The sequence below is a fragment of the Canis lupus genome, chromosome 33, assembly GCF_048164855.1.
Source record: "Canis lupus baileyi chromosome 33, mCanLup2.hap1, whole genome shotgun sequence".
Taxonomy (NCBI): Eukaryota; Metazoa; Chordata; class Mammalia; order Carnivora; family Canidae; genus Canis; species Canis lupus.
Genome location: NC_132870.1, coordinates 30,528,339 through 30,776,675, shown reverse-complemented (window position 1 = coordinate 30,776,675; position 248,337 = coordinate 30,528,339). Strand labels below are relative to the sequence as shown.

General features: G+C 38.0%; 1 protein-coding gene, 1 long non-coding RNA gene and 4 pseudogenes across 12 annotated transcripts; 5 read left to right on the top strand and 1 right to left on the bottom strand.

The window, feature by feature from the left end:
• The first annotated feature begins 20,380 nt into the window (after positions 1-20,380).
• LOC140623819 (uncharacterized) lies at positions 20,381-146,588 on the top strand. 11 transcript variants are annotated; one of them, XR_012023338.1, is made up of 15 exons: positions 20,381-20,521; positions 31,855-31,913; positions 58,232-58,391; positions 59,002-59,216; positions 65,420-65,633; positions 66,526-66,695; positions 89,281-89,484; positions 106,733-106,789; positions 107,774-107,932; positions 108,200-108,293; positions 109,660-109,738; positions 113,059-113,152; positions 124,269-124,337; positions 125,883-126,011; positions 146,167-146,588. It is a non-coding gene; the product is annotated as an uncharacterized lncRNA (long non-coding RNA). The 11 variants fall into 11 exon arrangements; XR_012023337.1 differs by lacking the exon at positions 146,167-146,588 and adding an exon at positions 20,753-20,867 and having other exon boundaries at positions 125,883-126,657; XR_012023339.1 differs by lacking the exon at positions 146,167-146,588 and having other exon boundaries at positions 59,029-59,216; positions 125,883-126,657.
• Positions 61,571-149,180, bottom strand: ENPEP (glutamyl aminopeptidase). The gene is made up of 20 exons (XM_072810534.1): positions 148,413-149,180; positions 137,287-137,428; positions 135,076-135,207; positions 119,746-119,866; positions 116,658-116,812; positions 116,096-116,209; positions 113,049-113,183; positions 111,191-111,256; positions 106,229-106,294; positions 105,951-106,102; positions 96,042-96,121; positions 86,264-86,400; positions 86,073-86,128; positions 77,380-77,530; positions 76,313-76,386; positions 76,101-76,205; positions 75,842-76,012; positions 73,879-74,019; positions 65,448-65,526; positions 61,571-64,466 (listed from the first exon to the last, which is right to left on the bottom strand). The coding sequence occupies exons 1-20, from the start codon at positions 149,045-149,047 to the stop codon at positions 64,314-64,316; spliced, it is 2,865 nt and encodes a 954-aa protein (XP_072666635.1). The 5' UTR covers positions 149,048-149,180; the 3' UTR covers positions 61,571-64,313.
• LOC140623535 (dnaJ homolog subfamily C member 8 pseudogene) lies at positions 121,579-123,211 on the top strand (annotated as a pseudogene).
• Positions 149,181-204,919: 55,739 nt separating the features above from the next.
• On the top strand, positions 204,920-208,398 carry LOC140623576 (nucleoside diphosphate kinase, mitochondrial pseudogene; annotated as a pseudogene).
• A 21,754-nt stretch (positions 208,399-230,152) lies between these two features.
• Positions 230,153-230,563, top strand: LOC140623459 (cytochrome c oxidase subunit NDUFA4 pseudogene; annotated as a pseudogene).
• A 7,691-nt stretch (positions 230,564-238,254) lies between these two features.
• On the top strand, positions 238,255-239,085 carry LOC140623575 (HCLS1-binding protein 3 pseudogene; annotated as a pseudogene).
• Positions 239,086-248,337: the final 9,252 nt, after the last annotated feature.

Sequence of the window (248,337 nt, the reverse complement as noted above, 5' to 3'; positions counted from 1 at the left end):
CTGGAGCAGCTGGCAACCCCAAGTCTCTACTGGACTCTCTATTCCCATGCAATGCCTTGTCAGAGAACAGAGGGCTAGGAAGAGCTACCAAGACAACTTCATGGATGGGAGACAGTCATGTCTCTCTCTTCACATCCCTTTTCTTTACCTTCCCTTTGTTTCCTGCTATCCCCATGTCCTCCTTTCATTTCACCCTTCTACACCTTAGTAGGCTCTCTCCATAATTCTGGCTGCCCCTGGATTATCCTCTACTTGTCCCCTCTTCTGAATTAAGGCTTCACATTGTAGTGTTTACTCTTTCAGATATGAAAAGTTGTTTTATCCAGTCTACTTGTAAACCATTTGTATTCATAAATATGGAGTGCGTGTATGAATGATAAAGGTGTCAGGGCTGATAAGTAAAGCAGGCAACGTCGGAATATGTCTTTTCATAGCAACAGAGACTGTGAACATTCTTTTAACAAGGGCCCATTGCAAGCAGGATATCCCAGAAGGGTCAGTGAACACACTCCTTTCATCCCAGGCAGAGTTACCCTTGGCATTATGCCCCCCAATGTGGTAAAAATCTCAGTTCACTTTACTGTTCTCAGCTTGGAAGCTCCTCTTTGCCTGAAACTACCAATTGTACACATTGTCAAAATTATGTGTTCTAAAGGAACACAGGATACAGTCCTATGCAGAGTTTATATGCTAACATGAGTTCCTTTCTGCATCTCTCCAAACAAAGGTACTTATTTTTCTTGTGCTATATCCTATTGTTATTGGCTCAGCTGTACCTTAATGGTGATTTTTGTTCCTTTCATGGTTGGAAAACACCTTCATTGTCATCTTGCATTTTCAGATTAGAATTTAGAAAGACGTCTTCCTCCACCGAGGAGTTGCCCCATTTCCACCCTTCTTTGATTCCTTTTCCTTTCTGACTTCTTTCAACATCTCTTTTAGAGATAATTTTACTCTCACAATTCTCTCCCTTTTTACTTTTTAAATTTCATTTCTGGGCACTCAGTTGTTCCCATACCAGAAAACTATTTCTTGTCTATATTACTACTTTGTCAATTACCATATGGGATGTATTACTATGAGTTAAGATTTGGGGGTCATTTTCTTTTTTTTTTTTCAGATTTTATTTACTTATTTGACAGAGAGAGAGCACAAGCACGCTCATGCACAAGCAGGGGAGTTAGGGGGGCAGGGAGAGCGGGAGAGGTAGAAGCAGGCTCCCCACTGAGCAGGGGGAGCCTAATGTGGGCTCCATCCCAGGACCCTGGGATTATGACCTGAGCAGAATAGCACTTAATCAACTGAGCCACCAAGGCACTCTAGGGTCATTTTCTTTTAAGCTTTTAGAGCCTGGAACCATATTTGCTAAATAGTAGGTGTTCAATAAGTGCCTATTGATCAAATGGCATAAGTAAAACCTTTGTTCACTAAAATCCAAGTCCAAAGATATTAAAATCTATTGAATTAGCATGAATTAAATCTCAGATAAATTCTCTTTCATTTCTAATTTTCTCTCAACAAATCAGATATGTAAAAGAATTCCATAGTAGAAATTTCATCTTAATCTTTTTTTAATCATCTCTACTATCATTTTTTTATTCTATTAGAGCACTTTTAGGATAATGAATCATATCATATTTTTAGGGTGATGATCAGAGTTCATAAGGTACCGGACACATGGTAATATTTCTTAATAAGTAGCTTGGAAAATGTGTGTGGTGAGGGAGACAAAAAAGAAATGTATATGTGGAGGCTGGAGGAGGGGGGCACATAGGTGACAGTAGTGTCCAGCTTATAATATCGGAACTTAGGATCATTCTACTAGTTAAGAGATTATGATCTCCAGTCTTCACCATTATTTTACACTCTTAACAATTTAACTGTTAATAATAAACAGTAAAATATAGTGCATCACAATATATGATGGACAAAGTTGTTTTTTTCATTTTTGTGGTTAGCAATAAGGAACTTGAAAAGTTGAAAATGTTAGTCAACCCCAGAAAAACAAGAGTATTTTTTTTAACAAGAGTATTTTTAAAACAATCAGACTTTAAAGTCATAGACCAAACAAACATTTTTATTTCTGTTAATTGTTGCCCCATAAACCACTGATATTTTTTATTAATTTATCGGTAGCGAAATATTCCTTAGATCACTTACCCTATCCACTCCCACTTTCCAGCTGCTATCATAAACAATAAACATATTTCACCAGAACAATGGGAAGATTGACATTACTTTTGATTAAACAAGTATGAAACATTTAATAAGTCTTGTTATATACCAGAAAAAAAATGTTTTACCTTATTATGCTGAATAAACAAACAAACAAATACATATATGAGTAAGTTTATGTATGTAGGAGCTGGAATGGTAGAAAGTTACAATGAGGTAAATTTTGCAGTGCCTATACGGTTTTCAAAATCCCATCTCTACTGAAGAAGCTCTCTCTAGTCCTGGCCTTGCCGTTTTTTTAGAAGCCACTCTAGATTAGGCTGAGGATTCAAAGAATCAAGGAGGAGGATGACTGGGAAATTGCAAGATGTGACAGAGTAGATAAATTATCTTTGATTGGTTCAGGCACTGTAATCATCAATTAAAAAATTATCTACATACTTAAGAAACAATGGGCCAATATTATTTTCACAGCACTCTAAATATATTTTTGCCATTATATTTGACCTGATTTTATGCATAATCTTTCCTAAACATAACTATTGAGTGATGCAAAAGATGTGACTTATTGAATATTTCTTTGAGCCAAGCACTGTGCTAAATGCTGTTCACGTATTATTTCAATCAGTTCTCACAACAATCCTATAAAATAGATACCTTTTTTATTTGACAGATGAGAAGACTGATACTCAATGGTGACTTGCTTCAGACTACCTGGTCAATGACTACCTGGTCAATGGGTGGCAGACTCAGGTTTAGAATAAGACTCAAATCAGAAACAATCTGACAAGCGGTTCTCTCAACCACTCAACGAATGGCCACTGTGAAAGAATTTAGTGTTCTCTACCACTTTTGTTGACATTAGAAAATGCCATTCATAAAAGACATATAAAGGAAATATATTAAAAGTGCTATGAAAATATGTTCCCTAGTTATTCTTTGAGATGATTGGCGTTTGAAAAAAATGATAATTCTAGTAACCGAGACAATCAAGGGCAGATTTGTTCTACTCTTTCACATGTGTCTCAAGGTACATTTCCTAGACTAACGTAATAGGCATAACCTCTTAAGCTAATTTGAAATGTGACGTTTTATTTTATTTTTAAAAAAGTAATCTCTACCACCAATGTGAGGCTCAAACTCATGCTCCATGCTCAAGAGTTGCATGCACTTCCAACTGAGCCAGCCAGACATCCCTGAAACGTGATATTTTACATATGATAGGAAAAGGAGGAACCTCTTGCTAATATTAAAGAAAGAATTCACACACACACATACATACACACACACACACACACACATCAGTTGGTATATGATCAAATGATTTTTCCTTGGTCTTGTACACTATGACCTGCTTCCTCCTTTCTTGCCTCTCCTCACCCTCCATTGTCCCTTTCGATACTAACTCTAGGTGTCAGCTTAGATATCCCTACACTGGAAAAGGCTTCTCTGACATCTTGGCATTGATTAGGTCAGGGTGTCCCTCCTGTGTGCTCCCATAGCCATATCAAGACACGGGACACAGTTCCATGAACTTAACACTTTTGAAGATTATAGGTAAGTTATTTTGTAGAGTGTTTTTCAATCTGGGAGGTATGTGTGTGATATTTTTATGTGGTTAGATTCCAATTATGTATCTTTTATAATATTCAGGAATATCATAGAAATGATGATGCTGTGTTCTAAGCCACATAATGTACACTTAATATTTCACGATGTTACATTGCTTACTTGATTTAGGTGGCATCAACTAGCTTCTCTACTATATTATTACACTTTCTCTTATTGTAGTTAGTATTTCACAAGCATAAAATATTTCTTTATAGTGAGAAACTGAAGCCTCCTGCCAACAGCCATGTGTGCGAGATTGAAAGTGAATTCTCCAGTTCTCTGAATGACTGCAGTCCTGGCCAACAATTTGACCCGACACCTAAGCTGCTCCCAGATTCCTCACCCTCAAAACTGGATGAGATAATAAATATTTATTGTTTTAAGATGCTAAGTTTTGAGTAATCTGTTACATTGCAATAGGTAACTAATTTGCTATGTATGTACTCCTGTCTTCCAAAACTTTTTGTCACTTTTCATCTGTTACAGTCTTGCATCTTCTTTGCACTTAAGGGTTCTCTCCTCCACTCTTTCTCTCCCTCACCCCCACCATTTTAATAGCATTTGGGAGAAAATAGAGAGAAATCTATTCAATTAGTCAAATTTTACCAGAAGTCCGAGGAAGTGAATCTTAAGCACAGATTTGAAGGAGGGAAAGGATAGGATTTAATGGTGCTGTTTAAGAAAAACATTTGAGGGGATCCCTGGGTGGCGCAGCGGTTTAGCGCCTGCCTTTGGCCCAGGGTGCGATCCTGGAGACCCGGGATCGAATCCCACGTCGGGCTCCCGGTGCATGGAGCCTGCTTCTCCCTCTGCCTGTGTCTCTGCCTCTCTCTCTCTCTCTGTGTGACTATCATAAAAAAATAAAATAAAATAAAGAAAACATTTGAGATAGAAGAAATTTAATATAAACAGTAGGAGACAGAAAAATAAATTTATAGAAAATAAGCAACTGAAAAGATATTTTATTTCATATATAATAAATAAAATTCTGAATTTTTAGAAGTATAATTTTAAGAATATTTCTTTCATCTGCCCAGCATCACTCTCCTTTTTGAAACAAAAGTGTCTTCTTTTTGGAGGAAATGCTCTTCTCTTAAACTATATTGTTTTTTTGTTTTGTTTTTTAAGACTTCATTCATTTACTGGAGAGAGAGAGCACATGAGTGGGGTGAGAAGCAGAGAGAAAAGCAAGCTCCCTGCTGAGCAAGAAGCCAGATATGGGGCTCCATTCCAGGATCCTGAGATCATGATCTGAGCCAAACACAGACACTTAACCGACTGAGCCACCCAGGCGCCTCATTAAACTATATTGTTTTAGTGGAGGCTGCCAATTATAAAACAGGTCTTTTTGTTCATAAAAGGTGGTATACAACCTAGGCCGACCCTTCAGTTCCTCTTTGGGAATTTTCAAATGGGATTTAGAGAGAAGTCGTCCTTTTCTTTTTTAAAGATTTTATTTATTTATTCATGAGAGATACAGAGAGAGAGACAGAGACATAGGCAGTGGGAGAAGCAGGCTCCCTGCAGGGAGCTTGATGCAGGACTTAATCCTAGGACCCCAGGATCATGACCTGAGCCAAAGGCAGTTGCTCAACCACTAAACCACCCAGGTGTCCCAGAAGTTGTCCTTTTCATGAAGAGATTTCTAAAGCGAAATTCTCCAGGGCAGAAGTTTGCAGTGTCTATAGTAAGACAGAAAGCTGACACAGAGAGAAGCACAGGTTAGGATTGGATGGGGAGAGACATGTCCCTGTTTCTGTGACCCTTGAGGTCCATGCCCTTCCTGAGATTTTGCTACACATGTCAGGATTTATTTCTGTTTTGCTCAAGGTAGTTAAAATTGGATTTCTGTTACTTACAACCATAAGAGTTCTTGCTTTCAATAGAGCTTCCTTTTTCCCACTCCAACAAATAGTCTTCTGCCCTGAGAAGCAGGAAAAAAGTCCTTTTGAAATTATGATTTGAGATTGTCTTTTGGGATCCTCAAAGGCATTGGTGTAAGAAGAAAAATCTCATTTTGTAGTGCCTTCTGCTAACACTACTGGGGAAGTATTGAGGGGGTGAAGGAGAGTTGTGTACACAAACATATATACACACCTGTTAAGCTTTTTTGCCAACACAATAATATTTATCGAAGGTCTATTATATTTCAGGCACTTTTACAAACATCTTCTCTGCATTAGTCCAAGAAAGTAGATTTTCAGACTGTTCCTAATTATAGATGAGATAATACCTTTAAGATAAAAGGTGTCAAATATTAGTTTTTCCAAAATGGAAAAGTTATGAACAAAGACTCTCACTTTGTGCTCCTTTTTTTTTTTTAATTTTCTATTTCTATTTAATTTAGTTAAAATACAGTGTGTTATTAGTTTCAGGGGTAGAATTTAGTGATTCATCAATTGCATGTAACACCCAGTGCTCATTACATCAAATACCTTCCTTAATACCCATCACTCAATTACCCCATCCTTTCACCCTGTGCATCTTTCTATGTCTTCTTCAGGTTTAATCACCATTTAGATGTTTCTTTTGCTTTTATAATGAAAGGTTATACCAAGAAACTTAAAACAAGATTTCTGGTACAAATGCTGTTACAGTTCTACTATTTGAATGACTTGTTTCTAAAGACATTTTGAAAAAGATGATAAAAAAAATGAGCAAAAATCCAAATCAACTATAACTAAATAGTATGACTTGCCTTGAAATTCTAGCTTTATTCATATAAGTTTGTGTCCTCTAAAGAAACGGACTAAAACAAGTCAGCCCAAATCCATATAAACAGACTTAAGTTCAGGAGAGTTGTGGTGCTAAAGGCATTAATTCCACTTTTGATTATTACTTTGAAACATGGGAAATTAGTGTTTGTCCAGTAATTTCTCATGTGTTTTTCCCTCTTGTCTTCTTGGGGGAAATGGTTACAATAGTTTAGAGCTCTCTTCTGAAGAAATTTCCACACTGGCAAAAGTACCAACTCTTCACTTTCATAGTGGGTGGTCTGGCATAGAAATTCCCCAGTGGCTGAGAATCTGGAGCCTGGCTGGGCCTCCCATAAGCTGCAGTATTAAACATTTTTATATGTAATTTAAGATGTGAACTGTAATAATTAAAAATAGGTAATTAGGTTTTTCCCATTAGAAAATTGTAAGGAATTCCCAGCATATTATGTAGAGTTAAGACTATAAGTCTGTTTCATAAATTAAATTTCTTCTTGCTCACTTAAAAAAAAAGTAGTATCTTGATTCTTGACTTCGCTCTTCCCTTTTTTATCCTGTCTTCTATACCCTTCTAATGTTTTTTCTTAATTATTAAATATACATGCATATTTAAATTATAATTCATAAAATGTTTTTATTTTCTAAATAATTCATTTGCTTAGTAAAAGGTTATCAAACACTGTGCCAGGAAAAACAGAGGCTAAGAAGGTAACAATTATTTATTAAGATAAGTGTTTTATATCCAACAGCTCATTAATGATGACAACAAATCTATGAAATAGGCATTCATTGCCATTTTTCAGATGAAGAAACTGAAATGCCAAGAGATTAATTTGCCGCAACTCATATAACTAGAAACTGGCAAAACCAAATTTAAATCTGGGATTGTTTGACCTTCAAAAGTTTTTCTCTTGATCACACTATACTATGTTCCTGTTCACCACCCCAAACCAATGTAGAATACTTAACCCAACTCATTCCATGGTGGTTCCAACTTAGAATCAACCACTTCTGAGTAAAGAGGATGTGCTAACTACTATACATGGAATGTTCTCAGGAAGCTTAAAATACATAAGAAGAGATAAATCAGGGACACCTGGGTGGCTCAGTGGTTGAACATCTGCCTTTGGCTTAGGGCATGATACTGAGGACCTGGGATCGAGGTCTGCATTGGGCTCCCTGCAGGGAGCCTGCTTCTCCCTCAAAAAAGAAGAAGAAGAAGAAGAAGAAGAAGAAGAAGAAGAAGAAGAAGAAGAAGAAGAAGAAGAAGAAAATCATGTAAGCATAGAACTGAAACCTAAGTCAGAATTCACTAAGTATCTTAAGAGTGCTACAAAGTACCCTGGACTTTCAGAAAAGAATGGAAATGCTTCTGGCTGAGAGGATTCTTTAAAGCATCATGTCTGAGATTCCTTTTGATTTTGGTCCTGAAAGATGGGCAAGGTTTTAATGGAAGTGGAGGGAGAACATTTCAGGCAGAGGGAAAAGTGCTATAAAGACTTAATGGTAGATGTAGGATGAGTTTGGCAGACAGAATAATCCAGTGGGTCAAAGTAGTGGAAAATAAGGATGGAAAGCTAAATTGCGGCTAGAATGTGGCAGATATTGAAAACTAGTCTAGAAAGTTTGAAATTAACTGTGTAGGCACTGAGTAGATGGGAATGAGGTTTTTGAGCAGAATAATGAATAAATAGATGCTACGCTTTAGTAAGTTAATGAGGCAAGGATGTATAGCTAAACTGTAAAGAGAAGTAAACTAAAAGGTATGGTAGAGATAAAGGAAAAGGTAGAGTTGAGAAAGAGAGCCGAAAGACTACATTGGATGAAAGGGTTTAGGGAAAGGACAAATTCAACAAACTTAGTTTTTGAGTTTATGTGATTGATTGAATGATGAGCCCATTAGCAGAAATAGGGAAATGCCTTTCGTTTAAAGACTAGTTTCCTAAGTTAGGTGAACAAGAAAAAGAATCATGGTAAGTTATATATAGTGAGAAATATAGTTTTCGAATCCCAATATTAGGAAGACCAGATTTTCCTGGTTGAGAATTCACCAACTGACCTGTTCAACCAAGACTAATCTTACTGAGAAGGCAAATTGATGGCAGCCTATTATGGCTGTAAGGCAGCCAAAAGCTTGCCCAAAACTTTTCACTTATTTGTCAACTGTATCAGAAAATCCACATCATTAGATGCTCTAACATGGATTAAAGCATCGACAACAAAAGGTCCCTAAATGTTGTTAGACTGTCCAACCTCGTCTTTATTAAAAATAGTCAACTTCTGATTGAATAGAGGGAGATTGAGAAAGATTCCCATCTTGGAACACTTCTTGGAAGTCTTGGAAGACTTCGGTAAGGTAACTGATACAGGCAAGAGGAAGTGGGTACCAAGAAACTTGGGAGAGGGGAATTCATGGCCTGTCAATAATTTACTAAAAAATATTTATTAAGGATCTACAAGCATATTTTGCTAAGTACAATGGGAAAAAGTAATGACAAAAACATTGTTTCTATTCTTAAGGAGAGAGCAAAGGATGATGAATTTATCCTACCTCATAATTTTGCCAAAGGCTAATATTTTATGTACAGCTCTAGCAAATAAGTTATGTTTCAAGTTTTCACACTAGAGAATTTAAAACATGGTAGTCTTCAATACTCATTTCTTGAGGACTTTGTCTAATTAGTTAATCTTTCAAAATATATTAGAATTCCTAATGAAGTTGGAGCTGGCTACTGTTTAGCATACTACGTTTTTATATGAATAGGAAAAGTAGATCTGTATTTATATATGACAGAAAATAAATTTTTTTTGATAGAAAATAAATTTAATGCATCATTTCTAGAATGTACTTATTTTTTCAACTAAATAGTCTAGGTCTAGAAACACAAATGTTTAGCAACATTTTAATCAGTAAAGTCATTTTTTAAAAAATTCCATAACCTATCACACTTATCAATAATTCAAAGCTGTGGAGTGTTGTTTATCTGACAGAATTAAAATTCAAAAAGATCAGGCGCCTGGGTGGTTCAGTTGGTTAAATGTCTGATTCTTGGTTTCGGCTCATTTCATGATCTCAGAGTTGTGAGATTAAGCCCAAACCAAGTCAGGCTTCACACTCCACAGTAGAGTATGCTGAGATTCTCTCTCCTTGTCCCTCCCCTTGCTCTCTCTCTTTCTCTTTCTAAAATAATAAACAAATCTTTTTAAAAATTCAAAAAAATCTGAAAAGGCTGAAATGCTGAATTGAAACTACAATTGCAATTTCATGATAAAAATGGGTAATTTTTAGATTAAAAAAAATCAATAAATACCAAAGGGGATGACTTAACAGGAATTATAATACCAATAATAATACCAGGAATGGCTTAACAGGAATTCCTAAAAATTCAATTATACAAGATTTTAGTTGATGTAGTAGCCAGCCTTCACGAACCTAATGATTCCAGGGTTCTATATCTTCTTGCAGTTCCCTCCCATAATGAATATAATGAACCTATGTAGCTAATAGGAAATTGCGGAAATGATGATGTATGGCTTCCAAGGCTAGAAAAGGAGAATGGTTGTTCGTCACCCAGTCACCCCCACCCCCTGCCCACCTCCCCTTCCACCACCCCTAATTCGTTTCCTAGAGTTAGGAGTCTCTCATGTTCTGTCTCCCTCTCTGATATTTCCCATTCATTTTAAAGAGAATGGTTTTAATAGAGTGGCAGAAAGTTGAGCAACACTGTCACCTGAAGTGACGTTGGAACTAGAAAATATATCTAACACAGTGGGTGACTTAGCTAAGGGATTTTCGGTTACAGTTTTGAAGTTGCTGCTTGATTTCTTCTTGCTGTTTATAATCAAATATGAGGGGTAAGGGAGAAAAGCTAAAGGAAGGGCTGTCAAACCAAAAAAAGCCAAGATTTGTTAGTCTTAGAAATTGCCAGCTTCTCAAGATGGGAAACAATACTAAAACAAAGAAATGATTTCTGAACAAAGATCAAATCCAGCCTCTGCCAAGTAATTATGGTATAAAAATGAATCTGAGGGTCGAGCAGTAAAAACCCTTGCTAAGATCTTAGGAAGATCTAAAGTTATAACTCAAGAGAGATATCCAGTCAGACACGAGGGCTTCTGGGTTAAGGGTACTGTCCCTCAGTAATCTCAGCAGAAACCTTGAGTAGAGGAGTGCTTATCTCCAACGTATCTGTAGATGTGGCTTTGGATAATGGAAGATTACCCAGGAATATTCCCAAGAGACTCACAATTTTTTTTTAATATTTAATTGTTAGAAACAGCAGCATCTTGGACTGAAAGAAACAGAAGTAGAATAAAAGGAAAAGAAGACTTTGGACCTGAAAACTTCTATAGACAGGAGCCAGACTCAGAAAACTACACAGCTACAAACCTAGGCTACCTTTCATAGAAAAACTGATTTGGAAGGCAAAACCAATGGAGCACATGGGTGGCTCAGTCATTTAAGCATCTGCCTTTGGCTCAGGTCATGTTCTGGGGTCCTGGGATCAAGCCTGACATCGGACTCCCTGCTCAGAGCCTCTCCCTCTGCCCTTCCCCACCCTGCTCGCGCTCTCTGTCTCTCTCTCTGTCTATACTCTCTCTCAAATAAATAAATAAAATCTTAAAAAAAAAAAAGAAAGCAGAAGCAAAAGCCCAAAGGTCTACCCAAGAGTCATGGAAAATCTTCTAGGAAGCAAGAGGAAGTTCTAGTTAAAGGACTAATATTTGCCTAGCTGGACTACAGAATCTCTATGGACCAGTGATTCCTGTAGTCCTTGTTTCCCCCTTTTTGAACAGGGACATCTATAGTAGTCATCCTATTCTTTCCCCACTATTGTATGTTGAGTTGTGTCATTGGAGGGTGGGAGGCAGATATCTTATTTCTTCAGTTCACAGGTCTTCAGATCAAGGAACTGTTTTCAAAGACCTAGGCGCAAAAAGCCACACCCAGAGAGCTTCATCCACATCTGGGCCTGGTTAAAATGACACAATTCTAGACTATGAGATAATGAATGCTGTAATGGGATGAGACTTTTGTGGCCTTGAGAAGGTGAGAGTTTAATTTATCTGTGGGAGAGGAAGACATAGACATGGCCAACATGCACATGAGAAAATGTTCTGCATCACTTGCCATCAGGGAAATACAAATCAAAACCACAATGAGATACCACCTCACACCAGTGAGAATGGGGAAAATTAACAAGGCAGGAAACAACAAATGTTGGAGAGGATGTGGAGAAAAGGGAACCCTCATACACTGTTGGTGGGAATGTGAACTGGTGCAGCCACTCTGGAAAACTGTGTGGAGGTTCCTCAAACAGTTAAAAATATACCTGCCCTACGACCCAGCAATTGCACTGTTGGGGATTTACCCCAAAGATACAAATGCAATGAAACGCTGGGACACCTGCACCCCAATGTTTATAGCAGCAATGGCCACGATAGCCAAACTGTGGAAGGAGCCTCGGTGTCCAACGAAAGATGAATGGATAAAGAAGATGTGGTTTATGTATACAATGGAATATTACTCAGCTATTAGAAATGACAAATACCCACCATTTGCTTCAACATGGATGGAACTGGAGGTTATTATGCTGAGTGAAGTAAGCCAGTCGGAGAAGGACAAACATTATATGTTCTCATTCATTTGGGGAATATAAATAATAGTGAAAGGGAATATAAGGAAAGGGGGAAGAAATGTGTGGGAAATATCAGAAAGGGAGACAGAACGTAAAGACTGCTAACTCTGGGAAACGAACTAGGGGTGGTAGAAGGGGAGGAGGGCGGGGGGTGGGAGTGAATGGGTGACGGGCACTGGGGGTTATTCTGTATGTTAGTAAATTGAACACCAATAAAAAATAAATTAAAAAAATTTATCTGTGGGGGAGAGTTTAGTTTAGTCATTGGGGAATAGAAGAAAGATTCTAGTGTTAGTTTGGGACATGGACCCAAATAATCCTTGCTTCCTGATATTCATGCTTCTGTGTAGTCCCTCCCATACTGGATAGGGATAACCTGTGTAACCAATAGTATATTATGAAAATGACAATATGTAGTTTTCAATACTAGGACATAAAAGATTTTGTAACTTCTGCTTTGCTCTCTCTTGGATCATTCACTCTGGGAGAAGTCAGATGTCTGCTGTTGTCATGAGGACCTTTAAGCAGCCCTAAGGACTGGTCCACATGGTAAGTAACTGAGCTATAATGAACTTCACTGCCATCTAAGTGAGGCATCTTAGAAGTAGATCCTTCAGTTTCAGCCAGATTTTCAGAGGACTGTAGTCCTAGCTGAGATTTTTGTTTAAAGATTTTATTTATTCATGATAGACACACACACACACACACACACACACACACACACACACACACACAGAGGCACAGAGACACAGGCAGAGGGAGGGAGAAGCAGGCCCCACGCAGGGAGCCGGATGTGGGACTCGATTCCGGGACTCCAGGATCATGTCCTGGGCCAAAGGCAGGTGCAAAACCGCTGAACCACCCAGGGATCCCTCTAGCTGAGATTTTAACTGTTATCTCATGAGAGGCATTGAACCAACTACCCAGCTAAGGTGTTCTCAAATTCCTGAGCCACAAAATTGTGTAAGATAATAAATATTTGCTATTATCTTTGGCCACTAAGATTATTTTATAATTATATTTATTTATTTCTAATATTTTAAGTTTTTTTTTTTTAAGAGAGAACATGAGGATATGGTGGGGGTGGGCAGGAGAGGGAGAAAATCTTAAGTAGACTCTGTGCTGAGTGCAGAGCCTAACACAGGGCTCAAACTCATGACCCTGAGATCATGACCTGAGCTGAAATCAAAAGTTGGACACTCAACTGGCTGAGCCTCTCAAGTGCCCCTTTTAAGATTTTATTTTTAAGGAATCTCTACACCCAATGTAGGGCTCAGATTTGCAACCCTGAGATCAAGAGTCACATGCTCCACTGACTAAGCCAGCCAGAAGCCCCATTCAGCTGCTAAAGTTTGAGGTAATTTTTATGCAGCAAGAGATAACTAATACAGTGAACTACAATCTTATCATGAGACAGTAATATGAAATGACTGCTTAAAAATGTTATGTGTCTTTCAACTGCATCAATTACATACAGTTTCCATATCAACTATGATAATAGTCCATTTCTAGACTTACATCAATTTAAGAAACTATATATAATCTGAGTCACATACTTTGAAAGACATTGGCAAAGTCACTGAGAATACTAAAGGCCAATCAGGATAATGAAAACAATACAATATAACATAAAGAGGGTATGAGAACAACTGGTGATACCCTGAGTAGACTTAGAGGTGACATAGCACCTGTACATAATTTAAAGCAGTAACATAGGAAACATGTAATATGTATATACTGCATATACTCTGTTCCTTCAAAGGGGAGAAAAAGAACAAAAAGCTAAAAGTTATAGAATGGCAGATTTTAAATAGCGTATTAAAGCATTTTTTGATGCTTCCAATTCTCTAAAAAAAATAATAATGGTTTCATCATTGGAAGAGTTGAAACACAGGCTAGATTATCACCTATAAAAAAAATGCAGTACAGAAAAATCCTGGACTAAGATGTTGGATAAACTGAAAAATGTCTCTAAGGCTGCTTTCCCATATGATCTAAAATATATTTGTTCAGTTACCTGAAATAAATAGCAGATTTTTAGGAATTCCCTTATACAAACCTCTAAAGTCTTACAGAAGTTTCATCATAGATAACACAGTGGACATGTTGCAGATCCATGGAATATCATTAGTGTTTTCCCAATTACATGGCCATCTAGAAACAAAGCAGAAAGACAACTACAGAGGAAGAAACCTCTTGTTCTCCTTATTTTTTTAAAAGATTTTTAAAAATTTATTTATTAGAGATACAGAGAGAGAGAGAGAGAGAGAGAAGCAGGCTCCATGCTGGGAGCCTGATGAGGGACTCGATCCCGGGTCTCCAGGATCACACCCTGGGCTGAAGGTAGGGTGAAACTGCTAAGCCACCAGGGCTGCCCATGTTCTCCTTATTTTATGTGAAGATTTAAAAAAAAAGACTTTTCTGGGATAAACATATTTTCTGAAGCTAAGATTCAGACTCAGCTTTGGCCTCATTTTAAAGCAGAACGTCGTAGATTTTCTAAGATTTAAAGTCAACTTACATATCACAAAATACAAAGAAGGTAAGCATAAATCATTTTCTCCACTGGGAGTCATGTCATTACATATTGTTGGAGGTTCATCTCGAGGGTCCGTTACATGCCACGCATGTAAGGGTTAAGCTTTTAATCAGCTAATCAAAATCCTATAATTGCTGATGACAGAGTTGTGGAAAGAATGGAGGATACATAAGTCTTAATTCTAAATTCACAATTTTGGGGTCTCCTAAGAGCTATATTATTTTTTCTTGAATGATACCCATAAATTACATGGAAGAAAGATGAGTTTATATCCTTATCCTTAAAAATAACTTAGGAATCATTACTACAACAATATAATGATAAAAACAACAATATGTCTGTAATACTTTACTTATTAGATAATTGTGTATAATGTAATAATTTTTAAAACATAAATGTGAAAAACAAAACCATACCACATTACCAATTGGCTCTGAAGTTATTAGAGAATGCTTTTTCAGTTTTACCGTCTATAAATCGGGATTAATATTTATGTACAACATATAAGAATGTTATGCAGACATTGATTTATCTTTTGGGCTTTGAAGATGACTATCCTGATAATTTTGAAATATTTTTAAAGGACAGTTTCATTTCTCAAATTTATTAAGACATGAATCATATTTCTTCTAGAATAATGCATATTAAAATGCCAAACTTAAGTCTGAAGTAAACATTTTTTTTTTGATGTTCCACAGGCTCAGTGTTCTGAGCTCTTCCCCAAGAATGTAAAAGCCCATTTGTAAGTTGCTGTCTTAGAAAAATTTTTATGTTCAAGGTCTTTTCTTATCACTGCTCCTCCAGGCTAAGCCTCCTAAGTTATTTTTCCATCATCATTATTTTTATTTTATATTACCAGTTAGATTAAGGAGAAAAATATATAAGGCAAAGTATTCATAAATACATCAACATTCATATATGGATACTTGCCTTTCAAAATGTTAGTTAGCATGCCAAGATTTTTAGATTGTAGTTCAAAGTTCTTCAGTTCTTTGCTTTACAACTGAGGGGGAATGGCTGCTCTTTTCACTTCTTACAGAATATGTCCGTAGTCTATAAGCCTACACCAGTCCCTGGGATCCTCTGGGATTAACATTTACAAGCTGAAGATACACAAAAAGTGAAGGGCCAAGGCTTTCCAAATAGTAATAAATTTGTTTTCCTTGCATTGGTAAAATGAGGTGATTTTAGTTACTATTGAGGAGAAGAGAGAACACTCATTTTCAACACATATTGCGATTAAATTCAGTTTCTTGAAAAACTGAATTGGTCTGAGTTTAGAATTTGGAAAATTTATAAGAAAGTATATTTCTGAAAATGATAGGGGAATCCACTTTTAACATTGGCTATTTATGTGTGTCAATATTAAATATTTAAAATACTGAAAAATTAATATATTTAGTTTCCTTCTTGGAAAGGCTAATGGCTTTTTAATTCTAAAGCCACTGTTAAACTATTTTTGAAGATTTATTTTAAGGACATTATAGCCTAAACTAAGTAAAACATGATCAGAATGTCTTGGAATATGGAGCATAATTTTTTATTGCTATGTATTTATTTATTTATTTATTTATTTATTTATTTTCTAGGAGGGCTAACCTCACATAATTTTAAAAGAAAAAATTTAATTAAAATTTAATTTAAAATTAAATTTTAATTTAAAAATTAATTTTAAAATGTAGAATGAATGGATTCCTATTTTCTCAACTGTCTCTATAAATTATATGCCAATAACAAAATATCTCATTATACACGATATTTATGAAAGTTCAATATTCCTTTTTTTTTTAAAGATTTTATTTATTTATTCATGAGAGACACACACACACAGAGGCGGAGACACAGGCAGAGGGAGAAGCAGGCTCCATGCAGGGAGCCCAACATGGGACTCGATCCCGGGTCTCCAGCTCACGCCCTGGGCCGAAGGCGGCGCTAAACCGCTGAGCCGCCAGGCTGCCCCAATATTCCCTTTCTTTACGTCATAGCTTAAACTGAGTTTTCAGTATTTGACTTCAAAGAAAATTAATCCATTCTCAATGTGTGTAATCATTAGCCCTATCTTCCTTAGTGACTCTGATATTTATACCTTATAGCATGATATTTGAAATGATGCTATCAGTACAACAAAAATATACATCTTCATATTTTAGAATATAATTTTTGTAAAGATTTTATTTATTTATTCATGAGAGACACAGAGACAGAGACAGAAACATAGGCAGAAGGAGAGCCTGATGTGGGGTTTGATCCTGGACCCCAGGATTATGCCCTGAGCCAAAGGTAGACAACCACTGAGCCACCCAGGCGTCCCTAGAATATAATTTTATAGACACTTTGATACACTATTATCATTCATAAAAGCCTATAGTTAACCCAGTACATTATAACATTGTAGAAATATATACTATTTTAGATGGTGCAATGGGAAAGAAGAGAGATTCAATGTAGAAAACATTGACCATTACCAGGGGTTCATTGGACACCTATCCTTTTTCTTCATTCTTAAGTAGAAAAAAGATTAAAACCATCAATTCAATAGCACAAATGTTCAGGTTGCATTTTTTGAAGAAGTGTTTTAAGGAAAACAGTTCAGGGAATGCAGTTCGGAGAACATCTGGCCCATCCACATACAAATAAATAGTAGTAAATACTTGACTTGGAGCTGCCAGAGTTGACGATTTATATTCTAAACATGCCTTATATATTGGAAGACTAAAGCTTTTCGTTTAAAAACTTTGAGTTTTTGTGATGGTTTTCCAGAAATTAAAAAAAAAAAGGCATGCCACTCCTTTCAGTAAAAGACTTTGGTTTCTTAAATATATAGTTTTTTTTTTTAAAGTGAAGATAATTAAATTATTGTGGAAATTTTTATTTTAAAAGGATCACTAAATTGTGAGCTAACTTGGATCTTATTTATCTTTGTATTTCCAGATCTTAACAGTATTCAGTACCAGGTAGAAATTCACTAAATATGCATTGCATGAAATGTTTCACACACACAAAAAATTTTCATTTAAAAAATTTAGCATCTTTGATATTATTAAAATATGACATTGATTTCATAACAGCTAAAGTTTATTTTATCCCCAATGGCCAAATTTGTATCATTAAACGTTAACATTTAACAGGCAATCAAAACTTAATATAATTAGGCACAACTGTATAAATACTATTTATTAATTCCACATTAAAATTTGCTTAAAAATGTTTTTCTGGCTAAAATCCCAAGTATTAAATTTGTCAAATAGTATGCAAATCGAAATGAATTGAGGTTAAGTCACAAACAGCCAAAATATAAAATGTATAGCAAAAATGTGAGTTGGTCTGAATATCTGTCACTTATGTTGCTAACTAGAAGAAGTTATCTTTATTTCATTGAATCTGGAGTTTATTTGCATTTATACCAGATACTTTTAAACTAGCTCTTGTTACTATGATGGTTGATAATGCTGTGCCAATTTTGGTAGGCAGTAATTTCTTGTCTAAAAGTATGAACGCGTGAAAATTAAAACAAAATGGGAATGCTGATAGATGTTCAACTTGAGTATTACTACCTTGGCCTTAGTCTGTTTTCAAATTCTTTTTTCCCCTCAAGTTTTTTTTTAAGATTTTATTTATTTATTCATGAAAGACACAGGAATAGAGGCACAGACACAGAGGAAGAGGGAGAAGCAGGCTCCCCTCAAGGAGCCTAGTGTGGGACTTGATCCCAGGACCCCAGGATCACGCCCTGAGTCAAAGGCAAACGCTCAACCACTGAGCCACTCAGAGGTCCCCCTCCTCAGGCATTCTAAGAGAACCTCCAAATAACCCTTGAAAGGATAGTACATCTTTACTGGGATCCCTCTCATGAATTATGCATATTTTTATTCTCAAATTATTTTAAAGATCCAGATCCACTCTAGGACCACTGAATATATAGAGCTAAGTGATACTAGTTGGCTAAAAAGAATTGCTCCCTCTAGTGAATTCACAATATTACTTCACTTTCTGGCACTGCTGCATTGAGTAACTTAATAAATGATATAAATGATGATGACTATTAGGCTGATGATAGTGGTCTGGCCTACTTTTGTGATCTTACATTTTAATGTTTTCTGTACTTGAATATAGGGAAGTTTTGTAATGATTGATTAGAGCTGCTTGCTAGATATTGTAGAACACCACATTTAAAAACCCTACATTAAAAAAAAATTTACTTCTCAAATTCTTCAGATTACTTTTGAAACACATTTGGTACCATGTTTTTTTGATGGCTATGGCCCTATTGACATTAGCGAAGTAAAGAGGGGGAATTAAAGTAATTGTCCTTATAATTAAAAGTGTGTCCTGATGGAAATGAGTTTAACTGGAAATGTAATTCTAGACACAATGCTCGTCTTTGCTTTGGTTACCATATACTTCAGAAAAATTATACATTATTAACCTTATTCGTCTCTACTAGTCAGAAATGCTGTGCAACTAATGATACAGATATACACATATTTGAAACTTTCTGGAGTTTTATTTCAATTTCTATTATAGCACGTGAAATAAAAGTAGCTTAGTGGGGCTCTTATGAAAGGAAGAGCATTATTTAATTCCCAATCTGTTAATGCAGACCTTGCTTAAAATACTTCATTTTAAGGAGAAATTAAAATCAAGAGGTTGTTCAGGTGGCTACATTGATTCAACGGATTAAAAGTGACAATAATAATTAAACAAAACAAACGACATGGATCAAGACTCACTTTTTCTTCAAAAGCAGAATTCCATTTTCTGGGGAATTTGAATTATCTGGTTAATCATTTCTGCATTGGACCACTCTGCCTGGCTAGGCAAAGTCTTTCTACATTGTACTTTCAGTTTAGATAGCAGATGGCACGGATTACCAATCCTACCGAGTTACTGTTTTTACTGTTTTTCTGTATCAATCACAGTAACTCCATCAAGTTTTATGTAGTTTTCACCTTCCAGGTGCTTAGCAAATATTAATTCATCCTTGCAGCACTCCTATGAGGAGGTGGGAATTTTTAATAAATAAAATATAATAAAATATACTCTAGATTAATTTACTTGAAAGCACCTGTGAAAGGCAAGCAGAGTAACTCTAAAAAATTAAATGATTATATTAATTACATGAAAGAAGGTAATATTGGTTTATGATTCACTCTCCCTGGAAGTAATTTCAGGAGGAACTCATGGGAATTAGGGGCTTGCCAAGGTTTAAAACATTTTGTCTGCACTCCTCTTTCCCCAGTGAGGGAACAATTAGCAATACCTCCCCGGGGGACGTGACTGGACCCAGGCAAGGCGCAGCCCTGGTCTCCCGCAGCGCCCCGCCCCCGCCCCGGGGTCCTGGGCCCCAAAGCGCAGAAGCCCCGCCCCGGACGCCGGGCTCGCGCCTTCGGCCCCGCTGCGCTGCAGGCCTGGTCGGGGAGGCAGGGCTTGCGGTCACCTCCGCGCCTTTCCCGAAGCTTCCCTCCTTCCTCTCCACGCCCCAGCGAGCCGTTTATTTTGAGGAGCCTGGAGCTTCGCGCTCGAGCCCGGGGCCTCTCCGCGCGCACTTCCCCGGCCGCCCGGCCCCGGGGGGAGGATGCGCCACACGCGGGAGGCTCGCTGCGGGGAGGGGCGGCGCTGCGAGCCGGGGAAGGAGGGGCCGGTCCTGCGGCGGGGGCGGGGGCGGGGGCCGGGGCCGGGGCCGGGGCGCGGGGGGCGGAGCCCGCGGGGGGCACCTCGCCGGCGCTAACCTGGCGGCGCGTGGCGACCCCAGCGGGGCCGGGCGGAGGAGGGAGCGGGCAAGGCCGCCCTCGGAGGCCCCTGAGAACCGGGAGGCGGAGCCACACACCCTGAGGAGCGGCGAGGTTTGCGGCCTTTGTCGTTTCCCACGTCCCCAGAGGGTGGAGCCCGACGATCTTGGCGGGAGGGGGGCGATGCGCCGTGAAGCTGCTGCTTGGCCTCCCCCGCGCGGCGGTTGGTGTCCTACATGCGGTGCCCAGGGCGTGGATGTTCCCACCTCCCTGGCGCTGTCCTTCCTGCGAAGTTAAAAAACAAACAAACAAACAAACAACAACCACCGTCCTGGGTGTTCACAGGCTTCCTGGAGGTTCCTAAAGACAGCGTTGCTAACCCCATAGCGGTAGAGCTCCCCGTGCAGGCCGGGCCGGCCTCGCGTCCCAGCACCTCCCTCCGATTGAGTTTCAGCCAGAGGTAACATCCGTGTCTTTGTAGCAGTAACAACAGTCTCTTGATTCCTTCATTTTCAATTTCGTGAGTGCTGAGAAATCAAGACTTTACGTAGATTCCAATTCTGAGGAAAGAGAAGTGCAGGGAAGAAAACATTTGGTACTTCCCAGCCTTAACTCTTGCACTGTTGGAGAGAGGGGCCCCCCCGCTTTGAAAAGATGCCCTGAGATTCAGGGAAGTTCATTGTTTCTGTTTGGAAGAGATATTTCTATTTTCCTCTGTAGTATTTCTACTTTGGGTCACTCCTGATTTAGAGAGACAGACTGGGTGGCTCAATTGGTTGTGTCTGCCTTCAGCTCAGGTCATGATCTCAGGGTCCTGGGATCGAGTCCTGCGTTGCGCTCTCTGCTCGGTGGGGAATCTGCTTCTTCCTCTCCCTCTGCCCCTCTGTTTGTCTCTCTCTCAAGTAAATAAATAAAATCTTTACAAAAAGAGAAGAGGAAGAGTTGCACTTCAGTTCATCAAACCTATTTGTCTTCATTCAGGTTTTTGTCAGTGATTTCATTCCTTAACAATAAAATACTCCCCCTACCCCCATCCCGGGGTTCAGATAATAGCTCATTCAGTTAATAGCCTATCTCTGTCTAAAAAGAATTTGAGGTGGTTTTTTAAATTACGTATATAGAGAAGAAAACAAAATAGAACTATTATTAAGAGCACTCAAGGTGGGATGAAATTATGTATAATTGCTAAAATTTACTAACAGACTTGGCTCTGAGCTTCCTCAGGTTCCTTGGATAAAATGTCTTTTCTGCTCATAGCAAATAGTAAAAGAAATAAAGGCAGTTTGGTTTCTGCAAGGTCACTTTGTAAAATCCTTAACCTGCCACTAGAGGCTGCTCTTAATTCTTATTATGTGAGGACTAATCTAGTGAAAAGAGCTTTTTTTCCCCATAGCCAGTAAGGAACTGGAAATTGCTTTGGAAATTGCATTGTTTTGCTACTAATATTTTCATGTCTTTTTTTCCTTGACAGTTCTTTTTAAAAATTTATTACTGATATTATTAGTTTTGGTTCTTATCAGTTCTGTTTGATGGTTTATTTTCGGTATCCAAATAGAAGATAAAGGTACTCTTACTTTGGCTTATGCTTTTGTATTTCAGCACAGTATGCGGTCCTGGGATGCTTTTGGTCACTGTTATGAATTTCCTTCTTGCGATCAGAAAAGGCACTTTTATTAAGGCCCAATTCATGACTAAAATGCATTGTGTCTGTTGCTTTTCTTATTAACTGTTATAGTGAATTAAATGGTTGTTCTCTTTTACTACTCTCTTTTTAAAAATAAGGGATATTCAGAAAGGACTTTTCAAATAGGCAAGACATAATTAGATTTCAAGCAAATACAAGGTGAAGATTTATGAAAAATTCTAACAGCTGATACAGGGTTTATCCCTCATCAAAGGCATATTGCATTCAAAATATTTTAATTTCTGACGAGTGATACCAACCCAGTAAGTGTCAGATAGCAAAATATTAATCTGCAACATGAGACTTAAACAGTCAGCCTTCTACATAATGTATAAGACCTGCCCATTTTGACTTCCAGATTTCATTGTAATTTGCAAAAGGGACAAATTTTAGTACTTATTGAGCTCTTGCTATGTGCCAATTATGGTGCTAGGTGTTTTATGTATAGTTATCTCATTTTTATCCTTACAGCAGTCTTATGAAGAGACATTAGCACCTTTTTAAAATGAGGAAACAGGCTTTATGAAAAGTAACTTGTTTAGGATTCAACAGCTATTGAGTGGTAAAGGTGAGATCATATCTGGTCTGGTTGATGCCAAAGCTCATCCTCTTTCAACTTATCACAATCGAGAAAGTGTGGCAAGAACAAGGTTACTAATAAAAAATCACTCATACATTTGATAAGTAGTTATAAAAATTTATTTTTACATACTTTATTCCGATTTCCTTAGTTCTTATCAAATGTGCTTTTTTTCTTCCCACATCCCATCCAGGAAATGATATTACATTTAATTGTTATATGTCCTTAGGCTCTTCTTGGATGTAACAATTTCTCAGACTTTCATTATTTTTGAATTTTTATTTTTTTATTTTTAGGAAACCAAAGACACCACTTTTTTTTCTTTTTTAACTTGATATTAAAATGTTTTCATTTGTTTTTATTGAAGTTAGATTTGCCAACATATAGTATAACATCCAGTGCTCATCCCATCAAGTGCCCTCCTCAGTGCCCATCACCTAGTTACCCCAATCCCCCACCCACTTTCCCTTCCACAACCCTTTGTTCATTTCCCAGAGTTAGGAGTCTCTCATGGTTTGTCTCCCTCTCTAATTTTTTCCCCACTCAGTTCCCCTCCTTTCCCTTATAATTCCTTTCACTATTTCTTATATTCCCCGTATGAGTGAAACCATATGATGATTGTCCTTCTCCAAATGACTTGCTTCACTCAGCATAATACCCTCCGGTTCCATCCACATTGAAGCAAATGGTGGGTATCCGTCCTTTCTAATGGCTGAGTAATATTCCACTGTGTATATAGACCACATCTTCTTTATCCATTCATCTGTCGATGGACACTGAGGCTCCTTCCACAGTTTGGCTATTGTGGACATTGCTGCTATGAACATTGAGGTGCAGGTGTCCCGGTATTTCACTACATCTTTATCTTGGGGGTAGATACCCAGTAGTGCAATTGCTGGGTCATAAGGTAGTTCTATTTTTAACTCTGAGGAACCTCCACACAGTTTTCCAGAGTGGCTGCACCAGTTCACATTCCCACCAACAGTGCAAGAGGGTTCCCCCTTCTCCACATCCTCTCCAACATTTGTTTCCTGTGTTTTTAATTTTTGCCATTCTCACTGGTGTGAGGTGGTGTCTCATTGCGGTTTTGATTTGTATTTCCCTGATGGCAAGTGATGTGGAGCATTTTCTCATGTGCGTGTTGGCCATGTCTGTGTCTTCCTCTGTGAGATTTCTGTTCATGTCTTTTGCCCATTTCAGGATTGGATTGTTTGTTTCTTTGCTGCTGAGTTTAATAAGTTCTTTATAGATCTTGGATACTAGCCCTTTATCTGATACGTCATTTGCAAATATCTTCTCCCATTCTGTAGGTTGTCTTTTTTTTTTTTTAAGATTTTATTTATTTATTCATGACAGACACACAGAGAGACAGGTGGAGACATACGCAGAAGGAGAAGCAGGCTCCTTGCAGGAAGCCCGATGTGGGACTCAATCTTGGGTCTGCAGGATCACATCCTGAGCCAAAGGCAGAGCTTAACTGCTGAGCCACCCGGGCGTCCCTGTAGATTGTCTTTTAGTTTTGTTGACTGTTTCTTTTGCTATGCAGAAACTTTTTATCCTGATTAAGTCCCAATAGTTTATTTTTGCTTTCGTTTCCTTTGCCTTAGATGTATCTTGCAAGAAGGTGTGAGGTTAGCTTGTGTATTTGAGTTTTTTCCAATTCTTTTGAGGGAGGCTGGTATTATTTCTTCTTAATGTGGCCAAGTTCAAAAAAGTTGTTGCCTGTGTTCTCTAGGATTTTGATGGATTCTTGTCTCACATTTAGATCTTTCAACCATTTTGAATTTATCTTTGTGTATGGTGTAAGAGAATGGTCTAGTTTCATTCTGCATGTGGCTGTCCAATTTTCCCAACACCATTTATTGAGTAGACGGTCCTTTTTCCAGTGGATATTCTTTCCTGCTTTGTTGAAGATAAGTTGACCATGGAGTTGAGGGCCCATTTCTGGGTTCTCTATTCTATTCCGTTGATCTATGTATCTGTTTTTGTGCCAGTACCACACTGTCTTGATGATCACAGCTTTGTAATACAACTTGAAATCTGGCATTGTGATGCCCCTGGCATTGGTTTTCTTTTTCAGTATTCCTCTGGCTATTCGAAGTCTTTTCTGATTCCACACAAATCATAAGATTATTTGTTCCAACTCTGTCAAGAAAGTCCACAGTAGTTTGAAAGGGATTGTATTGAGTGTATAAATTGCCCTAGGTAGCATAAACATTTTCACAATATTCTTCCAATCCATGAGCATGGAGTGTTTTTCCATCTCTTTGTGTCTTCCTCAATTTTTTTCAGAAATGCTCTGTAGTTTTTAGGGTATAGAACCTATACCTCTTTGGTTAGATTTATTCCTAGGTATCTTATGCTTTTGGGTGCAATTGTAAATGGGATTGATTCCTTAATTTCTCTTTCTTCAATCTCATTGTTACTATATAGAAATGCCACCAATTTCTGTGCATTGATTTTGTATCCTGCCACATTGGTAAATTGCTGTATGAGCTCTAGCAATCTTGGAGTGGAGTCTTTTGGGTTTTCTATGTACAGTATCATGTCATCTGCAAAGAGAGAGAGTTCGATTTCTTCTTTGCCAATTTGAATGCCTTTTATTAAAAAAAAATGAATGCCTTTTATTTCTTTTTGTTGTCTGATTGTTGAGGCTAGGACTTCTAGTACTATGTTGAATAACAGTGGTGGGAGTGGGCATCCCTATCATGTTCCTGATCTTAGGGGAAAAGCTCTTAGTTTTCCCCCATTGAGAATGATATTTGCTGTGGGCTTTTCATAGATGGCTTTTTTTTTTTCATAGATGGCTTTTAAGAGATTGAGGAATGTTCCCTCTATTCCTACACTTTGTTTTTGTTTTTTAAAGATTTTACTTACTTATTCATGAGAGAGAGAGAGACAGAGACAGAGGGGGGGGGGGCAGAGACACAGGCAGAGGGAGAAGCAGGCTCCATGCAGGGAGCTCGATGTGGGACTCAATCCTAGGACTCCAGGATCACGCCCTGAGTCAAAGGCAGGTGTTCCATAACTGAGCTACCCAGGCATCCCTAATCCCTATCCCTACACTTTGAAGAGTTTCAATCAGGAATGGATGCTGTATTTTATCAAATGCTTTCTCTGTATCTATTGAGAGGATCATATGGTTCTTGTTTTTTCTCTTGTTGATGTGATCTATCACGTTGATTGTTTTATGAGTATGGAACCGACCTTGCATCCTGGGGGATAAATCCCACTTGGTCATGGTGAATAATCTTCTTAAGGTATTGCTGGATCCTATTGGCTAGTATCTTATTGAGAATTTTTGCATCCATGTTCATCAGGGATATTGGCCTATAATTCTCCTTTTTGTCTGGTTTGGAATCAAGGTAATGCTGGGCTGGCATCATAAAATGAGTTTGGAAGTATTCTATTCCTTTCTGTCCTCCAAAACAGCTTTAGGAGAATAGATATTATTTCTTCTTTAAATGTTTGATAGAATTCCCCTGGGAAACCATCTGGCCCTGGACTTTTGTGTCTTGGGAGGTTTTTGATGACTGCTTCAATTTTCTCACTGGTTATTGGCCTGTTCAGGTTTTGTATTTCTTCCTGTTCCAGTTTTGGTAATTTGTGGTTTTCTAGCTTCTAGATTGCCTAATTTGTTGGCATATAGCTGCTCATAATACATTTTTAAAATCATTTATATTTCCTTGGTATTGGTTGTGATCTTTCCTCTTTGATTTGTGATTTTATTAATTTGAGTCTTTTTTCTTTTTAATAAGGTTGGCTAGGGGTTTATCTATCTTATTAATTCTTTCAAAGAACCAACTCCTGGTTTTGTTGATCTGTTCTACAGTTCTTCTAGTCTCTATTTCATTGAGTTATGCTTGAAACTTTATTATCTCTCTTCTTCTGTTTAGTGTAGGTTTTACTTGCTGTTCTTTCTCCAATTCCTTTAGGTGTGAGGTTAGCCTGTATATTTGAGTTTTTTCCAATTTTTTTGTGGGAGGCTGGTATTCTGATGTATTTCCATCTTAGGACCTCTTTTGCTGTATCCCAAAGATTTTGAACAATTGTATCTTCATTTTCATGAGTTTCCATGAATATTTTTAATTCTTCTCTAATTTCCTGGTTGACCCATTCATCTTTTAGTAAGATGCTCTTTAATCTTCATGTGTTTTGAGTTTCCTCCAAATTTCTTCTTGTGATTGAGTTCTAGTTTCAAAGCATTGTGGTCTAAAAATATGGAGGGGACAATTCCAATCTTTTGGTATCGGTTGAGACCTGATTTGTGTCCCAGTATGTGGTCTATTCTGGAGAAAGTTCCATGTGCATTTGAGAAGAATGTGTATTCAGTTGTGTTCAGATGCAAAGTTCTGTATATATCTGTGAAATCCATCTGGTCCAGTGTATCATTTAAAGCCCTTGTTTCTTTGGTGATGTTCTGCTTTGAATATCTGTCATTTGCTGAAAGTGCCATGTTGAAGTCTCCTACTTTTACTGTATTATTATCTACGTATGTATTTACTTTGGTTATTAATTGCTTGATATACTTGGCAGCTCCCACATTAAGGGCACAAATATTCATGATCATTAGGTCCTCTTGTTGGATAGACCCTTTAAGTATGATACAGTGTCCCTCTTCATCTCTTACTACAGTCTTTGGGATAAACTTTAATTTATCTTATATGAGGATTGCTACCCCAGCTTTCTTTTGAGGACCATTTGAATGGTAAATGGTTCTCCACTCCTTCATTTTCAGGCTGGAAGTGTCCTTAGGTCTAAAATGAGTCTCTTGTAGACAGCAAATAGATGGGTCTTGCTTTTTTATCCAGTCCAATACCCTGCGTCTTTTGATTGGGATCTTTTAGCCCATTCACGTGCAGAGTAACTATTGAAAGAAATGAATTTAATGTCATTATGTTACCTATTCAGTCCCTGTTTTTATGGATTGTTTCTTTGGACTCCCTCTTTCTTTTACAGGGTCTGCCTTAATAATTCTTGCAGAGCTGGTTTGGTGGTCACGTATTCTTTCAGTTTCTTCCCATCTTGGAAGCTCTTTATCTCTCCTTCTATTCTGAATGACAGCCTTGCTGGATAAAGTATTCTTGGTTGCATGTTCTTCTCATTTAAGACCCTGAATATATCCTGCCAGCCCTTTCTGGCCTGCCAGGTGTCTGTGGAGAGGTCTGCTGTTAATCTGATATTTCTCCCCATATAAGTTAAGAATCTCTTGTCTCACACTGCTTTAAGGATTTTCTCTTTATCTTTGAAATTTGCAAGTTTCTCTATTAAATATTGAGCTGTTGAATGGTTTTTATTGATTTTTTTGGGGGGTCCTCTCTATCTCTTGGATCTGAGTGCCTGTTTCCTTCCCCAGATTTGGGAAGTTTCAGCTGTGATTTGTTCAAGTATGCTTTGTGGCCCTATCTCTCTCTCTCTCTCTCTCAGCCTCCTCTGGAATCCCAATTAGACGTATATTCTTCCTTCTCAGGCTATCATTTATTTCCCTAATCTTTCCTCATGGGCTCTTAATTGTTTTCTCTTTTTTCCTCAGCTTCGTTCCTTACCATCAACTTATCTTCTGTGTCATTCACTCTCTCTTCCACCTCATTAACCCTAGCAATGAGGACATCCAGTTTGGATTGCATCTCATTTAATCTATTTTTACTTTCGGCCTGATTAGATCTCAATTTTGCAGTAATGAAGTCTCTAGAGTCCTTTATGCTTTTTTCCAGAGCCACCAGTAGCTTTATAATTGTATTCTGAATTGAATTTCTGACATCGTATTGAAATCCAAATTCTGTAACTCTGTGGCAGAGAGTACTGTTTCCAGTTCTTTCTTTTGTGGTGAATTCTTCCTTCTAGTCATTTTGTCCAGTGCAGAGTGGTTGTATGAGCAGGCTGAGTCAAAAATATAAACCATGACCTAAGTAAAATACACCCTTGTTATAAGTGAAAACTTTTCTCTTTGTAGCATTCCAGCTGTTCTCCCTTTAAATCTCAGGTCAAATTCGTAGGTGTTCAGGATGTTTTGAAAGTTATCTAGGTAAGTTGGTGGGGCCAAGTGAGTTGAGGACCCCTATTCTTCTGGCATCTTGCCCCCCCCATTTTTGAATTTTTATTTTATTTATTTTATTATTTTTTAAGATTTTATTTATTTATTCGTGAGAGACACAGAGAGAGAGGCAGAGACATAGGCAGAGGGAGAGGCAGAGACATAGACAGAGGGAGAAGCAGGCTTCATGCAGGGAGCCTGATGTGGGACTTGATCCTGGGACTCCAGGATCATGCCCTTAGCCAAAGGTAGATGCTTACTTAACTGCTGAGCCACCCAAGTGTCCTTATTTTTGAATTTTAAAATTCGTGTTTATGTCATTATTTTTGACAGTTCTGAGTCATGGTCAGGTATTTTGTAGAATATTCTTCTATTAAAGTTTGATGTTTTTTTCATGATTATGCTGGGATTATGGGTTTTGGGAGGATGACCACAGAGGTGAAGTGCTCGCATCACATCATATGAATGGTACATACTGTCCATATGACTTACCACTGACGTTGACTTGGAACAGCTTGCTGAGATAGTGTTTGTCAAGTTCTCCACTTGATTTATTTTATTTTATTTTATTTTATTTTATTTTTATTTTTATTTTTTTTATTTATGATAGTCACACAGAGAGAGAGAGAGAGAGAGGCAGAGACACAGGCAGAGGGAGAAGCAGGCTCCATGCACCGGGAGCCCGACATGGGATTCGATCCCAGGTCTCCAGGATCACGCCCTGGGCCAAAGGCAGGCGCCAAACCGCTGCGCCACCCAGGGATCCCGATTTTTTTTATTTTAAATTCAGTTAGCCAACATACTTAGTCTCAGATGGAATATTCAACAATTTATCAGTTGTGTATAACAGTTGTGTATAACATCCAGTGCTTATCACATCACATGCCCTCCTTAATGCCCATCACCCAATTATCCCACCCCACCCACATCTACCTCCCTTCCAGCAACCCTCAGTTTTTTTCCTTTAGTTAAGAGTCTCATGATTTTTCTCCCTCATTGATGACTTCCCATTCAGTTTTCTCTCCCTTCCCTATGATCCTCTGCACTGTTTCTTATATTCCACATATGAATGAAGCCATGTAATTGTCTTTTTCTGATTGACTCATTTGCTCAGCATAATACCCTCCAGTTGCATCCACGTCAAAGCATAGAGTAAGTATTCCTCCTTTCTGATGGCTGAGTAGTATTCCATTGCATATATATACCACATCTTTATCCATTTATCTGTTGTTGGACATCTGGGCCTTTCCACAGTTTGGTTATTGTGGACATTGCTGCTATGAACAAGTGCCCCTTCAGATCACTACATTTGTATCTTTGGGGTAAATACCTAGTAGTGCAATTGCTGGATCATAGAGTAGCTCTGTTTTCACAAGTTCTCCATTTTAAAGTTGACTTTTATCTCCCTTTCCCTACTCTTTGGAGGAAGTTATTGTGCATAGCCTGCACTTAAGGAGGGGTAGGGAGCTATGCACCACTTCCTTGTGGGCATAATATCAACATCAATTATGTGGACTTCTGCACAGGATATTTGTTTACATTTCCCCCTTTGTCAATTTATTTAATCTTTTATTCATATCAGTGTGGACTTGTGGATATTTCTTTTATACTTTGGGTTATAATCCATTGTCTTCACTTATCAAATTAGTCCATCTTTGGCCATTGGGAACTCTTCCAGTTGGTTCCTGTGTCCCTCCAACATTCCTCGATGATCTTAAGGTTGTTTTGTTTTGTTTTTGAGCATTTCCTTGCTTTCTGGAACTATAAGTTGCTCTAGGCTAATCTTGAATATTTCCTGCCTTCGTCCTAAAATCAGCCGTTTTTTCCAAGGACCCTTCGTTTCTTTTATTGGAGAATAGTATCAGAAGCCAAGATATGGATGTTAATAGCATTAATAGTATTAGAAGCCAAGATATGGATGTTAGTACCCAAGTACTACTGAGGTGTCATTGCTTCTAGTCTTTGGCAGCTGACAGACCAAGGAAAGAATGTGTGTTTATTGACTTCTTATATACATATATCTATAAATATCTCTATCTGTAACCTATTAAGCTAAACATGAGTTCATACTGATGTTTCAAACTCTAATCGATTACCATATGGGTCATTCCTTTGCTTGTGTGTAATTCCCATTCCAATGGTGCAAAACCTGGCCCCTACCATCTGCCTTCCAGTTACTTGTTCATTTATACTATATATGTGTGCGTAGTGGTATCAGGATTGTTAGCCAGAGCTCCTATGGGAAACAACTTTATCAACAAAGCACAGTGTTTGTATATAGTTTCTTCTGCCCTTAGTCTTACAGGCTTCACTCATTTTCACAGTTACAGAGACTAGCACCTTTCCCTCTACCCCATTCAGTAAGATTATAAATACATTTGTAATAAGTTAGGTGTTTTGGTCACATTCTGTACTTGATCTTGAATCCTCTACCCTCATACATGATTTTTTTCTAATTTGAACACATTAATGTTTATTCTTTGTGCTGTACAATTTTATGGGTTTTGACAAATGTAAGAGATTGGACTTCAGATAGAGACTTTGGAGACATCCCTATGCACATGACAGTAAAAGCCATGTAAGCATGGAGCCTTAGGGGGTAGCATGTGGAATAAAAAGCAAGACGAAGGAGTACAGAATGCTGGGAAATACCAAAGTATAAGGGGAAATTGGTGGAAGAAAAACTAGAAAAGAAAAAAGAGTGCTCAGAGATGTATGAGAGAGATGATAAGGAAGCCAAAGGAGGAAAATGTCAAGAAGGAGGATGTTAAGGGTTGAAGTCCTAATCCCTAGTACCTCAGTAGGTAACCATATTTGGAGATAGGGTCTTCATAGTGGTATAAACAAGTTAAAATGATATAATTAGGGTGGGCCTTAATCCAATACTAGTGCCCTTATAAAAAGGGGAAATTTGGACACAAAGACACACATACAGGGAGAGTACTGTGTGAACATGAAGATATCCATCTAAGCCATGGAGAGAGGCTTGGAACACAGCCTTCCTCCATAGCCCTCAGAAGTAAACAACCCTGCAGACACTTTGATTTCAGATTTCCAGCCTTCAGAACTGTGAGACAATAAATTTCTATTGTTTAAGGCACCTAGTTTGAATGTTTTGACATATTTTTGTTTTTGTTTTGTTATGACAGCTTTAGAAAACTAATATGGAAGGAATGGTCAGTTATCTTGCTTGTTGGTGCTTGCTCAGGTAAGATAAATGAAATACTGCCCAGGGATTTAGCAATTGATACATTGATGGTACTTTAGCAAGAACCATTTCCAATGCAGAAAGCATATTGTGGTGGGTTGAGGAGTAAATAGTGGATGACCAAGGAGAGACTAATAGGTTTTGCTTTAAATAAAATTAGTGATTCAGAGAAGGAAGAAAATTTATTGAGGTTCTGGTCATTTCTTCTTCTTTTTTTAAGATTTTATTTACTTATTCATGAGAGACACACACACAGAGGCAGAGACACAGGCAGAGGGAGAAGCAGGTTCCCTGCAGGGAGCCTGATGCAGGACCTGATCCCAGGATCACGGCCTGAGCTGAGGTAGATGCTCAACCACTGAGCCACCCAGGTGTCCCAAGGTTCTAGTCATTTCAAACTTCCTGCTAAATTGTACTTGATTCTCTTGCTAATTCTGTCCACCTTCTTTAAAAAAAAAATCAAATTACCATTTCTAATTCTTTATTTTCAGTATATTTTTTCCCTGCTCAAACATTTTTAGTGATTCTGTTATGACTTTGTTAAGTTAACCTTAAGTGGGGCACAGGATGCTAAATGGTGAGTTGTGACTCAACAACATACCCGGGAAATATGCTTTCATTAGTGTCCATGGTGGAGTGCTTTTGGGTTCCCTGTGCTAAAGCCTAATTGGTTGATTGAAACAAAAAGAGCAGAGTTTTGGTAAGCTTTATAGGTGTCTTCTCTAGGGAACGCACAAGGGGAAGGGTCCTGCAGGAAGGAGGGACTTTTAATCACAAGGGCAGCTGGGAAAGTCATATTGGGAACTTATATTTGCATGTGACTCTGTAGGCTGTTATCTAGGGCATGCACTCCATGAGAGGTTTGTGTCAGTTTAAGGTCACTACAGACCCCTGGCCAAACAAAATGGATGCTGAGGCAGCAATACCATGGAATAGCTTCACTGAACTTTTTTAGTATATGTGCTGCCGAGGCGAGCACAGCTTCACTAAACTTTTGACAGGTTCCTTAATTGTCTGTAGGATAAGGCCCCAGGCTGACTTTCAAGATTTCACATATTCTGGACCCTACTACATCAATTCAGGTTTGCTTTTCACCACTGTGATCCTGCATTGTGATGCTAGTCTCTCACTATCTCTCCCACATATATCAAGTTTGTAAAAAAAAAAAAACAAAAAACCTCTAAACCTCTCCTCAACTTTGTTGTGCCCTTCTAGCTATGTGTTCCTCATTCTTCAAGATAAACTTTAGGCCCCAAGTAGGACTTGGCCAACTCTTCAATTACTGTTTAAGGCCAACCTCTGTTATTACATTATCAGCTCAAAGCTAGCAATTTATTTTTATTTACCAATATACATTTAAAGATGGAATTTCAGAAGCAAATTGTGGAAAATTGGGAGTATTTCTGAATAATGCTAGTTAACTGATGTGGCTGAGCAAATACAGCTTTTTAGAGCTCTGAGAGGAACTCTATATTGATGTTAAGTTTCAGTGCATCAGTAATTTATATGTCTCCTTCTTCCTACCTGAATTTTCAGCCAACTGAGAGATAAATAGTTATTACAGATAGAGATGTGACTGAGGGACATAGTTCAGGTGTGCAGTAATAATAATGAACCCAAAGAATTAAGTATACTCATCACTCTGTCCCAGTACCCTGGGTAATTTCATACCACTTTCCCTACCTCACAGGGAACCTTTATTGTTAAATTTGCTTTATTGATAAAAATAGATCGGAAAGTATGCTTTCTGAAGAAGTAGACTCCTGGAAGAGAAAAGAAGGGGAGGGTTGATACATTCTTGCTCCTAAATATAAGGAGAGAAATGAATAAGGAGCAGAGAAAGGCCAGTACTTTTGCTCTCTTAGAAGGTACTTCCTCAGTGAAGGACACATTAGAATCGGAAAGAAATTCACTCCTAACATTTAGTAAGGAAGACAAAGAAAGATCCTTGCAAGAGAATCCTAGACACTTATAGTACTTGCATCAGTATTTTGGAAAACTTCAAGAAAGAGTCTTCGTCCTCTCTGAAATAACTCAAATTCTTGAGTTTACTATGTGTTTATCTACACCCTTGACTTAGTATTCATAATTTCCTGTTATTGACAGTGTCTCATTTGAAAAGGACTGGTGGTTAATAAAACAAGGCACAACTAAACCTATGGCCATTATCTGTTAGATATCATGTGAAATCAAAACATCCACATTGGACCTTGTATGGTTAAATCTTATTCCCTATTGCCTTGAAATAAAGACCTTCGCTTCCCCAATACCAACATGAAATATGAAAATAAAAATATTCATGTAAGAAAAATCTAAGTATGGCAGAACTAAAATTTAGGGTAGATTCTGGGGCCTACTTTTAGAAGCATGAGTTAGATCAGATACGAGTTGACTACTGAGACTCTTCTCAGCTTTGTAGTAAAGGCCAACTGCTCTAAATCTACATTTTGTGTTGCTCTCATTTTATGACTGCATAGTTGATTTAAAAGTTTAAACACGATATTTTTATGTACAGCCATTGACTAATGCTAACTGGATCCAGAGTATAATCTATCACCTTATATTTAAAAGAAATAGGGGAAAAAGCACAGCTCTTTACTTACCCCAGATTAAGCATCTGTTTGTTTAGCAGGCATTTTGTTCAAATTTTTTAAAGTATTTATTTATTTATTTTTTAAAGTATTTATTTATTTATTTGTGATACACACAGGGGGCGGGGGCAGAGACACAGGCAGAGGGAGAAGCAGGCTGCATGCCGGGAGCCCGATGCGGAACTCGATCCCGGATCTCCAGGATCATGTCCAGGGCCAAAGGCAGACGCTAAACCGCTGAGCCACCCAGGGATCCCTGTTCAATTTTTTCATAGTTTTCTCTTTGATAAACTTCACATTAGGCCTCTTCTGAAAAATCAGAGCATAGGTTCTCTTTATTCTTATGTTGATAAATCTTTTAGGAAGAGTATACATTTATTTGGGCTTCTATTGATCCTTAGACTTAGACCTTTAATTCCTTAGATAGGAATCAGTTACACTGCTCAGGGATAATCTTCATTATAATGGTGACATCTATCCTTCCCAATTATAATACATCTGCAATTTACCTTAAAGTGTTATTTGCAAATATATATTGATTAAAATAATTGATTTTATGATATACTTTATGAAGAGTTATTTTATTTTTTTCTTCCTAAAAGGAAATGGCTGAGGAAGAAGATTGCCAATGTTTTCTTTAAATCTTTTACAGGCTTAAACAACTGGAGCTATATTCTACATCCTGTAATTTTGGGACCTTAATATCAGTCTATGTATAGAGTAGATAGGTTCAAAATCATTTATCAGGAAAAGTCTTCTTTGCTCAATGGTGCTACTTTTAGTGTAGATTCCATTCAGATAACTGCTTCTCAAATTTTATAAGAATATATTAACATTTGTCTCAATTCATCTGGCTCTTAAAGTAGCGAAAGAGAAAAATCTGTACTCAGACTCACTACAATTTTGATAAAACACCAAAACTCTACTGAGAATACGGTTTCTTTAGATTATCTGAACAATATGGTCCATTTCATTTGTCTAAAAATTCTAAAATTTTTCAGAGTAAGCCAGGTATCAATTAAATGTATACTTGGACACTATTATTTCTGCTTTCTGTAGAATTGTTTTAATTGAGAATTGACTTGAATTTAGCAAAGTGACTTCAGCAAGTGTAGTTTCAGTGTAATAATGGGGATGAAAGCCCTACTAGAATGGGCTCAAGGGGGAAATTTTATTTATTTTTTATTTTTAAAATATTTTATTAGAGCAAGAGAGAGAGAGAACATGAGCAGGAAGGAGAGGCAGAGGGGAAAACAGACTCCTCACTGAGCAGGGAACCTGATGTGGGACTCCATCCCAGGATCCTGGGACAGATCATGACCTGAGCCAAAGGCAGATGCTTACTGACTGTGCCACCCAGGCACCCTCAAGGGAGAAATTTTAGATGAGCCTAGATAACTCTTTGTTTTGTTTTTGTCTTTCATTCTCTGATAAAAGAAACTGTGTCAATTTTTAGCATAGACCTTGGACATAACAAGTGTTCTATAATATTGGTTGAACAAATAAAAGAATTTCTTTAGGTAGACATATATATGGATTTTTCTAAAAGGGAATTTAATAGAATTGCTAGGTCTAATGGCATAATCACTTAAAATCCAATAGTTTCTGCTAAATTCTCTAAAACGGCAGGCAGAGACAACTCTTTAGAGAAATTTTGCTGAAAATAGGAGCTATCTGGAAAAAGAAATGAGGTGAATAGGTACATATTTTAACTTTTTGGGAAATAATAACATGTTTCTCTACTAAGGTAAAGAACATTAGAGAAGAAAACATGATGTGAGAAAGAGAATGGAGATTTACTAGTGCAATGCTTTGTGGAGTTGAATAAAGATGAGACCTAGTACATTGGCCTTAGCTAGGAGCTTATCTACAATAGGAGAGAAGATAGAACATTTGGGTGGGTATGAATGCAGGTATCTTATTCCAGTATATGGAAACATCATAATTTATTTAACATGTTTAGTGACTGGCATGTTTTTACTTTCAGGAGCTAAGCAGTGAAAATCCTTTCATCCTTGTATACTAAGAATGTCTTTGTGCAGGATCTACAGGATAAATCTCTAAAAATTGGATTGCTGGGTCAAAGGAAAAGCATACTTAAAATTGTAAAATGCGTTGACAAATTCCCATTCAAAAGACTATTCTAATCCACACTGCTACCAGCCATTTTTCTACCCCCTTACCAACAGTGAATTCTACGAATCTCTAACTTTGGTTGACCTGATAGATAAAAAAATGGTGTCTCTTTATCTTGATTTTGTTTATTTGGGGATATTCTTTCTCTCCCTTTTAAATTTTTAGGTGATTAAAAACATTTTTATTTAGACATAATTCACATACTGTATTAAAAACATCTTTATTTAGACATAATTCACATACTGTAAAATTCACCTATTTGAAGAGTACAATTAAATGATTTTCAAGATCTATGTTGTAGCATGTGTCAGAACTTCATTTCTGAGGGAGGAGTTAAGATGGCAGATGATTAGGGGTACCCAAGCTTGTCTCCTTCCTCCAAAACAGCTAGATAGTTATCAAATCATTCTGAACACCCAAGAAATCAATTGGAGGTCTGAGAGAACAAAAACTGGAGGCCTACAACTAGAAAAATGACCACCTTTTGGAAGGTAGGTGTGGAGACTTGAATTTGGGGGAGATATAGCTGTGGATAACGTAGTGGGGAGGGAGCCTACTTACAGAGGCTACAGTAAGGTACTATATAAGCCATGGAGTGCAAAGTCAGAACTTTTAGAAGTCTCCTACAGTAGCAGATGTGCCTGGCTTAGAGGTGCCCGAGTAGAGAAGCAAAGCAGAATCCCAGGTGTGATACCATGGTCTGAGGATCTCCTGGGTCACAAGAAGAATGGATCGTGCCTAAGTGCTCTTCTGTTCCCAGGCATCAGAATGTGGACGATGGCTGAGAACAGTGAGTCTAGATGTTGGCTTTCTGCTCTGTGTTGCCATAAACTGCAAACCACTACATGGTCATCTGACTGCTTTCCTGGGATGAGTCTGGCAAATGGAAGAAGCATGAGGAGACCCTCCGTAGGAGGAACAGTATGGTTCTGTGCCATGGGAGTCCCTAAAATTTGGAGTTTTAAAATGTAGTCATGTGCCTGAGATAAAAAAGTTCAGACACAGGCAGAGTGAACACAGGGTTCTGACAGAAACCAGGGAAACAAGTGATTACTCTTCAGTGAGGACTCACTGAAAAGTTGAGGGGCTGGTTTGCACATTTTCAGCTCTGGTGCTAGAGAGCTGGTTGCAGCCATATTCATCCAGCCCATCAGAGCAGACAGTCTGCAGGGAGCAAAACAGCACCACCTAGTGGAGTCTGGAACTGCTTACGCCAAGCCTCTCCTCCCTGCAGCCTAGAGGCACAATTCCACTAGGGCAAGTTCACCTGGGAACCTTCCCCAAAAGACCAGCACATACAATTCCTTTGCACAGTTTACTGATCATAGAGGACTGCAAAGTTTCAGCTCTAGGGAAAAACAGTATCTAGCCTCTTTTGTACTTATTTTTTATTGTTTTATTATTTTTTCATTTATTTTATTTAATTGTTTTTAACTAATTTTAATATATATATTTGTTTACTTTCATTGTATTTTTTTCTTTCTTATTTTGGGCTCTAGATTCTTTTAATAAGCTCACCAAACACACCCAGGATCTAGTTTCTTTGTTTTTTTTTAATTTTTTTTATTATTGGGGGAGTATTTTTTCTTTTTCTTTCTTCTTTTTCCAGGCAAAATGATGAGATGGAGAAATTCACCCCAAAAGAAAGAACAGGAAGTACTACTCACAGCCAGGAGTTAAATTAATATAGCTATAAGTAAGATGTCTGAAATAGAACTTAAAATAATGATTATAAGAATACTAGCTGGGCTTGAAAACATAGAAGACCCTAGAAAATCCCTCACTGCAGAGATAAAAGAACCAAAATCTAGTCCAGCCAAAGTTAAAAATGCTATGACTGAGATGCAGTCCCAAATGGAGGCCATATAAATGAGGATGAATGAATCAGAGGAGCTACAAAAGATAAAATTATGGAAAATAATGAAGCTGAAAAGAAGAGGGAAAGAAAGGCAATGGACCACGAAGGTAGACTTAGGGAACTTAGCAACTTATTACAATGTAACATTTATATCATAGGAGTGCCAGAAGATGAAAAGAAAGAAAAAGGGGCAGAAGGTTTATTCAAACAAATTATAGCTGAAAACTTCCCTAATCTGGGGAAGGACATAGACATCAAAATCCGAGAAGTGCAGAGAACTCCCATTAAAGTCAACAAAAGCTAGCCATCACCATGGTATATCATTGTCAAATTCACAAAATACACAGAATCCTGAAAGGAGCAGGGGAAGAAAGTCCCTAACCTACAAGACCAGACAGATCAGGTTCACAGCAGATCTGTCTACTGAAACCTGGCAGGTCAGAAAACAGTGGAAAGAAATATTCAAAGTGTTGAATGGGGAAAATATACAACCAAGAATTCTTTATTCAGCAAGGCTGTCATTTAGAATAGAAGGAGAAATAAAGAATTTCCTAGACCAACAAAAACTAAAGGAGTTCATGACGACTAAACTAGACCTGCAAGAAATTTTAAGGGGGATTCTCTGAGTGGAGAGGGAAAAAAAAAGCAACAAAGACTAGAAAGGACCAGAGAATATCACCAGAAAAGCCAACTCTACAGGTAACATGGTGGCAGTAAATTCATAGCTTTCAGTAATCATTCTGAATGTAAATGGACTAAATTCTCCAATCAAAAAGCATAGGGTGTCAGAATGGATTTTAAAAAAACAAGATCCATCTATATATGCTGCCTACAAGAGACTCATTTTAGACCTAAAGACACCTGCAGATTGAAAGTGAGAGGATGGAGAACCATCTATCATGCTAATGGATGTCAAAAGAAAGCTAGAGTGGGCATATGTAGAAAAACTAGATTTAAAAAAAAACTGTAACAAGTCATGAAGAAGGGCATTATATCATAATTAAGGGGTCTCTCCACCAAGAAGATCTAACAATTGTAAATATTTATGCCCCCAACTTGGGAGCACCGAAATCTATAAATCAATTAATAATAAACATAAAGAAACTTATTTATAATAATAGGGGACTTTAACACCCCAACTTATAGAAATGGACAGATCATCTAAGCAGAAAATCCGCATGGAAACAATGGCTTTGAATGACACACTGGACCAGTTGTACTTAACAGATATATTCAGAACATTTCATCCTAAAGAGTGGAAATATACATTCTTCTCCAGTGCACATGGAACGTTCTCCAGAATAGATCACATACTGGGTCACAAATCCACCCCCAACAAGTACAAAAAGATTGAAATACCATGCATATTTTCAGACCACAATGCTGTGAAACTTGAAGTCAACCATAAGAAAAAAATTGGAAACCCTACAAATACATGGAGCTTAAAGGACATCTTACTAAAAAATGAGTGGGTTAGTCAGGAAATTGAAGAAATAAAATACATGGAGGTAAGTGAAAATGAAAACATGAAAGTCCAAAACCTTTGAGGTGCAGTCTTAAGAAGGAAGTATACTGCAACATCAGCCCATCTCAAGAAGCAAAAGTCTCAAATTCACAATCTAACCCTACATTTAAAGGAGCTAGAAAAGAAACACAAACCTAAAGCCAGCAGAAGAAGGGAAATAATAAATATTAGAGCAGAAATAGATTATATAAAAAAGAAAAAAAAACATTACAACAGATTCATGAAACGAAGAGCCAGTTCTTCAAAAGAATTAATAAAATGGATATACACCTAGCCAGACTTAACAAAAAGAAAACAGAAAGGATTCAAATAGATAGGATTACAAATGAAAGAGGGGAGATCACAACCAACACCACAGAAATATAATTATAAGAGAATACTAGGAAAAATTATAAGCTAACAAACTGGGCAGCCTGGAAGAAATGGACAAATTCCTAGAAACCGTCAAACTACCAAAACTGAAGAAATAGAAAATTTGAAGAGACCTATAACAAGCAAAAAAATTGAATCGGTAATCAAAATCTCCCAACGAAAAGAGAGGCTGGGTGGAGAAAGTAATATCAGGATTCCGTTGTTGCTTCTCGAAGTCTTCCCACCCTATTTCATATCATTCCGGAGTTCTTTTCTATTAGCCAGACTTTTTTTGTAGTCCCTTCTTGCCTCTTCCCTGGAAATTACTAGCTTCTTTAGTTGCTGGTTTCCTATGTTTGGGACACATACAGTAAGAGATTGTAGGGGAAAGTGTGTAGTTCTCCACTGAAAGTTAACTCGCCTCCCCTCCCATTGATAAAAATGGTTCACATTTACAAAAAGATTCAGATGCAATCTTCAACTATTCTGAAACCAGCAGGACATACCTGACTTTAATAGTTTTCTTAGCTGAAATTGTAGATGTTTTTCTTCAGTTTAACTTATGAGAAAAGATTATCTGATGCATTTTTGTGTTGAACTTCCCCTTTAGTGGTTTATCTTGTCTTTTTCTGCCCATCTGTCTACTAATAAAATGTGAAATAAAATATACTTGTATTGCTACTTCAAAAAAAAAAATCCATGGCTGGATAAATTCTCAGAGGAATTGTACCAGACATTTAAAGAGGAGTTAATATATATTCTCCTCAAACTGTTCCAAAAAAAAAAAAAAAAAAAAAAAAGAAATGGAAGGAAAACTTCCAAACTTGTTCTATGAGACCAGCATTCCCTTGATTCCAAAACCAGGCAAAGACCCCACTAAAAAAGAGCATTATAGGCTTATATCCCTGATAAACATGAATGCAAAAATTCTCAATAAAATCCTCGCAAATCAAATTCAACAGTACATTGAAAGAATAATTCACCATGATCAAGTGGGGTTTACTCCTGGACTACAGAGGTGGTTCAACATTCACAAATCCATCAACATGACATACCACATTAATAAGAGAAAGGATAAGAACCATCTGATCCTGTCAATCGATGCAGAAAAAGCATCCGATAAAATACAGCATCCTATCTAGTAAAAACCCTAAACAAAGTAGGGATAGATGGAACTTACCTCAGCATCATAAAGGCCATATTCAAAAGACCAACAACAAATATCATCCTCAATGGGGAAAAACTGAGAGCCTTTCCCCTACAGTCAAGAACAGGACAAAGATGTCCACCCTCACTGTTGCTATTTAACATTGAACTGAAAGTCCTAGCTGCAGCAATCAAACAACAAAAAGAAATAAAAGGCATCCAAATTGTTGAGGAAGAAATCAAACTTTAATTATTTGCATATGATATGATACTCTGTGTAGAAAAAGTATGTAGCAAAAAATTGCTAGAACTCATCCATAAATTCAGCAAAGTTGCAGGATACAAAATCAATGTGCAGAAATCTGTTGCATTTCTTTTTTTTCTTAAGATTTTATTTTCGGGAGAGGCAGAGTGCATGCACATGAGTGGGGTTGGAGCAGAGGAAGAGAGAGAGGAAATCCTTAAGCCGACTCCCCACTGAACTCTGAGCCCAATGCAGAGCTGAATCCCAAGACCCTGAGATCATGACCTGAGCCAAAAACCGAGAGTAGGCCACCTAGGTGCCTCAAATCTGCTTCATTGGGGCATCAGAAAAAGAAATAAAGGAATTGGTCCCATTTGCAATTGTGCCAAAACCAGTAAGGTATCTGTGAATAAACCGAACCTTTAGAGGTAAAAGATCTGTACTCTGAAAACTATAGACACTCATGAAAGAAATTAAAGAGGACGCAAAGAAATGGAAAAGTATTACATACTTATGGATTGAGGAATAAACATTGTTAAAATGTCTGTACTACCCAAAGCAACCTACACATTTAATGCAATCTCTGTCAATATACCACCAGCACTTTTCACAGAGCTAGAACAAATTGTCCTAAAATTTGTATGACTCCACAAAAGATCCCAAGTAGTCAAATCAATTCTGAAAAATAAAAATAAAACTGGAGGCACCATGGTTCCAGACTTCAAGCTATATTACAAAGCTGTAGTCATCAAGACAGTATGGTACTGCATAAAAACAAACACATAAATCAATGGAACAGAATAGAGAACCGAAAAATGGACCCACAACCATATAGCCAACTAATAATCTATGAAAAGCAGAAAAGAATATCCAATGGGAAAAAGATAGCCTCTTCAACAAATGGTGTTGGGAAAACTGGACATCAACATGCAAAAGAATGAAGCTGGACCACTTTCTTACATCCTACACAAAAATAAATTCAAAATAGATGAAAGATCTAAATGTGGGACAGGAAACTATCAAAATCCTAGAGGAAAACAGAGGCAGAAACCTCTGACCTCAGCTATAGCAACTTCTTATTAGACACGTGGCTAGAGGCAAGGGAAACAAAAGCAAAAATGAACTGGTGGGACTTCATCAAGATAAAAAGCTTCTGTACAATGAAGGAAACAATTAACCAAACTAAAAGGAAGCCTACCGAATGAGAGAAGATATTTGCAAATGACATAACTGATAAAGGGCTCGTATCCAGAATCTATAAAGAATTTATAAACTCAACACCCAAAAAACAGATAATCCTGTTAAGAAATTGGAAGAAGACATGAATAGACACTTTTTCCAAAGATGACATCCAGTTGTCTAACAAACACATGAAAAGATGCTCAACATCACTCATCATCAGGGAAATGCAAATCAAAACCATGATGAGATACCACCTCACACCTGTCAGAATGGCTAAAATTAACAACACAGGAGAAAACAGGTGTTGGTGAGGATGTGAAGAAACAGGAATCCTCTTGCACCGTTGGTGGGAATGCAAACTGGTGCAGCCACTCTGGAGAACAGTTTGGAGGTTCTTCAGGATGTTAAAAATAGAACTATCCTATGATCCAACAATTGCACTACTAGATATTTACCCAAAGAATACAAACATACAGATTCAAAGGGATACATACACCCTGACATTTATAGCATCATTATCCTCAATAGCCAAACTATAGAGAGAGTCCAAATGTCCATCCAACTGCTGAATGGATAAAGATGTGGTATATGTATACAACGGAATGCTACTCAGTCATCAAAAAGAATGAAATATTGTCATTTGCAATGACATGGATGGAACTAGAGGTATTATGATAAATGAAATAAGTCAGTCAGAGAAAGATAAATACCATATGATATCACTCATATGTAGAATTTAATAAAACAGACGAACATATGGGAAGGGGGAAAAGGAAAAACGGAGAGAAGGAAACAAGCCATAAGTGACTCTTAATGATAGAGAACAAACTGAGGGCTGATGGAGGGAAGTAGATGGCTAGATGGGTATTATAGAGGGCACTTGTCATGATGAGTACTTGGTGCTGTATGTAAGTGATGAGTCACTGAACTCTACTCTAGAAACCAATATTACACTGTATGTTAACAAAAAAAGTTGAAAGAAAAGTAAGCAAGAGAGAGAGAGGGAGAACTTCATTTCTTTTCAGTAATATTCCACTATGCAGATATACCATATTTATATTTTTTTTGGCTTATTTTTTGAGGTTTTTATTTTAATTACAGTTAGTTAACATATAGTGTTACAGGTATAGTATTAGTTTCAGGTTTATAATATAGTGATTCAGCACTTCCATATCACACTTGGTGCTCCTCACAAGCCCATTCCTTAATCCCCATCAACTACTTAACCCACAGATATACTATGTTTTAAATCCATTCATCATTTGGGTGTTTTCCACTTTTTTAGCATTATGAATAATACTGCTATCAACATTTGTATACAAGTTTTTGTGTGGGCACATGTTTTCTCTTGGATCTATACCTAGGAGTAAAATTGCTGGGTCATATAATAACTCTATGTTTAATATTTTGAAGAACTGCCAAACTGCTTTCCAAAGCAGCTGCAACATTTTACATTCTCACTAGCAATGTATGAAGGTTCCAATTTCCCCGTATACTTGCCAACAGTTGTTATTGTCTGTCTTTTTTATTATTGCCATTCTAGTGGGTGTGAAGTGGCATCTCCTTGTGGTTTTAAATTGCATTTCACTTTATCTTTTCATGTGCTTATTGGATATTTGTATATCTTTAGAGAAACATCTGTTCAAATCTTTTTCCCATTTTTATTGAGTTATTTGTCTTATTATTGAGTTGTAAGAATTCTTTATATATTCTGTATGCCTGTCCACAATCAGATGTATAATTTGCAGATATTTTCTTCTATATTTTAGGTTGTTTTTTTCACTTTCTTGATAGTATCATTTGCAGCAGAAAATTTTTGAATTTTGATATAGTCTATTTATTTTGTTGCTTGTGCTTTTAATGTCACATCTAACAAAACATTGTCTAACCCCAAATCACAATGATTTACTCTTGTGTTCTCTAGCAATTTTGTAGTTTCAGTGCTTAGATCTGTGATGCTTTTTGGGCTCGTTTTTGTGTATGGTGGAAGAAGTCCAACTTCTTTTTTTTTTTTTACATATGTATATTCAGTTATCCCAATACTATTTATTTAGAAGACTATTTTTCCTCATTGAGGTGTCTTGACACCCTTCTCAAAAATCAAATGACTGTAAATGATTTATTTCTGAACCATCGATTCTATTCTGTTGATGTATTTCTATCCTTATGGAAGTACCACATTGTATTGATACTGTAGCTGTGTTGTAAGTTTTAAAATTGAGAAATAAGTTCTTCAACTTTGTTCTTATTTTTGAAGATTCTTTTGGTTATTTTGTGTCCTTTGCATTTCCATATGAAATTTATGATCATATTGTCAATTTCTACAATAAAGTAAGCTGGGATTTCATAGAGATCATATTGAATCTGTAGATCGATTAGGAGAGTATTGCCATTTTAACAATTAAGTCTTCCAGTTTATGAGCCTGAGGTATCTTACAATTTATTTAAATCTTTAATTTTTTCAACAATGTTTTATAGTTTTAGGTGTATAAGTCTTAGACTTGTTATTAAATTTATTCCTAAGTATTTTATTCTTTTAGATGATCTTAGATTGAAATTGATTTTAATTTCATTTTCAGACTTTTTTTAAAGATTTAATTTATTTATTCTTGAGAGACACACACACACAGAGACGTCAGCAGAGGGAAAAGCAGGCTCCATGCAGAGAACCCAATGTGGGACTGGATCCCGGGACTCCAGGATCACGCCCCAGGCCAAAGGCAGGCGCCAAACTGCTGAGCCACCCAGGGATCCCCATTTTCAGACTTTTAAAAAAATATTTTATTTATTCATGAAAGAGAGACAGGCAGAGAGGTAGACAGAGGGAGAAGCAGGCTCCTCACTGAAGCCCAATGCAGGACTTGATCCCCAGACCAGGATCATGCCCTGAGCTAAAGGCAGATAAATGCTCAACCACTGAGCCACCCAGGGGTCCCTCATTTTCAGATTTTTATTGCTAGTATATAAAAATACAGTTAACTTTTATATATTGACCTTGTATCCTGCAATCTTCCTGAACTCATTTAGTAGCACTTGTATGTTTATGTTCTGTATGTGTGTGTGTTACAAGTTTCTACATATAAGATCATGTGATGTGCTAATGGACATCATTTTACTTTTTCAATATGGATGCTTTCCTTTTTCTTTCATAATTATCTCTGCTAGAACCTCCACTACAATGTTAAGTGATAAGAGAGAACATTCTGGTCCTTTTAATGACCTTCGGGAAAAACATTCAGTTCTTTTATTATAAGTGTGATGTTAGCTGTTGGTGTTTCATAGATGCCCTTTATCAGGTTGAGGAAGTTCCTTTTAATTCCTAATTTGTTGAATATTTTATCATGAAGCGTGCTGCATTTTGTCAAATGTTTCGTCTGCATTTATGTGGATGATCACGTGTATTTTGTCTCTTCTGTCAACATGGTATATTACATTGATTGGTTTTCATAATTCAGAACAACTTTATTTTCCTGGAAAAACTCCAATTGTCATGGACATGGTCAGGGTCTTTAATTTTTTTTTTATGTTGCTAGATTTGGTTCACTTGTAGTTAGTCAAGGATTTTTTGTGTCTGGATTCAAAAGTGATATTGGTCTGTAGTTTTATTCTTCTGAGTTCTTTGCCTGGTTTTAGTATCAGAGTAATAATGATCTCAAAGAATGAGTTGAGAAGTGTTCCCTCCTGTTCTATATTTTTGCAAGAGTTTGTGAAGGATTGGTACTAATCTTTCTTTAAGTGTTTTGTAGAATTCACTGGGAAGCCATCTTATCCTAGGCTTTTGTATATGTATATGTGGAAAGTGGTTTTTCCCCTTCGATACAGATTCTCAGGCCCCACTCCAGACCCATAGAATCAGAATCTGCATTTCTTTTAATTTATTTATTTGAGAGACAGAGAGAAAAAAAAGCATGAGAAAGGGGAGGGGCAGAGGACAAAGGAGAGAGGATCTCAAGCAGATTCTGCACTGAGCAGAGCCCTCATGGTGTTGATCTCACAACTCTGAGATCATGACATCATCTGAAACCTCTGGATTTCAAGGCTCAACCCACTGTGCCACACAGGTGGAAAGTGTTTTCTTATTACTAAATCAATCTCTTTACCTGTTATAGGTCTATTCAGGTTATCTATTTCTTCTTGACTCAGTTTCATAGTTTGTTCTTTTCTGGGAATTTGCTCATTTCACCTAATTTATCTAATATGTTGACAAACAATTGTGTATAGTGTTCTCTTTAATCCTTTTTATCTCTCTAAAGTTGGTAGTGGTGGTCCCTCTTTCATTCCTGATTTTGGTAATATGAATGTTCTTACTTTTTTCTTGGTTGGTCTAGCTAAAGGTTTGTCAATTTTGTTGCTTTTTTCAAATAACCAACTCTTTGTTTCATTGATTCCTTCTATTATTTTCTTTGTTTTGTCACAAGTTCATAAATAGCTGAAGTAAAACAGGTGAATCACCAAAGTACTAATTAATTAAAATTTATTATGCCCCCACCAAAAAACAATTTGCAAACTGGGAGCACTCAAACCAAAGCATGGAATGAGGCTCAGGGGTATATTATCATAAAGCAGCTTATATAGTGAGACAAAAGTAACTGTTTATTATTCACAGTGATTTGGTTATAATATAAGATTTTTTTTCAAATGATAGGGAGTTGTTTAGTTATTACTTCATATCAGCCTTGGGAAACAGTTTATAAACTTTTTTAAAAAAGATTTTATTTATTTTTTCATGAGAGACAGAGACAGAGGCAGAGACACAGGCAGAGGGAGAAGCAGGCTCCATGCAGGGAGCCCAGCATGGGACTTGATCCTGGATCCCCAGGATCACGCCCTGGGCTGAAGGCGGCACTAAACTGCTGAGCCACCCAGGCTGCCCTATAAACCTTTTTTAAAGATTTTATTTATTTATTTGAGAGAGAGAGACACACACACAGCATGAGCTGGGGGTAGATGCAGACAGAGAAGGAGAAGTAGACTCCCTACCAAACAGGGACCCCAATGTGGGGCTTGATCTCACAACCCAGAGATTATGACCTGAGCTGAAGGCAGACACTCGACCAACCTAGGTGCCCCAGAAAATAGTTTAAATTTTGCTTATGATTTTCAGAGGCATAGGCAAGAAATAGCGCAGGTCAAGGTAGTCTTTTAAAATAAGCTAAATTAATCTTTGTTTGTACAACTTAACTGGTTTTGTCTGCTCAGGGTATATTCTTTTGGTCATTTCTTTTTTTAAGGTTGTATTTATTTATTCATAGAGACACAGAGAGAGAGAGAGGCAGAGACACAGGCAGAGGGAGAAGCAGGCTCCATGCAGGGAGCCCGACGTGGGACTCGATCCTGGGTCTCCAGGATCACGCCCTGGGCTGCAGGTGGCGCTAAACCGCTGCGCCACCGGGGCTGCCCTCTTTTGGTCATTCTATCAGCAAGTTAAGAGTATGACCAAGCAGTATAGTGTTATTCTCAGTTACTACTGTTGATGTCGTCAGGTCGAAGAATCACATATCCACTGTTTCAATTAGTTGAGTCGTTAGACTAGAGGGTCATGTGATGATTTTTTATGTGTTTGCTGTTGATTTCATCCAGTTGTTTGATTCTAATGGATACCATTTGGCAAGTGAGGGGCCACTGACAGACTTTTTAAACCCTCAAAAGTATAGAACACACTACAGAAGTCAATATGATGAGTACACAGAGAACAGTAGCCAAGGATTGAAAATTTTCCTGGAGCATAGATTCCCAGGAGCCAAGATTTAACCAATGAAATAACTGAAATGTGTTATAATTTTTTAAAGTTGGCATTTCTGTGGAAACAAAAGAAAAAGTTAATAGTTTGAGCAAATTATAAATTCATAGTTTCTAAGTTTAGAGAGCAGTCAATTGAGAAAATCTCTAGGTGTCAGTTTCTCCAAGCTTCTTCAGATGGAGTAAGGTGGCAATCTGACAGATTTTCCTGGTTTTCAGCTTGAAACCCTGGTGATCCTTCTGAATGCTATTAGCAACAGGCATGAAGTTTGTCCACACATGAGCTATTGTGATTATTTCTCTGAAGGTTGTATCAAGTTGTCCAGCATTGGCTTGCATGGCTTTGAGAAAGAGCAGTTTCAGTTTCCTGGTGATTCCAAGTGGAAAGAGTGGGAGAAAGTTGGAAATGTTAGTTTGGAGATGGCCAACGTAATATTGGGGGGAACCAGAAGAATTCAGGATCCAGTCCAGCCTTCCATGTAGAAAACAAACCCTCAAAGATAATTAACAGCCCTAGAATCTGATATCAACAAAGGTATATGACTAAAACATAATTTTTCTATAATAATTCCCATTTCTGTCAAAAACAGAATATTTTGTGCTTAAAGTACAGGTCAAACTATAGTAAGATTGATCTGTTTGCAAATTAAGCCTGGTTTCAATAAACTTGCTCTTATTATTTACATAGTTTCAGCAAGAAGAGTGATAGACTATATAGCTCTTTTAAATCTGCATTGCTGGAATTTCAGATTCAACTTTCAAAAGCCTTCTGACGCTAGGAAGTCAAGCCAAGGGCCTGTCCAATTGTGTCCAGTTACAAGGAGAGCAAATTTCTATTGAACTTATACAAATACATGTATTGTCATGAAAAATAAGAATATTTAATAAGAGTTTCTTAATACTGGAGGGATTGGGTAGGGAGAAAAGGATAAATATTTCAACCTTTGTTGCAAAGATCCACTTTACCAAATGGCTGTAAGTTATGTATAGCTTGAAAGAGAGGAGAAAGGGAATCCTTTAAATCAGGAAAACAAAACATTAAAGAATTAGTAATGTTTTAAATATTGTAATAAAAATTAAAATTATCAGTTCATTCAGTCGTATTGTTTTGCTTGATCTTGGGTTAGCAGTTTTATGAATCAATTAATTTTCCATTAAAGTTTTAGAAATTCTTACCCAGTTTCAGTGTTACAATCTTAAAGCTTTTTTTTTTAAGTGTATATATATATATATATATATTTTTTTTTTTTTAAGATTTTATTTATTCTTGAGAGACACAGAGAGAGAAGCAGAGACATAGGCAGAAGGAGAAGCAGGCTCCTGCCAGGGAGCCTGATGGGGGACTGGATCCTCAGACCCTCCCCAGCCCCGGGATCATGCCCTGAGCCGAAAGGAGATGCTCAACCACTGAGCCACCCAGGCGTCCCTACAGTCTTAAAGTTATCAGAAAACTGCTTTAGAGTACCTGTCAGGGTTTTTTCCATGAATCTCTTTGAAGATAAAGCACTTTTTCAGGAACACTTTCGCATAAACAGTGCAAAACAATAGCTACCTGTAAATGACAAAAGACTTAAAAATGGCCACAGTTAAAGATCTGGTAAGAGTTCACATACACATACACACAAAAAAATGATGCAATTGATAAATGTGGTTATTTTTGTGACATACAATGCTTTATTAATTAGAATTATGACTGATAACATTATACCAAGTGGGTAAGGAAGCTACTAGAAATAATAAAGGTGAAAGAAAGTAAGTATATAAGAAAAGTGGGTAGGCAGCTGTGAACTGGCAAATTTATATATACATTTCATAATTTCTAAATGTATAGTCTTCCTCATAGTATAGTTTTCAGTGTGGTACAAAATATATTTATAGACCTGAATATCTTTTGTCTCCCTGAAAAATTTAAAAGCCAGAAGTAGATAAACTTATATTTGACATTTAATGTTTAGCTTATTTGGAGATGATTTGGATATGCAATAAATATCCATTATTTAGTTTACCTTAAAAAACTTTTATCATATTTATATTTATTTAAATTACTTGCTTTTAACAATTATGCTTGGATTAGACATAAAACAGCTAATTATTATCTTAAGTTATTTTTCTTGTTGACAAATTTTGAAGGTATAGAAATAGGATGATTTGATTCATAAACCCAGGCAGAAAAAGTTGTGTGTTTGCATTACATTTTAATATTGACAATGCTGAACACATGCCTTTTTTATTAAACCGACAAACTTAAACTAGCTTTTATTTATCAAAGATTATCCCAGATCATGTGAACTTGAAAAACATTTGGGTTAGTTTCTATGTTTCTGAGAATATATTTGATTTATATAAAGGCTTAATTTTCTTTAAGCCAATTAAATAGAGCTCTTTACAAATTAATTTTGGCTGCCTATGTCTCTGCCTTTCTCTCTCATGAATAAATAAATAAAATCTTTTAAAAAACATTAATTTTGGCAATACTATTCAGAAGTAGAAAAATATCACATATCTGTAACATACATACATAGACATATATAAACATAGAGGTGGACAAAGATACCTTATAGCTTTGGTTTGAAAAATTTTAGCCATGTCTCACATACAAAACTCAATTGGATCCAAATTGTCCATCTGGCAAATGGACTAAATTAAAGTTATGCTCCTATGGCCAAAGAGTTTTTACTAAAGATTTTTTATTTGTATGCTATAAAGATCCTTTTAGAGCTGTTTTTTGGAATCACTTTGTTTTCAACTCTTTGAGGAACCTCCACACAGTTTTCCAGAGTGGCTGTACCAGTTCACATTCCCACCAACAGTGCAAGAGGGTTCCCCTTCTCCACATCCTCTCCAACATTTGTTGTTTCCTGTCTTGTTAATTTTCACCATTCTCATTGGTGTGAGGTGGTATCTCATTGTAGTTTTGATTTGTATTTCTCTGATGGCCAATGATGCAGAGTATTTTCTCATGTGCTTGTTGGCCATGTCTATGTCTTCTTTAGTGAAATTTCTGTTCATGTCTTCTGCCCATTTCATGATTGCATTGTTTGTTTCTTTGCTGTTGAGTTTAGTAAGTTCTTTATAGATCTTGGATATTAGCCCTTTATCTGATAGGTCATTTGCAAATATCTTCTCCCATTCTGTAGGTTGTCTTTTAGTTTTGTTGACTGTTTTGCTGTGCAGAAGCTTTTTATCTTGATTAAGTCCCAGTAGTTCATTTTTGCTTTTGTTTCCCTTTCCTTCATAGATGTATCTTGCAAGAAGTTACTGTGGCCAAGTTCAAAAAGGGTGTTGTCCTCTAGGATTTTGATGGATTCTTGTCTCACATTTAGATCTTTTATCCATTTTGAGTTTATCTTTGAGTTTATCTTACCCTACGACCCAGCAATTGCAGGGGTTTTGCCCCAAAGATACAGATGCAATGAAACGCTGGGACACCTGCACCCCAATATTTATAGCAGCAATGTCCACAATAGCCAAACTGTGGAAGAAGCCTCAGTGTCCAGCAAAAGATGAATGGATAAAGAAGATGTGGTCTATGTGTACAATGGAATATTACTCAGCCATTAGAAATGACAAATACCCACCATTTGCTTCGACATGGATGGAACTGGAGGTTATTATGCTGAGTGAAGTAAGTCAATCGGAGAAGGACAAACATTATATGGTCTCATTCATTTGGGGAATATAAAAAATAGTGAAAGGGATTAAAGGGAAAGGAGAGAAAATGAGTGGGAAATATCAGTGAGGGTGACAGAACATGAGAGACTCCTAACTCTGGGAAATGACAAGGAGTAGTGGAAGGGGAGGCGGGTGGGGGGTTGGGGAGACTGGGTGACAGGCACTGAGGGGGGCACTTGACAAGATGAGCACTGGGTGTTATGCTATACGTTAGCAGATCGAACTCCAATAAAAAAAATATACAAAAAAAAATCACTTTGTTTTTGAGAAGTTTTTGCATACCAATCAAAGACAATCATTTCATTGTCTCTGAGAGGTTTGGAATCCTCCCTTTTAAGACTGTCCCTTAAGGTGGACTTACATAAGTTAAAGATTCCCCAAAGTGGCCCCTAAAATTCCAAAAGTTCACCCAAAGATCCTGGTCTTTAAACTAGGTGGAACCGAACTTTGCCTTTGAATTCCCTAAGACCTTTTAACTAAGAGTGGCTTTGTTTTCCACAAACTGCTCTAAAACACATGGAATCACATGTTTCAAACACTCTTTTAAACAAAATAGTTGGTCTAAATCAATACTCATGTCAACGACGTTAGATAACCTTTCAAAAGTCATTAATGGCTGAGTGAAGTAAGTCAGTCGGAGAAGGACAAACATTATATGTTCTCATTCATTTGGGGAATATAAATAATAGTGAAAAGGAATATAAGGGAAGGGAGAAGAAATGTGTGGGAAATATCAGAAAGGGAGACAGAACGTAAAGACTGCTAACTCTGGGAAACGAACTAGGGGTGGTAGAAGGGGAGGAGGGCGGGGGGTGGGAGTGAATGGGTGACGGGAACTGGGGGTTATTCTGTATGTTAGTAAATTGAACACCAATAAAAAATAAATTAAAAAAAAAACAAAAGTCATTAATGAAATTGCAGTGGAAACTAACTCAGAATCAATTTATTTAATTACAAAAGAACCCTTTCTACAATAAATAAAATAAATTCTAACTCTGCCACGGGTGGCATACCAAGAAGCTTCAACAAACAAAATAAAGGTATGCACAATAAAGTTAGAAAGCTCAAAATGCAGAGATAACAGAGCTCAGAACCAAGAGAGATCCTCAAATCCCAGGGTTGGTGAGAAAGCATCAAAGCTCAGTGGGCTCTGTGGATACCAGCTTCTGTTTGCTTACTGCCCTTGGAGTCATTTAAGATCTCCTTTGGATCCCACTTCTGATGCCATGAAATGTCCAAAATTCATAAATAGCAGAAATAAAACCAATGAATTACCAAAGTAATCATTAGTAAAAGTTTAGTGTGGACACGTCTAAAAGACAGTTTGCAAACCAGAAACACTCAAACCAAAACATGGGATGAGATTCAGTATAGTGTTATAAAGCAGTGACTGTTGATTCTTTATTGTCATTGATTATATTAGAATTTTCTTAAGTGATAGGGAATTGGTCAGTGGTTACCTCATATCAACTTTGAGAAGTAACTGAAATTTTGCTTTTCATGATTTTCAGAGGCATAGGTAAGAAATGACAGGTCAAGTTAGTCTGGCAAAATAAACTAACCTAAGCTTTGCAAAACTGGTTTTGTTTGCTCAGGGAATTTTTAAGGCTGGTCTTCATTTTTCTAATTTTTTTAAAACAGTTTCATTTATCAATACCATAATTTTTACTATTTCCTTTCCTCTAGTGGCATTAGTTTACTCTTCTTTTTCTAGTTTCTGCAAGTAGAAACTTAGGTTATTGATTTGAAAACTTTTTTGTCTTTAATATACATGTTCACAGGTATGAATTTCTCTCTGAGAATTGCTTATGCTTCATCCCACAAGTTTTAGTGTATTGTATTCTTGTTTTCATTCATCTCAAGCTATCTCTTAATTTCTTTTGTGATTTCTCCTTTGATCCATTGGTTATTGAGAATTGTGCTGTTTAATTTCTGTATGCTTGTGAATTTTCCAAATTTCCTTTTGTTTTTGATTTCTTGTTGGAAAACACACTTTATATGATTTCAGGGTTTTTTTTTTTTTTAGGGTTTTATTTATTTATGTGACACACAGAGAGAAAGTATACAAGTGGAGTAGAGGAGTGGCAGTGAGAAACAGAGGGAGAATCAGGCTCCCCACTGACCAAGGAGCCCAACAAATGGTTCTTTTTTTTTTAAATTTTTTATTTATTTATGATAGTCACACAGAGGAGAGAGAGAGAGAGAGGCAGAAGCAGGCTCCATGCACCGGAAGCACAATGTGGGATTCGATCCCGGGTCTCCAGGATCGTGCCCTGGGCCAAAGGCAGACGCTAAACTGCTGTGCCACCCAGGGATCCCCCCAACAAAAAGTTCTATCTCAGAACCCTGAGATCAAGTTGCAAAGGCAGCTGCTCAACTGACTGAGCCACCCAGGTACCCAGGTACCCTTTATTTCAATTCTTTTAAATTTACTGAAGCTTGTTTTCTGTCCTAACACATGGTCAGTCTTGGAGAATGTTGCCTGTGCACTTATGAAAAATGTGTATTAAATAGTTGTTAGGTACAGCGTTCTAAGCATGTCTGTTAGGGGCATTCTCTTTTAATAATTATCATCTTTGATGTAGAAAAATAAGTTTTAGACTGAGAAAAATAAAGACAGCAGCTCTTTGAGAGGAACACTATGTAAGTTTCATGTATAGAAAAATTCAAAAAAGCATTATGAGTTATTCTCTAAAAATATGTTGCCCTCATTTCCACTTCTGGACTTTATCCCTTCTTAGATTATAAGATCACATTCTTCTAATTAGACAAGTATGTATCATTACAGAAAAAGGCAAAGATTCAAAGATACAGAACAAGGTTTGCAACTGACCACACTTTTACTTATTGCTTAGAAAAGTAACACACTATAAAATTTTAAAAAATAAATTGATATCTGTGATAAAAATTAAAATTCTTCCTAGGCATTTTATTTTTTTATTTTTACTTTTTTATTTTTTTAAATATTTTATTTATTTATTCATGAGAGATACAGCAAGAAAGAGGCAGAGACACAGGCAGAGAGAGAGAAACAGGCTCCATGCAGGGAGCCCGATGTGGGACTCGATGCTATGTCTCCAGGATCACACCCTGGGCCAAAGGCAGGCGCTCAACTCCTGAGCCACCCAGGCGTCCCTTCCTAGGCATTTTAAAACACATAATACAATATGACACATGCTTGAATTAACAAACATATCTTATAGGCTATGTGCTTTATCCTGCTTCATTAAATAATTTTTTTTCTTCTTCATATGGTTTAGCTTCTTCCCTCAGTATCTCTTCTTGGTTTATTTGCAGGGAGGGAAGGTGGTTCTTTTACTTGTTTTTCCTATAGCCTTAGAGATTTAATGATTGATTGCTTTTGTTTTCATGATAATGAATATAACATTGGTCTCACTTACTAGGGTTATTATTTAATTTTTCTACTTCTTATTGTTTTTTGTTTTGTTTTGTTTTAAGATTTTATTTATTCATTCATGAGAGACACGGAGAGAGACAGAGAGGCAGAGACACAGGCAGAGGGAAAAGCAGGCTTCATGCAGGGAGCCTGATGTGGGACTCGATCCCGGGTCTCCAGGATCAGGCCCTGGGCTGAAGGCGGCGCTAAACTGCTGAGCCAACCGGGCTGCCCTACTTCATAGTTTTTAAATGGAGAAAAAAATTGCTATGGTAATATTAGAAAACAAATTAGAAGGGTTCTTCCATTTACATGCTGATATGTGATGATAATTATCACAATTTTCTTATTTTTCCTTCCTTTTCAACTAAAGTGCTCCCTTCCTCTCTCTATCCCTCGCTTCTTCTTTTCTCTTTTCTCCCTCCCTTCTTTCTTTTGTCCCTTGCTTTCACCCAGCAACAATTGTTGACCCTTTCTTTAGTTTTAAAAATGTATTTTCCGTAACATTCTCCTCTAGCTATATAATTTTCCTTGGGAGAATGTGAGGGAACAAAGTATTGAGGTTCTTTTCATTGAAAGTGACAGAAACTCAATTTAAACTAGTTTTTTTTTTTAAAGATTTTATTTATTTATTCATGAGACACACACACAGAGAGAGAGAGAGAGAGAGAGAGAGAGAGAGAAAGGCAGAGACACAGGCAGAGGGAGAAGCAGGCTCCACGCAGGGAGCCTGATGTGGAACTCAATCTCGGGACTCCAGGATCACGCCCTGGGCTGAAGGCAGCGCTAAACCACTGAGCCACCTGGGCTGCCCTAAACTAGTTTAAATGTAGAGAAAATATATAGATTTATTTTTTTCCCAAAAGATCTAAGGGATGCCTCCATACAGACAGAATCAGCGGCTCAAATAATGTCAGGATTCTGTGTCTTTCTCCTAGTAGCTCTGCTATTTCTGCTTGGCTTCTCTTTATGTGGTAGTAAGATGGCCAAGAATGGCCCAGGAATCTTCTATCTCAGCAACCCCAGCAGAAAGAGGACTTCTCTAATATTCATGTATCATAACCCCAGAACGTGTTAATTTGCTCTGCTTGGGTCAAGTGATCACTCCTGAGCATCATGGGGGTGGGACACCATGGTAGGAAGGGTGGGAGGTACAGGAAATGAGGCACTATGATTTTTAGTTCTGTCAAGATCACATGGAATTCTGATGATGAAAAATGCAACTTACGAAACAATCTTTGAATAAAAATATAAGGATCTCGTGGAATTAATAATGCAAATTATTGAATCTGGAAGTAGAAAAAATTTAAGGAGAACAACTTCTTAAGCACTTAGTGCTTATGCCACTAAATTTCCACTCTCTATTGCAGAGAATATAAGGCTTTCTCATGAACCAGTACTATTCTGTGATTTGGTTTAGTGAGACTCCAAAAAGGAAACACAAATTTTTTGTAATAGGTTTATTGAGATATGTCATAGATCATAAAATTCAACTTTTTAAAGTACTATTACAATTCCGTGGTTTAAAAAAAAAAAATTCCGTGGTTTTCAGTATATTCAGACTTGTGTGACCATAATCATTATTTTGTTTTGTTTTATTTTATTTTTTCATTTTGAGTAGGAACCACACCCGACATGGGGCTTGAACTCATGACCCTGAAAGTAAGTCACATATGCTCTACTGAATGAGCCAGCTAGGTACCTCAGCATTGTCTAATTTTAGAACATTCTCATCATCTCAAAAGAAAGCATTAGCAAGAAGTCCCCATATCCTCTTCCTGAGTCCCTGGCAACCACTTATCTACTCTCTGTCTCTACAGATTTGCCTAATTAGGACATTTCATGAAAATAGAGTTGTACAATGTGAGGCTTTTTGTGACTAGCTTCTCTCAGCACAGTGTTTTCAAGTCTCATCCATGTTAAGGTACATGTCATATTATTTCATTTCCCTTTAAAGTATGGTTTTGGGATCCCTGGATGGCTCAGTGGTTTAGCACCTGCCTTTGGCCCAGGGCATGATCTTGGAGTCCCGGGATCGGGTCCCCACATCAGGCTCCCTGCATGGAGCCCACTTCTCCCTCTACCTGTGGCTCTGCCTCTCTCTCTCTCTGTGTCTCTCATGAATAAATAAATAAAATTAAAAAAAATAAATGAATAAAAAATAAAGTATGGTTATACTACTTTTTGTTTACCCATTCATCAGTTGATGGACATTTAGATTATTTCCACTTTTTGGTTATTATGAATGATTCTTTGAATATTCATGTATCAGTTTTTGTGTGGACTTATATTTTCAATTCTCTTGGGTATATTGTTGATAGTGGAACTGCTATATCATTTGGTAACTCTTGTTTAACATTTGAGGAATTGAGGAAGTCAAGTTTGATGGTTTATCAGTGATGCATTCTAGTGTGCTTATGTATCCCAACACAAAAGGGAAACACACCACTCCAGCTTTTTTTTCTCCTTTATTACAGATACGAATCTGACTCAAATGCTCCCTATCATGATTTCTCCTATACTGTAAAACTCATAAGGCTGAAAGTAGACTCTCTGAGGGTCAATCCAGTCTGTGCCAAGCAAAGGACCCAGCTTGGAGCTTTTTATATGCTAAGGACAATGGCAGGAAAAGGAGCAGTGAGTACAATGGAAATATAAACCCAAACAAAATCTGTAGTTACACTTTGTATCACTCAAGGGTCAGTTCAGAAAAGACTAGATATTCCAAGCAGAAAAAATATCAAATACATGAAATTAGGCACTTATACATCATTAAAAGGCGAGGAGGAATAAAGTGAGAGGGTTAGTGCCAGTCTTTTTTTTTTTTTTTTTTAACTTATTCAGAGGCAGAGAGAGAGAGAGAGGCAGAGACACAGGCAGAGGGAGAAGCAGGCTCCATGCAGGGAGCCTGATGTGGGACTCGATCCCAGGTCTCCAGGATCACGCCCCGGGCTGCCGGCATGCTAAACCACTGTGCCACCGGGGCTGCCTGGTTAGTGCCAGTCTTCTGCAGAAGTTTCAGGTTTGCATGTCATCACCTTTCTGATCCAGAGATCAAAGCTGCTAGTATCACCCAGAAGTGAGGAAACAATGACTGTCTCTTCAGAGCTTCCCTGCACTTCAGAGATGGCAAATACACAGGGACATGAGTTCAGAAACTATCAATTCACATCTACCCCAGAAACTGCTTTCCCCTGTGTTCTCCTGGAAAGGAAGAACAGCCTCTCTTCTCTCTTTTCCTTTCAAGTCTCATAGAAGTGCTTATCATTGGCAGAACTTAAATAATCTGGAAGCCAGGGAAGTGCAATTTTTGGCATCCCAGCTTGGCAATACAGGAGGATGGGGACAGAGAAGATGGAAGAAATGGAGGCACGGTGACAATGGACAACGTCTAGCACATTGTCAAATACAATCTAGATCCGACGATCTAAATTACCATTAGGAAATACATGTTTTATTCATGTAAGTGGAAAATAGTATTTAAATGCTTTCCACTGGAGTATCAGGTCAAAGTATTATCATTTGCTGAAGTTAGTCAGTCACTTCCCACATTCTCCTTGCCCCATGTTTTTCACCCTGCTCTATTATTTCTTCCAGTTGTCTTCTTTTTATTTTTTTTTAAAAAGGATTTTATTTATTTATTCATCAAAGACAGAGAGAGAGAGAGAGGCAGAGACAGAGGGGGAAAAGCAGGCTCCATGCGGGGACCACAGGATCACACCCTGAGCTGAAGGCAGATTCTCAACTGCTGAGCCACTAAGGTGTCCCTGTCTTTTTTTTTTTTTTTTTTTAAAGTAGATTCCATGCCCAGCAAGGCACCAAACGTGGGGGGCTTGATTTCACAACCCTGAGATCAAGACCTGAAATTGAGATCAAGGGCCAGTTTATCTGACTGAGCTGCCCAGGTGCCCCTCACCTATGTTCTAAATCCATTCCCAAATCTAGGTCAACAGGTTTGTCATATAATAGATTTCTTTCTTTCCTTTTCTTTTCTTCTTTCTTTCTATCTTTCTTTCTCTCTCTTTCTCTCTCTCTCTCTCTTTCTTTCTTTCTTTCTTCTTTCTTTTCTTTCTTTCTTTCTTTCTTTCTTTCTTTCTTTCTTTCTTTCTTTCTTTCTTTCTTTCTTTCTTTCTTTTCTTTTTTTCTTCTTTCTTTTCTTTCCTTCCTTCTTTCCTTCATTTCTTCTCCTTTTTTAGAGAGAAAGAGAGGAGGAGAGAGAGAGAGAGGGGAGGGGCAGAGGAAGAGGGAGAGAGAATCTTAAGCATGTTCCACACCCAGCACAGAGCCCCATGAGGGGCAGAGATCATGACCTGAGCCAAAATCAAGAGTTGGACACTTAACTGAGTAAGCCATCCAGGCAGCCATATAATAGATATTTTTTAAATATTAGTTATCTGAACAAATATATGAATGAATGAGTACTTTGTTCAGCCTTCTTTTCATTATCATTCCTTACCTCAAACTTCTTTTTCCTTTCAAGGGTCTTTGGATTTCTATACTCTCCTCACCTGTCACTTACATTGGCTAAATAATGTCCATGGTATCTCTTCACAAGTTTAATAGGCAGTGATCCTCAACTGGGGAGATTTGGCCTCCTCCAGGACACTTGGCCATGTCTAGAGACATCTGGGGTTGGGGGGAGACACTACTGGCAAGATAAAGAGGATAAAGGATAAAAGATAGAGGATAAAGACCAGGGATGCTGCTAAACATTCTACCGTGTGGAGGATTGCCCTCCACAGCAAAGGATTAACAGACTCCAAAAGTCAAAAAGTGCCGATGTTGAGAAACCTTGGGTTGGAGTATGGAAGAAGGGGGAGGAAGGGGAAAGCATTGAATGAAAAGTGAGGTAAGAAGTAAAGATAAGATCTAGCAGGGGTCTGCAAACTTTTTCTGTAAAGGATCCAAGAGGTAACTATTTTAGGCTTTGAGGACCATAAGATCTCTGCTGGCAACCACTCAGCACAGCCATAATTAATATGTAAATGAGTGCCTGTACTCATGTTTCAATAAAACCTTATTTAAGGGCACTGACTTATTTAAATTCCATATAATTTAAGGCAAGAGAACTGGAAAAATAACTCTGCTAGAGTACCACATTAGTTTGGTACAAGACAGATTAGGCTAGAGTATGCTGAGGTACAGACAACCTCAAAATCTCAGTGGTTCACTGTAACAGAGGGTGTTTCTCACTCACAGTGCAGGTGCACTGTGTGCAGGCTACATTCTACTCCATGTTGTTTTCATTCTGGAATTCAGACCCACAGAGCCACCTTTATCTGGAACATTGCTGGATCTAGTGGCAGAAGAAAAACAGAAGGCATGGCAAACATGCTGACTTTGGACATTTCTGACTCAAATCAGCATACATCACTTTTACTCATATTTCACCAGCCAAAGTCAGTCACATGCCCCTGCTACACTTCAGTGGGGCGAGATAATGGGACCCTCCCCAGGGAGGGGCAGGAGCTATTTGTGAACAATACCCTAGTCTGACACATCACCTCCCCTTAGTGCCTTCACTTGCTTAGGTTTGGTTTTTCTTGAACCCACGTTTACAGTGTTGTCCAAACTAATGTAATAGTGGGGACTAGGAGAAACCATAATTATGACAATAAAAGCATCTAATGTTTATTCGATGATTATTATTTCCCATCCATTGAGACTTGACCTGCATTCTTGCATTTCATTTTCACAGCAACCCATTGAGGTAGTTATTATTTTTGTCCCCCCTTTATAGATGAGAAAACTGAGCAACAGAGATTAAAGGTACTTGGCTAACAAGTAGTTGAGATTCAATCCAGATCACTCCAGTCTAATTTTTTAATTTTTAATTTTTTAAATTTATTTAAATTCAATTAATTAACATATGGTGTATTATTTGTTTCAGAGGTAGAGTTCAGTGATTCACCAGATGCATATAACTCCAGTACTCATTATATCACGTGCCCTCCTTACTGCCCATCACCCACTTACTCCATCAGATCAATCACTCCAATTTTAAAGCACGTTTCTATTCTAACACTGTGGTTAAGAACACAGATCTAGTGATAAACTGCCTAGGTTCAAAATCCTGGCTGGTGCCAGACACTACTTTATGGCTTGAGCAAGTTTTGTAACCTCTCTGTTTCAGTTTCTCCATCTGTAAAATAGGATATTAACAGTACCTACCTCATAGGGTTTTTGTAAATGTAAATATAGAAATTAACATATGTGGAGTGCTAGTGTTTAGAACAGTGCTTGGTTAAATAAAAAAGTTTGCTATTATTATTGTTATTATTTGCTAATGTTTCAGAAAGCCCCTGCCGTCTGGTCCCTCCTTATTCTCAATTTCCTTTGAGAATTACTATTCTAAATTTTTGTTCCCACATTATATTTATCTTTTTTTGGACTAATTCTTTACTAACATGGAGGGTAAACTATAGGAATACCAGTGCCTTCAACTCAGTTGTATATCTCTGCTTCCCAGACTTTCCCCACCTGTCACTTTTACGTTCATGGTTTATTATTTGAACTGCTACTTTATATTTATGTGGGTGCATAACAATGATCTGGAATACAGGAGTAGACTTCCTAGGTCCAAGGCAATAACACAGACCCTGCTCCTTGCTACATGACCTTGCTGATCATTTCTTCCAGTTAATTTTTTTAAGTTGATGGTTTACTGTGGTTTAATTTTGGAAACAACATACTAATTTTCCTCCCTTGTGAAAATCAGGACAAACCAAGCAAGCAGAGTAGTAAATTGTTCTTGGCATAGATCTGTCTTTCGGTCTTCAGCCTTTTAAAAACCAGATGCTGTTTGAGAAGGGCCTGATGGGCTACTGAAGTTATTATGACAGAGTGGGCATAGCTCCTTTTCATGTGGAGTAAAGAGAACTAAACAATTCATTCTCCATTTTAGGCTTAAAAGGGAATGAAACAGAATGACTTGTAGGCAAGTTGGAATGGATTTATTCCTTAAACTTATATTTTTCTTTAAAAAAATTATTACATAAAGCAGGAGGATCAACCATGAGGATAGTGGGGCTTTCCTGATGATTTATATTGTTAATGTATTTTTTCTTCCGAAGCAATTTAAAATAATATTTTTAAAGTTCTGGTATGGAAATTCCTTTTTTTTTTAAATCTTCTCTACCCCACCCCCCCACCTTTGAATTTGTCAGTTTAGCTGTGTAGATTGAGAAGCAATAATTAAGAAATAGCAGTAGTTTAATTAAGGCCCATTATTATGTAAATAAAGTCAAAGCTAAGATTTTGATTGTTTTCGTGTGCTTTAATTATCATTAAATCAATCTTATTTTATACTTCTGAAGATTCTAGATAAATTTAGATTTTCTAGATATAGCAGACTCAAATACAGTCATTTACCTTCTTTTCAATTGGACTTACATTGTGGATCTACTAGGCATCAAGTGCCATAGTAAACATATTCTTGCCGCTGGCTGTTACAAAATTGATACCTTTAATCAAGTCACGAATATGAATTTGATCAGTGCTATTTTGTATGGATTAGGATCTAAGGGTTTGTACATAAAAGTTATCTATGAGAAGATATAGCCTCAGATATGCAGAGTCATGCTGGAGATATACATGGGTTTCCTCATTTTCACACTTAGATTGCTAGGTTAGATCAAAGCTAAATTCTAATTCCATTTAGTTTTATGGAATAATCAGCCTTCTCTCTTTCCTGACCAGTTTCCAATTATTTAGCTTTTTTTCTCTAAAATCCATGGAGCAAAGTTAAGCACCGTCTTCCCTCTAATTTCATAGCATGTTTGAAGGAGCTTTGTAGGGAATGGAGCAGGACGACAGAGTCCCAAGCATGAAAAAAGCTAGGTTCTTGAATTGTATTTGCCTCATGCTAAATTATTTAGGGAATGCTGCAGTCATTATTATTCGAGAGTCAAGTGACACTGGAACACAACATTTTTTTTTTCAAGTTAATCATTCAGATTTATTTTAAAAAGGAGAGGAGAGTTCTCTTGTTGATTTTATAGTGAAGGCAATAGCCATTTCTTTGGCTAATTTATTTGAGTAAAATTTAAACCTGGGTTACTGTGGTAGGATTTAAAGGAATAGGACACATGTGAATACAATGATATTAGGTATGTGTAATTCTGAATAATAAAATAAAGATTAAGATGGTAATTTAGGTCCCTCAAGTACTGGTATTTAAACTTTAAAAATCAATCAAGAGAGAAGATTAAGTAGTGTTTCTTTGGTACTAAAAATGTAAAGCTAAGACCAAATTGTTCTATTTTCACAGATTTAAGATATAAAGAATGATATTTAAAGACATTAAAATGGCTATTAAATTCTCTTCAGTTTGCGAAGAATCTCCAATGAAGTACACTTAGAAAAAAATCCCTGAGTACATTAACTACTCTATTAGTATCTTCCTTCATAAACAAAGAACAATTTAAAAGCTTTGCAAACCATATAAACACACTACTTAGCAAAAGCAGTATCTGTGTATAAGACTCCCTCCATAGTACTTGTAAATTTGGCCACCAAATATAACAGATTCACAAAACCAAAATATGACATTTGGACACATTAGCCATTCTTAGGTAAATCCAAAAACCACTGTCTTATCGTGTTCCTATTTTGTCTTAACCACTCGATATTGTTCTTCACTGTTTCCAGCACTTGTTCCCTGGGTTTTTCTCCTGCTCCAGCATCTGGATATCTTTTGAAAAAGCTCTCCATCTAGAAAAGAGAGGGAAATAATTAAGAAAGTCATTTTAAGCCCCATTAGTTTTCAAGGCTTTTATTTACAGGCTGGATTTGTTTCCTTCTTCCCTGGAAATTCACTATCATTGCACATGTCTTGGTGCATCATTTGGACTGAGCCTGTCTCTTCGATTGGCAATCATTACCCATGGCTTTTGGACTGTTGGCAGCACGTCAGGTCAAAAGAGGCTCTCCCATCCTGGGGAAGGAGAGCAGCACATCGGTGGCTGGTGTGCCCCTCTGTGATTCTGCTGCTTCTCTACTTTGTGCGTTCCCCGGGGTGTTCCCTGGAAAACCCAGTCTGTCAAATGCTGGCTTGGCTTATCTTTCACTTCAGGAGTCCAGAACATTTTAATATACTTTCAGTTCCCTTATTAAGGACTCACAATAACCTCTCTGTTACCTTGGTTCTATCATTTGTCTTCCTTCCAAAATCCTCCCCCAATCATAGTATTGTTTGCTACTTACACAAATAAAAGTTTTTTTTGGTTCTTAACACACAGAATGTTAACATTCCAATATATAATATACAGATATTGAAAATTCATACAATCTCAATTTTCCAACATCCATAAACATTTTCCCCTCTGGGAACTGAGATATTTGAAACTGAAAAGTCTTTAAATTCCAAAACAGTGAATTTTGGAAGGAATCAAATCTTGACCATCCTATTTCAGGTCACATTTACTATCCATGCTTTGGTAAAGTCAAAAGGTCTCATGTAGCCTTCTAAGCCTCTCAAGGCCTCAGCTTTCTCAACTTTTACACTTTGTTTCTTAGTTAATTGAATTTTTTCAGTTTAGAAAAAAATAGGTATACATTTAATTTGATATAAGAATTATTTCTTTCTCCTTGTCTGAGAACTAAATAGAGAAAATGCCATTTCTATTTAAAAAAAGAAAAAAAAATTGTAATCCTGTTCTTCCTAGATGAGTATAGAGGAATTTAACTTCATACCTGCCACAGCTGTAGTTCAGTGTTGAATGGTTCTGCTATTGTGACAATCCTGCCAAGATTTCTGTCATTGATTGTGTATCTGAAGAAAAATTTAAGGAAGTAAAAGGGAATATAAGTGCCTAGAACTTTAAATCTTGGATTTTGTGGATTTTTAATAAAAGTCATTTTCAAAGTAAGCAAAACACAGTAAGTAAACACATTTCATTTAAAATTTCTTTTTTTAGTTTTAAAGATTTTATTTATTTATTCATAAGAGACACAGAGAGAAAGAGAGAGGCAGAGACACAGGCAGAGGGAGAAGCAGGCTCCATGCAGGGAGCCGGATGTGGGCCTCTATGGGCCTCGATCCCAGGACCCCCGGGATCAGGACCTGAGCCAAAGGCTGACGCTCAACCACTGAATCACCCAGATGTCCCCTCATTTAAAATTCCTATTCAAGAACATTTCTTAGCACATCTTTCAGTCTTTTTGTAGACAGGGCCACAACATCATCCCAGATGTGGTCAACTGCTGGTTGGATTCCCATCCAATGATCTGTTCTTTTATCCTGCACATGTGAGAACCCAGACAGAGATAACATCTCTCAGCCTCCCTCACAGGTAAGTGCAGACCGGCAGCTCAGTTCTTATCAGTGGAACAGGAGCAGAAGCTCCACCACGTTCAACCTCTGGCTCCTTGCTTAAGTCAAGGAAAATTGTTTGCCTTGGACTTCTTGGGTTTTTTCCCCCTTCTTCCAAGCTTCAATCACACCGACAAGATAAGGTAGGCCTCCTGGGGCAGAACCTTTTAACAACTTAGAGTGCTCACTTCAGGAGCCTAACATGAGTGAGAAATAATTATGTATGTCCTTTAAGCTGCTGCATTTCTGTGTTTCCCATACAGCTGAGAAGCTCAGTCATATAGGCTGATACAGACTAATAGAATAGGCAAGTAGCTAATAAAGCTTTTTGAAAAAAGAATAAATAGCTTATATGATCTGTATTACTCAGGCTACGCAGACACTTGAAGCTAAGTGCAAATATAGGATTTTAGAGATGATACTCTATTCCTGTCTCTGTTGTACTTTTTTTTCTTAAAGAGCAAGAATCAGAAATTTCCTTACAGACCGTAATACAAAAAATTGTGATACAGATAAACATCTCATCGCAATCAATCACTGTGTGAGAAAAACCACAAGAATTATGTATTAACTTTGAATCAGTGGAATACTGGTGAAGAATAAAAGAAAATGTATCGCTATACAGACAGGTAAGCAAACAATAGAAGAAATTCTACATTTAGTAATTATCACATAACAGGGGGGCCTGGGTGGCTCAGTCCATTAAGCATCTGCCTCTGGTCATGATCTCGGAGTTCCCGGATGGAGCCCCATATTGGGCTGCCTGCTTAGCAGGGAGCCTGTTCCTCCTTCTACCCCTCACCCTCTCCTGCTCTCTCTCTCAGAGAAATAAAATCTTTAAAAAAAATTATCACGTAACAATCACAGACGCCATGGAGATAAAAGCTAATAAAGTTTGTTGTACATATCTTTACATTTTTTATACTAAAAACTCATAAAATTAAGGCAAAATTTTTTTTTGTTGTGAAAAGAGGAAATATTTTCACTATACAAAGAACACTTACAAATTGGTAAAAGGGAAAAATATGCCAATGTGAAATTATGAAAGAAATGAATCAGCAGTTTGCAGAAGAAACATAAAGAGAAAATATACCAATGGGAACAAAACATGACATGTATCTAATAATTAACACTGATTTTCAGTGGACTAGGTCCAGTGTTCACTCTTATCACAGATACCACTGAATTTTATTCCACTATATCTTTCATCTTTCATGTCACAGAAGTCTAAGGTAAGCAATTTCCCTTAATGTTATCAGTCATCCCAAAATAAGACTGAGCCATCTATTCTCAACATTGTCCCGATAATGTATATGCTGTACTTCCTTGCTCCTGACAGACTCTGAGATTTCCCAATCTCTTGATCCCTTCCACCTAGCCTTCTGGAACTATCCTTTTCCAGGAAATATTACTTCTCATTTGGAGAACGTTTATTTTCCCACATCCTTCATAGAACCAGATCAGAAAAGAAGTTGTATGCTCACGCTCCCCACTGTGGATTCCAGACCTTTATTTCTCCACTTTTTAAAAAGATGTCTGTTCTTTCTAGTTACTCCTTCCCCTCACCTAATTTATGATACACTTTGACACCTGACTTCTAGTCTTCCTCTCTACTCAAGCTGTGATTTCAAGGTCCACATCGATGATAAATATAACATCATAGCTCCTTAGTTTCTTGACATTCTCATTCCCAATGATTTTTCTTTACCTTGGCCAACAATTTTCTATGATCATATCTTGTGGTCATCCATAGGTACACTATTCATTTATGCATCCTCCATGATAAAATTTACCTTTAGTTTTCACTATGACTATTCTCTGACTGGATTACTGGACCATTGACCATGCCTATCTCTACTTTCTCCTGGACCATCAGCTCTTCCTTTTCTTGCACTTATTTCCTTCTGTAATTTATAGTCCATGGTTTACCACTTTCAATAACATTTTTTTCTAGGTCCTAAACTCCCTGATAGTTTAATAGTTTGTTTCTAGCAAAACTCCAGCTTGTGATGAAATCAACTGCCCATTTCCACTATATCTGCCAAGGGAGGTCTCTCAACTTTTTCTAAAATGTTTCACTATAAATTCATGAACATCCGTCTTAAACGTTGACAGTCCTCTTACATTACCCTAGTCTCATTACCCTTCTCTCATTCTTTGAATTACTTTTTTCAAGTGTTTTCACTCTCTTCCAACCTCCAGACATTCTTCTACTTCCCTCCCTCTGCAACAAAGATGACCTTATCTTCTAATTCACAGAGAAAACACATAGTAACTCCTACATCTTTTAGTTTACAAACATACAAAGATGCCTGTTTTTCTTCTATCATCTGTGCATTGCTCCAGTTTCTCCCATTCTTAAAAATTCTACTTTTAAAAGAACCTTTTATGTCTTACGTATTAAATTTCTGGGTCTTTCTCTTCAGCTGTAAAACATATTAAACATATATAAACTATCTTCCACATAAAAGAAGAAAAAAATCTTCCTTGATCTGGCATCTCGATATCCTTTCTTTCACCTTCACATTCATAGTCAAACTTTTCAAGAGATTTCTGTATATTTCATATCTTCTTCATTGATTGATTTATTAATTTGCTTCAATTTAGGTTCTGCCACTTTCACTCCACTGAAAAGCTCTTTCTAGAGTTACCAATAGCTTTTGTGCCGATAAATCTAATGGGCATTTTTCGGTCGTGGATTTACTCAAATCTTAAGTAGCATTTGACAAGGGATAATAACTTCCTTGAAACAATCTCCACTTCAATATCTCAAAAAGAGACTCAAAGGCATCATAAATAGCAAACTAAACCCATTGTTCTTCTTCTCCTTATCTTTTCAGAAATCTAGGCATTATCCTTATTACCTCACCTCTGTCCTATTTCTAATTCACCAAGCTCTAAATGTTGTCCTTATCTCTCTAACATCATTATTCTATCCAGAGTCCAATCTACCACTATCTTCTGCTCAGACTGCTCCAATAGTTCTCTAACTGCTTTTCTCAAATTCACTTTGGCCCCCATCTACATCTATGCTTTACCACCACAGCTTTCTTTTCAAAGTAAAATCAATCATTTTACTTTCTTAATTAAAACCCTTTAGTGACTTAGCATTGCTCTTAATACAATAGCCCAAATCTTAACCTGACCCTGCAGATGTTGGCCCTTACTTTTCTCTTTTCTGATAGAAGGTATCAGGAATGCTTCACCTCCTGTTCACCTAATTCTCTCCTGCTCTTCCTTTAGAATTCAGCTCAACAAGCCCTTAATGTCCAAATTCTCTTGACTTGGTCAGTTTCCCTTTTACACTCTTTCAGTGTGACCAGAACCTCTTCTATTTATAGTTATTACAGTTTTAAGTGTACATGTATTTGTGTGATTCTTTTATTAATATCAGTCTCCATTACCAGACCCTAAGCTCCAAGAGGACAGAGAGCCAGGTCTATTTCTACTATCATATCTTCAATGCCAAGCACAGTGTTTAGCTCATAGTAGATGTTACACAATATTTACTGGATGAAAGGATTATAATTTAAAATGAGATATCAGTTTTTATATACTCAATTACCAAGGAATTTTCTATTTTTCCATAATTTAAATTCTAGTCAATTGACAAAGTTCAGTATTACTTCAGGAAAAGAGTTCAGTGGTTCATCATTTACATATAACATCCAGTGCTCATCATAACAAGTGCTCTCCTTAATACCCATCAACCGTCTATTCCATCCACCTCCCACCTCCCTCTATCAGCCCTTGATTGCTTCTCTATAATTAAGAGTCTCTCATGATTTGTTTCCCTCTCTCTCTTTTTCCCCTCTTGAATGTTCATCCGTCCATCCATATATACACACACCACCTCTTCTTTATCCATTCATCAGTTGATAGACATTTGGGCTCTCTCCATAGTTTGGTTTTTATTGATAATGCTTCTATACATTGGGGTGCATGTACTCCTTCGAATGTGTATTTTTGTATCCTTTGGGTAAATACCTAGTGATAGAATTCCTGGGTCATAGGGTAGTTCTATTTTTAGCTTTCTGAGGAACTGCCATACTATTCTCCAGATTGGCTGCACCAGTTTGCATTCCTGCCAACAGTGCAAGAGGGTTCCCCTTTCACCGCATCCTCACCAACACCTGTTTTCTCCTGTGTTGTTAATTTTTGCCATTCTGACAGGTGTGAGGTGGTATCTCATCATGGTTTTGATTTGTATTTCCCTGATGTTGAGTAATGCTGATCACCTTTTCATGTGTCTGTTGGCTGTTTGTATGTCTTCTTTGGAAAAATGTCTATTCATGTCTTTTGGCCATTTCTTAACTGGATTATTTGTTTTTTTGGGTGTTGAGTTTGATAAGTTCTTTATAGAATTTGGATACTAGCTCTTTATCAGATATTATTTGAAAATATCCTCTCTCATTCAGTAGGCTGCCTTTTAGTTTTGTTGATTGTTTCCTTCATTGTGCAGAAAAGCTTTTTATCTTGATAAAGTCCCAATAGTTCATTTTTGCTTTTGTTTCCCTTGCCCCTGACGATGTGTCTAGTAAGAAATTGCTGCGACCAAGGTCAAAGAGCTTGCTGCTTGTGTCCTTCCCTAGAATTTTGATAGTTTCCTGTCTCACACACATATAGGTCTTTTGTCAGCAAGAATATTTCTAAGGACAGCCCTAAATATTAGCAAGGATTGGAAAAATGGGCAAAGTTAACAGTAAATCTTTTTCTGGGTGACCATTCTACAACATTCATCAGAAGATCTGGAACAGTTTTATTATCCAACAGATAGAGATTGGCTAAATAAACTAATGTATCTCCACACTGAAATATGATTGAACATTAAAGATAAATTGAAGAAGCATACTTAAAGACTTGAAAAGACATCCACAATAGAGGATGATATAGGGAGAAAATCAGGTTATAAAACCATGTGTATTATATGATTCCATTTCTATAAATAAACAGCCATAGAAAAATGTCTCAAGAAAACAGTAGTATGACAAGGGTTATTTCTAGGTGGTAGAATTACAGGTGATTTTTGTGTCCTTATTTTTGCTTATCTGTATTTTGTGCAAGAAATACTTACCTATTTTATAATAAGAAAATAGGGATTTAAAAAAGGCAATCACATTAAGTTGCTATATTGATATTCTGTAGATTCAAAGAAAGTCTGTTAATTAGAGGTAAGAAAACAATTTTTCTCAGTGACCTTCTATAATTATAATATTCCTCTTCTGTTTTGTTCTTAGTGATTACAAATTAAAGGATATTTTGGGGAACTAGCAATGAACAGATTGAATTAAGACTGAAACTACTTGTATAAATACTAAAAATGTAAGAACAAAATATGTTTATCCCAATAAACCAGTATCATATGAAGTATAGCATTTAGAGGGAAACATGCTGTAAATTTATCATATTAATTACTTTTAAAATAAGAATTTATCTTAAGGGATCTCTGGGTGGCTCAGAGGTTTAGTGCTTTCCTTTGGCCCAGGGTGTGATCCTGAAGTCCCTGGATCAAGTCCCACATCAGGCTCCAAAACATGGAACCTGCTTCTCCCTCTGCTTGTGTCTCTGCCTGTCTCTCTCTGTCTCTCTTATGAATAAATAAAATTAAAAAAAATTTATCTTAAATATTTAAAAAATAGCACACAACACAACTGACTTGAGTTCATTTACCTTCACAGTTTCATCTAAGACTTTAGCGGAATAAACAAAAGCAAAGACTAATTGCAGAAGTATCTTTGGAATTTTTTGAGTAAATCTCGAACTAGAAAGGGCAATAGTAGTGTGGCCATCAGTTGTCATAAAAATGACATGACAAAACCCTTTATAAAAAAGCAGCTTACTTATTTTAGGATGACAATAAATTGTTCAGGAACATAGGCAGGAAAATCACTCATTCTGAGTTCTGGGAAATATTCAAGAGTTTGGAAATTTTTGTACAAAGCTTGCTCATTTTTGTTTAATTCATCCTATCCAATTTTAGTGGGGTAATTCTAGTTATTCAAACTAACCATAATTAATATTGAGCATTATTTTTGTGTGCCACATGTGGTTGTAATATAATTTTATGTTTGAGGCTATGTAAAATAATACCTCAAGAGAATTAGGTCATTAGACTATGAAGAAATATTAAAAGCCTTGGGCAAGGGTTTTAGAACTAGCACTGGAAATGGTTTATCAATTTATTATTTTTTTGAAAAAAATTCAGGATTAGGTCTAATAAATTTATTTTAAGGCCAGGTGTTTATGACTTTTATTACAAAGTAACACCTGTTTTTTCGAATTCTTAATTTTTAACAGGTATGATAAATGAACTAATTTTTTAAAATGAAAAATGTATTATTTGAAATAAATCATACCAGAACTATTAAAAAAAGGCCTTGAAAAGTACTTTATTTAATAAACAATAAGGGAATGGCCATTTTATTCTACAAAATGGAACATTATTTACTTATCTTTTTTCAATAATTCAAAAGTAAGCATTCTTCTTCATCTGCATAGGTTCCCTGTAGCATGTACCAAAAAAAAATGAAAGACTTATAGTCTTTTTGATTAAAACAAAATACTCAGTACATGTCACTAGGCATATATTAAGCAAATGAAAGGTACTAGCTTTCATAACATGAAGTGTTACCTCCAGATAACATGTTTTCAATAAGTAGATTTATAATTCTAATTCTAATAAGTAGATTTATAATTCTAAGTCATGAATTTCACTGAAACAGTTAAAAAGAGATGGACAAAGTATCACATGTGCACACACACACTCACATACACACGTGCCAGTCAATTTTCATAGAGATGGATAAGCAGTTACATTCAATCACTGCAAGAACAGAAAAGGCAAAAATTTATCACAAATAAGCAAAATGTTGGGTATTTTAGTTGAAAGCTACAGATATAATCTGGATATCAGAAGGATGAGAAATGTGAAAGAACCTAATGGCAGCCTGGTGAATTGTGGGGTAGAAAAGAAAACAGAAATAAAAGTTATCTTCATGGTTAGTACTTCTGATAAGGCAGCCATTATCAATGAGGCAGTGCTGATGGGAAAACAGGAGAGATTAGGAAGGGATGACAGGGGCTATTACCCATTGTGGGGATTACAGACAGTAAAGGTCTTTTGGTCAATATTTACACATCTATTTGGGATATATAATCTATATTCTATTTGATATTCTGTCAAAAAATTTTTAATGAGACTAAGCACTAAATTTGGAGGATTGGGACCAAGAATAGCAACATTTCTTCTAAATGAGGGTGAAGAAATAAGGAATTTGGGAAACCATCTGTTTAGTTTGATTTGCTCCTCTCTTGTCTCTATTGCCTGGGAAATATAGGTCCCTATAATACCTAAAGTATAATTATCTGGTCAAGGGAAATAAAAGTTATCATCCATATAAACTCAGTAAGATATAAGGCTCTAGTTTGAACCCAAGTCCAGAAACTTACTTAGTTTTCATTAAATATTGAAATTAAATAAGTGCCTGGCATTATACCAGGTGCTAACACAACAGGAAGAATCATATTAACTTGTTTTAACCAAACTAAAAATAATGCAATTTAGGCATCTTTCCAGATTTCAAGACTCTGTAGATCAGATGGAAACAATAATTTCCAGAGAAGGAATTAGGCCTAAAATTAACTAGTAAATTGCTTCCTGAGCAGTAAAATACCATGATCCTTTACTTCTAATAATATGCCATTCCAGATATTGTATAGATGGCAGAGAAAGTACAGCAGAGAGAAAAAAGAAAGAACTTGTAGATGATATCAAACAAAGAGAACAAAAAAACCATTGTCTAATTATCCTACCTGTTAACTAGATATTCCCAGTTGAGCTGAATCCAATTCCAGGCCATAGTCTTTCCATAGCTGTTATATGAGATATATCGGATGACTGTAAACACATCCTGACTTTTAATAAGGTTTGGGTCCTTGAGCAAATCTAAATATCTAAGAAAAGACAAATAGAAAAACAATTCAAAACGTTAACTATTAACTTTAAAAAATTAATTGAATTTATTGAATAGAAGCACTTCACTCACCTTTATCCCACTTAACTAAAAAAAAAAAAAGATTAAATTAAGGGAAAGTACTTATACTTTTATTTTCTAAAAGATAACAATTACATCTTATTTGTTCTTCCCCCAGATTATAAGAAATAAACTTCTAATGTAAACTATATGGTTAGATTAGTTAGCTATAATTATAGTCTAATACAAAGAAGTCAAAGATAAATTAAGTGACCAAGTCAATAGATTTTTATTAACTCTATGCTGTGTCTGTACCTACAGAAATATCTCAACGTACTCTAGACCATTGAACTTCCAGAAACTGCACTTTAGTGATAGTCCTGAATTTTTGTGTAACTTATCATTCATTCTCTAATTCCCAAGAGTCTTAGTAAGACAAGTAAGCATTTGCTAATTTTCTCATCCGATAATCAGCACGCTGCCATCAAAATAATAGATCAATACGATGTTTTATGGAATGGCAAAATGATCAAGTTCTTGGTAGACTATTTTAAGGCAGAGAGCAGGAGAACTGACATCTACCTTGACGCAAGATGATAAAGGAGTATTGTTGGCTTTGCCGGGTGAATACAAACTGCTTCCAGTAGTCCTTACAAACTGGCTATTGCATTGTAATTTCCTAATTTAAATTCTGCCTCTCATGAGCTCTACATTTCTCAAGGATAGATATCATGACTTATTCAGTTTTATTCTCACAATTTATATACCTACACATAGACAGGACATCATAAGTGTTAGTTAAGGGAATGCAGTAAGTAACTCAGAAACCAGAACTGAATTAAGGCAGATGCTAGTTGATTTGGAGCATCGGTGAAGTGGTTGAGGATTCATAGCTGCACTTCAAGCGACTTTCCAAGTGGAATATAAATGTATTTTGTGTTTTCTGTGCATATTGTGGCACAGACTCTTTCTCTGCTGACAGAAACCAACTTTGTTCTGGGCTTGGATCAATGTATCCCTGATCCTAGGAAAGTAGGTAGGCGCCTACCCTAGCCTCAGACTATGATGATGGCCCAAATCAGTCAAAAGAATTCAAGTTCCTCCTAGCTGGCAAATGATCAAGTGGTAGATCTAGAGTTTAACTCAGAATGATCAGGATCCCTGGGTGGCGCAGCGGTTTGGCGCCTGCCTTTGGCCCAGGGCGCGATCCTGGAGACCCGGGATCGAATCCCACGTCGGGCTCCCGGTGCATGGAGCCTGCTTCTCCCTCTGCCTATGTCTCTGCCTCTCTCTCTCTCTCTCTGTGACTATCATAAATTTAAAAAAATAAAAAAAGATTTAACTCAGAATGATCAAGTATGATCCAGTTCTGGTTATGAGGGGAAGCAAAGATAACTCACCTTTAGCATAAAAGACAAAGCCTTGTGAGGAGGAACTCTTTTGCTCTTGTTCTTCTTTCACTGAATGTATTTGTGTGAAGACAAAATATTTGGAGCTCTAGAGGTTATGAGACATCCAGTATGTTGAGGATGGAAGAACAGAAAGAGAAACACCCCAGGCCCTGGATGAAAATGTTGAACCACTGCTCACCACTAGAACCTGCCTACTCCCAGAATGTTTTCATAGGAGATTACATTTCTTTATTACACTCGTACACGGATATTTTGTTTCTTGTCGGGAAAATACATTTTAATAGATTTTCTTGGAAATGTATCATACTTTAATTAGCATCTTAAAGTGACCGTGATGCATAAATCATCAAATGCCATTCATATGAGTGAAAAAAAAAAAAAAAAACTTACCTTGACAAGAGAGTAACGTTCTTCACTGATGCTAATCCATACAGCAGTTTTTCTTTTTCCTGAGCTAATGAAGTTTTCTGGTATTGATCAAGAGTGTAGTTCCATGAAGTCTCATTGCCAGAGTTCTGCATTCCATACCGATATACCAGAAGCCTCAGATTTACAGGAAGCCTAGAAGAAGAAATTGTGCTTCAGAGATTTTATTTCTTCATTTCTAAGTTTGAAGTCCTCTAGAAATGAACACACAGTGAACAGTCACCTTACAGTCCCACTTAGCCACTGCTGAAATAATTGTGTAGCATTGTTCAAGGCTTCTTGATCTCCCATTTTGCATGCAAGCCCTAATACGGAGGCACGGAGCAACCTTAAAAAAACAAACACACACAAAGCTGGGCCAATGAGCACTTAACTTTTTTAACATACACAAACAAATATTAAATGAAATTTAATTTTAAAAATGTAAGAAATAACTTTGTAAGGTGGTCTCCGACGTCATTCCATCCTAGAAGATCTGCAATGGGCTTCACTCGACTTTGGAAGTATTCCTGAAATAAAAGAACCATGTACAATGAGTAATAATTTACTATTCAGCAGTTACTCATTTGTTATAATTTACAGTTTCCCCCCATTGTACTCTTCTCTCCTACTAGTTCAGAGAACTTTGGGCCTCTCCTTAGGGAAGGAACATTTTCAGTTCTTATCCCATTGCAAATTTGCTTTAATCCTGAAGAACAGAACATCCTGGATCATTCTATAATGTTTTATAAAACTTTGGGTAAGTCCCTTTTAACCTCTACTTTTTAGTTAACATTTGTAAGAAATAGAGTAACACTGGACATACTGCACTGAAAAGATTAATCAAATATTGATGAAATAAAAATAGTGATAACCAATATACATATATTGCCTTTGGATTTACAAAGGATGTTTATTTTATATGATCTATACCTATCCCATTGCCACAGGCAGGGAGGTGCTGACATTCCTATTGTACAAAGGAAATGAAGACTCATAAATAAAATCATCAGTCCAAGTTAGTAAGTAGAAGAGCTAGAGATTTGAATCCAGAATTTCCTTAAAATTGCAAGTGTCCTACCAATGTGCTGCAGAAAACACAGAGCAAAGTATTTAGAATAACTATCCTATAATAAAATCTCAATGTGGAAATAACAGCAGTAGGGATAAGGAAATATAATGGTATATTTTAGCAAGAATAAATTCATTTTAACATAGATAAATCCATTAAAAATAGGATCTAGTTAGTATCCTGTCTATTGCAACTAAAATATTAATTCTTGTATTCTAACACTAAAATACATTAAGTGGTACGCCAAACCAAAAACACTGATACATCTCAAGTTGAAAAAAAATAGAGATAGCATCTCTTTGGTTTGACTAGTCATGTCATTATACTTTCCTTTAATTTCACTTGGCCGGCGGATGTGCTTTTGTGTCTTTCAGAAGCTCCTTCCCTCAGAAACCTCCCTATTCTGCTCATGCTGCACATTTACTTGCATAAGATATATCATTAACATCACCTCAATCACAGGGTAGAGTTCTGTATCATCTTCGAACATGCTAATGATATAGGTTACAGCTGAAATTACTCTCTGCCATGGTAAAAACTCTTCTTCCATTTTGAGATACTTGGTCAAGTTTAGAGCCATTTTATAATCTAGAAGTTGAGCTCTAAAGAAGAGAAAAAAAAAATGCCCCTTAATTAAAAACCATAGACTACAAACAAAACAAAACAAAAAACCCCAACCATAGACTAGTACACATTTGACTGAAAGTACTCATATGGAAATCACAGAATTTAGTGTTAATGAGAATCCTTCTATTAAGCAATTAAGAAAATGCATTTATTTTGGGGGGTTCAATCAAAGAGGTTTATTCACAATGATGTGTTAACGCTTTCATATATTCGATAGGAAAGAGGAAAATAGAACATTAAAAAGTACATTTGAAAAATCACTGAGGCCAAATTCTGAATACAACAAAAGCCCTTTAGCTATAGTTAATATTGATGAATAGACACAAGCTGATTATAATTTACAGATGCAGGGCACCTGGGTGGCTCAATTAGTTAGGCATCTCTTGATTTCTACTCCGGTTGTGATCTCAGGGTTGAGGTATCAAGCCCCGTGTGTCAGGCTCCATGCTGAGCAAGGAGTCTGCTTGAGATTCTCTCTCTCCCTCTGCTTCTCCTTCTACCCTCTCCTCCTGCACTCTCTCTAAATATATAAATAAATACCTCTTTAAAAATCATCTATAAGAAAATAATATACAAATGACACATATATCTTATTATAATATAATAATAATATAATAATATACCCTGATAAATATATCTTATTGAAATTACATTTGATATGAAGAGGAAACATAACAATACTCATGAATTATGAATGCTTAAAAATTCTAATTGAACTTATTTTTCCCATTAAAATAACTCCTTTTTAAGGGAGACAGAACATGGAAGACTCCTAACTCTGGGAAACGAACTAGGGGTGGTGGAAGGGGAGGAGGGTGGAGGGTGGGGGTGGCTGGGTGGCAGGCACTGAGGTGGGCACTTGACGGGATGAGCACTGGGTGTTACACTGTATGTTGGGAAATTGAACACCAATAAAAAATAAATTTATTATTTAAAAAATCTCCTTTTTTATACATTTTCAACAATATTGATAAATAAAAATGGATTTTGTTTCTCCACTAAATTTGAAGTTTCTATCAACATTTCAAAGTTTAAAGAATCCAATTTCTTCCTCCTTAAAAGGGATTCTAGAACTTTGTGAAATACTTTTCTCAAAAATCTGTTATGCCTCAAATTTTACCCTAGATTTTTAAAACAGCCTTAGATGGGAATTCTGTCTTTTCAAATTATATTTTGAAAGTTTAAACTGAATAATAAATCTTGAATTATTGAATTAGTAGTACTGATGCATTGAATGCTATTAGGTTTGATAGTATTTTGTGAATGAAGAATGTAATTATATCTTGATTTCTCCCCAAGAGTTTGATTAGAGGATGAACTAGTAGTTTTGGACATAAATAAGAATGGAAATCTTGGGCAGCCCGGGTGGCTCAGCAGTTTAGTGCTGCCTTTAGCCCAGGGCGTGATCCTTGAGACGCAGGATCGAGTCCCACGTCGGGCTCCCTGCATGGAGCCTGCTTCTCCCTCTGCCTGTCTCTCTGCCTGTCTCTCTCTCTGTGTCTCTCATGAATAAATAAATAAAATCTTTTAAAAAAAAAGAACGGAAATCTTTGGCATCATTTGATTTGTACTAGTGAGATATGATAGAGTTTTTTTTTCAGTTCAGAGTGCTAATTTCCCCTATTTTCTCAGGTCCTGATCTTAGTTAGAAAGAATTACATTTTGGAGCATGCAACCTCCCTTAATAAAAGTTCAAATAATATGAAGAAATGGAGGGACGCCTGGGTGGCCAGCAGTGGGGCATCTGCCTTCCGCTCGGGTCGTGATTCTGGGATCCAGGATCGAGTTCTGCATCGGGCTCCCTGTGGGGAGCTTGCTTCTCCCTCTGCCTGTGTCTCTACCTCTCTTTCTCTCTGTGTCTCTTAGGAATAAATAAATAAATCTTTAAAAAATATTGAGAAATGGAGTGTTTTACTAAGAATATTTTTTTAAGTAAGAAAAATTTTAGAATTTTGTGTTGATATTTGAAACTTGAGAATTTTCTAATTTTGACGATTCTCTATTTTTCCTAGGGGTTACAGCAACAACTATGTTCAGTTGGTAATTTTTAAAGGTGTTCATAAAGAATAGTTGTTGCTCTGAGGATCAATTTAGTGAAGAGAATAATGAAAGGTTAGGAAGAACGACAGTTTGGTCAGAAACCAAGTGGTCACCTACATTTTAGGTAGGTGAAAAAATTAGAAGGAGTGGATTTCAGTTACCAGAGCCAGAAAAATTGGCTAATTAGGTAGCATAAGTAGAAGTAAGAAGGGAATCCAATTATCCAAAGGTTAGAGGTTCTGAGGAAATACTATGTATTCAAATGTTGAAAATCGATATCTTATCCTATTGCCTTATTTTTCCAACATGCTTGATAACTATGCAATAAGTCCATTTTGGTATCACTTGTTTTCTTTAAGTCTTGAGTCATATGGTCAGAACATTGGACTGGGAGTGAATTTTTGCTGGTTATTATAGGCATAACATTTTGAGAATTTAGTTGATGGAATTTTCATTTCCCACAAATTATGTTACTCTGTAGCTTCAAATACAAGTGTATTTGATACTCCTGATGAAGAGCAGTATCATTTAGAACTATGATTCTCAAATTTGAGCATCTATCAGCAACACCTGGAAAGTTCATTATATCACATACTCTTCACTCCCACCGCCCCAGAGTTTCTGATTTAGCAGGTTTGGAGTGGAGCATAAGAATCTGCATTTCTCACAGGCTTCTAGCCAGAGTTGATACTGGTGGGACCACATGAGAAGACCTGGTTCTGAGAACAAAGGCATCTATATGCCCTTCTCAGATCCCCTTACAGTGCTCTGTTGGCTCACAGCTGCCACCTTCTTCAAAGAATAGCGCTTGGCCAAATATATCCATCTTGCCTAAGAGGTTAGGCAATCTCCATCCCTTGCCATTAATTCTCTGATTCAGGAATGCAACAAGCCAGCCTGCTTCCCTCAAGTTGGACCCACTCTACAGCACAATTTATAGCTTCCTAGTAGAATCTGGCAAAGCTAGACTCCATCTGAGACCATATCAGGGCTGAGCTTTTAATCCCTGCCCTAACCTGGTTTTCATACTCCTTATCTCATTAGAGTACTCTCTTAATAAACTAAATGTACATGAACCTGCGTTTCATACTCTGCTTCTAGGGATCTCAACCTAAGGCAGCATTCTTATGCAACTTTGAGTCTCAAACTCCATTTGTAAAATCCATAGGCACATAGTAGTTCTGAAAGTCAGATATGGTTAAGCATTTTATTTAATTTTTTAAAAGATTTTATTTATTTATTTGAGAAAAAGAGCAAAGCAGGGGAGAGGGACAGAAGGAGAGGGAGAAGCAAACTCCCTACTGACTAGGGAACCAGACAGGGGCCTCAATCCCGGGACCCCATGATCATGACCTGAGGCAAAGTCAGATGCTTAACTGACTGAGCCACCCAGGTGTCTCACAAATATTTTTTAAAGATTTTATTTATTTATTCATGAGACACACACACACACACACACAGAGAGAGAGAGAGAGAGAGAGAGAGAGAGACAGAGACACAAGCAGAGGGAGAAGCAGGCTCCATGCAGGGAGCCTGATGTGAGACTTGATCCTGAGTCTCCAGGATCAGGCCCTGGGCTGAAGGTGGCGCTAAACCACTGAGCCACCAGGTCTGCCCTCCCACAATTTTTTTTTTTTAATAATAAATTTATTTTTAATGGTGTTCAATTTACCTACATACAGAATAACACCCAGTGCTCATCCCGTCAAGTGCCCCCCTCAGTGCCCGTCACCCATTCCCCCCCACCCCCCGCCCTCCTCCCCTTCCACCACCCCTAGTTCGTTTCCCAGAGTTAGGAGTCTTTATGTTCTGTCTCCCTTTCTGATATTTCCCACACATTTCTTCTCCCTTCCCTTATATTCCCTTTCACTATTATTTATATTCCCCAAATGAATGAGAACATATAATGTTTGTCCTTCTCTGATTGACTTACTTCACCCAGCATAATACCCTCCAGTTCCATCTACGTTGAAGCAAATGGCCTCCCACAAATTTTTAAAAAATCTTCCATCATCTAGAAAAAGCCCAGCCTGATGGACTTAAACTATATAACTATCCTATCACCTGGAGAAGATGGAGGCTATAACTTAAAGTTCCCACCAAATTTGATGGAAAAGAGGACAAATGGGTCCGATGAGAGAAATCTTGCCCTCCTATTTTGGGCTGAGGTACCCAGGAAGTTCGGGGAATCCTATAAAAAAAGGTTTGTTTCTGGGAAACAAACTAGGAGTGTTGGAAGGGGAGGTGGGCAGGGGGTGGAGGTGACTGGGTGATGGGCACTGAGGGGGGCACTTGATGGGATGAGCACTGGGTGTTATTCTATATGTTGGCAAACTGAACACCAATAAAAAATAAATTTATTAAAAAAACAAACAAACAGACAAAAGGGTTTGTTTTTGCTTCACTAGATATGACCTGGAAATACAGTATAGTCCTCAGAGAAGCTGAGTTAAGCAGTGTTTTGTCCAACATCTCTCTTCACTGAGACATTAGAAATGGTCCCGAAAGGTGCCTAGGTAGATGCAACTAATCCCATGTGCTCATGTCCCCCAGCAAAGCCTTTGGTGATGTGGAGAATTTCAACAAATCCCCGTTTGTGTCTGCTCTCCCAGTGTTTACTTGCCAATTAAATTCAGATTTCTGGCTTAACACAGTCTCTTTGCAAACAATTAGGTCTTTTTTGGTATCTTCCTGATTACCCTATTTCTCCTATGTTTAAAAGGCAGCATGAAAGTGTGTGTGTATGGGGGGGCAGGGAGTAGGAGGGTGAAGTTGCTTATCCAGTCCTGCGTTGTGCTCTGGTTACCTCTGCAAACACCTGTAAAATGGTAAGACCCAGTGACCCTAGAGGTCTATATCTTGGTGTGGCTTATGCTCATTTGGTGGTCTTTATTTGGTAATTTGCTCCTCACCTTGGATATCATGAGAGCCACTGCTGTGTGAAGCATGTGTGGCTAAAATTCTGTTTGGATGATTAGCTTAGATGGCCTTTTAAACCATCCTTTGCCATTGTTTCCTCACCTAGAGACTCCTGCTTCCACTCACAGGCTTGTTAGGCAGTGCTCTCTGCTTTCCCTTGTTATTCCTCATCCCTTTCCTGGCTTTAGCAAACAGTGGTTACATAGCACAATAAGCTATTGAAAAAGAAAACCCTAATGTAACAGGTGGACAAAAAAGGATTCTTTCTGCCTCTGTTCTGGCAAGACCCCTTGCCTAACCCCCAAACCAGGCCCTTTGGCCTAAACCCCAAAATAAGATACAGGCCCACCAAGTTGGAACTAACGTGGTGACCCTTTTTGTGACCTTAGCTGATAACCTATCACCAGCTATTAAAAGCACTGGAGAGGCTAGGGGCAGAATGAGACATGTTAAAAGAGGGCTTTGGGGGAGCACTGTCAGGGTATTGTGAATATTCTCCTCCCACAGAGAAGAGGAGGATGCAGGAGGCTTTTCCTCTCACATGAAGCCTAGGAAAAGGGGCTTCAATGAAACCACTTGAAGAGTTGTACCTGCGTATCCTAAAGTTTGAGGGCACAGTGGCCTAGTGTTTGATACTCTGAGAAATCTAATAGATAAGAGACTACGGTTGACTACTGCTCTAATCTCAGAGTGAAGGAGTTAAGACTGTATGAAGTCGCCCATTCTTCCAGACTTTGTTGGGGGAAAAATATATTCATACTTCCTTTGGACCAGATATGGTTCAGAGGTTTTCACTTACCCATCTCAAGGAACTACAAGAGAAAGACTCTTAGCAGTAAAAATGGGTGCAGATGGCAAATACCCCATGAACACAGCACACAAGAAAATGAGCTAGTATTAAACATCTACGAAGTTCACAGAGGACCAAACGTAGATAGCATATGAGGATCTTTCTTCCCTTCACCTGCTCTCCCTCCCTGCTCTCCTCACCTTAGTTCTGGAGGAATCAGAGGCAGTCTAGTGAGTAAGGAGAAGTAGAAGTTCCATGCAGCAAAATGGAGAAGACATTAAGCACCTTGTTCCCACTGTAGGTGGCTGGCCTGAAACCAGCCTGAGTTGAGGGCAGGGAAGAACTTTAAACGAAGTTGGTAACTTTGGTGGTTTTACTGGACTTGACTCAAATTCAAAGACGGGGGGACTTGAAGTAGCTGGGAGAATTTTTATTCCTTGTCTTGAACAAATGTGCCCATCTGGATATTCATCCAGGACAGTAACAGTACTAGCTCCTCTATTTTGGGGATAGGAGAATCAAGAATACATTTATATTTAGATGTGCTCTTTTACCCCTGCTTATGAAACACGATAGTTAACATTTCTTTTTAAACACCCAAGTAGAACTGTATAAATTCTTATCTTATCACAGGTACTAACCTGTTTAACTACGTTTCTCCTTTTTTTCTCCCTAAAGTTTCAGAGTGAACCACACCTGGCTATAGCCAATATTGATGGACTCTACTTCCCTGAGTCCTGTTTTCCTCATGCATTACAGAAGGAAATTGGATGATAACTAAATAGCTCAGGTTATAGCTCAGGTGATTGCTCAACTATTTTCCAGATCAGTTGCTGTGTGATTTTACGTATTTTTTGGTTTTCAAATTTCTTTTACTTTCTTCCTTTCCGTATCTCTCCAAAATTTTACTGGGCTGTGGCCAAGAAACTGGGCAAATGCAAGAAAGTCTTTCAATTGTGTGAATTAATTGCTTTATACACAGTTCCCCAGAGTGACCTGTTCAAGAAGCTTTTACTTCTTAAAGCAAAAAAGAACTGTCTGCATTGTATTATGATGGGAATTTAACCATAAAGATATTGCAGTTCTGTGTAATCTCTAACAGCCAAGATGCCAAGCTTTGGAAAAGGTCATGATGCATTCCTAGGAGAGTTTCCCCCCAAAAGAATTCTTAATAGTTCTATTGTGTTTTCATATACTGATTATCTTCCTTTACCATTTAATTTCCAAGGCCTATGCAGTGTCTGGTACAGTCAAGTGATACACTTTATTAAGCACTTGCTATGGGCCAGACATTGTTTGGGGTGCTTTATGAGCATTATTTCATTTATTTCTCAAATGAGTCTTATAAGATCATCTCCATTTTACTCATAAGGAAATGAAGTCAGTGAGAAGTTAAGAAATTTACTCAAGGTAGGACGCACAGTTAAGTGTCTGCGTTCATGCTCAGGGTGTGATCCTGGAGACCCGGGATCGATTCCCCCATCGGGCTCCCTGCATGGAGCCTGCTTCTCTCTCTTCCTATGTCTCTGCCTCTCTCTCTCTGTCTTTCTCTCTCTCTCTCTCTGTGTCTCTAATAAATAATAAAATAAAATAAAATCTTAAAAAAAATTTACTCAAGGTAATACAGAATCAAGATTTTAATTGTCCCAGAACCTGTTTTATAACCCTATCCATTTCCTCCTTAAAAGATGTCAAGAAGGTTTTCTGACTTCCAGTGTATCATCTAGGAAGTCTGTGTAAAATAGTTCTCCCATGCCTTTGGTGATGGTATACTATCCTTCAGACATGTGGGGGTCATATTTAATGAGCTTCTGCCATGGGCCAGTCACAGTTAAGAGCCAGGAATAAAATAAACAGGAACATAATCTGGGTGCCTCCCCTCACGTAACTTACAATTTGGTAAGTGAGATGGACAGTTAATAAGAAATGATAGTATAGTATTGTGGTGACACACAGGGCCCATGAAAGGGACACCTAACCCAGACAAAGGGGCTAGTGAAGACTTTTTGAGAAAGTAGCATCTCCTTCTCAGTACACTGCTTGTATCTAGGATGAAGCCACTACAAAGCCAGCAAAACCAGTTGGTTGTGTCCCTGGCTCCTACAGTAATCCCAGAAATTCAACAAACACCTGTTGAAATAGTGGTGTCAGACTACTTGAAAACAAAACAAAACAAAAAATCCCAAAGATACTGTAGTTACTACTCCTGCATTTTCCCAATCTATGCTGATTTTTTTTTTCTAAGTGTAGGTTACCTTCAGGCCATGAAAACAAAAAAAGTCGAATTTCTTAAGCGGTACCTTAATTCTGATCAATCCTAGAGCACCCGGTCTCATTCTTCTTACCCTCATGACCTGAACAAGAGTTGACAACTCTAGCCATAAACTCATACAGTGGGCTTAGGCTCATAGAAGTAAGTTAATGAAACACATTATCATTTTATTAAATCAAATTATGAAGGTGCACTTTTGAGCATTTGCAAATGTCACTCAAATTAGCTCAAAGGCTCTGATATAAATGAACCTTACTCAAAGTCAGTAGGGTAGGTGAGTTTTTCTGTGTCTGTTAAGAGTGAATATGAGTATTTCAGCTATGAGGCTTATATGAGTTTTAAAAAAGAGTTAAGGAAAACAATAATGTTATAAATAGTGACTTTGGATATTTTAAACTACCACTAATACTTAAACTTGGCTGCAATTCATCAAAAAAAGAGATTCATGACAAAATCCACTGTTCTTTAAATAGTCCACTCTCCTTCCAAAACTCACCTTGCCAAGGCAAAAGCATCATCTATAAGACTTGCACGGTCAGCAGAAGAAAAGTTCTGAAAACAAAAAGAAAAAGAGGTAAGTAGCACAATTACTAAAGCAAAGCATGTTGAAAAAATTAATATCATCAAGATGCTGTTCTTAGAGCAAAAGTAAAACAATTCACAACCACAACCAATTTTTACTCTTACCTTGTGGTTTAAGAAAAGATTGGTAGCTATCCATTCCCAAGTTGGTATTTCATAATTTACACGATAAAACCCAATATGATCTGGGTTTATTTTGAGAAAAAAATTTCCAGCAGGATTAGAAGAATTCAAAGTGATTCCTGTGGTAGTAAATAAACACTAATGAGAAACATGTTTGCATATGCTGTAAACACAGAGAAATTAGGCCCAGAGGGTCAGAAGAAAAGAAAAGAAAAGAAATATCAGCTCAAGGAGTCAAGTTTGATTGGATTCAAAACCCCAAAGCCTAATTCTTCTTTAGTTGCCTAAGTTTAGAATGTCACTGTAGTGCGTGAGCTGAAAAAGAATAACCAATGTAAATAAGTGTCCTATGGTTTGTGACTTATACTTTTTACTGGTAGAAGCTTGCCAAATGAGTGAAATAATGCTGTGCTTGTCAATCCTCCAATAAAAGAAAACAATGCCAAAAGACAGAAAGGTCCATGCTGTTGGGGGTAGTCCATATATTTTTAATCATGATGGATTAATTACACAAAGAATATTCATTGGGCAGCCTAGGGAGAGGATAAAAATGTAAACATTTAAAAGAATGCTTCATTTTTTAAAATCAACATTTAAATGGATGGAAATGGCTATTGCCTATCAAAATAATGATTTAAGAATCAGTAATGCTTTTAAAATGTCAAGAAGGTTTGCAATAGAACTGAAATCCAAATACAACATTCTTGATTTTGTAATTCATGTCATACTTGCTCTTCTAATTTTATTTATCTTTGTAAAGTCTTCTGTTTCCTTATTTCAATTGATTACATCAATGCTTTTCATCAATGGATTTGCCAAATTAAATCTCTTTCTAAAGTAGCATCCAGTATTTACATAGGGCTCTAGTATATAGATTTTTAGAAATTCAATTAAAGAAACAGAGACTTATGTTTGAGGTAAAAAAATATTCACTTAAAATAATAGCTGTGCTCTGACATGACCAGTATTCATTTGTTGGCATTGCTTTTATATTTTTAATTCATACAGTCTTTTGTCTGCAAGGACAACATACAATTTAAATAATAAGTGAGCAGCAGCATCACTGCAAGAGTGATGGTGGTGGTGCAGGAGGGTGATAATAAAATCCTTTTTTTTTTTTTTTTTTTTTTTTTACAAATACAGGCTATATTGGAGGATGCTGGGGGGAGGGGCACAAGGGCCATCAGGGGCCATGTCAGTCCTCTTTCAGGCTCCCGAACAGGGCGGCCAGCACACTCTGCTGCTTCAGCCGCACCTCGTTGGGCTCCAGGTCCATCTCGTCCTCATCCTCATCCTTGCCCAGCTCAATCTCCTCGGGGTTGGCTTGCTGCACCAGCTCAGCCAGCCCCTCCCAGGAGCTGTGGGAATGCTTTGTATTGTTTAGAAATTTCAAATAGTTTAATGTAGTGCAACATAGGATGTGATACTGGAAGATGGAAGATGAGGCTGTAAAGAAAGTCCAGGGCTTTGGAGTGCAAGAGCCACGTGCCATGTAAAGGAATCCATCTTCTGATACATGGTTAAATAGAGAGGATTTTTAAGCAGGGCAATAGCATGCTCAGATCTGCTGTCTAGAAAGACAATTTTGATGGTGGTATGAGAGAGATATTGGAAAGAGGTTTTAGAGTCTCTTATAATAACCTATGGCAAGAGGGAATGAGACCCTACTCTAATGTGGAGGTAATGAAAAAGAAAGAAGGTGATGTTTTCATGACACATCTCAGGTCAAATCAGCAGTCAGTTTTCTTACTAGATGTGGACGGTCAGAGGAGGGGAAATGGCTTGCATGATGGGATGAATAATGATGTTGCCATTGCAGAATAGAGGAAGGTGAGTTAGTTTGGGAGGAAAGAAGATTTAAATTTTGAAAGTGTTCACATGGTTTGGAAGATATCCAGGACACAGTAGTTTTTCATAATATGAGTAAGCTCTTCAACAAGACAATACATTTTTTTTAGGAATGTTCAGAGTAGGTACTTGACAAATTATAAACTTTTACCTCACTCATGTAGTATTTATCTTTCTTTGTCATTTTCCCATGGACAAGTTGTTGAAAGGAAGCTAATCTTTTGGCAACCGTACACTTTGAATGTTTGTATCTGGAGGAGAGCCTCTTGCTAAGCGCAGAGCCATATGTTTTAGGAAAAAGACCATGAACTTTTGAGTCTGACAGATCTAGGATAAAACCGTTGCTCTGTGACTAACAAGCTGTGTGATCTTGGCCAAATCACTTGACCTCTCTGTGTCCCCATTCACCATAGGGAAATCGGGATAAAAATCCCTCACAGGGCTGTTGTGAAGATTAAATAAGATAACATTGGTAAAGTGTTGGTCACACAGTTATTTGTTCAACAGATGGTAGCTATCCTCATTATTATGAAAGGGGATATGCCGCAGTTCTATAAATAGCAAGGCGAATATAAATAACATTGAGAAGTTCCTGGCAATCCATCTAAATACTGCAGTATTTCAGTGTGCTTTATATATACCTAGTTAAGCCTGTCTAGAGTTACTGTGATTTTTCTCACTTTATAGATGAGGAAGCTGAGATCCAGGAAGTCAGTAGTTATGGACTTTCCAAGTTCATGCTACTTTCAAAACAGTTGTCAACAGCAAAATACTGTTGGATTGTTTAGTTACATAGTGAAGTAAGATAGGACTAAAATACTGGTGCCCATTCCTGGCATCACATGGCAGTCGGGGCGTATGTTTCCTCTTGTTTCTCCACTTACTTTTAACTGTTTTTCTGATTGTCACGGTCCTGTGTGTTCCTTACAGTTCCAAATATGTATTTGGAAAATACAAAAAATGTTTAATGAATATAAAAATTACCCACCACTAGTTAACATAATGTTTTTGTCTTCTGCATGTGTTCCCTCCATATATGTGCATAGATGTGCACACAATACACATAATGGGACTTTCCTGTTTTTAAGATTCATAATCCTTTTCATTTGAAAGTACATTGTAAATATCTTGCAATTTTGTCTTCTATACAGAGCGCCCCCCATCTGAAAGTGGAGCATTCCTGTGAAACCTTTCATAACCTGAAATGGCATAAAGAGAGGACTCTCATTTTCTAAAAGTCTGTAATAATTCCACTGTGTTTTCACAAAAGACCTACATTAGTACCTGCTTTTGCTAATGGAAAGAAATCCAAAGAGCATCTTCATTTTTATGGAAAAACCCATTACCATACTAAGGTAGGTCTTTTGTAAAAATGAATGGTAGAACATGAATATTCAGAAAGTGGGGGATATCTGTGTGTGAAAATGTGAATCTAATGGCCACATAACACCCTATCATTCAATTAATAGGTCATCTTGTTCTGTTTCTTGCTATTTTTATGCATAAAAGGGTTGAGTGAATTTTTTGGGGGGTAGGAGTTCTTTCTAGAAAACTTCTTTTTTTCTTTTATTTGTCTAGATGGTGAGGATGGATAATTACCTTTTCAAAATTTCATCCAGGGGCTATTTAAGGTCCACACAGATAGATTTCTGCCATAGAGTTCTCATAACAGTTCTTTAATCCATGCATACCTCACTCTATTATACTTTGCTTATTGCACTTTGTAGATACTGCATTTTTTTACAGATTGAAGGTCTGTGGCAACCCCGTATGGAGCAAGTCCATTAGCATTGTTTTTCCAACAGCATTTCCTCACTTTGTGTCTCTGTGTCACAATTTGGTAATTCTTACATTTCAAACTTTTTCATTATTATTATATTTGTTATGGTGATCTGTGCTCAGTGATTATGACTCACTGAAAGCTCAGGTGATGGTTAGCATTTTTAGCAATAAAGCATTTTTGAATTAAGTATGTCCATTGTTCTTTAGATATAATGCTATTGCACATTTAACAGATTACAGTATAATGTAAATATAACTTTTATGTTATGCACTAGGAAGCCAAAAAATTCATTTGACATGCTTTATTGCAATATTCGTTCTGTTGTGGTAGTCTAGAACCCAACCTGCAATGTCTCTGAGGTATGCCTGTATACTATTTTATATAAATAATTATAACAAAGTTTAGACAACTAGATAGTTTGTGATAGCTTGATAATTACAAAGAAAGAAACATTTTTCTTTAGTGATGTAAATGCTTTCTTGCATTGATCCTTTAAGCAAATTATTTTTTGGTATAAAATGACAGTTGATATTACATTTTCTGTATCACATATTAGTAAGACAGCTGAAAGATACATGAGTAGTACTTTTTGACTAATGACACACTATTTATACTTAAAATTTTCTACTAGGATGCACTATCAGAATTTAGGGTCAAGGAGGAAAATTTTAATCTCTGAAGCTAAAATTAACATCATCTGTTGTAAAATGGATAGGGTATACATTTGTGGTAATATTTTAACAAATCATTTATTTAAGAAAGTATTAGTGATTATGTTATTAGTAATAATTATAGGGTCCCTCTTAAATTAAATGCAAGTGGCCTAGAAAATCTCCCTAAAAAGAAAAGTATAATATAATTAGCAGGAATCTGGAAAAAATGCATCCTGGCTACTATGATGAAGAATGATCACTGGTGATGTTTTGGTGACTACAAAGAAAAGTTGGATAATGGGAAGAAATAATTACAAAGAAGAGTTGGATAATGAAGATCTCTCAGGGTGTGTCAGTCTACCCAGGGAAGTAGGTGCACAGTTGAGCTGGTACATGGACTCCAGATCTTTCAACAGATTTCCTCTTATTGAGAACAGTATATGTGACAGAGATATGTTAGTTATTTACCACACTATTCTTTTTTCTCCTGACTTTATTTATTAGTCTCTCTTGCAGTTAGGTAGCAAAATGGGATTGACAACTAGACACAAACTGTGGGGAGAAGTAATAAATGCACTTCTAGACCTGGTCCCTTCATTATCTTCCTCTGTCTCCTGGTCAGATGCAAAGATCCAGCAGAGGAATCAGAGGTCCAAGGGGCAGTGGAGCCATAAGAGGAAGGACAAGAGGATTTCTAAGTTATTATTTGAGAGTGGGCCACCTAGGAGAAATAACATTTCAGGAATATCTCCATTGGACTGATGCATGAATAAGAAACTTTCATTGCATCAAAATAGCCTCTAAATGCAATAATTAGACTCCCCTGGTTAATGCAATATATGAGGCTATCACAGCGTGATGAAATCTCTAAAATAATTGATCTACCTTAACTCTCTCTTTACTCTTATTAAGTAAACTTTCTTCCTGGAAAGAGATACCTAATTAGCTGACAAGAGTATTCTGGTTCACCTTGGCCAGTGTATTTTTATTTGTATAAATTAACAAATTAGCATTCTTATGTGTTTGCTTTGTGTGAATAAATCTACCAAGACTTGGTTGACCAGGGCTGAATTGATGAAACTGAGCTCTTGAATCTGCAAAACTGAATTCATAATGATCCAATCAAAATTCAAACATTCCATGAAGCTCAGCTTGAAAGAATGAAGAAAGTCTCTCTTTCTCATTGTTATTAAATTTAAAAATATACGCCCATAATTATTTTGACATGAAATATTTAAATATAACTACCATCAACTTCTAGTAATATTCTATTTATATGTAGTCAGGGTTTGGTTATCTAAACCATTCAGAATGTATCCTCAAATCTACAAGAATTATGAAAATGGTCATCACAAAGTCTATACAATTTCCTATTGCCTAGACCCTCTTTTGGACCCTATGTACTTAGAAATACCTATTTTAAAATATTATGTTTCAGTAAGATTAATTTTCTGACATCATGTGATAATCTTCAAGTCTTCTAAATATTAGAAAGCAGAAGATAAAAAGCAAAAAGGTGATATACTACTAAATGTAGTAGTAACTAACTACTAAATGTATACTACTAAATGTAGGTACACTGACAAAATAGTAGCTGGTACTAAAGATAGAGGCATGACTAAAGTATATACAGATATCCTCTAAAATCACAGCAGTCTGAGAGCAAACAAGCATCTATTCAGCAAGGACTCACTAAACTCTTAGTAAGTCTTAAAATGTGCAGAGAACCTTGCTGAGAATAGGGTATTCCTGACCTGCTATCAAGGAGTGTGATGTAGAGGTTGCATCTCCAAGGACTTTATCATTTACTTAAAAAAGGAAATACAAAGCATACGGAGATTAAATTACAATGATGATATTTAAAATATAAAGTAGTAATACTAGTTATAAGGAAGGATTGATTAAACTGATAGATAAAACATACTATAAACAATGAGAAGAGAGATTACACAGGGCAGGTTGGAACAGCCTGAGAAGGTCCTATTCTTTTGTTATAAATTACATGTTTCATTTTTCTAATGTTTAAAATATCATGTACAACACAAATGTAAATAAAAGACCTTGGGGGAAGTCCCAACATTGCCTGGGAAATTTCTAACTGATGAATCATCAAAGAAGCCAAGAGGAGGGAGGTAGGGCTGGTAACCTGAGCTGACTGCCCATCCAGTGCACTTGGGACATGTTTGTCATCTGGGCTCTAAGCTGAGAGCTGAAGATGTCCCCAAACAGGAAACAGGAACTTATTGCATAGCCTAAAAATGGAGCAGACACTTTGAAGTAGGAAGAGATTTCTAGTTTGCTTCTAGCTAAGTAAGCAGTCATGATTCTGAAATTTCAGATAAAGGCAGGTTTGTCATCAAAGCTCTGTGAACATTAGAGCCTCTTCATTCATTCTTGTACTCATTCATTCAATAAACAATTACTGGGTAGCTGATAAGGATATAGAACAACCACAAGCAAAATAAATAAGCTCCATTTCTTCAAGAAATATTGTATGGGGAGGAGAAAGACCGCTAAGTCAATAGTTATAGTTGTGTTCAATGTAAAAAGAGGGTTACAGTTGTTGGCAGAGCCTTCTGCCCTAACTTTCCTACTAGCATTCTCTGCCCAGAGCATAGTTCGTATCTACACTTGGTCAATTCTATCCCCCTAGCTCTCAGCCTAGAAGTTATTTTCTTTAGTAACTTCTCCCAAACCCCCAAATCTGGGCTGGTATTTCTTCAGTGAGTCCCATTGGCTATTACCACATCAGCCACTCACGACACATCTTTGCCTGCTGACTTGTGTGCACCCTCCCTAGACAGTAAGTGCCAAGAGGCGAAGAGTTTTTTCCCCTCAGCATTATCTCCATGCCTACCTCTGTGTCTGGCACACAGTTAGTTCTCAGTAAAAACTTCCTTGAAGAACGAATTAATTGATCGATTGATGATTGATTAACATGGAATAAATTTATTATTCAAATATTCTAATAAGTATATAATCCATATAAGAAAAAATGTTTATTGTTAACTCTTCAACTTTATTTTACAAAACACTTGAGTAAGCTTTAGATATCTGGAAAATTCACTTTTTTAGAAACTTCATTCCATGAAAATGCTGTTAGCAAAGACAAATTATTCATGCTCTAAATTTGTTAGCAGCAAATCAAGCAACTGCCAAAATTCCTCTAACCCTCAGTTAACCAATAGTAACCAATGTGTGTGCAACACATATACTTGTACATATTCTAATTTTAAACCAAATTCACGGAAAACTTTCCAATGGAATGGTAGCTTATTATGCCTTTTATCAGTGGTATTTGACATTTTTTAAGGAGGTGGTGAGACAGAGGCAGAGGGAGAGCAAGAGAGAGAGAGAATCTTAAGCAGGCTCCAAGCTGGTCGTGGAGCTTTACTTGGAGCTCAATCTCACAATCCTGAGATCATCACCTGAGCCAAACTCATAAATTGGACACTTAACTGACTGAGCCACCCAAACACCCAAGTGGTATTGCACATTTTAAAAAGTCTTTTTTTTTTTTTTTTTTTGGTCTTCTCCACTTTCCATTGGCAAGCATTCTTATGAGTAAGAGAATGGTCAGAAGGCAGATCTTGAAAGATAGAGCTCAGTATTCAAAACAACATAATCATATGTAAAAGAGTTAGATGAAATGGCATTGATCTGGGAACTCTAGAAGAATTTGGGAGAAATGTTGACCATAACAATCAAAGTAATTGTTAGTATAAATGGTCAAGAGAAAGTTTTGCAATAAAGCAACAGAAAGCATTCTTGTCTCAACAGTAGCAAAGCTGGTAGAGTTTATAGTAAAAATAAATACACACACACACAAAAGAATTTATAATAAAAGTAAAAAAAAATCCAACATGAAAAAAAACCTGGATTTGCAGAAAAATTTGTACACAAATGTCTATAGCAGTATTAACAGCCAAAAAGTAGAAATAATGCAAATGCCCATTAACTGATAAATAAATGGGAAGTGGTATAATGATATGATATGAATATAATTTGTCAATAAAAAGGAATGAAGTATTGATATATGCTTACAACATGGATGAACCTTGAAAACATTATTCTAAGTGAAAGAAGGCAGTCATGAAATACTGCACATATCATTCTATTTATATGAAATGTTCCAAATAGGCAAAACTATGCAGACCAGAGGTAGATTAGCAGTTGCTTAGGGTGGGGGTCTGTGAGGGGAGAGGGATGGGCAGCTAAAGGGTACAGAATGTCATTTTTGAGGTGATTAAAATGCTCTAAATTTGACTTTGATGATGATAACACATATCTGCAAATATAATAAAAAAAGCCACTGGATTATATACTTTAAATGGGAGGAACTGTATAATATGTGAATTTTATCTCAATAAAGCTGTTTAAAAAATCAACCTCCTTGAAATGGGGTAAAAATTTTCTTGCTAGGGGAACTCAGACCTCATTAATATTTTATAATATTTTGCCGGAGCAAATAGGCATATGTAAATAAAGGATAAATGATTTACTTTACTTTTATTTCTAAGAGGCTACAGGTGAAAGCCCATGCCAAATGCTTTTCTGAAACCAACTCTGCATGGGAGGAGGTGAAGAAGAGTATCATTCGTCTTAGGAAAGAAACAATTTGGAAACATAAAACAAGTACAATGGTAAAAGTATAAAAATCAGGAATCTCTGGGATGGTTGTTAAAACTGGCTCTGTTATTTTTTTTCAACAATTTGGAGGAGAGAACCTGTGTGATAAAAGGCCTCCTTGTTTTTATATAACTAAATTTTTTCAACAAAGGAAGAGATAAACCAAGAGAGATAGAATACACAAATATATTTCTAGTTGATTTAAGTGAGCAGAGTAGTCACATCTGAATTTTAACACAGGCACATGCCAAGTAATTCATTTAGGGAGATGGATGGATAGATGGGAGAATGGAAGGAAGGAAATAGATATAGGTAGTGCCTTGAGCTACTGGTGACAATATATAACTTAGAAAAGATAATTTTGAGTTATTAAAGATTCTAAAGTCATACTGAATTGGAAAAATGGTAAATCCAATTTAATGATAGCATTTTAAGAAACCAGGCTTGTCACATAACCTTTTAAGAAATTTTATGACTTACTTCTCTGATATAAAGGGAAAAGAGTAAAGGAAGAAGGAAGGAAGGAAAGGAGGGAAGAAATGAGCAAAGGAGAAAGAAAGAAAACTTACACATTGACCATCCAATGGTTGGTGTGTGACCCTTACTTGGATATGAGTATTTGTTACGGTTTCAGTCATCGTAAATCTTAAAAAGAATATCTCCTCGGTAGGAAATTTCTCATTATTGTAGATAAGGGCTTGAATTCATTGGTAAGTTACTTAAGAGGTCTCTTTTAGCTGAAATTTACATCATAAATTCCAAATTTATTGTGGTTTCTTTACACTTACATTAGTTTAATGGGGCACATTAATTCGAAAGAAGAAACAAATCAATTGATGATATTTACCTCCTGTTTCTGACCTGTTGTAGAATGTAATACTTGATACATTATCTTCAGTCCATTTAACTGGAATATTCCATGTGTAACTAAAGTTTTTTAAAAAGAAAAATGTAACTTTTATTACTAAAAAATAAAAACATTCCCCAAATTAAAAAAAAATTAAAAAGCCAATAGACAAGCATGTTTTCCTCATAAATCATCATCCAATGAATAGGATATGGTTAATGCCGTTAATATAACACTCTTTAGTGATGAAGATAGGCATATAACTGCTTTAAATTTCTATAAATCTCTAAAATTTGGAACTTTGTATCAATAAATTAGCTAAGCATGAAGATTATTTCAATAAAATGCTTTGAGGGTTTGAAATAAAGATACTGTGTAAATATAATACATTATATGATAACATTGAGCTTTTACACACATACTTGCACATATTCTAATATGCTTAGTTTCTGTCAAGGAACACAAAGCATTTTTCAAATTCAGAAGACAATCTTAAAACACCATGCAGGAAATAACACATTTTAGAGATTATGTTGAAATTTAAATTATACCACTACCATCCGTCCCTTAAAGAGTCTCATGTTCTTTCAATATCTCCTATTTTGCATCATGTGAATCAGGTGTACTGCAAAGGAAATATCATCAGACAAGAATGTTTGGGAGGTTTTTAGTGTTCTCAGTATTTTCTTGTGGAGCAGGGGGTGGAGGTTAGCTTCATACTTAGGTATGATATATACTTAATATTTTAGTCTTGAAATCTCACAAAAGAGGTCTTAACTTTTTTTGATTGTTCTCATATCATGTATTATCAATCAGAAAATTCAAGAGACCTAGAAAGAAGACAAATCTGTGTTTGTCTTGGGTTTGGGTTTTGGGTTCTGACTCAAAGTTCGCCTTGTTTTTCTTCATCTGTGATCATGTAAGTCCCGGCCAGAGAATGGAGAATGATATTTCTCCTTCAAGATATAATAAAATTTATGTAATTCAGGGAGAATACATTTTTTAACTATTTTATTATTTATTTATTTATTTATTTATTTATTTATTTATTTATTTAATTTCAGAAAGATAGTGTGTGTGACAGGGGAGAGGGGCAGAGGGAGAGGAAGACAAGCAGACTCCCCACTGAGCAGGGAGCCTGCTACCCTGCTCAATCCCAGGACCCTGAGATCAGGACCTGAACCAAAATCAAGAATTGGAGGCTCAACTGACTAAGCCACACAGGCACCCCATGGGGAGAATACATTTTGCCATCTACATGGAAGAAGTAATCCTTTGTTTCATAACTGTTGAAATATTTTATGGGATTGAGTTAAGTAGTGTTCTTTGAGGATTTTGTTGCTGTGGAATGTTTTTGGCTATAAGCTCCACAGGACCAATACATAAATTGTTTCTTAGGTCATGTTGCAAGCATTGCCAGTGCTCCACCTTTATCCCCTTGAATCTCTTTGTCATTTTTGTACACCCCAGATCCCAATGTGCATGCTCTCCTTGCCAATAGCCAAGCACCTGGGTGTCTCTGTCAGAGGACTGCCCTCTAGCTGCCTGAGCAAGGAAAGCCAAAAGTTCATTGGAATTTACATTCTTAGACACAGCCCTTAGCCAATGATGAATGGGTATGAGAACCTTCCTTGCCCCATCTGTAAGGACCATGCTAAAGCACTATCTCCAGAGTTTCCCTGCTGCGTAGGTACCCTCTATAGCACCCGCTTGATAATTGCACTTTGCTGCTTGACATCCCACTTCCCACTACCCTTTCAGCCTTTCTTAGAATCATTTCCAGGTGAGTAGCTTTCACTTGAATCATCAACTCAGGATCTGCTTTTAGGGAAGCCAACCAAAGAGTGATCCTTTGCAGTTTCTCAAGAGATAGACAAACAAGCATTTTTATGTTATTTATTTATTTTAAGATTTTATTTATTTATTTATTCATGAGAGACACAGAGAGAGAGCGAGAGAGGCAGAGAGAGAAGCAGGCTCCATGCAGGGAGCCTGACATGGGACCCAATCCTGGGACTCCAGGATCATGGCCCGGGCCGAAGGCAGGTGCTAAACCCACTGAGCCACTCAGGGATCCCACAAACAAGCATTTTTAAAGGTCACATCCTATCTACGTATTTCACTCTTTTACTACTCTTCTGTTTTGGTGTTGCCACATAAACTAACATTTCTTTCCTTTACTATATTTCCCCAATGCCAACCTGACTGAAAGGATGAAGCATGCAAGTATCTGGATGCCCTGTGTGCACAATCAAGATCTCATATTTTGACTATCCCCTATAAAATGTGGTCTCTGGGACCACACTGTGCCTAAACATGGACATATGATACACTATGAAGTTATGTAAAAAATATTGCTTTTAAGTCTGAGGGGATCATAAGACTAAAAGGATAGAGGGTTGAGGCTGTAGAATTTTACAGTTTTAAAATCCTTTATAGGATCAAATCTAACCTGAGTAAAGTAATAGATTTGAGTACAAAGTGTCAAGAAATGGAAATTACATAAATGGAATGAGAAAGTCTTCTGTATGTTACCCAAAATCCAGGAGGATCAAATTTCATTTTTAAAGATATGATTCACTTTTTTGTATCTAACACTATAACAAATTCTGGTAGTATTAAACATGACCAACCTAATTTTCACTAAAGAAATTCACTTTGATTGCCCCAAAATAATACACCTACTCCCCTTTTCCCCTGTTTACATTGAGGTGGACTGCCAAAGACATGTCCCTGATAGAGAATTTCCCCTGATGGAGACATAAAACTAGTTTGTTTCTAAGAGAAAGTTGAGGCCATAGTGTTAAAACAATAACTTACACATGTGTGGGTCATTTGGGTTGTAAAAAGTTTCTGGTAAGAATTCCCTAATCTTGAAATATTTAAACAATGAGAAAAGGGAGGGGCCCATAGAGTTTATAGTACAGTTTAATCAACCACATTTCCCACCAGACAGGAATATATCTGGACACTAACATTGGAGAAAAGACTGATTCCTTTCTGAGGGCATGAGGGCACATATTATGATGTAGCTTCTCAATCAGGTAAAAAATAATGAGGGGTCACTTTTGATATTATGTCACTTTCTCTCTTACTTGTTCAGGTGCTACTATAGATTTTTAACAAATGTTCTCAACAGGATAGCACATGTTTTCTGGGTTTATTTTCCTGTATACATATAACTTTTTTTTTTTTTTACAAAAATGGAGCAAGTAGATTGACTTAATAAGTGATCACTAAAAGTCATGTATCTATGAATCTAAATAAAATAAAAACTGTATCTGAAGGTAAAAACTAAAGAAAATATTAGAGAAACGTATAAATGTTAATATAGTTCTAAATCTAGATGAATTCAATTTAAAGATTTGATATAACTTAAAAAGTGAAAACCTGATAATATATGTCATTTGCTGAGTAATAATTTTTTTTATTTGTGTGGAGTGGAATGCATAACTAAAGAGTAATTTAAAAAATGCAATCCCACAGTTTAAAAACAGTGCTGGGTATGTCTTTGGCTTAACAAATCAGGGGATACATATTATAGAAAGCAACAATTACTATGAAGCTTTTCTAGTGGAAGTTTGTTTCTCCAGAGAGAAATATTTTTAATTTTAATATCCAAAGGCTATTAGATAGCAGTATTAAATATAGCCAATCTAATTTGCTAGAACATAAAACAGTAACTATAAAATAAACAGTTTATAGTTAACAGAATGATTACACTTATATTGATTTTTGTAATTGAATTATCACTTAGTCAGATCTAGGTTTCAATTCATTCATATATTATGAAGAGGAAAGAGTGAAAACAAAACTCTTCTATAATGATCTTTCCTTTCCAAAATAGAAAAAAAGATAAAGAAGTATATACAGACACTCCCTGATTGATCTCATTTGATCGAGGAATTCAGACTTCCTTTGTTTTGGCATGAACTATTAGTTTTCAAAATTCCTATCCAGCAAGATACCCATTTCCTCTGAATTTCATTCATTGTGATAGAGCCAAGTGTCTGATGCTTCCAGGAGAAGAGGCTGATCACAGGCCTTAACAAAGTGAGCACCCTTGGCTTTCTTGATGTTGTTCCTGTTCAGGAGCCAACCAGTATCTTGAAAGTAGCTAATTTAATAATTCTGAGTTCTCATCATTCTCTGATGCCTGGATGGAAAGTCTAATTTGAAATTTGGCAATTTGGATGTTCGGAAACCCCCAAGTGTGCTCTTACTGTGATTTAATTTTTGAAGCCCTGAATCAGAAACCGGAGAACAGGTTCTGTTACTCACTGTATAGAATATGTATAAGTGGGTCTCTAAAGATCTTTCGGCTATGACCACTATAGAACAAGATGAGAACAATATTCTAAAATGAGACTGTTATCTCCAAATTCATCCAGTCCAATTCCCTGCATCTCATTTATTTAATGATAAATTTTAGCTCAACCCAATCTTTGTCAACATCTGCCACCCCCTCTGGCCCATGGCCACTCTCCTAGGGCAGACCCCATCTTCTGCATCATCTCTCACATGAGTCACTCACTGCAATTATCATACTAACTGGTCCTCCTGCTTCCACACTGCCCTCTGTTCTGACTTATTCTACATTCTTATAATGTAGCCAGAGGGAAACTTTGAAAAATGTAAAGGTGACCTGCCAATTCTCTCTCCTTGAAGTCCTCAAATTTTATACTGTTGTTGAAAATCTTTAACACAGTGTTCATGCCTGGCACCTGCCTCCTCTCTCACCACTGTGCCTGGTGCCTCTCTCTGCTGTTCAGTTTCTCTGAGCCAGACTTCCTGTGTTCAAATCAAAGTTCCATCACATATACTCTGTGTAACCTTGAATAAGTTATTTAATCATCTTCAGTTATTTCTGTTTTCCCACCTGTTATAAAAAATGCTCTAAAGTGCTAAAAGTAGCACCAGCTACTTAGTAAATGCTCAATAAGTGTTGCATATGATATGAGTAATGCTACTTTTTAAACACTGGGGCCTTCATATATGTTGTAGTTTCTGTTTTAAACATCCCCCCGTATCAATCTACTCAGGTTAAATATCACTTCCTTAGGAAAATCTTCCGTGGCCCTCCCTACTCAAGCACACCTGCTGACTCACCTGTTAATCCAGACTCAGTGTACCAATGGGCATATATGACAGGAGAGAGTAATTACTGTGAAACTCCACAGTGAAAGCTTGTTTTACAAGAGAGAAATACTTTTAAAGTTTTAATATCTATTAAATAGCAGTATTAAATTTGGCCAATCTTAATTTGCCAAAACATAAAACAATAACTATAAAAGATCCATGTTATAGTTATTCTGGGACACCTTTGTCACACCCTATAATTCTCCTTCCTCATGTTACCTTAATTGCTATCGAATAATTGATCTTGTAATGATGTATACATAAGAAACTATAAAATAAGATCATTGAGATCTTATTTTAATAAAGGAGATAAAAAGGAGATAAAAGGAGATAAAAAGGTCAAAGGACCTCTTCAGTGAAAATTGGGCAGTGGAGATTAGAGATCATTAGAGTAGAGATTAGAGATCAAGTGGCAGTGGGTGCAAATGTCTCTCTACCAAACCAACTATTCAGAAGTTGAAAGAAGAGACAATACAAATGGGCATGGGTGATGGGTGTTAGTTGAATCTATTGTGGTGGCCATTTCACGATAGACATAAATCAAAACATCATGTTGTATGCCTTAAACTTATATATGACATTTGTCAATTATTTTTCAATGAAACTGGAAAAAAATTGGCAAGGGTGAAAATGAAAGGAAATCTAGACAACCAGTTCTGTACACACTATGTTGTTTGCATTTACCCAGGATCCTGTCTAGGAGGGGACACATCTGGGTAATCGGGACTGAGACGATATCCCCAAAGTGGTATGTGGCCAGCCCTATACCAGAGGTCCTGAGATCCTGATTTCTTTCTCTTCTCTTGGCAGCCATTGGCACCCCAGAAATGTATAGAAAAATAACTAGTCATACAGAAATGGATATAATATTAAGAATTTTTCCCATCACTCAACACATGTTTGTGGGGAGCCTGGTGCTAAACCATTCGTAGATGACCTGCTTCTGGGTTAGGGTTTTGTACGTAGCAGAGCAGCTCCCTCACTACGATCTATTGAAAGCCCTCGACACAAGGGTTTGTAAAAATAATAATAATAATAAAAAAACAGAAAAATAAAAATAAAGATTTTTTTGTATAAGTGGTATTCATACAATTGTGATAAGTGTGACATTTCATCAGCTTTTATAATATTTCAAATGTTTTAAAAAATCTGGCACATTAGAGGGAAGTGACATATTTATAATTTTAACTGAAATTCTAAGGATATCATAACCCAGTAGTCATGTTTAAATTGCCTAGAAAAGTATGAGTTTGTTAAGTTAAAGGTTTGATTCTCAGTATGCTGAAAATGCCCAAGAATTCTGATATGCTCTATGAATTTTAATTTGTTAAATTCATAAAAACATATAGGAAGTTTTTTAAAATTCAATTTATAAATCTATTTCTTTAGCTGTTTGTAAAGCTAAAATTATAAATGGGGTTTAATAAAATTTTAAATAGTGATGTCCAGAAGTTTCTTATAAAAGATACTAGGGATAGAATTTTATTGATCAAATTTATAATTGCTGTTTAAATATTCAGGAGATTTTTATTTGTGTAATTTATACAAAGACACCTCTTCATCAAAAACCAGAAGGACTGCCATTGAAAAGCCAGTCTCCTTTTCCACCCTTTCCGCCCCTCTTTTGGAAGCATCCCCTTTTAAAAAATGCTTCTGGGTTTAATACTTCTGATGGCTAATTCTGTAGCTCTAAATAGTTCCTTTTTTTTTTTTCAGATAGTATTTGTTAACTCATAAATGAGAGAGGGTGATTGAGTTTATTTATACTACTTTCTCTTCCATTTCCCCAGTAACAGTCAAAATTTAAGAAAGTAAAATTATTATTGGATTTCTATAGGTTATAATTGTTCTTTTCAATCTATACTCATGCTGCCATTTCCTGTTTCATAAATTTTAGTATTGCTACTCTCTCCTAACTGTAAAATAGGAGATTTTATCCCTATTTTACAGTGAGGAGAAACTGTAGGATATCCTAGGGAGTGCTGGTAAATAACTGCTCTTGGGGGTGGTGGAACAGAATACAGTATTTGCTGGTTTCCATTAACTCACAATATAATCAATTTCAAGCTACCAGCATGATGGCACTGAGCTGGGATTAGGGTCAGCACCAGCACATCACTGAATTAGTAGCCCAGCGCTCTTCTAGCTCTCCTCCCTCTCCCACCTCCTTTCTTTTGCCAGCTTTTTTATTTTCCTGTTACAATGTTAAGACCACTTATAGTTGCAACCTTCTCTGCTACTGTAACAAAATTTTTATGCTATTATTTATCCTTGGTTATAAAAGTTAAAAGTCAATATAAGTAACATTTATGAAATCATACTGTTGTATACATATTGTTGGCTAAGAAGTGTGTTAGAGTTACATTTCCTTCTCTATAGGCCGATTTCATGGCCCCCGAGTCACTTAAATAAAAATTTACCCTAACACTCTAACATAAGGGTCAAATGCATTCCTTTTTCTTGTGTTTATCAATGGCATAAAATTATACTACCTGTTTATATTTTTGGATCACAATTTTTACATACAGCCTTGATTTTGTCTAATTTTCCTCTTTAGAGTTGACCTAACTGATGTGCCTTCATCAGCTCCTCAAGTTTCTCCATTCTCTAAATCATACTTGCTTTTTCCTGGCCATCACCTAGCCGAGGCAGTTTTCCTGCCCTTAGGCATGGGATCATGAGCCCCCTGGGTCCCGAATGGCCAGCCTTTCCTTTGATGGCTTTCCTTGTTGGATGCACTGTTTCCAAGATCCACATCTTTTTTTTTATTATTATTATTCATATTTTTTCTCCCTAGTAACTTTCTTTTTTTTTTTTTAAGATTTTATTTATTTATTCATGAGAGACACAGGGAGGTAGAGACATAGGCAGAAGGAGAAGCAGGCTCCCTGCGGGGAGCCCAATGCAAGACTTGCTCCCAGGACTCCGGGATCACGCCCTGAGCCAAAGGCAGCTGCTCAACCACTGAGCCACCCAGGCTCCCCGCCCCTAGTAACTTTCTAAGAAGTACATGTGGAAAGCATTTTCTAGGCTGCATATCTGAAAATGTCTCTGTTCTTTTGCATTTGGTTCAGTTCAGGTAGAGAACTGGAGGTTGAAAATATTTTTTTGCTTCAACCATTTTTAGATGACTGTTTCATTCATGAGGATATAGCTAGGTATATATCTTTTTTCCTTTTTGGTACTGTGTACTCAGTGGGGCTTTTATTTATTTTTTTTTTAATTTTTTTTAAAGATTTTATTTATTTATTCGTGATAGTTACACAGAGAGAGACAGAGAGGCAGATACACAGGCAGAGGGAGAAGCAGGCTCCATGCAGGGAGCCCGACGTGGGATTCGATCCCAGGCCTCCAGGATCGTGCCCCGAGCCAAAGGCAGGCGCCAAACCGCTGCGCCACCCAGGGATCCCGTCAGTGGGGCTTTTAAATCAGAATCCTTGTGTCCTTTATTATTTCTTTGACATAACTTACCCCTCAAGTTTCTGTTTTCTTTTTTGAGAGACATCTATTAGTTGGGTGCTGGATGTTCCGTATTTGTCTTCCCTTTCATATTTGTCATCTCTGTGTGTTTGCCTTATAACTTGAGATAATGCCCCAAATTTATTTCTACTTGGTCTAATAATTCTTTGACAACCAAAAATTTAATGCTATATCCTAAGTTTGTCTTTTCAAAGACATTCTGCTTTTAGTTAACGGGTGTTAAAAGCTTCTTTGATCTCTGAATGTATTTCATAAATTTATTTTCTATTTCCTCAACTATGTTTCTTATAGAGACAGCCTTTTTGTTTGTTCAAGTGGGATTTTATCTTCTATGCCTTTAGACTTTTTTATATGTCTGGTGATCTTAATGGTCCACCCATATTTCAGAAAGAAGGACTATATTATTTTTGGTATCTTGTATGTAATCCCTCTGCTGTTGAGAGGGAGGCATATTTTTGAAACAGGCTTTTCCTCTGACCAGGAAGTCTGACTGGGAGCTCTGTGTATGTATACGGGGAGCTGGCACCTCTAGCCCATCCATCCCGCAAATGCCATAAGGAGGAAAGCTTTACTCTGGGCATCCTAACCAAATGGAAATCCTTAGCTCTCCTCTACCGTTTCAGTCAATTTATTTGGTGGGGGGAGGGGAGGGAGAGGCTTGGATTCTTGCCTTGGGTCATTGCCAGACTTCTGGCAGATTCTGAGAGCTCTGAACAGAGGAAAGGATGGCAGCAGATGAAGGGAAAATGGAATGGAGGTGTGGCTGACTGGCACAATTGTCCTGAGTCCGGACTTCAAATTAATTGCCCAATTTTCAGCCTCACTTCTCATTCCTGCACTCCATTCTTCATGCTGACAGTAAGCCCAGAGCTTGCCTAGGGATAGGGAAGATGTTTCCACCTCTACAGCAAGTCCCTTTTTTATCTGGCTGCATCTTTCTCAGTTTCTTTGTTTTCTACCAATATTTCTCCTCTGGCTTTTATCCTAGAATTCTATGATGCATATAGCCCTCCTCTTTGTTTTCTTTCCTTTATGAGTTTATTCCTTTTAGCACTTTTATTCTTTTATTCAGTGATTTCTGGGAAGAACAGGACTTGGATGCATGTGGTCAGTCCACCATTTTGAACCTGGAGACCATGGAGCTATCTTTGAATGCTTTTGTTTCCCTAAAGATACTGTGTTTTTATATTTTCACCCATCAGTCATGTACTGAAGAGCAAGATCCAAGCAAATGGCCAATATTTCCAACAAATTTCTGCCTTTCTCTTGAAATGCATTATAGATGCTTACCCAAGAGGTGAATGTGGCTCAGAAAGATTAGCTCTTGAGTCCAATAGAAAACGTTTCTGTGTGATATTCTTTCTATCTTTCACATTAAGTACAGGATAACCCATCTGTTTGGTCCACGTATCCATTACTTCTTTCACTGGAAACTTACTTGCCTGATATTTAAAAAACATTAACAGTAATTAATAAATTAGGGGAATAAAAGGGTAGAACAGTCAGATAAAGAAATGACAAATCATTTGTTAATCAGACAAAGAAATACTTCAGGATATACTCATTACCTCTTCAAGTGCTCTCCAAAAATCTTCAGTTTTTGCATTCCCAAATTTGTATCTTTCCAAGTAAATCTGTATGTGAAAGATAACAATCATTTTAGAAGTCAACATTTGCTTTTCTCATACTTCCACAACATCATTCTAATGTATAATATGGCAAATGTACCTATAATAAAATAAAATTATATACATGTAAAACATTCTGTAACCTATAAAAACATTGTACAAATTATTTATAAAGCACAAAAATATTTTCCTTATTAGTGATATAACTTGTTCTTTTTAATAGTCTAATGGAATTGTGGACAGGAGAGGAAAAGTTCAATTTTTTCAGGACTAGAAATATAAGATATTTAAGGGCAGTCAGGTGTTCAGCCGTCAATAGTCCGTAACATTTGTGATCCAATATAAGGAGAGATCCATAATTCTCTGATCTTTACTTAGTGGTGTTAATTTATCACTATTGCTACATCCCCTACTTTCATTTATAGTGCTATTTTCTCATTTCAGACACTAGATGACCCCATCACACATGAGTGATAGAGACAATATCCAAAGATAGAACAGGTGAGTTTGGCTCTAAGACAGGGCTCAGCAAACTTTTTCTATAAAAGGCTATATTGTAGAGATTTTAAGTTTTGTGGGTTATGTATTGCCTGTAGCATCTACTGAACTCTGCCTCTGTAGCACAAAAGTATCCATAGATAACATGTAAATGAATGACCATGGCGGTTTTCTAATAAAACATTATTTATGCACTCTGATATTTGAATTTCACGTAACTCTCATTGTCATGAAATATTCTTTAGATTTTAAACCATTCAAAATTGTAAAAAGTGATTTTGTTTGGGGACCTTACAAAAATGGGCAGTGGTCCAGATTTAGCCTGCAGGTAGCAGTTAGTAGACACCTGTTTTAAAGCAATGGGTATATGATGTTTTTTGAATAATAAGAATGATGATAATGGTCATGATCATGGATAAATTGGGTAGATTATTCACTTTATATTTTTTAAGATTTTATTTATTCATGAGAGACACACAGAGAGAGGCAGAGGCATAGACAGACAGAGGGAGAAGCAGACTTCTCACAGGGGGATCAATGCGGGGCTTGATCTCCAGACCTGGGAACATGCCCTGAGCCGAAGGCAGACACTCAACCACTGAGCCACCCAGGTGTCCCAAATTATTCACTTTAAAGAGTGTCTTCACTCTTCAGTTATTTTTAAGATATGAATTTTTTAACTAGAAGCCTCTCTCTTTTGGCAATTCTGTTCACAAAATTCCGAGTTTTCTCCTACTCTCATAATTGTGATTCTCCAGGAAACCATCCGAAGTTCCTGCTGTATCATGCCTCTGCTGCTGTCAAGAGTTGTCCCATTCAAAATATGGACATCTTTAATAGAAACAGAACCTTCTTCAGTGTTCCTTGAATTTCAAAGAAAATAACCAGTAGTTGACTTTGCACTTGACATTTTTGCTCTAAGTTGCTATAATTTTCAGGAGGCACTGTGCCTAAGTCACGTTATCTTCTAAATTACTTTCTTCTCAGGCATAGAGAGATAAAACAATATTATCACTACTGTCCCAAGAAGTCTGAATGAGGATTGAGACCAGTTTGGAATGCTGCCTTCATTTTTGTTCTTTTGATGAGTTCACTGCTCAGCACTACCACTGGAGGGCAGGCAGAGGAAGGGAGAAGAAATGAAAGGCAAGTATTTGATCATCAATTTTAGGTATTTGTTCCAGAGCTTTGCACAAATCATTCATTCTAAATAAAATAATGAGATATTTGGAATAGTAATAATTAATTGTAACTATAGCTACCTGTTAATGACAATTTCTAGTGAGTCATAGCTTCTTAAAATTAATTTAGAGGAGTTTATTTGTATACTCACAATGCCTTGAGTTTAGAATGTGCAATCTCAGAACTAGAAGTGATTTTAAACACTATCTAACACAACTCTCACACTTTTAGGGGTATAGGAAACCGGTGCCTAGAGAGGTGAAGATAGGTGAAGAGAGTTTCCTGCAGTGACCTTGAAAGAATTCTGACTCCTGGACCAGTTTGTGTGGGTTTCAGTGGTGTTGGTATTATTGTTTCTTAAACTGCAGTTTCTTGCTTCTCCTGAACTGCAGGCTATATAGTCATTTATATAAACAGTATATTAAACGACATAAATTTTATTTTGTCTAGATTAGTGCACTTCTGAATAGTCTATATGAAGAAATTTCTTTCTTCACCTTGAATAATCACAATGCAGTCATTCCACTCAAAATTTTATGATGAGCTAGGTGCCCCAATAATAGTTCATTATCTGGTATTGGTGTGGTAAGAATAAAAGGAAAAGAGCACTGTTTCTGTGACTAGTATCCCAAGAAGGGAAAGGCCATGTTCCAGCTGAGCCGTTCCTGTCCTATTAGTGATACTGCTGATACTAGGAGAAAAAGAAAGGATGGATATGTTGCTCAGCTTGATTTCATGACCATATACTGTTACAAACGCCCCATTATCTATAATGATTTTTTCTTATGCACAAGCATATCCTTAAAGATTTTCCAGGTGATGACTTTGCTCTTATTTTCCCACACTGTGCACCTACTTTGTTATCTGGGATGGGGTTTGGAGGAGTGTGATGAGCATGAAAGAGAACAGACAGCTGACCACCCCCAGATTTCATGCCACACCAGGTTAGCTAATGAAGAGTAACTTTGGACAGAAAATTATTATTTGCAAGGAAAAATTCTGAACAGTATCAGATTGTGGGATTTAGGGGCAGCAATCATAGCGTGATAACTCAAGAAGAGATACTATTTGGATACTTGAGTGAAATAAAGGAATGTTCCAATTTGTTGGAGAGCTATTGAGTGTCGCCTATACTGATCATATACTATTTTCAGATATTAGCTAGTGTTTGAAGATTGTAGGGAAAAGTGAATGTTTTAGTAGGGTTTTTTTTTGTAAATTTATTCTATAGCACTATGATGAGGCATGAAAAAATTAATACCTATTCATTCTAGTTCAGTTTCTAGCTCCATCTATAGTCACAGGGTGGATGAAGACAGTTTTCACCTGAGAAATATTAGTTTTAGACAAGACAGGCTTTTTAATTAATTATACCATAGATATTTGGGTTAAAGGAAATATGAAGAGTATTACTGAATTATTAGATTAGCTATTTACTTTTAAAGATTCTTTTGGTACAGCTCTAGTAGTTTCTATAAAAATCACTTAATCTGAAGTCAGCTTTGAAGATTCCAAGAATGCATTACTGATCAGTTTAATTTAGATAAAAACTATGCAAATGGAATTTTAACTTAATTTTTAAAAAGGAATTGTCTTTGCTTTTTTCTATATTTCATACTACTTATTATAGACTGTTGATTCACTCAAGAAGCATTTTTTGGATTGCCTAACATGTGGATGCATTCTACTAGGTACCAGAGGAGACACAAAGATATAGAAGACAGCATTCCTCCCTAGAGGTGCTCACAGTGAGAGAAGACAGGATGAAATGTGAGTTTGAAGCTGACGGGAAAGTTACAAGATGTTCTCATGTACACATAAGAACATGCACATAGCTTTTCCCGTTCTATTAAGTGTCCACACAGAATATTTTTTTTAATGGGCCAAAGGAGTAAAATGTACTGATGTACTACCTGAATATTCCCCAAGTTCTGGTCCTATTTCTTTAGTAGTCACTTAGGAGTTTTAGCACTGTGTATAAGCGGACGATCTCCTTTTGGGAAAGCATAGAAAGCACTACATGGCATATAAGAAGACCTGGTGGTAGTGATAGCTGAAGGCATGGTGAGCAGGCATTGTCCTGGGGAATTACATCCAGAAGAAGTACTGGCACTCTTTGGGAAAGCTAGCAGGGTGCAGCTCTGATCTGCTGTCTGCTTTCTGGACTGGCCACCAGCACCGCCACTCTGCCGAACTACCTGGGCATTGCAGTAGGGAGGATGGAAATGAACGGGAAAAAGTAGGAAGACAACTCCATCTCTAGGCTGGAATAGGGGCAACCTGCACACAGGACAGTTGCAGGGACAGATTGTAGCAAAACTGATAATATAAAATCTTAAGAGGATTGGCTTAGGTTTTGCTAGAAAAATACAAATGAAACTGAAATATCTACTGGCGTAAAAAGCTTAAGTGGGATGTGTGAAATGCTTTCGAAAATTTATTGTCATTTCTGTTTCCAAAAGGAAGCAGGCCCTCTTTATTCAGTGACTCCATCATAATAGGAATGTGTATTTATGCCATTTTTAAAAACAAGGAAAAAGTCCTTTTTTAACTGTAAGGGAAGACTTAGAGATACATATACATTTTTATATCATGTTGCTATGGACTGAATTGCATTCCCTGAAATTCATACATTGAAGCTCTAATCTCTGATGTGATGGTGTTTGCAGATGAGGCCTCTGGGAGGTATTTAGGTTTAGATGAAGTCAGGAGGGTCAGACCCTCATGACAGGACCAATGTCCATCTGATAAGAGGCACCAGAGAGCTCTTTCTCTTGCTCTGCCATGCGAGGATACAGCAAAGAGACAACCATCTACAAGCCAGGGAGACAGCCCTCTTTAAGACACAAATCTGTGGCTCCTTGGTCATAAACTTCTCAGTTCCCAGAACTGTGAGAAAATAAATATCCATTGTTTAAATGACCTGGTTGATTGTATTTATTATAGCAGAGTGAGCTAATTCACATATAAATGGTATCCAAAATAATTAAGGATGCCATTCAACTTCTTCATGAGATTTCTGTTAAATGGTAATTACAGATACAGTATAGGCACTTAGTTGGACGTGAAGTCACCTCTTTCTGTTTTGGTATTTAATCTATTCCTGAGTAAGGAGAGAAAAAGTAAAAAGGGAGCCGTCCTTAATCAATCACATATTGACATTCATCAGCCGCATATCAGTGTAGCTTATGTTTAATACTATTAAAAAGTAATAAATCATACCTGGCATCCTTTCCGAAATTTGTCTGGTGTTATCCAGTCTTCAAGCATCCTCAGAATGGAAACTCCCTGTGGTGGGAAAGAATGACAAATTGAACTAGTAAAGGACAGGCAGGAAACACACACCAGTGATCACTATTGTGAAGAGTATTTCATGATCATATTTGTGAGATTATGTCTTCTAGATGACTCCACTAAATTACCTGGCTTTAGCTTTACAGTCTTAGGATAAAAATGCCATTTGGCACAGCCCCTGTATCTGCTTCTAAAGGAATTAAAGAGTAAAGAGAAAAAATTGATAAAGTGGCCATCATTTTATTGATTTGGGGTTTAAATAATTATTGCACTTCACCAAATGAACCAGCAGATGGGGCTTTTCTAATGAAAGAAGAAGGTTAGAAATACTTTTAAAAAACTATTTTTGGGAGATATAAGGAAAGTAATTCCATGATAAAATTCTGCTTACTTCTAAAATATATTTCAATACTCTAAAAAGATTATATTTAGTGGAAATAGATAGTTGAGGAGTTATCTGGTCAAATAGTTTAATATAGTTAGATGTATCACTTAGGCATACAATCATCTTCGAAAGTAGTTTATCTCATTTGGTTTTATTTTGTCTGAAGGATCTGATGAATACCTCTGCTCTCTACTTTCTCTGCACATGTTATAAGATTAATACTAAAATTCACTATTTATGTACTTTTAAATCAATTTTCAGGTGACTTTCCAGAAAACATGTATCTTCTCATTTAAGTTAGCAATTTTTACTGTCATTTAAATACAAATTATTTTTGTACTTAGTAGAAGACTTAAGGCTTAGAACATTCATTTATTTCTGACATAATGTCTTAAATCCATAGAATATTCAGGACTCAGAAACTGGTTTAATAAAATATAAATATCTCCACATGAGATATTAGAACATACTATAAGTAGATTAGAAATGTTAAGATGTCCATTTAAAAAAAAAAAAAAGGATCATTGGTGATGTGAAAGAAAAATGAATAAAGGAAGCCTAAAAAGATGCCATGGATAATGACAGGGAAAGCCAAAACTATGACACTATAACTTTGAAATAGTAATATATAGAAGGCTTTTTTCACTCAAGCCATTTTATCTAGTATTCATTTTAATAGTTATAATATATTGTTTTATCAGAATAAAAAAATGCATTTGTTTGCAGTGGCTTTTGAGCAATTTAGCATAGTGGGTAAACCATGAGCAGCAAAAGGGAAATGACTAAATTATACTGCATGCAGTCATGAATATGTTTGGAGGAGGATCTATAGGAAACACTGTAGGAGAAATGGGTCACTGTAGATTTATAGTAGCTTTGCAAAACATGTTAATGGACAAAAATCCCCCATCTACTACATGTTAATAAAGTCATCTTTATATCTTGTATAAAAATGCATAAAAGTCATTCCTTCAAACTGAGTTGGGTTTAAATTCTTCCTGGCTTCTCTAAAAGATTCCATTAGGAAAGATATCCACATATATGGCATTTCTCAAACACCACATAGCAGGAAAAAAAAAGATATGCTGTCTTTTAAAAAAAATCAAATAAAATAATTTTGAATTTGAAGCTTAAAGTATAAATGTTCCAGTAGAATGATAGAGGCTATAAACAAAAGCGAAAGGAGAAATTTTTTAAAATCTGATTCAAAATCCTGTGACAATGACCAGCATTGATCAGTTTGACTAAAAAGTACAAACTATTGAATATTCAGCACCCAGAATAAGCTCTACACTGTTTCCTAAAGTCCATTAGCATAGTCTCACCAGTCTTTCCATTTTTAGTATTTACTGAAACTCATTAAGCAGGAAGATGTTCACAACAATGTCATATTTTCCCTACCTTGCTATAGGATATTCCATCAAAAACAGATGTTATTTCAGCAGGAGTTGCCACAGTGACAACAATTGGGTGTGAAGATATCAAAGAATCATCTTCTTGTACAGGTAATACATCTTCAAGTAACATCTGGTCTCTCTGAAATGACAGGAGGAACCAAAAAAAGACAGCACTTCCTTTATACCAGTTCATATTTCAGAATATCATTTATATAACCCTGGAGGGGGGAAATAAATATAAATGACTCAAATTACTTAAGACAAGGACTAGGTATTCAAATTAATCATATTTTGCATTGATTGATCTATACAGGTTCCATGCCCTTCTTCTGTTATAATTCCTTTGATTTTACCCCTATATGACAGGCCATGAAGACACAAGCATCTGTAAATTCTGTTTATGCTACTTCATGTGTGACTTTCAGACATGTGTCAAACTCTTCAAGCCCTATTTCCATATCTGTGCAATGGGAATAATATCACCTTACAGATTTGTTCACAGAATTAAGTGAGACTGCATGTTGATCAAAAATTGATGTTTAGGATTTTTTTTTGGTCGGTGAATCATTAGAATTTGGATGATTCATAATTAAAGAAAATATTTGTTTTTGCTTTAACTCTAATGATCATCTTCTCATTCCAATCCTATGTTTTTTCAGCAAAATAGAGTGGTTGAGAGGTCTAGACCTATAGTCAGACATTCATGGCTCATAGCTCAATTATTCCACTTTCTAGATTTGTAAATTTAAGCTCCCTAATCCATCAAATTTCATATTTATAGTTTAATTTCAAATAAGGATAATAATGGCATATGCTTTTTGGAATTAGAGAATTCAATGATAATGCATGATATGCATTTGGCATAGTACCTGGCAGAGTGAAACCTAACACTTTAACTGCTATTATTATTTTGATTCTTTATCAATTAGATTCTGAAATCTCATTCTGTTAAATCACTACTAAAAAAAATCAAGTCTTATTAGTCTTACTTAATTAAAAATATTCCTCAAAGAAGAGCATACTACTTTCAGATTTTCCAATTTTGTGATTTCCATTATAATAGGCAAGGTACTATTGTCAAGTGATGACTGCCAATTAAGGTAATTTTGACTTGGATTTTAAATTCTGTATACCTGAAAGGCTTAAGTAAGTAGAAAGAATTCAGTTCTCAGTGTCAGGAAATTTGACTCTAGTTTTGGTTGTATTACACAATTGTCTGCATGAGATTGGAGAGTTATATTTCTGGCCATCAGCTTTTTCACCTGTGAAATAAGGCTCCACTGTTGTGTTACTTACCAGGCTCTCTTACAATTTACCTTTATTTATATCTGTTCCCCTCCATCCACCAACTCTTAGTTGGGAACTCCTTGAGGGCAAGAAATATGTTTTATTCTATTTTGTATCCTCTGTAGTATTCACTGAGCACAGAAGACTGAATGAATGGATAAAGAATGGATGGATGGATGGATGGATGGATGGATGGATGGATGGATGGGTTGGACCATGTAATTACATTTCATTTAAGAACTACATACTAGGGGCACCTGGATAGGTCATTTAGTTAAGCACCCAACTCTGGATTTCAGTTCAGGTCATGATCTCAGGGTCATGGAATTGAGCCCCACATTGGGCTCTGCACTCAGCAGGGAGTTGCTTGGGATTCTCTTTCTCCTTTTTGCTCTGCTCCACCCCACCACTCATTCTCTCTCACTCTCTCTCTCTCTCTAATAAATAAATAAATCTTAAAAAACTAAAGAACCTGAATACCAAATTCTTCTGAAATTTATTTGGTGTTTTGAAGTACCAAATTGGAATATTAAAATGTTAAATGTATTATATATAATACAACAATATTAAAATGTTATAATTTCTTACAATATCTCGCAATAAGAAAGGCCTCAGTTTACTTTTTAGGAAATAAAGGAAAATATAATTTTTCATATTTATAGTTTAATTTCAACAATACAATATCAACAATTTTCAACATATACGAGTGATTCTCAACTAGGGAAAATTTTGTCCCCCAGGGGACACTTGGAAATATGGGGACACATTTTTGGTTTTACAACTTGGGGGGTGGGGAGGTGACCTGCATCTAGTAATATAAGCCAAGGGTGCTCCTAAGTATCCTAAAATACACAGAACAACCCCCACAAATGTCAACCACTTTCAAATTATCTGGTCCAAGATGTCAATAGTGTCATGGTTGAAAACCTTAAAGCAGGAATTGTTGGAAATTAACTTTCTCACTCTTTAAAGTAGGTTATGGAAACTACCAAGGGCTTCAGGCCTTTAAGGTTGTCTTTTTATTTTTTCCAGTAGAGGGCAGTAGTCTCTATAGTACACAACCTGTAATTCTCTATTTTTATACATCTACACACTGACTCTTTCATAAATCCAGGCAAGAGTACTTATATCACTTAAGTATTGATAAAAACAGATTTAGCTTTTCAGAAAAAAATATCTTTAGGGTTCATAGGTGCCTCTTTTCAGGCCCCTCACGGACAGGAGGTAGGATAATGGTAATTAGATGTATTGTTTAGAAGCTTTTAAGCTTACAAGGAGAGAACAACTCTCTTCTTTCATAGAGCAGAGAACTGACTCAGGATATGTCACTTGCTCAAGGTCACATCCCCTGTAACACCCAGTTTATGCCCTTCTCTCTTTACACACTATTTCAGCAACCTGCATTAGGTAAGTCATTTGCAAAATTAGACTTAGATTTTTCAAAGGATTAACACTACAGACACTTCAATACAGAGCCTCGTTGTCTAAGCTCACTATTTGTTTTCCTGCCTTGACATGTGTTATTGAGTGACTCTATCGAGGACATCCTCAGATTGGGGTGGTCAGTTGCCCTCCAAGGCCTGGGCATTGGCCTAAGCAAGGTATAAGTCAGTAGAATGAACTGACTCCGCTCCATACTGACAACAAAATTCCGAATTCACCATCGGACCAGGCCCCTGATTCAGGGACACTGTCATGGTGTAAAGGTTTCTGTGCTTTGCAGGAGACAAATAGACATTTAGAGCTATGTGTTTTGTGGCTCACCATTTGCCAGTCTTTTTCTGCTTGGTTTACTCCCAGGAACTCAAAGAAGGAAGCAAATCCTTCATTTAGCCACAAGTCTTCCCACCATTCCATGGTCACGGTATTGCCAAACCACTGAAATGATAAGCAATAAAGAGAGTTAAATTCTTATGCTTGTGGTACAGAAACCTAGAAATTTTCAATACATTTATTTGTCCATATAAATATTGCCACTTGACACAGAAGTGGCAGACATTGTACTTAAATAACATTTATTTCCTGTTTTTTTTCAATTTCTCCTGATTTTTAAATGATCTTAAATTCTCTTTAGTTTATTGCCTTTATTTAGGTATTATTGGGCCTATTTAAAGTCAGAGTGAGGTCTCCTGTGCATATACTAAAGGCAAAACAATGTGTCTTAACAGGTTTGTATGGTAACATGTTTACTATCACTAAGAAAGACTTTGAGCAGGATTTTCTGATTGGCTGTTTTTTATTTGCTAAGTTATTGTTAATTTTCATAATTCCTATGGGTCTTAAGCCACTTTTAAAAACAAGCTAATTTGATACTAAGATTCTATACCTGATGCACAAGTTCATGGGCAACCACACTGGCCACCCTCTGCTGGTTTGAAGAGGCTGATTCCTGAGGGTCATAAAGCAAGTTTGTTTCTCTGTAAGTGATGAGTCCCCAGTTCTCCATAGCCCCAGTGCCAAAGTCTGGAATAGCGATTTCATCTAAGGAAAAAGAAATGGTCCCATGAGAAATACTTCTTTGCATTTGTTTATAACATTTCTTACTAAATTAAGTTCTTTGGATGAATGTTTTTTAAAAGGACTAAAAATAATTTCTTGGAGTAGAAGACAATCATTTATTTGTGCAAACTTTTCAGCCTTCATGCATTCAAACTTTCCATGGAACTTTTCCTGTTGACTCCAGATATCAATGTGTCTTTTAGTTTTCAAGGATACTAATGGCATTGCTCTTTTCAGTCCTCTATAATTTTATGGCTTTTGTTTCTCTCTATACTTCATTTTTGTTAGCTTTTTTTTTTTTTTTTTTAAGATTTTCACTTAGGTAACAGAAAGTCTATTTTCAAGGATAAGCTGTGAGGAATAAGGAGTGAAGTTTTCAAATGAAGACTTAGAAGTACACAGCTTCCAAGTACACAGGAATATATGTCTATATAAGGATGCAGAATATTAGAGAATATGAAATTCTGCTTTTTCCCTACTTCTGTACAACTTAAGATTGTACCCAATTCCCTAATAACTGAATAGGTTTCCATCCATTTCCATGTGTTAAATAAGTTGGATCAACATAAAATAGAATATATTCTTTCTAAATTATCTTCTAGACCTAAAATGTTGGATTCTACCAGGAATTTCTATTCTTTTCTTTTAAAATATTTTATTTATTTATTTATTTGAGAGAAAGATCATGAGCAGGGGGGAGGGGGAGAGGTATAGGGAGAAGCAGACTTCCTGCAGAGCAGGGAGCCCGATGCAGAACTTGATTCTAGGACCCTGGGATCATGACCTGAGCCAAAGGGAGATGCTTAATCAACTGAGTCACCCAAGCACCTCAGGAATTTCTATTCCTTATTTTTGTTTGGGCCTATAATCTTCGATACAACATCTGACAGGAAGAAGCAGTATCTATCAGTTCTATGTTAAATCCCAAACAGAAAATGTTGAGCTTGATTAGTGGAAAGAATACAGATTCTTCAGCTAATGAACTATAATAAAATAGTAATTACTTTGTTATTACATACAATTTTTTTACAGTAGGCTTTATGCCCAGCATGGAGCCCAACGTGAGGTTAGAACTCACAACCCTGATATCAAGACCCGAATAAGATCATGAGTTGAATGCTTAACCAACTGAGCCATGCAGGGACCCCATGTTATTATATATAATTTAAATGAGGCACATAAATAAAAATAAATTTTTATCTGACGTATAAGCAAAGGTCCTTTCTGGTTAACATAAAGATTCTTAAAGCTTTTTATAGGGGCACCTGGGTGGCTCAGTTGGTTAATCGTCTGCCTTTGGTTCAGATCATGATCCCAGGGTCCTGGGGTCAAGCCCCTGGTGTGTGTATTGGGGGAGTTGTCCCTGCTCAGCAAGGGGCCTGTTTCTCCCTCTCTCCCTTCTGCTCCCTCTGCTTGTACTCACTCTCTCTCTCTGTCAAATAGTTAAATAAAATCTTTTTTTATTTTTATCATTATTTTTAAAAAATTTTTTAAAAAGCTTTTTATAAGAGAATGAAAAATGGATATATTTTAAATAAAAGTCAAGATTACAGCAGTAGTTTCCTTTTTATGTCATCTTCATTCATAGGCTTGGTTGTTTTGTCACAAGAATACCATTTAAATGGTGGAGAAGTATTCCCCCCAAGAGCCATTATTTTCTATAATACTATGGAGTGTAATTTGTACCTAATCCTTGAATGAGAGGACTTTTTTGTAACCTCACTTCTCTAGCGAGTATTGACATTATAATTAATTAACTCCAGTGTATTTAATGAATGGGGAGTGAAATAAATGCAGATTTCAATTGTACAGAAAGTCTAAGAGTGAGTCAACTCGGAAAGGACTGAAAATACATTTAAAAGTATAAAGAAGGCATATAGGAGAAAGAGGAAGAGAAAAGAAGAGCGATATAAATTTGTAAGAGCTCCACTGCCCACTTTTTCCCAGGTGTTTCAAGTGAAATAAAGAGAAAAGAGACTTTTAAAACAATGTGCTTAACATTTTATTAAATATTATTCTGATGTTGATTAAAAGTTGTTTCTGTTCCTGTCTCTTTCTCTAATAGTTGGGAGCTGATGCCCTTGAAGAGAAAATGGAGCATCTACAAAGTTGCCCAGAGCCACAGCCATTCCCATGTAGAGAATTTGGTGCCTCAGTCACTTTGCACTAATAGTTTATTAAAGGAGAAGCATAAAAAGAAATAGAGAAATCAGTTTTGGGTTGGTCAGTTTCCTTATTGTCATCATTTTATCCCTGCAGACATCTATATGATTGTTTCATTTACAGTTTTTGTTAACACCACTTAAGCTTACTAATAAAGCACCTCTGCTATTGGTAGAAGTATCATATCTGCACCATCTTGATTATAGCCCTATTTTTATTTTAAAAAGAAAACATGCCCCCCCCCCATTAGAAAAAAAATATTTATGGAAGGAGCATCAGTATTTCATTTTAACTGCTGGGGAATCTAGAGTTAATCCTGTACAATGGAAAGACTACACATAGGACTCTGATAGCATCACTTATCCCTATGAATTATCACCTCCTTGATGGTAGGGAGGCAATGTAAACTATTGGAATGGTAATGATTTTGAAATCAACTAATATAGGTTGCTATTTCTGGCTTGATTATTATCAATACCTGCAGTTTTGCACTTTAAATACTTTAATCTTTATTTGGAAATAAAAGTCTATGCATTTATCAGGTAAGAACAGAGTAACTATGGACATTATTCTTGGAGGAATCTAAAGTGCATCTTTCAGCATCTAATAAATATGAGACACATATTTTAGGCATATAATAAAAAGCCTAAGGGGAGACTATTAACTAAGAATACTAAGATTTGAGGAAATGATTTAACTTAAATAAAAGCAAAGGCACTATTAAAAATAAGAAAATAAAAAATGAATCTCACCTAATTTAGGAAGAGCATAATCCATAGCAAAGTATTCTTCAAAATAGTCAAATGCGATCTTAGTTATGTTTGCAGCATATTCAGCTGTGTGCTTTTGCTGTGGCTGGACATATATAGTGAGCTATTAAACAAAACACAAAAATTTAGTGAAAATTATTCTTTATTTGAAAGAACACAAAATCTATGACATATAACATAGTGGAAAGAAGGTGAGCTTTGGAGTCAGGTAAAGACTTATTTGGATCCTGGTTTTGGACAAATCACTTCACATCTCTGAGACTTAAGTGTAAAGGAAAACAATACTGATAACTCTCTGAGTGATTTCAGTAACTAAAAATAATGTAAGACACAATGGTTGGCATATTGTCCAATGTATTTTTAAACATTACTTTTTTCTATTTATAATATATATTCTTAAAATCTATGTGTCTACCTATCTTTCTATCAATATCTATCTATCTATCTATCTATCTATCTATCTATCTACCTACATACCTACTTGCTTACTTCTGAGTAGTTTGTTTCTGAGGAAATGAATCATATGATTTTTCTCATCTAAAGAGCCCCTGGATACATTTTTTCCACTTGTACTCTTCTATCCATTACTGTCCAAATTACCCTTTTAATATTGTAACTATTTTGCTCTGAGAGTCTAAAATACAGTGATTCAAAGTATTCTGAGAGGGAAGCATCAATTCTCTAATTCTCTAAGATGTTATTTCATGTCCCTATGACATGATTTATAAATCAAATCCAAGCATAGACTTTTTATCCCCCAATTTCAACACATATGACCCAGAATAGCTAACCTGATATTGAAGGATAAAAACAAAGTTGGAGGACTAATACTACCTGACTTAAAGACTTACTATAAAGCTACACTAATCAAGACAGTGCAGTATTAGCAAAAGAATATACAAATAGATCAATACAACACAGTGGAGGGTCTAGAAATAGACCAACACATATAGTCAATTGTTCTTTGATAAAGAAGCAAAAGCAATACAATGAAACAAAGATAGTCTTTTTAACAAATGGTGCTAGAACAATTGAATATCCATCCACATGCAAAAAAAAATGAATTTAGATACAGACTCAAAACACTTCACAAAAATGAACTCAAGATGGATCAGACCTAAATGTAAAATGCAAAGCTATAAAACTCCTAGAAAATAACATAGGAGAAAACCTGGATGTCCTTTGATATGAAGATGACTTCTTAAATGTAACCCAAGGCTTGATCTATGAAAGAAATAACTGATAATTGACTTCATTTAAAACTTCTACTTTGTGGAAGACAATGTCAAGAGAAGGAGAAGACAAGCCAAAGACTGAGGTAAAAAATTTGCAAGAAACACACCTGATAAAGGACTATTAGCCAAAATACACAAAGAACTCTTACAGCTCCACAAGAAGAAAACAACCTGATTAAAATATGGGCCAAAGACCTTAACAAACACTTCATCAATGAAGATACAGAGATTGTAAATCCATATACAAAAGGATGCTCCACATCAGATGTCATCAAGAAGATAGAAATTAAAACAACAATAAGATGCCACTACACACCTACTTGAATGCCAAAATCAGGAACACAGACAACACCAAATGCTAGTGAGGACATGAGTGATAGGAACTCCCGTATGCTGCTGGTGGGAATGCAAAATGGTATAGCCTCTTTGGAAAACAATTTGGCAGTTTCTGACAAAACTGAATATGCTCTTACTATGTGATCCAGAATTGTGCTCCTTTGTATTTAACTAAAAGACTTTACAACACGTACAACAAATACCTGCACATAGATATTTATAGCAGCTTTACTCGCAATTCCCAATGCTTGAGAGAAGCCAAGATGTCCTGAAGCAGGTAATGGATAAATTGTGGTCCATCTAGACAATGGAATATTATACACTGCTAAAAAGAAATGAGCTACAAAGCCATGAAAAGACAGGGAGAAACCTTAAATACATATTACTAACTGAAAGAGCCATTATGAAAAGGCTTCATACTGTTTCATTCCAACTATATTAATTTTGGAAGAGGAAAACCTACGGAGACAATAAAGAGATCAGTAATTGCTAGGGGCTGGGAGGCAGAGGAAGAAGGAAATATGAATAAATGGAGCACAGAAGACTTTTAGGTCAGTGAAAATACTCTGTATGATATAATAATGATAGTTATATGTCATCAAACATTTGATGATATAGAACATACAACACCAAGAGTGATCCCAAAGGTAAGTTATGGACTTTGAACACTATGATGTGTCAATGTAGGTTCATTTTTGGTTAAAAAAAAGGAAAAAGGAAAAAGAGGAGTCACGTGGTTGCTGGGCCGGGGAAACGGCGGCTCCAGGAGAGAGCGGGGCTTCGGCTGGCGGAGGGAGCACCGAGGAAGCATTTATGACCTGTTACAGTGAGGTGAAACAGAGAAGAGAGATTCGTTCTAACATCCAAAAATCAGATTGAAAGATTGACCCGTCCTGGTTCTTCCTACTTCAATTTGAACCCATTTGAGGTTCTTCAGATAGATCCTGAAGTGACAGATGAAGAAATAAAAAAGGGGTTTCGACAGTTACCCATATTGGCACACCCCGACAAAAATCAAGATGATGCTGACAGAGCACAAAAGGCTTTTGAAGCTGTGGACAAAGCTTACAAGTTGCTACTGGATCAGGAACAAAAGAAGAGGGCCCTGGATGTCATTCAGGCAGGAAAAGAATACGTGGAACACACTGTGAAAGAGAGAGAAAAGCAATTAAAGAAGGAAGGAAAACCTACAAATGTGGAGGAGGATGACCCTGAGCTGTTCAAACAAGCAGTATATAAACAGACCATGAAACTCTTTGCTGAGCTGGAAATTAAAAGGAAAGAGAGAGAAGCCAAAGAGATGCACGAAAGGAAGCGACAAAGGGAAGAAGAAATTGAAGCTCAAGAAAAAGCCAAACGGGAAAGGGAGAGGCAGAAAAACTCCGAGGAAAGTCGAGATGGCCGTGTGGACAGCTGGTGACACTTCCAAGCAAATACAAAGGGGAAGAAAGAGAAGAAAAATTGGACCTTCCTGAGACCACCCAAAGTAAAAATGGAGCAGCGTGAGTGACCACCTGGGGTCACAGCCACAGAACCTTTTCCCAACTGTCTCCCCTCCTGCTTTGAAGGACTCATTCTTTCCTCCCATTTCCACCCCAACATAGAGTAGTAGTTGCTTTTTAGTCCATTTTGTTTTCAATACAATTTAATATCGATCAGAGTAATTCTTTTGTACATTGAAATGAGGGGCTCAGTTTAAAACGATACCTTCCCCACCCCCTACTCTTAGACCAACCAGGATTGGAAGGTGCCACCACTGGTGTTGCCTTCTCTTCCCACAGCCTGTAACTTAATGTTTTGTACTTCACTGAATTGTGATGGTTAGAAACTTCGTGTATAGTTTGTGGAAATCATCCAATTAAACATATTGCTTAAAATGGTGCTGCCGTGACTTCAGAGACAAGCCTGGGCCACCTTAGGAATCCTCTCTGCTTCAGTTGCTTGCTTCTGGGTGTGGCATCCTTTGAAGCCCCAGATCAGATGGGGAAGGCATTGGACACACAGAGCAGTCACTCGGTGCCCTGACCTCCTGCAGTGTCTGACATGCGCTCTCCCTTCTGACTGACCATTCCATGTGGCATGAGGCTCCGAGCCACCCAAACCTGTTCACTTTCCAAAGAGCTAGCCATCTTCCATCCAGTATCATTGTGTCCTAGCCTGTCTGCATTCGTTAATGGTCATATTCTGTACCTGTAATAAATTTTTATACCCTAAAAAAAAAGAAGAGAAAAAGAAAAAAGAAAAAATGTACTATTTGAGGGAGTGATCGTGATAATGGGGGAGACTCTGCATATGTGGGGGAAAAGGGTATATGTAAAATCTTTGTACCTTTCCTTCAATTTAATTGTAAACCTAAAACTTCTCTAAAAAATAAAACTTTTTTAAAAAAAGTTTGTGAGGAATTCAAATGAAGCATATTTGCTAAAATTAAGACCTGATTCAAAACCCTCAAGTAAAGCAAAATATGCAGTTATTTGGTAAATTCAAGCCCATCTACCCAAATGGAACAGGTGACTCATCATTTTAAAAACAGAAAACAGAAAGAGAAATTATGTCTACTTTCTTCCTTTATTATTCCAAAAGTATTGCCAGTTTTGGTGTTCTCTTAGGCACACATTTCAGGCCATCTTTTCTTAGATGTGAAAAACAGAAAAAAGATCCAAGAATTTAAAGGACAAGTACTGAAAGAGCATCCCTGAAATTACCAGAGCTGGCTCACTCTTCGCACATCCCCTGGGTAGTTGACATTCTTGCTTTATTTGCAAAAGTAAAGATGTGTTCATCTTCATCTCCAAAGGCAACACAACTTACTCAACAACCATCCCAGCATTCTTTGAGATTTGTCTTGGGCGTGGTTTTGTTTTTGTTTTTGTTTTTTCAGTAACCAGGATAATTGATACATTTTCTTACTGTTCTCATTCTCTTTATGAACAGTGACCATGCATTTTCCAAGAAGTTAAGTGAAACTAAGGATCCAGCTGGTGGCCACTGTACAGAGCAAAGGTAATTGCCCCCTATGAAATCAAAACCATCATGTTCAGACAGGATTGCCATATTGTACTGAGATTCTCAGAACTTTTCAGCTGTGAATTAGACTGTCAAAGCTCCCTCAGAATCTCTACCATATCTGTTCTCTACCATTAAAAACTTCAGAAAGGGTAGTTCCTCTTGACTTACTCCACTGTTGTCCACACAGTACTTTTGTTCCACACATGATGTTTGAAGAATGAAAGAGGGTTTAGAAAAAGGGAGAAAGAGGAAGAACAGATAACAGTGGGAGCCCCAGGTGGAACAACGAGGAGGAGAAAGACTCTGCTCTTTGTACCCAATCTTCCCTCTCATACTTGTAGGTTGACTCCCTTCACACAGAATGCTTCTGAGACAACATAATCTGGTTTTCCTCACTCTCCATATTTCTCTTGTTGGATTGATGTTAATCTAAATTGAATCAGAATGAAAGTAGCCCCTTCCTCTTTTGTTTCTGAGAAAACCAACACCACGGCATAATGTTCTGTCTTCACAGTCTGGCCAGTCTGAAGATCACCTGTGATCTGTCATCAGTCATATTTTATGACTATTGCTCTGATCGCCTAAGCAAACCAATCACAGAATATGTAGATTTAGCCATTAATCTTGTAACATAATCATCCAAAGTTTATCTAGAGTGTGTCCTATCTATGATATGTAACAAATACATTCTGACTTTAAAGACTCTACCATCATGCCAATATTGTGTGCTATTGGAAGCTTCAAGATCCTTTATGTGGCATCCATTTAATAGATCATCTGCAATGTTCGGATTTGGTGACTTAAACATCCTTCTCTCTGCTGCTGCCTGCACTTGTCCTCTGCTCAGCCTTTCCTGCTCTCCAACGTCATCTTCAGCTTACATTCCATCTGCACCTCCCTCTCCTTTCTGTGGGCTTTAGCAAAGATGGCTAGCCTTCCTCCATCGTCAGCTAAGCCACAGTGCTTCTGTCTGTGACAAAGTTAGGAAATTACCCCTGAATTGTCATCACTTTGTAATAATTGTCATCTTTCTAGTTCATAAGCTTGCTTCACTGAGATGACTTTTTTAAGCATCTGACTGGCAATACTGAAACAGCACAGAGCTAGGAGGGGGATATGCATGTATATTCTTTCTTCTTTCTTGCCTTCTAGAAGAGTCATATATCCTTTATTATGCCAGGACTCTGTTAAAGGTCAAATATCAAGTTTATATTTAAACTTTATAATCTTATATAAAATATAAAGTGTGTAAGCCTTCAAGAACCTAATTTGCATTCATATATTTAGTTTTTAGAGGTAATAAGTGCCTTAAGTAATTAAATTACCTAGATATACCACTGTTGGATACCATTAGTCATACCTGAAAGTACTGAATCTATGGAGCTGGTATCAGATCTAAAGTCTGTGCTTTCCAATGTGTATATTCAGCTGATTACTCTTTGAGGAGGTGTGATATATCTATTTTATCGTTGTTGTTGTTACTTTTCTCATCATATGGGAAGGCTTTCATAGTTCTTACTATTGTCCCTTTCATTTAAGTGTCTCCAGGAAATTGAGAGATGGAACTTATGTCAACAAGAATTAAGAACCTGCCTGGTTACTGCTGCTTCCTTTATATGTCATCATTATGATTAATCATTAGACCTACTGAGTGCTTAAAATTTCCAGGTAATGTGATAAGCCCTTTCCATGCACTGTCTCATTCTACACATTAATTCTATGAATCTGGCACTACTGACAATACTAGAATATAATATGTCGCCTCACTGATAAGTTCCACTATTCCAGTTTGCACAATTATAGAATCCAAAGAGTCCTGAAAATAAAAAAGCTTTTTATTGTTCAGAGCAAACTAATTGGGAAGTCTTGTTCAACCTGAACAAACAGTAGTTTTTTTATAATCTTTATCTCACCACAAAAACATTGCTGCAGAAATATGACTGATTGTAAGGCACTGCCCCAGATCCTGCTGCAGTTACTCAAACATATGCAGTAGTGGTACCATATTACCTGTACGAGTGTGAACATTTCTGAATATTAACTTACAACTAGCCCCCCGGTTTTAGATAAGAACTGTAGATCCCTATTTCATATTTTAGAATTTGAAGGGTTTTTAAAATAAACTTCCTCATTGTGTACATGAGAAAAATGATGACATAGTCTTCAGTCCAATGTTGGGGTTTTACTGTATCATGCTGCCTCTTCTCTCTACTCTAAGAGTGGAACCTGATTTTTCCCAGCTGCAAATTTGAGATAACAAGAGCCCTTAGCTCATAGAGTAATTGGGAGCATTAAATAAACTAGTCATAAAGCAGTGCTTGACGTGTAAGAGTTTTATGTGTCCCATCGAGAACACTGGTGTCGTTATAGATAATACATTGAATTATTAATCTCTGTGATTTTCTTTGTCTACATTTTCTTATATGTGAGTGATCGCTACATAACCCTCAGGGACAGTAGGACAACACAGAGGGGAAAAAAAGTAAAACATTTTTGACTGCCAAAATAGGCTTTTCATGCCCACACAATACATCTGAAAGCCAAAACCTTTCAATTTGCAAAAGGGTAGCTAGAAGGCTTTTGGAAATAAAAGCAGAAAGCCAAGAAAAAAACAAACAGCAGAATTTATACTACATCAATAGATTGGAAAGAGAACAGAGGAAGATCCAGCTCTCCCTCAAAAAACTACATGAGACTTGCCTGCACCAGGAGAGGGATAGTGAAGTGGACGGGTTGGGGTTCTTGAAGAGCACGTTAGGGTCTGAGGTGAAGGCACTGAACATAGAATGACCCTATGAACAGAGAGGCATCAGCCTGAACAGAAGGCCAGCCACAACTGTCACCACCGCCCTGGTCAGAAGCCAAGCCAGTGCCTGCAAGTTTCCCACTGCCACCTGAGAGCACTGCAGATCAGCTGTGCCCTGGATCCATGTCCTATTGTCCTTGTCTGTTAAGTGTTTTCTATCGATAAAGGTAACCACATCAGCCAGGTTTGCCCAGGAATGTCCCAAGAATGTAAGTCTATTGCTTATCTGTGTACTCCTCTTGTCCCAGCATTAATAACACTTTCCCTAATATTTACATTTTATAAATATGTAACACCCTGCCTTTCCATTGTTGATTGTTTAGCAGATTTAGCACCTGTTCATCTCTTGAGATTTTGTAGTTTTATCTGAACTGTTCCAAGTAGGCACTCCCCTGTATAGAGCCCAGGACCTTTGCAAGGCCCCTGTAACAGAGGGTGCTATGTTTGGCATTGAAAGAGATGGTATGACCAGCCAAGACCTGAAAACACACTTGGGTGATGCTGGACGGTGGTGACCACCTGTTTCACGTCTCAACTGAAGTTTTCTTAGCATCTTTCATTCCCTTCGGGGTTTAGCCTCCTCCTTGTGCACACTGAGCAATGTGACAATGAATGGTCAAAGCTTTAAGGAGAAATCGAATAGGTACATAAGCTTTTTTTTTTTAAGATTATTTATTTATTTATTATTTATACAGAGAGAGAGAGAGAGAGAGAGAGCTCACAAGCAGAGGGAGCAGCAGAGGGAGAGGAAGAAGCAGACTTTCTGCTGAGCAGGGAGCTCACTGTGGGGGTCGATCCCAGGACCCCAGGATCATGACCTGAGCCAAAGGCAGACTCTTTTTTTTAAATTATTTTTTTATTTTTTTATTTATGATAGTCAGAGAGAGAGAGAGAGAGAGAGAGAGGCAGAGACACAGGCAGAGGGAGAAGCAGGCTCCATGCACCCGGAGCCCGATGTGGGATTCGATCCTGGGTCTCCAGGATCGCTCCCTGGGCCAAAGGCAGGCGCCAAAGCGCTGCGCCACCCAGGGATCCCCCAAAGGCAGACTCTTAACTGACTGAGCCAGGCAGGTGCCCCAGTACATAACATTTATTTTTTTTAAGATTTTATTTATTTATTCAGAGAGAGAGAGAGAGAGAGAGAGAGAGAGGCAGAGACGCAGGCAGAGGGAGAAGCAGGCTCCATGCAGGGAGCCCGATGTGGGACTCGATCCTGGGTCTCCAGGATCACACCCCAGGCTGCAGGCGGCGCCAAACCGCTGTGCCACCGGGGCTGCCCCCCAGTACATAACCTTTAGTTATCTCTTCCTATAAGTATTTATTCATCACTGAGGTAGGTAAAATATATCTCCATAAATTCTCTGATAGTCCTCCCTCCAGGAAGTGGGGATTAATTCCTTTCCTTTTGGGAATGGGTTGTAGTAATTTATACTATGGAAACCTAACAGACATCACCTTAACCAAGTGATCAACGTTAGCCTCACCAGTAATAAGTTGTGTTGATAGCATATACCCTGAAATGATCTAATGAGAGGGGTACCTTATCTCTATGGTATTTTTCTTCCAAATCCAAAACGCCACTCTAATCATGAGAAAGCATCAGACAAACTCAAATTGAAGGATATGGTACAAAATATCTGACCAGTACTCTTCAAAAGTATCCATATCATTAAAAACAAGGAAAGACTGAGAAAATGACACAGACTGGACAAAATTGAGGAGATATCATGACTAAATACAATGTGGTATTATCTATTGGGTCCTGGAACAGAAAAAGTACAGTAGTGAAAAAACTGGTGAAATTCAAATAAAGTCTGTAACATAGTTAATAGTTTTGTACAAATACTAATTTCTTAGTTTTGATGATAACCAATTTTGTAAGATGTTAACTTTGGCAGAAGCTGAGCGAATGTCACATAGGTACTTTGTTGTATCTTTGTAATCCCTGTAAATCTAAAATTATTTCAAAATAAGAAGTTTAAGAACATATCTGAGTATTAAAACAATGAAACTTATTTCTAATAAGACTATTTCTTTTTTTTAAGACTATTTCTATGTAGGGGAATGCATAAATTAAAATCCATGGCATAAAATCTAAAACTGCTCTAAAAAATAAAGTTTATTTTTAAAAACCCCAACAATACATGTATTTGTTGCCCTCAACCAATCTTTCCACTACAGACAAATAATGGGCTAAAGCCAAAAGTAAGAAGACATGGGCAAGTAGGAAGGATTCATTCAAAGATATAAATCCAGTGCACCTATTCAGGAATCATCCTGTAACTTTTTGGAAGCAGGCACAATATAATCTCTTTTACTGAATTAATCAATTAGTATGGTTATAGCATAAACCTAATTCCATGGGTAATACCAGCACTCTCTTAGTCCCCCTCAACTTCTTCCCTCTGATCACGAAAGCCAAGGAGAATTTAACTAGAGTTGAAATAATCTCCGCAAGGTAACTCCTCCTTTCTGCATATCCTCCTTTACAAAAGACAGAGGTCAAATGCCCAAAGAAACTCAAGCCCTAATTAGAATTTACTGTTTCTCAGGAATAGGATTATCCTTTCCACTTAACTTGTCCTGAATTTGGTTTCTGGAAAACTAGGCAAAGCTAAAAATTCTGGCAAAGTTACTGAGGTCATAGGTCAAATATACTTCACAAAGCTATTAGATATGGGTGATTTTCCTTTTTTTACCTGCTTTTTTCCATCCAAACTTCTAGTAATGTATGTGTATTAAACCTCTAAATTTTATTTTATTTTATTTTATTTTATTTTTATTTTTTTTATTTATGATAGTCACACAGAGAGAGAGAGAGGCAGAGACACAGGCAGAGGGAGAAGCAGGCTCCATGCACTAGGAGCCCGACGTGGGATTCGATCCCGGGTCTCCAGGATCGCGCCCTGGGTCAAAGGCAGGCGCCAAACCGCTGCGCCACCCAGGGATCCCTAAACCTCTAAATTTTAAAACTTAGAAATATATTCATAATCCATGTCCTGGATTTGAAAATGGAATACAATATAGCCCAATGGAAAACTTTGAACTAACCTATCAGGTTAATGACATATTTATCAAGGACATTGTATCCCATAACTTGACTCCTATTTTTAAAAAGTGCATTTTATTGATAATTTAGGAGTTAATTCACTTAACTGGAAAGTCATAGAGTCTCCACATTTTGTACTTGTCAGATCTTTTTAATTTTTGTTTTTCTAAAGTAGAATTCAGTGATTTTGTTTATTTTATTTTTTTACTCCCACAACTTGTTTATTTTATAACTGGAAGTTTGCATCTTCTGACCCCATTCACTTATTATACTCACCCTCCACTCCCTGCTTCTGGCAACCTCCAGTATGTACTGAATCTATGAGCCTGTTTTTTTGGTTTATTTTTATTTTTGTTTTGTTTGTTTTTAAGTTTCCACATGTAAGTGAAATCTTACAGTATTTGTCTGTCTTATTTCACTTAGCACAATGCTCTTAAGATCACCTATGTTGTTACAAATGTCAAGATTTTATTCTTTAATGGATGGATAATATTCCTCTGTGTGTATATAGGTGTGTGTATTTATCCACCTATCCATCAATGGACACTTAAGTTGTTTTCACATCTTGGCTATTGTAAATAATGCTGCAATGAACATAGGGGTGCATATATCTTTTCAAGTTAGTGTTTTCATTTTCTTTGGATAAATACCTAAAAACTTGATTTACTTTAAAACCCTTAAACAATCAACTAAACCTGAAAAAGGCCTCAGGTGATTTCTTACCAACAGAGTTTAAAAAGTCTTTCCACCAATGGCTGGTCCTAATTGTTGCTAAATTACTTGGAGTAACTCTTCAAGTTATTCTGTTTTTTCAGGACCGAATCAAAATGTAATGCAAATAGTATTTGAAAAAGAAAATATACAGAATTAAACTTAAAAGTCTCTTCAACTACCTTCCAAACTTGGTTACCTTTCTTCCTAATAATTTTTGGGATGAGTCCTTGAATCTAATTTTTTCTCAAGAGCAACAAGGACATTTTAAGCATAATGAATGGTTCAACTACTAATATCTGCTATGTAATCTCCAGTAAACAAGAAGAACATAGGTCTGGATTCCATGTTTACTTATATAAAGAATCTATTGCCAGAATGGCAAACATACCCAAGAGAGCTTAATCAGGGTGCTATTGATTCTTGATTGTACAATATAATCTGACTATGAATAGCAAATGATTAATGTACCAGAATAATACTGTCAGAAGCAAAGTGGCTAAGAATGGTCTTTTGGGGGTATGAGGGTGGCTCCGTCAGTTAAGCGTCTGCCTTGGGCTCAGGTGATGATCTCAGGGTTCTGGGATGAAGCCCTGAGGTGGATCTCCCACTAGGCAGGGAGCCTACTTCTCCCTCTCTCTCTCCTTCTGCCCCTCCCCTTACTCATGCTCTCTCTCTCATTCTCTCTCACAAATAAATAAATAAAATATATTTTTCTAAGGTTTTATTTATTTATTTATGAGAGACACAGAGAGAGAGGCAGAGACATAGACAGAGGGAGAAGTCACAGGGAGCCCAATATGGTACTCGATCCTCGGACCCTGGGATCATGCCCTGAGCCGAAGGCAGATGCTCAATCACTGAGCCACTCAGGTGTCCCATAAATAAAATATTTTTAAAAAGAGAATGGTCTTTTGGTTCATGAAATTTCTACTAAAAGTATGATATAGCACTAAAACTACTTAGTTCCATTTTTTTAAAACTGAAATAGAAATATGGGGACTTTGGGTTAAGATGGCATAATAACTTGAAGATTTGATGCATTTCCACATACAGAAATGACAGATGCAATGTAAAAATGGAAAACCCACAAAACATATTAGGACTTTAAACAATATCTCCAGGACTTGATAAAAATACAAATCAGTGGGCAGGACTGAAGCCATAAGCTTATTGGTAATTGGTAGCAGGTTCCTGGAGGTCAGAGCCAAGTTATGCTTTGGAAATCATGTTTTTAAACTCTGACTGCTGATTTCTTATTGTTTTCTCATTGCTTTCTGTTCTAGTTTATGGTGATCATATTCTTGAATCTATGAGAGCAATAATTAAAGGTTGTATGTGTGAGGAAGTTTAATTTGTTATGGATTTTTTGGATTTCTCTTTACTTTCCCCAATTATTATTATTTGCCCCCACTATGTTTTTTGTTTCTTTGCCTTGGATTTTCTCTTTTATGTTGTTATTTTCCTCACATGCCTGTTTATTGTAAGTTGTCTGTTCAGCTCTAAAAATGTAGTACTGAGGCTGGTTTGCATTCTCGTTGATGTCTCATCTAAGCAGATCTAACTAGGTTGGTTTCCCTGTAATTTTTTCTGGAATGGCAAATTGTACTGGGGAATTTGTGCTTGAGTGTTAACTGCTAGATGTCAATTTAGAGGGAGTGGGTAGGAAAAGCCAGGCAGGGAGACTCTCAAATGCCAATGAGGTGGAATTTACCATAAACTGACATTCACATTAGATGGCTTAAAAGTTTTCTTATAATGTTCTGTTCACATTTTGCAGAAAACAGCCCTACCAGGTTTTGCAGGAGGGAAAAATGTGGTTGCCTGTCTCCTGTAGATGGGGTGGAGGGAAGGGTACCTACTTTGCTTAGCTCCATGCTTCACTTTCACTGAATTCTCCTGACCCAGATCTCCAGTAAGTATCCAAAGAGATTATGGCTTTCTGTTCCTCTCTTATCAAATAGATGGTCAGAAAGTAAATACATTATGACAATATTCATTTCCTACTCAAATGGTGAAAACTTCACCAAATTTACAACAGAATGTTATGAGCTCAGCTCTGATACTTAAGAAATATTTACCACTTAAAAGGCATTGGGATCTTTTGCCAAATTATATTTTTCATTATGTCACCCAAATCCTTGATATAAAATCCATCAATAGAATGCAGCTAACTAACCGGGACAGGCTTTAATGACTCAACCAGCCAGTGTCACCACCTTACAAATAAGTGTCCTTGGTCAGAGGACCAGGTGATAGAGTCCCATTGGAAATGCAAACTCCTTGTCACTCTGGAAAATGGCTCCAAGTACACTGTCGTTTTGCTGATTGGTTGGTTGCGTTGTCCTTATTTAGGGAATTACATCATCATTAGTGAATTGTTTAAGCTTTCTGCTTTGCCTTGGCATTTCTTTTTTTTTTTTTTTAGTTTTTTTTTCATTTATTCATGAGAGACACAGAGAGAGAGAGAGAGAGAGAGAGAGAGAGTCAGAGACACAGACAGAGGGAGAAGCAGGCTCCATGCAGGGAGCCTGATGTGGGATTCGATCCCGGGACTCTGGGATCATGCCCTGAGCAAAAGGCAGGTGCTCAACCACTGAGCCACCCCGGCATCCCATGCCTTGGCATTTCTACTCAAAATTTAAAAACTTGCCCCAAATCTAATCATCATGTTTAAAATGTGGTGTAGAAAACACCTGCACATGATGAGACATTCATGCAACTGAACCGCAGAGGAAGAAGAAAGCATCCTTGGATGAAAATCCTATGACTGCTATGATATAGGAAGAGAAAAGCAGCTGGATGAATGCTTTTCCCTCCATATGACGAAGGAGGAGCCCCAGCGATGACATTTGGCACAGCACAGAAAAAAAAATTTCCTCTTTCCAATGGCATTTCCTTTTTACACTGAATATTATCTATTAGCCCCTGGCAGTGCTCTTCACCATGACTGAAGGTCACATCAAAGCAACACATGCGATAAGGGATGACAGAAGTCATCACGATGTACAGCCTCTTTGAAAAGGTCTCAGGACATTCCCCTATCCCCTCTAACCTGGATACAGTACAGGCAGCATGCTGATAACCACGCTCGACTCCTACTATCCGACACAAAGGTAAATTCCCTTGGCAGGTAGTTGCATGGGAAATAGAAGAATTCATCCCTTCCTTCCAGTGATTGGTGAAGAGGTAAAGATATTTTTAGAATATTATATTTCAGAAGGTGCAGCAGAGTACAGTATTTGGAAAGAATTTGAGTCCCCTGACGGGATGAGCAATGGGTGATATGCTATATGTTGGCAAATTGAACGCCAATAAAAATAATAATAATAAAAAATTCAAAAAAATTTTAAAAATTTAAAAAAAGAATTTGAGTCTCCACCATTTGCCAGGCAGGTGATCTCGAGCAAATGACCTGAACACATTAAGTGTCAATTCTCTCATCTGTAAAATAGAAGTGATGATTTTTTTTCCCTAGAAAGTTATACTGCAAAGATTATGAAGTTTTATATATATGATATGTAGCAGAGAGGCAGACTAACCAAAAGGCAGATTAAGCAAGTGTTTAGGACATAAACAAAATGGGGGCCTCAAAATGAGAAGACTGATTAGGTCAAAGTATTTGTGTTTTCAAAAGGAAATTACTGAATTAGTTGTCTTGATTTTTAAAAGCTTATTCATCTCTTACACTTTTTAAAAATGCTTTTTGACACTTTTTTGTTGTCTTATTTTGAATTACGTGAAGGAACTGCATCCCAAACTTTAAAGAATACTCATCTTCCTGTGGTCTCCTCTCACCCTGGTCTTCATCCAGGACTCCACCCAAATACATATACTCAACCACTTTGCTAAACTGGGCATGCTCAACTCTTTTAATATATGTGTGCTGATATAATTAGGAGTGTGCTTTGTTTTTAGAGTGAATTTTCCTTTTAAAATAATTCAAAACTAGTTATTCCTATGTCAATTATATTTGCTTATTCTTCATGTGTCCTTTCTGCTTATGATCTTCTATATTGCTCAGAGTATCTATCATCAAGTGCACAGCCCCTGGGAACTAATGGGCTCTCCTTGTCTGCATGTGAGGAGAAAAACTATTCAAAAAACATGGAAAATTAATCACAGATGCATAGGTAGGAAATTTTTAAAAATATAATGAGACTCACAGGTATTCCCTTTTTTGATGTTCTCTGAACATAGTCAAATTGATGTACAGCAAAGCACACCAGGTAGGTGCTCATAGGGACAGACTTCTGGAAAGTTGTTCTATTCCATTTATCATCCATCGATTCTTCTTTCTATTGAAAACAAAAGATAATCTTTTATTTAGCAAAAGATCAATCATGTACAAGACAAATGATTTCTCTAAACCTGCCTTTTCAGTCAGAGCTCCTTTGTCAAAGCTTAGGGATAAAACTTGTTTTTCCTGCTCAATGGTGATATTGAAAGACTGAGGGAAAGGCATTTAGTTTTAGTTCTGTGAAAGCGTGATTGAACTATGCACTGTATGAGGTTTCCCAGGGAAAAATACAACTTTGACTATGATATAGGAGTTTGTCTTTCTACATTAAATACACAATCCTGACCATAATATTTGAGGGGATACCGGATCCATCAATGAAGAAAATGCTTGTGCTTGGTGCCTTGTACACAGGAAGAATGGAGCAGATATTTACACAGAAGGGCAATGGCTGTACCAGGCATAGCAGGATGTTGGGTTCTCTTTTCTATCTCCAGTGTCTACATCAGAGATCCAAGGTATCATCACTAAAGTTACTGCCTTGGTTACCACGGACAGAAAGAAGGATTTCATTACTTGATGTCACTGATGACTCCACCTGTCTGGTTGCCTGTCCATGTCAGCTTTGCCTTCCTCACTGCCAATCACCAGCCCTAATACTTCATCCATGAATACTTGCCTGGCTCCCACTATCATTGTTTAAATACTTCCATGTGCCTTGCAGCCATGCAGTAAGTCACTACTGTGGAAAGCTTTCAAAGGTGATTCAGCGAGGAAGGCTGGACTAGAATCGATGCCTCATTGACAAGCAAGCCTGCTTGTGCAAGTGCTTGTAGAGAAGTGTCCGAGTGCCAGCAAAGTTACTCTACAATAAGAACAGTATCAGTTTTGTACTCCTAAGGATCCAGGATATTCTCTTTCTTCTGGTACTATTGTCTGGAACAAGTAACAAGTGAGGAAATATACGCCACAAAATGAAAAGGTCATCTGAGAGGTCTACAGCAGAGGTTGGGAAGGTTTGCATCCTCTCTTCTCCCGTCGGCACTCCTCCTTCCAGATGGAAAATTCAAAGGGCCTTTTACCCTGACCCACTCTTCTAGATTAGTGTGTCAGACTTGTTTATCTTCTCCAGTCAAAGCTCAATTGGCCAAGTGACCAACATCAGAAGAAAACAAATTGATAAACTAATTCACATCACAAGGTGCAAATGACTAACAATTTACTTTTTAACCCTCTTAAAGCTTTTGTTTGCTTTATTTTGTTCTTGCTTTTTTGAGGAATATTTATCATTAAAAGGGATGAATTTCAATGATGACATTTCAGATAGTGGATCAGAAAGATGGGAGATAAAAAAAAAAAGAAAGATGGGAGATATAATTTAGGCAGGGTGTTTTTCTAGTGTTAAGGAGAATGACAATTATATCTAAGGATGAGTCTGACCTTTTAACATGTCAATATATGTGTATTTATTATATGTATAAGGTATAATAACCCTCAACTTTAGCTAATGACACTTTAGTTAGCTGCATTACCCACTCTGTGGTTGAGGAGCAGTAACAGAGGAAACAATCTTATGCCAATCATTACAAAGAACTTACTGGAGCCTATTCTTTGTTAGCATTTCATAAGTACTACTTGTTTACTAGAAAAATCTATGGGCACAGGTTTCTCTGAAGTTGGCTTCTATACTCCAATAGTGGAGTGATGGTTTTTTACTCTATCTTTTTACTCTATCTAGCTCTATCTTAAATACTATGCTTATATTCAACTGAAAACCAAGAACAGTGACCGGGCCCAGGAATATTTTTGAGTCTCTAATTCCATGAGTTTGCCATTACTCTGTCATGACTAGGAGGTTCTTTAGTTAAGTAGAGCCCAGCTGATGAGTGTCTACTATATTCACTCATGTTTGGAACCCAACCATGGCTTTCTGACTAGACCATGATATGTTGGGTTAAAGACTATCACGACTCAGAGAAAAGAGATTGCCAAAATGCATTTTCAAGCCTCTAAATGAACTATGAGAGCATAGTTTAGAATTTTAGAATTCAGTGGCTTTTCTCACTGCAAAGAAGATAACTTACCTGATATTATAAATAGACAATCTGCATAAATAAAAAAATTTTAAAGTACTTACCTCCACTGGCATATTTGAAACTGCTTTGTATTCTTTGGGGTGGATGATGGATATATTATAAGTTGCCTTTTTGTTGGGCTCATCAAAACAAGGGAAGGATTTCCTGGCATCTGTTGGTTCGTGATCAGTGGCTGCTATGCTCCTTAAAAACAAACACACAAACAAAATACATGTCACTTCTTCTGACAGCCCGTGTTTCTATTCATATAGAAAAAGTCAATTGTGTGATTACAACGGCATATAATTATAACTACTATGTAATTATATTACATTCTTAAGATGATTTTCAGTCCAGAAAACTATCAAATAGTTCTGTTTCCTGGAATTTTCAGGTTAACAAATAAATGAAAATCTGGAAACTACTTCAGATACTTTATATGAATAGTTTGATAGTTTGGTGCCATAATGAAAAATCTGTGAATCATAGATAAGCAAAAATAAATCCAATTATGAGCTATCACTCTTTCCACCCGAAAACTATCGAGCAGCAAGTAGATAAACACAAAGCCAAACTCAAGGACTTGTTTCTAATTGTCCTTGTGAGAGGGAACAGCTGTGTCCTGTCATGGAGTGGAGGAGTATCTTCCAGAATCCCCAGATCCTATCCCTCATAGCACATTCTTTCTTATTTATGTTGCACCAGGGACAAACTCCAATTTCATTTCCATGCAAAGGCAGTGAATGCTCTGAGTAATTTCCCAGGTGAAACAACCTTTGGCCAGGCTGAAAGCCTGCTTCTGAAAAGAGACAGCACTTTTTTTTTTTTTTTTTATGGCTCTAACTAGGCAAATGCCTGTGTTAATTTTTAGTGTTTCCATCATTTCAAAGTGGAAATAATATTTTTTTCTGAGTAACTGCTCAAAAACCCAAAATATATATTTTTACACATAGTTATATCATGGTAAGATATCGTATATTTGCTCATTAGAAGAGTAAGCAAAATAAAAAGGTTTAAAAGAAAGGAGGAGTAAAGCAATGTTGACCTATCTGTTAACAACTTGGGTAAGGAAAATATTTTGTCCCTTAGGTATAACATAAAGAATACCAAGTTAAATTATTAGATATTTCCCTCATCCAATATTTATTGAACCCTTACCTTCTATACCCTTCCCCCTCCCCCACACCACACACACACACACACACTTGCCAGTCATTATTCTAGGGGCTAAGGGAATAACAAAGCCTAAGTAAAACATCAGGAGATTGATAAGAGGCATATGGAAAATAAAATAGAGGAAGTGACAGAGAATAACCTAGAAAAATTGTGAGTACCGTTAGGTAAAATAGTCAGGGACAATCTCTTGGAATAAGTAATGGTTTGCTGAGATCTAAATGATGAGAAAAAAACCAGACAGGGTAAGCATAAGAAAAATATATTCTAGCAGAGGGAACAGCAAGTATACAGTCACTAGGGTGGAAAAGAACTTAATGTGGCTGAGGACCTAAAAGGTGTCCGGTGTAGCTGAAGTCTACTGAACCAGAGGGACTGTGCCAAGAAAAAGAGTTTGGCTAGTCAGTAAGGGCCATGGTAAGAGTCTGCATTTCATTTTGGTTCAAGAATGTATTATATACATTGACATCTAAGAAATAATATGCCATAGGTCAACATCCGTCTATAAGAAATTAAAATATTTTTGATTAAAAAAACTCCACATATAAAACTTACTTGTTAAAGCTCAACCAAAAAAACTAATCTGTAAAAATTAAAACCTGAAAGGTGGCTGTCTTCTGGCAGATGATTGACTGAGGGACAGAACTTTCTGGGATGATATATCTGTATCTTATAAGGGATGTGAGTAACAAAGATGTATGCACTTGTCAAAATTCATTGAATTGTGTCCAATAGATTTGTGTGTTTACCATATATAAATTTTACAAAAAAATACTTGTAAATGAATATTAATTTCTAGTAAGTTGTATTTTGCGGTGGTATAGGTTAGCAATTCAGAAATAACCTTCTCTGTATTCTAGGCTTGAGCAAATAAAAAATAAAAATGAGGATAATGGAAGGCAGGCTTCTCATTGTTGGGGAAGAGAGTTACAAATCTGTAAAAGGGAAAGACTAGAATGTATCCTTGATATTGAATTGTAATTGAGGATTTGGTGTAAATTCAACTTTTATTTGTATAGGTAGATGGAAAAAAATTCCAAACTGAGACATATATTTCTTAATTCTGTCTGCTGAGCCAGAACTAGAAGCATTGACAAGGTTGCAGCAAATGAGCACAGCTAGTTCCTAGATGATGATTTCTAAATACCACTCTCCACATAGAGGAACCAGACTCCTTAGAGAAATGGTCAATTCCAGAAATGGGTCAGGAAAAGTCCGAGATGATCCTGGAACAACATCTTGCTTTGCCCAAAAGTAAGGAAGTTCTCAAAGAACCATGGGAACAAGTCAAAGGACACAGAAGCTCACTTGAATGGAGTATCACCGGTCAAATCTGGTCCCCCAGATTAGAATGTCAAAATAAATAGTGAAATTATAACCCACTGATTAAAATAAGAATCCTTGAATCCTTACTCTGATATATATATGGAGGGGAAGAGAAGGGAAGCTGTTTTGTTGTTGTTGTTGTTGTTGTTAGTTTGTTAACAGATTGCCTATTAGTGATTTTAGGAGGAATGATGGCTTTAGAAAATCATCAGTGGATACCAAAACAAGTGAGTGAGAGTTTGATGAAAGGGTATCTGAGGTTTCAAAGAATCTCTCAAAAGTTACTTACAAGGAGAGGGTACTACTTTAAGCGAAGTGATTAATGACAACATCACTAATCATTGGACAAATCAACGTAATCTGTCTCCTGACATGACTTCCTGAGAGGGGCACAGCACCACTTCGGTGAAATTCCTGACAAAAACTGCTTAGTTTGCATTTTTAAATATAAGGAAAGTCAGATAAACTAAAATTGAGGGACATTCTCAAAATAACTGGCCTGTGCTCTTCAAAACTATCAAGGTTGTGAAAGGCAAAGAAAGGCTAAGGGACTGTTCCAGTTTGAAGGAATCTAAAAAGGCATAACCTTAAATGCAATGCGTGAATCCAGACTGGATACGGGAGTGAGAAAAAATAGCTCAGAAAGACATTTTGGGGTTAATAATTATGACTGGATTAGATCATTGTTCGGTATCAATATTAAATTTTCTGATTTTGATAACTGCACTGGGCTTATGTGGGAGAATGTCCCTACGCTTAAGAAATATATACTGAATGTTAAGATGTAAAGGGAAATGATATGTCAAATACTGTAAAGCGAGAGAGAGACAAAGAGACAGAGGCATGGGATGGGAGGGGGAACAGGACAAAATGTTGATAATTGGTGAGTCTGAGTAAAATGTTTCTAGGAGTTTTTTTGTACTATTCTTGTAATTTTTCTGCAAGTTTGAAATTCTTTCAAGATAACCTATCCCAAAAAAAGCCTCAAGAATTTATTCTTCAGTAGAATAATTACTGATTAGCTTTTGTAATGATAACAGCTTAATCAACTGAAGTTTCTAACATTGGGCAGACAGTAGAGAATTGCAAACACATCAGGATATAATGAAACCTGCACACTTTCCCAGGGTACTAAGGTTTTGCAATAAACTCCACCAAGCTCTAGCCCCATGTTTAGTCAGCTGCCTTTTCTTCTGAATTCTTCTGGCTTCTGATTTCTTCCAGAGGCAGAAGAAAAGGAAAAATCACTCTCTGCAAGAATGTTTCAGCTTAGTCACACTTCGGAAATAAGCCAGCTAACTAATTTGGGAATAGGAGAGAGAGAGAGAGAAGAGAAGAGAATGTGTGTGTGTGTGTGTGTGTGTGTGTGTGTGTGTGTGTGTACACACGTGCACCAGAGAGGGAGAGAGAGAGAAGGTGGGGTGAGGGTCAGGGTGAGAAGGGAATGAGATTCCACTTTCCTAAGCAATAGCCATTGGTAGGTTTTCAAATCTGTTTCAGTCTGTCCTCCATGCTAAAGTCCATACCCCCAAGTGCCCAATAGAGAGAACTTTTGGTCATTCTCACCTTCTCTCTTTAAAAGAGATCACACTCGGTTGTACACAAAAAGTTGCCTCCCTGACTTAGAGGATCTCAGAACCTGCCTTTGGAAATGGAACAGAACAGTGTTGGTGGTGTTTCTGCATCATGTGTTTGGTCTACCTCGGTGGTCCTGTCAGTGAATGTTAATCATACCAAGTCCAGTTCAATTACAGTGATTGATGTAGGTAAAGCGATGTAAAGTGGCATTCATCTACCGGAAGGGCTACCAAATATCAAATATGTACTATTTTCTTTTTTAGAGTACAGAGCTGACATGATTTCATGGGGAAAACCTTTTTTTTTTTTTTTTTTAAGATTTTATTCATTTATCTGAAAGAGAGAGAGAAAGAGAGAACACAAGTGGAAGGGAGGGGCAGAGGGAGAAGCAGACTCCTCACTGAGCAGGGAGCCCACCTCCGAGATATGGGGTGCCATCCCAGGACCCTGAGATCACGGCTTGAGCTGAATGCAAATGCCCAACTGACTGAACCACTGAGGCGCCCCAGGGGAAAACCTCTTCTAAGAGTAAAAATTCCTAGATTCCAATCCTGCTTCAGCCCCCTAAAGTGTGATCTTGTGCTAGTCACAAAGCATACTGATTCTTAGTGTCCTGAGCTATCAAACCTGGTTACCAAAGCACATCTGGCCTCTTCACAGGGTTATGTGGGGGTGACAAGGGATAACTCACATGCAGTAATGTATTTGAAATTCCCTTCACATTTACATGATAGTATTAGGATACACCTCATCTATTTTCTTTATCTCTAGAAGGCTGACTATGCTTTCCACTAATGCACTTTTCACAATGAACAGACTTCAAAGTTCATCCATTAAACAGGAATATCTGTACTGGAATAAAAGTACTTAGTGTGTAAATGCTATGGGCAATATAATGAAGACTTTCAATGGTAACTTGTTATTTTTTCTCATCAACTCCTGTATAACTCAAAAGCCCCTATTTATATATGCTAAATTCCATCCAAAGTTATTGAAGTTTTCTAAATATTTGCAAATTTTAAAACAAGGTGTATAAGATGCAAAGCAATTTTAGATCATAACTTCTTTGGGGAGATTTTATTCGGTGATTAAAACTTTTTTTTATAATCAAATGTGTTGTACTGCAAATTAATGGACACAGCCTAAGGCTAAGAGCACAGTATGTTCAGGAGTGATTCCTGAGAATGTCCTGAATAATTATAATGCCAAGCAAATGTGCTGAGTTAAACCATTTTTCCATAGGGGCCTCTCTGTGTCATGTTAATAAGTCACTTACTAGACCCAGCACATTAAAAATACAATTCTGTGTAGCTTATTAATTCACAAAAGGGAAAAAATCCCTCTGACTTCTCTGAGTACCTCAGATCAAGGTGATTTTAGAGAAAGAGGAGGTGAGGATGCAAGTCACATACCAGTTCACTCCCAATCAACTTAAAAAAAAATTCTTCATTACCTCATAAATCATCCGGCACACTGTTTCCAACAAAGACTCTCGGGTATGTTCAGCAATTTAGTCACTCAAACCAGCAAAATAAAGGGCAAGGTCTGGGTGAAAACCTTAAACAAAGGCCATCTGATGCAGGGGAGGGAGCCACAATTGCTAAGAGTCTGTGCAGACTAAGTGAAGGGTTCCAGAATTAAGTACGGGAGCTGATTAGTACAAGACAACCCATCTAGATTATTCAGAGTCCAACATATTTTTTTTAAGGATTTATTTATTTGAGAGAGAAAGAAAGCATGTGCTTGTGAGTGAGGGGAGGGGGAGAGGAAGAGGGAGAAGCAGACCCCCCACTGAGCAGGGAGCCCTACAAGGGCCTGGATCTTAGGACGCTGGGATCATGACATGAGCTGATGTTGGACGCTAAACTTACTGAACCACCTAGGCGCCCCCAGACTCCAACATATTTCTATGGTGGTTTGAATAAACCAGTTGATTATTTAAATTCATTGTCCAATTGCTTTTTTTCTATGTAGAAGACATTCAAGGTCACTTAACGTTGCTTTTTGCTTCCTTGCTTCCAAAATAAAACAAATTACCCTGCCTCCTGTAACAAGTAATAAGACCAAAAAGAATCTATTCTTTATTGATCATGGGTACATTGATAGCTCAACATATCCATCTAATGAATAATCAATAAACTGACACACAACTAAAATTTCAAGATCAAATCCACAAAAGAACATATATATCCATTCATGTTAGAGTGTACCACCATAGACTTAACTGAGACCATCACACTGGTGTCTCTCCTGCCATGTTTCCATCTAACTCTTAATCTTTCTCCTAAGCCCTAAGCTTGTGCTTCAGATTTATTTATCCAAATGCCTACTGGACCTGTCTTCCTAGATGCTTGACAGGCATCTGACAACAAACCCATGACCTTCTCTCCCAAACCTGGTTCTTCTCTTCTATTTCCAGTGTCTATTTCCTGTCCTACTGATCCTCATCTTCTCTTTCTAGGATCCCTCCAATATCTCCCATATACCCACACATGAATTTAGCTCTTTCCTTCACCATCCACCTAAATAGTCACCAGTTAATTTTTCCTACATGCCTGCCATTAGCTGTCCTTCCTTTCTTTTCTCTGACAGGCTTCCCAGAGTTGTCTCTAGCTGGCCTCTTCATATAAACCTCTCCTACAAACTAATTCCTCCCCCTCACTCTGCTTTTCTGACCTAGCACCTTTCCCTTTTTACCTGCTTTTTTTTTTTAACCTGCTTTTATGTTCTCACTTGCCTCTTGCAATCCCACCATTATATCAGAATTCACCTTCAATCCTAGCAATCCTGTAGACATCCAGAAAACACAAACTAGAAACCATCTGTCCCTCTTGTAAATTTTTGATGTGATTCTTGTTAAGCAATGATTCTCAGTCCTTAAAATATGAAGACTGCATTCCCAAGTTAAAAAAAAAAGATTTTATCAATTTCTCATCTTTTCAGTGAGATGGGGAGAAAGGGAACCAAAGAAACATGTCCATCCTGAGTGAGTGGAAAAATAGAGAAGTTGTTAGTGGACTAATATTAGACTCCTTAATGGGAAAGGGCTGTGGCTCTGCAGTACATCCCAGCATGTACCATAGGACATTAATCATGTGAGAGTCTATGTGAAAATGTTTCTATATATTTATTTAGTAATATTAAGTACTCCTTGTGCTAGCTAGTGAAAAAGAGAGGGACAGACCAACTCCCAACTATGGAAGATTCCACAGTCTTGTACAGTTGGGAAACTCCATACTCCAGAGATTCATGGTAGTCTCTAGAGGTTCATAATGGATGTTCTTATATAAAAGTCTCTCAGAAGACGCATCATTTAAACACACACACACACATCACTTTTGTATTTAGTGTTATTGTCCAAGCTAACTTGGCCACAGAATCCCTCCCCTGCTTTTTTTTCAGGCAATAGCTATTAATATCCTATGCAACTAGAACTCTGTGGAACAGCAAGTTGGAAAATGCTGTGTAAGAGTAGTTCAAATGCTGAGAAGGAAATGCTGACCCTCAGAGAGAAGAAAATAGTATATACTTTGGAGATGTTGAATGGAGGGGAACTCTGGGAAGAGAGCAACTGGAAATGCTACATAACACAGTGAGAGTGTGGAGGGTATTGGTGGTAAGGGCAGAAAAACACTCTAAAGATTCCAATTATTTTAAAAGTGGTTTCTTCAGATCATAAGGAACAGACCACTGTAGTAAAAGTGACTTAAGTTTCTCAAACTTTCTTCTCCTAAGCCTCATTACAACTCTTAAAAAAAATAAAAATAAATTGTAAGGATCAAGTATTACGCAGCTTACTCTATAATATGAAAGAAGAGTGTTGCTCCCAGTGAACCCACTCCTGCGTCCTTATGTCGATGCTGTGGATGAGCACCCCCATAGGCCCGCATGTCAAAATGTCACAGGCTTGAAAAAAAAAAAAAAAACCCAAAAACAACAGACTTTCCTCATATGCTTGAAATATTTCATAACAAGAAAAACAAAAAGTGTTCCATTTAGACTAACTGAGGTTACTGAGTATGTGCCAGAACTGTTCCAAAACCACATGTGGATGCAGAACTGGAAGCATCCTGGGTAATATGAGAGCCTCAACTGCCACCAAGGAGAGCAGACAAGCTCCGGGTTACCAGTCGTCCCTGAGAGCCCGCCTCTCTCACCAGTCTTGCTGTAATGTGGTATTTGTTGTCCAATAATTACGACAGCCGAGTTTCAGGATATCAGCTCTCAAGTATATATCTTATGGTAAAATTTATTGGTACGATAAAATAATCCAGAGTCAAATGACTAATATATATTTCAGTATATAATGCTTTCTTAAATTTATAAAGTACGTAAGAGAAATTTATTAATGGAATTTTGTTCCATATCTTTTGGCCTTCCTGTAGTATATGGAATTTTTAATAATTTGGTGGCTTTACTCAGATGACGTTTCTACTGTTTTCTCAACCCAAGAAACAATTTTAAAGTCTTAGCAATAAACCACTTACAAGTTTTGATTTGTTTTCACTTCAATTAATGAATTTTTAGAATCTCTTGGAGGTGGATATTCTTCCAAATATCTTGCCTTTCCCCCACAAATTGAGAACATTTTAAAAACTCACTTAATCCTTAGTGAATCTCAGAGAAATAGGCATTTTTATTCCTTATTTGTGGAAACATAATTTGAGATATATTTTTGGAAGTCAGTTTGGAGACACACACACACATGCATGCATATCACATATTTATGTGTATGTGTGTATACATACACACAGATTCATGCATCCATACATAGGTAGTTTGAGCCAATTTCCTAAGAATTTTCCTATAGAATTATTAGAAAATGTTATACATATTTTGATAAGGATGTTATTATATTTTTATAGGTGTTTATTAAAAAGGTAAAAAAAGAAGAAACGTAAACGCCCAAATTTAACGGAAAAAGTGGGGAAAAGAAGTGGAATAAGGTACATTATATTCATATAATAGACTATCATGTATCCATTAAATAAATCCTCTACCAAGCCATGTTAAAGTGTTGATATATTCTAAAAACATGTTACACAATACTATGTACAACATAATGTCATCTTTACCTGCATTCGGAAAAAATATTGGAAGGGTATCTGCCTAAATATTAACAATGACTATACTTCGGTGGTAGAATTTTCTCTGTTTTCCAAGTTTTCTAGAGTGACTGTGTGTTATGAAATCAACAAAATAACTGTCACAAGTTTCTCGATACTCTTTGACCCAGCAATTCTATTTTATTGAATATATCCTAACATAAGGAAATAAACAGATATATACTTAAAGATTTACTTACAATTATGTTCTTTTCTGACTCTTTTATTGTAATAAATACTGAAAGCAATTTAAATATCCAGTATTAGGAAACAGGTCTTAAAAAATAAGAGTGCATTCATGCACGGTCTTTAAAGTCAGATTCTTGAAAATATGGAAGACTGAGAGGAAATGCTTATATGAAGGCAAAAAGGTATATATACATAAACATTATGTAATTACAATCTGATTGTCTAAAAAAATATTAACATGTAACCAAAGTTACCATTCGATGTGAAGTTTCTCTTTATAGTTTCTTTTGATTTTCCTTCTTTATAATTTTACATGCTTACACTATTTTTAATTTTTATAAGCAGAAAAAAAACAAGTCAGCAATAAAGAAGCCTGTTTTATCACTAGTGATATTAAGATACAGTATATGAGCATGTTCCCTTCAAATGTTTTTTTCAAACTATCATTCCTACTCAATTTATTAGTGTATCCCACAGTAATATAGGGATACTTAAACATTTCATTTAGTCCTTGGGTCTCTCTGACAAACAATAGGAAGAATTTTGACCAAAAGCTTTACTTTGCTCTGTAAGATGCTTAAAACAACATAGGGAAGGGATATTCAGTGGGCTGGCCCTGGACTCATCACATTTCTGAACTATGACACTAAGGTTTCTTAATCATTTACCTGTCAAGAATCGACATAAGCAAAGGTCAAAGCAGTTTCAAGTTCAGTGATACCTCAAGATAGCCTTCCTTCCTGATGCAAAGGTCACACCCACAGAGTGAAGGTTTTTTTTTTTTTTTAATTTATTGAGAGAGTGTATGCCCTTCATGTGGTTCTAGGAATAGCATCTGATTGTCAAGGCAAGTAACCATCTTTGCTAGACGCAGAAATGAAAAAATGCATATATTCATCACCTGACATATCTTTATATCCTTAATTACTTAATATATCTTTTATACTGCAAAAGGCTTAGCATTACCATTGCATGTTGCATGATGGACAATGAGCCCAAAGAGTTATCCATGTGCTGCCACGAACGTGTGAACTCTGTTTGGTGAAAGCTTATGTGTGAAACATGGTTCTGGCCACACAAGATAAAGACGGAATCGCGCCTCCCTTCCTAGTGACACCAAGACAATTTCGCGGACTTTCCATACTCTTTCAGCATCTCTTCTCCAATAAAATACTCAAAATTATAACTGTCACTTGCTGAATTCCACTTAAACTTAGTATAAAAGTTCACTTTGAAATCATTGTCATGTAGCCCAAGACTATGGCAGCGAAATACGTGTATTTTTAGAATCTGAGGTAGTTTCTCTGGGCAGTTTCTGCCTTCTGACAGGATGCAGTACCTTATGACTTTTCCTGATGAAGTAAAAGACTTACATTGATTCTTTGGACTCCATGCAGCTCACTCTGTACTTTTAGGTTTTTTGATAGGCTTTGAAAATACTACGGGTCTGGGGGGATGCCTGGGTGGCTCAGTGGTTTAGCGCCTGCCTTGGGCCCAGGGCATGATCCTGGAGTCCGAGGATCGAGTCCCGCATCAGGCTCTCTGGCTGGAGCCTGCTTCTGTCTCTGCCTCTCTCTCTCTCTCTCTCTCTCTCTCTCTCTGTGTCTCTCATAAATAAATAAATTAAAAAAAAAAAAAAGAAAATACGACGGGGCAAGAATTGGGTTTCGCAGGTGAAGGAGCAGAACGGAAACCAAGTGTGGGTAACAATCAGAGCAACATAGACGATTGAAAAGGTGGAAAGCGAGAAGGAAAGGGAAAGAAATGGAGAACAAATATGCGAGCTGAGGGCAAACAAAGCAAAAATTAGTAGTTACTTGATCTGTCCGTTCTCCTCGTAGGTCGTCCTGTAAAATCCCACGAGCGAGCCGTTCAGCCAGCCGGCGAACCTGAGGGTCAGGAGGTAGGTCCCCCGGCCAGTGCTGGGGGCGAGCTCTTGCTCCGCCTCCACCACCACGTACTCCTGCTTCTTGTACTCGAAGCACCGGCGGACCTGCACCTGCGCCCCCGAGGGCGCCTTCAGCTCGGGCAGCTGCGTGAGCCTGGTCTCCCGCAGGTGCAGCCACAGGTGCCGGGTGGGCGCGCTCACGTTGACCGCGATGGCCACGCTGCCCGTGTACGTGTCCTCCTGCAGCAGGGGCTTCACCTCCAGGTCGTAGTGCACCGGGCTGATGAAGTCCGGCAGCCGGAAGTTCTTCCAGTCCCCGCTGTCATCTTCGCTGGCGGGACAGACCCCCTGGTCCCCGGGCGGCGGGGTCTCGGGCGAAGGGCCCTGCGAGGGGGGGCCGGGCGCGGGGCCCGGGCCGCCGCCCCCCGGGGAGCTGCCGGCCCGGGTCAAGCCCACCGACAGGCCCACTATCAGTCCCACCGCCGCCACCACCGCGCAGATCACCGCCACGTGTCTCGTCCTGATGCAGTACCTCTTGGCGTCCTCTCCCTCCGCAAAGTTCATTTTTGCTTCCCGAGGCAACTAATTACACGTGGGAGAATGTTAGATTGAGCTCACTAACGTCCGCCGACTTCCTTTTCAAGTTGGGAGGAATTCCCGGGCTTGGCAGCCCGTCTGCGTTGTTTCCCACCCCCCGCCCCACGCCCCCAAGTCCCCCGGCCCCCGGCCCCCGGCCCCCGGCGCCTGCGGCCGTCCCCGCCGCTCCCGCTCACGTCCCGCTCCAGCCTCTCACGGTGGACGCGGGGCCCCGGGGGTGGGCGGAGGGCCCGGGAGCGGCCCGGCCGAGCTGGCGGAGGAGGACTGGCGGGGACGCGGTCACAGCCCCTTAAGAACACGCGTCCCCACCCCGCCCCTCCGGCGCAGGAGGGAGTTCAATATGAAACAGGGCTGCGCTGGTCGGGGGGCGGGAGGAGGAGCCTCTGCCAAAGTCCGGTCTGCAGCTCCCAGGGAGACAGCGTTCCGGGAGAGAAGTGTGCTTGCAATTAAAAAAAAAAAAAAAAAAAAAAAACCAACCTCAACCTTTGCCACTGAGTCTATGGCTTCTTCCTGTTGTGCTCACAATCTCTCTCCCTTAACGAAAGGGGCTTCTTGGATTTCAGCTTGTTTCATCAGGTAGCTTGCCAAAGATAAGTGTTTTCTTTTCGGTATTTCCACACACGCACACACACACACACACACACACACACCCCTCTCCTATTACATAAACATGCAGACTCTGCCTTTACCGAAGTCATTCCCTGGGCTTGGATGCGCAAAGGGATACATAAATTCAAGGAGCACTTAGTAAATATTTGTTGGATTGCTGGATTAGCGAAGCATGGCCAAGTTACTCTGAATCAGTTCAGTAAATGCTGGATGGGAGAGGGGGGAAACAGGAAAGTAGCCAAAGCAGTCCTGGAGCTGAATGAAGAGAAAGAAGAAAGAAGAAGAAAAGGAGAAAAAGAAGAAAGAGAAGAAGAAGAAGAATAAGAAGGAGAAGGAGAAGGAGAAGGAGAAGGAGAAGGAGAAGGAGAAGGAGAAGAGAAGGAGAAGAAGAAGAAGAAGAAGAAGAAGAAGAAAGGAGAAGAAGAAAAAAAGAGGCAGAAAGGGAAAGGATTGAAAGGATAGATAAACTTGTTAGGTTAGATAACTAAACTGGGGCAGATAAACATATCTCTGCAGTTGGCCTCTGAGTGAGATTGACTTGTGTAGACGTGGATGTGTAGATCATGTTTGCAGCAGATTCCAGATGTGAAAGCTGGCCTGTCGGGAGATCCATTTTCTGTGTAAATCTATTGCTTCTGAATGACAAGGGCAAAATGGCAATCACAGCAGTGACCTGAATGTTTGTGAGTAGCTAAGGTGTAGACCCCAAGCCACCTCTCATACTAACAATTCAATAAGAATTATCAAAAATTTGAGAGCTCTCTATGAGCCCGGCACTATGCTAAGTACATTATAGAAGTATTAGTTAAGTCTTCCCAATAACTCTAGAAGATTGGTACTATTTTGATGCCCATTGTAGAGGTGGGAAGACTGACTTTTGCAGAGGTTAAGGCACTTGGACAAGGTCACACAATCTGCAAATAGAAGAATTGGAGTTTGGGGCAGCCAGGGTGGCTTAGCGGCTTAGCGCCACCTTCAGTCCAGGGCGTGATCCTGGAGACCCAGTATCGAGTCCCATGTTGGGCTCCCTGCATGGAGCCTGCTTCTCCCTCTGCCTGTGTCTCTGCCTCTCTCTCTCTCTCTCTCTCTGTCTCTCATGGATAAATAAATAAATAAAATCTTAAAAAAAATTGGAGTTTGTACCCATATTGTCTGAGTCCAAAGTGCCTCCATTGTCTGAAGAGGACAAATATTTAAGGGTTAATAGCTCTAAAAAACTTCATCAATGTTTCCTACAGTACAATTCATGGGTATTAGTTGATACACTTGTGGAGCAGGCTATGCTGGATTAGATGAAATTAAGAATGTTCTTTTACTACCCTCCATTCTCTCAGAGCCTCCAGATGGTAACATACGTTGTAAATCTCCAGACAGGATAGACTATTGAGTAATTTCTACATTGAGTCGATGAGAGAACATTTTTGGTGAGGTAACTTTTGTGGGACTTGTGTTCCATGGAACACTCAGAATGCTACTTTAAACTGTCCCAAATTACCAACTAAACTTTAAAGGCAGAAGGGAGACTTTAAAGGCAGAAGAATCCATTTTACTCTGTACATTTCTATTGTTCTCTCATAAAACAGTACTATGAAAAATGGAATTAAAGGGAGGAGGAATATACTATTCTCAGTTATAGGTTCATCTTGCATTTATTAATTTCCCATTCTGAAGCAGTCTTAGACTTTTTAAATCATAGTATGCTTAGTTTTGACAAATCAAATTCTTGAGTTTGAGCTCTCAAGAAAGCCTCTTTTTTATTGGAAAGATCACTTGACATTTCACTAAATGAAAGGGAAAATGTGGATCACATTTATCTCAACATAATGACTAAAACGAAAAGTATTTGGAAGAATGTACATGAAATTGTGTGAAACCGGAAGCATTTCTAAAAAATCTCAGTTGAGACAAATACACCTGAAACTCTAAGATTCAACTTTATCTAGAAAGACAGCAATGTTACCACCAGACCCTATGCTGTGGCTAGACTGAACAAAATAGATAAAAGACCCTTGGAATAGAGTGTACTTACAAGGCATTAAGAATGGTCAATCGCTATAAAATACCTCCTCTCTTCTGCCAAAAATTCCACCAAAAGGGATTCATTATTTAAACATGATACTTTTGATAGTAGAAATAAAACACCTTAAATCCATGTATGTAGTGTGTGTATATACATACATGCACACGTCTGTGTTAATTTTGAATCTAAGTCCCAGTTCTAACCACAGCATCTTAGTACCAATCCATGAGGGCTGCCTACACCCAGTGAGGGGCACTACATCTTATCAGTATCAGGGTGTTAGAAGTCCCCTAATGTTACAGAGCTAAATCATTCAGCCAGATAAGTGGGTGTAGCAGAGCCAGCATGTGCATTAAACATGTTTAGGATCAACATATTAGGATTTACTAAATATAAAGCCCCTAGCTTTCATAATTTGATAACACTGCACTCCATTGCAGCAGTACTTGCTGTCCTTCCTCTCATTGACACTGAAATATTGAGTCTATGAAAGGAGGCTCTTGATCTTGAAAGCCAAATCTAATCCACAGCAAAGGTCAAGGTAGTCACTGATGGAGGACAGAGAGAGACAGAGAGAGAGAGAGAGAGAGTCTATTCCTAACAGGAGACCAATGAACCATCATAGGTGCTCACCTAGATTAAATAGTTTACACTGGCTAATCCTACATTAGATACAAGTAACATGAAAAGGCTACCTCTGGTCAGTTTCCACTTGGTAGGTTCAAGCCAGTGGAGTGGATGCAAAGCCATTCATTATAGATACTAGACCACGCTCTGCTTGCCCACAGCTTTTGACAATGTGTGTTATCACTTTTGTACCCAAGAAACAAAGTTCAATATCTGTTCCATATGTGGCATAAATGTTCATTGATTGCTGACTGAAAAAACAAGTGAATAGATAAATAGAAAGGAGGGAAAAGAACACCAAGAATCCAGAATGAGAAGGGTTCATGGGTATAATATACCAGAAATGTCGAGATAAAACAAAGTCAGTTCAAATTTTAAGAATGACTGGAAAGAAATTCCATGGAGATTAGGACCTGGAAATCATACCTGATCTTGAAAAAGTAAGGGATTTCTTGGCTAATTCCTTCCCACAGCAGGTAGATTGATGCAAGAGACCCACCATAATACTGAATACACAGTGTGCACCTCTCTTTTTCTCTAGGAGCTTCAGTTTAAAGCTTTTCTGTTAGGTCCCAGGAATGACATGTACCCAAGAGGCAACTGGGCCTTCTGTAGACATGGGGAGCTGCCAACTCACGCGAGAACTAGGAACATCTCCAAGACTGTTGTCAGTAATTAATACAAAAGTGTGACTATTTGACTGGCTCTTTACTCCTATTAGTTGGTCAGAGCCAAACTCCATGGTTCAGCAAAATAACAAACCATAATGACAAGCTGCAGTCGTAATAGGGGAAGCAGAATAATCTGCAACTCAGGCTGTATAATATAGGGAGCAGGGAGGTTGGGAACCTGCTTGTCTTCCCCTTGTGGCTGGGTCACTATTATCAAGCATATCAACTCTATAGACCCCATGGTCAATCCAGGTATTTCCAAATTTAAAGATTTAGTTAGAATTGAAAAGGCATTGCATTTGGCTTGGTGGACCAGGAAGTCTAAATCCATACTGACAATGTTCAGTGTGATCTTGGTCAATTACACGTTATTTCCTAGCCTTCATCTTGTTTTGGACTCAGCAAATCTTTTAAAGGGTTCAGTTGGTTTTAAGATTAAGTGATCTCAACTAACTTTTTCCAAGAGCTGAAAATAGCTGCAGATATTAGGACAGAAAATGTTGAGCGCTCCACATCTAATTTTTATTGATAGGTAATAATGAATTTGTCCAAAGACTGCCACAATGTGGAGAACTACACAGCAGGCAAGATGAGAAAGCATAGAATGAGAATGAAGGTCAAGAGGCAAGGAAGAAAAGAGGGAGAAGAAGGATTTTCAAAAAATATGTTGAGAAGAAATCTCCAAAACACATCTAAACATAATTAAATAAAAAATAAAAATCAGTGAAAATAAAAATCATAGATGTACATCTTCTCTATCTATTATTTGCAGACTGATTTGAGAGTCCTTCTGCAGGCTTTTTTGGGATACACAGATTGTATTCATGATGTCTCACACCCACATGATGAACAGGTACCAGGGATTCATAAGTCACAAGCAACAATCATGTTTCTTTTTTTTTTTAAGATTTATTTATTTATTTGAGAGACAGAGACAGAGAGAAGCAGAAGGAGGGACAGAGCGACAGGAAGAGAATCCCCAATCAGACTCCCCACTGAGCACAGAGCCCAACAGAAGGCTCAATCAATCCCAGCACCCTGCGATCATGACCTGAGCTGAAATCAAGAGTCAGACATTCAACTGATTGAGTCACCCAGGCACCCCAGCAATCATATTTGTTACTCATTTGGATCACCTCGGAAAAAATCAGTTCACTTTACTTGCCTTTCAAAAAGTGTCTGTGGGCCACTATTCAGTTATTCTTTTTTTTTTTTTCAGTTATTCTTTTTTTTTCAATCATTCGACAGATATATATTGACTCAATAAATACTTAATTCTTAACAAAAACCTACTGGACAAGGAATTCTAGGATAAACTTTAAAATGTAGACTTTTTAAAAAATGTTAGTAAATTCTCTTAAAAGCATGTATATAAACACCTGCTTTGTTCTTAGAATGCAGAGGTTTTGAAAATACTCAGAAAAGCAAAGAAAATAAAACAGAAGGATTTATTATTTCTATAATTTTAAACTGCTTTTATATTGGGTTCTCTAATGTCAGTAATACACTTAGGAGACTGTGGCAGGATATAGAAACAATAGGAGAAAAATAATAGTGATAATATAGTCTAGATTTCTGTTGCTCTCAGAATTTCAAAATAATCTTTATAAATTTTCTCAGTACACTAAACAATAGCTCTAGATTCTGAGTTTTAAAACTTCCTAACATGCTGAATTCACTCAGCGTTTTCTTTCAGTCTTTGTAGTGTCAAAATTCTTGGCAATATTTTCTCGTATTTTCTCTCTCTCTCTCTCTCTCTCTCTCTCCCTCCCTCCCTCTCGTCTTTCCCATCTGCAGAAGTCTGCAAAAATAACGTTAGTGTAAGCAAAATATCTCACCCGATGTTCTTTTATTCTATAAAAAGTCTAAGTGAATTACACTAGCAGTGATGAATTCAGGTTATATCTCCCACAAAAATTCTAATAGATCTATTCTTCATCTTCTTTCAGAAGAAAGAACTGTAACATCTCAAATTTTATTTATTAACACTGGCTGTTGGTTTGAAATTTTTTTATTACCACATTAATTTTAACAAATACAGTTGTCTTTGGCTGCTGTTTTCATTGTGAGTAAGGACTTTAACTGCATTAATAGGATCAAAGTCATCCATATGAGTAACAGGAATGTTGTTTCTACTGTTTGTGTTCTATTTTTCTGGCACCTCTTCTAGTTTTTGTTTATCACATTTTTAGTATGCTTTTGTCTCAAGCATTGCTTTCACTCACAATCATTGGCCAGAACTAGTCACGTTATTCCTCTTAAAAGCAAAGAGGCTGGGTTAGGCAAGCAGCAGCAACTCTACCCTTCGGAAGAGGGGGACACGTCTTTGGTGGTCAGCTGGCCATGTCAGCCTCATGCTGGCCTCCCCTCATCGTAGGGCTTATCTTGCTTGGGACACCCCAGTGACTCAGAAGAAGAAAAAGTCCATACATGGAAGAAAAATGCTGTGCCAATTGCTGTTAACATTATTATTAAGACCTAAACCATATCCAAGTCAAAGTACCTTCTAGCTTCCCATACCTGTAAAGATTATTCAGCTACGTGCTGATAGTTTATGCCTATTTCTTACCACTGCTGCTCTGAATATTTATTTTTAACTTGATTTTTTTTCTGAACAGACTTGTATTGTGAGGGGGATACCTTTTTATTTTATTTGCCAGAGGTCATTTTATCTGCCTTTCAGAATACTGCAGAAACAAATGCAAGTAAAAGTAATTGCATGTAGGTGAAAGGAAAGAAGAAGAAAATGGAATGACACAGAACTAACCTTCATGGTATAGATTTACTGCCAGATGTCTTTTATTTGCTATCTTTTTCATACATCCAGCAATTCTATAAGTTATTTATTATGAGCCCCAGCTGCTACTTACCACACCATGCTGCCTCCAAATCTAACAAAAGGAATTTCATACTATTTACGGGTTTATCCAAACTCCTTCATGAATAGTTTTATATTTTGGTTACATTACAGATTGTATAGATCTTACAACTAGCCTAGGCAACAAATCACAATATTGTTTCTAAGAAAAAATGTACTACAAGATCCAACATATAAGACATACCTATTTATCATCAAGCCTATGAGGTCGTTGGGAGAGTCCCCTCCTCAGCATGCACTGAGCTGAGGTGGCTCTCGCATTACTTTTTCCCCTTCAATGCCCCCAGGGTGCTTCTCTCACCCTGGGATGCTGAGAAATTAGATTCGTAGTTATACTACTACCTAGCTTAGTAGTTAAATGAAATGGCAAATATTAGAATAGTGAGAGAACCAAAAACTAACCATGAGAAGTGTCCTGCACTAATGTTGTTTAATGCAAACTGATTGTTATTCTATTTTTCAAATAAGTTGTAGTAGATTTGAGGAGCTGAGCAAGTTATCATTGCAGATTATTTTAATGAAGGCTACTTCAGGTTCTTGGCGATAGATGGTTCGAGTGTCTCAGCTTCATCATTACAGACATGAAGTAAGTATACAAACCCCCATATCCGGAGAGTCACCGTGTCACTTTCCTGAGGTCACCTTGGCTATGAGTTCAAGTTCCCATCCAATCTGTCATTTCAGTCCTAGCACCTAACATTCTATCCTGCATCCCCTTGAAGGCCAGCATTGGTCATTTGCCCCAAATGCTTATAAAATTACTTGCATAATGAGTGTGGGTCATTCCACAGAGAAACCTTTATTCGTTTTGTTGCTTTTCTTTATCAACCAAAAATACTGTCAACTCTAAAGCAACAGAGACTGCATATGGCAATAAGACACATGGAAACTTAACCAACAATTTTATCAATTTGACTCATGTAGATATTCAAATCTGATAATTAAGGACAAAATGACATTAGAGGTCCAGGGTAATTGTGGCTTATTGGCAGTGACTGGCTAACTGTTCATGAAGCACATTTCCTTTTCCTTCTGGGTTCACAATGGGGCTTTAACTGTGGAAATGTAATTCTATTTTAGCTAATAGAATGTGGAGAGAAGTGATCTATTCTCTTCAGATCTGGTCCATAAATACCACCTGTGTGATCCCACATCGTCTCTTCCTTGGCCTGCCGGCTAAATGTTGACATCCACAGAAATCTGGAAAGTCATATACTGAAAATGGAAGAGTCACAAGCTGCAGGGATTTTTAGCTTCCCCACGACGACACATCCCTTCTCATCTCCACACCACCCATGGACCCTTATCTGAATAAGAAATTAAATTCTATTCATTAAGCTATAAAAAGTTGAAGAACTTATCTTCCAGTGTAATTTTAACTAGTTTTCCTTACCATACGTCTTAGTATTTAATTGTTAAATTTTTACTTCAGACAGGTAGTTGTCAAAACTTTAAACCTCAACATTTGCCTTTTCACCACTACAGCCTCCTTACCATGTTTACTACCACCATAGTTTATTGCTATGTCTCCAGCAAGTCCCACAATACCTGGCACACATTTATTAAATGTGTGGTGAATTAAGACTGAACAAATACAAACAAAAGCACAGAGAAAAAAAGAATGAAACATTCCTTGCTCTCAACCATCCTCTCCCTCAGCTTCAATGACATGCCATTGTTTTAGTTCTTTTCACCCCTGTCTTCTTAATGTCTTCTCCTCTTTTCTCCTAAACGTACTTCTTCGACAAGTCATATATTTTCCCTTCTTTCTCTTTCTTCCTTGGATAACTCAACTATTACATCTACTTGGAAAACCCCCAAATTTCATCACTTATCCAAATTTTCTCCTTAGATTCAAAGTCAAAATAATGCCAGTCTATGTCACTAGCATATCCCACCCTCACCTGTAATTCAAGTTTGTCTAAAGCTGAGTATCATCATTCCTCATGAAAACATTGTATCTACTTATTCCTTTCCATGTTTGATTTTTAAATATGAATTACCATTCTTTATTGGCATCAGCCAAGACTCTTCCCTCTCTCTCCCTCACAAACTGCTAGATGGATCGTTAAGTGCTTGACCATCTCAGCCTCTCTTTCCTGTCTCCCTGCACATTGTAGAGGCTGTCTTGTGTGGCTTTATTTTGTCATTTTCTTGCTCAGATTTTAAAAATCCATAGCAGTACTGATTAACAGAAGTATAATGTGACCCATAATTGTGACTTATAATTTTCTAGTAGCCACAGTAAGAAATGAAAAATAAACAGGTAAGACTAATTTTAGTAATATATTTTATTAACATAATAGGCCTCCAACATTTTCGTTTAATGTACTTAATTTTTTTAAATGTACTAATATAAAATTTAATAATATATTTTACATTTTGTTCATACTATCAAAATCTAGTGTATTTTGTGCTTACAACACATCTCAATTTGGACTGGACACATTTCAGCTGCCCTGTACCTAGCTAGTGGTTACTCTAGTGGACAGCATAGCTCTAGAGCTTCAAGATTTTATCTCTTGCTTGTTTGTGTTCATAGTATTTGGTGCAATCTCTGGCACACAAATGTGCTTGACCAAAGAAGCTAACTTTACTTTCACGGAATTGGCTTTTCTTTGTTCTAAAGTGCTGCAGAATGTGTGCTGCACACTGTCTTAAATTTATTTTTTTGCTGGCTTGAGTTGTTTTTACTTGCTTGACATATTTATGAATTTTTCCCCATACAATATATTGAGGTTAGGGTCATTCACTATGTTTTCTAATCTCTTTGTATTCCCCAAACTACACTGCATGGTGCCAAATTCATAGAAGATACTACACACGTAGAATGAGTGGATAAAATGATGATCAGGTAAAATTTAAGCTGAAGGAAAAACTAATTATAAATTTAGGGGCACGTGGATGGCTCAGTCAGTTAAGCGTCTGATTCTTGATTTTGGCTCAGGTCATGATCTCAGGGTTTTGAAACTGAGCCCAGTGTCAGGCTCTGTGCTGAACATGGAGCTTGCTTAAGATTCTCTCTCTCTCCTTCTCCCTTTACTCCTTTCCCCTAAAAAAAGAAATTATAAATTTAATTGCACTAATTTAAATTATAAATTATAAATTTAACTTGCACTAATTATATGCAACAGCATTTTACCAGTATTTCTCTTTAAAATACTAACCAGTTTTATTGTAATGTTATGTTTAAGTGTTTTAATAACAAATATAGACATTGTAAAAAAAAGAAAATGCACAAAATGTAATCTCTGTGTATATACATTAAGTGATAAAGGCAGACAACAGAACAATATGTATAATATGAAGTTCCTGTTGTAAAAATATACACATAGAAAAAAGCCTGGATTGCATAAATCAAAGTGTTAAAAACAGTCATTTTCTTTGGTTTTCCCATATAAAATTACAGGAAAATTATCTTGCAGTTTTTTTGTGTGTTATTCTTATTTTGTTTTGTGCATTTTCCTAAAAATATGTTATTTAGTATTTAGTGAAAAATAAACACATGCGTATTAGTACAGTGGGTCTAGTCCTTCATGAAAAACCTAGATGTTTATTAGCATCTCTTACTTCCCTGGACTGTAATAACTGGCCCTTCCAAATCTTGATCCATTAAGTTAAACAAACTCAGAAAAGACATTATCCTGTCTCTAGAAAATACAAATCCATTTCCTGTTATCATTCCATATTTACAGTTTATTAGGATAAGATTATTTATCTGAGTTCCTTCTTTTTGCATCTAGCCATAAATCATATTTTTGAGTGCTGACCTTTAATTTGTGCTGAGATTCCTATTCCATGTGCTATCCATTCCCTCCCAAACTTCTCTCCTACATGCCCCCACCCTGTCCATCCTGGGCCTTCTTTTGGTCATTACTCTGTCACTCCTTCCCTTGGAGTTTGTTCTTACAACATGGATTACAGGAGAGTCAGATAACAAATAAACACTAGTAAGCCTTTATTGAAGACATGCGACATGCAGACATACGTGCAGATAGAGCAAATGTTGCACATTTGAAATCTGATTTTATTTTTTATTAAAGAAAAGCTTTATGAAAAGTTTCTATATAAAGTTTGCTTTTTTCCCTTCTCAATCCCACACAATATAATATACACAGGAGTCAGTAATCTTTTCAAATCTTTTCAAAGTCAGTAATCTTGTTATACTGACAGGAATCAGTAATCTTTTCAAAGTCATAGTATTACTTCTTGCTTAAAACTCTCAATGGGGACACCTGGGTGGCTCAGTGGCTGAGTGTCTGCCTTTGGCTCAGGGCGTGATCCTGGTCAGGGGATTCCTGATCCTGGCCAGGGGATGGAGTCCCACATCAGGTTCTCTGCGAGGATCCTGCTTCTCCATCTGTCTATCTCTCTGCCTCTCTCTCTGTGTCTCCCATGAATAAATAAATAAATAAAATCTTAAAATAAAAAAAAAAAACCTCTCAATGGCCTCCCTGTGCAATTGAAACAGCATTGAAAGTCTTTCCTATGGTCTGCACGTACTTCAAGTTATCTATTCTTTTTATCCCCCGGGGTCCAATCTCTCAAGCTTTCTGTTCCTTTAACACCCCAGAGTCCCCTTTCCGGGCTATTTCCTTAAAACACATTTTTCCAACACCCTCACAAGGTTGCCTTCTTCTTGCCTCTCATGCCTAATCTCAAATGTCGCTTCCTCAGGTTCCCTTAGCTTCATTATCACTGCCCTGCTCCCTCCTCCCATTACACAACTGCATAGTTTTCATACATAGCCTTCTCTACACCCGACTTCACTCCCCTCAGTTACTCATTAATGTGCATTGCCTGTCTTACTAGACTGTAAGCTCCACCAAGCAGGAACTTGCTCTTGTATCCCCATTGCTAGAAGGCCCGAAATAAAGATCTCTTGTTTGGGAATCTAAACAAAAACTGGCTTTGAATAATACACAGTAGCTGTGCCTTGTTTTCTCCCTCAAATGGCTACAGAATCTGCTACTTAGGATAAAGGAGCACACCTTCCATTTTTAAGTACAAAATCCTTTCTCCCAGTTTCTTCAGCTTCTCAAAGTCACCATCCTCAAACTGTCAGTGCCTTTTCAGGCAGCCACCAAAAGGGCAATTGTCCTGGCTCCACTTGCACTTTCTGCCTTTCACCGAGTTCCTGGAGAAATTTCTTATTAGTTTCTATCATGGAAAATCAACTGGAATCAATGAATCTCAGTGTTGTCCTTTGGTTTGTAGAGGTGATATTATGGTGCTATCCTCATAGAGTTTGGGATTGCAGTTGAATTGCCACTTATCTATCACACCCATTCCCTAACCTTGAATCAGGTTTCTGCAAAACTGGTCAATAGGGCATGGTATGAGTCTGTTTTAGAACTTAGGTCAAAATGGAAATTGTGAGAATGGTTTCATTAGCATCAAAGCCTAACCAATTCTTGTAATTTGTCCTAAAATTTTATTCAATCATATCTTATTTTAAAATAAACACATATTTGTTTTTCATAAGAACATGGCAATTTCGAGCTGCAAGCAATTTTAGATATAATATAACTTGCAGATAAGGAAACTAAAACCAAGGGTGAGATTAACCTTCCAAAGGTCACTAAGCCAGACAAGGGAAGAGCCACATTTAGACATCCAGACCAAGGCTCTTCCCACTACATTTCATGAAATCCAGTGTTTATTAGTTATAAGATGGACTATTTTGTGATATTTAATCATTTCTTTCCTGTCACAGTGCCTTGCACATAGAAGGAAATCAATAAGTTTGGTGATACATGAATACACAGTTAACATGAAGTTTTTAAAAACATTTTTGAGTTTAGGAATTGGCTTCAATCTGGAATAGTGGTTATCATGTATTGGTGCTTCTCATTTATCTCTGTCTTTTGAGGATATAAACTGTAGATGGACTGTTGCACACAATCATTTATTTTTTTATCTATTTATTATTTTTAATTGAAATTTTAGGTAGTTAATATGCAAGTGCAATATTAGTTTCTGGAGTACAATTCAGTGATTCATCACATACATATAATACCCAGTGCTCATCACAAGTGCCCTCTTTCATGCTCATCACCCATCCAGCCCATCCTAAACCCACCCCTCCATCAACCCTCAGTTTGTTATCTGTTGTTAAGAGTTTTTAAGGTCTTGTTTCTCTCTCTCTCACCTTTTTTTCTTTTCATACTTCCTATATGTTCATCTGTTTTCTTTTTTAAATTCCACATGTGAGTGAGATCATATGGTATTTGTCTTTCTCTGATTGACTTATTTCTTTTTTTTTTAAATATTTATTTATTTATTCATGAGAGACACACACAGAGAGAGGCAGAGACACAGGCAGAAGGAGAAGCAGGCTCCATGCAGGGAGCCCAATGCGGGACTCAATCCCAGATCCCAGGATCTCACCCTGAGCCAAAGGCAGACGCTCAACCACTGAGCCACCTAGGTGTCCCTTGACTTATTTCACTTAGCATAATACACTCTAGCTCCATCCATGTCATTATAAATGGCAAGATTTCATTCTTTTTGATGCCTGAGTAATATCTTCTTTATCCATCCATCATTTGATGGACATTTGGGCTCTCTCCCCATAGTTTGGCTATTTTTGATAATGCTGCTATAAATGTTGGGGAGCATGTACTCTTCAAATCTGTGTTTTTGTATCCTTTGGTTAAATACATAGTTGCACAATTGTATCAAAGGATAGTTCTATTTTTAACTTTTTGGAGAACCTCCATACTATTCTCCAAAGTGGCTGGGTGAGTTTGCATTCCCACCAGCAGTGCAAGAGAGTACCCTTTTATCTACATCCTTGCCAATACCTGTTGTTTCTTATGTTCTTAATTCCAGCCATCCTGACAGGTGTAAGAAGGTATTGCATTGTGGCTTTGATTTGTATTTCCCTGATGAGTGATATTGAGCATCTTTTCATGTGACTGTTAGCCACCTGGATGTTTTCTTTGGAAAAATGTCTGTTCATGTCTTCATGTCTTCTGGGTTTCTTAACTGGTTTATTTGTTTTCTGGGCGACTCTGATAAGTTCTTTGTAGATTTTGGATACTAACCCTTTATCGGGTATGTCCATTGTAAATATCTTTGCCCATTCCATAGGCTGTTTTTTAGTTTTGTTGATTGTTTCTTTGCTGTGCAGAAGCTTTTTATCTTGATGAAGTCCCAATAGTTCATTTATGCCTTTGTTTCCTTTGCCTGTGGTGACATGTCTAGTAAGAAGTTTTTACAGCTGAAGTTAAAGAAATTTCTGCCTGTGTTCTCCTCTAGGATTTTGATGATTTCCTGCCACACATTAAGATCTTTCATCCATTCTGAATTAATTTTTGTGCATGGTGTAAGAAAGTGGTCCAGTTCCATTCTTATGAATGTGGCTATTTAGTTTTCCCAACACCATTTGTATACACAATAATTTAAACAATATTAATTTATATGATTATCTAACTCTCACATGCTTACATGATGAACATACCCAGAATGTGTATACATCTTGGTATTCATAATGCAATTTATGTAATTCCATTTCTGATGTGAATAATGTTCTGATATATAGTAATGCTATTTCATGTACTTACTGGTAGTTATTTCTAAAAGGAAAATAAGGAACGCCTGGGTGGCTCAGTGGTTGAGCGCCTGCCTTCAGCGCAGGGCGTGATCCTGGAGTCCTGGGATCAAGTCCCACATCAGGCTCCCTGCATGGAGCCTGCTTCTCCCTCTGCCTGTGTCTCTGCCTCTCTCTTTCTCTGTGTCTCTCATGAATAAATAAATAAAATCTTTAAAAGAAAATAAAAGGAAAATAAATTATGGTGGAAATGCTGGATTTAATTATCAGTACTCTTCATGTAGAAATTATTTTAAAATATTTGGCACTGGAATAATAAAAACAAAAATTTGGCATTACATCTTTGGATGCTCTCTTCACGCACTCAAAATATTTGAAAAGTTACATGACAAATTCTTAGCATGATGAAAAAAAGTTCAATTTGACATTAAATGTCGTAAGTTGTAGGAAGTAGGAAATTAAATAAAGAAGAGTTCTTGAAATTTCAATCTGAAGAGAAATTATAATGGTGATAATTTTATGAAATAAAATGCCAACCTTTATTTAAGATGTTTTGAAATTATGCTTTATATCTTGAGTGACACAATCGAGCCAAGTCCAGACACAGTCTCATAATCCTATCACTCAGAAGCCATCCAGTGGGAAGCAACTCTATCCTGCTCCATTTAGAATGCAACCCCTGCCCCACCACAGACTCCTCATTGGCTGCGTGCACCCTTCTCTAACTCGCCCCACTTCACCTTTGCACACAACATTGCCCTTTCCTTCTTCAGTTTGTCTTTATTTGTCCAATTCCATGAAATCTTCACTCGCGCTAGTTCTATTTAGCATTCCTCTTGGTATATGTGGAACATGTTTGCTTGTCCTATCCAGTGGGGAGACAGGAGTGAGCAGCATACTCTCTCCCACTTCATTGGCCAGAGTTCTGACTGCAGCAGTTTTCTTGGCATCCCATCTATGAGATATTTCTTCAGACAGCAGAAAAATGATGCTACCAATCTTGCATGAACATACACAGCAGTATTGAAACAGTCTTGTCTCTTGTCCATCAGTCATGTTCACTGACTCAGGTAATGATCAGAGTGATGAGTGATTCCTTGCACTATTTTGTACTGAATGAAATGGTACCTGCCTTAGGGAAGATGTCTCTCCCTCCTGGCCGTGGTAAGGTAAGAGTCTGCAAGCAGTTTTGTGGGACTGCCACAGCTTCAGTACCAGGAGCAGTCAGGATTCAGTTGTCTCTGGGACATAATGCTTTAGAGTTTCAACTGTGAGAAATGCAGAATTTCATAAGTGTTGCCACTTTCCCTTTCTTGAAAGTTTCCCTTACCCCTAAAGGTGATCCTGAAAAATGTAAGTTCTGTGGAAATGAGTAAGAATGCGTCTGGCAGGGGAAAAAAAAGCTTCAAAATCTGTTCATTGACATCCTCTAAAGCTCAGCATTTAAGCCCCATTTTTTTCCCATGAGGCCATTGTAAGCCATCCCAGGTAGTGATTGCTCATCCTTCTAAACTGAAAAATACTATTTTCTCTATCATTTATTTGTAACCTTCAACATTGACCTCTTATGCTACTTTTAATAAACAGATGACTTATTTCCTTACTAGGTTACGCGAGTACTTCCATACCAGACACTTCTGTATTTCCTACAGCATCTAAAACAGCCATTTTTTTGTGAAGTTCTTTAAAAAATTTAAAGATGACTTTATTTCCATGTGGTTAAGTGTAGGTTCTTGCAAAATATGATGTCTGCTTTAGAGGTGCCAGGAACCATAGTCTCCGTAAGAACTCAGGTGGAGGGCAGGCATTTCTTAGATCAGTATATCCCTGTGCATGCACGGGGGAATAAACTCTTTTTCTCCCATAGTCCCTACAACTAGACTCTGGAGAATCACCCAGGCTTCATGAAGGAATGCATGGGGCTGCTTTATATCCACATGAAATATGGATAGTAAATCTTGCAAATGTGACCACATAATTTCAGCAGGGTTGTGCTTGTTAGCTTCATTCCACTCCTGCAGTACCTCATGCTATGGCATCCCAGATCCACAACTAAGAAGCCAGACGAGGCAAAGTTCCAGAGCAGAAAGATCTGCTAGGTTCTTTATATTCTACTAGGCATTCCCCTTTCCGTAGATTAAGTTGTTGAGAGGAGGTGGGTACAATTTTAATTTTGTGTGGGTAAAAATATGATGTCCGAATCCGCTGCTGAGATTTAGAATAGATTTGTATAAGAATCCCATGAGCTTATTCGTAGAACAGAGATTGAGACCCCCAACCCTATGGCAGCCCCAAGAGCAGGTTTAACTCCCTCCACATAATCTCCCTCATTCTCTGATATAATGTATTTTTTCAATATTATGTAAAATATATGCCAACACAGCTGTAAGTCTTTTCTTTGAATAAGATTACCATCTCTAAACCTCTCTTATTTAGACATTCTTAAAACACTGCCTCTTCAGATCTTCCCTTCCAAGATGGAAAATTATTGAAATCTGCCTAGTGTTCAAAATTTGGGTGGAACTGCTATTCAACATAGTACTAGAAGTCCTAGCCTCAGCAATCAGGCAACAAAAAGAAATAAAAGGCATTCAAATTAGCAAAGAAGAAGTCAAACTCTCCCTCTTCACAGATGACATGATACTGTACATAGAAAGCCCAAAAGTCTCCACCCCAAGATTGCTAGAACTCATACAGCAATTTGGCAGTGTGGCAGGACACAAAATCAATGCCCAGAAATCAGTGGCACTTCTATACACTAACAATGAGACTAAAGAAAGAGAAATTAAAGAGTCAATGCCATTTACAAATGCACCGAAAAGCATAAGATACCTAGGAATAAACCTAACCAGAGAGGTAAAGGATATATACCCTAAAAAACTACAGAACACTTCTGAAAGAAATTGAGGAAGACACAAAGAGATGGAAAAATATCCCATGCTCATGGATTGGCAGAATTAATATTGTGAAAATGTCAATGTTACCCAGGGCAATTTACATATTTAAAGCAATCCTTATCAAAATACCATGGACTTTCTTCAGAGAGTTGGAACAAATTATTTTAAGATTTGTGTGGAATCAGAAAAGACCCCGAATAGCCAGGGGAATTTTAAAAAAGAAAACCATAGCTGGGGGCATCACAATGCCAGACTTCAGGTTGTACTACAAAGCTGTGGTCATCAAGACAGTGTGGTCCTGGCACAAAAACAGACACATAGATCAATGGAACAGAATAAAGAATCCAGAAGTGGATTCTCTACGGTCAACTAATATTTGACAAAGCAGGAAAGACTATCCACTGGAAAAAAAAAAAAAAAACAGTCTCTTCAATAAATGGTGCTGGGAAAATTGGACATCCACATGCAGAAGAATGAAATTAGACCATTCTCTTACACAACACACAAAGATAAACTCAAAATGGATGAAAGATCTAAATGTGAGACAAGAATCCATCAAAATCCTAGAGGAGGGGAACCCTGGGTGGCGCAGCGGGTTTAGCGCCTGCCTTTGGCCCAGGGCGCGATCCTGGAGACCCGGGATCGAATCCCACGTCGGGCTCCCGGTGCATGGAGCCTGCTTCTTCCTCTACCTATGTCTCTGCCTCTCTCTCTCTCTCTCTCTGTGACTATCATAAATAATAAAAAAAATAAAGAAAAAAAAATCCTAGAGGAGAACACAGGCAACACTCTTTTTGAACTTGGCCACAGCACCTTCTTGCAAGATACATCCATGAAGGCAAGGGAAACAAAAGCAAAAATGAACTACTGGGACTTAATCAAGATAAAAAGCTTTTGCACAGCAAAAGAAACAGTCAACAAAACTAAAAGATAACCTACAGAATGGGAGAAGATATTTGCAAATGACGTATCAGATAAAGGGCTAGTATCTAAGATCTATAAAGAACTTCTTAAACTCAACACCAAAGAAACAAACAATCCAATCATGAAATGGGCAAAAGACATGAAGAGAAATCTCACAGAGGAAGACATAGGCATGGCCAACATGCACATGAGAAAATGCTCTGCATCACTTGCCATCAGGGAAATACAAATCAAAACCACAATGAGATACCACCTCACACCAATGAGAATGGTGAAAATTAACAAGACAGGAAACAACAAATGTTGGAGAGGATGTGGAGAAAGGGGAACCCTCTTGCACTGTTGGTAGGAATGGGAACTGGTGCAGCCACTCTGGAAAACTGTGTGGAAGTTCCTCAAGCAGTTAAAAATAGAACTACCCTAAGACCCTGCAATTGCACTGCTGGGGATTTACCCCAAAGATGCAGATGCAGTGAAAGACCGAGACACCTGCACCTCAATGTTTATAGCAGCAATGTCCACAATAACCAAACTGTGGAAGGAGCCTCAGTGTCCATCGAAAGATGAATGGATAAAGAAGATGTGGTTTATGTATACAATGGAATATTACTCAGCCATTAGAAATGACAAATACCCACCATTTGCTTTGAGGTGGATGGAACTGGAGGGTATTATGCTGAGTGAAATAAGTCAATCAGAGAAGGACAACATTATATGGTCTCATTCATTTGGGGAATATAAAAATTAGTGAAAGGGAATATAGGGAAAGGAGAGAAAATGAGTGAAAATATCAGTGAGGGTGACAAAGCATGAGAGACAACTAATTCTGGGAAAAGAACAAGGGGTAGTAGAAAGTTAGGTGGGCGGGGGGTTGGGGTGTCTGGGTGATGGGCACTGAGATTGGCACTTGACGGGATGAGCACTGGGTGTTATGCTATATGTTGGCGAATTGAACTCCAATAAAATATATATATAAATGTGGGTGGACTTACACATTCAGCCAGTACTGATCAACAGGCACCAGATTTATTGGGGGGAATTAAATACATGGTTTTCAGGACAGCAGATATCGGGCAACATAGGACAGTTCCCCTCAAAGGACAGGATACAAATTAGATGAGCTCTATTTTTGCCCTAGGAAAAGTGAGTTTCCAGATGGTGGTACAGAAAAGGGAAATACAGGAGGAGCCTAGAAGACTCCTTAAGTTGCAGAGATGGAGCTAAGAATCCAGGGAGGCAAAGGCCACAAGACACGGGTAGAGGACCGAGGAGGGGAAAGAAACCCAGAGATCTACAGTGAGTGTGTCCACAAGATTATGTCATACAATACTCATTAGTGCATGCTTAGGTAATGAAACTATTAAAGACAAGGGAAAGAATCATCAAAAGAATTAGAGGGCACAGTAGGAGTACCCACATAGACCAGGTATAGTTCCTAGATAACAGCCACATGGGAGATTTCTACATGCACTCAGCATTGGATAAATTGTTCAGAAGAGTTTAGCTATAGCTGTGGGAAATAATTAGCCGAAGACTAAACATGGCTCTGTTCTCACCTAATAAATCTTAAAAAACAAGACTCAAAGGATCAAAGTATTTTCCTACACTCTTAACTGTATCTCAGAACAAAGCTCAAGAATATTGATAGGAATACAGAAATATCCAGCACTCAACATGATAAATTTACGTCTAGCATCCAATCAAAGATTACCAGGGATGCAAAGAAGTGGGAAAATAGAAACCTTAAATAGATGAAAAGTCACTCAATTAAAACCAGAACTGACACACATACTGGAATCAGCAGACAAAAATCCTAAAACAATTATTATAACTATATTTTGTTTGTTCAAAAAGTTAAGAAGATGTAGAAGTAGTAAAAATAGCCAATTGAACTTCTGGAGATGAAACTACAATGTTTGGGTTGAGAAATACACTGAGTGGGATTAATGATAACTTACACGTTGCAAAAAAAAAAAAAAGATTAGTGAATTTGAAGGCATGGCAATAGAAACTACCCAAAATTAATGGATGCATGGACCCTGACTAGATCAGGAAAGGGCATGAAAGGTCCTAGAGAAAAAAGTTTCCATGAAGGTAGAAAGAAATAGAATTGGTGAGCTGATCTTCGCTATGAGTGTGTAGTCAGGGGGGAATGGTTTGGGTTTATGGGTGGCAGACACTACTACCATTCCCAAATTAGTCATCCACCTCTGTGGTATGGGAGTATCACACTTCTGTACTTAAAGAATGGTCCATGTAACATTAAGAACTGTTATATTAGAAGCTCAGACCAATCTAAGGGTGCCTGGGTGGCTCAGTCTGCTAAGCATCAACTCTTGATTTTAGCTCAGGTCATGGTCTCAGGGTTGTAGGATGGAGCCCCACTTAAGGATCCCTGCTCAGCGAAGAATCTGCTTAAGATCCTTCCCCCCTTCTCTCTCTCTCTCTAAAATAAAATATATTAAAAAGAAGGAGGAGGAGGAGAAGGAGAAGGAGGAGGAGGAGGAAGAGAAGAAGAAGGAGGAGGAGAAAGAGAAGAAGAAGGAGGAGGAGGAGAAGGAGAAGGAGGAGGAGGAGGAAGAGGAGAAGAAGAAGGAGGAGAAAGAGAAGAAGAAGGAGGAGGAGGAGGAAAAGGAGAAGGAGAAGGAGAAGGAGAAGGAGAAGGAGAAAGGGGCACCTGGGTGGCTCAGTGGTTGAGCATCTGCCTTTGGCTCAGGGCATGATCCGGGGTCCTGGGATCAAGTCCTGCATCAGGTTCCCCACAGAGAGCCTGCTTCTCCCTCTGCCTATGTCTCTGCCTCTCTCTGTGTGTCTCTCATCTTTTTAAAAAAGAAGAAGACACTCAGACCAATCTAAATGCTAACTAACTAACACTTGTGGCTTGGTGATAACTGTCCTTTTTTGTACCTTAAAGAACTACTCTGGTGATTGCAGCAATCCTCATCATGAAGGCACCAGCAACATGATCCAATGCTGGCTATGATTAATGCAGAATTTCCTTGGACAATGCAGGTTTTAACTATATTAACATGTAGAAGTGACATAGCATGTTCTGGACACCCAGCCTGTCTTAGCATTTGTGGAGTTTGTCACTCTCAGAGGAGAAACAATCTGAGTTCTGGTTCCAGCAGCAAGCCACAAGCAAACATGGCTGGTCTCTCAGAACAAGTAAACATCCCGAGACATTCTGGGACATATCAAGGAGGAGCCACCCAGGCATCCCCTTTGTGGTATATTTTAAAGAGCAGAAGTTTTTAATAAAGTCCAATTGATCAACTCTTTCTTTAATACTCTTAACTTAATATTTTTTGTGTCCTAAGAAATCTTTGTGTGTCCTGAATATTTTCTTCTAGGAGTTGTATAGCTTTTACTTTTCATTAGTTTTCTGATCCATTTTTGAAACACAGTTATGCTGATTAGGACTGGGACTAGTGTGAGGAAAGTGAGGCACTCACCTTAGGCACAAAATTTAGGGGAAACCAAAAATCTTGGATAATCAAGAAAAATATTTTAATGCAATATTTTAGGATTAAAATTAATGCAATAAAGTCCATGATGCAATTGTAAATGGGATTGACTCCTTAATTTCTCTTTCTTCAGTCTCATTATTAGTGTACAGAAATGTCACTGACTACTGGGCATTGATTTTGTATCCTGCCACGCTACCAAATTGCTGTATGAGTTCTAGCAATCTTGGGGTGGAGGCTTTTGGGTTTTCTATGTAGAGTATCATGTCATCGGCAAAGAGGGAGAGTTTGACTTCTTCTTTGCCAATTTGAATGCCTTTAATGTCTTTTTGTTGTCTGATTGCCGAGGCTAGGGCTTCTAGTACTATGTTGAATAGCAGTGGTGAGAGTGGACATCCCTGTCTTGTTCCTGATCTTAGGGGAAAGGCTCCCAGTGCTTCCCCATTGAGAATTATATTTGCTGTGGGTTTTTCATAGATGTTTTTAAGATGTTGAGGAATGTTCCCTCTATCCCTGCACTCTGAAGAGTTTTGATCAGGAATGGATGCTGTATTTTGTCAAATGTTTTCTCTGCATCTAATGAGAGGATCATATGGTTCTTGGTTTTTCTCTTGCTGATATGATGAATCACATTGATTTTTTTACGAGTGTTGAACCAGCCTTGTGTCCCGGGAATAAATCCTACTTGGTCATGGATCTATACCTTAAAAACTATAGAACACTTCTGAAAGAAATTGAGGAAGACACAAAGAGATGGAAAAATATTCCATGCTCATGGATTGGCAGAATTAATATTGTGAAAATGTCAATGTTACCCAGGGCAATTTACTCATTTAATGCAATCCCTATCAAAATACCATGGACTTTCTTCAGAGAGTTAGAACAAATTATTTTAAGGTTTGTTTGGAATCAGAAAAGACCCCAAATAGCCAGGGGAATTTTAAAAAAGAAAACCAGAGCTGGGGGCATCACAATGCCAGATTTCAGGTTGCACTACAAAGCTGTGGTCATCAAGACAGCATGGTACTGGCACAAAAACAGACACATAGATCAATGGAACAGAATAGAGAATCCAGAAGTGGACCCTCAACTTTATGGTCAACTAATATTTGACAAAGCAGGGAAGACTATCCACTGGGAAAAAAAAAACAGTCTCTTCAATAAATGGTGCTGGGAAAATTGGACATCCACATGCAGAAGAATGAAACTAGACCACTCTCTTGCACCAGACACAAAGATAAACTCAAAATGGATGAAAGATCTAAATGTGAGACAAGATTCCATCAAAATCCTAGAGAAGAACACAGGCAACACCCTTTTTGAACTCGGCCACAGTAACTTCTTGCAAGATACATCCACGAAGGCAAAAGAAACAAAAGCAAAAATGCACTATTGGGACTTCATCAAGATAAGAAGCTTTTGCCCAACAGAGGATACAGTCAACAAAACTAAAAGACAACCTACAGAATGGGAGAAGATATATGCAAATGACATATCAGATAAAGGGCTAGTTTCCAAGATCTATAAAGAACTTATTAAACTCAACAGCAAAGAAACAATCCAATCATGAAATGGGCAAAATACATGAAGAGAAATCTCACAGAGGAAGACATAGACATGGCCAACATGCACATGAGAAAATGCTCTGCATCACTTGCCATCAGGAAAATACAAATCAAAACCACAATGAGATACCACTTCACACCAGTGAGAATGGGGAACATTAACAAGGCAGGAAACCACAAATGTTGGAGAGGATGTGGAGAAAAGGGAACCCTCTTGCACTGTTGGTGGGAATGTGAACTGGTGCAGCCACCCTGGAAAACTGTGTGGAGGTTCCTCAAAGAGTTAAAAATAGACCTGCCCTACGACCCAGCGATTGCACTGCTGGGGATTTACCCCAAAGATACAGATGCAATGAAACGCCGGGACACCTGCACCCCGATGTTTCTAGCAGCAATGTCCACAATAGCCAAACTGTGGAAGGAGCCTCGGTGTCCATTGAAAGATGAATGGATAAAGAAGATGTGGTCTATGTATACAATGGAATATTACTCAGCCATTAGAAATGACAAATACCCACCATTTGCTTCGACGTGGATGGAACTGGAGGGTATTATGCTGAGTGAAATAAGTCAATCGGAGAAGGACAAACATTATATGGTCTCATTCATTTGGGGAATATAAATAATAGTGAAAGGGAATAGAAGGGAAGGGAGAAGAAATGGGTAGGAAATATCAGAAAGGGAGACAGAACATGAAGACTCCTAACTCTGGGAAACGAACTAGGGGTGGTGGAAGGGGAGGAGGGTGAAAGTGGGGTGAATGGGTGACGGGCACTGAAGGGGGCACTTGACGGGATGAGCACTGGGTGTTATTCTGTATGTTGGCAAATTGAACACCAATAAAAAATAAATTTATTATTAAAAAAAATAAAGTCCATGATGAGCTAAATGTCAAAATTTCAGATAAGTTCAGTATTACCGATTTTTCATTTTGCTTCAGGATCCCATATAGCTTGTCACAGTACTTCTGTATAAGATTCTTCACTGACAGATTTTTACTTTATTTTTTTTAATTTATTTATGATAGTCACAGAGAGAGAGAGAGAGGCAGAGACACAGGCAGAGGGAGAAGCAGGCTCCATGCACCGGGAGCCCGACGTGGGATTCGATCCCGGGTCTCCAGGATCGCACCCTGGGCCAAAGGCAGGCGCCAAACCGCTGCGCCACCCAGGGATCCCCAGATTTTTACTTTAAATATGTTATGTTACTGCCTTTTGGTCATTATTGTTTCTAATGACAAATCAGCTGTTAATATTAACATTTCCTTGTACATAATTAGTTGTTTTTCTCTTGCCACTTTCAAGATTTTCTCCTTGCCTTTGGCTTTAACAATTTGATTATGCTATGTCTAGATGTGGATGTCTTTCTGTTTATCCCATTTGGAGTTCTTTAGGCTTCTTGGATGTGTAATGATTTGCATCAAATTTGAGAAATTTTTGGCTTTTATTTCCTTCAAAATTTTGGATTTTTTCTCTCTTCTTCTGGGACATATGTGGATATGTTTAATATGTCCATAGGTCCCAGAGGCTCTGCCATTTTTCTTTATTCTTTTTCTATCTTTTCTTTAGATTAGATCACTTCTATTGACCTATCTTCAAATCCTGATTCTTTTTCTCTACTGGCTCAAATTTGCTTTTGGACCCCTCTAGTGAATTGATTTCTCTGTCTAGTTGTTGTTGTTTTTAATTCTTTTTGCTTTTAAACCTGGCTTCCTAGAATTTCCCCTGGATCAGCATACCTCAGTAGTCAGTCAATGATTGGTCAGAAGTTTGCTTAGATCCAAGAAAGCTTCTACTCTTTGCCATTGGCTCTGTGTGTGGCTTGGGGAATGCTTTGAAACTTCAGGCAGTTCAGAAGTCTGCCCCAGATTTTACTTTCTGCATATACAAGGCCCCATACTCAGGCAATGACAATTAGATAGCCTTCTCCAGTCTTCCCAGTGTGTAAGCATGTCCTTGTGCATTAATGCAATCTTCCTGAATCCTAGAAATACATGGGAGCTTACCAAGACCCATTATGGTTAGCTCATTTCCCAGATCTTCTTGTTAAATTTCTTGCTGATCTGCTCATCTGCTATTTGTTCCAACTAGTGTAATCTCAGGCTAACTGCAATGTTGGCCTCCCTGCATATTTGCCAGGTATCATTATTACTTCATCAATACCACTAGGCATGTGTTTTTCTGCATTGTTTTAAATCAATCAGCCTGTTCAGCCTGCTCAGTTCAGGTACTGAGGCTGCCCATCTTCACAGCCCACTCTGCCCTGTGTCATGGAGCTAGCTGGTGGGGCGTGAGATGCAGGATGGATACAGCCCTAGCCTAAAACTTCACAAACTCCCATTGCTGGTACAGTGGATCAGTAGTTTCCCTTAAATCAATACTTCTCAAATAGTTATATGTCTGTGTCTTGAAAGTAGTATGTTTGAAAAATTGTATCCAGTGTTATCATTACTCTTTGAGGCTAAGCTTGTCTCTGAAGAAGAGAGAGTCTTATTTCTGGCCATTCTTGAAGTTCTGCCTCCTGCAAGGCCTTTGAATAGCACTTAAAGCCACACAGCATCATTTCTGCCTATTCTATTGGTCAATGCAAGTCACAAGACCAGTTACGTTAAGAGAATGGAAAAATAGGTTTTACCTCTTAATGGGAAACATGCCTCAAAGTTGCAATGCTAAATGGCAAGCATACAGGGGCAGTAGAATTGTTGCAATCATCTTGCCAGCAATCTTTCACAGTGGGAAAAGATAGAGATAGAGATAGAGATAGATAGAGATAGAGATAGAGATAGAGATGGACAGAGATGTGGATATGGATGCAGATATGGATATGGATATAGACATAGGATACCTTTACATTATTCATTGTAACTTCCTTATCCTCACCTAAATACATAGTGAGAAGTGAAAGGCATGCTAAAGAAGAGACAGAAATAAAAGAAATCATTGAAAACAAAACCTCTATTTTAGATCTAGTTTACAAAGTCTTTGCAATGTCCAAATTAAAGCATATTTAAGTAAAATAGCTTGAGAAAAAAAATAATGCATCTTTGTGGGACATTAGTCACTAAAATTTCATAGCCTGATTCACCAGTCCAGTTGAGAATAGCACAGTCCTAATAAGGCAAAATTGTGAACCTGCACAGAAAGAATCTATTTCATCCTCCCCCATAATAATCTGATAAGGTAGGTAAATGCTACTAATGAGTAAACTGAGATATTAAGTTGCTGACAGAGCTGACAAGCAATGGAGGCAAGATTTAAACCCAGACAGTCTGTGCCACATTTCAAACAGGATCCTCCCACTACCCACTGCTTGGGTTCCTTCAGGCCCATTCAAAATCCCCTAGTTATATCTAGGAATTCACAAGGGTGTGACCTATGCACATAGCACTTTTTGCTGATACATCATATCTCTCATTTTCTCTAACATTCCTGCTCTGTTCTGGTTCCCCATGGTTATGGCCCCTCAATGGGCCAAACCTCAGGAAGCCTCTGGCTGTTGCTGTTGCTCTCTTCTACCAATGGTCCTCCATGCTGAGTTACAGCCACCAGTCCAGATACACTTAGTAGGGGCAGTGATGCCAGTGCTGGCAAAATCTTCTGTTGCTAGCACATGTCACACCCTGTTGGTGGGAGTGCTGGACTGAGCAGAGCCTCTCGGTCTCTCTCACCACTCCAGCTTCAGGCAAGTCAAGGGGCAAACTAAGCCAAGCAACAGACACTGCTATCTTCAGTAGTCACCCTTCTCTTGATGTTGAGCACTGGTCTAGAATATACTTGAGGGCTCTCTCTTCCCTTAAGATGACTTTTGCTTCAAGAGGTGTAAGTAGGCAAGGGGTGGTGCATCTCTGCCCAGGCAGACACCTGAGAATCAGCACAGCCGGCCCCTCCCCCAGAAGACTAGCTGAAGCACAGACAAGAGTTGTAAGTAGACTGTTGGTAAGTCTGTACCATTAGTCCTCAGTCTCTTGACTCATTATGGTAAGTTTAAAGAGCTTTCTTAAGTTCTATTAAATTTAAGCTGAGATCCTCACAAAAATGATATCTTCAGAACGTATCAGTGTCTGGCAATGGTCAGTAGATATGGTTTTATAGACTGAGCCAATACTCTGGCATCAAACCCCCATGTAACTAGTCCTCCTAATCATATTATATGAATAACAATGGATTTAAAAATATTTTTCTGGTGATTCTCATTCTGATAAAGGATATTTTCATGTACCGGGGAAAGAATAACTTTCATGAGAAACCCTGGGCTGACTTTTACCTTGGTATTCTAAAGAATTTCTCTTGGTATTGAAATTTGAAATACTTGATTAGAGGGAAATGTCTGTTTAGTACAATTTTCTGCTTCAGTATGATTTTCAATATGCTATTTTTCGAGAGCATTAAGGCATAATATCTTGGAATAGGTTGTATTAACATTTTAAAGTAACAAGGATTAACACGTATAATTATGATTTTGGTTTTGGTTTCTTGATAATATTCCCATGAGTGAATCAAAACAATATCTCTTAGCTTTATATTTTTATTTTCCCTAATATTACATACACTTCCTAGGCAAAGAAAGCTTCTCTTAGCACAATAGGGTTGAATCTTAGTAAGTGGCCGAAAGGCATAATCATACCTCACATCATGATTTATTTTTACCCATTAAATTCACCTAGCAAGTAGGTTCTCATTCTATTGAGAATGATAAGAAAAGCATGGAGAATTGAATACATAGTTTTCCCTTAAAGCTGAAATACTCATTGTCTGACTTTTAAAACAATCTGTGTACATCTGGAAATACTAGCAATAGGTAAAGTATATCATTACCTGAGAATTTTATTTTTTGAATCAAGATATTTTAAAAAGTTACCTCCAATTCTGCACTGTTTTATAATAAAACTCACTTGATTTGAAACTGTAATAATTCAAAATCATCCACTGAAGAAGTCTTTCTTTCTTTCTTTCTTTCTTTCTTTCTTTCTTTCTTTCTTTCTTTCTTTCTTTCTTTCTTTTCTTTCTTTTTAGGGAGAACAAGAGAGTGTAGGGGGAGGGGGAATGGAAGGAGGGACAAAGGGAGAAGGAGAGAATCTTAAGCAGACTACATACTGAGCATGGAGCTCCACGTGGGGCTCAATCTCAACCTCACAACCCTGAAATGGATGGTGACCTGAACTGAAATCAAAAGTCGGAATCTTAACCAACTGAGCCACCCAGGTGCCTCTGAAGAGGTATTTCTTTTCAAAATACAATCCACAAAGAACCAAGATCCATGAATTCTCAAACATTAATATATTTGTTAAGTTATTGTCTTTTTAGTTCTCATGCTGTTAAAATTACTCCCATAGAAAGCTGCTCTTTGAAGACAAAAGAAATATGGAGGATGGTATTTTTTAAAACAGATAAAAGGAGAGTACAGTTGACATCTTTGCTTTGGACTATAGGACTACATACAGTAATATAAATCGTAATTAGGGAAAATGGCAGAAGAGACTGCATATAAGGAAAGAGATTTACCTGAAGATAACAAACTGTCGGAATTCTTGAGATTTGCATGCATGGGCAGTTCCTTTCAAATTAAGGCAATCTTTTCCTACCACTCCCTCTTAGTCTCATTTATTTTATGTACATTTTAAGGGAAAGTATTTTTATTGATCTAATGCTTTACGTAGGCTTTAAATAGTTACAACTACCTTTGTGTAATAGGTCCCAATCATTACATTCTAGTGTAAGCATGTCTGTGTGTCTGAATGATAAGGTTTTGCAAAAGACAGTACAAATACAGTTTCATCACATGAAATCTGCAAGTAAGTAATTTTAATTCCACATAAGTGAAGTCTTGTGCAGACAGAATTTATTTTTACTATACCTTATTTTTTTTCTCACGGGAGGTGCTTCACATTCTTATGGTGTTTTTTCTGAACAGAGAAGGCTAGATCTAAGACTTCTTAAGTGAGCTATATGTAATGAGTTAAATCGATGTGTAAAACAGTACCTGGCACGTAATAAATTTATTACGTATATTAGCCATAACCATTCAGAGTAGGGGTGATAGATAAAGAAGGAGTATAGAATTGGGTAAGAGTTACATATTGACCTCAAAAACTTCCTCCTTTGTCACTCACAACAAAGCAAAATAATACATGAAGTCTCATGGAATCTGAGGGTGAAGTTTAAATTGGGCAGGATTCCTCAAAACCTCTATTCCAGGACTATTTGCTCTTGTTTAATTTTGGTACTTATCTTATTAATGCTTTAGCAAACAAGCAGATAAACTCTGGTCACAAGAAACACACCTTTGACTTCTCTGTAATTGGAGTGTCTAAGTTTGAATTTCACAAATAATCACTATCCCCCAGGAGTAATCAAAAGTATAATGGTCATGCCCACAAGCATCTGCCTTTGGCTCAGGGTGTGACCCTGGGATTTGGGATCCAGTCCCACACCGAGCTCCTTGCAGGGAGCCTGCTTCTCCCTCTGCCTATGACTGCCTCTATCTCTGTGTCTCTCATGACTAAGTAAATAAAATCTTAAAAAAATAAAATAAAATAAACCACAAATAATATGGTGAGGAACACTACAGACTAGGAGAAACAAAATTAGAAACAACCTGATTTTGTTTAGTAAATTTGAGGATTTGGATGTCCTATGATCTAGCAGTTCCATTCCTAAGGATTATACCCTAGAGAAACTCTTATATGCTCCAGGCATGTAAATGTCCATGTGGGGCTGAGGGGAGGGAGAAATAGGTTTATTTCCATCTTAAAATCTCACTGTATCCCCATCCCCACTCTCTACTTTTCTGCCACACACACACACAAAACACAAAACTTTGTTAATAGGATCTTCCATGTATTTCTAGTCCTTTTTTCAGGACCATTGGCTCACCACACCTCCTCATGCTCATGCATTCTAACCTCCAGGGGTCTTTTTTTTTAAGATTTTATTTATTTATTCATGAGAATACACAGAGAGGAGAGAGAGAAGCAGAGACACAGGCAGAGGCAGAAGCAGGCTCCATGCAGGGAGCCCGATGTGGGACTCGATCCCGGGTCTCCAGGATCACATCCTGGGCTGAAGGCAGCGCTAAACCGCCGAGCCACCGGGGCTGCCCCCTCCAGGGGTCTTGAACTATGTTCTAGACAAAATCCTATAGGCAAGTATGTGTGTGTGTGTGTGTGTGTGTGTGTTCGTGTGTGTGTTTGTGTGTGTGTGTGTGTGTGTGTGTGTTTTCTCAACTGAAACTCAAAGCCTCCTTCCAGGACATTTTCCTCCTCTCTCTCTAATAGTCCAATTCATAATATTCATGACTGAACTAAGCTTTGAATTTGAAAGGAAAAGAAGTGAAATAAGCTAATGGCCTAACAATGCCTTAATTTCCAAGCATGCCACCTTTGCTGTGCACAACTAGCTAATGTGGGAGACACTGGGGGCCCTAACAATGATTCATTCTGTCCATGACAACTCCTGCCTTGGGCTCCAGGCCAATGTGGATTTTTGTGACTGCCATTGCAGGGCACCTTGTACTATCCCTGCTGCTAGATCGTGCTATCCAAAAAAGAAACTTTGCTTGAAGAGCAAGTTCACCCTATCTAAAGCAATGGAACCATTTGCCTGTGTCAATCCTTCTGAAGGCAAGATAATCCGGGTTTTCCTGTTGTATAACCTTATCCTTGTTTAACTTAGGAAGTATTTGAGGCCACTATAGACCATGGGAACGTTGCTGGGAATGCAACCCTTCTCCTTACTGAAAAGGAAACTCCCTCTAGTTTAGTTTTGCTATGGAATATAATTTCCCCCGTCATCAACTCTCTCGAAGCAGAGCAGTTCATTAGGAATAAGTTTACAAGAAGTTAACTGAGGAGCCCAGTAAAACCAAATTTAAGAACATGTCACCATATAATACACTGAACATGTTGCAAATACTGATTCTTCTTTGCCATACATCCCCATTTCTGTTGTGAATAGTATATAAATATCTAATTGAAATATTATATAATTAAATGAAAATATGTTAAATAAATTTAATATTAAATTAATACACTTTATTTTCTTAAGCAGTCTTGGGTTTCCAAAGAATGAGGAGAAAGTACATAGAATTCTCCATATGTCCCTTTATTCTCTCCTATTTTCCCCTATTACTAACATTTTATACTAGTGTGGCACATTTGCTATAATGAAGGAGCCAATATTGATGTATCATTATTAACTAAAGTCCATAGTTTATGTTAGAGTTCATTCGTTGTGTCATAAAATCTGTGGGTTTTGGTAAATGTATAATGAAAAATATCCACCATTATAGTATAATACAGAAGACTCCACTGCCCTAAAAATCCTCTGTGCTTCATCTGTTCATTCCTCCCTCTCACTTCCTCGCAACTTTCTCTAAATTGCTCTCTCTATAAAACAAATAAGGGACATATGTCCTACTTACCTCTCAGGAGTTTTGTTAGATGATATGGATTATGTGTGTGGCTTCAGTGTGAATTCAATGTGCATTCAGTATTGTCCTGGGTGCTATAGGTAAGAAGGTCAATAAAATGAAGTCCTTATCCTCCCTGAGGTTATCCAGAGGAGGAAATACACATAATGATAATAATATGCAATGAAGTGTCAGAGATGCTCTCTGATGAATGTTAGTACGGGGCACAGCTTGGGCACAAATGAGAGCGTCTCTTCCCTGTTGGATTAATGAGGAAGGCTCCCTGAAGCTAGTAATGCTCAGCCTGATGTGTGTACATGATCAGCTTACCTCAGGGTGAGTCTATCTGGAAATACACTGAAGTCCTGAGGATCCCGGGAACTTTGGCTGCCATCATCTATCTTTGAACTGGGAGAAACTAGTTGAGCAGCTGAGATTAGGTTTCAGGGGTATTAAGGCTTGGCAATAATATTTTTATCATTTTGTTTAGTTGATGAAATGTTACCATTTTATTCAGTGCTTATTTAAAGCGTACCTCATCCACTAGTAAATACAGAGGACTGATAGAATATGAAAAATCATCATTTTGTAATCCCAAATGTAAAACTGATTTCAGATCATCAAGGATAGATATTTAACCAATAGTTGAAAAGTTCTTGGGGAACAAGATAGTGTCAGTTTAAAAGTATCCACCCACCGGTGACTCATTAATTGCAAAATACAAACTTTACTTTTATAATGAAAAGATCACCACATGAATCAAATGATCAAGCTAGGCACTGCCACTAGTGGGGTGGCCTGATGTCCTGCCTCCTGACGTGGCAGGAGGCACATAGCATCACCTACAGTGTGTTCATGCCAGAAATTTCAACTTGGGCCTAGACACAAGGAAACAGACAAATGCAGAATACAGGGTGTTCTTCAGAACTCTTCAAAGGATTTGAAGGGGGAGGAAGCAAAGTTCCAGATCAAAATTAGGGGAGCCTTAGCAGACATAAAAACCAAATCAGTATATCAACCCTGACTGGATCCTGGATTGAAAAAAAAATCTAGAATAAAAGGACATGATGGAACAACTGAGAATATTTGGGCATTAATTGCATGTTGCTGTGGTTATCAAACTAATAATGGTTTTCTTAGGTGTGGCACTGGAGGTTTAGCTGTATAGCCAAATCTCCTGTTCTTGAGAACTGGAGTTAAGGAGGAAGAGTCCTCATATATGCAGCCTAATTTTTGGATGGTTGAGAAAAGGGGGGGTGTGCATGTGTGTGTCTATGGAAACAGAGAGAGAGGAAGATCAGGTATGGCAAAATATTACCACTGGATGAATCTAGGTGAGGTTATGTGGGTGTTTATTACGCTGTTCTTTGACATTGTTCAATACAAAATAAAACCTGCTTCCTATTTGGTTTTAAGGGTTTTATTTTAAAGATCTATTTATCTACTTGAGAGGGAGGGAGAGCAAGCATGTGAATGGGGGGAGGAGCAGAGGGAGAGATTGAGTGTGGAGCCTGATGTGGGGCTCAATCTCACAACCTGTGAGATCATGACCCGTGATCATGACCTTAGCGGAAACCAAGTTGAACGCTTAGCCAACTGAGCCACCCAGGTGCTGCAGATTTGAAAGGTTTTAAACTTGTTTTGATTTTATGTTCTGCTTATTATTGTTTATCAGTATATATATAGACATACATACTTTAACAATACAAATCATTTGCTTTGTATGTTTTTAATCCAATGGAAAATTTACCTTCTAGGCTTAATAATAACATCTAACATTAGCATAGCACATCACTTGGTACAAAATTTAAAAACTATATGAATGTAAACAATCAAATGAAAGTATGATCCTGAAAGTTACTTAAAGTAGTAATCATGCATTAGTATGAATGTACAGCTATATTCAATTTTATGTAAATTATGTAGTAAAACTGAAAATGTATGACTATTACCAAGGAGACTTAAGCTTGCATGTGTATGTGTGTATACCTAAATGCAAACACAATCACAATATGTAAGTTTTTTTCTTTTTTTTAAAGATTTTGTTTATTTATTCATGAGAGACACAGAGAGAGAGAGAGAAAGAGAAGCAGAGACACAGGCAGAGGGAGAAGCAGGCTCCATGCAGGGAGCCTAAGGTGGGACTCTATCCCGGGTCTCCAGGATTACGCCCTGGGCTAAAGGCAGCGCTAAACTGCCAAGCCACCTGGGCCGCCCCACGATATGTAAGTTTTGATGTCTCTGCTACTTCATTATTTCTGTGATTCTCCCCTTTTTCATGCATTACATAGAACTAGTGATAGCAAAATTTCCGAAACATTTAAACATAAACAATTGGTTGAATTCAGATATCACGTACCATACACAAATAACAGGGACATGGAAATACTGACCATTCCTATTACTATCACAATGCTGAACCTTATCTCAACTTACTAATTTAATTAAAAGTTATTGCTTCAAAATGTGTACAGGCAGCCTAGATAAATCCTCTATTCTTATCTCAAACTGACAGAAGGAGACCCTGCTTTTCATATCTCTCTTTATCCCTAGATCACACTGTATAATGCTCTGCATAATATGGGCACAACATACTATAGTGGTGGTGGTAGTAGTAGTAATGATAGTAAATATAGGACGATATTATTCATACTGAAAAAGTGTGACACTGTCTCAATAAATTGTTTTAACTTCCAATTTAACAGATGATGATTTGCATATGGCAGGCACTGGAAATGATCTATCTTATGACTCAAATTTGAGTTGATTTGGTCAATCAGAAACACTTGTTGAACACATTCAGGGTGCCAGGTGCCATATCTGGCACTAAAGAGAAAAGTAAATAAAAGGTCCTTATCCTTGAGTAGATCACAATACAGAATAGAGCACAAGTATATAAGTATATATCATGCTGTACAATGTGGCAAGTGTTGTGAATTTTTAGTGTTTTAATGTAAATGCCAAAAGCAAACTCTGGTATGTAGATAGTATTCACCTTCATTTTTGAGATTCTCCATTGGATGAACAGTTTTTATCTTTCAGCACTATTATTAAGATGATACTCTACTGTCTTTTGATTACACAATTTCTGCTGTCATTCTTCGCTGTGTTGTTCTCTAAGTGATAAAATATCCCCCCTCTGGTTGCCTTAAAAATTTTTTTTCTCTTCATTTTTAGTTTTAAGCAGTTTGACTATGATGTGCCTCTCTGTGTGAGTGTGTGTGTGCGCACGCATGGATTTATCCTGCTCAGAGTTCAGGGTGCTCTATGGTTTTTTCAGTGTTATAGTTTGCTGTCTCTCAACTTCAGAATATTTGAGCCATTATCTCTTTAAATGAGTCTTCCTCGATATCCCTCTCTCTCTTCCTTTGTCTCTTCCTCCCTCCCTCACCCTCTCCCTCTCTTCTTCCCTGGAAATGTAGTTACACCTATGGTAAACTGTTTATTGTAGTTTTACAGTCCTTGAATGCTCTCTTCTCTCTTATCACTCTCTTTGTCTATGTTTAATTTTGGATGATTCCCATTTTCCTGTCTTAAGGTTATTGATGCTTTCCTCAGCTGTGCTTATCAGCTCTATCCTCTCCCTTGGGTATGTGAGAAATCTTGGAAGGAAGACCATAAAGCAGACAGCTACCTGATTTAGGCTACAGTACAGTCAGGGTCTCCTTATGGTAAAAACTGACTTTCTCTGTCATGTGCCCCACACTCTATCCCAAGTCTCAGGGTAGGGTGATGAACATGAATTTCAGAAAAATCTAAATTAACTCCTAAGCAGGAAAGGCTGGGAGACCCTCAGACAGACTGATCAATACATCTTACCAAAGTCAGAGAAAAGGTATGTTATTTTAAACCAAGTTTCCAGGCAGCCCATGAGAGAAAGAGGCAGAGCTGGAAACAGTGAGAGATCCTGCCAAGAATGACAAAGCAAGGAGCAAATCATGAGGAACCTACTGTGAGTCATGAGGCAGATTGCATATCCCTGCTTGTGCACCTGCACGGTAGGGTCAGTAGGAACTTTTGAATATGGAAGATAATGATACCAAGTATGTGGAGGGGACAGGGTTCTCAAAGATACAAAATCCTCCGCCAACAGATACATGTACTCCATCTTGATAGAATTACCGTCTACCTCTTAACCAATCCGAGTCTCGCATCACAGAACTGTTTTAATAAGTGGCTATACGAGTGTGTGCTAGAGATACCTGGAATAGGATAACAGAGCATATGATAACAGAGCAATGGAAATTTGTCCATATTTATTTTGTTCTGTTCTGTATACTTCTATTGAATCTTCCGATGAAAATTTCAGGTAGTACTAATGTAATTGGGAAGAAATGTTTCTATATTTGTACAAACACTACACAGAATGCAGTGGTTCTTAATTCTGGTTGTGCATCTGACTCGCCTGTTGTTATGGATAAATATTTTCATTCCCCCCAAATTCCTGTGTTTGAACCCTACTTCCCCAATATGATCAGAAAAGCTGATTCTGAAACTGAACTGCCTGTCTTCAAGTCCTGATTCGAAGTTAGTATTAGCTGTGTTATGTTAAGCCAGTTATTTAACCTCTCTGGGCCTCAGTTTCTCATCTGTGAAAAAGAATAATAACAGTATCTACCTTATCAGGTTGTTGTATTAAAAGCATCGTTTAAAAAAAAAAAAAAGCATCATTAGGTCAAGCGCTCAGACCAGAGACTAGCTCATAATACAGTGCTATATTAAGTATTTACTATTTTGTCATTTATTCATTTCAATTACAGCCGAGCCCAGCATGACAGAGTGAGTTTGAGTTACAGACTGGAATGAAAGAAGCAAGCATAATGTTATTCTTTACAAGAACTCATGGCATACTGCTGATAAAAGAAGTAGGGGATGGGGAGCCTGGGTGGTTCAGTTGGTTAAATGTCTGGCTCCAATTTGGGTGTGATCCCAGGGTCCACGGGGCTCCCTGCTCAATGGGGAGCCTGTTTCTCCCTCTCCCCGACACTTGTGCAATCTCTCTCAAATAAATAAAAAACATTTTTTAGAGAGAGTGAGTGAGTGAGAGAGAGCACAACCCAGGGGGAGAGGCAGAGAGAGAGAAGAAGAAGCAGACATCCCAGTGAGCAGGGAGCCTAATGCAGGGCTCGATCCTAGGACTCTGGGATCATGACCTGAGCTGAAGGGAGACACTTAACTGACTGAGCCACCCAGGTAACCCAAATAAATAAAAAACCTTAAAAAAAAAAAAAGAAATAGGAGACATTTTAATCATGGTCTCAGATAGCAAATTTAAGACAGATATGCTAACTCCCTAGTGAGTTTGGCTTTGGTTCTGATAAACTAGTAGCCATGTTCAATTTCTATTCTACAGAACTCTGGTTCAAACTCTTATTCTTACACACCTAAGGCTTTCATTTCTTACTACTAACTCCTTTATTTCTACTGGTGCCCCAGCTCTTAACAAGTGTAGAAAAGCCACAAGGGATGGTGCAGTATCTCAGACTCTTAGAACAGAGGCTCATTACATCTCTGAGCCTGAAAAGAATGGCAGTGGGAGAGCCCTGTCTTAAAAGGTGATAAAGAGAAGGCTCAGCTTCTAGTAGCTTCTGGTAGCCACTGGGAGAAAGCTGGAGGATGAACACCCCAAACACTTTTTTCTCTGCCTCCTCCCCTTTGGCCAAACCTAACTCACCAGCATCCTTGGCCACTGAACAGGTGGAGAAGGGTGGAGAGGGCTTTGGAAGAGCAAATATCCTACAGAGCACAGTGAATCTTTATTGAACACTTGCTGCTTGAAGACACTCTGCTAAATGATGTAAAGGCAATTCAAGATAAATTTAACCCTCTTGAACCTTGCAGACTAGTGGGTAAGAGACACTATATAGGTAAATAACCAAAATATAAATAGACATCTCTTGGGGTGATTTAGTTTAAGTGCTATGGGAGTATCAGAGGGTTCAGAGTCAGAGGGTTCAGAGGGCTGATCGTAGGCATTGGATGAAGAAAGACTTCACAGGGAAAACAGAATTTACGTTGGAACTTAAAAAGATGAGTAGAATTTAAAGTTCACAGAGATGGGGCATTTTAGGTAGAGAAACTTAGCACAGCAGTGAGAAATCTGAAGGCCCAGAGTCAAAGGAGCCAAAGTATGAAGATGGAAATAATGATAAATAAGATCAGAAATGTTTTGGGTGGGATCCCTGGGTGGCGCAGCGGTTTGGCGCCTGCCTTTGGCCCAGGGCACGATCCTGGAGACCCAGGATCGAATCCCACATCAGGCTCCCGGTGCATGGAGCCTGCCTCTCCCTCTGCCTATGTCTCTGCCTCTCTCCCTTTCTCTCTCTGTGACTATCATAAAAAAAAAAAAAAAAAAAAAAAAAAAAAAAAAAAGAAATGTTTTGGGTCACAGTTTCACACTGTAAACTTCTGCAAAACAGGAGGTAAGCTCATCTTGGACTTGGTGGTGGGATTGTAATGCTTATATAAGTAAAGACTAAATCATTTTTAAAGTTAGTTAAGTAATCCACTAAGCAGACTAAAGCATATGGATTTGAGAGTACTGACATCACCCGGGCACTTGGGGAATAAGGTTTTTTTTGGCATTTTATTGAATGACAAGTAACTTTCAGAATCTCCTCTTTCATTATGTAGAACTGCACAATATTCATGCTGTAATACGTGTGTAACGTATATGAGAAAACCTGGCTTGTCAGTATAATTGTAGCTGGAGCAAATTTCACTGTACTCTGGTTATTTCTCAGGGTTTCAGAATAAGATCTATATAGTTAGAAAAAGGGAGCAGAAAACTAAAGGTCATTGTCTTGGGTTTTTTTGTTTTGTTTTGTTTTGTTTTGCCGGGTGGTTGGCAGGACCGCAGCAGGAGAGGGCGGTACGGCAAGTTACATGGAAATAACTTTAGGTCTGCAATCAAGATCCACAAGCCTTGGGGCACCTGGCTGGCTCAGTCGGTTAAGCAACCAGGTCTTGATTTTAGTTCAGATCATGATCTCACCGTTGTGGGTTCGAGTTCTGCACTTAATGCGGAGTCTCCTCCAGATTCTCATTCTCTTTTCCTCTCCTTTTGGCTCTCCCCCTGCTCACTCTCTTTCTCTAAAATAAATATTTTTTAAAATCCTTAAACCTCAAATTTCATCAATTCTGTGGAGTTAGGCAGTCCTACAACCTTCCTGAATCCCAATTTCTTCTATTGACCTATGAAATGGGGGATCTCCAGGGTGTCTACTAATGGTAGGTCCTGTCTGTAGAGCAGAGAGGAAGTAAGGATGCATCCTCATCCTCCTGGTGCAATCTAATCATGGTTTTCTCAAAATCTTCAATTTCTCCCTTTTTCCTATTAATGATATTTCAAATTCTATTTGGCAATGGTATCCAAAGATAAAACAAAAATTACCTTCTGGGGTTTCCCCTCCATTTTGCTTTTTTTAAGATTTTATTTATTTATTTGATAGAGAGACAGAGATAGCAAAGGAGATCATGAGTGAGAGCACAAGCGGGAGGAGAGGGAACAGGCTTCCTGCTGAGCAGGGAGCCCAATATGGGGCTCAATCCCAGGACCCTGGGACCATGACCTGAGCCGAAGGCAGATGCTTAACCAACTGAGCCACCTAGGCTCCCCCATTTTGCTCCTTTTCAGCAACACCTTTTTTTCACTTAATAAAATCACTCAGTGTTCCTGAAGCTCACTGCATTCTTTCTTTTTTGTTTTTTAAAGTTTATTTATTTATATGAGAGAGGGAAAGGGGAGGATGAGGGAGGAGCAGAGGGAGAGAATCTTCAAACAGACTCCCTGCTAAGCACAGAGCCCAGTGAGGGCTCTATCCCACGACCCATGAGGTCATGACCAGAGCCAAAACAAAGAGCTGGGTGTTCAACTGACTAAGCCACCCACATGCCCCACAGGTATGAATATTTTTAATGCAAGGAATTAAAGGCTTACACAGTGGTTGGAAAGGTGGAAAAATTAAGGTCAAGGAGGCAATCAGTGATAATCTCATCATTATAGCACCACAGGGTTCTCAAGTGCTGACACACAAGATTCTTAGAATATCCAGAACCTCTGGAAGGTTCCCACTGACCTCTCAGTCTGCAGAACTGATGCAGGTAATTCTCAGGAACCCCTCCTGGAAACTGCTTAGAGTCTCACATCTGCTAGGTCATCTGCCTTCAGATGCCTCCAGAAAATGGCCCCTTTCTCTTCCAAACCTTTTGCTAGTGTCTTCTATTCCAATAGGAGGATTCTGGGAAATATAGTTCTCAGTTTCTTCTGCAATGTAGACTGTAGGAGGTAGAGCAGTGATTCCAAGTTGACTCCAGATTAACCAGCACACCTACTAAGTGCAAGGTTCAGTGCTCAATGCTGTGGGGAACACAGTGAAGATTCATGTGTGGATCTTCTCATCCTGCTTCCAATCTGGTAGAAGTGACAAGACATGTGAATAAAAACAGTGGTTCAATGAAGAAGACTGGGCCAGAGGCAGATACAGGGACAATGCCAGGCAATTTATTTTATTTTATGTTTTTAAAGATTTTTATTTTATTTATTCATGAGAGACAGAGAGAAAGAGGCAGAGACGTAGGCAGAGGGCAAAGCAGACTCCCTGCAGGGAGTCCGATGTGGGACTCAATCCCTGGACCCAGATCATGCCCTGAGCCAAAGGCAAATGTTCCACCGTTGAGCCACCCAGGCATCCCAATACCAGGCAGTTTAGAGAAAGAGATGGTTTCCAGCTGCCAGGGAGATATCAGGGAAGACTTCAAGGACTTCAGATTGAGCTTTGAAGAACCAGAAAGTTTGGGGTATAAATAAGCATGGAAAAACAGGGAATTCAGGGGCATGAAAATGGCATGAAGAGAGTCACAGAAATAGAAAACAGTGTCTCTTGCTCTCAGCTCAGGTCTTGATTGCAGGGTGGTGAGTTCAAACCCTGTGTTGAGTTCCATACTAAGCATGGAGCCTACCAAACACACACACACACACACACACACACACACACACACACAAAACCTCACACTTGGAATTCTAAGCTGTGTCTGTTTTCATGATCAAACCCTGACTAACTTGTTTAATAAATATTTGCAGAATGAATGGAAAATAATTCTATTGTGTGGAAAATCAGTGGATATCCCATTTATGTTTATTGTTCAAAGGGAAAGAAAGTAACATGTATTGTGAGTTGATTATGTGACAGGCAATTTTCCATGCATTATTTACTACCTCCCAATAGTCCTAAGAAATCAGTGTCATTGTCCCCATTTTATACATAAGGATGTGGAATGAAGACAGTCAAACAGATATCCTGCCTCACAAAGCAGTACATTGTCCACTTTATGATGGTTAGTGTATGTCAAATTAGTGTTTGCCTTTGTGGTGATCACAAATAATTTCAAGACCTATTTGAACACTGATTATCAGCCAAATTTTTCAGAGCAGCTTTTTCTGCCCGGAGTAAGGGCCTGTGTTTTCCTTCAGTTATCCCACTAAATACAGACTATCTGTAACTACTGGATTTGATTAAACTATTTGAGTCAAATTTTCTTCAATCATAGAGATGCCACATATTTACCGGCAGCTAAGAATCAGTACTTTTCTATGGTGGATGAAATGGCAAAGTTAGAAGTTTTTTAAATATCTGAAATTTGAGGTAAAGTGGCCTTATATATTCAACATAAGAAAGACATTGTACAATAAATGACTAAACCATATACTTTTTCAGTTACAGTTTAATTACCCACCAATATCTGATGAGAGTGATTGGAGATTATCCAATAACTACTTCTTCTTGACCTTATGAAAATGCTGAAGACTTTGATCCTAAATACAATGACCTGAAATGCATGCCAAAGATTTATTGCTCATTGCAAATTATGTAGAATATTTTAGAGAGTGCAATTACATGTGCACTTATAAACATTATAGTCATACCATAAATAGTTCTCCATGTTGAACAATGATGTTGATTTATGTGTTTGACTTAAAACATGAACAGATAAAATTATAGTGGTAGAAAAATATGTAGGAATACAATGAATTTCAGAAAAATTTTATTCAAAAGGAGAATTAATGTTTATGATTTAACACTTAACATTTTTGTAGAAAATTGGCAATTCCACAACGATTTTGTTGTTATTGTTTGGCTTTGGTTATTTATTCTCTTTGTACTAGCTTTGAAAAAGTGAAGGGCACTCCTTGATATAAGAAAAAGAAGCTGGTTTTACTTCAAATGGCAGAGCTCTTACATTTGCGGATAAGCAATTGTGGCTCAGATTGGATATGTGATTTTTAAATTTCTAATTCTGTCAAAATTAGGTGTTTGCTGAGACAGAAAAGTCAGTTTAAATTTCCAGAGAAGTGACAGATTGTTGTTCAAAAGTGTGTCTTATTTTGTTATGATGACTCTAAATCTATTTTGAATGTTCATTTCATTTTTTTAAAATGATGATACGACTTGACAGTAAATTTTGAGTAGATAAAACAGTCTCACATTAAAAAACAATATGGTTGGGATGCCTGGGTGGCTCAGCAGTTGAGCATCTCCCATTGGCCCAGGGGATGATCCCGGAGTCCCAGTATTGAGCCCCACGTCGGGCTCCCTGCATGGAGCCTGCTTCTCCCTCTGCCTGTGTCTCTGCTTCTCTCTTCCTCTGTGTCTCTCATGAATAAATAAACAAAATATTTTTTAAATAAAAAATAAAAACAATATGGTCAATTAAAATAACTTACCAGCAAAACATATTACGATTCAAAATTAAAATCTTCAGAGAGTAAGCAAATGACTTTGCTTTATCAGATTCTTTTTGGACAACAGTGACATTTATAAAATGAATACCAATTTTACCTGTCTGTACTAAGGCATAATAAGTTCAAAAGGACTACAATTATTATGTTTAGTTAACCAAACATTGAGTTGGCCTGGAGTTTGGTGTGACATGTGTCTTGAGGCCCTTTTAAATTTTGTTCACTTTGGATGGAATCACAGCCAATTGGTTTATCAACATAAATATTTCAGAGAGCAGAATAAAGCTTCCTTCCTTAGAAAACCCATTATAACTTAATTAAATAATCACATTCATGCCTACAGGTGAGGCAAAGAGTATTATCTATTCAGAAAGAGAAATCTTATTCCCTTCTGTTGGAGGAAAGAAAACATTAAATAGAAAATAAAATTACTAATAAAGAAAATAAGGCACTTATACTGTGTGTTCACAGAAAAGAAGCCTGACTGAGAAGATGAACATGCTGGAAACACAGTTGACTAGTGTGGAGAAAGGAGAATGTTGGAGCAGATAGGTTGATTTTCCCTTCCCTCTCTTTATACTCTAGTCTATTTATCCTTTAAGGCCACTCTCACAAAAGCACAAACTTTACAATACATTTGTGTATCAAGCACAATCACTTATTGCTCTTGTCTTTTTTTTTTTTAAAAGATTTTATTTATTCATTCATGAGAGACAGAGAGAGAGGCAGAAACAAAGGCAGAGGGAGAAGCAGGCTCCATGCAGGGAGCCCGATGCGGGATCCGATTCTGGGACCCTAGGATCACACCCCGGGGCCAAAGGTAGGCACGAAACTGCTGAGCCACCCAGGCTGCCCTGCTCTTATCTTCTTACGAGAACATTATATGTTCATTGCCAGAAGGAGGAAAAATAGAAAAAGTAATCATAGATAAGCAACAAGAGAAACATAGAAAACATCATCACTATCTTTAATTCAGTGCCCCCACTTCTCATGCCTATTCTTTTCTTTACTGTTTCATAAAAAACTTTAATTTCAAAATATCAATATAAATATTCATTTTCACAAAAATATGATCATGTTAAACATAATTTTTTGCAAAATATTTTCTTTCATACAATGATTATGTGAAGGCAGCAGAGTGTCAAGAGAGGCAGATACTGGAAGGTGAAGCCCACAGATTCTACAGACACACTACCTGGTGTTGCATCCTGGCTCTGCTGGGGACTAGCTGTGTGATCCTGCACAAAGATGTCATTGCTCTGCTTTGTCTTCTGTAAAATGGACATAATAACATCGTTATATTATACTAACATTTTATACTGTATTATATTACATAATGTTATGAGGATTAAATGACATTTCTTTTGAAGTGCTTAGAACAGTGTACATAATAATCATATATAAGTATATACAATTTATTTAATCAAAATCTCTTGGTAGGTATTTAAATTATTACCACTTTTCTATTATATTGCCAATTTCATAATGGAGATAGATTTTTGCATGTGTCTTTACACATTTGTCCAATTTTCTTGAGATAAATTCCTAGAAATAAAATTATTGTGTCCAAGGATATGCACACTTTAAATTCTGGTAAAAAAAATTGCAAGAAAAAATTGGCACATCATAGATGCTCTGCCTATTGTCACTCCCTCTGAGCAGTGCTGAATCTAAATGTGGTTGTAGGTTTTGAAACGTAGTTCTCAGACTTTAGTTTTTGTGGGAATCACCCAGGAGCTCAAAACTTGCCCATAGAGATTTAGTAGATGGAGGGTGAATTCTTGGAATCTGCATTTTTTTTTTAAACAAGCTTAGTTAATTCTGATGTGGGTGGCCAATGGATTAGAAAAATTGCATCTTCTCTGACCTCTCCTCTGACACTGACAGCTAGCTACAACTTCACTGACATTACAGTTGGGTTCAGCAAAGACAATTCTACCAGAAGCTGGGCAGAAAATACCATATTTCACAAGCCAACTATTGATATATGTGGGAGTTTTTTTCATTATAAGGCACAATAAAAGTGAATCCTCTTTAAAGTTGTCCTCAAAATTTCTACAGCTAAAACAGATTTTGCCATTTTGCCAGTCTGTATGTTATCATTAGTGACAAATGGTTGGGTCGTTATCTCCAAATCCTCTCATATATAATCTTCCCAAAGTAGATCTCATCGTTTCAAATGTAGTTTTTATTCCAGGAGTAAAACTTCTATATAGTATGCCAAAGTGTAAAACAAAGTAGAACAAAACCAATTTTCCAAATGTGAGAGAAAGTCTGAGGTTAGCAGTTTTGGACAGCTCAGGCAGGCCCAAACACTCAACTTTTGTGCTTATAAGCCTTTCTGGCGTGGGTGTGTACCACAATCTATATTTTTGTAAGCTACCAGTCTAATTAGTTAGCTCCCCTCTGCTCATAAAGGTTGGTTGCAGAGGGTTGGGAAGGGGTCACTGAGTGCCAAAATCAGAGACAGCTGTTGAGAAAAACAAGTCTCCCTGGGGATTGTTAGAACTAACTAAAGAGAAAGAAAAATGGTGGGATTGGGGGGAGGCCATTCATTCAAATTAATAAAATAATCTCACATCCTTAGCATCAACAGACTAGTAAATTAGTTTAGGTAGAATCTGCCTTTACTTAAAATAATAAAAACATATTCTTGAAACGGAGAAGTTGCTTTTAACAGAATTTTTCTTCTACATTAATCATTCTGCCCAATGAGTAAATATTTAAAGAATAATCACTACCTTAGATTGACATTTCAAAACTTTGTTCCACTTGATTATATGGATCTCATCTCAATCGTTTTCTCCAAATGGGTTCTCTTCCCTCTACCTCCATTAATGGCCTGCTTCTCTATCTTACCTTTCTTATTTCCTTTCACTGTCAGACAAAATCTTGCCTTCTTTTCACTCCCAAATTTCTGGAGTTTCTATTTCCTCAGCAGACAATTTCCAGTTGATTCCCAACAAGATGGCTTCTGATAAATCTGATCCAGGGATGAATCAGCACTGTTGAAGGCCACCAAAAATTTCTTGAGGGTGAAATTCAGTGGACTTTTACTCTCAAGCCTCATGCTTTGGATTATCTGCCATAACTGACATTCCGTTTCCAGATTTTTCTTGATGTTCTCCTCCCTTGATGCCAAGAGTTAGAAGCCAGTGGCTTACTCAGTGCCTAATTAGACCCAAAGTTTTTTGGTTTGGGGTTTTTGGGGTTTGGAGTTTGATTTTGGTTTGGTTTGGTTTGGTTTGGTTTGGTTTGGGGGAGGAGAAAGGACCAGCATACAACTTTTTAACAAAAGTTGTGCTCATTTCAGGCACTCAAAATTCACACCATCCTCACCTGCACCTTCACACATCACTGCCTGACCAGAAAGACATGCACATCTACAGCATGGCACTACATTGTCATGATTCCTCTCTGGCCTGTCTCTAATTCCACTCTCCTTCCTCAACATAATTTGTTAGCCATGTAGTTCTTTTGGTATCTACATATTCATCATCGAAATTATTATCCATTCTAATAATGTCAAGTGTTCGAAGTAATGATCCTAACATTGACATTTTCTGCCTTAACTTTGCTGCTGAAATCCGGTAATTGTAGATTGCCAATTGATTTCTAGGTATTTCCTACAGGATTTTCTGCCATCAGCCTTGAGCTCAACATGTTTAAAAGAAAACTTATGTTCTTTTATGACAGACTGTTTTTTATCTTCTCACTTTCATATTTTGATGAGAAGTATTATTATTCTTGCAGTAGTTCAAATTGAGACTTTTTTTGAATCTTCATTGAATACCCAGTGATGCCTCATTAATTTGATTCAAAATTGATGCATAAGAAAACCAAGGATTCAGAGACTCGTGTAAAGCCATTCATCAGCTGGTCAGTGATAATGTTCTTGGACAAAATCTAGGTTTCTTGATGGTCAGATTTAGTATTCTCTTCCCTGAGTCAGGCTGCCTTCATACTAAGAAATTTCATTACATTCTTACAAAGATTTCTAACCAAAGAAAATTCAGTAAGCAATTTTTTTCCTGAATATCAGGGTAATTTTGAAATGCTAAGAGAGTTAATTTAACTGACAAAAAGTAAGCATTGAACTACAAAGCTTTATATTCACTACCAGATTTACAGAGAAAAGATAGATTTTGTCTTAAAAATTTAGTTCTGAGGGCAGCCCGGGTGGCTCAGCGGTTTAGTGCTGCCATCAGCCCAGGGCCTGATCCTGGGGACCCAGGATTGAGTCCCACGTCGGGCTCCCTACATGGGGCTGGTTCTCCCTCTGCCTGTGTCTCTGCCTCTCTCTCTGTGTCTCATCAATAAGTAAATAAAATCTTTAAAAAAAGAAATTTAGTTCTGAAAATGTTCAATTTGGGTCTGAAGAGACTCTGAGAGTATAATGATGAGGAGGATAGTGATTCTCGATAATATTTCTTTTTTTAAAAGATTCTATTTATGTATTAGAGAGAGAGAGCAAGAGACAGAGTATGAGCTGGGGGGAGGGGCAGTGAGAAAGTGGAAGAGGCTGAGGGACAAGAGGACTCCCTGCTGCAGGGAGCCCAATGCAAGGCTCCATCTCAGGACCCCAGGATCAGGACCTGAAGGTAGTTGCTTAACTGACTGAGCCACCCAGGTGCCCCTCTAGATAGTATTTCTTGACGATAGATTTCACTTAAGCTTTATAGCAAGCCTATGAGTTACAGATTATTTTTATCTCCTTTTTTATTGCTAGGGAAATGAAGACTTACGGATATTAAGCACCTTGTTCAAGGTCACATAGTTAAAGGGGTGGGAGCCAGAGTTACAACCCAGGTCACTTGGCCCAATTCCAAACTGTTGTCAAGCGAGGAAGTATGCCTCTGCCAAAGCTATCCTAGTTAATTCTGGCACTCTCACAATTTCTGTAGCATTGTTCCTTAAATTTTTAAAATTTTCAATTTCATAAACATTTTAGTTCCTTTACATTTTTTTAATGACAGCACATCTTTTCAATAGACTCTACTCTTAAATTACAATGCTAATGTTACCTGGTAGTTGAAAGAAACATAAACGAATGAGGAGCTCCTTCCCAGGTATTCTGCAAGATACAGGAAAGAACAAACCCTCCAAGGCCAACCATACTGAGCCCAAGGGGCAATTGAGAATGCCTTGTTATCCCTGGTAGAGAGACCACTTCCCTGCAAAGAGTATTAGTTCAGAAAATATATTGTGAAAGGATTGTGCATGTCAGGAGTTCAGCAGTAGGGACGCCCGGGTGTCTCAGTGACTGAACACCTGCCTTTGGCTCAGGGCGCTCAGGGTGTGAGCCCGTCATCTGGGATCGAGCTCCACATTGGGCTCCTTATGGGGAGCCTGCTTCTCCCCCTGCCTATGTCTCTGCCTCTCTCTGTGTCTCTCGTGAATAAATAAATAAAATCTTAAAAAAAAAAAAAAGAGGGCAGCAGTGGACACTCAGCTCTTTGTCCCTCAAATTTTCCATATGCATTTTATCCACCTGTAAACTCAGATGACTCCTTGTTCTTGAGCAGTGGTGCCAGCTGGCACTTCAGCAGCTTGTTTTCTTCTCATTTCTTTCTCATTTTCAGCAGCTCATTTGGTTTCTTCCCTATGGGCTCCTGTTCCCAACTCAAAATCACTAACATATTTGATAAAGAGGATTTGCCTAAAACATTTCTTGTCTTTAGTCCATTTAACTATTACAGGATCTGGATTGTCTCAAACTCTATAAACTATCATATTTGTCCTTTATTATAGTCCATTTATATGTATTTTATATATATTATTAAACTATATACCTATTTTAAAGATTTTATTTATTTTAGAGAGAGAGAGAGAGCATGAGCAGTGGGAGAGGTAGAGGGAGAGAGAGAAAAAAAATCTCAAGCAGACTCCCCCACTGATTGTGGAATCCAATTCAGGACTGGATCTCATGACCCTGAGATCACGACCTGAGCTGAAATCGAGTTGGATTCTTAACTGACTGAGTCGCCCATGTGCTTAAAAATATATTTTTAATATATATATTTAATATATATTTAAAGAATAATAAATATGTATTATTTTTATATCTATTATATATAATATATAATTTATAGTATATATAAATATAAACATACAATATTACATATTTATTCTTTAATATAGTTATTAAATGTAAAATATATTATTTATGTTTATTATTATATATTATAAATAAATAACACATAATATATATATTTTAAAAGGTCATGAAATTCAACAAAGTATAGAGGACAATGGACTGAAGTAATAAATTCTGTCTTGAGTTCTATTCCAGGTAGTGATTGTCACTTATCCACTGTAGACCTCTGTTCCCTTATTTATTGAAAAAGAAGGGGGTGTCTGGGTAGCTCATTTGGTTAAGTCTGCCTTCCACTCAGGTCATGATCTCAGGGTCCTGGGATCGGTCCTGTGTTAAGCTCTGTGACAGCTTACAGTCTGCTTTTCCCTCTCCCTCTATTTCTGCTCCTGCCCGCCCCTGCTCCCACTCATACTCTTTCTGTTTCTCTCTCTCTCTCTCAAATAAATAAATAAAACCTCAAAAAAAAAAGAAAGAAAAAGAAAGAGTTGACTAATTCTCTATTGTCTAGTTCAAATGTTATTTATAGTAATAGTAGTAATACCTAACATTTATGGAGAGCATTGAATGCTTTGAGCATTTTACCCTTTCTAAACACTGTGCTAAGTGCATTCTTTTCATTATCACACCTAATCTTCACAAGAGCTGCACATGATAGGTAGTAATGGTAATATTATTCCACTTTTCAGTTAAGGGAAATGAGGCCTAGAGGGATTAAATAGCTTGCTTATGGCACTCATTACTAAGTGGTTTCCATTGATGTTGAGGCTATTCACAAATATTCCAGGTTATGTCTCCTTCTAAGCACCCACTGGATTTTATTTCCCCAATGCCCCCACCACTCCTAAAGTAGGGCAATAACCATATAAGTTGCCTTGGTCTTAGAAATGTGGACTTATGTTCTGAGCAGAAGTTCAAGGAGTCAGTATAAAATTCACCAGAGTTCTTTTTCTACTTGCCATCAATGTTTCAGATATTGATGTCAGCTCTGTCAACCAGGGTTCTAGAGTGGGGACAACATAGACTAGGGACCCCAGCCACTGTGGCATGTAGCATGTGTGAAAAATAAATCTTTGTGTGTCTTGGGGTTAGTTATCACTACAGTCCAACCTGGCCCATCCTGATGGATATAGAATACTGAAGGCATGACTTTCTTTTTTTTTTTTATTTTTTTTTTAATTTTTATTTATTTATGATAGTTACAGAGAGAGAGAGAGGCAGAGACACAGGCAGAGGGAGAAGCAGGCTCCATGCACCGGGAGCCCGATGTGGGATTCGATCCCGGGTCTCCAGGATCGCGCCCTGGGCCAAAGGCAGGCGCCAAACCGCTGCACCACCCAGGGATCCCTGAAGGCATGACTTTCAATATTAGGTCTCACTGATTCCAAAATGCACAAGCTTGACCACTATTATGGACTGCATTGTGACCTCCCCTCCGCCCCTGCAAAATTCATACCTTGAAGCTCTAACTCCTAGAGCCTCAGCATATGCTGTATTTAAAACATAGGGCCTTTAAAGGAGTTAAAATGAGGACATTAGGATGTGCCCTAATCCAAACTGACTAGTATCCTTACAAGAAGAAATTCAAATACACAAAGACATACCAGGGATGTTGGCATAAAGAGGAAAGACCATCTGCAAGAAGGCAGCTACCTGCAAACCAAGGAGAGAGGCCTCAGGAGAAACTCATCCTGCCAACACCTTGATCTTGGACTGTAGCCTCCAGAACTGTGAGAAAACTAATTTCCGTTGTTTAAGCCACCTGTCTGTAGCATTTGTTACAGCAGCCTTACAAAATATTGCAACTACATACTCCATTCCCTCGTAGATAGATATACCAAATACTGAGTCATCAAGACCCTAAAAACTAAAATATCATAACTACACATTTCAAATTTAACTAACACTACAATCTATAGATTTTTCCATATAGTTTTCTTTAAAATAAAAAGTGATTCACCTAGTTGCTCTACAAAGCAGTATTAAGTTCATCTGGCAGAAGATATTGTTACCAGGTCATGAAATCTAAAAATGTATTTTTACTAATGTCAAAGGGACTGCTTGGGCATCACCCATTGCTGAATTTCTAGCAAATGCAAATGGCATCCATGTAAAAAAATTTAGTAATAAATGACAGAATTAGTGAGAGTTATCATAGCTCTGAAAATCTTAATTCTCTGCTACTCTATATTTGGAATACATATTTCTTTAGATAAAACAACATTTTTAAGGCAATCTATAATATTTTTAGGTAGGCAATAACTGAAGAAAATTGAAGGTGACTCAGCAGATTCAACATTTTGTGCTGTTTCTTTAAATATATGATAATTCCCCAGATCTTTTAGACCCTTACACGATTGGAACTAGATATTCTTTAGATTCTACTCTCTAGAAGGCATTGCTTTGAGCATAGTCTGAAGCCTTTAATTGTTAGGCACTAAAAGAAATGAAAATGATGATAAGCATTTTAAGATGGCCCCATGAGCTTTGCCTCTAGTGTTACTCTCATGATTACATCATGCTATATGGCAAAATGGATTTTATAGATATAATTAAGGGTCCTCATTGTTGTGGGTTGAATTTTATCACCTAAAAAGGTGTTGAAATCCTCACAGTACCTGTGAATGTGACCTCATTTGGAAATAGAGTCTTTGAAGATGACCAAGTTAAGATGAGGTCAATAATAAGACTTGTTTTCTTATAAAAGGGGGAAAATCTGGGCAGAGGAAGATACACAGAGAGGGAAGATGATGTGAAGATACAGAGAGAAAGCCATTCACAAGGCAAGGAATCCGAGTCTACCACCAGTAGACTCAGTAGTACCACCAATGCAGGGGGGGAAAGGCAGGCAACAGATCCTCCCTCCCAGCCCTCAGAAGGATCCAAAGCTACCTGCCCACACCTTGATTTTGCCTTTCTAGCCTTCTGAACTGTGAGTTGGTATGTTTCTGTTGTGCAAACCACCCAGTTTCTAGTATTTTGCTGTGTTAGCCTTAGCAAAATAATGCACTAATCGGTTGACTTTGCATTTTAAAAAAGATTGTCAGGGTGAACATAATCTAATCACGTGAGCTCTTTAAAAGCAGAGTTTTCTTCAGCAAAAGAGGAAATCAGAGAGATTCCAAGCATGAGGAGGATTGCACCTGGCAGTCTCAGAGAAGGAGGGGTCATGTGCCACACTACTGAGGGGAATCTCTAGTTGCTGAAAGTGGTCAAGCTGACAACAGGCTTTAAAAGGGGGGAATTCAAGACACCTGGGTGGCTCAGTGGTTGAGCATCTGCCTCTGGTTCAGGTCGTGATCCTGGGATCCTGGGGTTGAGCCTGGGATCCTGGGATCGAGTCCTGCATCAGACTCCCTGAGGCGAGCCTGTGCTTCCCCCTCTGCATATTTCTCTGCCTCTTTCTGTGTCTCTCATGAATAAATAAGTAAATTCTTTAAAAAGCGGGGGGGATTCAGATTAGTACCTACAAGAAATCAAATTCTGTCAACAACCTGAAAGAAGCTGGAAGTGGACTATTTCTCGGAGCCTCCAGATTTAAGAGCCAAGTCCAGACAACACTTTGAATTTGGCCTTCGAATCTCTTATCAAGATACATCAGTTGAGGGCAGCCCGGGTGGCTCAGCAGTTTGGTACCGCCTTCAGCCCAGGGTGCGATCCTGGAGATCTGGGATCGGGTCCCATGTCGGGCTCCCTGCATGGATCCTGCTTCTCCCTCTGCCTGTGTCTCTGCCTCTCTCTGTGTGTGTCTCTCATGAATAAATAAGTAAAATCTTAAAAAAAAAAAAAAAAGTTGAGCCCACCCAGACTTCTAACATATAGACTATGAGATAATAAATAGATATTGTCTGAAGCAGCTGTTGGGGGTAATTCAGTACATACCCAGAGAAAATAAATACGCCATAGCTAGCAAGTATTTGGTGCTTTCTTTCCAGCACTGTTCTAAGTCTTTCATTTTTTTTTTTAATTAACAATTTGCAATGTGATTGGGGCTGTTGTCCCGAGGCAATAAAGATAAATTCGGAATGGAAATTATGTGACATCTGAAAACAAGAGCCAAGAAGCAGACACAATAAATAAAATGCCTTATTCAAGAGAAGCAGAGCCAGTTGAACAGAGTGGGAATTTAAATAAGTATAATAAATACCTTCATAAAGATAAGTGAGGATATTGGGAACACAGAGCAGGAACAATTATGAGGAAGAACCATTTAGCAATTTTGAATATAGAAAAATACATCATTGTCAAAAACATAGTAATGGTAGAACAGACCATGCCAGTGGTCCAAGAGAGGTCTTGGTACCACTTGGCAGCCCCCTGTAGGAGTGAGGGAATTGTTAGATGTCTGGAAATAACTTGTCAGAAGCTTTGGAAAGGCTTTTATTTTTTAAAAAGCCAGAAAGAAATACCTTTAGAGACATATAATCCAAATTTTCTTAAAAGATAATCTCTTATAAGATAATTTCTCTTATAAGAAATTCTTAAAATAAGAATTAAGAAGTATTATATCTATTTTATTCTCCCTCCCCCGAAATATTCCACTGCATTATTGAGGCTAGGAGGCATGTGGGAAAAACTTCCAGTGAACCGTTTATTACAGCCATGTTCACACACATGGCTGATTTGTACCTTGATTACTATGTGAATTGGAGATTGCCACACCTCAGGAAAGACATCATGGAGCCAGTAAAGTCAGAGAGGCAAATAAAGTAATCAGTTGGGTTGAAGTCCTGACCCAAGAGCATGACCTTGCGGTTTTAGACCATTCATTTTCTGGTGTCAGGCCCGAGGCCAATTTCAGGCCCTTGGGTCTTTCTCTTCTCCACACATTTCCTGCCCTAGGATGAACCCTGGAGACCAGTGGGCAAGAATCCCATCTCCCTCCAGCTGTCCTAACTCCCCTTTGTCTGTTTTTTCTCTAGCTACAGAACAGCCCAACCAGGCTCCAAGGCAGAGTACACTCAGTGACCTTTCCAGGACCACAGTGACCTGGTAGCCAGTGAGTGGAGAGCTGACATATAACCAAAGTCCAAGCCAGGAGCCTGTTATGGAGCAAGCCAGTTCAGGTGAAGGAGGTCAAGGTATAAAGTCCAAATCCAGGAAATCATTGAATTAAGAAGGCCAAAATTAGTGACTAGTGAATTGAGTAGGAGGTGGTCTGGAGGCTTTCCAGAGACAGAGTGCACATATCTGTGGAGTCTTGTCTATGGACTGGTAAGGCATTTAGAGTATGAATGAGCAACTTATCATTTTGCCCCTGAACCACAGCCTAGCGGTTTCAAGCATACTATTTTCAATAAGCTTTTCTGATATTGATTCTCAACTTGTGTAGAAATGAAGAGTATCTCCCATTCTTCGATTTTCCATCACAAGGCTCCATTAATTTCATTTGGAAGCCTAAGACCACTAGCCACCCCCTTTGGACAGCACGCTGTGCCTGTTCCCACCTGGGTGTGTGGAACTCTTTCTTACTCTGGCTCTCACTAGGCTACCTTACCTTGTTGCATTTGACTTAGATGTGCTAAAGACCAGAAATGTGACAGGAACATCCAGGGACAGGAGAAAATATTATCACATTCTACAAATCACAAAGGCTGTGAATAAAACATATTGTTCTCATTCATTTGGGGAATATAAATAATAGTGAAAGGGAATATAAGGGAAGGGAGAAGAAACGTGTGGGAAATATCAGAAAGGGAGACAGAACGTAAAGACTGCTAACTCTGGGAAACGAACTAGGGGTGGTAGAAGGGGAGGAGGGCGGGGGGTGGGAGTGAATGAGTGACGGGCACTGGGGGTTATTCTGTATGTTAGTAAATTGAACACCAATAAAAATAAATTAAAAAAAGAAAAAAGAAAAAAGAAAAAAATAAAATAAACTGCAATGAGCTACCAAAAAAAAAAAAAAAACATATTGTCACATCCTGAATCAGACATTCTTGGAATCTTAAAGTGTTTATTAAGATTAAATAAATTCTAATTTTTGCATGAAGTAGTTATGCAGAAACTACTGGAAGAAATTTTATCAGAGTCAGTGGTTATGGCTCAATATAAAAAGAAATTTATGAACGGTCTGAGAAAAGCCATGTATGAAATCTGCATAATAGATTATGAAGTGAAATTCAGGATTAGTCTTAGTACTACATAAGGTTAATGTTCTCAAGGACAACCATATGTGAACTTTTGACTTTTTTTGAGGGGGGACATCTTAGCACCCATTTTCCCTTCCTCAAAGCACTTTGGAGGAATTATTTCTCCCAGCTTTAAGCAGTCTTGTTGGTATTATGTTCAGGATTTCTTCCTTCCCCTAGCAAAAGAGCATCTAATGCCAGCTGGTCTAATAGGAATTTCTCTCCTGGGACTTGGAATTACAAGCAAACTGAATTAAGAGGACGACAACAACTTTTGGAGCTTTTCCTTCTATCATGGAGTCCAGAGTATCCTGCTGCTTAGATATCCAGAGACTATTCAAAGTCTTGTCTTCATTCTTTGTCTGGTCTCATCTATTCTCTAACTTCCCTTCCACTCTGTGAGACACCCACTCCAAAAATCATGTTGGTACTTGTTAATTACAGCACCAGATTCTAAATTGCTAGGTCCCCAGCAAAGTACCATAGAGTAACCACTGTTAAAGCATGACTAAATGAATCATTAAGTTTGGGATTGAACAAACCTAAGGAATAATGTATGCTCTTCCATTGACTTATTTTGTGATTCTGAAAAACTTGCTTAACTTCACTGAGCCTTGCCTATGAAGTGAGAACAAAGCCCCCATTTCAGGTTATTGTTGAAATTAGGTGAGCATTTCCATGAAAGTTCCTGGTATACGTAGAAAGAAAGCCTATGAATTTCCATATCAAAGTGGTCTGTTAATAATGAAAAATTGGACATTACTGATTTGGCCAGTGATGACAAGATAGAGTGTTGGGCAATCACTTAAAAGCAAAGATGTTGTAAAGAAAGTTATACTTAATAGTCAAAATACATTTTCCTCCTTTACCATACTAAACAGAGGTCAGAACTAGCTGTGCATGTATCTATTAATTCTGGCAATCGTTCTTGTTTGTTGGCAGTAGGTGACATAAAGTTTCCCATATGAATATTTTTAAAATAACTTGCTCTGAAAAATAAAATAAAATAAAAAAATAAAATAAAATAAAATAAAATAAAATAAAATAACTTGCTCTGAAGTTAAACACTTACCACTTCATTCTTGGCAGGTTTAAAACTGCATCTCTGTTTACAAAAAAAAATGAAAATGCTGCTTTACACAAAAGTTAGTTTCAGTCTGAAATAAAGAATAGACAGCACCAGTTTCTGAAGAAAGAAATTTTATCCTGGGAAGTAACAGTAGACAGAACGGGCCTTTCCGAGAAACAACTAGAACCATGACTGAGGGGTACTGCTCTCTTGCACCTCCATCGCTTTGTGTTGGTCAAGTACATTCAGGGGCTTCCAAATCCTACATCAATTCTCGGTAGAAACTATGAAAGCAAGAAATCAAGTCGAGTTACTCTCCTGTAACTAAGGAATTTTTAAATCTTGCATTGGTGTAATAGCAAATTTTTAAAAACAGAAGAACAGTAAAGAAAAAACCATCCTATAATAGGCCCCACTCCCTGCTAAGTCATTTGGAGCCGTGGGTCTATGGAACCAAGTGATCATGGCCCCAACTCCACTCCCACCGCAGCAGGGGGGAGAAGGGAGCACAGTGCCAAGCACTAGCCTTCCTTACCTGTGAACAACCTGGATCGAGTGAGCACATTCTGTTATGGAAATTTCTGGAAACTGAAGAGTCTGTAGTAGGAACTAGCCAGAGAAGAAAGAGGAGCTCATCCTCGGGGCTCAGTGGCCCATGGTCTCCCCGCGCTCCGCCCTGGGCCCCCCGGGCCGAGCCTGCTCGCGCGCCCCAACTCGGGAGGGTCCTCCTGGCCTCGAGGGCGGACCCTGGTTGCAGTGAAGCCAGATGGGGTGCAGCGGCGGCTTGTGGGGGATGTGATCCAGCGCTTGAGAGGAGGGGCTTCAAGCTGGTGGGGATGAAGATGCTGCAGGCGCCAGAGAGAGCCTTGGGGAGCACCACGGTGACCTGCAGAGGAAGCCCTTCTCGGCAGCGCTCATGGGCTACGTGACCTCCGGCCCCGGGGTGGCCATGGTCTGGGAAGGCCCCCCTGTGCTGTGCCCCCCGGGGACCATGATAGGACACACGGACCCAGCGGAGGCCGCCCCCGCACCTGCAGCGTCCACATCAGCAGGAGCATCATTCCCGCCAGCGGCTCTGGGGAGGCGCCCAGAGGCAGCTCCAGCTACGGTTTCAGAGCCGTGGCCTGGGGGGCTGGGCAGATGGAAACCACCGGAGCAGCATCTACGCAGCCGGCGCACTCAGGCTGCCCTCGGCCACGCCAGCTGCCACCCAGGATCAACTACCTCTGTCGTCCAGAATCCCAGCCCACACCCACGGTCTGCCCTGCTGTCCCAGACCCCGTCTACCTTCCGGCCCACCCTACCCCAGAGGGGTTGAGCAGCCAACTTTATGTGCCTTTTACTATCCTGAGCCAGTAAGAAATTGGACCAAATCCTTTCTATACCAAAGTGCCAGACAATCTTTGGGGTGTCTCCAAAAGTGTGTAGTGTAAGCGCCCTTCCCCAAAGGGGGGTGGGACATTAGCATTCACTGTGTTGTGGAGGGGGTGGGTCGTTCATTACAGTGTCTGCCATCTCTGAGATTAGGGATGAGGACTTCATGCAAAGTCTTAGGAGTTTGAGAGTATAAATAAAGCTCACCTGCTCACACACTGGTTAAAAAAAAAAAGAAAGAAGAAAGAAAAGAAGAAAGAAAGAAAGAAAGAAAGAAAGAAAGAAAGAAAGAAAGAAAGAAAGAAAGAAAGAAAGAAAGAAGAAAAGAAAAGAAGAAAAATGATTGCACAACCACAACTCTAGGGCAACATTTTTCAACTGTGTCAAATGAGATGGTTCTTCAGCCAAATCACCTTGAGATTGTGAAAATAAGTGTATATCTAGATTCACTGTTGATTCAAGGAATCAGAAGCTCTGTGGTGAAAACTTAGGAGATTCTTTAGCTAAACTGATGTCAAAGAAACCCTGACCTGGAGGCCTCAGAAATCTAATTTGTGCCGTTTCCAAGTTTACCTTCTAGTTCAAAGACAAAACTAGAAGACACAATGCATTTAATAAACAATTATTGCTTCAGTTTTATGAGAGCCAAATCAAGAGAGAATTCTGCACAAATGGACCGTGAGAGACTCGTATTAATGATCATTTTTGCCCCAGTACCACATCTCCCTAACCTAGCAGTCATTCAGTGGCCACTGGAATCTGGCACAGGTCATTTTTTTCTCCCATAAATATTATTGGTCAGCACAGCCATTTTTGAAATTTCTGTTATTAACTAGCCTTAAAACTGGCAAATATGACATAAAAATCAATATCTCTAGTCCTTCGTGAGAAACCTAATTGACGACACTTGGTGGTCCGTGAGTAGCAGCCACCCCCACCTTAGACAGGCATTTGGAGTTTGTTTCATCACATATCCAACATTCTCTTTTCCCCCAACCAACCAAAGGATCAGCTGACATTTACTATTGAGCGTATGCTGGTATTTTTGTTGCTGTTCAATTAAAAAGAAAGTTAAGGTACCCTCCCTGAAGGTAGTCACTCATTTCCTCCCCAGCCCCAATACCTTGAAGCATTTGAGTTTGAAAACCATCCAACAATGATGATGGAAACCCTAATCCTAGCAGTCCTGACCTTGTTTTTTGCAAAATTGAGGCATAGGAGAACTCTTTATCAGAAATGTAGGCTTTCCATTTTGTAATAACTTGGCAAGTAAGCAGCATTCTTTTTTTCAAAACCCTTGGAGGACCGTTCAGAAGAGACTTTTGGATTCATAAAATCTCCTGGTTAATAGCAAGAGACGGAGAGACTTGGAAAATCCAGAACACTCAATTCTGGAGCTATAGGAGCAGTCTGACATTGACCATACAGACAGTAGTGTACTTAACTTCATTGCTCAAATACTTAGGAAGGTTTAAAAACAGAATTTTTATAACATGCCAGTGAAACAATTCACAGAGTACAGCACTTTACAGGTTATAAAGTGAAATTATATTATTCCTTTCAGTTTTCACAGCAACCCTGAAAAGATTATATTATTATCTCCTTCTATAGACCAGGATTCTGCTGTTGGGTAGTCACCTGACTTATATGCAGTCAAACAGCTACGAAGCTGCAAAGGTGGAGTTTAAACACAATTCTTTGGATCTATATGTATTTTTCTCTCCACTACACAACAACCACCTCCCATTATAATTTCAGAAGCACATCCATAATTTTCAGAAGTACATTCACATAAAGCCAGAAAAAGTATAACACCACAAACCATACTAGCCACAGGGAGAGATCTCACACTCCCAAGCACTCAGATCTTTATTTCCCCCAAATAAGATAGAGAAATTCAGGGCTAACTGTCACACAATTCTTCTCCTCGTTCAGGTTTTAAAAGAAATGTGTCTCTTTCATTTGTTTTTTCATATTCTAGACAACTATCCAAGAGATTTACTGGAGGCAATGAAAGGCCATGGAAATGCTTATGCTATAGTCAAGTTCAAAGATTTAAAAAGAGAAGGTTCTATAGGCATGGCATATTAAAGCTGAAAGAGATCCATAAAATTGTTTAACTCGCTTCTCCTATGTAGACATGAGAATACAGGGAAATGACATCACTTCTAAAGCTGACATCTAAACTCCAATATCCTGAACCCTAAGAGATCCATAAAATTGTTTAACTCGCTTCTCCTATGTAGACATGAGAATACAGAAAAATGACATCACTTCTAAAGCTGACATCTAAACTCCAATATCCTGAACCCTAAGAATGCACATTTCTTATTACATTTCTTTTGGAATTTATCTTTTTTTGTTCATGTTGTAACTCTGGTCTTTTCCCTCTTGCTATTCTCTGTCTTGGAAGTTCTTTCTTCTATAATAATTGGTCTGTTAGAGTTTATTTCTTTTCTGGTATCCATTTTTGTAAAAGAGTTACTTTTAATAAAATAATAGCCACCTCTCATTCAAACAAAAAGCTAGAACCTTGTCCTTAACACATGTCCCCACTATTCAACCTCACAGCCTCACCTCAACCCAGGGAACTGTCATGATGGATCTCAAATTCATTCTTTCCTTCTTGTTTTCCTTAATATTTAGGTTTATTCTATCTACATGTATTCCTAAAATGTGTGTGTGTGTGTGTGTGTGTGTGTGTGTGTGTGTGTGTCTAGAAATAAATCATTTGGGTTTCCTTTTTCATTCTTTTATTTTTTTGCTCATTTCTTCTCTCTTCCTCCCACCCACTAACAAAGATATCTTCAAGTAGTAATTGACTCTCTGCTTTTCTTTCCAGTGACTCTTTTCCTTGCAGACTTGATTCTCTCAGATTCCAAACTCCAGAACCTTCACCTCTCACCTGGGTTCTGATGATGATGGATTTCTAATCTCTCCTCACCTCTAATTATGTCATCTTAATTGCACACATACTTGGACATTGTTCTTTGTATTCACAATTTTTAAAGTTATTAAAAACATCCCACAAAGCATCAAGGTTTGGTTGGATAAAGACAATTACAGTGACCCTCCTTAATCCACGGTTTCACTTTACTAGGTTTCAGTGACCCCAGGGCCCCAAAGCAGATGACCTTCCTTCTGAAGTATCATTAGCAGGTCAGTAGCAGCCTAACCACATTACAACACCTACATCAGTCACCTCACTTCATGTCATCACACAGGCATTTTATCATCTCTCATCATCACAAGAAGGAGATTGAGTAAGGTACAATGAGATATTTTGAGACAGACAGGCCATACAGAACTTTACAGTATATTGTAATCATTCTATTTTATTACTGTTGTTGTTATTCTCTTACGGTGCCTTGTTTATAAATCAAATTTCATCATAGGCATGTATGCACTGGGAATATATGTAGGGTTTTGTACTGTCTGTGGTTTCAGGCATCCACTGGGGTCTAAGAACGTACCCCCTGTGGATGCAGAGGGACCACTGAAGTACAGATAGTATTTAAATTGGAAGAAGGGCTTCATGGAAAAGAGCCACCATTCTAGTCACAAATAACAAATCACTGGACTTTTACATCACAGAGGATACATTTTTATCTTGTCGAAGCTACTGTTATTTGACTTCTGTTACTTGCAGTCATACCTAGTTATGACTAATACATTGAAGCCATGAAATAATAATGGCTGACATTAACTGATCATTATTTTCCAAGGTCAGTGCTATGTATTGAACATCTATTACCTCATTTAATCTTCACAACTCTCTGAGTTGGTTGTTATCATTATTTTCACTTTTAGATGATTTAGATGAGGGAGGTAAGTTTTTTATAAGCACCAGGGCCCCATATTGGTAAGTGATTGAATTGGAATTCCCAGACCCCCATTTTTTTTTAAGAGAGCAAGAGCAGCATGAGTGGGGAGGGGTGTAGTCAAAGGGAGAGCGAGAATCCCAAGCAGGCTTCACGCCCAGCACAGAGCCCACTGCGGAGTTCAATCTCATGACCCTAAGATCATGACCTGAGCCAAGAGTTAGTCGCTTAACTGAATGACTGACCAGGTGCTCCAGAAGTTGTTTTTTAAATGAAGATTATGATTTTGCTCCTATTCAGGAAGACATTTTCTGGGACACCTAGGTGGATCAGTGGTTGAGCATCTTCTTTCAGCTCAGGTCGTGATCCCAGGGCCCTAAGATCGAGTCCCACATTGGGCTCCTCATGGGAAGCCAGCTTCTCCCTCTGCCTGGGTCCCTGCCTCCCTCTGTGTCTCTCATGATTAAATAAATAAAATCTGTTTTAAAAAAAGACATTTTCCTATGATATTTTCATTTTAATTTACTTTCATTAATAAAATTTTGTTAACTTTACATTATCTAAATCTGTTATACCTAATCGCAAAAAAAGGAGAAGGGCTGACTTTGTCTATCCTTTGTTTAGCCACTTAGCAAACAGGCAAGCCTAATGTGGCACACGCAAATGTATTAAAGGCAAAGCTATCACCTATGAATAGATTCTCTCTCCTGTTGTGCACAGTATAGCTATTGACTTTGATAAATTGATCATGTTAGACCACTTTCTAGATCACATTTAACTTTATTTTTTATAATAAATTTTTTATTGGTGTTCAATTTCCCAACATACAGAATAACACCCAGTGCTCATCCCATCAAGGGCCCCCCTCAGTGCCCGTCACCCATTCACCCCCACCCCCAGCCCTCCTCCCCTTCCACCACCCCTAGTTCGTTTCCCAGAGTTAGGAGTCTTCCATGTTCTGTCTCCCTTTCTGATATTTCCTACCCATTTCTTCTCCCTTCCCCTCTATTCCCTTTCACTATTATTTATATTCCCCAAATGAATGAGACCATATAATGTTTGTCCTTCTCCAATTGACTTCTTTCACTCAGCATAATACCCTCCAGTTCCATCCACGTCGAAGCAAATGGTGGGTATTTGTCGTTTCTAATAGCTGAGTAATATTCCATTGTATACATAAACCACATCCTCTTTATCCACTCATCTTTCGATGGACACCAAGGCTCCTTCCACAGTTTGGCTATTGTGGCCATTGCTGCTAGAAACATCGGGGTGCAGGTGTCCCGGCATTTCTTGCATCTGTATCTTTGGGGTAAATCCCCAACAGTGCAATTGCTGGGTCGTAGGGCAGGTCTATTTTTAACTCTTTGAGGAACCTCCACACAGTTTTCCAGAGTGGCTGCACCAGTTCACATTCCCACCAACAGTGCAAGAGGGTTCCCTTTTCTCCGCATCCTCTCCAACATTTGTGGTTTCCTGCCTTGTTAATGTTCCCCATTCTCACTGGTGTGAGGTGGTATCTCATTGTGGTTTTGATTTGTATTTCCCTGATGGCAAGTGATGCAGAGCATTTTTCATGTGCCTGTTGGCCATGTCTATGTCTTCCTCGGTGAGATTTCTCTTCATGTCTTTTGCCCATTTCATGATTGTATTGTTTGTTTCTTTGGTGTTTAGTTTAAGAAGTTCTTTATAGATCTTGGAAACTAGCCCTTTATCTGATATGTCATTTGCAAATATCTTCTCTCATTCTGTAGGTTGTCTTTTAGTTTTGTTGACTGTATCCTTTGCTGTGCAAAAGCTCCTTATCTTGATGAAGTCCCAATAGTTCATTTTTGCTTTTGTTTCTTTTGCCTTCGTGGATGTATCTTGCAAGAAGTTACTATGGCCGAGTTCAAAAAGGATGTGGCTGTGTTCTCCTCTAGGATTTTGATGGAATCTTGTCTCACATTTAGATCTTTCATCCATTTTGAGTTTATCTTTGTGTATGGTGCAAGAGAGTGGTCTAGTTTCATTCTTCTGCATGTGGATGTCCAATTTTCCCAGCACCATTTATTGAAGAGACTGTCTTTCTTCCAATGGATAGTCTTTCCTCCTTCAGCGAATATTAGTTGACCATAGAGTTCAGGGTCCACTTCTGGATTCTCTATTCTGTTCCACTGATCTATGTGTCTGTTTTTGTGCCAGTACCACACTGTCTTGATGACCACAGCTTTGTAGTACAACCTGAAGTCTGGCATTGTGATGCCCCCAGCTATGGTTTTCTTTTTTAAAATTCCCCTGGCTATTCGGGGTCTTTTCTGCTTCCACACAAATCTTAAAATAATTTGTTCTAACTCTCTGAAGAAAGTCCATGGTATTTTGATAGGGATTGCATTAAACGTGTAAATTGCCCTGGGTAACATTGACATTTTCACAATATTAATTCTGCCAATCCATGAGCATGGAATATTTTTCCATCTCTTTGTGTCTTCCTCAATTTCTTTCAGAAGTGTTCTATAGTTTTTAGGGTATAGATCCTTTACCTCTTTGGTTAGGTTTCTTTCTAGGTATCTTATGCGTTTGGGTGGAATTGTAAATGGGATTGACTCCTTAATTTCTCTTTCTTCAGTCTCATTGTTAGTATATAGAAATGTCACTGATTTCTGGGCATTGATTTTGTATCCTGCCACGTTACCAAATTGCTGTATGAGTTCTAGCAATCTTGGGGTGGAGGCTTTTGGGTTTTCTATGTAGAGTATCATGTCATCAGTGAAGAGGGAGAGTTTGACTTCTTCTTTGCCATTTTGAATGCCTTTAATGTCTTTTTGTTGTCTGATGCTGAGGCTAGGACTTCCAGTACTATGTTGAATAGCAGGGTGAGAGTGGACATCCCTGTCTTGTTCCTGATCTTAGGGGAAAAGCTCCCAGTGCTTCCCCATTGAGAATGATATTTGCTGTGGGCTTTTCGTAGATGGCTTTTAAGATGTCGAGGAAAGTTCTCTCTATCCCCATACTCTAAAGAATTTGATCAGGAATGGATGCTGTATTTTGTCAAATGCTTTCTCTGCATCTAATGAGAGGATCATATGGTTCTTGGTTTTTCTCTTGCTGATATGATGAATCACATTGATTGTTTTACGAGTGTTGAACCAGCCTTGTGTCCCGGGGATAAATCCTACTTAGTCTTGGTGAATAATTTTCTTAATGTACTCTTGGATCCTATTGGCCAGTATCTTGTTGAGAATTTTTGCATCCATGTTCATCAGGGATATCGGTCTGTAATTCTCCTTTTTGGTGGGGGTCTTTGTCTGGTTTTGGAATTACGGTGATGCTGGCCTCATAGAACGAATTCGGAAGTACTCCATGTCTTTCTATCTTTCCAAACAGCTTTAGGAGAATAGGTATAGTTTCTTCTTTAAACGTTTGATAGAATTCCTCTGGGAAGCCATCTGGTCCTGCACTTTTGTGTCTTGGGAGGTTTTTGATGACTGCTTCAATTTGCTCCCTGGTTATTGGCCTGTTCAGGTTTTTATTTCTTCCTGTTCCAGTTTTGGTAGTTTGTGGCTTTCAAGGAATGCGTCCATTTCTTCTAGATCGCCAAATTTATTGGCGTATAGCTGTTCATAATATGTTTTTAAAATCGTTTGTATTTCCTTGGTGTTGGTAGTGATCTCTCCTTTCTCATTCATGATTTTATTAATTTGAGTGTTCTCTCTCTTCTTTTTAATAAGGCTGGCTAATGGTTTATCTATCTTATTAATTCTTTCAAAGAACCAACTCCTGGTTCTGTTGATCTGTTCCACAGTTCTTCTGGTCCCGATTTCATTGAGTTCTGCTCGAATTTTAATTAACTCTCTTCTTCTGCTGGGTGTAGGGTCCATCTGCTGTTTTTTCTCTAGCTCCTTTATGTGTAAGGTTAGCTTTTGTATTTGAGTTCTTTCCAGTTTTTGAATGACTGCTTGTATTGCGATGTATTTCCCCCCTTAGGACTGCTTTTGCTGCATCCCAAAGATTTTGGATGGTTGTATCTTCATTCTCATTGGTTTCCATGAATCTTTTTAATTCTTCCTTAATTTCCAGGTTGACCCTTTCATCTTTTAGCAGGATGGTCCTTAACCTCCACGTGTTTGAGGTCCTTCCAAACTTCTTGTTGTGAGTTAGTTCTAATTTCAAGGCATTATCGTCTGAGAATATGCAGAGGACGATCCCAATCATTTGGTATCGGTTCAGACCCGATTTGTGACCCAGTATGTGGTCTATTCTGGAGAAAGTTCCATGTGCACCTGAGAAGAATGTGTATTCAGTTGAGTTTGGATGTAAAGTTCTGTAGATATCTGTGAAATCCATCTGGTCCAGTGTATCATTTAAAGCTCTCGTTTCTTTGGAGATGTTGTGCTTAGAAGACCTATCGAGTATAGAAAGAGCTAGATTGAAGTTACCAAGTGTAAGTGTATTATTATCTAAGTATTTCTTCACTTTGGTTATTAATTGGTTTATATATTTGGCAGCTCCCACATTCGGGGCATATATATTGAGGATTGTTAAATCCTCTTGTTGGATAGATCCTTTAAGTATGATATAGTGTCCCTCTTCATCTCTCACTACAGTCTTCGGGGTAAGTTTTAGTTTATCTGATATAAGGATATGTCAGATATCCTTGCTTTCTTTTGAGGACCATTTGAATGGTAAATGGTTCTCCAACCTTTTATTTTCAGGCTGTAGGTGTCCTTCTGTCTAAAATGAGTCTCTTGTAGACAGCAAATACATGGGTCCTGCTTTTTTATCTAGTCTGAAACCCTGCGCCTTTTGATGGGGTCATTAAGCCCATTCACATTCAGAGTTACTATTGAGAGATATGAGTTTAGTGTCATCATGATATCTCTTCAGTCCTTGTTTTTGTGGATTATTCCACTGAACTTCTTCTTAAAGGGGAATTTTAAGAGTCCCCCTTAAAATTTCTTGCAGAGCTGGTTTGGAGATCACATATTCTTTCAGTTCCTGCCTGTCTTGGAAGCTCTTTATCTCTCCTTCTATTTTGAATGAGAGCCTTGCTGGATAAAGTATTCTTGGTTGCATGTTCTTCTCATTTAGGACCCTGAATATATCCTGCCAAACCTTTCTGGCCTGCCAGGTCTCTGTGGAGAGGTCTGCTGTCATCCTAATACCCCTCCCCATAAAAGTCAGGGATTTCTCGTCTCTTGTTGCTTTAAGGATCTTCTCTTTATCTTTGGAATTTGCAAGCTTAACTATTAAATGTCGAGGTGTTGAACGGTTTTTATTGATTTTAGGGGGGGATCTCTCTATCTCCTGGATCTGAATGCCTGTTTCCCTTCCCAGATTAGGAAAGTTTTCAGCTATGATTTGTTCAAATACATATTCTGGCCCTCTGGCCCTTTCGGCGCCCTTGGGAACCCCAATTAAACGTAGGTTTTTCTTCCTCAGGCTGTCGTTTATTTCCCTTAATCTATCTTCATGGCCTTTTAATTGTCTCTTTTTTCCTCAGTTTCCCTCTTTGCCATCAACTTGTCTTCTATGTCACTCACTCGTTCTTCCACCTCGTTAACCCTCGTTAGGACTTCTAGTTTGGATTGCATCTCATTCAATTGATTTTTGATTTCTGCCTGATTAGCTCTAAATTCTGCAGTCATGAAGTCTCTTGAGTCCTTTCTGCTTTTTTCTAGAGCCACCAGTAGCTGTATAATAGTGCTTCTGAATTGGCTTCCTGACATTGAATTGTAATCCAGATTTTGTAACTCTGTGGGAGAGAGGACTGTTTCTGATTCTTTCTTTTGAGGTGAGGTTTTCCTTCTAGTCTTTTTGCTCAGTTCAGAGTGGTCAAAAACAAGTTGTATTGGGATAAGGAGAAAAAGAGAGGAGAGAAAGAAGGAAAGAAAAGAGAAAAAGAAAAAAGGAAGAAAAAAAAGAAGAAGAAAAAGAAAAAGAAAGGGGATAAAAGGGTGGGGGAAGCAAACAAATCAAAAAGAAAAAAAAAAACACAAACAAACAAACAAACAAACAAACCACGGGGGAGTATCTTCTGATTCTGTGTACTTTAAGTCCCTTGACTTCCCCTGGAACTTGTCGGTCTAGCTGGTCTTCTGGGGGAGGGGCCTGTTGTGCTGATTCTCAGGTGTTAGCACTTGGGGGAGCTGCTCTGCCCCCTGCCTGGTGCAGGGCTCAGTGGGGGTTGTTTACCCCGTGAGGCCCCAGGAGGAACAACCCCAGTGGCGGGGCCAGCTCTGGAGCCCTGGAGTCAGCCCCCGCCGTAGCCCCGGAGCTCTCCGTCTGCAGGGCCTGGAGGCTCCGGGGCGGGGCCGCTGATCTGCTCAGCTGGGGCAGGAGCGTCCTTGCGGTCCTGGGCCCTCCCGGCCTCTGCCTGTCCCGGGGGGAGGCCGGATCCTGGGCTGTGTCCCGGCGCCCTGTGCTCCGGGGCCTGCGCTGCTGGATTCGGGCTCCCGCCCCGCAGCCCCCTCCGCTGAGCCGCCCCCGAGCCCCCCGAGCTGCTCCCGCCCCGCAGCCCCCTCCGCGGAGCCGCCCCCGAGCCCCCCCGAGCTGCTCCCGCCCCGCAGCCCCCTCCGCGGAGCCGCCCCCGAGCTCCCCGAGCTGCTCCCGCCCCGCAGCCCCCTCCGCGGAGCCGCCCCCGAGCCCCCCCGAGCTGCTCCGGGTCCCCCCGTGCGCGCTGCAGCCCTTAGGGAGCTCGGCGCACTCTCCCGGGGCGCAGGTGTCTGTTAGTGTCCCCGGGAGCCCGAGGGCATCCCCGCCCCCCTGGGTCCTGCTCCACCTCCCCGCGAGCCCCTTTCCGCCCGGGAAGGTCGGTGCAGCTCCTGCTCCTCCGGGTCGGGGCTCTCCTGTCCTGGGGACCCTCGCCCCGGCCTCAGCCCGGCTCCTCGCGGGGCCCCTCCCCCTTGGAGGCCTTTTTTTTCTTTATTTCTTTTTCCCTGTCTTCCTACCTGGATAGAAGCGCGAACTCTTCTCACTGTAGCGTTCCAGCTGGTCTCTCTTTAAATCTCAGGCCGAATTCCTAGATTTTCAGGATGATTTGAAGGTTATCTGGTAATTTGGTGGGGACAGGTGACTTGGGGACCCTACTCTTCCGCCATCTCGCCCCTCCTCTCACATTTAACTTTAGCAGTTCTATGAGTTGTTTGGTTCTGTGGATTTTTAAGATGGATGGTAAATATTCCATACAAATAAGTAATAGCCACAGACTTAAACAATAAAGAGACTTCTAATGCACATCCCTGGGGCACACACTTCACACTTGGTTTGATCAGCAGCACCTCAGGGATACCATCACTGACCCAGGATTTGGTTTTGTTTTGTTTTGTTTTTACATCTTTCCAGTTCCAGTGACTAAGCTTTTTCTTAGGCCGCTTCACCTCATGATTACAAGATGATTGCAGCAGCTCCAGATGTCACGTTCACCATGACGATACACAGAAAAGAGGGACAAAACTTGGGTTCTCATTAGTGTGGAATTGTATGAAATTTTTGGACATGAGAGAATCCATCTGAAGCTCCATTTCCTCCCAACCAATGAACTCTTGAGCTGAGTCAGAGTAGCAGTAGCTTTACAAGGAGCGGTTCATTAAGTATCAACAAGCAACTCACATCCAGACCACGTGAGGACAGTGATGTTGATTAATACATACCAGGGACAGCTTCATTTACTAGCACACACGCACAAAAAGTCAGTAAGATAGTAAGGAGAAGCATCTCAACTGGTCAGCTCCAAATTAGCAGGGTTTCTTCCATCTCTTCTTTATTTAAATTGTATAATCACCCCTTCTTTCTTCCTCATAAAACCCCCTTGCCTTCCCTATAGGAACAGGACAGTTTTCTGGTGACTCCAGAATCTATGTCCCCCAAATTGCAATTCTGAGACCCCAAAGAAAGGCCTTTGTTTCTTTTCAGTTTCCCACCCTCCTCAGGAGAACTTAGCAAGAAAGAGAGATGAATAAATGCTGGATATAGAACTCCTTTTCAAAATGTATGCCTCTTGTTACCTTCTTTTATTTTCTGCCACACACATTACCTGAGATTTCTTTCATAGCACTTGAGCAATGGCGGCAATAGTGGGAATCCTTATTTGTGCACGAATTTAATGAAAATATACCTAAGATTTCAGTTTTTGAATATTACTAACTGTAGATTAGAGCTTGCCAAGCTAAGGGCTATTTGGCCCACGGCCTGTTTTTGTAGGGCCTGAGAGCTGAGAATGCTTTTTACCTTTTTAAAGGATAGTAAAGGGCAGCCCAGATGACTCAGCATTTTAGCGCCACCTTCAGTCCAGGGCGTGATCCTGGAGACTCGGATCGAGTCCCACGTCAGGCTCCCTGAATGGAACCTGCTTCTCCCTCTGCCTGTGTCTCTGCCTCTCTCTCTCTCTGTATCTCTATGAATAAATAAATAAAATATTTTTTAATAAGTAAAATCTTAAAAAAAATAAAGGATAGTAAAAAAACAGGAAGAGGAGAATATGCAATAAAGACATTATGTAGCCCACAAAGCTTAAAATATTTACTATTTGTCCTTTTTTAAGAAGTTTTACTACCCTGCGATAAACACACTAATATTATTCATCAAATTTAAACAATTCCTAGTTTCCTAATTTTTTAAAAGATCAAGAATGATTGTTGAATTTTATTAAATGGCTTCATACCATCTATTGAAATGATCATAAGCATTTAATCTGGGAGTTTACTGAATACTATTAATGGAGAAGCATTCTTGGTTCTCGTTCTCTTTCTCTTTTTTTAAGATTTTATTTATTTATGCATGAGAGACACAGAGAGAGGCAGAGACACAGGCAGGGGAGAAGTAGGCTTCCTATGGAGAGCCTGATGTGGGACTCGATCCCAGAACCGTGGGATCATGACCTGAGCTGGAGGGAGACCATTAACCACGGAGCCACACCGGTCCCCCATTCTTGGTTTTCTGTAATAAATTTTTACTTGGTAACAATTTCCAAACTGTAATGCTGCAAATCCAATGGCCAATTCTCACTGTTCAGATTAGGTGATATATGGGTGGTATTTGACATTATACGTCCTTCCCTCCTACTTGACACATTTTTGCAATTTTACTTAGAGAACAAGATAGATTTATGGTTTTCTTGCTAGTTGATCCCTTTTTCTCCTCAACCTTTGAACTCTGGTCTAATGGCCAACAAGCACATGAGAAAATGCTCTGCATCACTTGCCATCAGGGAAATACAAATCAAAACCACAATGAGATACCACCTCACACCAGTGAGAATGGGGAACATTAATAAGGCAGGAAACCACAAATGTTGGAGAGGATGCGGAGAAAAGGGAACCCTCCTGCACTGTTGTGGGAATGTGAACTGGTGCAGCCACTCTGGAAAACTGTGTGGAGGTTCCTCAGAGTTAAAAATAGACCTGCCCTACGACCCAGCAATTGCACTGCTGGGGATTTACCCCAAAGATTCAGATGCAATGAAACGCCAGGACACCTGCACCCCGATGTTTCTAGCAGCAATGGCCACAATAGCCGAACTGTGGAAGGAGCCTCAGTGTCCATCGAAAGATGAGTGGATAAAGAAGATGTGGTCTATGTATACAATGGAATATTACTCAGCCATTAGAAACGACAAATATCCACCATTTGCTTCAACGTGGATGGAACTGGAGGGTATTATGCTGAGTGAAATGAGTCAATCGGAGAAGGACAAACATTATATGGTCTCATTCATTTGGGGAATATAAATAATAGTGAAAGGGAATATAAGGGAAGGGAGAAGAAATGTGTGGGAAATATCAGAAAGGGAGACAGAACATAAAGACTCCTAACTCTGGGAAACGAACTAGGGGTGGTGGAAGGGGAGGAGGGCAGGGGGTAAGGGGGAGTGGGTGGCAGACACTGAGGTTGGCACTTGACGGGATGAGCACTGGGTGTTATTCTGTATGTTGGCAAATTGAACACCAATAAAAAATAAATTTATTATTAAAAAATAAATAAATAAACTCTGGTCTAAGATTGTTCCAAAACTCAATCCTAGGAACTGTTCTTTTCTCTACCTTCCTTTACTGAGTGATCTCAGCATTCCCATAGCTTTGAATTTCACATTATATATTAATAAGTCAAAATCAGTATATTCATTCATGAACCTCTCCTCAAACCCTGGATGTTTATATTCCCCTGCCTACTCATCACTGCCAGTCGTATTTTTAATGGGTCCTTCAAATTTAACATGTCCAAAGCTGAATTTGGCTCATCTTGTGCTTGCTTCAGCAGCACATATACTGAATTTGGCTCATCTTGTGCTCCAGTTCTGCTCCTCCCACAATCTTTTCCACATCACAAATGGTGACTTCATATTTCTAGTAGCTAAGAACAAAAACCTTGGAATTGTCCTTGTCCATCCATGTATTCACTCAACAATTGTTGATTGTACAATCTAGATTTTATCATCTAGATGCTGATGATACAGCAGGTGAGCAGAGCAATCAAGTCATTGCATTCATCAAACTCTTCTTGTTAAAATAAACAAAATATAAAAACAATATATGTAGCATTTCCAACAATGATAAGTGCTGTCAGGGAGAAGCAGGGAAGGAGGATAGATAGAAAGTTCTGGTTGTAGAGAAGGCTTGTGATTTTAGGTGGTCAGGGATAATTTCATTGCGCAGGTGAGATTTGCCATTCACTGAGGGGGAGGTGGCAAGAGGAGCAGAATTGGTGGGGGGCATAAAGAGTTCAGCTTTGAATCTTAAGTTTGAGGTGTTTATTAGACATCCAAGTGGAAACATCAAGTAGGCAGTTGAATGTAAATTTAGATTTCAGAGGAGAGGACCAGCCCAGAAACAAATTTAAGAGCTTTTGGCGTATGTATAGTACGTAAAACTTTAAAGCTGGATGGAATCAACTGGGAGTGGGTGTGGGTAGAGAAGAGAAAATGCCACCCAAATGTCTCTTGATATGCACCCCAACATTAAGAGATTAGGATATGAAACAAGTAGGGAGACTGAAGAAGCAGCCAGTTACATTTTCTCAGAAGAGAAAATCTGAAGAGGGATGGTTTTCTGGAAGCCATATGGGGCAGGTATTTCAAGGAGCACATGGTTTGCTGTGTCAAAGGCTGCTTGCTGCAGCTCATGGATGATGACCAAGATCTGACCTTTGGGTTTATAAATATGGAGGATGTTGTCCAAGCAGACAAGAGCGGCCTCTGAAGTGTTGGGGCCATGATACCTATCATGGAGCGAGGATTCCATAGAGAATAGATGGAGATAATAGGAATTAGAGATCTAAAGTAGTGACAACATTTTTGAGAACTCTGCTATAAGAGGAAGCAGGAAAGTGGGGTCATACCCAGAGAAGGATGTGAGATCAAGTGAGGGTTTTGGGTTTTGTTTTTGTTTTTTAATGATGAAATATAATAACAGCATACTAGTAGGCCGATGGAAAGGACTGAACCAGGAGGGAAAACCCAATGAGACAGGACAAAGGACAATTACCCAGGGCAACTTTCTGAGATGTGGGCTGAACTTGGACAGTGGCCCAGGCAGCTCACTCAAGCTGAGAGCAAAGGGGAGGGGTGCAGTGGAGAGAAGCCAGTAGATGTTGGAGGACATGTTCTGATTGCCTCTGTACCTCCAGTGAAATCAGAAGCAAATTTTTCAGCTGAAATTTAGGATAGAGGGAGCAAATATTGGAAGACAGAGGAGAGAGAAGAGATAAAGGGTGGTCTAGGAGAGAAGAGTGACAGGTTGGCAAATGTATTAGGGTTGCTCAGAGATTTCCTTCTCATTTTGTAATAAGTGGAATTATTTTTATGAACCTGTCTCTGAATAAGCGGAATTATTTTTATGAACCTGTCTCTGAAAACTGCTTTAGCTAATCTCTACAGACACCTAATGCCTCCCCTATTCATTTCTAAATATTTTGTAATTCTCTCGAATTCACGGTTTTTAAAGTATATTTTCAAATTTTTCAAGGATCATTTTGTTAGATTATTTTGGTTTGGGAAATCCTTTTGTTATTAATTTCAACATTATTGCATCATGCCAGTGAAAATGATTTATACGATTCCTGCTTTTCTAATTTTGTGAAGATTTCCTTTATGGCTAAATACAGTGTGAAGGTTTAAAATGTTCTATGCATGGTTGGAAAAAAGTATGTTAACTTATGTGATGTATTAATATAGATTTTTGTAGAAGAATATATATTACCTTCAGGTCAAGATTCTTAAGTTTAGCATTCAGATTTTTATATACCACTGCTTATTTTTTTTTTTAAATATATATTTTTTATTTATTTATGATAGTCACAGAGAGAGAGAGAGAGACAGAGACACAGGCAGAGGGAGAAGCAGGCTCCATGCACCGGGAGCCCGATGTGGGATTCGATCCCGGGTCTCCAGGATCGCGCCCTGGGCCAAAGGCAGGCGCCAAACCGCTGCGCCACCCAGGGATCCCATCCACTGCTTATTTTTTTAGTCTACTTGACCTATCAGTTTCTGAAAGGAATGTGTGTATGAATAGGCATTTGGTCAATTTTCCCTATACTTTCCTCAGCTTTTGCTTTATTTCAATACTGTGTATTCTGAGGTATAAAATATCAATGACTGTTATATCTTTGGGGAATGATTCTTTCATTATGAAATACTGCTTTTTCTCCTTTAGTGCTTTTAATATTGATTCTATTTTGTATAATATGAATATTTCTATACTAGTTTTTCTGTTGCTGCTGTTGTTATTAATTTAACCAATATTTTTCTACTAGTTTTTATTTTCTATTTTTTAGAGTTATTGTGAAGATATATTACTCCAATCTGAGAGTATTTTCCTTTTAATAATATATCATAGATAGGTTTGGATTTTTGTGGCCATTATATTGATTTCTCTCTACTATGCTTTCTTTTTATTTTCTCTTTATGTTCCTTTGTTAGATTAAGTTGTCTTTAATTTAATACATATATGAAATAACATATGTATGGTATATATGTAATACACACACAATATCTATCCTTTTAGTGGTTAACTTTGCTTATACAACATTTTAATTTAATTGCTGTCCAAGTAATGCTTTCACATAAGTTAAAAAAATTAGATGGTACTCAAAATCTCATAAAGAACATTAGAAGGTCTCTATAATTTTTCTCCACAGGTTTTACCACAGCATGCCTCCTGAGATGGTGAGAGGAGGGCAGGATGAGTTTCCAGCAGACTGTCACAGGAGCAGGGCTTCTGGGCTCCTGGTTTCTCCTGGTGTGGCAGCCACAAGGACATCTGCTCTGTCTCTGGAGCATTCCACATGTGGCTCCTTCCTGGGGTATGCACCTCTCCTTGCCACTGTTAGGCACAGAACCCAGCTACTCCAAGTCAGGTGCCCCAGTCCTTCCCCTGGGAGCTTCCACAAAGCTACCTCTTGCTTCTTAAATTTTCTTCTGAAACCCCTCCAAAACCACTCCCATCTTTGATAGCAGTTCTCTGTTGAAAGTTGTGGACTGTAGTTCTTCCTGGCTATTTTCCATCTTTTAGGAGTTTCTCACTTTCTGGTCCACCAAAAACACCAAACACCTCTTCTTATTTTCCAGCACTGTTAGAGACATCATTTGTCATTGAGATGAATAGGAGGCAGGAATATGGATTCAATCCACTATTGAACCTAATTCCAGGTATTCCTTTAATATAGGAGGTAAAGTGTGACATGTCCCCCTTTGGAAGAAAAATTAATTCTGAGTTTTTGGTTGATCTGATCAAATGAGGAGAAGAGGAAGTTGGACTCTGAGGCTTAAAAATCTAGGGAATATGCACTGAGGGTATCATTATGTCCTGTCTGACAATTTCAGTTTCTACCTTTCAAGTCTCTCACTTGTAGCTTATTCACGTCTTCCCACTCCACATCCATGTTCTTTCCCAGTTCTCATACCAGTTGTGACTTGAAGCAGGAACTCTCCCTAAAAGTGTGGGAGATGATAAATAATTAATATATCCATAGATCAGGGGATATCACTCAACAAAATTCAGGAGATCTTTATCATCAATATTCTGAGAACATGGTTTAGACTTTGAACTGAGGATTGTGCTTCAAAGAATATGTGTGTGGGGACGCCTGGGTGGCTCAGTGGTTGAGCATCTGCCTTCGGTTCAGAGCATGATCCCAGGATCTACTCTCCCTGTGGAGAGCCTGTTTCTCCCTCTGCCTGTGTCTCTGTCTTTCTGTGTGTGTGTCTCTCATGAATAAATAAATAAATATTTTTTAAAAAATGAATCTGTGTGTAGAAGAGAGAATATGGCCTGTGGGGAAAGTCAGAAATGAGATTGCACCCCAATGTTGCTGTCTCCAGCTAGTTTACTTTGGGCCAGTTGCCTAACCTCTCTGAGCCTCAATTTTTCAACTGATAAAACTGGAATAAGAATACTTTCTCTGATGTGGAGAAAAGGGAACTGTGTTATACTGTTAGTAGGAATACAAACTGTGCAGCCACTGTGAAAAAAAAGTATGGAGGACCCTCAAAGAGTTAAAAGTAGAACTACCCTATATAGTCACACTACTGGATATTTACATCAAAAATACAAAAACATTCATTCAAAGGGATCTGTGCACTCTATGTTTATAACAGCATTATTTTTAATAGCCAAATTATGGAAGCACCCCAAATTTCCATCGATTGATGAATGGATAAAGAAGATGTGAGATATATAGATACAGATATGTACATACATGTGTGTATACATATATAAATATATATATTTAATGGAATATTATTTGCCCATAAAAAATAATGAAATCTTGCCATTTGCAACTACATGGATGGAGCTACAGAGTATAATGCTAAGTGAAATAAGTCAGTCAGAGAAAGACAAATACCATATTATTTCACTTCTATGTGGAATTTAAGAAACAAAAAAAAATGAGGAAAGGAAAAAGAGAGAGAGCCCAACCAAGAAACAGACTTTTAACTATAGAGAACAAACTGCTGGTTACCAGAAGAGGGGTGAATTAAATAGGTGATGGAGATTAAGGAGGATACTTGTCATTATGAGCAGAGGGTAACATATAGAAGTGTTGAATCATTATATTGTATACCTGACACCAATATAACACTGTATGCTAACTACATTGGAAATAAAAATAAAATAAAATAAAATAAATAAAATAAAATAAAAAAATGTTTAGACCTTCTCTGAAAATAGATACCGAGGCAATCCTGCACACTCTGGCCCAAACCACCATAATCTCTAACTGGAATATTGCAAAAGCTCCTGAAAGGTCTTCCTGCCCTCATTGCAGCTCCCCCTCCACTCTATGTCCAGCCCTATAGCTGGTCAGATCAGGTCACCAAGTCCCTACTAATACAGTCATACCAGATCTGTTCCATTGTTACTTCTCTGACCTCTTATCCTATTATTCTTCCCTACTAGCTGCACACCAGCCCCACAGGCCTCTTTACCATCCCTCAAATATGCCAGGCACACTTCTACCTCAGGGGCCTTGGCACTGGCTCTACTCTCTTTCTGGGGTGTGCTTCTCTAGGTATCCGCACAGCTTTCTTTACTTAAATATCACCCTTTTAGGCCTCTCTTTGATGCTGTCAAAAATTTCAGCCCTCAAAAAAAAAAAAAAAATTCAGCCCTCCTTCTTATACTGTTTTCCCTTAGCAGTTATCAGTAGCTAACAAACTATGCATTTTACTTATTTGTATTTGCTTTTGTCTGTCTCTACAACTAGAATGGAAGTTCCATGAGGACAAGAATTTTTATTTTTTATTTATTTTTTTAAAGAACTTTTTAAAAACGTATTTATTCACGAGAGACACAGAAAGAGGCAGAGAGAGAAGCAGGCTTCCTGCAGGGAGCCTGATGCAGGACTCTATCCCAGGACCCCGGGATTGTGCCCTGAGTCGAAGACAGACACTCAATCACTGAGTCACCCAGGTGTCACAGAATTTTTTTTTTTAATTTTGATGGCTACTATCCTAGCACTGGGAACCATTTCTAGCCCCCAGTAGATGTTTCATATATATTAGATACAGTATTTGTAAAGCAAAACAGTTTCATTTAGTGGACAAGAATGCAGCTGCAGAAACAAGACTCCATGGATTTCAATCTACTGCTAATATTTACTAGGTATGTAACCTTGGGCAAGTTATTTAACTTCCTGGGTTTCAGTTTACCACCATTAATATGGAAGTGGTGGGAGCACCTGTGTGTGGAACTATGGAGAAGATTAAAGGAGGTAATACAGGGGGGATCCCTGGGTGGCTCAGCGGTTTGGCACCTGCCTTTGGCCCAAGGCGCGATCCTGGAGTCCCGGGATCGAGTCCCGCATCAGGCTCCCTGCATGGAGCCTGCTCCTGCCTGTGTCTCTGCCTCTCTCTCTCTCTCTGTCTATCACAAGTAAATAAATAAATCTTTTTTTTTAAAAAAAAAAAAAGGAGGTAATACATGTAAAGTATTCAGAACAATGGCTGACACATAGAAGCCATCAATAAAAGAGAACTATTGTGACTGACATACCTAGTATACAGTAGGTGCTCAGTTTAATGGTAGTTGTAATTATCATCAAACTTAAGCTTTAACAGTCTGAGAACCTCAGAGAATGAGCGGGTTTAAGAGATGGAGAATGCAGTTGTCTCAGTTTTTCAGAACTAAAAAAGCCAAGCTTGCATCCTATCAGGAATGTGCTGCTAAGTTGACCGTCTCTGATTCAAGTTCATGCGTGCAGCTTAGGCTAATAATATCGGTCTCCAAACAGCTGATTGAGCACAATATGACTGAAGGAGAAATGGCAGCAACAGGACAAAGTGTCCAAGCTGAGGTCACAAGGTTGGTCTCAGTTAGAAAGCTCACTTCATCTGTCAAGCAGCGCCGAGCATAATTACCCAGAGAGGAGCACAGAAGCCTTCTTTTTGAGTCTCCCGAGCAGCCTTGTCACGGCCCAGTGAGGAGGCAGGCACAGGATATTATTAACTGTCCTACAAGTGAATGCCCATAAAAGCAAAGTTGTGCTGTTCAGCAAATTCCATTGCAGACATATCCAGCAACAGAAGAGTAATTTCTGGAAGCAAAGGAGCTATTAAACACATGATTCCGAAACAATAAGACAAAGCCAGGGCCTCTCCTTCATTCAATCAATTATTTCCCTTTCTGAATATAAACAATATTTTATAAAACAGAAACCCCAAACTAAAAAGTATATGAAGAGATGCTCAAATTCAAAATGCAAATTAAAATAATGAAATATCCATTTACATGTATAAGATTGGCAACGTTAGGAAGATGGCCCATGCCACAGGTTGGAGGACATGTGCACACAAACACCGCGCAATACTGGCAGGAGGTATTTGGAAGCACCATGTGGACTACTTCATCAAATTAGGAATATGCATCCCTAGGGGCCCATGATTCTACTCCCAGTTATAGATTCCAAATATGCTCTTATGCAGGTCTATAAGGGGATATTTACAGAGATGTTTATTGTAGCTCTATTTGTGTGGCAAAGAGGTTTTTCTGGGCATCCATTACTGAGAAACTAAAGAAGTAAATTATGATAGATTCACTACTAAGCAGTTAGAAACGATAGATGAAGTATTCATATATTGTTTATTATAAAAAGAAACAGAATGACTTATATAATACAACATATTTCTGTAAATAAAAAATACATTCCTAAAAAAAAAAAAACAACTATTTCCCTTTCTGATGCTCAGTTTGTGGATTTAGGGGATTTTCTATAAATAATTAGTATTCTTTTAAAAAATATTTGTTTAATTTAGAGAGAGCATATGTGAGTGGGGGTCGGGCCAGGGGGAGAGAGAGAACCCTAAAGCAGACTCCTCACTAAGCGTGGAGTCCAACTTGGGCTTGATCCCAGGTCCCTGAGACCACAACCCAAGCCAAAATTGAGTCACTTGTTTAACTGACTGAGCCCCCCAGGTGTCCCTATAATTAGTATTCTTAAACTACATAAGCCCTTAGATAATCTAAAGGAATTATAGGCCTTTTCTACAATTGTATTTCTAAAATAATAGCTAAATAATGGACAAAACAGGGCATGTGGGTAGCTCAGTGGTTGAGTGCCTGCCTTTGGCTCAGGTCATGATCCCAGGGTCCTTGGATCGAGTCCCACATTGGGCTGTCTGCAGGGAGCCTACTTTTTCCTCTGACTACATCTCTGCTTATCTCTCTTTCTCTGTATCTCATGAATAAATAAACAAAATCTTTAAATAAATAAATAAATAAATAAATAAATAAATAAATAAAAATATTGGACAAAGCTAAGGATTTTCTGTTGTTATTACATTGCCGTGATGCATTTTTTTTGCCAATCTTTTATCTTCTACTTTTCAAAATTATTTAATTGTAAAGATATTTTATTGTCCAGTCTGAATACATTTATATTGTTATTACTGATTACTGATATTTAATATTTTTGATAGTTTGGGATTTTATGATCATTGTATTTTGTCTTATCTCTAATCTTTCCTTATTCTTTCTCTTTTTATTCCTTTGTTAGATTAAGCTGCCTTTTATTTCACTCACATAACATAGTTTAATACATACATTTTATATATTTAACAACACAATATGTAGAAAATTAGAAGTTCTTTGTAATTTTTCTCCACAGGCTTTACCACAGCCTGCCTCCTGAGGTGGTGAGAGGGGGGCAGGATGAGCTTCCAGCCAGACTATCTCAGGAGCTGGGCTTCTGTGTTCCTGGTTTTTCTCTGTGCAACAGCCACCAGAACATCTGCTCAATCCCTGGGGCATTTCACACATGGTTCCTTCCTGGACAGGAAACAGAGTTTGTTTTTCAAATAACCAGTTTTACTGACCTTTTCTTGACTGATTGAACTGGTTATTGTGATGTCATGGAGACACAATCTACATAACACACAGAGTTATGGGGAAGAAAAGAATGAGCCCTGGCCACATATCACATGAATCTCTGCATAAAATGCTACTTAGGTAGGTGTCCTGCCTCAACGCCCAAGTCTCCTCTCCCCTTTCCAAGGAGGGAATTTTGGGGCTCAATCCTGCCTCTGGGCAAGATGTAAACTCTAGTGCAAGTAAACCCAGCATCAATGAATCTTAGAACCAGACAGACTCAGAACCCTCTTTCTAACCGCATTTTGTTCTCTCATATTCCTACTGCTTGTCTGCTTAGAGACAGAGTCCCTATCTGGATGACAGCTCCTTCCTTAGGGACAGTCTCCTTCCTTGAGACAACAAGTCTATCCCTAATCCCCAAAGAGGGCTGTCTCATCTTTTTGTGGCAATGTCTGAATTTAGCAATTCCTAGGTGCCCCGAAGCTGTGTTCCAGCTATCAGTGTGACACTGTTTTTCTTTCAGCTGAGTTTTTCTGAGGCTGACATTTTGCCTTGATATACACCTTTAGTTCCTTGTCCTCTCTTCCAAGCTAGAGTTCTTTCTGCTGCTTGCAGCCCTTCTCTCCAGCTCCACTCCAAGAAGTAGATTTGGGTCTGGGTCTAGCATCTGCCACTGGGCTAGATCAAGTAGCAGGCACTTTCACGTACACTCTCATTTTATACACACAACTCTGTAGCATGAGTGTCCAAATTGGTATAACTATCCTTATTTTAGAGTTCGGAAAATTGAGATTTAGAGAGCCTAAGTGTCTTGCCCATCTGAAGCCAAGAATTAAGTGGAGTCTGTTCTCAAAACCAGATGTTATATCCATACAATAAAATATTATTTATCCATAAAAAGGCATGAAGTGCTCATACATGCTACACTGTAGATGAACGTGGAAGACAATGTTAAGTGAAAGAAGCCACACACAAAAGGTCACATATTGTATTATTCCATTCATCCGAAATATCTATAATAAGTAAATCCACAGAGACAGAAGAGATTGTCAGCTGCCAGGGAAACTGCTTTCCCCTGGGGTGATGAAAATGTTTTGGGGCTATATACAGATAGTATATATACATCATCACAACATGATGAATGCACTAAATACCATTGAACCACTCACTTCAAAAATGGTTAATTTTATGCCACATGAATTTCACCACAATTAAAAAAGAAAAAGCAGACTTTTAGATTTCCAGAACCTGAGCTTCTTTCACAGAAATACTTGTTTCTTAAGTTTGAAAATAGAAAAAAAAATAAATGATATTCTCTCACATTTTAAAATTAGAAATGGAGTGACTTTGCACGCCCATTCAACCTCTGTGTAGGCATTACTTAGTTCCTGGCCTTGCAGAAACTCGGTTTTCGTCTTCTCCTGCACAGGAGACCTCTGCCGCAACCATGTTACACCAGGTCATCGGTCAGGCCAAGAAGCTTCCAAGCTTGATCCCCCTTTTCATATTTATTGGGGCAGGAGGTACTGGAGCAGCACTGTATGTGTTGTGTTTGGTATTGTTCAATCCAGATGTTAGTTGGGATAGGAAGAATAACCCAGAACCTTGGAACAAACTGGGTCCCAATGATTAATACAAGTTCTACTCAGTGAATGTAGATTCACAGCAAACTGAAGAAAAAAGGTCCAGACTTCTAAATAAAATGTTCCACTATAAAGCTGCTTAGAATGAAGGTCTTCCAGAAGACTTCTGCACAATTTTCCTCTTATCCAGGAACTATTTCCCCTCTAAATGCACGAAATCATGTTGGTGTATTGTGTTGGGGTTTACACTGAATGATAAATATCTGAAACTTGAAAAATAAATAAATAAATAAAATTAGAAATGGAAAAGCAATGTATTACTTTAATATTTAATCACAAAGAAAGATTTTAAATTTAAATAATTTTGGGGCACCTGGGTGGCTCAGTGGCTGAGCATCTACCTTTGGGTCAGGTCATGATCCCAGGGTCCTGGAATTGAGTCCCACATCAGGCTTCCCACAGGGAAGCCTACTTCTCCTTCTGCCTATGTCTCTGCCTCTCTCTCTGTATCTCTCATGAATAAATAAATAAAATCTTTAAAAATAAATAAATAAACTTAAATAATTGTATCATAAAAGTAAAACTGATAAGTGAAAAAGCTCACACAGTATTGAAGAGTGCAGATAATGATACAGAACTACACCTGGCCCAACCACCCAGTCTCACTCCCAAGAGATAAACAGTATTATAAGGTGTCTTTGTAAACTTCCAGAAGACTTTGTGAGCATATGTATAGCCACATGGTTCTTACTTTGCTTTTTATTTTTTTAAATTAACAATAGTTCTTGGAGAACTTCATAAGAGAAAATATATCTATCTCGTGAATTCTAATAGCTGCATGATATTGCATTTTATGGGCTTACCAAAAATTTATTTACCTTTCCCCTTGTCCTAATACTTAGTCCTTTACTTCTCCATTCCTATGCATTATATTTAAAAGCTATTTGTAGATCTAGGCCATACTAGTGATTTTCAAACTTTAGAGTGAATGAAATCACCTATGAAGCTTAGTAAAAATAAGGATTCCAGAGCCTCATCTCAACATGGCCTGACTTGGCATGTTTGTGGTTGGTCCACTCATTTTCACTTTTTAATAGCCACCCAGGGTTATTCTGATGCAAGTGGTTCCTAATCCTACTCTGAGTAATACTGAAACAGAATGGAACTCATTCCAGCAAACCACTGTTGAGCTGTTGCTATGTTCCAAAATTTGTACAAGTGCTGGGAGTGCAAACAAGGTCCCTGTCCTGACAATAGAAAATACAAGTAAATCAGCCAATGTTATACATAAGGGACACACAGTGGAGGTAGATAAAAGGTGCTGGAGCTGGGGAACACTTATGGGCAGAGGCCAGAAGAGGCCTCATGAAGGAGGTGACAGATGAGCAGAACAGTAATGGATTAACATGCATTTTCCAAGGAGATGGAATTGAAATGCTACAGAGACAAAGATGCCAGGCTGCAGTAGCATCATGAATAGTCATGGCACTGACAGAAAATAGAGTGATCGCTAGAATAGCCTACAGGGGAGAAAAAAAAGTAATGGTCACATCACTGAGTGTGCCATGTTAAGGAGCTAAACTTTGTGGGTTATGGAAATCATGAATTGTTTTAAACAGTAAAGTACCAGGGTTCAACTTATATTTTAAGGGTCATTGTGGCTACAGTATGAAGGATGGATTCAAGGAGTCCTGAAGATGGAGGAAAGGAGATTCATTTAAAAGCTGTCACCGGAACACCTGGGTGGCTTAGTCAATTAAATGTCTGACTCTTGGTCTCAGGGTGTTAAGTTTAAACCCATGCTGAGCATGGAGCCTACTTAAAAATAAATAAATAAAAAATAAAGGCTATCACAATATCATGCCAAAATTATGACAGTTAAAAAAGAAATATGTGAAAATAATAGAATGAAATCACCTTTTTATTATTTTAGGTAGGAAAAATGCTCTTTATGTATGTTATAAAGCTCAGAAGTCAGAAAAGAAAAGAATGACAAATTGGACGACATAAAAATGTAAAGTTCTATGTGTATAATAAAAAAAGATCAAAATATAAGCAACAAACTTAGGAAAATGTTTCCAACCACAAGTCACAAAGGCTAATTTCTTTAATAAATGAAGAATTTTCATTAATCAATGAGAATAGGGATCCCTGGGTGGCTCAGCGGTTGAGCATCTGCCTTCAGCTCAGGGCATGATCCCGGGATCCAGAATCGAGTCCCTCATTGGGCTCCTTGCAGGAAGCCTGCTTCTCTCTCTGCTGTGTCTCTGCCTCTCTCTCTCTCTCTCTCTGTCTCTCATGAATAAATAAATAAATAAATAATTCTTTAAAAAAGAGAATAGATTTATGATCCAATAGAAATATAAACAAAATATAACTAGACAGGGGCAGCCTGAGTGGCACAGCAGTTTAGCGCCGCCTTCAGCCCAGGGCATGATCCTGGAGACCCGAGATTGAGTCCCACATCAGGCTCCCCACAGGGAGCCTGCTTCTCCCTCTGCCTGTGTCTCTGCCTCTTTCTCTCTCTGTGTCTTTCATGAATAAATACATAAAATCTTTAAAAAAAAAAATATATATATATATATATATATAGGACGGCCCGAATGGCTCAGCGGTTTAGCGCCGCCTTCCGCCCAGGGCCTGATCCTGGAGACCCAGGATCGAGTCCCACGTCGGGCTCCCTGCATGGAGCCTGCTTCTCCCTCTGCCTGTGTCTCTGCCTCTCTCTCTGTGTGTGTGTATTCTCATGAATAAATAAATAAAATCTTTAAAAAATAATAAAATAAAATAAAAATATATATATATAGCTGGACAGTTCACAACATACAAATGGCTTTTAAATATTTGAAAAATATTTAATCTCATTCATAATTAGAGCCAATGCAAAATAAAACTATAATAAAATACCATTTTAACTTATTAAATTATATTAGCTTTTCAAAATTTTAAACATTTTTTAAGAAAAAAATCCTCCCCAATGAATACCAAAAATTACAAGGCAATGAACTAATAAAATGCTTGTCAAGCAGATAAATGTAAAGCCAAATGCACCAGACATAGGATGGGGACAGGCATCTACATAACTGCCCATGCAAAAAAACCCCTAAGGTGTTAGCTGGCAGTAAAAGTAGTAATGCTAGAGCAGAGCTGAAAACCAATGTTCTCAGTATGATCCCATTCATGTAAAAATGTTTTTAAGTGACTTCACAAAATCCAAACAGTTTTATGATGTGATGTGGTTACAAAAAAACAAAACAATCAAAAACAAAGGAAAGGATCGCTTGGGGTTTTAGGTTGCCATAATAGAAACATATGATTCAGCTTAAGAGAGATAAAGGCTCACATAGTAAATATAGAACGACTTTAGATTGAGACATAGCTGAATTTCAATCTTTCCTATTGAATGATTAGGGTCAAATAATTTAAGGTCTTTGATCTTTTGCTTTTCCTATCAGGAAAATGAGGCTACAATAACCCATTCTCAAAGTTTTAAAGTATTAAGGAGAGAACATGCAAAGCATCTTAATATGATTCCTGGCACAGAATCTCTGCTTAATTAATGTCAATTCTCCTTCCCCTTTCCATCTTCTCTTTTTTTTTCCTTTCCATCTTCTCTTTCCCTTTCCCACAATATCATATCATACCACTTTCCCATAAGAATACTATATTGCCATGAGAAGCTGGTGGGAGGTTCTCAATCATCAAGAGACACTGGGAGAGAATTAAAGCTATGGAATTAAAAACCACTTGAGTCAGCCCCGGCAGAGCTTGCAGATAATGGTGAAATAGAAAGATCTGGAGTTCCAAGTAGAGAGAAGGGAAGAGGGCCCAAAGGTAGTTACAGAGAAGTAGTGCTGGGCAAGCAGATCAGTAGTCTGAATCCCCTGCAAAAACTTGTAGAAATTACTCACATCAGCAGCACATTTTCAGAAATGTCTCCTTGAACGGTAAGAGGAGGATAAGAGACACATTGAGGTTTCTCTGCTCAGAGCCAAAATAGGAGCAATAACCATAAAAAGCCACCCAACTGGATCCAAACAGTTCAGAAGACCAATGGGCTGGAAGCCAAAGACCAATTAGAGCAGTCCTCTGGCAATAAGCTGTAGCCCTGATGAGAATATCACCTAGCTATTTTCTCAGCTGACAGTGCTGCTCTAAGAAACGAGGAAAAGTCAAAGGGAGATAAGTACAGGGGAGAAGTGAGTGCCTTTCTAAGAGTTTCCTAGTTGTGGAGAGACAGAAATTGATTCTATAGAAAACTCTTTACAAATGAAACAAAAGTGCTTATGAACATGAGAGGAAAAGGTTAACCCTAGCAACAAAGGTCAATCCTATGAAATGACCTCCATAATCTATATGTATTAATCAGGATTCTCCAGAGAAATAAAACCAATAGGATACATAGAAAGATATTTATTATAGGAATTGGCTTACACAATTATAGAGATGTCCCTATACCTGCCATCTACAAGGTGGAGAAGAAGAAAAGCCAGTGGTGAATTTCAGAGTCCAAAGGCCTGAGAACCAGGGGAGCTCATGGTTTATGCCTCAGTCTGAGTCCAAAAGCCCGAGAATGGGATGAGAGCAAGATGATAGTGTAAATCTGGGTACAATGTCTGAGGGTAAGAGAAGATGTATATCCCAGCATACACATAGAAGAACAAATTTTCCCTTCCTCTACTTTTTGTTCTATTCAGATCCTCAGTGGATTGGATGATGCCCATCTTCATTGGTGTGCATAATCTTTACTTGGGCTACCAAATCAAATGCTAATCTCTTTCAGAAATATCCTCAAAGACACACCCAGAAATAACATTTTACCAACATTGCTTAGCCCAGTCATATTGATACATAAAAATAACCATCGCACCATGAAATAACCCCAAGCATTACTGACAAGTCATTTGTCAGAAAATTTGGTGAGTGGGACACCTTCTCTGAGGATAAGGAAAAAAATATATGTCTTGGTTTCAAAGAAGTTTCAAAGAGTCAGGCCAAAACTAGAGTTAGAAACAGGCTCCTTAGCTCCATTCTCAGTCCTTTTCTCTCTTCTTTCTCTCTCACATGGTATTATAATCCATTTCTGTGGCTTTAAATACTACCCATAGTCAATGACTTCCCCACTCAGACTTCAATACTATCATTTCCTTCCTACCCCACCCCACTCAAGCATGGATGCCCTTCTTACTTCGTTCAGGTTCTGAGGTTTAATATTTCTTCATAAATACTCAACTTCACATATAATTGCAGAAATAAAACTTTTTTAAGTTTTTATTTATTCATTCATGAAAGACAAGAGAGAGAGGCAGAGACAGAGGCAGAGGGAGAAGTAGGCTTCTTGCCAGGAGCCTGATGAGGACTCCATGCTAGGACCCTGGGATCACGCCCTGAGCAGAAGGCAGGTGCTCAACCACTGAGCCACCAAGGTATCCCAGAAATAAAACTTAAAATAAAAAGTTACCATGAACATAGAAGCAAAATCCTCAACCTTAATATTAGCAAACCAAATCCAAAAGAGATTTATACGCCATGATCAAGTGATATTTATTCCGGGTATGCAAGGCTGGTTCAAAACTTGAAACTTCACTACTATCCATTACATTACAGGCTAAAGAAGAAAAATCACATAATCATATCAATATACACAGGGAAAGCATTTGACAAAGTCCAATATCCATTTACGAGAAAAACACTTTGTAAACTAGGAATAGAGGGGGACTTCCCAACTTAATAAAGAATACCTACAGCTAATATACCTTATGATGAGAAACTCATAGCTTTCTAACTAAGATCATGTAGAAGGCAAGGATGTCCTCTAACCATTGCTTTTCAACATTATGCTGGACATCTTAGCTAATTCAATATGACAAGAAAAGGAAATAAAATGTATATAGATTTAAAAAAGAAGACATAAATTGTCTTTGTTAGCAGGTGACATGATCATCTATGTAGAAAATCTGAAAGAATTGACAAAAGACAACTCCAAGAACGAATAAGTGACTGTAGTATGCTTGCAGGATATGAGGCTAATATACTGATCATAACAAAAGAACAAAGGGAATGTAATGGAGCAAAGATATTCTCTTCAATAAATGGTACTAGAACAACTGGACATCTACATGCAAAGAATTGAATCTAGACACAGACCTTACACCCTTCACAAATATTAAGTCAAAAAGGATCACAAAGCTAAATGTAAAATGCAAAACTATAAAACTCCTGGAAGATAACATAGGACAAAACCTAGATAACTTTGGATGTTGAGATGACTTCTTGGATACAACAATAAAAGCATGATCCATGAAAAATATAATTAATAGGCTGGACATCACTAAAATCAAAAACTTCTGCTCTGTGAAACATGTTAAAAGAATTAGAAGATAAGCCACAGACTAGAAGAAAATATTTGTAAAACATGCATCTCATAAAGGAGTGGTATCTATGATATTCAAAGAACTCTTACAACTCAACTATAATAAAATAAACAATCCAATTTAAAAATGGGCCAAAGGTCTTAACAGATATTTCACCAAAGAGATATATAGATGGCATATGAGCATAGAAAAGAATTTCCACAACATATGTCATTAGAGAAATGCAAAACAAAACAATAATGAACTATTACTATACACCTGTTAGAATGGCCAAAATCCAGAATACTTACATCAAAGGCTGGTGGAGCAATAGGAACTCTCACCCACATGTGGGAATGTAAAATGTAACAACCACTCTGGAAAACAGTTTGGCAATTTCTTTTCTTTTCTTTTTCTTTCTTTTTTCTTTTCTTTTTTTTTTTTTTTTTTTTTTGTAGGATTTATTTATTTGAGAGAAAAAGAGAACATGAGCTGGGGAGGGGCAAAGGGAGAGGGACAAGCAGACTGCCTGCTGAACACAGAGCCCAACGTGGGGCTTGATCCCATGTCCCTGAGATTATGATCGGAGCTGAAGTTAGAAGCTTAACCAACTGGGTCATGCAGGTGTCCAAGTCTGGCAATTTCTTACAAATCTAAATATACTCTTACCATATGATTCAGCAATTGTACTTCTCAGTATTTACTCAGCCAGAAGAATTGAAAACTTATGTCCAACAAAAACTTTCATGCAGATGTTTATAGTGCATTATTCATGATTGCCAAAACTGGAAGCAACCAAAATGTAGGTGAATGGACAAATAAATGTTGGTACATTCAAACAATGTTATTCTGTACTAAAAAGGAAATGAACTATTAAGCCATTAAAAGACATGGAGGAACCTAAAATGTGTATTACTAAATAAAAGAAGCCTACCTCCAAAGACTACGTACTACATGATTCAATCATATGACACTCTGAAAAAGGCAAAACTATGAATACTAAAAACATCCATGGTTGGCAAGAGTAGGGTTAGAGGGTTGGGGAAAGATGAATTGTCAAAGCATAGGGGAGTTTTTTTTTTTAAGATTTATTTATTTATTCATGATAGACATAGAGAGAGAGAGAGGCAGAGGCACAGACAGAGGGAGAAGCAGGCTCCACTCAGGGAGCCCCATGTGGGACTAGATCCCCGGACTCCAGGATCACGCCCTGGGCCAAAGGCAGGCACCAAACCGCTGAGCCACCCAGGGATCCCTGCATAGAGGAGTTTTAGGGCAATGAAAATACTATGTATAATATTATAGTCATGTATATATGCCATTATACATTTGCCCAAAGCCATCAGTATACAACAAGAGCAAACCCTAAAGTAAACCATGAGTCTTCAGTAACTATGATCTGTCAATGTAGGTTCATCCTTGGTTTAAAGAAAAAAGAAAAAATACCATTCTGGTGAAGGATGTTAATAATGGGGGAAGCTATGCATGGGTGGGAGAAGGAAGTTTATGTGAAATCTCTGTTTCTTTCTCTCAATTTTGCTGTAAACTTAAAATTTCTTTTTGAAAAAAAAAATGAAGCCTTACGGTGCACCCCGCCCGGAGCCACCACGGTCATGCAGTCCCCGGCGGTGCTCGTCACCTCCAGGCGAGTTCCGAGTGTCCACAGCGGTGTCCGCGGGCGGCCACGTGGGGCACCAGCCCGGGGGCAGTTCTTGGTCCAGTTCTTGGGCTCCAGAAAGCACAGGGAGATTGAGGAGCGCTCGCAGAAGCCGAGCGGTCGTCATCCCGCGGCCAGCCTTCCCCCGCTCCCCAAGAAGGTCCTGCTGGCTGGGGGGTCTGACATCCGGGAAGGGAGAGCCGCGTTCCACGAGATTCTGCGCTGTGTCCCCAGGGCCGCCGAGCGGGCGGGAGGCCCGGAGCTCCGGGGCGCGGCCCTCACCTGCGGAGACCGCCCTGTCCTGGCCGCACAGCACCAGGCCCAGGACGACGGGGGGCTTTGGACTTCTTCGGGCAGCAGGACCGAGCGCAGGGTGAGGGTCTCCCCAGCCCAGACCTGAAGGGTGCAGGATGCAGGAGAATCTGAGGAGGAAGAGGCAGAGGCACTGGGCCCTCTGGGCATCATGCGCTCGAAGAAGCCCAAGAAACGCCCCGAAGTGGCTGTGAAGCCCAAGCCCTCACCCCGACTCACCATTTTTGATGAGGAGGTGGATCCTGATGAGGGGCTCTTTGGCCCAAGCACGAAGCTCTCCGCCCAGCACCCTGCAGAGGATGTGCCCCTCAAGGACCACCGCTCGCCAACTGTGATGGGGGGCTCAGCCTGCAGGCCTGGAAGGGGTTGGATGGAACCTGCCATCCTAGTGGGGGTTCATCCGCTGCAGACTAGCCTCCCTGGAGGCCTGGCACCACCTAGACACTATAGTGAGGATGTGCACATCCCCAGATGATGATGCTCAGTCTGTGGTTGGTTCTCCACCACAGGTCTGTGACCTACTGGTAAAATGATGACACCCAGTGATTCAATAACGTTAATTTCCGTGACTCAAAAAAAAAAAAAAGACTTTGTAAAAAAAATAGATAAATAAAAGTAAAATCCATTTAAACCAATTAATTTGTCAAAGATTAATAAGACTGAGAATACTTTGTGTTGGTAAAGGTATGGGAGTACTGTCATATATACACCTTACACAAAACTACATTACAGAGCAAACTCCTTAAAGAACAATTGGGAACTACTTTACAAAACTTAAAAATACTATGCTTTTGAACCAGCAATTCCATTTCTAAGAATTGTTTAAACAATTGTTTAAACAAATGTCCAAAAATAATTATAGAAATTTTAATGGCAACATCACTTATAATCACGCATGCATGCACACTCACACGTAAACTAGCCTAAATGTCCAATAGAGAAATAGTTAAGTAAATCATGGTACAATGGAATAATGTGAAGCCATGAAAAAGAATGAAGTAGATTTTAATGTACTAATAAAGAGGTCCAGGAGACATTGTTCAGTAAAACAAAACAAAGCAGAAATGGATATGCAGTGCAATATGATTTCATTTGCTTTAAATACATATATATGTTTATAAATAGGAATTTTCTGGAATGATAATATAAGCACTATCATAGTGTAATTCCATTTGTAATATATATAGAAAATTTCTGGAATGATGAAGAATGATGTTAATAGTGATTTCCCCAAAAGAGCAAGACTGAGTCAAGGAAGAATGAAACAATCTTAATTTTTATTCTATATTATTCTGTATTGTTGAAAGTTTCTTATTATATATATGCATTGCTTTTATTATTAAAATTATTTTTAAAGATTTTATTTATTTATTTGACTGAGAGAAAGAGAACAAGCAGGAGGATCTGCAAGCAGAGGGAGAGAGAGAAGTAGGCTCCCTGCTAAGCAGAGAGCCAGATGTGGCTCCATCCCAAGACCCTGGGAGCATGACCGGAGCCGAAGGCAGATGTTTAATGGAATAAGCCACCCAGGTGCCCCTAAAATTATTTTTTTTGAATATTTTTGTGATTATTAGTTATTTCTATTTCTCTGGTCAATTTTCTTCTGGATTGTTTGAGTTTCATTATTATTTTGCATTTACATTAGTCATACTCATGAAATATGAGTTTACTTTTGCCTTTCTCTGTTTGCCTTTGACTTTTTATTGGTATATATACACATACATATGAATATAAAAGAAGTGCACCACTCAACAGGAAGTGTATTCATGAGATAACCAGCCCAAGACTAAGAAACAGATCACAGCAGCACCTCAGAAACCCTCATATCCCTTCCAGTCTCTACTTCTATGGCTGCTTTTTAATTTTATTTACAACTTTTGGTTAGGAAAATTTTCCATGCTTTGGTTCTCAAACTTGGTGCTCTCTACCTTTGAGAATTCTTTCATTGTTTTTGTGCTTATAAAGTTTTTCTTCATCTAGAAATCAAATGAATATTCACCCATATTTTTTATCCAGTATCAGTAGTGTTTTATTTCTTTACATTACTCTTTACTGGATTTTACATTAGTGTAAGTGGATGAGAATTTCAATTAAATTGTTTTGCCAAATAGCTAATCTTATAAGATCTTTTGTTCCTGAGTGGGCACTACTGAAAGAAGTTAATCAGCTCTATCATCCTCAAGATCCCACAGCACAAGAATCACAATTTCAATTCAGAGAGAAGAGAGAGACCTCCCTGAAGTATTGATTATGACTGCCTAGCACTGGAAAAATTAGAAGAAACATATTTATAACAGCATTCTTATGGTACAATTTTAAAGTTAATCAAAAACTTTACATACATACTTAGACATAGTTATATAGATGTTCTAAGAAGGGGCAGGGGGGAGTTTGCTAAATGTCACCCCATAATATTAAGTGGATGAGAAAATTGAAACAAAGGCCACCAGCTCAACCATGGTACATCACAATGGCAGCCTTAGACTTTTTCTGGAATAGAGGCCACAAAAGTATTCATGAAGAAGCTAGGAGATAATTAAAAGGGAGGCTCAGTGAGGCAGTTCAACCACAAAGCACAAGAAAAATACAGAAGCGAGAAATCAAAATCTGGATTCTTTCTCTGCTCCTTACAAGCCACATACACTTTGGCTATCTACCTTTTCAAACTTGAGTTTTCTGGCTCTGCTTTTTTTTTTTTTTTTTAAATCTATGTGTTTCTTAACTTCTCTTTGAACTTCACGTCCATTCTGTAGAGTGAAGAAAAGAGGAATACTTTTTTCATAGAGTTTTAAGGACATAATACCTAACACAGAGTCGTCACTTAGTTAATCTATATAATTTCTGTGAATTGCTCATATTTTCCTCTACTGATTTTTAAAAAAATTTTAGATTTTATTTATTTATTCATGAGAGACACAGAGAGAGGCAGAGACACAGGCAGAGGAAGAAGCAGGCTCCCTGTGGGGTGCCCGATGCGTGACTCGATTCCAGGACCCAGGATGACGACCTGAGAGGAAGGCAGACGCTCAACCACTGAGCCACCAAGGCGTCCCCCTCTACCGAATTTTTAATATCAGTTTTGCTGTTTTAATGTCAATTAAATGTCAACTAAGAAGCAATTAGATACAGATAGGTCCTCTAAGTAATGGTACGAAGAACATTTTCTAAATGCTTGGGAGCTTGGATGAGTAATGAGTTCTACAATGGCCTTGTGATTCACCTCACAATGTGAGGATCTGCCTCAGCGCTATTTATAGGAATTCTCATGCTCATCATTGAAATGGAGACTCCTCCAGGGTGAAAACTGCACCTGTTTAACCATCATCAGTATTTATGCTGAAGTTTAGAAGCAAGGAACAGTATTTCCAATGAAGACCACAGGGTCACTTCACAAGTTGATAAATAGGGACTCTCAGGCAGCGCTCACAGCAAGGAATCTGCCCCTAGCCGTGTGATCTAAAAGAACCGCAGCTAACCACTGAATGCCATTTCTTCTTTCTAAAACAACCTCTTCAAAGTCTTCATTTAAAACCTTTCAGAGGGGTGCCTGGCAGGCTAAGTTGGTAGAGCATGCAACTCATCTTGGAGTTGTATGTTCAAGTCCCACATTGGGTGTAGAGATTTTTTTTTTTAATTTTTTAATCTTTTTTAAAAAGCTGTTAAAAAATTTTAAAAATTCATTTGGAAAGATTTGTTCTAGAAATAAAGAACTATATGAGGGTAGCTTTTAATGTCTGATATGAAGTCATTTATTTCTTCCACAAACAAGTATAACACTTGTTTGTTAAGTACTGCCTAGGGATTAGAAACAGCAGTAATCAAGATAGTTCAGTTTCTTCCCATTTTGTCTGGTGAAGGTGTAGGATCAGCGTCAGGCAAAAATAAAGAAGTAAGGTTTCTGTGTCTTTCTGATCTTCCCCATTCTTGACCTCTAAGTGCACTTCAGTAGCAAGGCCTGAGGGAAATAATTCAGAGCACAAATTGTGAGATCTAGGTTCAAATTCTGATTATACTATTTGCTAGCTGTGCAACTCTGTGAAAGTACCTAACTTTTCATTATCCAGTTCCCTTATCAGTAAAGTGGAATAAAATAATAATATCTGTATAATAGGATCAATAAGGGACTGAATAATAAAATATATATAAACATTAAATACAAAGTAAATGTACAATCAGTAGTACCCAAAATAGCAATAACAACTGCACATTCATCCAGGACTTGGTATATCATGCCATAATTTGTTTGTTCAGAGTTCTAAAGAATTTTTTTAAGATTTTATTTATTTGACAGAGTGAGAGCAAACCCAAGCAGGGGGAGCAGGAGAGGGAGAGGGGAGAAGCAGACTCCCCACTGAGCAGGGAGGCCAATGTGGGCTTGATCCCAAGACCCTGGGATCATGACCTGAGCCAAAGGCAGATACTTAATTGACTGAGCCACCCAGGGGCCCCTTGTCCAGAGTTCTAAAGCATCACTAGCATCCTCTAGTCATCATAATTTTCAAATCAGATTTGCCCAGCCTCTCAGAGCTTGCACTGTAGATCACTCAAATTCTAAGTTTGGTTCCTTGCTTTCTTAGGGTTGGAATTGAGAATGAGAGAAACTAGAAGGCATCCTGTAATTATGGGGTTGCAATAGACCTATACCACACTTGCTATGGTGAGTCCAAAAATGAAAACTAACAGTATATAAAATCATGGTATTAGAGAAAATAAAGAAAGCTAGAAAGCAGTTTTCGTGAAATGTAATAACATTTTAGGACCCAATAGAAATTCTGAATTGCAAAAGCTAGACACAGAAGAACACTTCACTACATAATGAGTTTTATGTGGGTGAGATGAGAAACATCTACTGCAGTAGCATCATAGACCAAACACTAAGTTAGAGCTGGCCCAATGAGAGAGAAGACCTACCTTCAGCAGGAACAGCAAAGAGTTGATGAACTATAGGTGCTAGAAGTGGGTGCTGGGGTGCCTGTTTGGCTCAGGTCGTTGTTCCAAAGTCCTGAGATTCAGTCCCACAGCAGGCTCCCCGTGGGAAGTCTACTTCTCCCTCTGCCTATGTCTCTGCCTCTCTGTGTCTCTCATGAATAAATAAATAAAATCTAAAAAAAAGAAGTGAGTGCTAGTCACATGGACTTTGCAGATAAAATGCCCATAAGTGTCAGATTATATTTGTAAATTTAGCCCACTGGGAGCAAAAGGTTGACTTGAGGTCATTTGGTTTGATTTAGATGAAGGATAGTGGATGGATTTTATTATGAGTGCCAATCAGAGCACGTGGTAGTGGGCAACTAGAACAATGTATGGGAAAGATTATGTGAGCCTACATACCAACTCAGTACAAAGAGTGTGAACAGTTGATGATCATGATGGGCAGACGGAAGCATTATCAGCTTAATACTACCAGTTGACACCAAAGATTAGATCAAGTCTTCATCTTTTTCCCCATTTAATTAAAAAGTAGATATTTAGAATCCAGGAGAGTTTATTCAATAGATAAATCCAAATAAAGTGAACTTGATACAAAGAATTAGTTTCTCTTCATTTTTTGTTCAGCATATAGTAATAGAGTATTATATTTTACACACTGAGCTGGATGCTAGGGGAAAAGAGAATAGAATAAATATGGTTTCTACCCTCATGTAGCTTAAATGGAAAACTAGATCTTAAATAATCACCCAAATAAACATGGAATTGCAAACCAAAATAAATGTTCTAAAGGAAATTTCAGGGAGCTATGAGTAAAGAACAAGATTTAACACTTCCTCGGGGACTACTTTGGAAAGAACAATGCATGGCACTTCCATAGGGGGCTTTTTGCTTTCCCTTTGTGACTAGCAGAAAACACTGTCATTCAACTGAAAAAAGTACTTATTGAAAGCCAACTGCGGAGTTAGATGTTGAAGACAGAAAAATTAAAAAGGACTTTGTCATTTTTCTACTATACTCACTGCCTCGGTAATCTCTTCTAATAGCAAGGCATAGAATACCATCTATAAACTGACAGCTCCCAAAATATTATTTCCATCCAGGGCCTCTTCAGTTGCCTTCACAGCATGTGCTTCTGCAATTGTAACAGAGAATTTGTGATTCTCCCCCAATTACTTCTCCCTCAGTCTTCCCCAACTTAGTCAATGGTAATGCCATTCAGCCTTTTGCTCAGCCCAAAGTACTTGTTGTCGTCCTTGGCCTCTCTTTCTCTCACAACCCATATTTCACCCATCAAGAAAGTCGATCAACCTCATGTTTAAAATATTTACAGAATCCATCCACCTCTAATCGTTCCCTGCTGCAAATACCCTGGTCCATGCCACTATCTCTGACTAGCTGGATTATTACCTGGGTTATTAACTGGTTCCCCCTCCTGTCCACGCCCAATCATCCAATCTCTTCTCAACACAACACCCAAAAAGATCCCTTTAAAATATAAATCAGGTCAAAATATAAGTCAGAGTTCTTACAATAACTTTACATAACCCCACATGATCTGGCCTCTACCCACCTCTTTGACTTCACCTTTTACTCCTCTCCTGTTTGTTTTTCTCTTTGTACATGCACTTTAGTCATACTGGCCTCTTTGCTGTCGTTCAAACATCAAGCATCTTCTCACCTCCGGGTCTAAGCATTGCTGCTCCTTCTTCCAAGAATAATCTCTGTCCATGTATCAAATACCTCATTCACCTCTTTCAGGTCAACTCAAATGATTATTTGCTCAGGAAACTTTGCTTCTGAAACACCCTATCTAAAATTTAAGCACCCCTTTCCCTAATACTTCTAATTCCCATTTTTAATTTTTTTCTAATATACTATATATTTTACTTTTAAAATCTTGGTTATTGTCTATTTCCCTCTAGGCTGCATATGACTTTCACAGATGCTAGGCATTTTGCTTTTGTGAGCCCCTCTTACTCACACACAGACACATACAAAATATTAAAAATTTCATGTGATGACTATATTGGTACAAAGACATAGTCTGACTCCATTCATTATTTTACATTCTTTTTCTTCTGATTTTAAAAGAAATGAAAGTTAAAGGCCTTAGGCACTGTGTTTACTTTGTCTAATGGATACGTCAGCCTTGGTTTTTCCAACTAGAATGCAGATACCATAAGGGGCAAAGGTGTTTTCCAATATTATTCACTGCTGTGTCTCTGATACCTAGAATACTACGTGGCACATAGAAGACACTTAATAAATACTTATTGAATTAATATTGAATTAATGAATAAATGAATGCATTATCTTGAGATGCTTGAGTATATAGGAACATGCCCTGCAAATTTTTAACTTTCAACAGCATCAAACTGTGGTTTAATAATTTTAAAGCCTGAAGGCCTTAACACTGCCAGCAAATGCCTTTGTGAGAAACTGCCCTATCTTTACTGATTTTTGATCAAGCACAGAGCCACTTGAGAGTACAAGACTTCAGGGCAAGTACACCTTGCCCTGCCCTCTATAAATTTGATACCACCCTGAGGCTTCAAAGTCTTGTCAACAATATAAATTGCTTTAACCCAGGTGATGTGAGAGGCAATGGCAATCCCTAGATTTTGCTAACAGATATCAAGAGGCCTGTTCATTCAAAGCACCCCCTCTGTGGTTGACTTCTTAATTTGTACCTTTGAAACTACAAGTAGAGCCTTGGAAGCTGAGTGTTAACAAGTGTTGGCATGTCTGAACTGGCCTGCAGACATCTTATTGAGAGAGTTCCCTGCAAGTGTCCTCTGCTTCAGATGGTTTTATTTTAGAAGATGCTCACTTAAATGTCTGTGACATGAAATGATGTTGCCTTATCAACCAGGGCTTCTAAAAACATCAATTATGCTCAATCATGAAATGTCTTTGAAAGGCTCCATTTTCAAACTACATATATAAGGCAGTTTAGCAATGTATCCCCAAGGACATCTTTAAAACCACAGGTAGGTTGATGGAAAAATAAACAGCAATGTCTTCTATAAGTTGAAGATTATATTTGGGAAATTAAAATCTTTTCATCTTCACAATAACAAGTTTACCTGACATTTTATCGTGGGTGATGTTTATGTGTTCTTAAAAATGTGAGACAGTCATCAGATTTCTTTGTTTTCAAGCAAAGGTCCCAATCTAATTTATTCTATGTTTACCCCCAGAGCCAAATGGAGTGAATCATCATAAGTCTATTTATACAAGCAGCCTAGGACATCTTGAAAAATAATTTTTTAGAGAAAAAAGCATCACAGTTTCACAAATTTCATTCAGGAATAATGAAAAAGTTTCTAAAGGAAAGAGAGAATTGATTTGGGGCTCCATGTTTGTCACATATTTATTATCCTCTCCCACACCACAGATAAGAATACAAACTCCATGAGAGCAAGGACTTTATCTATTTTATTCACTAATGTGTCCCTAAAATCTAGAACAATGTGAGTACATTGCAGATATTGAGTAAATATTTGTTGAATAACTAATGTGCATTCTTTACCACCCCCCACAGATTTCTCTGAACTGTAGCATGAGGAAGCTACAAAAAAGAAAAGATTAGAACTGCTTAGCAAACTACCTGAAAGCGCAACATAGCCACTGCGTTGGTGATTTTGGGCCACTGGCTTCAAAAGATACCCTCTTACACCACATCAATGCTCTTGGCTTCAAGCATGAGAGACCTAAGCAAAATTACTGGTTGGTATTGGAAGTCATGCCCTCAGGGGCCACTGACAGAAGACCTGTTGCTTTTTGTAGTGATGGGAACCATCACCCCCTGTGAAGCAGAGCTGAGAAGAGGAAAAAATGGATTCCAGAAGGTAGCCAATAAAACTAGTTCATGGCTCATGAAGCACTGAACTAAATTATGTTCTAAGGTAGTTACTTTCCAGCACCAGAGCCTGTCTTGAATTGGTTATTGTACTTTAAAGTTGATTTGCCCTGCCTATGGCTATCTAACTTTCTTCTTTAAACAGGATTCTAATCTTGGTGATGAGATGTTTTGTAATGTATACTGCTACCATGAATGGGAAACAAGCAAGTTTCAACATCACTCCTTTATTGGTACATTACTTTGCAATAACACTGTCCAGTGACATGATTTAACAGAGCATCAGGGACTCAAAGGGAACCAAAATGAACCACAATATGTTTTGTCTTATAAGTGCCCATGAAGTCTCACACCCTTTCTGAGGTAGCATGTGTAGTTTAACAAAGACTTTCTAGAAACACCTATTTGTTTAATTTGCTGAATTCCAAAAATAATTTGGGGAAAGGAATTAGAGGCCCATCAGGAGGGATGCACAGTTCAGTGATGAGCAGTTTGGGGAGGGACTCTCAGGGAGATATTTCAGTGTCTCTCACAGCACACACAACACACTGCTGTAGGGGCAGTCATGGGATCATTAATCACTAGTATCTGTTAGCCATGGATAAATTCAGCTAGGATTTGAGAGAAACACATTCACCCTCCTTCTTATTGGGAGTCTTTTTGATCCTACTAGTCTTGGACTAGGGCTAAATGGACTAGGGCTTGGGACAAGAAGAGGAGCTACCAATGGACCTGGAGAAATAGCTCCAAGAGAGGCTGACATCTGGAGTGGTGTCCCCTTCGTGAGCCATTTAACTTGCTTTTGGAGTTAGGAGCATAGTCTACAGCGTAAACACAACATGAAGAAAACAACAACAAACAAGAAACAGGAAAACTATGACACAGAAGCCAAAGGGAGGGTGTTTTGAGAAAGAAATGATCAACGGTATAGAA

Excerpts from the sequence above, each read along its gene's own strand:
- ENPEP (XM_072810534.1), bottom strand. The coding sequence starts at position 149,047 with ATGAACTTTGCGGAGGGAGAGGACGCCAAGAGGTACTGCATCAGGACG. Across the intron at positions 116,813-119,745 it reads TTATGCTCTTCCTAAATTAG|ATGAAATCGCTATTCCAGAC; the intron begins GTGAGATTCATT and ends CTTTTTCCTTAG. Across the intron at positions 76,206-76,312 it reads GTCGGAGACCACCTTACAAA|GTTGCTCCGTGCCTCCGTAT; the intron begins GTTATTTCTTAC and ends TGTTTTTTTAAG.